This window comes from Carassius carassius, chromosome 13 (genome assembly GCF_963082965.1).
Source record: "Carassius carassius chromosome 13, fCarCar2.1, whole genome shotgun sequence".
NCBI lineage: Eukaryota > Metazoa > Chordata > Actinopteri > Cypriniformes > Cyprinidae > Carassius > Carassius carassius.
Window position 1 is genome coordinate 25,875,313 of NC_081767.1, and position 258,020 is coordinate 26,133,332.

Below are 258,020 nucleotides of genomic sequence, written 5' to 3' on the forward strand. Positions count from 1 at the left end.
AACGATGTCAAGGATTAAACCTTATCACCAATGCTCCTGTGATTCATCACAATGTGCTGAGTGCAATGCAACATCAAGTACACTCTTCCAGGTACATCTGGCATTATGATCACATCCAGCTATAAGAAAAGGACAATCACGTCACAAACAGCTATGTTTTCCCATTAACTGAGTCACTTTCAGCTTCCAGAACCTTCACACTCAATGCAGGAGTCACTAAAAATCTTTTAAAAATGACTGAAGAAACAAATCTTCTGCAAGCACTTGATCTATGTATGTGGTTTTTTTGGGTTTTGTTTTGTAAAGCTCTTTCCCACAAGGCAAAACCAAAGCTAAAGTTGCTCATTTTTTTCTTTTCTGATAAATAGCCTGCTTCAGTCCTGCAACTCTGTCTAATTTACAATGTCACTGTTATAGCGCCACCCTTTTGCTAAACTGCATCAAACTTTTCAGGTTTCCTCAAGTTCTTGCTATAGTATACTGAGTTTTATGAAAATTTGACTTTTATTTATTTGTTTGTTTGAATTAATTTGTTTTACTTATAATAGTGCATGCATTTATTGGTCTGGGGATCTTTGGTCTTTGGATCTTTCTGCAAGTTTCATTGAGCTCAGGAAAAAAAAATACTAGAATTAGTCCGCAAAATGTTTTTTCAAAAAATGTTATGAACTGTTAAAAATGTTAAATAAATAAATGTTAAAAAAAAATGTTATGTGGAATTACAACGTGAGCCAAGGAATACACGAACATGACATCTATTTCTATTACCAATTGCTCATCAATTATAACTAAGAAGTCACAATTAAGTAATTTTGTTTTCTCATAACTTCACCAGTATTGCAATTTACGCGTATATATTTCCTGAGTAGAGGAGCGGTTTCATTCCAACTTTTACGTTTATACAATTTGCAAAACCAAAGGCATAATAAGAATCTAGACAAAACTGCAGCGTTCCAATCACGTCATTATTGGACTTATATAAGCCTGTTTCATTAACTCAGATTGCAGCCATTATTGTAAAGCTGATGTAAAATTTCCAAGCACGAGGTTACGATACCGGTAGGCACACCCCTAAAAACCAGCTTGTGGGCGTCTGGGCGATAGTGGGTTGTACCACTCTTGTTTTATTTGATGGGGGGATTTATATTGAAAATAATTTTGCCAACATAAACACAATTTAAAGCTAAATGCGATGCAATATTGTCATATTATATGTATTAAAATAGATTATGTTAATACATTAAACACGCTCGGTTCTGTTCTTCAGAGAACTAAAGTCAGTTTTCTATACAATTTCCTGTGGGTCGGACGATACGGATAGACAGCAGACAGTAGAGCACCTGCGCCTCCAGCATTATTCACATCAGATTGTATATGAGCTCTACTTGTATGACCAAACCATCGAATATAAACCGTGTTCAAGTCGAAACAACAGATTTCAAGACCTTAGCTAATTTCCTTTTAAATCGTTGTAAGGTAAGATGATTATTTTCTATTCGATTGTGCTGATTTAACAGACGGTCAGACGAGAGAACGGCAGCGCAATCACATGCAGCTGAGTGTGTATGATGAAACCTCGCACATGGGTCACACAGTAAATTTAGGCGGGGGGGTGATAAATGAAATTCTTTACAAATGTATATTGTAATAACGTACTTTCGTAAGAAATAATTGCTCTCATCGTGAGCGTGATAGCCTATTTTCAGTCAGTTTATAAAACTAATAATATTCCCAATAATAAGCGGAATTTAAATAAGATCTACACATGCAGACACAATGGGTTTTGCTTATTAAAAAAAACCGAACTGTTAGCATATATTCTTTAAATCTTATGCGCATTTAGATTCCATAACCTTGTTAAAAATGACTTTTTTGAATTTCAAAATATTTGATCGAACTTCGAGTTAATTTTAAGAGATTTTTTTAGTAAATTCATTGAGGAAGAGGCCAAAATGTGTTCCGCTGGAGGCTGGATTATAAAAAAGAGCAGCCTTGAAAAAATCTATTTATCACATGACTGAGAGCGCGCCGCGCAGCATCATTCACATTTGCACACTCGACTCATGGCTCAGTACAATACACAAACCAGAGCTTCTCAGCCTCAAATTATCGATTTAATAACGTAATTACTATAATTTTCTTGTTTGCTATCCATCTATTGCGAAACCGGCATCCAAACCTGCTATTCTGGAGCGCTGAGAATAGAGAAGACGCACTCTTTTCTGTTTGGGTTCGTATGTAAATGAACCAACCTCGTGCTCCTAAGAGGGGCGAAATATGATCGTGCAGTTGACTTGAGGGACATTTAATTTTTGTTTTGATGGCTGACTCTACCTGAAGCTGAAGATATGGGTATGGAGTCTAGGGAAAATTTTCACAAATCATGCAACTTAGACACATTGCATCATGTCAGGCGAATTTACCTGTCTGGTTTCTGTTCTTTGCTTTTGTATCTAACAGGAAACCTGTATTGTGAAAATGAGAAGATAAATATTTTCTCAACCCACACGTTTTCTCTATCTATGACTAAATCCCACTCTCTGACCTGCCATTGTACGTTTGACCTCAACCTGCCCTACGAAAAGGACTTCCTAGAATATCTCCCTCACCCATTGCCAAAACAGACATTTTCAAATGCCAAAAAACAGCAAAGCGGTCAAGAGAGAGATTGACGATGACGAAGTTACGGAATCTGTCAAAGATTTGCTCTCCAATGAAGACAACTGTGAGGACTCTTTCAAGAAGAGCTCTCTAATCGTAGGAGATGTTCCACAGAATAAGGAGCGGGATGTTGAGGAGGGTTCAGAGGAGGAGGAGGAGGAGGAGGAGGAGGAGGAAGAGGAAGAGGAAGAGGAGGAGAGGCCCGCCTGGAGCAGCAAGCTCCAGTACATCCTTGCCCAGGTGGGCTTCTCAGTGGGCCTGGGAAACGTCTGGAGGTTCCCCTATTTGTGCCAAAAAAATGGTGGCGGTAGGTTATGATGAATGAAATTAATCAAAAATGATCAAGTTAATATTTATGGATTATATACATATAAAAATTGAGTAATTTACCTTGAGTACATCTATAAATAAATATAAATATATATACATATAACTGAAACTGCACACAATTTCACTCTCAAATGTTCTCAAATATTCAGATAGATAGATATGAATGGAGGATATTTGAGAGTGAAACTGTGACCTGTTTCAGTTCATTGACACATGCTTAGACACAAAGGAACTTAATTTCTAAGACTGACAGCCTAAATTCAGACATATGCCTGACACCTCATTTTCAAGTTCTCATTATGCATTTCCTTCTTCATTTCCTCTTTCAAGTCTCGTCAGTGAATTTTCAGGGCCAGAGGTCTTTTAGGAAAATACATATGACATTATGGGGTATCATAATTCATGTTATAACTAAACAACAGCGATAAAAGCGTCGACTAAATGTAAATGTAAAAACTAATTTTTTGTCAACACAAACAAAAATACACCATAATGGAGTGATGGTTTATCACTACATCTGGAAATTCCTCTGGCTAATAAACTGTCATTTCTCTTGAAACCATAAAAAGTCATTGGAGTAACAGTACCCAAAATGACAATCAATATCAATCAATTAAAACAAATTAGAATTAGTTATTTAAGAGAGAGATCTAAGTTCCCACAATAGGCAGGCATGGCATTGAAATGAATCGTTTTGCATGTGCAGGATAATCACAGGCTATATTACCCATCTCTGATTATAAAAAGCTGTTTAATGTCAGATTTAATGCAGATTACAGCACCTTACCCGGCAATTACATAGGCCTACATTAAATATGATTATATCTTTCTCTTTCATCATATCATTTGCAAAAGACACTTTCAGAGTGAGTGAATGACTTTGTTACAAAAAAGAAACAGAAGAGAAGCAACCTATGTAATAGCCATCGTTTTAAAAGGAATGCTGCGTGTAGATCCGAAGGGAATTTATTTATTTATTTATTATGGGGGGGGGGGGTAGTTCCAGTAGTACCAACTCAAATCTGTACCTGCTCAAAGTCATCCACTTTCAAATGCTCCTGTGTTTTTTTTGTGCATGTCCTGGTTTCGAATTACCAAACCAAACGTTTCTATTTACAACATGTTTTGCAGCGTTGGGTATTGTAGCCTATCAAGGGCATCTCTGTTGAACACAATGACCAATCAGAGGTGTTTACTGTAGGTTAGTCTGAATGGTCCGCATGTACTTTTGCGTCCATTCATTCATTTATTTTTATTTTTTTTACCATGATGAAAAAAAAAAAAAGAATGGTTGTGTTTTTAAATTATATGCTGAAAACCAAAAGGGAAATTAAAACCGTACATACAAAATGCTGCCTGAAAAAGTAAAATATTGACTTTTTTAAAGATTTTTATGATTTTTTGCACCTTTACTAAACATTTGAAAAAATTTTTACTAATTAAGAAAAAATGTTGAATGTTAACGAGTTTTCTTTGGCAATATTAGAAGTAATGCTTCTCCCTCATGTTCAGTTGAAAAGCCCTCTCTGGAACAATGCAGAGACTTAATACAAATATGACTTAAAAACAGTCATTGCACAATCCTGGGAACTTTACTGTCATGAATATATTGGGGTATCATTTTGTCATAATTTTGTGTGCTATCTGGGTCATTCTGAATGAATTGGCCAAGAAAGCATGCAAAGAGCGCTCCCTTTGTAATAATTAAAAAGCTATCACTAATTTCAGTTTATCGCAATCTAATAAAGTTCCGTTATAATCAATTAAGCTCTACACTACACATTGAATCTCATATTTACATCCTGTTACACCTTGTTTGTTATAATGAGAGACTCCCTAGCATGCAGCACCGAACAAAACTGTGTCATGCAGTGGATTCTAACTTAAAACGCTTGGCCATTGCGTTTAGGAAATCAACAGAAAACGTTGGCGATTGGCTATTGATCAGTGCCACAAAAAACATGAAAATAGAAGCGTCTGAAGTTCTCCAGAGTTCAAACACAAATACAGCTTCAATTGAGGTGCTCTTGCTTTCGTTTCGTTTCCCCTAGCACTCCTGTAGAACTGGCCCTGCAGTTAATTGCAAAGAAATGAATATCTCATACATGCTTTTAGGTTTGAAAAATCACCAACGAAGCCAAAGGATTTCATAAAGCAGCAGGTGGCTGGTAGCCTTAGCCACAGAGATTGGTCAGCTAGCTCAGTGTGTTGTGATTCACTAAACCACCTCAAGCCAGTCCGAACATCCTGCCCCCTCTCTTAAGTGTATAAATGGAACAGTTTGTTGGAGCTGTTCTGATGATCTGATTGAGAGAAAAAGAGAGAGAGATGCAGAGCATGGTGACGTGAGGAACAGGATTAAGAACCACTGCTTTAGAACATTGGTTTTTAAACTTATGAATCCATTAGAATCGTTAGAAGAATCGCAAATCATATATGCAGATTTTTACGTGCACCCCTAGTTTTCTCTTCCTTTTCCCCAAAGCAGCAAAACATGCCCTCTCCCCGTTTTTGCGTGTTCCCGTGGGTGAGGTTTATCTGGGTTCATGATGTAATGGACCCAGGAAGAAGCTCATACCAGCCACTTTTTTTGTAGGCACTAAACTGCCAGAATTTTAAAAGACGATATCTCCGTTTTCCAAAAGGAGACAATGTTTTTTCCATGAATGAAAGTGAACATTTCAAGTGAATTTTGACAAAGTTCGAAAATAATAATAAAGGCTTCAAATTATTATAATTATTAAAAAAATGTAGGGTTTTATTTTGAGGAAGGGGGGGGTGTTCGTCTTTGTCACCTTTTTCCCCCATGACGAGTTTGCATTCCTATAACAGAGGAAATCAATGCTAAATGACATGAAATTGATCATGACATTTTCCAAAGCTTGCACCCTACAAAGCAATGTTATTATAGTTATCCAACAATGAAACTGAAAAATAAAAAAGTATATAAAAATATTTTTATTTCAGTTAGCTGGCAAAGAAACATTTCTCATTTTAATTTCATTTAACTCAATGTTTATACATACATATATATCAACAACTACTAAAACTACTAAAAAACACAACAAAATTACTTAAACTTGAACTAAACTTGAGAACAAAATATCAAAATAATAATAAAAACCATGATAATATCTTAGTGATGCTAAAATAACTCAGGTTTAAATATATTGTATAAACCAAGATGTTTAAAAAAAAAAAACTACAGTTTACAGAACATTTTGATGAGTACCTGTCATTCCCTTTTCATAAATAACGCTTCAGTTTATGTTCCCGATTGGCTGTCTCTAAATATAAAAGATATTTAAAATCATAATTTTCTGTGAATCTCAGTAGGTTTTTGTGTGTTAAAGCACATGACTGCAACATGTTGAAGGAGCAGCTGCCCTACAGTAAATGCTATTGTACTGAAGTTGTTCCCCATAAGGCACTGGGAAGGAATGTTCTACCCTGTGCCACTGGCAATGCTTAAACAGTTTAAAAAGGACAGTCTCTTTCTTCTTTAGCTATCTGAAACAGAGTTTAATTCAAGAGAAGAAAATATTTCCAAATAATCACAGTCGGTTAACTCATCCATTCATATTTTGTAAAAAATTAGACCACTGTGGTAATTGTTAACTAAAAATAATATTATTAAAAATGGGTGTCTTTAATTGAAATAAACCTGAAATAAAATAGAATAGAATTATAAGATGAAAAAATTACTTAAAAATGGTCAATTAAAAATTTTGCCTTGATAAGTTTGAAGTTCTAAAATAATTAAAAATTTAAATGAAAATAGAAATAGAAATACATCTTATTCAAAATATTAACAAATACTATGTAAATAATACTAAAATAACACTGGACACAGAAAAAATTTACATGATTCACATTATAAATAACCATAAAAATTATTTCATTTTATAAAAATAATCCAACACTGACCTTGAAGAATGTTTAATCTTGATGGGTAATTGCTTTAATTGCATTTACATACTGTCACTTGTCGCATGAACATACTGTATCTGACATACTGTATAGCTCACGTCCTCTGTATACCAGTGTGGAAGTTTGGTTCCTAAATAAATAGCCATAACCATGAGTTCTCCTCTTTGTAGGAGCGTATCTGGTTCCCTACCTCATTCTGCTGGTGGTGATAGGCATTCCCCTCTTCTTCCTGGAGCTAGCAGTGGGCCAGCGTATCCGTAGGGGCAGTATTGGGGTGTGGAACTACATCAGCCCACGTCTGGGTGGCATCGGCTTCGCCAGCTGTTTGGTGAATATCAGTGCTTTCATGAGGACAAACATTATATAAGTGCACTGTAAAAAACAAAATGGCCAAAGCTGGATATTGTCTTTGCACAGGGAAAAGGCAACTAATTAAACCATTTAAAGACTTTTAGATTAAGAGTAGATGGTGTAGCCCATACATTTGACTGCATTCCCTCTTATTGCAGGTGTGCTTTTTTGTGGCTCTTTACTACAATGTCATCATCGGCTGGAGTCTCTTCTACTTCTCACAGTCCTTCCAGCAGCCTCTTCCTTGGAACGAGTGTCCCCTGGTCAAAAACGAAACTAATACATGTAAGACAACAGGATATTATACTTTTAAATGCATCCATTTAGAATGAAACAATATAATTTTAATGTAGTGAACAACTTTTCTGATCGATCTTGTGATGCTGTACAGGATTGTAAGTTTCATGATATTTCGTAGATGTCGAACCAGAGTGTGAGAAAAGTTCAGCCACTACGTACTACTGGTATCGTGTGGGCCTGGACATCTCTGATTCCATCTCTGAGAGCGGAGGACTTAACTGGAGGATGACTCTGTGCCTGCTGGCTGCTTGGACCATGGTGTGTCTTGCTATGATGAAGGGTATACAGTCTTCTGGAAAGGTAAGAAAAGTCTTTTGTATTTTGTTCTAGGAAAGTCTGCCTTTGGGGATGTCCTCAAGGGATGTCTTAAAAGCAACACAGAAAGAAACGCGGACCTTTAGACTGATCCTTCCGATGTCAGTGAGGACCATCATCCTCTCATGTGATCCATGCCTGCGTAACGTTATGAAACGTGATGCAGCAGTACTCTGGCATCAGTGTGCTTTTGACCAAGTTCGCTTTAGACAGATGATGTTCAGGTTTTCTCAAATCATGTGAGAATCGAAACCCCCCCCACAGGAATAGTTCCCTCAAAATTGAACATTTGCTTAAAATGAACTCACCCTCAGGCCATCAAATGTAGATGAGTTTGTTTCTTTATCAAAACAGATTTCTAGAAATTTAGCATACGTTACTTGATCACCAATGGATCTTCTGCAGTGAATGGGTTCCGTCAGAATGAGAGTTCAAACAGCTAATAAAGGCATCAATTTAATCCAAAAGTAATCCACACAGCTTCAATCTATCTGTGAGTTTGTAAGAAACAAATCCATCTATGGTAATGCCAAATGCTAAAAGCTAAATTTCTACAAATCCTTCTTCAAATCTGTTCTTATGAAGAAACAAACCTATCTGCATCTTGTGATGGATGGAGGGAGATAAAAAAAACTCAGCATATTTGAATTTTTGGGAATGGATATAGGGGGTAAAAATTTTTTATGAATCCTTTTTACATATTTTATAGCTTATATGTTAAAAGAAAACAATATTTCAGTAAACACATAAAAATTACAATACAGATTCCACTAAATTGATGTATGCTTATGATAGATATAATAAAGGTTTCTTATAAACATTTAATCCATTCCCAGTTAAAGTGACAGCAGATGTATTTCTACTGTTTAAGTGTGGCCCCTCAGTCAGTAAGGGATATACTATACTATACTCTGCAGTGAATAAGGCCAGTCTTTGAAGCCTAATCTGGGATTTACCTCACAAAAGAATGTCTCATTCAAAATTCCCAGAAAGCGCATTTTGCACATAAAAAAGTAAAAATCCCACCCACAGTGCCATTCTTTTTCTTTCTTTTTGTCATTTTGTGTGCACAAATTGCATAGAAATAATGGTTGCCATGGTTTTTGTGTGCACCATCCCCATTCACAGTTCTGTGGCACTACAGCCAATAACCATACTCTATTACAATTATTGGTGACTGAGGATACTGTACTGTGGAATTAGATGTGTGTCTGCAGAAAAAGGGGTTGATTAATTTAATGGACCTTTGTAAAATCCTTCTTGATGCTTAATTTTTGGGAAGCCACAGCGAAAGTGTATCTTTTAATTTTCTAAGCTGTAAGACTGGCCCACCCTTGATGAATCAGAGATGAGTCAGTAGGATTTTCAGCATTATAGTCATACAGTAAAAGCAAGATCAAAGTAAGCCAATAATGTCCATCATCTATGTAATTCTTTCATAAAGGCTGTTTTGTTTACTTTGTTTAAAAAGTGCTTTTTATCTTAAATGAGCTTGTTAAATGCTAATAGATGCATTAACTACACCATCTGGCTTTAAAAGAAGCATCTTTCTTCATTAAGACTTATTCAAAATTAGATGTGTATTGTGATCAAACTAATGTTTTCACTACACTGTTTGAACAAACAGATCTGATTTCTACACTTGCAAAATTATGAATTGCCAAGGTATGAAAATTAAACAAATGTAAAAGTTTGAAAAACAAATTACATTTGATGCACTATGAAAAAAGGCAGTCGACTCTGTCAGCAAAGTCAGCAAGTGAGGGCAAATTTCCACCCTCTATAAGTAAAGGATTTAGCACAGCAAAAAAAGAGGCAAATGGTCATTCATAACAGAAGACACTGGCCTTCTCTGTGTTATTATTGAAGTACTACAAATGTAATTTTTGTGTTTAATGTTTTACATTGACATTTTTTTATAACCTGTTCGATTATGTCTAATTGCAGGTGATGTACTTCAGCTCTCTCTTCCCCTACGTGGTGCTTATTTGTTTCCTGGCTCGTGCTTTCCTGCTCAAGGGTTCTATTGATGGCATCATCCACATGTTTACACCAAAGGTAAGAACCTAAAGGACATGATCTGTGTATGTATGAGCAGATGACACATCACCACAATGATTAGACTAATTTACATGCTCTGGTTCATACAGCAGCAATTAATCCAATTTATTGAGAATTATGGTAAGCACACATTAATAATTCCAATGTGCATCTGTCGTCTCAGTCCGGTGGAGACCAGTGGACGTATCTATGGTAACAATAGCCCAGCATGCATTTGTGATGTGACTTGACAGAAGTGAATTAACTCTTCCCTCAGCACAGACTGAAACACAGTAGACTTTCTTGTTGTGCCAGCTATTTTATACAATACACATCCAACACACAGACACAAGGTGTAGTCACATTCTCCTCAGTGCAAAGGGGCTGTCAGTGTGTCACTTATTGTGCTATATGTCACTTCAGTCTTAACAGTGGGTGGTTTGTGTAACACACAATTAAATGACAGTATGTAGCCTCTGCTTTAGAATAGTACTGCTACTGCATTTAAAACAATGATCATTTGAACAGAGCCATTACAAGCGCTGCACAAAAACTGAAATATGGGGAAAATGAGACTGTAAATTGTTAATTAAATGTTTTTCATTTTTCTTATTATATTACATATGTAAGATTTTTTGCACTGATTTTACATATTTGTTATCAAGGATGCAACTCAGTATCTATAAAAAGCTGATTAGGTATGTTTATATTTATATTTTTACACAAAAATGAAAATGACTTGCCTATCATATTTTAATCCAAACCTGTGTGCATTTCCATGATATGGACAAAAAAAGACTTCTCTCAAAAAAATTCCTTATTTTATGTTCCATAAAGTCTGCAAGTCATGGTGTTACAAATGTATATACTATTTTTACTACTTTACTATTTTTTTTTTTAGCTTTAATATTTATATTGCTAATTTTAATTTTAGTTAATTGATTGTTATTTTTTATGTGCTGTTGTCATTTTTTATCTTTTCTTTTTTAACTTTAGTTTTTATTTCCAGTCATTTTAGTGCTTCAACTTCAACTTATTTCATTTAGTTGCAAAGGTAACATTTCAAATTTTCATGTAGTTTAAGTTCTTATAATAATCTCAGATCTAGGCATTTCTGTAATAGGTTTATATGTTAAAATTTGTGGTGTGGCACACAAATTAATTAATTCATTCATTCATTAACAAATTAAGATGAATACAATTTCAGATGTTTGCAGATATTTTAAGTGAAAAGCATATCATTGCATCCAATTTAGCATGTGACAAATAATAAACTACAGTATCTTTTTACAGCTGGAAATCATGCTGGAACCCAAAGTGTGGCGTGAAGCTGCCACGCAGGTCTTTTTTGCCCTGGGCCTTGGTTTCGGTGGAGTTATTGCCTTCTCCAGCTACAACAAGCGAGACAACAACTGCCACTTCGACGCTGTGCTGGTCTCCTTCATTAACTTCTTCACCTCAGTGTTGGCCACTCTGGTCGTTTTTGCTGTTCTGGGCTTCAAAGCTAACATCATGAATGCCAAATGTGTGGAAATGTAAGTTCAAAAGCAAATTAAGCATGAAGAGCATGCGGGTAGAAAATGTTCAAAATAATAATAAAATACTGTACACCTGCAGTTCATACAGACCAAAGGACCAGTATTTGACTTTCTTTTTTAATGTATTTTTAGGAACACAAAGAAGATCGTTGATTTTCTTGGAAAAGAAATCTATCCAAGCTTGATCCCTCACCATATTAACCTTAGTAATGTTAGCCCTGAGGACTACCAGCAGATGACCAGCATTATCCGGGGCGTGATGGAAAACGATTACCCGGGCCTAGGCTTAGACAGCTGCGATATCAAAGAAGAGCTGAACAAGGTGAGGAGGAGCTTAAAGTGAACCGATACACCTCGGGGAAACCTAAGAGACAACTGATATACACAAACTTTCCATGGGATTTAACCCTGGCAGCTACACGCTCTCACACTGGTCGTATGTTTTGAAATTTAATACAACACTAAAGAGCGGTTTACAGAAAAATGTGCTCTTTTAAAACCCATCCAGTCTTCACAACTTTCATCAAATCTGACAAATAAACAAAATATAACCATAAATCATATATATATATATATATATATATATATATATACATATATATATATATATATATATATACATATATATATATATATATATACATATATATATATATATATATATATATATGTGTATGTATGTATATAATTGTAAGCAATAAAAATACATTAAGATTTCTCCTTTCTTAATCACAGACACCCTTGTTTGTAATTGACGGCTAGAAACAGATGTAAAATGCTTTAAAGGCACAGAGGTTTGCTGCTGTCTGTGTTGTTTTGGAAAGAGGTGTGTGGGTGATCGAGAAACACTGCATGATGAAACAAACGGAAATAAATGTGGTACGTGTTGCCACAATGAGATAAACCACCAGAACCCTCAACCGCCGTAGTCTTCTGTAATATAAGGCTCTTTCTTTACACAGTCACTTTACTCCTGCTGCTTTAATGTGTTTTCTTTTACCCAACTCTATTTTTGTCAGTTCCTGCTAGTTTCTAGGTAAACCCTTACACTTAAACGTGTTGAACAATTGATGCAGCGGCATCAAGCAAAATACAACAGTTGTATCAACAGATGTATGTACTTTATTGCTATGGCAGCAATCTAATTTTAATGTTTTGGCATTTAAACATCACAATTTTAAAGACTTCAGCTATGCTTTTAAGTAAATTTGACATTTTCTAAAGAAAATATTTGATGTTTGCTAATGCAAAACAAGTTGCATTGACACAAGTCAAGCGTTGTCTTCGTCCTCATCCAGGTTTTGTACTAATCACACATTATCTTCATATATATTTGTGCTTTTATACGTTCATGCTAAAATCCTACCTTTATCTTTCTTCTCACAGGCAGTGCAGGGAACAGGCTTGGCCTTCATCGCCTTCACTGAAGCCATGACCCATTTCCCAGCCTCACCTTTTTGGTCCGTCATGTTCTTCCTTATGTTGGTCAATCTGGGGCTGGGCAGCATGTTCGGCACTATCCAGGGCATCCTCACCCCCATTGTGGACACCTTCAAAATACGGAAGGAATACCTCACAGGTCAGTCAAAAACACTGCTATATGGAGAAAAGACACCATCCTTTAGTTCATATCTGCTTAAGTTTCAGAATATAATAGATCTTTATTTGATCTATCTCTGAAGCCTATTCTAGATTTGCATGAATTTTTAAGTTCAGCCGAACTATTCCTGTCATCACAAGGCTTCACCAACGAGGAATGCTATGGTCAGTGGTGGAAAGGCAATTTCAATGACCTGAGTCCATTCAAATATTAATAAATAATAACAATAATCAAATAGCCTACTTATATGAGGTGTAAGTCAAGACAAGAACATTCTCAAAGAAAAATACCAATATAAACAGCTGTTTTCACTAAAATTCAAACGTTCAAGGCTACATTTATTTGATCAAAAATACAGCATAAAGCGAAATATACTGAATTATTATTACAATTATAATAAGCCTTTTTTATTTTAATGTATTTAAAATTTTATTTAATCCTGTGATGGCAAAGCTGAATTTTTAGCAGCCATTACTTCAGTTTTCAGTGTCACATGATCCTTGAAAATCATTCTAATTTGGTTCTCATTAAACGTCTTATTATCATCAACATTAAAAACAGTTGCCCTGCTTAATATTTTTGAGGAAACCTTGATAAAGTTTTCCCCCCATCGTTTTTTCGACTCTTTCTCTGCTTTCTTTCCAGTTGGTTGCTGTGTACTTGCCTTCTGTATTGGTTTAATCTTTGTCCAGCGATCTGGGAACTACTTTGTAGCCATGCTTGACGATTATTCCGCTACACTGCCTCTTCTCATCGTGGTTCTTCTGGAGAACATTGCTGTGGCCTGGGTGTATGGCACCGACAAGTATGTCACTCTATTAGAGAGTTTACAGCGCCCTCTGGTGACACGAGCGTCACATTGCTATCAATATTAGTTATTGTGAAGTGTAAAAAATAATAATAATTCAAGTTATGGTCACATCCAGACCAAATAAAAAAATAATTAAAATGAATTGATCATAAAAAAGTTATTAACAATAACCTCATAGTAACAAATGCTAATCTGATTTGAATTTATTAATAATATCTCTAATTGAATCATCTTGATTGAAACTCCCAGGAATAAAGGGCAAAATGCAATTTGAAAGTTTAATATATCTGAAAAATAAAATAAAAATCATATAAAAAAAAAATTTTGAGCTAAAAAAAAAGAAAAAAGCCAGACATTTGTTGTTTTGTTTAGAGAGAAACATATTCCATCCAGACTTTATTTTTTATATTATTGAGATTGATATTATGAGAAGTATTTGTTGTCAGCTATATATATATATATATATATATATATATATATATATATATATATATATATATAAATTTGAAATTCAAGTTTGTTATAATTACACACCTTAAGAAAACCTAAGAAAAACAAATGTAGTTACAATTATATTGCATGTATAATGTGTGTGTGTGTGTGTGTGTGTGTCTGTGTGTGTACAAAACCATCACAGATTGCTTTCACAAGACAATAAAAAATGATATATAGTTATATTACATAAGAAATTAATTTAAATAAAAATCAATCAAAAAGCAATCATAATAATTATTTACAAAAGCTTAATACAATCAAATCTTAAAACTTAATATAATGAGTTAATAATTATGCTGCAATTTAATCAACTAATAAACAAGCAACTGCAATCTATTTGTCTCCCGTGGGTTCACTCAGGTTCTTTGAGGATCTGAAGGACATGCTTGGTTTCACTCCATACCGCTTCTATTACTATATGTGGAAGTTTATCACACCAGTGCTGCTGCTGGGTCTTCTGGCCACAAGCATCATTCAGCTGGGACTGTCCCCACCTAGCTACAGCGCATGGAACCAGCAACTGGTGGGTAAATCTGAAACTTGTTTTTAGCTCAAAATATGGCCATACTTTTCAGGATTTACTCAGAGGAACATACAGGCTCCATTCAGAGTTTGTTTTGTAGATGATTTCACCTATAGGCATTCTATTTTTATTTATTTTTTTGTAAACATCAAACTAGTTAAGACTAAGTTTAAATCACCGGTTAATTTATTACTGATCCATTTTTGGGTGAACTATTCCTTTAAGCCTGGGTCAGTTCTAAGGCCTTCAATCCACAGTTTTACCACAGGATTAAAGTGGAATTATACCTTTGCCAGAATAATCCGATTGCTGTGTTTGTTGTCAGGCTCAAGAACAGTCTCTCAGCTATCCGCCCTGGGGCCTTGCTGTCTGCATCTCACTGGTGGTTACCGCCATCCTCCCTGTGCCTGTGGTTTTTATTCTGGGCTATTTGAATGTCATTGACGAGAACGCAGGAGGCCTGTCAAATGTCTCCTATAAAAAAGGCAGTATTATAAAAGACACTGCTTGTAGGACCAGAGAAGAGGACGAAGATGACACAAGTCTTCTCAATGCGAAGACGCCGAGCGAAGCCCCGTCACCCATGCCAGCCAATTACTGGAAGCAGAGCGGTCCTGCTTCGAGCGCAGACGTCATGTTTAACGGTAGCTGCAACGCTGGATACATAATGCCGAATATTACAGACATTCTGGAATCTGATTTGTGAGGACCTGTTCAGCCTTATCTGTAACTGTGAGGACCAGTGTCATTTCATTTGCCCTGTAAGAACCTCTTCATCTAGTTCCTGAGCTTCAAATGTCAGTCATCCGAGTAACCAATCACAGTTCATTGAGATGAATGTTAACGCTAGCAGCCAGTGTTCTCCTATAGACCTCTTCTAATAGCCAACTTCCTTTCAAAGGAAATTTCAACATTTCTAAATGTAATATATGTGTACTAATGCGCCCCCCTACCCCCATCCCAATCCATTGGCCCAACTGTTGCACGCACTTATCCCCCTCTGTAGGGGCCTGTAGACCTCTGGGTTTATGCTCTACTGTAGAATGGCTATTTGTACAGATTATGCTGCAAGTCAGGACAGTTACGGTCCACAAAATTCAAGATTAGAAGCATTTTAGCAGCTTTGGAAAAGTCTAGAATGTAAATGAACATTCATGTAGAATGTCTAGAATTGGTGTGAATGTTGTACACTTAAGGTATTCTGTAAATATATTATGAATAAATGTATTCAAATATAGTTTGGAATACCGATCATGTTTTTGGTAGAAGTGCTTAAAAATCCAGTACTGCAGACGTATTACTCCTCCCTCTTCCTGTAAATATTTTTTTATGAATTTGCTCAATGAATATTTCGATTAAAAGAAAAAGATTCAGACACACTGTTTGGCTTTACTACTTTGTTGCGCTCCACAATAACGTGACTGGAAATTAAATAAGAATTTAAAAAGACAGTATATGGAAAAATATGCACCAATATATGCAATGAGATTAAAATTCTGGATGATTTTAGAAATCATTTTAGTTTCTTAGAACCGATAACCAACAACTGGCTGCTTTTAAAATTATAAAGTTAAAATGGCTGTACTATTTTGTCTGTACTAAATAAATCTTAAAAATAAAAACCCACACTAAAATAAATTGCAGAAATTCTACAACAGTATTTAGGCATCGTAACATAAGTTTGATAAAGAATATATTTAGTAATAAATATATATATATATATATATATACATATATATATATATATATATATATTTATTTTTAACACTTTTAGATATGAATTTAAAGTGAGGGCAAAGTCTTTGGCTATTATACATCCAATATCAATAAATACATTTTAAATAATAATAGTACTAATAATAAAATCTCTATTACCAGAACTGATATGTGCTGTGTCTCATTTCGGAGGCTGCGTCCTCCGGAGGTCGCATTTGAAGGCTGCATACGTCATCGGGGAAATCTCATTTAAGAAAAGTAATCATAATAAAATTGACTGTTATTCCTTGTGATGTTTAAAATACTATAGTTTATTTTTTACTTTGCAATTTAACGGTTACTTCTCTTAAATGAGACTTCCGCGATGACGTATGCAGCCTTCAAATGCGACCTCTGGAGGACACAGCCACCGAAATGAGACACAGCAATGGTAAAAATATATCATGTGTCCCTTTAAATAAAAAAATAAAAAAAAGTAACAACATAGATGGGTTTAAAACCTTTATTGTCCATTTTGATTCCTTCAGCCATTGGAAGGTCATTTTCATCAATAAAAATCTTAAAACAGGTAGTGTCTAAAATCAATGACATGAAAATAAAATGTGAAAACTGCATTTCAATCACATATTCAAAGAAGCCTCAGCTAAAAATCAAATGAGTGTAACTTTTTTCCCTGAATCATTTCATCTCCACATGCCTCTTTAAAACGAAAACATTTGAAGGTTAAAAGCAGTGCAAAACAACAATCATACCGCTACTGTCTCACTTAAGCAGAGATGACAAATTCCTAGATTTCTTATTACTCTCATGACACATCTTAAGTGTTAAGGTCGACAGTTGGGCTTATACGGATTTGGCAAAGCCCACTCGGTTATTCTCTCGATCAAACACAGTGTAGTACTGCCCAATGAACACATCACCCAGAATCCACAGGGGTCCAGCGGGGGGTGGGATATCCAGGCCCATGAATCCACTCAGACAGATCTCCATTCCAGCCTGGCTTTCCTGTAAATCACATACAAACACAAAGAGATGCCATCTTTAAAATGTTTTTGTGATCACCAAGAAACGCTTCAGTGTTTGCTCAAACAATACTTGGCTAGCTGCATGTGATTTACAAGAAAATAAATCTCCAGGTACATGTATTTTTTTTTATATATCCTGACTCATGCACAACCTTGTCAAAAACAACACCTCAATTTCACAGCTCTGCTGATGCAAGGTACCACACCACAGCAACAGCACTTAGGTGACAAACTAGGACTGACCTTGAGTATGTACTGTTCTCCGGTCAGTGAGTAAGACTTTCCACCCAGGACGAATGAGATGGTGGGAAGTGTGGGCACTTTTTTACAGTCTATCATATACTACAGAGAAAACGAGTTTAGTTAGAGAACATTATCAAATCATTATACATTTCAATAAGGAAGCTACCATTAATAACAACTTGCCATGCATGAATACTTTGTTGACCAGTCTTGTAAAATTTTTTTTTTTTTTTATAAAACTAGATATTTTTAAGGTACGATTTTTGTTTAAAAATTTAATACTTTTATTCAGAAAGAATGCATTACATTGATCAACAGTGACAGCAAAGACAATTTTAATATTACAAAAGATTTCTATTTCAAATTTAATTCGCTGTTCTTTTCAAGTTTTTTATTTCTAAAAAAAATAACTGAATAGATCTGAACAGAAATCTATTCAAGTCACAACACCTCAATGTAGAATTATAAACATTAGAAGTTGCATTACCTCTCCCTGCATCAGAGGGACTGCACCAATAGCCTTCTGCAGGGCTTTGATTTCAGCAGCTGGGCCGGTGATCAGAGACGTCCCAGTGTCCACAATGGCTTCACATCCTCCTTTACACAGAGTCAGCTCAGTGCCGATGCTCATGCTACACAAACAAACACAGAGCACTGTCAACACTAGATTACTGTCAAAGGGATTTTTTGCCTTTGGTTGGTTCAGTGGTAAAATTCTTGCCTCTCACATGACAGACCAGCATATTTCCAGACCAGTAGTTTGGTCAGAATCGGTTGATAATTTGAAATTAGACACCTTCTTGCCTAAAATTAAGTTTCCTGGCTTTAATTTATAAACATTTATATAAAAAAATAAGAACCACTGCATTACACAATACAAAGACCCAAAAATCTCTTACGCATCCATGTGAATCTGCCAATAGGCCTGTCTGCTGATGTCCACATAGTTAAAGTCTCCAGTGTAATATTTGGGGTCTGTGCCTCCAAGGAGCAACTCACCACCAGGTTGGGTGTCAGGGTTTCTGTCAGACAAATAAAACAGGGTCATCCACAGAAATCAGGCCTGAAAATTACTGCATCAAATGCATGTTTATGGCAGGCTGACATGTAATTATTCATTTCATAAAAATCTTGGACCGATGAGGATGGCTTAAACAAATGCATGTACCTGTTCAGGTAGAAAGAGAAAATATTTTTCTCTACTTTCTTCTGGCTCATCATCATGTCAAAAACAGGAGGAACCCCATCCACAGAGATGCGAGGATAAGCCATGCCGAGAATACCATCAAACTTGGCTGCAATGAAGGCTACTCCTGGCTGTTTGATAGCTTCTCCAAATATCTGCTTCTCAACTACAATATCCCCAACCTAAAAGAGAAGTAACAGTTTGGTTTCTTTCAACACTTCAGGTGACAAAAAAACAAACAAAAAAAAATGATGATTCCTACCGTGCATGTGTCCTGGCTGAGATACCCAGACAAGCTTCCGGAACCATACTGTATGGAAAATTCAGTCCCGTTCTTCACATAGGTGCTTGACTTGCCCCCATTGTATTTGTGATGAAGCACTACAGGGTTAAAAGTAATTCTTCAGTTAAATACTTTTTTTTTTTAGTATACACACAGTGCTCCAGCTGTATATAAATACACAATATAGTAACAGTATTTATCACACTCTTCTAGCTACTGTGTCCAAAACTCAAAGAGACCAATTATTGACCTTATATTTCGTGTCAGGGCTTTTATCCTTTAGCAGAAAAATGGCACTTAAATTTGAACTAAAAGGTAATAAATTTAATATATGCATTTAAATGCTTTTAATTATATATTAGGCATAGGCCTTCAGGCTGTGTTTACTGTTAAAATGAATTTCTAAAAAGTGCAAAATGTGGGCAAGTAAATTTTATGCCACATCCATCCATGAAGCATCCAAATATTCACACCAAGTAAAGCATTTAGGCCTTGTCTGATTTGCAAGACTCTTGTACTGCAAGAGTTAAATGCACCACTGAACTACTTTGAAAGGGTGAGATACAATCACTGACAAGTTCTTGTTCAGACTACAGGAACAAACTTGTTACAAGTTCACTAAAATGAGGCCACAGAGAACTTGAGCAACATTTGGCCACACTGAAATGGATTCTTGTTTTAGCAACAACAAAAAATAATTGCTTTAAAATGTGTTTACAAAGTTAATTGTGGTCTAGTCTGAAAACACAGAATGAAACAATATAAAAAAAAAAAAAAACGAGTTTCCTTAAACCTGCCAGTATATGTTGTTCTTGACATCAAAACAACTATTTTACAATACTATAACGTGTGTGTGTGTGTGTGTGTGTGTGTGTGTGTGTGTGTGTATTTTACTCTTACCAATTTAAAGGCAACACTGATCTGATAATACTGTAAAACTGAAATAAAATTCCTAGGCTCTCTGTGGACTTACAGCAGGCAATATCAGTCAGGGAACAGTGGATTGATGGCACCCACAGGTTGGAGGATCCTGTGTCAAACACCACAGTGAAGGTCTGGACAGGAGTGCCAAGACCAATCTCTCCATAGTACTGAGCCTGTAAACAAAAACCCTCAAATCATTCAAAATTCAATGCCACAACAGACAGTAGTAGAACTAAAACATTTTCACACAAGCTTAGAATTACTAGGTCTTTATGAAAAAAAGAAAAATGCATGCAGATATTAATAATTCACTGTGAACTTAAAATCTGAATTTCATTTTCTTTAAATGCAATAAATGTCACAAGGTTAATTCCGAACTAAATATCTCATTTTTACAAAGTTATTGATATTCCAATTTATTACAAATAAACGCCAACCTACATTTTTTTAACAAATGTAAAGATTACCAAAAAAAAGGAAAGAAATAAAATAAGAAATTTAGGACAAAACCTCTTCTTGAATCATTATGTATATCATACAAACATTAATGTGATCTTTGACACTAAAGAACTTGCATCAATTACCTAAGCCTGTCAAAGAGGATTGTTGTTGCTTATTGTGGTAGATGTATTATTTGAGAAGCATGACAAATAATCTCATGACCAGCTGTCTGACACAGTAAAACAAACCATCATGCTGTCCATTAGAGCTTATTACAGGAAATGGACCAGTACCTTATTTTTTTTATTTATTTTTTGCTGAATAAAGACAGAACAGGTTTCAAGTTCACTTTTTCCTACTGTCAGTCACATTTTAACGGACATAGTGAAATTTATTAATCATATGATATGATTAAGCAAATGGACTGTAGGTTAAACTTTAACAACTGCTTGTCCTCATTTTTGCAACTTCCTGGATGTACAGTACAGCTTTGTACAAGCGCTGCGGTCAAAAAGAGTGCAGACATTCACATGCCTCTAATAACAAATACACTGATTTACAATACCACCACACACAACTTAGTGATCTTCTGAAAAACAAAAAAAAACAGGCCAACTAGTGATGTTTGGTAAATGATTATAGGCTATTGTTATTAAATTTGCTAGATTAATGCGGATTCATGTACGACAACACAAACAGCAGAAATGCCATTAACAAGCAGTACTCACATCAAGGTAGTTCTTGAGGGTTTCTGGAGTGGGACCATTACTTGCTGGGAATCCCAGGTTGTATTTCAAGGGTGCAGAAGCAGCCACAAGCTCCTCTATAGCTCTGCCAGAGTCACTCAGTATCCGTCTGATGGAACGAAACTTCTTTAAAGGAATCCTGGAGAGAAACAGACACAGAAACATCAACATAAAGTGTGCAAAGTTCAGCTATCTTACAGGCATAACCACATCCCCTGCAGCGAACTACAAACATTCTCATGCGAAAAGCAAGCCAAGTCTCCTTTCCACCCTCTTCATCATGCCGAACTCAAGTTTTTAGATAACGCAATGTCATTTGATTTGAAAAGGGATGGGGGAAAAACTAAACAAATGTAAGCTGGGGAAAAAACTTTGCCAATTGCTCTCTATGCATACAATGCAGAGATAAATAATTTCTTTAAATGAATTACTTGATTTAATTACTCACTCACTGCATGTATATGACAAGATGTGATGCAATAAAATCTGTGTTTTTTTTTTTGGACTTTGGGTGGGGAGTCAAAATGAATCTAATACAGTGCGTTACTTTCAATCAGGTCAATTTCTAACATTCAAAACAAGAACAAAGCAAAGGGCTTCCACCATAAGAACTGAAATCAAGTGATTAATGGCCATGATATATACACAATATCCACGTGTTTTTGAGCCAGCTGGGGTGAGATCTGTCAGCTTAAGTGCACTAAATTGGATTCGGAAAGGTTGAATTTTAAAGGGCCCTTCATACTTACCTATAAACAGATTTCAGTTTCTGCCGAGTCACAAACGATCAATCTCTGTCTAAGTTAGTAGGAAACCTACAACAATCCCTGGGTACTTTACAATGGTTCACGAAAAGTTTTCAGAGACAACTATTGTTTGTTAAATTACAGGATAATATAAAAAAACAGACTAGTCCCAGTGAAAGAAAAACAAAGCTCGCACTGTGTGGTTTAGCTATAATGGTCGGATTGTGTTGTTATTGTTATTGTTAAGTTTGTTTGTTCGACCTTACCGAACAATCGCGTCGGTCGTCCACAAAAAGGCAGCAGCTAGCAGCAGACAGGCGATTCTCATGTTGGCGAGCCGTCAGGACTAGTTAAAGCTCCTGAGGAGTAGTATATGTGTTGAGAGAGTGTTGTAGTGTGCGATCTATTATGTAGGACAAACGGCTGCAGTCAGCTGACTGCGATAGCGCTGCCGGGCAACGCGTGCACACAGTCATGTGATGGTGCTTTGAAGAATGTCACGGCTGCGCTGGTTTCTGCGCAATAATAGGGGAATAGTTGTTAGATTAAGGGCGTCAAAATGTAATTAATCGTATTACTTTGTGTTCGTAATAAATTTTATAAATAAAATTAATCACATTTTAATTAAACCGAAATGTTAAATGTATGTAATATAAATAGATGAACCAACTAAATATCTAAATATTTTTATATTAATACAAATTGCTAAATAGCTACATCTAAAATAATCATACATCTGATAAAGCTGGAATTAAATGGTGCTGACTTGGTTGACACTGGTCCTGATCATTTATTTCCGATTTCCCCTATAAATGTAGACATAATTTGCAGACATATTTGCATTAGCTAAAACTGTGGAGGACTAGGAGAGACACTTAAATTAAAGGAATAAGTTATCAGTTTAGTCTTTCAAACATAAAAATTTAAATAAGTTAATCACATTTAGATGGACTAATTAATAGAAAGGACCATTTTTATTTAATGTGTTTTAATATTTGTGATATAATAGGCTATTACACATTTATTATATTACTATGTTATTGGTTTATTTAACTACGTTTTAAAACATTATTAAATAAGCAGACAATTTTTAATGTCAGTTTATTTTCCGATTTAAAACGGATTTATTGTTTTATTTAACTACATACCATATCATGAATTTAAAAAAAAATAATAATAATGTAAATGTCTATAAATTTGTCGATTTAAAAGTTATTTATTTATTTCCATTTTATTTTTTAATTATTAAATTGGTGAATAACAATAAATATTGAAAGAAAATTCACACAGATCTATTACACAGTTGAAAAATCTATGAAAGTGTAGCCTACTCATAGGAGAATAAGTTCTCCAAACGCTAAACAGAGAAATACTTGCGTGTTTTATCACTGTTTCCCTTATAATTACTTAATAAGGACAGATGATTTCCTACATCTTATTTATTTAATATATTATTTAAACATTTAAATTAATGCTATAAATTACATGCGACTTCGCCGTTTTACCGCTGGATGTCAGTGTGATCTCGATCATGTCCTCACTGCAGTCTGAAAATGTGATGAGGGACTGGCAGCACAGCAGAATCTACACATTTTTACAGGTTTGTGTTCTTTAACTTGCTCAGCATAACTCAGTGCTGAAATATAAGACCAAATACCCCTTATCACTTTTCACGTCCCCAACATGGGTGTCTTGAAGTAAATATGTAGCACTCTCTCCAGTTCATTGCAACCACTACTATTTACTCAGTCCATTACATAAGCATTCCAGAAACAATATGGTTAAATCTATTACTAAATGTTTACATAAGCATTTAATAGCTGGGTCCTTGTTTTTGGGTTGCATTTTTATTTCCCACAAGCTATGATTTACAGACACTTACTTTATGAGCAATAATGCTACATTTTACAGATGCACATTCCAAATAACTTGGAGGGATTCATATAATGTGAACTTGTACTGGGCTGTTTTTACATTTCAGTATTGTGAATCTCATGTCAGCTGATTTTCAGACTAAAAAACACCCACATCAAGACATAAACAACATAAAACTAATTCAATGTATAAAAGATCATTTTGTTGGAGGGTATATATTTATTTATATTGATATTTTGATTAATAACAGTATAAATGGCCAGTTTAGTTAATCACATGATACTTTGTGTAAACATTTATCGATCCAAATGATGGGTGAGTTAAAAAATATTAATAGAGACAGTTTCAGAGTAACTGATTTTTATTTTTTCTTGTTAATGTTAACTATGCATAAAATCTGTTGACATATAGCTAGCAGATCTCTTGATGTCAGCTGTAGGTAAGTGGCTGTTTCTGGGCAGTTCATGTTGAAAATAACACTAATGGACTGAGTGTCACATGCATCCTTCAACCTTGGCTGTAATGAAGCCTTAATGATGCTGTCAGTCTGTTTAAGTGTTTTACTGTGTAACTATGATGTGCATTTCACTGCTGAAATAAATGAAGGGGGTGATAGCATTTTGTTCACATGAGCTTATGTTTATTTGATAACTGAGCTGCATAATTTCAAACAGCAAATGTGTAAAGCATTAAGGAAATGTGCAGCAGTCGTTCAGTTTATCCTTTAAAAAATCCACAGATTTCTTCTACAACATGAACATTAAACATACAGCATATTCACAAACTATATACATCCACATGCCACTGTTTAGGCAAATGACAGTTGAGGCAAAGACACTATGGGGCCTATGAACTGTTACAATGCAGAAATAAATGGCAGCTGGTACATCACTGTTCCTATGCATTCATAAAACCAGGTCTAAAACAGAAACACATTCAATAAAATTCCTTGATCTCATTATTGTTAAGATCCATCCAATCTAAAAGGTCCGTTTACATGTTTATTCATGTCATGTTTTACAGTGCTCCACAACATTTGTACAATACACAGCATGACCCAAAAGCATACAGCTTTTTGAGGTCATGAATAGTGACAAAGTTTCAGAAAAGGCAAAACACATTTGATATAATCACATCTCTTTAAAGGTTTCACCTTACAAAATTTCCAACAGCTGTCTCAGACTAAAATGAGCCAGCTCACGTTTGAATACGCCAGCTCAAGAACATTATGATATCATACATTTATAGATGCATATATTCCAACACCTGTCTTGTATTTAAGAAGATTTCCTTCAGAAAAACATATCATAGTTTGAGTTCAATGGGCATTGGCTTCAAAACAAAGAGTGAGGATTGTGTTCGAAAACTGAGAAGGCAAGGAAGTGCACTTTACCTCTGGATTAAACAACTGCTTTTATCAGAATATATACAGTATAAACTTTTATATCTACCAAAAGAACACAGATTACATTCAATATCAAAGTTCCATAAGGTGCTATTATACCTTGCACATTTTTGCTAGAGCTGACACAGGGCAATGATGTCAGATTGTTGTCATAGCACTCTCAGTGATGACTGAAAGGTGATTGGTCCTGTCATTCTTCACAAGAGATTCAGAATAATTGTTAGAGAGAGAGAGAGAGAGAGAGAGAGAGAGAGAGATGGGGACTGCTGTAACATTACATCAGAGGGTTGTGGCTCACACCATTTGTCCAATTAAAATCACTTGAAACATTTTGTCAACACCCCTACCAGAGGAGCATCTCTAAGAAATGAGTCCTGGCCCAAACACTACGGTATGTTGAGGTATGTAGGTGACCCTTTCAAGCACTGAACTGTGAAAAGAGCAAAAAACAACCGAAATCCAGTTGTACTATTATAGAAAGTTATATATCTGACAAATACTGCAGCAGTCACACCAGCCTGCTTGAGGTCAGTATCAAACATTACATCCAAGAGTCCAATATGTGACTTCCAAATCTTTGAAATGAACGTTCCGCTAGGACAAGCGCCATTCTTGAGCTTAAAGAAGATTCATATGTACTTCACTAAACTAAGTTTCTTCATCAAAAATAAAAAAGCAACTACAACAACAGAGGAACAAAAAGAAAAAGAAAACAAAAAACCAGAGCAAAGTCTGAGATTTCACACATTTTCAATCAGTACTTATATGCCATTGGATGGCGAGACATAAAGAACATAAAAGTTGCAGACAATTGGATTTTCATTCAAATCTCTCAAGGAATCAGTGCAAAAGGCACTGGCTGTTACAATGTCCCCCATTCTCCCTAAAAAAAATAAAGATAAAGCAATTTGTTTTGAAATTTTGAATCCTCATAATAATAATGTAAAAATACACACACAAAAAAAACAGCCTTTGCTTGGAAATCCTTAGAAACACTATAGTAAATAGTGACAATTAAATTAAGAGAAACAGATAAATAGCAATTTTACAAGCAGACTATTGTGCACTCAAAGGTCAAACGATCAGCTTCATGTACCATCATTTTCATTTCTTTGGGGCTGATGAATGCCATTACTCTCTGAGCCATGATGATCCCCAGACACAGAGGAGGCCAGGTCAGCCTCGTTGGACAGGTCACCATCGGGAGATGGCGGCTCGTCATCTTTTAAGGATGCTGCATTAAATCCAGAGGTTTTATCGGTGGGTGCACTGGGGAAAGCGATGGCAGCAGCAGCTGCGGCTGCTGCGGAGGTGTGTGTGGGAATCCCGGGGTAAAACCAAGGGAACGGGGTGGTCAACGCCGCCGCTGCTGGATACACCAACTTCTCCAAGTGACTCTTATCAAACAAAGGCATGTACGATGCTGCAGACGGGTTTATGAAGTAAAACGGCATGCAAAAAGGAGTTTGTTGTCCACCAACACCCGTCATTCCAATTAAAGAGTTCATTAACGCCACGTCCGGCCGGGTGTTGGCGGAATCTGATGCACCGTTTGCGGACCAGTTCATTTTGGCTTTTTTGGTGACACGTTCATCTCCGAACTCCTGCTTGATCTTTACTCCTTTGGCCGTGTCACATCCTTTCTCGAATTTTCCATCGCCTTTCTCTGCCTCTCCTCCGTATCCGCTGTCGGTGTCCGTGTCGTTCTCGTTAAGCTCGAGGTTCTGAGTCCTCTGGATGACAGGGACGCAGTTGGCTTGAGTATCTCTCTGCGCGTCCCGCTCTGGAGCGTCGTCGCCTGGCAACGGCTGCTGCGGTATCCCCGCGCCCAGCTGGAACTGTGCGGAAACTTTGTGTAAGTGGTTGATGAGTCGCGTGCACATCTGCTCACGCGCCGTCCAGTTCTCCACCTTGTTCATATACTGCAGGACTTCTTTGGCACATGCTTGAAAGCCTGAGTGAAAGGCGTCTAAGTCAGCCTCGAGGGAGGACTTCAATGATCGCTCCCCTGTCATAAAATAGAGACAAAAAGTCCTGTCATACATTTTTTTTAAATAACATACAGACAGACGGACAAATAAACAGATAGATAGATATTAAGAACTCTACATATAAATACATGAAACAATAAAGTGATCTGTAAAACAAGATATATAAGCAGCATAATTGAAATAAATAGCATATGCATAATTGCAGCTATATGTGCATCTATTTTTGTTAAAGTACTGTACTTTAAGCTCCATTTACTGTTTTACTTGATGTGGTATTGATGTTTCTATGATTGCATCGTGTGGGTTGCACATTATGTAATTTACCGTTCTGTAAAGCGACGATCTTCTGGTGCTGTTGCTCTGTGACGGCTGTCAAAGCGTTCAAATGCTTCAGCGTCAACTCAAGAACTACCGCTTTTTCCAAGTGACCTAGAGTCTATAAGACAATACGATCATTTATCATATTTGCCCACTTTCCTGCTTTCCTTATGCGGGTGAGCTAAAATTACAAAACACATTTAAACTAGACCAAACACAATTCAAGTGACTTAAGTTACCGTAAGTTTCAGATGTTCTGGTAATAAATCTTTCAGCTGTCCAATACATTCATTTATTCGGTCCCTCCTCTTTTTCTCGATCAGTCTGTGTGGTAACTTATACGCGTCCTGCGAACAATAAGCATTAGCCATTGCAAAAAGTTCTTAAAGTAATAATTATCACTCGGATTATTAAAAACTAGCGACACAAAGTGTTACGTAAACTTGACGGACATCACGTTTCCATCACGGGTCCACAGTTTGCTTACCTTTCCTTCCTCTCTCTTCAACCCTCTTTTGGATTTGCACATGTAGAGAGACGAATATTCAACCCTAAAAAAAAAATAAAAATAAAATAAAAAAATAATATTTTTAAAAAGCCAATCTATTATTTTCGCCACCAACCTCACAAATTAAAAATTAAAAAATAAAAATTAAAAATAAAAAACGTTAACAATTGTTGCGTTAATTAAAAATCAAAACAACATCAAAATTACCCCAAGAAATCCGCGTGATCCAGGAACTGTCTGCCTTGCATTCTCGGTATTCTTTCATCCATAACTTTGTCCCCCTTTCTTGAGTAGCTCTTTTAAAATCAGGTTTCGTTAATCCAGTGCCAGCGGAGCAGCAGTGCGTTGTGTCCGATATCGCGCAGCACCTCTGAATGACGATGTGTGCGCGCGCTTGCCTGAGCTCAGCTGCCACTTTGCCCAGTGCTCTCGCGCACTCACCGCGCACGCGCGCCTTCACAGGAACCGCGCGCTGACTCACGTGTAAACTGCACCAGCTCTAGAATCCGGGTATTTAATGGGCTTGAAAGTTGACAGTTTATTGCTGAAGAGACGCCGAAAAATAAAACCACGGCATATCGCTCAGACGCATTAAAATATTTGTATTTGAGGTCTCAAGCATGACATCTACACATCTAAATGTAAAATACCAAGATATGCTACTTATATAATTTACAAGTATTTAATATAAATAAAGATATATATTAGACATGTAATTATTATATATAATACTAGTTAGAATTATTAACCAGTGAACTTACGTAAAATGAAAACGTTTTGTTATTAAAACACCATAGTCTATTTTTTATTTTCCCGTCTTTCCAATTTGGGACTTCCCTAAAGATCTTCATACTAAGTAAACAATGATTTAAACATTTATTAGCCTAACTTGGCTAAAGGCTATTTTTTTTTTAATCTTGCTTTTATTTTTTTATCATTATCCCTATTTGTCTAGGCTGATAATTCATATCTTTGGGGATAAACATAATTATGCTTCAGCTCAGAAATAGTATTATTATAAAATATTATTATTATATTTATTATTTGATTAATATTTTATTATTCGTTGCAATCATGGACTAGTAATCTCTAAAAATTTGATTTTACCTGAAGTGTTTACATTTCATCAATATATTTTAAAATTAATATATTTAAAGATATGCATATAGATTACCTGCTATATTTCATCAGTTTATATATATTAATATTTTATGACAAATTTATTTGCAGCTTTAAAATGTGAACTTTTCTGAAGTTCAGTGCAGCATGTTTAGCTTGAACTAACATCTAGATCCACTGAGATTGCTTTGCCTACATGCCCTCTGAAATGGGGTGACATAACACAACAGCACATAGAATAAGCTCGCAGTATAGTCTGGCTGAAAATAGATCACATTCTGTCAATATCCAGCCTTCAGATGTAGCCATTACAAGATTATAAATCCGTTTACCCAGCATACTCTATATAGAAATATAAAAATGAATAGAGTTTTATGAAAGGTCTAGGTGAATACAGACATATTCATTATAAGAAACATGACCTGCATATAGTTAGAGACTTTCCGTAATCAACCCAAAGTGAAATTAACACGTAGCATATCTGCACTCTCTAACAATATTCATAAGAGATTAACTGTAACCCGCTCACATGCCTGCGGGTCACGTAACTTCATCAAAATCATGTGACTGACTTCACGCTGTTATGAATAGATTGCACAGTGTGATACAGAAGGTAGCGGGACTCAAGCACTCTGCCACATGTTTGCCAGAGACAAGAATTGTTTCTGCTCTATTAGATCCCTGTTTCCTGATTAGTTTCAGTGAGACTAGAAGTTGTCGTGTGTTGGAGTCCCCCTTTATGTCTTCCCTCTCCTTTTCAACCCTCCCTCCTTTCCGTCTCCTTTTCTGTGCTCTATATGTGGCTCTTGTGGAATCTGCTCCAAATGTTTTCCATATTAGTTCAGAGTCCTTTCTGATTCTGAATAGCAGGGATCGCGTAGGGAGAGAAGCCTCCAGTGAGGAGGGAGGGGAAAAGCAGGGCAAGGGAGCAGTCCAGCTAGAGAGAGCAAAAGAAACGGCAGGCGAGAAAGAAAAGGAAGGACAAAGAGATAGAGGGCAAGTACAAGAACGTCCAGTCGGCCTCAAAGGAAGATTAAGAACCTCAGCACGAGACAGGAGGAATTATGGGGTCGGGGACGAGTCCGATGGGGTCGACTGGAGGAGGCAATGCAAACGCTGGCAAGGAGAAGAAGGGACAAGCAGAAACTGGAGGCTCAGTGCTGGAGGAAGCCCAAAAATGTTGTGGCTGTCGCTTTCCTTTGCTGGTCGCTCTGTTACAGCTTCTGCTGGGCATCGCAGTAGCTGCTGTGGCCTTCCTAATGGTTGCCATTAGCTCCTCTCTGCTGCCTAGGGAGACGCCCCATTGGGCCGGCATTATTGTAAGCTTCCTTTTGCTCTTCATCTACCTTTCCCTCAACTCCCAGCATACCTTGTTTACTATTTCAGGGCCATGCATGAGGCCGTCTCATATCAGATCCATTGGCCACACTGCCATACTGTACAAAAGCATGCATAAACAATGATACAGAGAGCATGTATGCATGTCCAAAATAACATATTATTGAAAACAGTGAATACATTCCTAAATAGAATTACAAGTTTTAAAGCTGACATAAAATTGTCGAATGAGAATATCATGTTGCAAGAAATCTGGAAAAGAGTACAAGCTTATATGCTAATCAGTGGATTTTGCTTGTTCAGCAGTGGTTTACAGAGTGTTCGTGCTTCTCGCTTTTGCTCAGAGAAGTACAGTATCTATTCACTGAAGCCTACAGCAAAAAAAAAATGTAAAGTTTAAAAGCAACCCGTTACTTAAGATAAAAATGCTACTAAAAATGAGTCAGCTGTATGTTTTTATGAGAATCTTTATAAATAGAAAACAATTCTTCAAAAGATTCAAAGCAATCTCTTTGTGCAGACATGCATTTCTTTTCTTTTCTCAATTAGCATAGGTTTTGTATTTTTATATATATATTTTTTTTACAGATTGGTAGTAGGCTCATTGATCTAAGCTTATGCACCTCAGTTTTTGAGTGAACATTGCCCAAATGATAAAATTAACATTTACATTTATTCATTTAGCTGACGCTTGCGACTTACAATTTCTATATATGTCAGAGGTCCCACACCTCTGGAGCAACTAGGGGTTAAGTGTTTTGCTCAGGGACACATTGGTGTCTCACAGTGGATTCAAACCCAGGTCTCTCACACCACAGGCATGTCTTATCCACTGCGCTAACACCACCCCCAAATTTAAAAATTTTATTCATTTATTTATTGGTTTTAAACATGACATCATGCATAAGCTCAGATCAATGAGGACTATGGTCAATCACTTACAAAAAGAAATACAAATACCTGTGATAATTAAAAGAACACGAGGTGATAAAAAAAGAGAATTTTTATAGAATATTGCTCAACATTCTTGTCTGATCTCGATAATACAGTATGTTTTCTATGTAACTTTTTCAAAACGTTTGAACAAGACTGTGTCAAGCAAAGATTTAGTTGCTGGCAAATACTTTACTGTTAGGTCCCATTTTTTTGTTGTTGTTAATTAACACATTAATTAATATTGAGTGATGAGCAATGCGTTTGTTATTTAATATTCTTTGCTAATGTTAGTAAATAAAAAATACACCTGTTATTTGTTACTTCATATTAGCTGAGGTCCATATTAACAGAATATAATTGTTAAAAATATAAATGTAAAAAATATTAACGTAAGTAAATAGTGAAAATAACATGCTTCAGAAATATTTTTAATAGGAAGTTCATGGTAACCAAAGTAGTTAATGTTAAACGTATAACCTTATTTTAAAATGTTACGAAATTGGCTTTCTTTTTAAAAATTACATTTGAATTTCTTTTCATTTGTAATTAACATTTCTAAATACTATTTGCTACTTCCGTTCAACAAAATGTAAAACGCATTCTTTGTTTAATTCTGAATGCCACACAAAACCCAGTATATAACTGTTTCATTGTGTCAAACATTAGCTATTGTGGCAATAAAACATAAAATAATGTCTTTATGAGATGGCTGTGTTGGATACAAACATTCGAATTCATGGACGCACATACTGGAGTGATAATGTAGATCAGGGAGCATCTCAAGTTCAGGCTTCACAAGACCAGTGCTGGTGTTCCTAGAGAAAACGCTGAGGTCACCAGGACTTCTCTGCCTCAGAACCTGGGAAAAACAATCAAATTAGATACCACACGCTAGTCACAAGACTCCAATCATGCTGAGAAAGAGAGCAGGGAAAATGGAGAGAGAGAGAGAGAGAAGAAAAGACGGAGATAAAAAGCGTGAGAGATAAATATATCTCAGAGGGTGGGGGGTCAAGCTATTCAGTTTGCAGTGGCAGTCACTATATTATCAGATGAAAACTCAATGCAGAGTTGCACAATGCTGATTACAATAAGGGTTATGGTTGGCTCATAACAAGTCTGGCAGATATAGAGAACTTTGGAGGTCTGCTGCGCGGCAAATAAGATTAGAGCAACCCAATACACTGGGATGTGTTCATGACAACAATGGCAACATTTTCAACAACAGACTCTGAGAGGCACATGATCACCCTCCAAAAGGCCTAATAAAACTTAGCATGTGATTGGATCATATATTGTACATTTGGGGTCTAAATGACATTTTAGCATTTTAGCACTTCTGGTCCGTTTTATTTTTTTATTTGGTTGTATTGTATTTAGGATTCAAATGTTGCGTTCATTTGTAAAGATTATCATGATAAACCAAACATGTGAGAATCATAAACATTTGTTTGTCACAGAGCTAATTTTCTGCAATAATCCAAAAGCCAATGGAAAAATCCTATTGGGTTTTTGTTGAGGGAACCAGGGTGATGCTAATTTCCGGGTTGGCCTACAAAGATATGTCATCACTGCAGCACTCTATAAAAATACTCTGTGTTTTGCAGATGATTGTGGTTTCTCTGCTGGGATTTGTCCTCTTCTGCATCACCAGAATGCCTGATGAGAGAGCGACGACTCAATTTATTGTAAAGGTAAAAAAAATTTAAAGTATAGTTTTTGGATGACCTGAGAAATAGGATTGCACCTCATATGCAAATGCTTTTTCAAGTGGACTTTAAAACATATATTTACTTCTATGGTAAAAATATAGTAAGGTACCCAGTAACAGGCCTAGAATTAGTTTATAATTCTTCATATCATTGTATTTTAAAATAACAATTCATTCAGAAATTAAAACCATTTCACCATGTAATGATCATTTACTCACCCATATCATTCCAACCCACTATTATTGTTTTTCTTCCATGCAACACAAAAGGATATGATTTGTGCAATGTCCATGCAGCTCTTTATGCCATTCAACAAAAACATCATAATAGTTTAATAAAAGTAGCCCATATCACTTTTCAGTCTATATTCCAAATCTTCTGAATGAATTAGTGATGCTCCTTTGAGTCAGTTGTTTTCAGTGGATCATTTGAAGTGGTTTGTGGCATGTGCATTTATTTATTTTTCCAATTTGGTTCTCCAGTAAACAAATCGCCTCACCGAACTGAGATGCTGTTCGAAATGGACTTATTCAATGAGTGAGCTGATAATAAGATTGAATCTGGGATTTGATTTATGTTATTTTTTATCTTAAGCTGACTCATGTCTTGAATCGACACCTTTATTAAGTAAATGTAAGTGGAAAAATTGGCTAATTGGAAGTTCTTTGTTCATATCAAGCTCATTGGAATGTGTGTGCCAATGACAAAATCTAAATTTCAGGTCAACGGTTTCGTTTGCTGTAATTAGGCATATTTTTTGTATTTAAAGGACCATTGACATTTCTGAGTCAAGAAGTCAGAACATTAAGCTGGTTTTAAATGAACAAGAATAGGCATTTTAGTCTATTTAAATCTGATTTCCATTGCCTTGCCTTAATCACCACAAATGACTGTAACCCCTCTCTCACTCCTGCCAAGCTCATGTACTTCTTCCTGTGCACGATGGGGATGGTCATTTCTGCAGTGGTCATTGCCTTCCAGTGCTACCATTATGCCCTGACTAAAAGCTACAGCTGCAAGGAAATGGGGGAGAACTGTTTGTGCACTCTGGACCCTGAGGATCCCATCGCCCGCACCTTCATCTACAGCGGTGTGACAGACTGCAGTGCTATCGTAAGCACTCTACCCATGTATTACCTTCTGCAGATGGTGCTGAACCTGGCTCAGGCTATCGTCTGCCTGGTGGGGGCCTTCCTCGTATGGAAGCACAGGTATCAGGTGTTTTTCGCTGGGCTTCAGACGGGATCTCCTTCTACCCAGAATTGGCAGAAAGTTTAGGGCACTGAGAGATTTCTCTGTAGAAGTAAACATATGGAGTGTGGGAGTGTTTGTGCCTTTAGAGAAGAAACTGTTTGCTACAGTGTCTGCCATACTGGGAGTTTTATGCCAGGCAACCTTTTATCAAAGCAATTGAATGAAAGTCTGTTTCTATTGCCATATTATAATATTTCCAGAAGTTTTATGCAATCTTTAGAGTTATTGTATTTTTCTACATTGGCTGTTTGAAAACTTACACTTGTTGAGGTTAACGGTTTATTTTTATTTATAAAACCAGTGAGTGACACACAGAAACCCCTGACATTTAAGGAAAATGAGTAATGGCATGCATGAAAATGTATTTAATTTCCAGTATTACATTTTGCTTGGTCCAAAAACAAAAACACCTTAAAATGCAATTATTCACACAAATACCTTTTACTCTTAATCTAGCTTCAGGTGTTTATTGTCATTGTTTCAGAGACAAAATTCCTGGTGGTTCATGAGAATACACAGGAGCAACAGTCTTTAACATTTCTTAGATGAAATGTGATTTCTAAAATATAACACCGTGTACACAGCAGTCAGAAATAATAGGTGTGTCCAGTGACAAGGCTCGACGGACTTGTGGACTGAAGTCACAGTTCATGCAGCCGGTCAGTCAGGGACTGGGGGGGTTCAAAGGGGTACTAAGACAAACAGCAGGTCACTGCCTCCACTTTCATGCAATGGAAGGGCAAATGGTCTTTAACATTTTTATTTTACATAGACCTATTGCATATTTTATATTTGTGGCCAGGTGAAAATTGAGCAAAATGTAAAGCCTGACAATCAAATCAAAAAGCTCTGTTTTTCATCATTAAGTCCTGGTCAATAAAGCTTATAAACCAAATGAAAAAGACAGTGATATGAACACTGCCAACAGGAAGAGAGCTGCCTGAGGTGTTAAAAGAGTCTGTTGCTTTAAAGAGACCTTCAGTCTGGTGTTTGGAAGAAATGCAACATGATGCTTCAGCACAGAAGAAAAAAAATAAAACACCCTTGTATTAAATGTAAGCTTTGTATGACTCATCTTTCCTTTGAGCCGATTTCTAATAAAAGGCATTTACATAACCCTCTCTCATTCATCATTCAGTTGCATGTCCTTTAAAATTATTAACTGAATTTCATATGTATGAAACACAGCAATATTGTGAAATACGAATACAATTTAAAATATCTGTTTTCTATTTGAATATATTTAAAAATATAATTTATTCCTGTGACGGCAAAGCTGAATTTTCAGCAGCCATTACTCCAGTCTTCAGTGTCACATGATCCTTCAGAAATTATTATAATCTGCTGATCAAGAAAAATGTCTTACTATTATTCATGTTGGAAAAAACAGTATTAAGCATCATACTTTTTTCATGATTCTTTATTGAATATTATTTAAAAAATATATAATATTATAAAGTATTTACAGGCACTTTTTAGCAATTTAATGCATCATTGCTGAATAAAAGTATTAATTAAATAAAATTAATTTAAAAAAATTATAAAATGTGAATGATCTTGACAGATTTGGTCACCATTTACTTTCACTGTATAGACAAGACCAGCGTGAACATTTTCATAAACATCTCTTTTTGGATTCCACAAAATAATGTCAAAGAGGGTTTTGGAATGACATCAGGATGCATAAATGGCATAATAAACATTTTTGGGTGAACTATTCCTGTAACAGATCTATATTCTTGTCTCCTCTTCCTCTGCAGCAGAACTTTAGCGAGTCATTCTGTACACTTATTAGATTAAGCAGGAACGCTGAGTCCAATGAAAAATCCCCCTCTGATCTGCAGCATTTTGGGAAAGAGTGCAGCAGGGGTGATCTCTCACCGCTCTGAGACATGCTCATGTGACAGATCTCATCTGCTCTCCGACAAACCAGCATGACAACAACACGCACAATCACATGCAGACCTATCACATGCAGAAAGAAGGAAGGGAGGGTGGTATATTTAGATTAATGAGTGTGTTTATGCAGGATGTTGTTTACTGTGCACATGCATGACTGAACTTTAAAAAAAAGAGGGATCAAATATTATCATCATTAAAACCAATTCAAATATTGACATGCATGCTAAGGGGAGACTGAATTTATATGTACAATAAACCGCATGATAGAACATCAACTAACTGCTATATCCGTGACATTTGTTTCTATTTTATTATTATCATCTCCCGACAGATGAGCGATTAGTTAGTGAGAGTGGCAGTTATCCAACGAACTGTCTTCTCCTCCCTGATGGAGCATTCCAGACGTGCTGGACTGTCTCCTGCTTAGTGACAGCTGTGAGCTGTAATGGAGCCGTCAGGGGCTAATTTTAACCCGTGCCAGAGTGAAGGCACGAGCAGATGCGAGTCTTTGTACTCTCAAGTAACCAGGCAGGGTCCTGTACCCTAAAAACACCAGGAGTTCTGAGCGTTTAGCATTAGATCACTTGCTCACTAGCGGATCCTTTGCAGTGAATGGGTGCCGTCAGAATGAGAGTCCAAATAGCGGATAAAAACGTCACAAGTAATCCACACGATTCCAGTCCATCAATTAATGTCTTGTGAATGTCTTGTGAAATGAAAAGCTGAGTGTTTGTCATCTCTTCTTCATGATGGCGAGCAAGTGATATCATGCTTAATTTCTCCAAATCTGTTCTGATGAATAAACAAATCTATCTACATCTTGGATGGTAAATCATTTTTAGGTAAACTATTCCGTTAAGCAATCAACAGATTTTTTTTTTTAATCTCATGGAAATTACTCCAGAATTCATTATCAAAATCGTACTCCTCAGACTTAACTTCAATTAAACTGTCTTTGATTTCACAAGCTTGTAGATTCATAATTTTAGAACATATTTTTAGAATTACAATAAAATTATTCCAATAATATTACAAGGAAGTAAGGTACAACTTTATCATCTTTTACTACAGATTTAATAGTGCCAACTTAAAGCTAGCAAAAAAAAAAAAACAAAAAAAAAAAACACTATGCGTTTCAAAGCTTAAAGAAAGAACTACGTAGTCTAAAAATACTGTCACATGCTTAAATTCAGGTTACTCTCCTGAACAGTGGTCTTCCACTGGTGGGTCACAACTCAAAATAGTTTATAGGTCTGTTTGGATGGACTCACAGATACTATTATAATGTTAGAAAAGATTTATTTATATTTAAATGATGTTTGTTTCCACAAAAATGTTCAGCAGCACAACTGTTTTCAATATTGGCAATAACAAGAAATGTTGCCTGAGCACCAAATCGTCATATTAGAATGATTTCTGAAGGATCACATGACAATTACATTGTGGCGAGTGGGACGGGGCCGAGGGACGTGGGAACAAGGAGGGAGGCCGGCAATGATTGGGAAATCAGTGGCACCTGCGGCCCACCGCCGGTCTCGAGTCCCACGTAGGAGATGGAAGGATATAAAACTGGAGCGACGACAGTGAAGGACGAGAGAGGACCAGGCCTGGGCTTTTAGTTGTGTTTTGGTTTTTATTTGAGCGCACCAGTCGTCCGTGAGGGGCTGGTGCGCTGTTTTGTGTTTATTTTGATTATTAAAGTTTTATTGTGATTGTCTGCCAGTTCCCGCCTCCTCCTTCTGGATGAATATGAAGGTTTTATCATTACATACATTTTTTTTATAGTATTCTCAATCAATATTACACCATAATGTTGGACGTCTGATTTAAATGCATTGTGCGCTAAACTGTTCTAGTGTTGAGTTGTCATGTCCATTAAAATAGCATTTGAGATCCATTGCTTGAGTGTAAACCTGAACTCTGTACACAGATCTGACAACAGGTGCTTCGTGTCAGCTATCAGTGTGGACACAACAAATTTATCATTTATAAAATGATCTTATCTCCTTGCATAGATACCTAAATATCCCTAAAATAATTGCTTCTATTGTTTCACATAATTTAACCTTCTAAATCTTAGTGTTTCTAAATGGTTTCAAGAGTAGATAGTCAAACTAACCATTGTAATACCACATCTAAACTCTTTATTGTTTTCTGTACAACTTTATATAAGGCAAGCACAAATGTTGTAGTCACATCTCCAACATAAAATACACAATAAAAATGATCATCATTTAAGAGATAAAACTAGCGTTTACGTCTTTGTAGAAGGTGAAACAAACAGTTTCCAGTGTTCACATGATTGTCTGATTATGAGATGAGAATGTTTTCCAGTCTTATATCTTTCATTAAAGTAATGCTGATTTTGAATTATAAAAAATGATTCAATTGTTTAGAAGCACTTTATCTCACCAGTTCTTCCAGCCCAGACTAAAGTCCATTCTGAAGTACAGCAATACTTGTTAATACTTGACGCTTAAAAAGCTCTCCCAAAGACTGTCTGAGTCATCTGGCTTAAGCCTGTAGATATGTGTAGAGTTCATGATTTTACAAACAAACACACTAGGTATACAAAAGTATGTAGGATCTAACCGGACAACTGTCCTGTCAAGATGTACAGTAAAGTGTGATATCACCATGAGTGTAGTGTTGTTCATGGTGTGAACATCAACACCTGTGTGTGAGGAGAGGTGCGATGAGTCCATCCTCAGTGCGCAGGGGTGACTGGATGGCTCATCTGTGATGGTCCCATGAAGCCCAGTCTCTGTTTATTCTTCCTTTGCTCTGTCATCTGTACACGTGCAGAAACACACACACACGCACACGCACACACACACACACACACGCACACGCACACACACGGAAAAATATCCCACAAGGCTATCAGCTCAGTTTTTTTAAAACAAGTAATTTTAACAGTTTGTTAGAGGTTAGTTTGCTTATTATATATAGTTAAAAAAGTTTACAGATCTAATGAGACATTTCAAGTGAATAAGAACAAGCCAGCTTATAACTTACAATGACAAAATGTAAATTGGCATTCCCAGAATTCTCTCTGCGCTAGCGCATGTTTTATGGATTTTCAATGGAATAACTGTTTCTACTTAGTTTTATCAGTTATGCACATTAGAGTTCTACGATACATCTGATGTTGTTGAATTAATGTTTACTGCATTATTTTAGCACCATGACAGTGTTTAATATTTGTATGACACCATGCACCGCCTATAAAGAATTAATTTTTCAGCATCAAAGGCTATATTCATAGCAAACTCAAATGTAACAAGATTTAAAATATTCTTAATTACAATAATTCAAAGATTTATATCGCTAATTTAACAATATTATTTTTACAAACCAACAAAAATAGATAAATGTTTTTTTATTATATTTTCCCTGAAGAATTAAAACATGTTCATTAAAGTAATTTCTGAGTAAAAAAAATGGATTGATTGAATCCAGTGACATTTTGTGGGTAATATCTAGTTATTCAATGGGAATACATAGGGTTGGGTATTTTTAAATCAGGGTGAAAAAGTTCCTCATGCAGTCAAGAATCCACCGTGTTGACCAACAGAAAGTTGCTTGGTTTGAAAGTGAGCTATCCTACTGGCAATAGATAACTGGGCTTTTTGACTGCATATGACTGCACACTGACACAATCACTCAGTTCCAAAACTTCAAGCTGCTCCATAAGCAGCATTTCAGAGTGCACTCCCGATATGAAGGTCATTTCAAATGATCAAGATATTTTGAGAAATATCTGGTGTTTTTTTTTTTTAATCAACATAATGGATGTCAATGACAACCAAAATTGAAGACTTAAGAGCTTAAGATATTCTTCAAAATATCTTAAGCTCCACAGATGAAAAAAGTTTGGAACAACATGAGGATGATGTTTCATTCGCTATATTATTGCTTTGCACCAATATCAAAACAAACTCTTATTCCACACGGGTCACTTTTTCCTTTCCCAAACACACTGGGTTTGAACCGACGTATTTTACTTCATAGCCATTCCAGACAAAGAGAAGGAACTACCAAGTTAACAGTCCTAGCAAGAAAACGGAGGTGGAACACAGTGTTCATGCCTGTTTGTCTGAACATGACAGGTTCGGATTTCGTCTATCGCATTTGAACTGGATCTCAGTCTGGCTCGAACTGAGAGGTGAGGAGGATCTGTTTAATTAGGCCTGGCTGTCAGAGAAGAAATCACTTTAATAAGCTATTTAACATCCAGCACTGCCAGGAGAATTACAGTAAGCCTACTCCTCGTGACTGCCAGGAATCAGAAGGACCACTGGAGGATGTGAGGGGCAACACTGGCTCAGTGGTTTGGATCAACGCCGATTCTCAATGATTGTGCAGTTTCTATGTGTTTACAGCACAGAACAGTTCAAATCTGAAGTCTTAAGGTCAAACAAATATTCAGACTTTAGAGAGACACTTAAGAAAAATGAGCCATGGGGCAGCAATTTCTTTCCAACGTCATCCCATTAGAACCCCAAGTTCTCCCTCTCCCCGTGTCATGTGAATTTGTTAAACTGTTTGTGTGGAATCACATGTGGGCCAGGCAGGTGATGGCAGTGAACCGACACAGCGGAGCACAGCCGGAACATCCACATCGCCTCGGGGTACCACCCCACCCCTGCTCTGACGCACTTCCTCAGCAGAGCCTAATAGTAAACACTTCAGAGGCCTTGTGAGGAAAAAGACTGTTTTGCTCTGTGAAACCAGGCCGTCCCATTGGATGGTGTGCTGTATGTTACCTGTTCTTTAAGCTCAGACAGCTGGGAAGACAGCTGATCCACAAGATTGACGGTGGTGTCCAGCTTTTCCTGCAGCAATCGGATCTCATTCTGTTCGCTCTCACCCTCCGAGCTTACCAAAGACATGGCCCGCATCCGTGGAAACCAGTCCAGATTCTTCTCCTGAAGGAAAGAAAGAGAAAGGTGTGATTTGTTGTTGTTGTTGTGGAGCATTCACCAAACATTTTTAGCATAGGGATATAGCACTATTTTGCAATAAACATCAGCCAAACATTGGATTTTATACATGCACACTATCATTCAATTTGGTAATTAAAATAAATAAATAAATAAATACCTTTATTCAGTAAGAATGCATTAAGTTGATCAAAAGTGACATTAAAGACTTTTACAATGTTACATGAAAATGCATTTTGTACAAATACTGTTCTTTTGAACTTTCTATTCATCAAAGAATCCTGAAAGTTTCCACTTAATCACAGGTTCCCCTGCTTAAAATATTAAGCAACACTGTTCTCAACATTGATAATAATAAATGTTTCTTGATCAGAAGATTAGCATGTTTAAATGATTTCTGAAGGATCATATGACTTTACTATACTAGAGAAAAGATGCTGAAAAATCAGCTTTGCATCACAGGAAGAAATTTCATTTTAGACTGTAATATTTCACAACAATTCCATGTTTTAATGCATTTTTGGTTAAACAAATGCAGTCTTGGTGAGAATAGGCTTCTTCCAAAAACAAAGTCTTGCAAACCCCAAACTTTTGAACAGTAGTGCACCTTTATCCTTTTTACTAATTTTTAAGAAAATGGAGAGAATTAATCGGATAATACTTTCAGAAGCAAGAATGGTGTAAAAGTGACCATTTATCATAATATATGGACTAATGGGTAAAGTCCAGTTCTTAATATATATATTCACCAAATAATTAAGCTAAATAACTTCAAACATTACTAGTGCTCTCAGAAAAACTTCTGAAACACTGCTCACAGCATGTGATTTGAGTGTAATTGTCTTCAAAATCATTGCTGAATATGAATGTGTTAAAAACTGGGTTTAATGGCTCTAGGATTTAATGACAGTACTTATTGGAGGATGTTTTACCTTGCTGACAGTCTCACACTCTACAGTGCAAGTGGAGCAGCAGAGTTTTGTTGCATAACAGTTGCTGCTGAAGACCTCAAAGACTGTATCACACTAAAGCACAGCATGTTGCCACCAAGAAACTGCCTCTCTAAAAAGCAGTGGAAAATGGTAAGCCTCGAAAATCTGTTTTGATCAGGTTGTGGACAGAAGCAGCACAGTAAATATACACTGCTGTTCAAGTTTGGGATGTACAATAAATTGATTAAGTCTCTTAAGCATTGATTTGATCAAAAATACAGCAAAAACAGCAATATTGTGAAATGTTATTATAATTTAAAAGAACTCTTTCCTAATTTAATATATTTTAAAATGGAATTAATTCTTGTGATTGCAAAGCTGAACTTTCAGCAGCCATTACTCCAGTCTTTAGAGTCACATGATCCTTCAGAAATCATTCTAATATGATGATTTGCTGCTCAAGAAACATTAAATGCTGCTTAAATGTTTTGTCATCTTTTGTAAAAGTCTTGACTGTCACTTTTAATCACTTTAATTCATCTTTGGTGAATAAAAGTATTAAACCTTACTGACCATCTGAGCTGATCTAGTCTGGGGTGTGTGGCATGTGTGAAAGAAGGAGGGGGGTAACAGAGCGGTGGCTCATCACAGCAGTTATGTAAGGTGCTTTTCACAGTCAGCCTGACAGGAGCGCTGCAAGGATCGCAGAGAGTTCCAGGATATGTTTAGAGGTGGGAAAAGACCGCCTTCCCTTACACAATCAAGAAACACACTCTCACGAGGTGACACACTTGGGCATGCACATCTTCTGATACAAACACAGTGCTTTTCTCTGCTATACAATAGGGAATGAGGCTTTCCAAGAAAAACAATCTGGATAAACAAGCTGCTCTTCTGAGAAACAGGCGCATGAACAAGGTCAAGCACACTTTCACACAGAAGCGGGACAAAGTGACTCGCTGGAAAAGAGCGGTCTGGTTTTGCTAAAGGTTTCAATGGGATCTAAAATAAGAAAAACAGGAAAATTAGGATTAGGCATAGATTGTTGCTAACTGGTTCCATAGAACGGTGCATTATGAAATCTAAGAAAAACATTAAAGGGAGTGGGAAAACATTGGTCAAGTGAGGACAGATGAACAGAGACTGGATTGTGAGGGTCGAGTCTCATGAACTGCCCTATTATTCACTAAAGATGATACCTGAGATGCGGGGGTGAAAAAACAAGGAAACAACACTTTATGTGACGGGCCAGTGGAAAAAAAAAAAAATGAAGAAAGATAGGGGACATAAGACTTGGAAAACATTGAGCTATAGAGTTTAGTAAAGGTCAACTGGTAACTTAGCATAAATTATACATGATTAATCAACACTGAACATTCAGTGATAAAGGCCTTCCAGCTGTCTCATAAGCTCAAGGCAAGAAAATATTAATGTTCATATACTGAATAAAAAGTGTTTGGGTCAGTAAGATTTTTGGTAACATTTTACCATAATGTCAAATTAGTTAAACTAACAATAAACGATACTTCTACTATAGTTATTAATTTGACTTAATGTCAATCTCATCATTTATTAATACATTTTTAAGATCAAAAGTTGTATCTATGGTGAATAAACAGACACTTTTGAGTGTTTTATCAATTTAAAAGCTAAATATTTAATATTTAAATATTTAAAACTTAAATATCCATTCTAACACTGATTTTATATAAAGTCATACTTTATGTAGCAAGGACACATTCAATTAATCAAAAGTACATTTATAATGTTTGTATAATCTTTCTATTTAAAAAAAAAAAAATGTTCCTTTGAACTTTCTATTCATTAAAGGACATGGTGAGCATAACAGACTTTCAAAAACATAAAAAAAATCTTACCAATTCCAAACTTTTAAAAGATAGTGTATGCAAACAACCACATCAAGTGAAATTAACCTGCAACTTAAATAGAAAATAATTATTTTAACACCTAAGAAATTACACTAGTCACATATAGCACCTCATAACATAGCAGCTAACACCTCAAAAAACGTACACACATCTATACACTTCAGCACATTCACGCTGCTGCAGACTTGTGTGGGAAAGGTGTTTGGGCTGTCATTCTTTTCTCATCTGACAGACAGCATAATCGTTCGATCACGTGTCCTCGGCTCTCATCATCATAAAGCTGCTATTTGGTAATGGAAAGGCAGTTTCAGAATGCTGCCATCAAATCGACTCTGGAAATAGCAGCATGATTGCAATAATCAGTTTGATTAGCATGGCTGGCTGCTGCACACGCACTCCTGCAGTCATCCGTTCACACACACACACACACACACACACACACACAGAGCCCGAGACGCCCAGCTGGGAGGAACGGATCCAGTGGTGAATGTGTGACCTTTGAACTTGAACTCATAACAAGTCTAGAGGCCAAGGAGTCCTGCGACAGTGCATGACAACGGTGTTACCAAGGAGACGCCTGACTCACTGTGTGATAATGAGCGGCGGAGCAGGTGTGTGTGTGTATGTGTGTGTGGGGGACAGGAAAGCACGTGTGAGGATAGGCTGAGCTAATAGCAGGCCACTTGAGATGGGTTACATAACAATGCTGTGATTGCTGCAGTACCTGCTCACACTCTCTCTCCAGCAGCCTGTGAGTGATAATCACACACACACACACACACACACACACACACACACACACACACACACACATTTAAAAATCCAGAGTGTAGTATTTGGCATTCAGTTACTGTTTCCTCCTGCCTGCTGTACTACAAAAGCTGAAGGTCCTTGTATGAGACAGAACAAACACAAGGAAACTAAACAAGCGTTAGTTATGCATCGCCCATGCCTCATCTTTCCCATCTCAGCTTTAATGAGGGCCCTTGTGTTTGTAGCAACTCACAGTAATTAGTTAATATAGTACTAATAGAACTCAATGTGTCATCAAGCAGGTTCTACGTGGAAGCATGGCCTGCAGAAATCTGCATAAAGCACTGTAGATTTCCACAGAATCCAAACACCCATCTACTAATATGCAGTTTTATTGGCAAGGCTGATAAAACGGCCAACCTTTGGCCCTTTGAGCTTATAAGCATCTGTCACTAACAGTGGGATATTAATATTGTGGGACAAAAGACATTTATAAAGTTATAAAGATTTGCATTTGACATAAATTCTGTTCTTTTCGATCTTTCAATTAATCAAAGAATCCTGAATAAATATGGATCATGGGTTTTACACAAATATTAAGCAGTACAACTGTTTTTAACATTGATAAAGTACCAAAAATGCACCAAATCAGCATTTTTAGAATTATTTCTGAAGGATTATGTGACCCTGAAGACTGGAGTAATGATGCTGAAAATTCAGCCTTTGTCATCACAGGAATACATTTTAAATATATTAAAATTGCATTTTATTTGTTAACTATTCATATTTAAATTTTATAATTCTAAATTTTATTTCATATTTTTATTTAAATTCAGTCTTGGGGAGCATAAGAGACTATTTTTCAAAAACATTAAAAGTTTGACACCAAACATTTGAACGTTAGTGTATATGCACTGCCAGTCATATGTTTGAAGTCACGTGAACTTTTTATTTTAGAATAACATAATCAAAAAAACTATGGCAATTATGCGTGGTTACCAGAAATGTTAAACAAATCAACCATTATATTTTCTCCCTATATCTCATGCACACTCTTCATGTGATCCTGGGATTCTTTTCAAGCAGCAGTTCCAGTGGCATTTTTTTAAATGTATGTATGCACACATGTATGTAAATACATTCAGGAACTGTGCAAGTTCTAATTGGGCCTAATCAGCAATATTCATTGTTGCACAAAACATAACAGGTTTCCTTAACAAGGGTTCTAATTACTACATTACTTTCAGTATGCTCTGTGAGATATCAGCAGAAACTGGAGGTCGCACATATATAAACAAACAAATGAGTGCCCATGTGCATGCGCACACACACACACACACACAGAGAAACTTTAGGAACTCCATCAAGGTAGTCTTTCTGCTTTTGCTGGTGCCCACTGAAGACTACTCAGAGTCAGAGACAGAGATATAAATACACACACAAGTCCTTGGTTTGCCACTGCTAACACTGTCAAAAATAAATTCCAATTATATTCCAGTTGTATTATATTCATAGCAAAGTTATTTCATGCTACCATTAAGTGTTTTAATATTTCTAAAAATACTATTCATGAGTTAATAAAATATAGTTATAAAAGTAATATTTTATAGTATAAATAGCATAAATATAGACGCATAGTTCATTAATTAGTTCACAAATTGCATTTTGAGTATAAACAAGAAAGTCAAATGATGTCAAACATTTTGGCACAGACATGACTGATGGAGAAACAAACAACATTCCTAAAAAAGGAAGTCAGCTGACTGACATACGGTGGACTCCAAAAAACTATTTGGACATTGGAAATGTCCGAATTTCACTGTATTACATAAGAAAATTATGTAATGCAAATTATACTTTTCTTATAACTATTTTTTGTTAGACTTTTTGCGTTTATTTTCTGTATGAAAGCTTGTTTCCACCACAGAATAAAAATATAAAAGGTATTTGCAACTTTTCATCTCACAATTCTGACTTTGTTTCAGAAATTACAAATTTATATTTCACGATCACAAGTTATAAACTTGTAGTTTTGTACTACTTTGTAGTAATTTTGAGTTTACATCTTGCAATTTCTTTTTCCTGAGAGTTTAAACTGAATTTACATTCTAAATTTACATCTCACAATTGTGCCTTTTTCTTGCAATTGCAATTGCATCTTAATTTGAAATGCTTCAAATTGCAAATTGATCTCACAATTGCATTTCTGAGTTTATATCTCGCAATTCTGAGTTTATATCTTTTTTTTCCAGAGTTGTGCAAAAAAGAGAATTCTGAGAAAAAATTATAGCTGATGATGGCTGAAATCAGGTTCACACAGGTGTTCCATCAGAGTAAACACACATCACATTAACTACAAGAACATGACAATCAGAAAGTGTCCAAAGACATTCTAGAGGTCAATGTATCCTGGCATCAAATGAACTAACCTTAATCATTTGGGCCACGTAGCTCTCGGGGCCCGTGTACTCGGTGGGGTCCTTCACCTTCACCAACACCAGGAAGTACAAATAGTGCCACATGTTGTGCTCTGACTTGATGTGCTCCTCAAACGAAACAGTCTTGTTATCAAACTTGTCTCTCTCAAGGCCTGAAGATGAGCAGATCATAAAAATGAAAGGTTCTTCAAAGAGCGAACCCACACTGTCTATAAAAGTCATTTGTTTTATTTGCAATATTCCACTTTTTAGAAACACTATAAAACTTTCTCCCACATCTGTTATTCTCTAACATAGTCTTCATGTCCTCTTTAGTGAAGTAAAAGTCAGCATGATCATAATTGAATCAATCAAATAAAAGCCCTGTCGCAGACCTCATATACAAATTCAAAGGCAATCAGAGTAACAGAATGTGACAGGGCATGACATCTGCTTGGAGACGCCCCACTAGCTTGTTCCAAGCTGTCCTAAGATGTTTGCTGCTGTGCAGATATTGAAAAGTGGTGTTTTAAATGGGCTATATTCTAAATTTTGGAGAATTTTATGTTTTGCATAAAAAACATAATTTAGTTTTATTGGAGAATTTTTTGCCCTAACTATGACCCTCATTAATTTTTTTTTTGCTACTGTAACTTTAAAATAGCTTCTGCATGTGAAATAGACTGAAATCTTACGCTCCATCATAGAACACAACTTATTCCAGGATTTCCACACTTTTTTTGTCCAATTTCAAATTATTTGCAAATTCATTTCCAAGTCAATTTTTTAAATAACAGGATAATGATTTTTTTTAAATACTTTGATTGACAACAATCTGCTTAAGACTGAAACATTCATTGATTCAGTAAAAAGATAAAAACATAATAATATTTTGAGGTTTTCAATGACCACAGACAGTGCTACTCATTTTGGTTTACAGTATGTGGAAAAAATCAGCTTATACATTCTGATACACATCTTATTGTTTTACAGCAAGGATCACTGTCATGACTGGCTAACCTCTGTTAACTAATCCTGTTTCTTAAAATATGTTCCCTTTAAACAAGACATACCACAAATGAAGCAGCTGGTCTTCAGAATCTCTTCCTTTCTCTGTTTCTCACTCCTCAGGTCAGCAAAGGTGTCAATGATCACACCAAAGATGAGGTTCAACACAATGATGATGACAATGAAGAAGAACAAGAGGTCAAACACAACACGTGCCGGGAACATGGGCTCCTGAGGAGCAACAGTAAGAGGGTTATGAATGAAGATATATATGTATATACGCTGAAACTATATATACTTTATTTCGTCTCTAAAAGCAATTTCTAAAAAAATGACCTAATGTACTCAAAATAAATAAAGGTTTCATCTTTTATTGATCCACAGTTTTCAATCATTTCGAAAATAGGCTCTTTGAAGCTGGTGTGACTGATTTTGCAACGCTTCAAAGCATATAGACAGATGCTCAGCGAGTGTAGAAATGAATGCAGGGGTCTAAAAGCATGATGTACAGATGCGTGCAGATCCCACAGCTTTAAACATGGATTATACTGACAGTATTAGTGACGCTGGATCATCGGCGTAACTCATGTCTGAGTGTACTGCATTGATGATATTCTGTTCACCTCTTTGGAGAGCTTGCGCAGAACATCTGCGATTCCTCCTCCGTTCCTCAGCCCGTAGTTCAGAACCGTAATGATGCACATCAGCAGGGTGTCACACATGCGCTCTGTACCATCTTCATCCTCTTCTTCCACTGAGATGAACACACACAAAGATATTCAGACACTGATAAAATAACAGTTTCAAACATTTAGATTTAGATGCATAAATATCTATTCAGAATTTTAACTATATACATTCAGAATGTTCATATTTATTTACATATTTGGGTGTCTTCATTATATATTCAGAATTATATATATATATTTATATAATATTTATTTATTTATTTACATATTTAGAATCATAATCTATTCAGAACTATAACCATACATTCAGTATAATTACATATGTTTTTATATTTTTAGATATAAAATTATATATTCAGAATTTATAATTATTCATTAACGATTTTTACTTCTATATTTATTCATAGGAGATGTATAACTATCTATTCAGAATTACACTTATATTCAGTATTTAAACATTTATTTAAATGTATAATTGTAACTTCATAATTATAATTCTTACTATATATTCAGCAATTGTACATATTTATTTACATGTTTAGTCTATTTAGAACTATAACTACATATTCAGTATATTTACTTATTTTCTAAATATTTAGATGTATCATTATCTATTCATATTATATATTTAGAGTTTTTACTTAAACAATTATTTTGTAAACAATTATGTACATTTATTTTAATTTATATCTACTCAAATGTATAACTACATATTCAAACCAAATATTCTAATATAACACTATACATTTAGAATTTACATTTTATTCATAAATAAGCATGCATTGCTTAATCAATCTATATCTATCTATCTATCTATCTATCTATCTATGTATCTATATTTATATATATATGCACATACGTATATATACGCACACACACATGTTTGTTTTTGTGAAAAGGGGGGTGATCCCTTAGGCGTAATGGTTTTTATACTGTATAAACTGTATATTCTATGGCCCTTTACCAACCCTACACCTAACCCTAACCCTCACAGGAGACTTTGTGCATTTTTACTTTATCAAAAAAACTCATTCTGTATGGTTTATAAGCGTTTTGAGGGGACATGGGTTATGTCCTCATAAGTCACCCTCTCCTCGTCACACCCACGTCATTATACAGAGTTGTGTCCTGATATGTCACAAAAACACGCCCACACACACACACACACACACACACACACACACACACACATATGTACTGTTTATATAAAGAAACGGAGACTTACAAAAGTCACAAAGTAAGAAAAACAGGAAGACTGAAGGAATGAGCATGTGGAAAGATAAGTAAGGAATAAGTGAGGGACACAGAGAAAGGCCATAGAGGTCAAAAGAAAGAAAGAGAGTGAGTGTGAGAGAGAAAGAGAGTGCACGTGTTGATATCTAGAAGCACAGCTGATCTTTAAAGACTCACTGGGCAAAGCAGAACAAAGAAGCACATGAGTCATCTCTCACACACACACATTCACGGGTCATTTCAGCACCTTAACCTCTATAACATACACGGGACCAGCCCTTTACAAACAAACACTTAGGAAAACCATAAATACACACGCACACACAAATCACACGACATGCCACCACTACTGCAGATTATGCAAGAACATTCAGCTGAAGGATGAGACAGAGGTGAATTTAAAAGAGAAACTGCAGCACAGCTGTATCAAACTTTATTAAAACATTGTTATTGTACATTTAATTAAAAAGCTTTTACAGGATTCTTTTTGTGATGTTTTGCTTGAAAAGTGTGCTATAGAGTGTGTTATATTTCTTCAAAAAAAATGCCACTTGGTGTGACATTTTAATGTCTATTCCAAGGATATTTATACATTTTGTGTGTGGCCTAAGTGTCCAGAAATGTGACTTACCGTGGTAAGAACATGTCGCACTCTGGCAGCTTATAGACTCCTTCACATTCATCTTCTCTAAAAGTCAAAACAAACAAATATTCACTTGTTAAATATATATATATACATATTTTTTTTTTTTTTTGTAAAAACATAAAAATACATTCATAGCATTTGCTCTTAAGGGAAGTCGTGGCCTAATGGTTAGAGAGTCGGACTCCCAATCGAAAGGTTGTGAGTTCGAGTCCCGGGCCGGCAGGAATTGTGGGTGGGGGGAGTGCATGTACAGTTCTCTCTTCACCTTCAATACCACGACTTAGGTGCCCTTGAGCAAGGCATCGAACCCCCAACTGCTCCCCGGGCGCCGCAGCATAAATGGCTGCCCACTGCTCCGGGTGTGTGTTCACAGTGTGTATGTGTTCACTGCTCTGTGTGTGTGCACTTCGGATGGGTTAAATGCAGAGCACAAATTCCGAGTATGGGTCACCATACTTGGCTGAATGTCACGTCACTTTCGTCACTTTCACTCAACAATTCAGAAGTTTGATTTAGTTTATTTGTCATATTTAGGGAAAAACTACTTCAACACCAATCATCTAGACCATTGAAGCTCATCTACCAAGTGAAAGGTTTTATGTTTCCACAACTGAAATGTTTTATTAAATCATGTGTGTTGTATTCCAGTGCATGCGTGTATGCATGTGCCCTTTCTGTCCCCAGTGCTTGCACAGTGCTGCAGTACACAGAGGAAGTGATTACATAAAGAAGTGTGGCCACTGCGGAGTTATGCAACAGGTGCTATGTGCTAGCAGGTCCTCAACACAGTTACATGGCCATGTGTGTTCATATAAACACAAATATTCATCTTCAAACGTTCTCATGTGCATGTATGAATACACTGAGTACATACTGAATACATCACAGATGTGGCAATCTCTCTAAAAGAGACATTTCAGTTCTATTCATACCAAGTTGTTTACATGTACGATATGCAGGGTTTCAGATTAGCACATGATAATGACTTCATCTTCATCTAGAACATTTGGAAAATATGAAATGAAAGACCAAAACTACAAGTTCTATGCAATGTGCGGCTGGAGAGACAGGAGCCCACCACAGCAAAGAGCATGACGGGGACATCATGTACACTTCATGCTTACTTGAAGCAGGGAGGCGGTCGACTTCCATGAGAAAGTCATCTTTAAAGAAGAGGAAGCCCACAATGGAGAAGAGGTAGACCAGGATGATAGCCAGAACAGCTGTGAGGAAGATGGAGCGGCCGTTCTTCGTCACGCTCCTTATCACGTTAAGGAGCGTTTCCTCTCTTCGCACAAGATCAAACAACTATAGGGGATAAAAGAGAGAAAGAGGAGGATCTTATAAATACATGTTGTTTCTAAAATTAAATTATTTAAATGGTCATTGTTATAATATATAGTGTTCCTGTGGCTCAAGTGGTAGAGCATTGCGTTAGCAGAACAAGGTTGTGGGTTCAATTCCCAGGGAACATGTTAGGTAAAAAATGTTAGCCTGAATGCACTAAGTCGCTTTGGATAAAAGCATCTGCTAAATGCATAAATTAAATTATAAAGCCAAAAATGAATTACATTTGCATTAAATTGATTTAAAATGACAGTAAAGGCTTTTAAAGTGCTACAAAATAATATATTTTAAATAAATGCTGTTTTTTTACTTTCTATTTAAAATAGATTCAGAAAAATCTATTCTAAAAAAAGTTTCACTTTACACAAAAATATGAAGCAGAACTTTTTAACATTAATAACAAGAAAATGTTTCTTGGGCACTAAATCAGCATATTATGAAGAATCATGGCACATTGAAGACTGAAGTAATGGAAGCTAAACATTTAGATTCAAAAACACCGTAATAAATTGTTTTAAAATAGGACAGTTATTTTAAATTATAATATTTTACAATATTTCTCCATTTAGCATATTTCTGATCAAATAAATGCACCCTTGGCAAGCATAAGAAATTACATAAACAGTAAAAATATTGCCAACCCCAACTTTTGAATAGCAGTGTATACATTTTTACAATAAGAGATCTGTTTTTTATTTATTTCTATTAAAATCTTACACAGTCAAAAAATAGATGAAATTCTGTCCAATGTTTAGGAGCTAGAATGAAATGATAGATGATTTAGCTTCGACAGCCATAAAAATGCATTCTTTTTTTCTGTCAAAACAAGCATCCATGGACCACACTTTAAATCATTAACTTTTATTACAGAAAATGAATTATACTGCAAAAAGTGTGAAGTCGTACCAGGATACTGTAGAAGAACTCATGTACGAACAGACCCAGCATGCAGACGATGACGTAACTGACATGCAGAAGGAAGAAGACGTCCATGATAACTGCTTTGTACCCTCGAGTGAACGTGCCCTGGTTCCCCACAAAACTAACCAGGAACACGATTTTATTCAGCAGCTGTGACAAGACATCAGAAAATAATGCTATAGTATTAGCATCCTCACAATCGCATTAAATACTTTTCAGTCATATTGAAAGAAAGAAAAATATGGAAATGCAGTTGGGAAAATAAGTAGGGTTGTAAATAAATAACTTTTAAAAGAAAGAGAAAATATTTCCATATCCTTTTTGTCTGACATCAAAGTAAGTGCATCTTGGTAGAAGCTAGCCAGATTATGCAGACAACAACATGGCCAGTGCGTGCCCTCATCCTCAAAACCAGGAGCAAGTTGAAAGAAAATACATAAGAGTTCACTTGCAGTGAGAATAAACACAGTTTGTGGTGACCACTAGAAGACGTGGTGAGTGGCGTGTAGTATAACAGATCCAAGACTCCTAGAATCTGTTTCAGCACATGTCTCTGTTGGTTCTTCATGTGGTGCCATAATGGCTGAGGAGACGCCAGCTTGAGCAGACACAAACAGACTGACACAACAGAGGGACGTGTCAGCAGTTTAAAGGATGAAGCTCCATGTGGATGGGAGAGAGGCATGAAATCACTCATTTTTTATCTGAACGCACATCAAACACATTAGCCGCTTCGGTCATCGTAACTGATATTGATGCAAAATGGCAATACTAGTTCCTCTTCAGCCATCTTTCGCATTTAGCCAGATATTAAGCAGCTTCTCGTAATTAATCGGTATTAGTGATTAATCAGCAAACATGAGGTGTTAGTGGCTGGTCTTTTTTAATAGGAGTTTGGTTGGTTAATACATTGAAAATACACTTTGACATTTAATCAGTTCACAGACACGGAGAGCTGACGAGCTAAATGAAGAGTGAATGGTTGATAATGAATTTGCCTTACATTGGCGGCCCCCAGAAGCAGCAGTGTGGGTCTTAAGCCCAGTGTGTAAATAGAACGGAAGATGACAGTGACCAGGAATGCCAGGATACCTCCAAGTCGGGGAAGAACAAACAACGTGAAGGTGCTCACGACCACTGCCACCCAAAGCAAGATGGACAAGAATGGTGGCAAGACACCTGAGGGAGAGAACGAAGAACTGTATCAAAAATTCTGGGGTGACCTACCCCTTTAAATTTTATTATGTATGACCCTATGAAATCAGTTTTAAATTTAACTATTTTTTTTTACGGTTTAATATTCACAGACAATACTCTTTATCACAATTTGATTAACCATATATATATTCCTACTTTTATTCATCCAAATTTTGCTACATTTTGTGACATTTCATGTTGTATAGTAGATTATATTATGACTGAATACTGTGATTCCGTCTGTATTTATATATGTGTTTATCTATTTATAATTATATATGACATAATTAGGGATGCACCGATACCATTTTTTCTAGTACTTGCCCGATACCGATACTTTTATTTTTGGTACTTGTCGATACAGAGTACTGATACCAATATTTTTATTGCATTTGTAATTTTTTTAAATATTGGGTACAGAAACCAAAAGAGTATGTATAACGTTAGCTGGTTGACTTAATTTATTAAATAGATACAGTCAAACCAAAATTTATTCAGACAACTTCAACATTTCACATTATCACAGTTTATTCTCTATAGTTTAGAAGATGGTAATAAAATATGACAAGAACTATGTCAGAAGAATTCCTCTTGATAATGTTAGATAACATTGATAGAAAGGTATGTAATGGATTACAATCAACCAAAAATTATTCAGAAAGCTATTAGTATGACAGTATTTACACAACTACCAATACTTAGTCGGGCAACCCTAAGCTTTAATGACTGCCTGTAGTCTCCTGGGCATGCTGTCATCCAGGTTCATGCAAACCTGAACTTCAAATTTTCCCCCGGACTTAGTCTGAATAATTTTTGGTACCAAAATTGTATCAGTTTTACTGGTAGAAGAACTTTTGGGTATAATTTGTCACAATTATTAACGTACTGCCTAGCACATTACACACAGGCTGCTATATTCACTTTCGCCACAGACATGTATGCCTAATGTTGAAAATAAATAATTTTTTATAGTGAATGCCCCTATAAATTGTCTTTCTTTACAACTTAGTTTACAGTTTAGCTGCACGCTCAATCGACTCAGAGTGCTTTTAGCAGCTCGCGCATGTCAGCTATACAGGCGTTAATACTGGATGTTTAACCTTATTTACAATGCATAGATATCCTACACAGACAATCTTAATCTTAAAGTCTGTTGTTGGTGTTTCTTTGTCTGAATATGGCACTTATCACATGCTGTGTGGTATCAGCGTTTGGTATGGGGCATTTTACCAAGTACGAGTATGAGTACAGGAGCTCAGTATCGGGCCCAATACCAGTACCAGTATTGGTCTCGGTGCATCCCAAGACATAATTATACAACTTTTTATATATCAAAAATCCCAGCCATACCTTCATCTCCATCATCTCCAAATGGGTAGAAAAGAGCGACAGCCAAGTTGATTAGTACAGCCAAGTTAAAGGAGATAGTACCCCACAGCGATATATGTTTGGACACCCAGAAAAGTGGTGCATTATCTGCAAACACACACCAATTCATCAGCATAATGACTTTGACACAGTCTCGAACTGGTGAAAAATTGTTACATTGTTTTTTTCACAAAGCAAAACAACCCACTTCTTATTTTCTTCTGCCAACTCATCTCGTTGTAGAGGTCATCAAACTGCAGGAAGAAGTCGTTGACCTTGCTGCCCTGGTCGTCTCGCTCTGTTGTGGTGAACACGCGCACTTTTGATTCTTCTGTTAAGTACTCACAGATGTTGGGCACAGGAAACACGATCTGCTCCATTGTGCGGTCATGGCGGACGATCTGAAATTTAAAAATTGGGAAGATCAGTGATCATTCATGTTTAAATTATGTATTTTTACTTAAATTGTGTGATAAAAGAAGTGATAAGCAAACAAGACTTCATTAAAACTATAGAAAAGCCAAAAAATGTGCAAGTGATAAAGGTGCAAATTAAATGAGATAAGATGGATATCTTCATGAACTCTCAAACTCTCATACCTCTATCTGAGCGGTGTGGTTGGCATAGTATAGAAGCGCTGCCTCTCCTTCGATGGTAGGGTCTGGGCCAGGTTTCAAACTCTGCTGGAGGTTTTTTCTGTGGCGTGCCAACTGATCATCAAAAACACTTCAGTCATCATGAAAGATTCAACAGATTCAGAAACAGCAGCTTATTATAAAGGTATTAAACTCTCAGTAGTTGATTTGTCTGCTAAAATTAAATTAGACAATTCTTCAAAACCATGAACATTTGCTCCACACTTTCATCTTCACCTCATCTCAAATTATGCATTGCATTTAATAACACAGTGTGATGGAAATGACAAAGATGGAAATTACATTTCTGGAATAAAATGGCCTATTATTTCATCTTGCTAAGTCTAATTTCACAGCTAGCATTTTATGTATGCTGAATACACAAGTAAAAAAATATCCCTTTAAATAATGTCACTATCCAACTATTTGAGAAGTTTAGTTCTCTTACGAGAGCTCTCTCGTACTGCGTCTTAGCTAAGACGCTACGGGAAAAGTCTCTTTTCACGAAATACTGAAGCAAAAAATTATCCTTAATTTTGTATTTTTGTAAAGCGCATTTGCAGCAGTACACAGCCATAGGCGAGACGGCTCGTTCGCTCATTGACTTGTTCTGCGGCAACTGCACAGCCTATAGCTTCGCGCCCTTCTTGCCACTTCCCGCCGAAACGGGTGTGGCCCAACCTATAAAAGGAGCTCGAAAAGGCTGACTCACCTGATTTTTCATCTCTTCAGCGAAGCTCACGCATCGCTGGATCACGGAGGAAGCAAGCGCCGTCTGAGAAAGCATATCAGCAGGACGAGCCATTCTGAAGCTGCTGGCATCGGCGCCTTCCACTGCCGTTCCTGCTGCGCTATCCGGCGCCAATATCCTTTCAATTCTGTTATATCCAGCTGTTCTTTATGTGTGTGTGTGTGTTCGCCCTGCGACACAAACTCGTAAAAGAGCTCGCGTCTTTTTTTAAGATGCCTTCCTGAGCGAGGGAGACCGGTACGTCATCTGTGTCTCCTACCTGGGTGAAGATCATGCAGCGCTGGCGCTCGCTGACGGCGGATGCCCCCACTGCGAGCTGTTGCCATGGTGACTCTGAGGACTCGCCTGGCCTTTTTCTCTGAGCCTGCATTCTCCGCTGCGCTGAGGCGCCGTAAAAGCATCGCTTCCAGCGGATTCCGGAACCGTCTTCAGCTCAACCAAGCTCGCCGGTTCGCCCTGCTTCACCGGCCCCCCCTGCATCGCTTCCAGGTGGGCAGCGCCCGCTGTTTGCCGGCGCGTCGTCCGAGGAAGTCGATCTCAGGGCCGCGTCGGGGGAAGAGGACACGCGCTCTCTGCTAGCTTCGGGCAGTGAGGGCTGGGCGAGCTCCGAGGATCTCGCGCCTTCTGCTCAGAAGCCCAGCAGACGAGCTGACATCGAGAAGGAGCCGGGCGAATGCTCGTGTTGGCCGCGACGAGTCTCGGCCGCGAGTGGTTTGCACCAGCACCCCCCCTCTCGTTCCCAGCTGGATGGTATTTCCCTTTCGGATGAGCGTACTTGTCAAAGCCCGCCTCATTTCTTCCTGAGCTTCACGAAGAGGTGGCGAAGGCTTGGAGCGCTCCATATTCAGCGCGAACTCGTTCGTCTGTCTCACTCGCATTCTCCACACTGATGATGCTAAAAACAGGAACTACCAGTCACTTCCGCCGGTGGAACAGGCGATAGCGACGCACCTTTGTCCGCCCTCTGCTGGACGGCGGCAAAAGCGGTGTTGCCATCTAAAGCCTGCTGTGTGACGCTGCGGCTGCACTACTCGCGATGGCTGCTTCATCGAAGCGCAGGTGTACGAGTTCCGCTGTGGCTGAGCTCTCACCCAAGCGCGCCGCTGTTTCAGTTCCAGAGATTGTGACTGTTTCAGCGTCTTTTACAATGCGCAAGCCTGTACGGTTGCCCGCTTGCCTGCACACAAAAACCGTTATCACGGCTACCCAGATATTTCCCGAAAAAGGTGTAATTTCTGGTGTCCCGGCCACGGGCGATGGTGCTATAAATGTAGTGACGATGCCCACTGCTCAGTGCCCATCTCCACATATAAGCACAGCCCTTCACACAGGGCTCGCGCCCATAAAAGCGACTCAAGTCGATCACGCGCACTACATAGTAGACGTGCCCACTCCTCAGTGCCCACAATCACTATGTCACACGTGTCATGTGGTTTCTGTAAAAACGAAACCCGTGCACGTTCGTCCGGCCACGGCCGATAGTGCTATGAATGTAGGGACGATGCCCACTCCTCAGTGCCCATCTCCACATGTAAGCACAGCCCTGCACACAGGGCCTGCGCCCATAAAAGCGACTCAAGTCGATCGCGCACACTGCATAGTAAGCGTGCCCACCCCTCAGTGCCCACATTTACTATGTCACACGCGTCATGTGGTTTCTGTAAAAACAAAACCCGTGCACGCTTGTCCGGCCACGGCCGATGGTGCTATAAATGCAGTGACGATGCCCACTCCTCAGTGCCCATCTCCACATGTAAGCAGAGCCCTGCACACAGGGCTCGCGCACATAAGAATCGACACAGATCGGTCGAGCGCGCCGCATAGTAAACGTGCCCACTCCCCAGTGCCCACATACACTATGTCACACGTGTCATGTGGTTTCTGTAAAAACGAAACCCGTGCACGTTCGTCCGGCCACGGCCGATAGTGCTATGAATGTAGGGACGATGCCCACTCCTCAGTGCCCATCTCCACATGTAAGCACAGCCCTGCACACAGGGCCTGCGCCCATAAAAGCGACTCAAGTCGATCGCGCACACTGCATAGTAAGCGTGCCCACCCCTCAGTGCCCACATTTACTATGTCACACGCGTCATGTGGTTTCTGTAAAAACAAAACCCGTGCACGCTTGTCCGGCCACGGCCGATGGTGCTATAAATGCAGTGACGATGCCCACTCCTCAGTGCCCATCTCCACATGTAAGCACAGCCCTGCACACAGGGCTCGCGCACATAAGAATCGACACAGATCGGTCGAGCGCGCCGCATAGTAAACGTGCCCACTCCCCAGTGCCCACATACACTATGTCACATACGGCGCGTGGCTTCTGTAAGAACGAGGCCCGTGCACGTACGCTCTGCACAGGCAGACAGCGAGTTGAAAGTGGTAAATGTGCACATATGGAGCCCACAGTTACTCGCAGACATATCGAGTCCCACGGAACCTGCTCAGCCTTCCCCCAGTCGGTTAAGCGCCGGGACGGGGTCGAGGAGGAGCGATCTGCCCGCTGTGATCAGCGCGCTCCCCGCCTCAAATGCGCAGCACACCCGAGCGCCGTCGTTGCCCGGTCAACAGAGCGCGCTTCGCATCCAGCCCTTAGCCATTCATGCAGATGCATGGTCAGCGCTTCCAGGGGTTTCGGATTGGGTGCTAGGCATTATAAAGAGAGGCTACTCGCTACAGTTTTTTTTGACGCCCTCCGCACTTTTCAGCGCGCGTCGAAACTACGGTCAAAACAGAAGTAGCACACATACTTCGGGCCGAAATATCAAAACTGTTGAGCAAAGGGGCTGTAGAGCCTGTGTCTCAAGCTCAAAGCGAGGGGGGGGTGTACAGCAGATACTTTCTGGTGCCCAAGAGAGACGGGGGTCTCAGGCCCATACTGGATCTAAGACAGCTGAACAAGGCATTGATGAAACGCAGTTTCAAAATGCTTACGACCAGGAAACTCCTCGCGCAGATTCGCAGAGGGGACTGGTTCATGTCAATAGATCTGAGGAACGCGTATTTTCAAATACAGATAGCGTCAAACCACAGGCGATATTTGAGATTCGCCTTCGAGGGCCAGGCATACCAGTTTACAGTCCTCCGTGGCTCCTCGTACATTTACGAGGTGCATGGATGCAGCGCTCGCTCCTCTCAGACTCAGAGACATGCGAGTGCTGGATTATTTGGACGACTGGATGGTTCTGGCTCGATTACGAGCGGAGCTCGTGGACCACAGGGCCGTTTTACTCGATCACCTCGAGAAGCTCGGCCTCAGTGACAATTGGGCGAAGAGTTCGCTGAACCCCAGTCAGACGATTCTGTTTCTGGGTATAGTTCTGAACTCGTGTTCCATGACGGCGCGGCTGTCACCACAGCGCGTGATGGGCATTCAGCGCGCAGCGAGTTCTTTCCGCTGCGGCGCGACCGTGTCGCTCAAACACTGTCAGAAGATGCTGGGCCTCATGGCCTCGGCCTCTCCAGCTCTGCAGCTGGGCCTGCTCCGCATGCGCCCCCTGCAGTTCTGGCTGAAGACGCGGGTGCCGCGCAGAGCGGGGCGTCTGGCCGGCTGCATCTCAAGGTCAAGGTTTTGTCCCCAAATCAAGGATCACCACGTCTTAGTCCGTTCGGGCAACATGTCCGTGGTGTCCTACATAAATCACCAGGGCGGTCTCGGGTACTGAAACCTGTACAGGCTAGCGGAACGCCTCCTGTTTGGGCTCAGCGCGACGTGCGTTCGCTGAGGGCAGTGCATGTGCCTGGGCTACAGAATCTGGGTCCAGACAGGGCTGTCCAGAGGCAATGTTCCTACAGGCGAATGGTCTCTACACCCGCAAACAGTCCGGCTGTTGTGGGAGAGATTTGGCAGGGCGGAGGTGGACCTCTTCGCATCCCACGAAAACGCTCACTGCCCTGCGTTCTTTTCCAAGAACGAAAGTGCGCTGTCACGGGAATGGCCGTGCTGCTTGCTTTATGCTTTCCCTCCCGTCTCCCTCCTTCCGCAGGTGATAGAACGGGTGAGAGAAACGAGATGTTCAATACTGCTTGTAGCACCTCTTTTGAGGAACCAACCATGGTTCCCAGATTTGATGCAGTTAGCAGATGTCGCCCCGTGACCAGTACCGTTGAGGAGGGACATCCTCTCGCAGGCCAGGGGCTCGATTTGGCACCCTCAACCGGAGTTGTGGTCCCTCCATGTGTGGGCGCTCAACGGTTACCCGCTGATCTCGCAGTGGGAGTGCTGAATACCATCACTCAGGCTAGAGCTCCGTCGACACGACGTCTGTATGCCTCGAAGTGGTCGGTGTTCTCCAGCTGGTGCACAGCTCGAGGATATTCACCCCTTAGTTGTGAGGTGACGGAGGTTCTCTCCTTCCTACAGGAGCTGTTGGATAAGGGCAGAGCTCCATCCACGCTCAAAGTTTATGTGGCGGCCATCGCAGCGTTTTCTGAAACAGCGCTCGGTCAGTCAATAGGAAGGAATGATTTGGTCATCCGGTTCCTCAGAGGAGCTAGGAGGCTGAATCCTCCCAGACCTCCGTCAGTCCCTATGTGGGACCTCGCGGCGGTTTTGGAGGCCATGAAGGGTCCCCCTTTTGAGCCTATCCAATCGGTTAGCCTTCAGCATCTGTCGTTCAAGACAGTATTCTTGTTGGCTCTCGCTTCGGTGAAGCGTGTGGGTGATTTGCACGCGCTCTCGGTGAGCCAGTCGTGCTTGGAGTTTGGGCCTAATGACTCAAGGGTCATACTCAAACCTAGGCACGGTTATGTGCGGAAATCCCTCAACACGCCGTTTCGGGCTCAGGTTATTGCCCTGTCAGCCCTGCCGGTGTCAGGAGAGGATAGAGACTCGAGTCTTCTTTGCCCTGTCAGGGTTTTAAGAGCTTATGTGCTCTGAGGGGAATTCTGAGTTCATGAGCGCTATGCGCTGCCGACTGTTATATGGGCAGTATTGCGTAAGACCCGCATTGCCACATTGGTCAGGCTTTGCCTCGGCTGTGTGATGTCATATTGCCGCATCTACGGATGCTGCTAGATATGGGACGGAGGGCTTTCCCCCTTTTCTGTCCTGGACTCTCTGTGAGAGGTGACTGTGCACTGTAAATCCTGGGCGTTGCTTCAGGTTTATTGGTGTGTGATCCCTGCGCGCACGGCGTTTTGCATTGGGTTCCCGTAGCGTCTTAGCTAAGACGCAGTACGAGAGAGCTCTCGTAAGAGAACGTACTCGGTTACTAAACGTAACCTCGGTTCTCTCTAGAAGAGCGAACGAGTACTGCGTTCTCTGCCGTGCGCACGATTCACTCTGGTTCGCTTCGGCGATGAAATAAATCAGGTGAGTCAGCCTTTTCGAGCTCCTTTTTACAGGTTGGGCCACACCCGTTTCGGCGGGAAGTGGCAAGAAGGGCGCGAAACGCCCTTATTGGTCTGATGTTGCATCAGCCCGTGCTCGATAGGCTGTGCAGTTGCCGCAGAACAAGCCAATGAGCGAACGAGCCGTCTCGCCTATGGCTGTGTACTGCTGCAAATGCGCTTTACAAAAATACAAAATTAAGGATAATTTTTTGCTTCAGTATTTCGTGAAAAGAGACTTTTCCCATAGCGTCTTAGCTAAGACGCAGTACTCGTTCGCTCTTCTAGAGAGAACTGAGGTTACGTTTAGTAACCGAGTACGTTTTAGACAGATAAAAAAAAATTCCAACTGAATACAAAAAAAATAAAATATTTTTTTTAATGCAAGACTAAAACAATATAACATAACTGGAAATTATGCACTATAAAAAACTTTCAAGTGATGATCTTATTTGTTTCTTAATTTTCTTCACATATCATCATACATCTCTTCATAGACACTGTTGTCTACTTGGGAAACAAGTACACTAACTTTTGATACAATTTTATTATCTAATACAATGCAGAATTGTTTGTTGTGGTGGAAATGATGCTACAATTGTCTGACAGTCATAATTTGTTTCAAAATATATAGATATAAATTACAGATACTGTATAAGACATAAAATCGATATTAATTTTAACAAAATAAATGATGAAATGGTCATATTTTGTTAAGATCACCATATTTTCTAACATGCAATAACTAAACTTTATAATGGATTTTCATTGTTTAATATTGGCTATTAAAGTATGGCCCTGGAACAATGGTATGACACTTAAACATCTATACAGTTGAAAGGTAGCAAAAATAAACAGAGGCAGTATTAACGTTAGCATCATATAATAAAACGAAAAAGCTATAAAAAAAAATTAATATTGCTAAACGTCAACCTCTGAGACATTAAAGTGTTTGAAGTTGCAGGAACACCCATAAATCTATTAGTGACACATTGGTGACTCGGCTAACAAAAATCACATTAGCAATTTAGCACTTTCATAATGCCAATGCGACCCCTGGATGAGTCAATTCATAAGAGGTCAGGACTGATCAATCTGATTACTTCAAAATCGAAAAATTTTAAGAGCTGCCCACGCAGAGGAACTCTGATGTTTATCTCAATGACTGAAAACCTGCAGCGATGTGGCCAAGATGCATTAGTGAGTCAACAGCATCCAGAGACAACCAAATCAAAAACAGTGCTCTGAAAATCATTTCCAACAGATGACGGGATCAAAGGGAAACAGACGATCAATGATGCTCTGCAAGATCCAAGCAATTTGTTTAAGTAAAGAACCATCTCCTTAAAAATAAGGCAATTTATACATAAGAAGGCTGCTTAGTCCATTGAATCAAACTAGTTACTTATCTATTAAGCAACCAGTCTGAAAGGGAGGCGGATACTCTGTAACCTCCAAAAAGGACACATCCTTGAGGCAAACAAGTAATCATTCCACGCCCTCAGTGTCCCTTCATCACATAATGGCCTTAAAGTGGTGAACAGGAGCGAGGGATTTACATGCATGTTTTCTCACAGGCTGAAGTAACACAAAAGATGTGCACCACTTGAGCACAAAGGTCCTTTTTTTTCCTTATTGACATCTAAGCCACATTTGCTCCAAAAATGTTCATAGTGTCCTTTTCATTTCAGATCAAAGCTAACATCAGGAATCTGTTTGTAAGAGCTAGAAGAGAGCAAGGGATGCAAAACTAACATCAAAAAATGTCATTTTACTTTGTCATGTACCGAGTAAACAAAGGAGGATCTTGTATTTGGCAGTTGTTTTTTTAGCACTGGAGCGAACACAGTCTAATGCAACCATGTCAACAGTGCTGAGCAAAAAAAAAAAAAAAACAAAAAACAAAAAAGAAACCACAAATGGAAAAAAGGATATTGGAATGTTCTTTGCGCAAACCACTTACAGTATCATCCTTCAGTTTGACGTTCTGAGGGCCAAAGTAAATTCATACACCCTTCTACAGGAAAATCAAAGAATGTCAATGTCGCCTATTAGATCAAACAAGCGGAATACTTGGATCAGTACTAAAAAGAGGTTGAATTAACTTTTTAATATATAATTTCCTGTCATTTTCAAATCATCTACATCAGTTTGGGACTTTCCTATGTAATTAGGGACTTGATTTAACTCATCATGCAATCTGATTTACAATACTGATTTCATGATACTGATTTCAAAATATGATTTTCTCACAATTTTTTTAAAAGAAATGAGATGAGACAAACAAAATCACATTTCTTTGTGAAATTGAAATATAATTGAAATGTCAAATGGGAAAAAAACCGAATTGAAATTATAATCCCAAATAATGTCGATGGCAAAGCAGCAATATAGGGTTTTCTTGATTACCACGGTAAACAAACCAGATCTGCACTTAAAGGGTTAGTTCGCCCCGAGAATAAAAATGTATCCATCTACTACTTTCAAAATAAGCCATGAGGAGACTGGTCTTCCATTGCTAAATGCGCTCCTACATTTCCCAGAGGCGCACGTGTGACACATACATCTTCCGGTTCCCAACAGTCAGCAGAAGTGAGAAAAAAAGTGTTTATTTCGTTTTAAATCTGGATATTTATCTAATGAGATGCATCCAATGAGGGACGTTTTATTACAGATGCATGCACTTTATTTCCCGTCTTCAGAACAGTTGAGAACAAACACCCGCTTATCCACATTGAAGGTCTTGGAAGAGCAAGGACATTTTTTTATATAACTTCGATTGGATTATTCTGAAAGAAGAAAGTCACAAACACATAGGATGCTTCGAGGGTGATTAGAAGATGGACGAATTTTCATTCTCGAGTGAACTAACCCTTTAAACACTACAAATTATACAGAGACAAGATGAAATGAAAATACAGTCTCAACTTTTCTGAAGACAGTCAGTTCCCCTCAGAGATACATTCATAGTGTACAAACCCCACCCCCAACATCTCAACTGATTTGAATCGTCACATGTTTTTATTGATTTTCAACTGGCTCAGGGTGCATTGTTACATCTCTGATTTTCATATCATTTTATCATGTTGCCATGAAGTTTCTAGAGTATTCTGGGTGGTTGATTACTGGAAAACAGCAAATTCTAAGTATGTACAATTTGTAATAGTGACATTTCCTTAAGCAAACGCCATTAAATAAAAATAAATGTCACTAATTATTAATATCTGTTGAATTAATGCTTAAGCTTTTCTTAAATTAATTCATGTTTCTTTCTCTCTCACTGTTAGCAAGATGAAAAGATAAAGAGTTATTCCTTTCTCTGTCTGAATGTCTTCTGTCCTTAGGCCCTGCTTGTTTTCTACAAGTGAGAAACTACACAGGAATATGAGACTGACAAACATTGTGAAGATGGTCCAACTAAAGACCATCTAGCCATAGACCAATGTTTCTCAAACAAGTATCCATATAAAATAGCCAGAGGGTCTGAGTAAAAGTCCTGAATTTTGAACAAAAATCTCAATGAAAACTATGGCAAGAGTTGGCAATGAGATATATTATTCCTGCATAGCTAACAGTGAGAGAACTCTGCACATTCGCACTTGGTTCTTTCTTTCAGTCATCTTTGTGAGAGTGTTTGGAAAAACACTGATAGACGAACACCTGAAGTTATGTCTTTGAAAGCAGCCAGTTAGACAGAAATAAACTGTCTAGCAGATGGCTGAGCTTGTCAAGAAAGAGTGTGGAAGTGAAAGTGAAGACTGAACTGAGAAATGCACAGCTGTCTTGAGGATTTCCTCACAGGAGACCTTACCCCTTCTTTCAGAAGGATTTTACAGTTCTTTAATAAACTGAATTAATATTATATTAAAGGTGCAATAGGTGATTGTCTTCGGAAATTTTTTTTGTTGTGCTGGTTGAAAGTCTCTTGAAAGTCACATTCTGATAGCCATCATTTAGTTAAGTGGTCTAAATGAATTTATCTGTATTAATATATTCTGTGGATTGCGCAGGACCAAGAAATGTTCGTCCAATCAAATCGCTCGGTCTGAGCATTTTAATTCGCTCTCCCAATTCTAGTCCTCCTGTATATCGCATCATATTTTCTATGTATCGCTTAATTAACACACCCGATTCAGATAACCAGCTTGTTAGAAGTGAGCTATGTGGATTAACTTTTCTAATCGATATGATCCCTACACAGTGTTCATTGCTCCCTAATCCCTGTGAGCAAAGGGAAATCCGTTGAAGTTTCCTTCACTTCAGAACATTCATTCGCGAATTTGCGCTGCACAGCTTCTTCACACACAGACGAAATTACAAGAGAAAAAAGGTTAAGTGCACGCATGACGCAAGAGGGGGCACGAACTCATGCTCAGAACTTTTCATCGAAAAGTTTCATTGTGTACTAACGTTCATTTATTTATTTTTTCTTTTTACTTTGCTAGATCATGATGAATAAGTGACCGTTTTTAATGCATTTAAAGGGAGCAGTCTTTGCATGCTGTATAGCCTACAATGTTTTATTCAGAAATTAAATAAAACTTCTTGCTTGACAAGCAGCCACATTTGACACAGAGAAAGCCATTTACTACACTATATAGAAAAATATATTAATTTCAGAAGCATGTGATTCTGCAACTGATCTTAGGTAAAGAAACTTAGTATTTATATTGGCTGCCATGCCAAATCATGCTCACCTGCTTGCTTTTCTGTTTAATTTAACAGTGTTTTAGTGAACATATATATATATTTTATTAAAAAGTAAATGTAACACTTTACAATAAGGTTTGATTAGTCAATGTTAATTAATGTATTAAAGTATATTATTATTGTAAAGTACTTCCTAAAGAATGTATTTTGATTGTTCACTTGAAAAATATTAACAACAACCCCGGGGTGCGAGGACTGGAATTGGGTACCGCTGAAGTAGCCTATACTAGTAATGTTGTCACTGGTATTCTGGCCTGTGTGTGCGTTCACGCACTCAGGGGGCGTGGCTTTTTTTGAATGGCGATAGAGGGAGGGTGGGACGTTCGCTTTCAGTGCTATCAGGCTAAAGTTAACATTTTCCAAGATCTCCCAAACATTATTTAGTTGTGTTTCCTTAAAGTCCACGTGAACCAGAAGTTGCGACCAACTTTACTCCCATATTGTTTTGTTTTCTAATGCAAACTGATTGGATGTAGTAAAGTAGACGTTTCATTCAAAACAACACTGACAGTTTGAGGGGCGTTTAAGGATGTTATGCTCAAGCCCAAGCTGTGGAACTGACGTCATCAGAGAAGGTCCATCATTTGAGAGGAGAGATGCATTTTCAGATTTAGATTAAGATTATGAAGGCAAAATTTATTGTGTATTGACTTGCACGGATGAATCGTTCACGACAAAAATAGCAGTGTACGCTAACAAAAAAAATAGTCAATTTTGATTTCATGTGTACTTTAAAAATAAATGGGGGAAAAAATCATGTGATTAACTATGATAATACATAACCTCTATTTATTTTTTATAGATTTATTTTCATATTATAATTGATATTCAATTTGATAAAACTTGATTTTGAAATATCATACACACATTGTTAATTTTATTAAAGGCCCAAAAACAAAAAAAACAACAGACCTAGTTGGAAATCACTAGTGTAGCAAACAGTGTTTCCCAGTGAATGTTTCAAATTTACCTGATGTGCCAGGATGTAGATGTTGTGGCCAACATCTTTAGGTCTGATCTGATCTGATGTCTCTTGATCAATCTCACTCTCTTCTTCTTGAATGTAAGCCTCCTTGATCACGTCAACCTATAGATATGACACCAGAACATCACTTTAATTTAATTATGGCAAAGAACAGGCATGTTTTGGCTAATAACAGATGATCTAAACTATATTCATTAGCTACACAACAGTTAGTTGAGGTACAGTGCCAATTTACCAACCTTACAGCACTACTATTGATTAGCTCACCAGTTCATTGGGTCTCATCTTGTACAGGATCTTTTCTGCATTCTCGCTGTCATGACGACTCTCCATGATGGCCAGAAGAAGTTTGGATGCATTGTTCTGATTTTTCATAGCAAAGAAAAGAGCTTCTATTTACTTATTTTTAAATAAAATTACTGTGAAGTTAAGAATATTCATATATTCTCCTCCTGGAGGTAAATGCGCAGATGTTTTTACACGCCAAATCAAAAATCTGAAACGCTTCAGAACATTTTGTTATCTGTAAAATCATATTACACACCAATTGCTTTTTTTTAATAAAAAACTATGCGAGTGAGTGCAGCAAACAAGTACCTTCAGCTCCAGCACAAGGTCAAGTCGGTTCTTCCCCAGCGGATCAATTGGATTCACAATGAGAGCGATGATAATGTCAATGCCGTTTGACTCATGTCTGGCTATGCATGACTGTAGAGGAGGAAATACAAAATCTATTATCCCAAACTAAGTCTAAGCTATGTAGAAAAGACTGGTTTTTGCATAATCATTAATAAAGCTAGAAATTAGTTCAGATATCATACCAAATCTAAAAAAATGTCCATGTTGAAACCGATTTGTCCCCTTTTTCCAATGAGGCTGACATTTCAATACCTGGTTCTCATGGCCTGGTTATAAATTATATATATATGTATTCCACTTAGTTGCCTAGGCAACATTTCTAATCATATGACTCATGTTAGTTAGTTCTTGGTTATTACATCCCTTTACTGATCATTACCTCATATTAAAGTAATACATAATTCAGGTATTAGTACATGATTATTCACGTACTAGTGTTACCCTTGGATTCATTGTTCCATGTGGAAAAAGATTTGTTCCCATTTTCCAAAGAGGATAACATTTCAATACCTGGTTTTCGTGACAAGGACCCTGGCAGTACTCTGTGATGGTCTCTAGTGTCTGTTTGACCAGGTCCACATTCCTCTCATTTATGTAGAGCCCCAGCAGTCCCAGACCTCCCGTTGTACTGCCACAGATACAGTCGAGAAACTGCAGCGTCTCGCACACCAGGTTGTAATTGGTTTTGTTGTTCTGATCTCGCAGAAAGTTCTGTATAAAAGAGAACAGAAAGATCTGGACTAACAACACAAGTCAAGTCCTGAGTGGCAGTGTTTGATATCTCTATTCAGACAGACTCGCCCATACTAGGTCGGTGGTCCCTTGAGATTTTGATCTGCACAGCAAAACTGGACCAGTAAAAATGATTTGCATCACCTGCAAGTCCCTGTTATGATTCTCACAGAGCAGCTGAAGGAAGCGTAGGATGGGTTTCATGATGATGATGGCCTGGCTCATCTGGGTCTCATCCACCAACTCCTCCATTCCGTCCATTCCCGATCCCATCGGCTCCATCTCCGGGTCCACTTCCCGGCGTAAGGTGCTGTAGGCTTTGAAGGTGACAGAGGAGGCATCTTTAAGCTGACCCCGTATGTCTTCTCTGAGGTGCAACGAGTCTTGAACTTCAAAGACAAGTGACAACAAATAGAGTTATTTGTAGCTCTTACAGAATCAGTGTTATTTTAGTATTATTTACATACTATTAAAATAGTACTTTATTAACATTTTGAATTAGCTTTTATATTGTCAGTTCAATTTTAGTTTCTTTTAGTAATTTTATGATGTCATTTCATATCTTTTATAGCGGTTTTATATCTTTTTATTTAGCTTTAATGTAATTTGTTTTCCAGTTTTAGTTTAAGTCATTTTAGTACTTCTGTCTGGAGTGTAAACTAATGTTTATGAGCATTTGCAGCAAATTATTGAAAATTCTCTTTTTCAAATGATCATGTGTTGTGCACAGCACAGTTTGATGTAGCGAATTTGAAATCCTTTTTCACTCAGTGAGAAATGAAAAAAAAAAAATTATGCTTAAAAATACACTGCTTAACAGCAGGCCTTTGATACGGTGCCAGGGACCCCTCACATGACACAGAAGTTGAAATAGGGACAGATACTATTCATATGCCTGATTGTTCCTTCATTTACGCTGCCTCAGGCCAGAGCTGCCCTCACATGAACAGCTATGCATTAAGGCACACTTGTTTGTGATAAATGGGCTATTCAGGAGATCAATGACATACTTCAAGTTCAGACACAGCATTAGAGAGTCTGGGTCGTTTTTTAAAGCAGAACACTGCAATTAGGACACGTCTCTATTTTCAGCGAGAATGAAAGAGTGATTTCTAAAAGTTTATTTTTAGCCTTTTAGAAATCACACCTGGTTTGTGGTCTTTTGAGGCCTTCTTTTGTTGGAGATACATTTCCAAAAAAAGCACCAGAGTCAGTCAAAACACCATCATTTTATGTTCCAGTTATTTCATTTGTAGTCTAGAAAGAACATGATGTGTAAATGCAATATCTTAATACAGTCCACAATGTAGTTGCCAGATTTATTATTATTATTATATCTCCAGTTCAGATAATACCAAACATGTTTCCATGGTAACTTTTCAATATCATTCAGATCATTTATCAACCTTGTGTTCAAACACACACACACACACACAAAATAGGTTTAAGCGGTTATATGTGGCAAATATTTTGCTATATAACCTCTGATCCCATTTACATTATTTTAGTATGAATGTGAACTTCTAAAAAATATCTGGAGGAACAAAAATAAAAAATTTTGTTTACTAAATTAGCATAGATTAACAAATACTACCATGGTGTTTACTTGTATTTTACAGTTGAAATAATATATATATTATATTTTGCATTACACTTATACGATTTTTCTCATAGGAGTCTATCAAATCAATAAATAAATACCAGGCTTGATTTCCTTGTGCAAAATATTATTGTTTATATTGCTCTTTTGATTTTAGGGTGAAATATGACCCGACATTTTTTTACAGTTTCACCATTCCATACTGTTGGATATTCTTTTTCTCATGTTTAGACCGAGAGAACCTGTGAGAAAGCGGATGTATACCTTTTTTATGTCTGATCCCAGAGTCCTCGCCCTCCTCCTCTCTCTTCCTGCAGCTGAGCTCAAACATGTTGACTGACACACTGGAGCGGATCTCTTTCTGCGCCAGCTCCATTCGATCGTAGAAGACCTTGAAGAACTTCTCCGACTTCTTCTGCTTGTGCAGCTGATTGTAGAAAGAGTTCTGCAGGGAGACATGGCAGGAAATGACATCGCCTGAAATCTTGTAGATGACCTGTTGTGAATGTGTGTCCTGTTTATACCTGGATCTGTGTATTTCCTCCTCTTAGGAGTGCTATGCCTAGTAAAATGCTCTCCTCAAAGATACGGTCGTTCTTAGTGCTGACGATAAGGTCGATGACGAGTTCGGACGCCCCCACGTTGTCCAGCGCACATTGGATGTCTGTTACACTAGTGCCTGCCTTATCAGGGTCCTGTCCTGGAGAACCACCTATACACATATGTACACACACATGAGAGGAGCAGAAGTTGGGTGAGAGGATGTTAATGGGAAGCCAACAGTGCTTCTGCTGATGGTCACTTGTAAACCGTACCTCCAGGGGAAGAACTGTTCCCACTGCTGTACTCCAGGGCTTTGGCGTGGGGCCGCTGGTTGCCAAAGTAGTGTGTAAGGAGACTTTTCCTCAGTGAGTCACCCTGAGGAACAAGAGAGGAAGGCATCCTTAATATATGGGGTGTATCAAGTGTTTTAATTATTCAGTCATGAAAATATTTTCAAATATTCAAGACAGGCTCACACAGAAAGGCATAATTCTATAACTTAACATATAACTGAAATATTAGAAATGGTTAGAAACTATGTTTTGCACTTGTGATGAGTGGGGCGGGGCCGAGAGACGTGGGAACAGGAGCGAGGCCGGTGGAGTGATTGGAAATGAGCGACACCTGCTCGACCCACCGGTCTCGAGTCCCACGGAGGAGATGGAGGGATATAAAACCGGAGCGACGACAGCGACGGACGAGAGAGGACCAGGCCTGGACTTTATTTTGTATTTGGTTTTTATTTTATTTTATTACAAAAATAAAAACAAAACAGCGCGTCAGCCCCTCACGGATGACTGACGCACTGTTTTGTTTTTATTTTTGTCATTAAAGTCTTGATTTGATTGTCCGCCGGTTCCCGCCTCCTCCTTCCCGTGAATATGAAGTTTGTACGTTGCTACAGTGCTGTCGAAACCCGGGAGAAGTAGGGACGCGCTGCTGAAGATCCCTCGCCGCTGTGGTGAATCCGCGGTGCCATCGAGCAGGCAAGGGAGTGTGCCGCCATGGACGCTCGAGGCGGTGGGCTGGAGTGAGTTGCCTCACGGACGACTGACGCGCTGTTTTCTTTTTATTTTTGTCATTAAAGTATTGATTTGATTGTCCGCCGGTTCCCGCCTCCTTCTTCCCGTGAATATGAAGTTTGTACCTTGCTACATGCACATTTAAAATGTGTATATAACTGTATATATGGTGTCTGACAAAGTACAGTTAAAAAATTTGGCATCAGTAAGATTTTCTAAAAAGTAATGTATAGTTTTATTAACCTACAATGCATGCAGATTCAAAGTGACAGTAAAGACATTTATGATGAAAAAAAACATACATTTGTATTTTAAATAAATGCTGTTGTTTTGAACTTTCTATTCAAAGAATACAGAAAAAACACATGACGGTTTCCACTAAAATACTGTTTTCAAGGACATTTCATTTAAGACTTAATAAATTTGCCATCACTGTAACAAATTATAAATTTAATAATATTTTTTATATAATTTTAGATTAATGTTTTGTTATTTAAATTTTAATTGTAATAACATTTTACAATATTACTGTTTTTACTGCGTTTTTATACAAATAAATGTAGTCTTGGTGAGCATAAGAGACTTCTTTCAACAATTTCTAAAAAATCTAAAGAATTATTTGATATGCTATCGAGATTTATCTTTTACGAATTTATCACTGGCATACAACCATTATTTCACTTGTAAAAAAATAAAAAAAAAATAAAAAAATATATAGTTCATCCTGCACTGAACCCATAGCACTCCTTAAATGTATATATATATATATATATATATATATATATATATATATATATATATATATATATATATATAAAACAAACAAAAAAATCCAGTGCAAAGATTCATAGCGGACTGTGTGAAGTGAAGAGTACTTCATTCCCTGTCCGTTTTGATTATCTTCACACATTTGAGTGTTTCCTCCCAACTGTGTTGGATAAAAACACACAATCACATGGGAGAACTTTTACATAACTAGTATAGACTGTAGTAATTGCTGTAATTATGCCAGAAGTGTATCGAAACCTCGGGGAGGCAGAGGGTGAGACGGCGAGTGCTGAAGGAAGAGAGCAGAAGGCTGCCTTGACAATCTGTTTCCCAGTGGGAGAGAAACTGAACGTGTGAAAAAGACAGAGGGTGGGGGGGAGAGTGGCTGGCATATAGAGACTGAGAGTGAGAGAGAGAGAGAGAGAGAGAGAGAGAGAGAGAGAGAGAGAGAGAGAGAGAGAGAGAGAGTTATGTAACACCTGGTGGTGGCTTGCTGAGAGATCACGAGGAAGACACGGTAGAGGGAGCGGGATGGTACTGATCGTCTCTCCCTTCCTTTGTCTCCAGACCTAATGTTCTTTCTTGTCGGTCTCATTTTCTTGCTTTTATACTTCTGGTTATGGACAGTGCATTCACACAGTCAAAGTTTAGGACTGACAACCATATTTACCAACAGGTGTGACTCCCGATTTGGCCTGTTCATTCAACAGCTTGCAAAAACGGGTCAAACAGCATTTGTATGAAAGTATACTGAAGTCAAGCACCTCTTGCGATGACCATTAATAATGACTGCAACTATAGTGACAGTCACTAAAAGAAATATAGAAGACGGCCACTCTCGATAAATCAGAAAATCTTTTCAACTGACAGGACATTTTAGTCTATGCATTTCATGAAGGAGTCTAGTCTAAAATCAATTCAAATCAATCAATAAAAAAATATTAATAATAATAATAATACAAATGGATAAGAATAATAAAAAAATACATTAATAAGAATAATCAAAATAAAATAACAAAAAAAAAAATGAAAAACAAAAAAATTACAATTAATAAGTAACTAAAAAGAAAATAAAAATAAAAAAAATGATAAGACAATATCAATAAAAATATAAACAATAATATATAAAAAAAGAAAAACAATAAAAGAAAAAAAATAACGACAACAAAAAATGATAATAATTAAAAATGTGAGGTTACCAATGATAGTTTTTTAAAATCTTTTTTTTTTTTTTTTTTGCATTTTTTACCTTTATTGTGATAGAATAGTATCTAGACAGGAAGTGAAATTGGGAGAAAGAGAGGGGGACATGATCAGGTAAGGTTCACGATCCAGGACTTGAACCAGGGACGCCCGCAGCGCAATGGCTCTGTATATCAGTGTGCTGCACTGACAATGTTAGTTTACTTGTAAATATGTTTACAGTATTTTTCTTCTGAGAAAACAGGTTAAAATATTCATCATTACAGTCTACAAATCTTGTTCATTGAAACACCACAATGATAATGTCCCTCCTGCAAACACCACCTGCAACCTACCAGCAAATAGCAAATAATAGTTTATGAATACCCTGTGGATGGCCAGGAAAGGAGTAAGGTGGTGAACAGACCATGACATTTTACTGACTTCACCCTTCCACACTGTGTCACCCAGGAAGACAATGAAACCAAGTGTGGCCATGCATGCGCCGACACGAGAGTGACAAACTGCCACAGAGAGAAGACACTTTTCTCTCTCACTCTGACAAGCACGTGTTGTTGCTGTTCCCACTCTCTCAGTAAGCACTCATCAGCAGTCAGCACAGACTGTGTCTGCTTCCACAGTCTGGGCGAGCCGTCACACACACACACACACACACACCAACCACACACACACAATGAAGATGAGCATGAAATAGTTCATCCAAAATGAAAATCCTGTCATCATTTACTTGTCCTCATGCTGGTTTCAAACCTGTATGACTTTCTTCCCTTTAAGCGTCAGAAACTGCCATAATTAACCATATTTGTCCATATTCAGAGCCTCTTCATATCATTTCCTGCTCACTGCAATTGGACATGCTTTCCTAGAAGCTGCTCTCTTTTCTACAAAAGCAGCTGTAATGGGGGAGTTTAGTGTCTCCTGATACTACAGTCTTTCTTGCACTTCTGCGGAGGAATTGATGGGAAGACAGAGGAGGAAAGTGAGAGATGAAGGTTGCAGTGCCAGTCTGACTCATCCGTCTGCTTCTGCATGGCAGAAAGAAAAAAAACCCTGTGCAGGTGAAGTGAGGACAAAATAGAGACAGCAAGAGTGAAAAAAAGACACATAGGAGATAGAGAGAGAAGGGGGGTAAGGGAAAGATGGAGGGATAGATAGAGAAGAGGGGTGGCAGAAGCAGACAGGCTAACTTTTTTTAAATGTGCACGGGCACGCCACACTGCGGCTGGACTGGCTAAGCCTGGGATGTTCCAGCAAACTTCAAAAAAAGCCCTCCACTGCTGTCTGCAGGAACTTGAGGACTCAGGATGAAGGGATCTAAAGAATGAGAGAGAGAGACGGCAAAAGGGAGGGGTGCTTTGCACTGCTGGACTCATCATGTCAGGTTCTGTCTTAGGCCTTATGGCTTACCCCTGGGTCATATCACCTCCCGTTACAACACATCAACACATGGGGCTTCGCTCTAAGGTTACAGCTGCCAGACTTTCTTCTCCAAGTTTTGGATGTGTTAAAAAATTTAAGAGGAGGAAAAAAGCAGAGAAAAAAAATAAAAATTATTATATATATATAAAAAACTAACATGAACAAATATATAATGATCTCCATTAAAATATTAAGCAGCAAAACTGTTTTCAACATTGATAGTAATAAGAAATGTTTCTTAAGAGCCAAATTAGAAAGATTTCTGAAGGATCATGTGGCACTGAAGACTGGATTAATGATGCTGAAAATTTTGCTTTGTCATCACAGGAATATATTCTATTTTAAAATATATTACAATAGAAATAGTTATTTTGAATTGTAATAATATTTCACAATATTACTGTATTTTTGTATACAAGCCCAAACTTTTGAAAGCCAGTGTACTGTCAGTCCCTACATATTTACATAACTACTCTATATTATATACAACTATATATATATATATATATAATACATTTAATATATAATAAATATAAAATAAATTATCAATAAATAATCAAAATAAATAAAGCCTTGGTAAGTATAAGAGACTTTCACAACATTTTTACAAATTTGACCAAAAAGTGAGTGTAGAGAGTGTAATAATATTGATTTCAGCCCTGCTGATTTCAGCCAGAGAACCTATTTATTTGTTAACCATTGAAGCAGTTGTGTAAACAGCTAACACAAGACAAAAAGCCTTCAAAACAACTTCATTGGCACAGTAAAATTAACGGACTGAAGCTCTGCAACGATGCATTCCCATTTTAAAGAGCGGAGGGAGGAGTATGACTTTGGGTGAAACAGATTTATGGAAGAGATAGAAAAAATCGATACACCTAAAATCTTGTCAGGCTGTCTAGACATGAACCCCATGACCACATCTTCTCAGAGTCCAGATCGTGCATAACAGAAACCGGGGAAATGGGAAAGAGAGAAAAAAAAGAGACATAGAAAGATACTAGTTAATTTATTAAAGGAATAGCTCACTCAGAAATGATGAATAGTTCACTTTTATGGTGCTTTTGCATCCTTTTTCGAAACTTGAAACATTTCAAGGACACAAAACTACCAGGAAAACATGGGCTTTGGGCAAAAATGACACTAAAGTGAACAAAAATGTCCCCAAAAACCAAGATGAGGGGGCAAAAATTGTGCACCTCTACAATTAAGCTAAATCTAATAAAACTGTTGTAAAAAGAAATGAAAAGTGTTTATTATTTAGATCTGCTCACCTTGCATCAGCGTCAAGCATTATAACCAATCACACATATTTCTATCGAGTTTATGAATGCAATGGCTAATCAGAGGAGTTTAGATTAGTCATTGATGATAATGACAGAGGTCTGTTCAGTATGTGTGCTCACTGACTGAACTGTGAATCTGCAATCACAATTTTTCACAAAAAAAAAAAAGAAAATCTAGTTAAATTGTTTTTTTAATAATAAAAAAATCCCATGGAAGTCCATTAAGGTGGGCAAATATTACCTCTAATGGAAAAGTTCATTTCTGATCCTATATGAAAGTAATTTGCATTTCATACCAAGTCTTCTGTAGCCAAAATGTACAGTAAGCCATGATTCACTTAATAGTTCTTACATTCACAAGAGTGGAATAAATCATTTTTTTAAGTTGGATCTTTTAATTAAATCTGGTTCACAAAACCGATCTGAATGACTCATTCACATATGAATTTCCTTATGCAATTCTAAACAGTCTTCAGAATACATTGTTTCACTTGAGAAACATTTCGAAACTTGCTGCATCCTGATCATAAGCTACATTTGCTTTGGTTCCTGCCTTGATACCTAACACTACTCTAAAATTTCAATCTCCTCTGGCATTTATCTTCTCATAGTCAGGAGGACAAAGGGGAGTCTCTAAGTCTTGGGTTCCTGTAAGCATCCGCCCTGTTGAGTGGCCGGATCACTCGGCGATTGGACCACAGGTCCCTTGTGACCTACTCTCAGAGGTAGCACTGTTCAGTGTGGCTCTCCTTATAAACAGTGCCACAAGCAGGAAAACAAATTAGCCTTGCATGTGAGAGCAATTGGAGAGATTGCTGATTTGCAGGCAAAGCCAAGACAAACAGCAGCAAGGACGTAAACAACCGTTCCTGAAGATGACTGACCTTGGTGTCATTCGGAAGTGGGGCATGTGATTGCCTAATGTCCTTAGAGGCACAAGACGTGTTTGTGAGATTCACTGTATGCAGTCAGCCCCTGACCCATGGATGCTCAGGCCTTGTTTTCAGACACACCCGAACACTCGAAGCCCACCGAAGTGAGGATTTACACGGCACGTTACACAAACAGTACTCGGCACACATTCACAGATGTTTAGTCTCATGCACAATTAATCTTCATGATGAATCCACTTAAATCTATCAAATATACAAGCAAAGGGCTGATAAACAGCCAACATTAATAACGTACTCGGTTACTAAACGTAACCTCGGTTCTCTCTAGAAGAGCGAACGAGTACTGCGTCTTAGCTAAGACGCTACGGGAAAAGTCTCTTTTCACGAAATACTGAAGCAAAAAATTATCCTTAATTTTGTATTTTTGTAAAGCGCATTTGCAGCAGTACACAGCCATAGGCGAGACGGCTCGTTCGCTCATTGGCTTGTTCTGCGGCAACTGCACAGCCTATCGAGCGCGGGCTGATGCAACATCAGACCAATAAGGGCGCTTCGCGCCCTTCTTGCCACTTCCCGCCGAAACGGGTGTGGCCCAACCTATAAAAGGAGCTCGAAAAGGCTGACTCACCTGATTTATTTCATCGCCGAAGCGAACCAGAGTGAATCGTGCGCACGGCAGAGAACGCAGTACTCGTTCGCTCTTCTAGAGAGAACCGAGGTTACGTTTAGTAACCGAGTACGTTCTCTTACGAGAGCTCTCTCGTACTGCGTCTTAGCTAAGACGCTACGGGAACCCAGTGTAAAACGCCGTGCGCGCAGGGATCACACACCAATAAACCTGAAGCAACGCCCAGGATTTACAGTGCACAGTCACCTGAGGGACTCACAGAGAGTCCAGGACAGAAAAGGGAAAAAGCCCTCCGTCCCATATCTAGCAGCATCCGTAGATGCGGCAATATGACGTCACACAGCCGAGGCAAGGCCTGACCAATGTGGCAATGCGGGTCTTACGCAATACTGCCCATATAACAGTCGGCAGCGCATAGCGCTCGTGAACTCAGAATTCCCCTCAGGGCCCTGATTCGCCTATACCGACAGCAGCCTTGCTTGCAAGGCGGGAACCTCCAGGTTATAGAACCTGATAAATGTAGACGGCGAGGCCCAACCTGCCGCCATACATATATCCTGCAAGGAGATCCCAGTAGACCACGCCCACGACGAGGCGATGCCTCTTGTGGAGTGTGCTCTGACGCCCAACGGGCACTGAAGGCCCCTGGAAGCGTAAGCTAACGCTATGGCGTCAACTATCCATCTGGATAGAGTCTGTCTCGAAACAGCCATTCCCTTGGAACGCCCACCGAACGAAACAAATAGCTGCTCCGTCTGCCGAAAGGCAGCAGAGCGAGACACATAAGCTCTTAAAACCCTGACAGGGCAAAGAAGACTCGAGTCTCCATCCTCCCCTGACACCGGCAGGGCAGACAGGGCAATAACCTGAGCCCGAAACGGTGTGTTGAGGGATTTCGGCACATAACCGTGCCTAGGTTTGAGTATGACTCTTGAGTCATTGGGCCCAAACTCCAAGCACGACTGGCTCACCGAGAGCGCGTGCAAATCACCCACACACTTCACAGAAGCGAGAGCCAACAAGAATACTGTCTTGAACGACAGATGCTGAAGGCTAATCGATTGGATAGGATTGAAAGGGGGACCTTTCAAGGCCTCCAAAAACCGCCGCGAGGTCCCACATAGGGACTGACGGAGGTCTGGGAGGATTCAGCCTCCTAGCTCCTCTGAGGAACCGGATGACTAAATCATTCCTTCCTATTGACTGACCGGACGCCGTTTCAGAAAACGCCGCGATGGCAGCCACATAAACTTTGAGCGTGGATGGGGCTCTGCCCTTATCCAACAGCTCCTGAAGGAAGGAGAGGACCTCCGTCACCTCACAACTAAGGGGTGAATAACCTCGAGCTGTGCACCAGCTGGAGAACACCGACCACTTCGAGGCATACAGACGTCGTGTCGACGGAGCTCTAGCCTGAGTGATGGTATTTAGCACTCTCACTGCGAGATCAGCGGGTAACCATTGAGTGCCCATACATAGAGGGACCACAACTCCGGTTGAGGGTGCCAAATCGAGCCCCTGGCCTGCGAGAGGAGGTCTCTCCTCAATGGTACCGGCCACGGGGCGACATCTGCTAACTGCATCAAATCTGGGAACCATGGTTGGTTCTTCCAAAGAGGTGCTACAAGCAGTATTGAACATCTCGTTTCTCTCACCCGTTCTATCACCTGCGGAAGGAGGGAGACGGGAGGGAACGCATAAAGCGGGCAGCACGGCCATCTCCGTGACAGCGCGCTTTCGTTCTTGGAAAAGAACGCGGGGCAGTGAGCGTCTTCGTGGGACGCAAAGAGGTCCACCTCCGCCATGCCAAATCTCTGCCACAACAGCCGGACTGTTTGCGGGTGTAGAGACCATTCGCCCGTAGGAACATTGCCTCTGGACAGCCTGTCTGGACCCAGATTCTGCAGTCCAGGCACATGCACTGCTCTCAGCGAGCACACGTTGCGCTGAGCCCAAATCAGGAGGCGTTCCGTCAGCCTGCACAGGTTTCGGGACCCGAGACTGACCTGGCGATTTATGTAGGACACCACGGACATGTTGCCCGAACGGACTATGACGTGGTGATCCTTGATATGGGGACAAAAGCGCGTCAGCGCGTTCTCCACTGCCAGCATTTCCAGGCAGTTGATATGATGGAGCTTTTCCCATTCTGACCATAGGCCAAAGGACGGTCTGCCTTCGAGCAGCGCTCCCCATCCCGAAGTGGAGGCGTCCGTCGACACCATTTTCACACTCGGGGAAGTCCCCAGGCTTACACCTGATCGGTACCAGCCGTTCGCTGTCCAAGGTGCTAGAGCCGCAACACAGCTCTGATCGACCTTGAAATGCAGCCGGCCAGACGCCCACGCTCTGCGCGGCACCCGAGCCTTCAGCCAGAACTGCAGGGGGCGCATGCGGAGCAGGCCCAGCCGCAGAACCGGAGATGCTGAGGCCATGAAACCCAGCATCTTTTGACAGTGTTTGAGCGACACAGTCGCGCCACAGCGGAAAGAACTCGCTGCACGCTGAATGCCCATCGCGCGCTGTGGTGACAGCCGCGCCGTCATGGAACACGAGTTCAGAACTATACCCAGAAACAGGATCGTCTGACTGGGGTTCAGCGAACTCTTCACCCAATTGACACTGAGGCCGAGCTTCTCGAGGTGATCGAGTAAAACGGCTCTGTGGTCCATGAGCTCCGCTCATGATCGGGCCAGAACCAGCCAGTCGTCCAAATAATTCAGCACTCGTGTGCCTCTGAGTCTAAGAGGAGCGAGCGCTGCAGCCATGCACCTCGTAAACGTACGAGGAGCTACGGACAAGCCGAATGGCAGGACTGCAAACTGGTATGCCTGGCCCTCGAAGGCGAATCTCAAATATCGCCTGTGGTTTGACGCTATCTGTATTTGAAAATACGCGTCCTTCAGATCTATTGACATGAACCAGTCCCCTCTGCGAATCTGCGCGAGGAGCTTCCTGGTCGTGAGCATTTTGAAACTGCGTTTCATCAATGCCTGTTCAGCTGTCTTAGATCCAGTATGGGCCGGAGACCCCCGTCTCTCTTAGGCACCAGAAAGTATCTGCTGTACAGCCCCCCCTCGCTTTGAGACACAGGCTCTACAGCCCCTTTGCTCAACAGTTTTGATATTTCGGCCCGAAGTATGTGTGCTACTTCTGTTTTGACCGTAGTTTCGACGCGCGCTGAAAAGCACGATGGGCGTCGAGAAAACTGTAGCGTGTAGCCTCTCTTTATAATGCCTAGCACCCAATCCGAAACCCCTGGAAGCACTGACCATGCATTTGCATGAATGGCTAAGGGCTGGATGCGAAACGCGCTCTGTTGACTAGGCAACGGCGGCGCTCGAGTGTGCTGCGCATCTGAGGCGGGGAGCGCGTTGATCACAGCGGGCAGATCGCTCTTCCTCGACCCCGTTCCGGCACTTAACCGACTGGAGGGAGGCTGAGCGGGTCCCGTGGGACTCGATATATCTGCGAGTAACCGTGGGCTGCATGTGTGCACTTTTACCACTTTAAACTCGCTGTCTGCCTGTGCAGAATGTACGTGCACGGGCCTCGTTTTTACAGAAGCCCCGCGCCGTATGTGACATAGTGTATGTGGGCACTGGGAAGTGGGCACGTTTACTATGCGGCGCGCTCGACCGATCTGTGTCGATCTTATGTGCGCTAGCCCTGTGTGCAGGGCTGTGCTTATATGTGGAGATGGGCACTGGGTAGTGGGCATCGTCACTGCATTTATAGCACCATCGGCCGTGGCCGGACGAGCACGCACGGGTTTCGTTTTTACAGAAACCACATGACGCGTGTGACATAGTAATAGTGGGCACTGAGGGGTGGGCACGTTTACTATGCAGTGTGCGCGACCGACTTGAGTCGACATTATGGGCGCAGGCCCTGTGTGCAGGGCTGTGCTTACATGTGGAGATGGGCACTGAGGAGTGGGCATCGTCACTACATTTATAGCACCATCGGCCGTGGCCGGACGAACGTGCACGGGTTTCGTTTTTACAGAAACCACATGACGCGTGTGACATAGTGATTGTGGGCACTGAGGAGTGGGCACGTCTACTATGTAGTGCGCGTGATCGACTTGAGTCGCTTTTATAGGCGCGAGCCCTGTGTGAAGGGCTGTGCTTATATGCGGAGATGGGCACTGAGCAGTGGGCATCGTCACTACATTTATAGCACCATCGGCCGTGGCCGGGACACCAGAAATTACACCTTTTTCGGGAAATATCTGGGTAGCCGTGATAACGGTTTTCGTGTGCAGGCAAGCGGGCAACCGTACAGGCTTGCGCATTGCAAACAACGCTGAAACAGTCACAATCTCTGGAAACTGAAACAGCGGCGCGCTTAGGTGAGAGCCCGGCCGCAGCGGAACTTGTACACCGGCGCTTCGATGAAGCAGCCATCGTGTGTAGTGCCGACGCAGCGTCATGCAGCATGCGTAGATGGCTTTCCCAGGATGGCTTCGGGGCTCCCGGCCTCACCGTAATCCTCTGCCGCGGTCCCCAGGCTTGCGCATTGCAGAAAACGCTGAGACAGTCACAATTCCTGGAACTGAAACAGCGGCGCGCTTGGGTGAGAGCTCGGCCACAGCGGAACTCGTACACCTGCGCTTCGATGAAGCAGCCATCGTTAGTAGCGCCGACGCAGCGTCACACAGGAGGCTTTAGATGGCAACACCGCTTTTGCCGCCGTCCAGCAGAGGGCGGACAAAGGTGCGTCGCTATCGCCTGTTCCACCGGCGGAAGTGAGTGGCAGTTCCTGTTTTTAGCATCATCAGTGTGGAGAATGCTAATGAGACAGACGAACGAGTTCGTGCTGAATATGGAGCGTTCCAAGCCTTCGCCACCTCTTCGTGAAGCTCAGGAAGAAATGAGGCGGGCTTTGAGAAGTACGCTCATTCGAAAAGGAAATACCATCCAGCCGGGAACGAGAGGGGGGGGCGCTGGTGCAAACCACTCGCGGCCGAGACTCATCGCGGCCAACACGATCATTCGCCCCGGCTCCTTCTCGATGTCAGCTCGTCTGCTGGGCTTCTGAGCAGAAGGCGCGAGATCCTCGGAGCTCGCCCAGCCCTCACTGCCCGAAGCTAGCAGAGAGCGCGTGTCCTCTTCCCCCGACGCGGCCCTGAGATCGACTTCCTCGGACGACGCGCCGGCAAACAGCGGGCGCTGCCCACCGGAAAGCGATGCAGGGGGGGCCGGTGAAGCAGGGCGAACCGGCGAGCTCGGTTGAGCTGAAGACGGTTCCGGAATCCGCTGGAAGCGATGCTTTTACGGCGCCTCAGCGCAGCGGAGAATGCAGGCTCAGAGAAAAAGGCCAGGCGAGTCCTCAGAGTCACCATGGCAACAGCTCGCAGTGGGGGCATCCGCCGTCAGCGAGCGAGCGCTGCATGATCTTCACCCAGGCAGGAGACACAGATGACGTACCGGTCTCCCTCGCTGAGTGGGGCTCTGACGAGCCGCAGGAAGGCATCTTAAAAAAGACGCGAGCTCTTTTACGAGTGTGTGACACACATAAAGAACAGCTTGTATATAACAGGATTGAAAGGATATAGGCGCCGGATAGCGCAGCAGGAACGGCAATGGAAGGCGGCGATGCCAGCAGCTTCAGAATGGCTCGTCCTGCTGATGTGCTTTCTCAGACGGCGCTTGCTTCCTCCGTGATCCAGCGATGCGTGAGCTTCGCTGAAGAGATGAAAAATCAGGTGAGTCAGCCTTTTCGAGCTCCTTTTATAGGTTGGGCCACACCCGTTTCGGCGGGAAGTGGCAAGAAGGGCGCGAAGCGCCCTTATTGGTCTGATGTTGCATCAGCCCGCGCTCGATAGGCTGTGCAGTTGCCGCAGAACAAGCCAATGAGCGAACGAGCCGTCTCGCCTATGGCTGTGTACTGCTGCAAATGCGCTTTACAAAAATACAAAATTAAGGATAATTTTTTGCTTCAGTATTTCGTGAAAAGAGACTTTTCCCGTAGCGTCTTAGCTAAGACGCAGTACGAGAGAGCTCTCGTAAGAGAACATTTGTTCCACAGCCTTCCATTGAGACTGTTAGAAAAGCATGGAGGAAAGAGATGTCAATTTGTATTTCTTTCCTATGTATAGAGAGATTGTTGATTTGCAGGCAGGGCCAAGACTATCTTCACTTTAATGTAGTTTAATGTACACAGACATTAACAGTTGGTGCCCTCTTCACGGCTATAACAGTTTCACTCATCTGGAAAGGCTTTTCACAAGATTTTGGAGTGTTTCTGTGGGAATTTTTGAGTATTTGTGAGGTCAGGCACTGATGTGGGACAAGAAGGCCTGGCTTGCAATCTCTGCACCAGTTCATTCCAACCATGTCTTTATGGACCTTGCTTTGTGCACTGGGCCACAGCCATGCTGGAATAACAGTTCTCACAAAGTTGGAAGCATAGCATTGTCCAAAATGTCTTGGCATCCCTTTCACTGGAAGTGAGGGGCCTTGCCCAACCCCTAAAAAACAACCCCTCAACAGTTACGGTTGGCCCAAAGCAGTCAGGCAGGTAACATTCACCTGGGAACACGCTTCCTCTGCTCTGGAGTCCAGTGACGGAATGCTTTACACGATTTCATCTGACACTTGGCATTGTACTTCACTGAGCTCTTCAGACTGACCCATTTTTTTCACAGAGGTTTATAAATGCAGACTGCATGTCTAGATTTACATTTGATTAAAAACTTACTGTGACATTTTAAAATAACTTCTCTAATTTTATATATTTTGAAAAGGATTTTATTCCTGTGACACCAAAGGTACATTTTCAGCATCATTACTCCAGTCTTCAGTGTAACATGATCCTTTAGAAATCATTCTGATTTGTTAATTGGTGTTCAATAAACAGTTTTTTTTATATATAATAATTATTATCAATGTTGAAAACAGTTGGGTTGCTAAATATTGTTGTAGAAACCTTGATAAACTATGATTTAAAAGTTTAAGGCAAGTAAAATTGTATTAAAAAAGTAATACTTTTATTCCGCAAGGATGCATTAAACTGGTCAAAAGTGCCAGTAAATACATTTATAATGTAAAAAAAGTAATAATATACAATAATAACAAAATGTAATATTATAAGACTCATTATTAATAATCAAATCAGCATATTCAAATAATTTCTAAATGATCACATGACACTAAAGACTGGAGTAACGGCTGCTGAAAATTCAGCTTTACCATCACAGGAATACATTATTCCTTTAAATATATAAATTATATAAATATTTAAAAATATAAAAACAGTTATTTTACAACATTGCCATTTTTTTTTTTTGAATATTTATGTTTTTAGAATTTTCGATCAAACAAATGCAGCCTATATATGTAGTCTAACTGTAATGTGTGCTAAACAAATTCCACTGGCCCTGCTTGGATACATTTTCCATTTCTCCTTTGAGGATTCTTTTCTAAAAATCTCCCTATGAAGTAATGTTGGTGTTCTCCGATGGTGTGAATGCAGGATAAACTGACCAGGATGAATATCAACAGAGAACATGATCTAAGCATTTGAGAGCAAACTGCTCCTAAAGTTAGTTTCCTAACTGAATCTCACTCCTGGTGTGAGTACTGTGGACCTCCTGTGGATCATCTACAGGTGTGTTTTTCTGACTCCTAAAAGGAAAAAGGAGCAGTACAGCATGTTCTGTGCTCATTTCCATGGTGACCACACACCTCTTGCATCAAGCTTGATGACTTATTTAAACAATAAGGGGGGGGGTACAATGTTTCCCTATTCTTTTTGTGCAGGATTTCTTTTTCCAACAAAATTTTTTTTGTCCATCACCAAAAGTAATAACTTCAAAACAATCAAATAAAACGGCACAAAATCCACTAGCCCTTTATAATTGTATTTAACTTGCTTTTTTCAATGCAACAGTCATGAACATGTATGCAGACATGTGGCACTGGCGAGACCCCTGGGTTAAACGTGCCTGTGTTCATGTAGGCTTTAGTCTAAGAGCTCTGAATGCTCCGTGGGATTTGTGTGTGGGCTGAAACGGTCATATTCCACCGCAGTCATCAGGGAGACCTGCTCACACAGAACTGGTGGATGTGCTTGCATTTTAGAGCATGTCCTGCTACCACCCCCGGCCCACCATTGTGTGTGCCGTGATGTGTGTGTATCTCCATGTGTGTGAGGAGCTTAAACGTTTGAGGTTGGTAATCTAAAAAGCTGCTTTGCCTCCGGGCGGTAGTGTGAAACTTGGCTGGAGAGAAATACAGGCAGGATAAGAGAGAGAGAGAGAAAGAGAGAGAGGCATAGGTTGTTATGTAACAGGGCTTTTTTTTCCTTTGTCAACAAACAGGAGAGACCTGTTTATACACACACGCACAGCTAGCCACCAAATACTGGTATGAGAGAGTTAACTTTTAGGGTACGCCCAACTTGTGAGACGTGAGGCATTTCTCTCTATAAACACAATCCAAAACAGGCTGTGGTTAATGTTTTGTAACAAGAGCTGGATGCATTGAACAGAAACATCTTGGAAAGTAGGGAAAGTACGCAAAGACCAGAAGTGGTCTGGCCATCAGAAGGATTTTACACGTGCATCAAACCACGCTCACTCACACATTTATCACGTTCTGCAGCCGGAGGGATTCATGAACAGGCTTGCGCTCTCATTGACGTAGCCCACTATGAACACAACCTGTGAACATAGCACAGTACATGACGGTCTTTGTTTCAGAACTTTTTGTTTTAACATCGAAAGTCATTTAAATCTGCACCTTTAAGCAGTCATCATCAACAATTTGACTTAATGTAACAGGCAGAATTTATTCACATTTTTAAATGTTTAAAACTACTGTACTATTTTCTGAAAGAAATTAAGCAAAGATGCATTCATTTGATAAAAAGTGACATTTCTGATTTTTTACACTGTTACCAAAAAAAAAAGAAAAATCTATTGATGATTTTTTTATTACTATTCCTAGCTTTTCAAGAATAAAACAAACAAACAAAAAACACAATGGCAGGACTTGCTTTGTTTATCAAATTATTGAATAAGTGATTGAAATTGTTGTGTGGGTGAGGGAAATGTGATGGGCAACATGTAATGTTAGGATTGTGTGGGAATTATATATGTTTTGGAATGGTTTATTATTATTATTATTTTATTTATTTTATTTTATTTTTTTTTGTGTGTGTGTGTGTTTTGATCTGCTCTCCCGGGTTGCCTACGACAAATTTCTCGTAAGGGAGACAATAAAAGAGAACTAACTAACTAACTATCAGGACAGGATTATTGTCATTTACTACTGGATCGTTGTCATTTGCTATCACTGCAATCTCATATGACTGACAGGATGCTGGAAAAGAGGCTTTATTTTCCCATCCATTTGGCAGTGAACATGTGATTAGAGAAGAGATATCGCTGAGATGTCTAGGGAAAGTTAGCGTTTTTGATTAAAGATTATGAAGGAACACCCTCCTTGGAATCACAAGTTTAAAAGTTACTGAACAACTACACACACTTTTGCTATAATGTCAAAAACTAAATAAACAGAAAAATACACAGATACTCTCGCCATATTGAAGCTTTTTGCTCAGCATTCTCTGCTGTGACTGTTTGGCCATTACAACATATCTAAAGTTACAGAGGAACAACAGGACCTGCTTGACATTTTAAACATTTTGTACATTGTGTGCAGACACACGCTCACGTTCAGCTCACCATGCTGACACAAGTGATCATTAAAGAGCAAGAGGCCAATTATATCTGCTCATGAGCCATGACCTGCTGCTCAGCAACCAAATCACCAAGTCATTGGTGAGAGATAGAGAGAAAGGGGAAAAAATGGCTTCAAGCTAGTATGAAATCAATTCAATCTGAAAACAAAGACTTAAGAGAAAAAGCACTGAGATAAACAAGTGCTAAATGATGGGAGACCGAGCGAGTGAGCGAGAACATGATGAGCCACGTGAGGTTGGCTCAGACACTGCAGGCCGATTACGTAAACACCCCCCGCTCCGTCGACTCATGGACTCAGCAGACACCGCGCCTCTCCAATCCCTCCGCCTGCTGCTGGGCCATGCTTTTTTCTCTTCCCTCACATGGCTTCTCACATGCTCGCTCCCTCCCTTCTTCTTTCCCTCGCTCACCCTCCTACTCTCTCTCTCCCCGGTGAGCCAGCGGTCTGTACAGAGCAGGCCTGCATGAAACCACAGCACCACTCTCAGGGCGGGAAGAACATGGCAAAACAGCCAAACCCTGTGAAGAATGAGTGCTCCAAGATAAACAAACACATACGGACGTGGAATTGCGCGAATCTTTTCGAGTCACTTTTACACTTCTTTTACACTACTAAACTTCAATAAAATACATTTAAGACATTCCACCACTCACTGTGATGTCATAATGACCATAATGTTCTAATGTTTATGTTGCAACAACATGGCAAACAGCGGAGAACAACCGCTCCAAAATAAACAAACACAAAGATGTAGAATTACGCAAACCAGCTTGTTTTTTGGTGGAGAGACGAAACATATCCCTTTTAAGGTGTGGCCACATTAACTGTTGCTCGACAAAATTTTGAGGGTGAATTCTAGCCATACTAAAAGGAATCACTCTGACAAACATAAAACTGCTTGGTTTAAAATTGACTTTTGTGTGATCTGTGCTTCATACAGCTCAACATTAAAGGGATACTCCACCCCAAAATGAATTTTTTGTCATTAATCACGTACGCCGATGTCACCAAAAGCTTCGTTAGTCTTTGGAACACAATTTAAGATATTTTGCATCAATGTTCAGAAAAGTATGAAAAGCATCGTCAGAATAGTCCATCTACCATCAGTGGTTCAACCATAACATTATGAAGCTACGAGAATACATTTTGTACTTGAATAAAACAAAAATAACGACTTCATTCAACAATTTGTCTCCTATGTGTCTCTCAAGATCTCTTTAGCGCCTTTTTGGAGAATATGAGCTGAACGCAGGCAGCTTAAGCTCTTCTGTGTCAGCCGCGACACAAGGGTGCACTGTTTTCTTTCAAATCACAGTGTAAATATACATAGAAAATGTATCCCTGAACCACTGATGTTAGATGGATTATTCTGACGATGCTTTACATACTTTTCTGCACCTTGACAGTGTATTTTACTTGGCAGTCAATGGGACAGTCACAAGCCTCCCGGTTTTCATTCAAAATATCTTAAATTATGTTCTGAAGACGAATTAAGCTTTTATGGGTTTGGAACGACATGGGGGTAAGTGATTAATGACAAATATTTGTATTTTAGGGTGGAGTATCCCTTTAAAGTTGCTATATGTAGGATTGACACCGAGTGGTTGAACTAGGTATTGCAGTCAAAATATTGGAGAGGGTTTTTTTTTCACCCAGCCCCTCCTCCTCACTTGACCCACATGCAGGTTGCCAGATTGATGACACAAAGAGGAACGAACACACTTGACGATGAATGAAATTAAATGATCTGTGTTTTCCGCTGACTGGATACCTGGTGTGCCGAAATACAACAAAATCTTACATACAGCACCTTTAACAATGGACCTGTTTTTGCGCATGAAATTTCACTGAAAATTGCTAACGTAACCACACTTATAAACTTATCACACGACTTGAAACCCCATAGAGAATGAACACTCCAAAATAAACACTAACGGATGTGAAATTACGCAATTTGTTTTAGTGGAGAGACAGCCAAACTGAATCACACTGAATGTGTAGTTACATTAACCATTGCTTTGGTACCATACCAGTCATTCAGTCACGTGGCTGGCAGGATGAAAAAGTTCCCTCACACAGATTTTGCTTCATGTTCAAGGTGGTCACAAAATCTCGCCACACGAACCAAAAGAAAGCTGCTTGATTTGAAAGCTGTACTTCATATGTCGCTATATTATTGAAAATGGATCCCTTTTTGCATGCATAATTGTGCTGATATCTCACTAATGGAACCGTACCTTTATTTTTTTTAATCCTGTCACATTTAAAACATTTCACAACTCACTGTGAAGTCATAATGACTATGATGTCATAATGTTTATGAAGCAACTACTGGGAGTTAATCCGTAAGAGCTTCCCCTGTCCTTTATTCCTCTTATTTGTCTACTCTTCATTCTCTTTATTTTTCTCTCCCTCTCTCTCTCCACGTGCAAGGCCGTAGTCAGCTCTCTGCAGTATTGATTTGTGGTGCTGGGTGATTTGGCTACTTGCTCCAACCCTAGGAGCATGTCCTCATGTGCCTCTGCTTATGTAACAGCACAAGACTCTTTCTCCGCTGAATGCTGATTAACTGTCTGGAGCTTTATGACTCCCAGCTTTCACCCTGCTACAGATGCCAACGACACAGCAGAGGCCCGAGAGCTGCACTTCACTTCGACCGCCTGCTTGCACGCACACACATAAGCACTCGGCTCTACGGGTTTGGGGCGGGGGGGATGGAGATGGGGGGGGGGGGGGTCATCAGGTTCACAATCCTTGGTTTTGGCACTAATGCCCTCTTCTGGTGGTTACTGACATGGCAACAACTTTCCCTGAAGACATCATGACATCACAGGAGGCAAGGTGTATTTACAAAAAGGTGTATGTACAAAAACCTGAGCTGGTCTGCTACTTGTTACTGCTAGTTAGTGGCAGGTTGTATTAGAGACACATTTTGTACGCATTCACATAATTACAGGCTAAAATATTTCATTTATTCAAAAAAGAGGGAATAAAACAGGGCCAGAATAAGGTTACAGAAAGTTACCTTTTCCTCAAATATTTCTTTCCTATCCACCATCTCTCTCAGGGTCTGCAGGATCTTAATACACAGCTTCTCCTCTTTCTCCATCAGTTTCTTGGTGTGTTTGATGAGCCTGAGAGAAAATATTACATCATATTTCATACTAAACATGTAAAATAAATTAAGGATATCAAACTGGCCTCTTGACCAGTCACATCAACTACAAATGTTTAAGAATGTGTATTCTTTGAGGTAGCAGTCCCATTAAAAGGGTAGATCCATGACAAAATTGGTATTAATATAACAGTTAATAAAATATTTAAGGACTGAAAGTACATTACTGTCGAAAAAGTTTGAGGTCAGTAAGATTTATGCTCACCAACGCGGTTTATTTTATCAAAATACAGTAAAAACAATAATATTGTGAAATATTATAATAATTTAAAATAACGGTTTTGTATTTTAATATTTTAAAACAATATTTATTCCTGTGATGCAAAGCTGAATTTCTCTCAGCATCATTACTGCAGTCTTCAGTGTCACATGATCCTACAGAAATCATTCGGATATGTTGATTTGATGCTCGAGGAACATTTCTTATTATTATCAATGTTAAAAACAGTTGCGCTGCTTAATATTTTTTGTGTAAACCATGTTACATTTGTATCAGGATTCTTTTGTCTTCAGTCTTTACTGTTGCTTTTGCTCAATTTAATGCATCCTTGCTATACCAAAATATTAATTTTGATTAACTTAATAATATTAACTTAAAACCATTTTTTGGGGGTGAAAATACTAGTGGCCGGAGACTTTTGCACAGTACTGTACGTAAAAGCCAGATTTAAGGAAACACTATTAAAACTCCATCCACATATGACAATAATCACATACTAACAGATTGGCAGTTTGAATTCAATAAGTATTTGAATTGTTTTTGCACAACAATTTTCCATCAGTCATGGAATTTCAATAAATGAAATGACACATATATAATGTTATATATACTAGTCGTGTAGACTTTTAGAAGCACATCTTTTACGCAGTCTTTCTGTGATTTTAGAGGTATATCTTGCTCGGGCTCAGATAATAACTTGTATATAAGGTACTCAGAACCCCTGGCACATTCACAACAATCACATATATGATGATGCTGGTACACTAATCACAGCACAACCAGATCCAACACATACTGTCTATACAAAAATGAACATATTCTCAATTATACCTAAATAGAAGTTTACATGTTTTAAACCTATTTTTACAGGCAAACATACAACAGACAATCAGCTAAGGATGCTGTTGATGTAAATGTTTGAAGCTATAGCAGAAATTTTCAGGGATTTATATATGTCATACCTATACATATGGCTATTTTTAACACCGCCACTGGACCTGTTTAATATATTCATCGAGTATGACGCACGGTTTTAATTTGTTTGATGTGAGTGTGTGTCTCACTTAGACATGAAGGCTCCATCCTCACTGCAGAGCTGAGGAAACAGCATCTCTGGGCTTTGCAGCACGTCTACTAATACAGAAAACTCTGCCTGCACCTGTGGACTAAACTGGTCCTCCAGATACACAATGACTCCCTGAAACACATACACGTAGCATGCAATGTTGTAGACAAAAATCATTTATCATACACAAATATTATTAGTTATCTCATTCGACATGAATATAAAAATGCTTGATCTTAATCGCATTATAGAAGTCACAGCACACTTCAGATAATAAAAAAGCAACTTATATTTCAGAAAATTTGGTACTTAATTCTGATTCAGTGACAAACCTACAACTGTGAATGCGAATAACATATTAATTTAAATGTAATGTTACCTGTAGTTTCTCAATGATCTTGTAATCATGGGCCCCTAAGGGCTCTTTGCGGGTTCGGCCGCGGGCTGACAGCTTCCAGTCTTTCATGGCGCGCTGCACCATGCTAGAGTGTGTCTTTACCAACAGGGTACTGATCAGACCGTCCAGGTCCACTGGAATGGAGATGGCCCGGCTCTTAGCTACACATATTTAGAGGGAGGAAATGCATTTGTAATCTTTATGCATTCTCTTAGATTTTAGCATGTTAAACATGTTAAGAATCTCAAACACTGATGACAAACACTCTTCTGTATTTTCCTTCTATTTTTGGGGACATTTAAATTTTCAGACAGACGGTCTAACCGGATGCAACAGTTGTCGAAGTCCAGTGGTTTCTTATTCTAGGGTTTAAAATGACAATTTCGAGCATGAAAAGTCTATTTGGCCTAATTTATTTAACTTTTTTGATCTAATATCTATCCTGCTATGGGTCTATGAATTTTTTCATTTTTAATGATTTATTTCTTGCTCTTTAATTATTGGAATATCTTTCATTATTAATTTTTTTTCTTTAAGTGCCCATTGCAACATTATTGAAATCTGAAGGAGGATGGTCAATATTTAAAAACGTTTTAATAAAGATTAACTAGCATTATGGTTAATGGCGCCATTATACTCACTGCCAGATGTGTAACTTACCGACGTCAGCTAGTGTTTTGATGCAACCCTCGATGTTAGCCTTCTGCAGGGAGTTGAGCCAGGTGCAGCTGCAGAGTTTGCAGGCAGCCTTCATCAGATCAGTGAAAGTTGTTTGATGGGCCTGATGAAGAGATATAAATATCTCACTCTCAACTAGTAAAAAGCAACATTAATGTGACTGATTCATAGAGCTTAGGGAGAGAAATACGTCCCCTCTTCAAGTCAGACTGAGACGAGGTGAGGTGCTCATGAAGTGAACTTTCTCGCTCTACCTGCAGGTTTGAGTTGCTGACAGAGAACTGGGAGTCGAATAAGCCCTTGACGATGGCCATGATGGTATCAGTGATGTATTTTTCGAGGAATGTATCAGCAGGCTTCTTGTCTGTGGAGCTGGACACCTACAACAACAACAACAACAACAACAACAACAACATCAGTTCAGGATGCTTAGCACCCACATAGCAGGCAGAAATCAGTCACAGATGATCTAAACAGCTCTTTAAGCCTGTGTATTATGCCTCAGTATTGCGAGGGAGGGAAAGCGAGAGTTCCCACCTTATTCATGTCTTCAAGGAAATTGTCGAAGAGTTTCCAAATGTGATTGCTGGTGTAGATCTCCTTCATCTCCACCTCAGTGTCCACATAGCAGTGATTCACGAAATTTATGTATGCTATTTTTACCTGCAAGATATAAAAGTGATATTAAAAAAGGCTACCTGATGTCACATATAAAAGGTCTATGGGTTTAATCAAATTTTTACTTAGCATAAGTACTTTAGAACAGAATTAATGTAGATAAAAATCTTTTGTTACATTCTAAATGTCTTTACTGTCAACTATGATAAATTTAGCACGTCCTTGGAGAACAAAAGCATTTATTTCTTAAAAAAAATACTGACCCCAAACTTTTGAACAATACTGTATTTTGTCTACTGTAAATCAAAATATTATGGTCTTTCCATCTGACACCATCACCGTTTCACATTTTCAACATCTATTTTTTGCAAAAGGATCAATACTGTACATGTTCTTGAGAGTTCACTTTTAACTCCTGATGCACTGTAATAGTGTAAGACAGGGGGTTCTCAAACCTCTCCATGAAGTACCTCCAGCACTGCACGTTTTGGATGTCTCCCTATATCTGACACACCCACTTCAGCTCTTGCAGTCTCCACTAATGAGCTAATGAGTTGACTCAGGTGTTATAATTGAGGGAGACATACAAAATGTGCAGGGCAGGAGGTACTCCAGGACAGGTTTGAGAACCACTGGTGTAAGCAAAAATGTTAGTTCTCAACTATTAGACAAATTTCATTTGATAACTTAAAAGTTTTCAAATATGCCATGGTGAGCTTTTCAAGAGAACATTCAGGTACGGTTAATGTTCCATCACCTTTGGAATACAGCCCTTGTACGTGACCACTTCAACAATATCATCAAGCGGCAGAAGTGAGTTGCACTTGAGCTCTGTATCAACGTTCTTGCCCTCGGTGCAGGCTGCCAGCAGTTCCACCAGATTGATGTGGTAATTTAGAGCATCGTTCTCATCTTTCTCAGATGACATCATGTTTTGCAGAACAGGGAAGGAGGCACGGTCATTGTAGAAAACCAACACGTCTTCTCCTCCGTTCACCAGCTACGGTCCAAAACAAACACAGTGTGTGATTTAGCTCTACAAACACATATAAAGCTACTCTTCTGTGAATGGAAGTCTATATGGATTATTAGAGGAGAATGATAAAAGAACAAGTACTAAAATATTTTCAAAATGATTGAATAATTGATAACTACAATAAAATATATTTTAAATATATTATTAATTATTAAAAAGAAATGTGTAAAAATATTAACACATGATTGGCTTTGAACCTGAAGTGCACATATCTCTATCATGCATTCAATTTGAATGTATCCTTCTCACCTCATTCATGACTTTGCATTGACATTCCTTCACGTATTTGCCATCAGCTTTCACAATGGTTTGGAGGAAGCTCAGGTACTGCACGTGACGGCCGTGGGTCACGATGCAGCGCACAAAGTGTTGCACCACGCGGTCGCTGATCTCATTGCACAAGTTGTAGTTGTTTCTGAAGATGTCGCACATGGTTTTTGCCTCCAGAAGCTGAAAGAAGCAAAGAGAGAATCAGATAAAATATCAACAGAATTCCAAATAATCTAGTATTAATAGCAAGGACATGTAATGCTCATTAACAGCGTCCTCAGTTGAAACACACCCCAGGTGTAAGGAATAGGTTGAGGTGTTTGTGCACCAGCGCCTGGTTCTGAGGATTATCTCTGCAGAAGTACTGAAGGAAAGTGTGGGCTAGAGTCATGATCTCATCCATCTTTTCGTCCCCCTAAAGATAGAGCAGCAAGAGATTGGCTGAAATTAAAATTAGATTAATTTTACGGCACCATATGATAAGGTTATGATTTATGATGAAGTGAAGTGACATTCAGCCAAGTAAGGTGACTCATACTCAGAATTTGTGCTCTGCATTTAACCCATCCGAAATGCACACACACAGAGCAGTGAACACACACACACACACTGTGAACACACACCCGTAGCAGTGGGCAGCCATTTATGCTGCGGCGCCCGGGGAGCAGTTGGGGGTTCGATGCCTTGCTCAAGGGCACCTAAGTCGTGGTATTGAAGGTGGAGAGATCACAACCTCACAACCTTTCGATTGGGAGTCCGACTCTCTAACCATTAGGCCACAACTTCCCCACAAAATTATTAAAGCTCTTTGAAAAAAAAAATTAACAAACGTCACTAGTGCCTGGCTGTGGAATCTACAAAATACTGAACTGATTATATAAGCATTAAACTAACATCCACTCACCTTCTCATATGGGATCTGGAGGAGGTCCAGCACTACAGTGTGAGCTCCCATGTTCTTCAGAAGTCTCTGCTTCTTCTTACTGGGAGAGTAGGGATCACTGAGACTCTGCAGGATCTACGTAATATCAGGCACAAAATCACAAGTTTTATACTCATTTCTGTCTTGGAAATTTTTCAGCTTTAGAGCTAAGGAACATTTAGTGAAAAAGTTCCCACCTCTTTGACAATTTTGTAGTTGTTGGCTTTGTTGCTGTCTATTTGAGGCTTACTGCTCCCATCCTGCACTGGGCTCAAGATACCTGCTTCCTGTAAACCAGAAATTACACTCAGTCAGGTAATACCACTCATAATGCTTTTCTATGACCAATACTCATACAGATTATTTTTGTTTGTCTCTCATAACAGAACATAACTCTTATTTATGCTTCAGTATAATGTTATTTATCGATGACTATTATAGTGAGCTTTTTACATTTTTGTTTTCAATTTAAAGTTGTAGTAATTTTGTTATGTGCTTTTGTCATTACTATTGTATACACACACACACACACACACACATACACATACACATATATATATATATATATATATATATATATATATATATATATATATATATATATATATATATATATATATATTTCTTTTTATTAAACTGCAAGGATAAGAGCATTATGTGCGTTATAATTATTTTATTACTAATATGAGTAATATGATTTTATCACCATTTATATAATATATGATTGGTAAATCTCTTATTATTAGCAAAACAGTAAATCTGCTGCATTATAATTTAACAATATGCTTGCAGGTTCACACCTCCAAATTCTGCTCTTTGTTTTGATTCTCAGCATTGTCTTCATTGCCATAACCTCCGCTCTTCTCGACCCACAGCTCAGACTTTTCCACTGTCAGACGTAGCTGGTCCAGGCTTGCCTTAATCTCCTTATAGTTCTTCACATCCTCTTTAGAAACCAGCAACTGGACCTGCAAAACAAACCATAATTAATTTCCAAATATGTTGGTCTATCATTTAAACAGACCATTTAAAAACCAGAGCCAGTCTCTATACATTGATAAGCAGTCAATAGTATGAGTGAGAGTGAGACCTGTTTAAAGGCCTGCAGAACTTCGGATCTCTGGCTGAAGTGTTTGAAGATGAGCTGAAGAGAGCCGGAGACCAGTGGAGGGTAGTCCTGCATGATAAGGTGAATAAGCACCCGCAGAAACGTCTGACCGCCTTCATCATCGAGGTCCACCGAGCTCCTCTCCTTAGCACTGTGAACACAACAACACAAGATCCCATTCAAAAATGAAGGCAGTCATAACAGAAAAAGTGGGCTTTGTTTACAGCTACAGTACCTGATGGTGATTTGATTATAAATTAACAGTCACGTTTGTTCATATTGTTATTTGTTTTGACTTTGACAAGAAGTCATCCTAGGTGTATATTACTTCCTTCTTTCAGATGAATTCAGTAGGAGTCATTTTAAAAATTGTCTTTGATCTTCAAGCTGTTTGAACTCAGCAGGTGTTGCACTGCATCGGTTCATGAGAAGTTTAATAAAAAGCTCATCCATTTAAAAAAAAAAAAAAGTGTCTCACACAGCTCCTGTGGGTGAACAAAGGCCTCCTCTAGTGAATCGATGCGTTTTTGTAAGAAAAATATAAATATTCAAAACGTTAATAGTCACTTTAGTCTAGCTTGTGTGCACTGTTGTAAACAGAAGCAGTTCCGGGTGGATGACGTTAGAGGTCTATGCTTTGCGCATGCGCCTAATTAGATGCGCATGCTACTACTAATTAGAAGTACTAAATGAGGACTTGTAAAGAAGAATGTTGGAGGATTTCGATTTAAGCCAAGAAGAGACTGGTTTTCATTTGCTGAAGTAAAGAAACCTTGCTTCCTTTGCATGTTAACAAACTTTCTTTTTTTACGAGACTCACCGCCGTATGCACAATGCTGACCTCATACGTCATTTTCCAGAACTGCTCAAGTTTGAATGCAAGCTAGATGAAAGTGATTATTACGTTTTGAATATGGATATTTTTTGTAAAAAAAAAAAAAAAAATGCATCAATTCGCTACAGAAGGCCTTTGTTCATTTTTCTAATGGATGTGCTTTTTATTAAACTTCTCATGAACCGATGCAGTGCAACACCTGCTGATCAAAGACAATTTTTAAAATAACTCTGACTGGATTTGTATGAAAGAAGAAAGTCATATTCACCTTGGATGACTGCAAGGAAAGTAATTTATGGGCTAATTTTCATTTTTGGGTGAGCTATCCCTTTAAGTATTTGACAAGTAGACAGCATACTGCTTTTTATTGTAAAAAAAAAGGCATAACGATTTCCACAAAAATATTAAGTAGAACAACTTCTTTCAATATTAATAATAAGAAATGTTATTTAGCATATTTTATCATAGAATGATTTCTGAAGGATCATGTGACACTGAAGACTGGAGTAATGGTGCTTAGAATTTAGCTTTGCCATCTTATAAATAAATCAGATTGTAAAATATATTAAAATAGAAAACATTATTCCAAACGTTATTCCTAATTTGAACATTATTTCACAATATTATTGTATCGACAGCCTGACTGATACTAAATATGATACTGATACATAGTATCAGTGCTGATTCGAACATCACATATTTAAACACACAAAAAAAATTATAATAATTTTTCAAGAAATCATTACTCACCTTCCAGAAAACATATTCTCTGCTTTCTCCGCAATCTCTTCAATGTTTGGCTCTGGAAGGTACCACAGCAATATTAAAACATACACAAACATACCCACATAATCAACTGCATGGTGTGGTTGGGAATTAATTTATATTACTATATGTCAGGAAACTCTCACCAGTCATGACAAGAGGTTCAGGGTCCGAAGTCTGGTCACCAAACTCTTTTTTATAGATAGACAGCAGATAGGTGATGCGGTAATCAAGCTGCACATTCAGAATGAACTATAAACAGAAAAGAACAATCTTCAAAACTTCTTCAACACTTGAATTTGGTGTTGTATAACTGATAAATTTAGTTCATTGGACTAGACATGCAAGAGTCTATAAGGGCATCACCTGCAGAATCTCAATAATCCTGAGTTTGGTGTCCATCACCATGACGTTCTCTGTGTCAGAGAGACAGATTTGCTTTCCGTGGATTGGCTGAGCATCAGGGAGACAGTGGGGCATCATCAAGCCTCTGCTTAGAACCATCTGAGACACCATCTCACCCACACCATGGATGGTACGCATGACATTATTACCTACACAAACACAGCCTCAAGTGTTACACTGCCTCATGGACAAGCAGCTATTATCTTGTAAAACAAACACTGAAGAAGCATTACTGGAGGGAAAACAGACAGCTTTAAAATGGGGTCTCACCTCCCTCAGGGCCCTTGTTGAGTTTGAACATAAATGTGGAAGTGGGTTGGACAATGTCCAGGATGGCCAGCAGGGTGCGCGTGAGGCACAGCAGGTCTTTAAAGCTGTAGAAGCCAAAGTAGACCAGGTTACGTCCCAGGTGCACCACCTGTTAGAGTAACAGACAGAAAAAAGCCAATCTTTGCTAATGCAGCCAATCTGCTCTGTCCTCTGGACACATCACATAATACACTCAGGAAAAACATCAAACCTGGCACACGAACACAAAAAAAAAAACATGCACACAAGCATGAAGTACAACATTAGTGAGTTACAAGCTCCATGTGACTGATTCACAAAAAAAACTGACTACACGCTTGGTGCAAAAATGACTCATAATAGACATCCTTTTGGAATTGGACAACACTGGGTGTGCTTTATTTTTGATTTATTAATAGAGTCATTTACTCAGGAATTGGTTGGACTATACCAGTCAGGCTGTATGGATGAAACTGATTCACTAAAATATAGCTTTTAAGGGTCATTCATTTTGGGAATCAGTCACACTTGTCGTCTTGTTTTTTTATTTACTAAATAGAACCAAATCTTTTGAGTCATTCACTCAGGAATTGTTTGGACTACACCAGTCACGATTAAAAGATGGATATGATTCATTAATAAGAAGCTGATCATGGTGATTGGTTCAAGAATGTGACTATATATTTTGTGCAGGATGGTTAAGGGTCAATAATCAGTAATCAGACTACACTGGTTGTTCTGTATGTTTTGATTAACCAAATAGAACCACTCGTTCACAATTCAATTGGATCACAGCAGTCACATAGTATGGATGAATTTGATATACTAAAAAAAAAAAACAGCTTATACTCTAAGAATCATAGGATTGGGAATTGAACTACACTGTTTGCACTGTATGATTCTGATTCTCTACAAAGAACCAAGTCATTTTTTGGGGAATCAGTTGGATCACTCCTTTCGTGCTGCATGGATAGATCTGAATTATCAAATTAATTTGGCAATCAGGCTACACTGTTTGTGCTGTGTTTTTGATTCACTAAACAGAACCTACTCCTTAGAATCATTTGTTCAGGTAGCAGTGCACAACAACAGTCACACTCTATCAATAGATTTGATTCACACAAAAAAAAAAAAAAAAAAACAGCTTATAAGAATCATTTGTTCAGGAACCGGACTGCACTGTTTTTGCTGCAAGGATAGATTTGATTGACTAAAAAAAAATTTTGGGAATTGGACTACACTGGCTATGCTATGATTTTAATTTACTAAAAATAATCAACTCACAACTACAGTGATTCAATGACTACACTAGCTACACTATATGAATAAATCTGAATCACAAAAAAATTTAAATAATAAAGCTTATAAGAGTCCTATGTTCTGGTACTGGCTACCCTGGTCAGGCTTTATTTTTCACACTGTAAATTCATTAGTAGTGTTGGCTGAATAGTAGAGCAGGAAACAATGTCAGAGTATTTCAGAGTATTCATGGCGTTCTGTCCACATTGATGGAAGATTGCATGTGTGAGAACCGTTAATGGAACCAAACATCTTCTCACCTCAAGGGTCAGTTCATTCTTCTCTCTGTCTCCAAAGGGATCAGGCTGACTGACCACATCTTGGAGATATTCATCCACAAAATGCATAGTAGGGGCAAACTTTCTCTTCATCTCCTCTCTGGATGTGTCTCTGAACTCATAATCATACCTGTTCACCAAACGTACATTCAGACAAACTGAACAACACAAAGCAGTTTCATAAATAAAGCCACATAATACTACAAGCACCAGTGACAAAGAGTTCTTTCCATCTTACTCATTGACAGAGATCTTGGAAGGTATCTCAGTCCAGAGCCGTGCATAGCGAACGGGCACAACGGCCTCCTGCGGGTCGCGGTCCACATGCATGTGCAGCATTAAACGACAAAACGAGGCACGAAGGTTGTAAGGCAGGTAGTCATCAAACATGCAGCGCAGGATTAGATCTACTGGCAGCTGATTGGAAATCTGATTGATGGCCAGATACTGCCGGTCCAGGCACATTTTAGCAAAAAGATTGAGTTGACACCTGAGAATGGATAGACATTCATATGTAGTTCAATTTAAAATGAACCAAAGAACCTGCTTAGAAGATTGAAATGATCAAATAAAATCGAAAATAAAATAAAACACAATATCTTACAAAGATGCGATTGAACTCTCACCTGTAGTAGGTGATGATGTCAATGAACTTGTCTGTCCTGGCCAGTTGGCGGATTGACATCCCATCAGGCTCTTTGTTGATGTCAATCCAGTATAGCCACACCTCTTCATCATCGCCATCCTCCATGATTAAAGACGACTCCAGAGAGGTCTCTGTGTGAGGGATCAGTCTAAGAAAACACAACACAAGTCATATATATATCAACATAAATGCAAAATGATCTTGTCATTCATTATTAGAGTTTTATCCCATAATTCTGAGTCATTGTTATACAGCTAGTCTCAGCAGGCAGCACAGAACAGATCTCACTTGGTCTGAATGAGGATGTCTGCGTTGGTGGGGTTCAGCATGAATTTGCAAATGAGCTCCTGAGTAACAGGAATGGCTGTTTTGTTGGAGACGCAAAGGTCAGACAAATAATCAAGAAACCTGGGGAAAAAGGCAAAATAAAATACACAATTAACTTTGAGACTACCACTAACCAATGTGAAAGCAGCACTTGTATCAAAAGCAAGAATCAAATCTGAATGCACGCTACTGTTCAAAAGTATCAGTAACATTTCTTTCTTAAAAAAAAAAAAAAGTAATTAATACTTTTATTCAGCAAGAATGCATTAAAGTAACATACAGTCAAGACTTTTAAATTGTCACAAAAGATTTGTTTCAAATACATGCTGTTTCTTTTAACTTCCTATTAATCACAGAATCCTGAGAAAAAAGTATCACTGTTTCCAGAAAAATATATTAAGCAGCACAACTATTTTCAACACTGATTAAAAAATTAATGAAAATAAATAAAAATCAACATATCAGAATGATTTCTGAAGGATCATGTGACAATGCAGTCTGAAGTAACAACTGCTGAAAATACGGCTCCGACCATTACAGTAATTCATTATATTTTTAAATATAAAAACAAAAATACTATTTTAAATTGCAACAAAACGATTCTAATAGGACAAACTGGTTAGTGCCAAACATTTGTGTTGATGACTAAAACTCTGAGTCAGACCTGGGTTCTCGGTTCCTGCGCAGAAGTTTGACAAAGGTCTCAATCTCACGTGCAGTGATGTGTTTTTCTAACAGCTTGCGGTTGTTGTGCAGGAGAGCAGTGATTGTGTCTTCAGCCAGGATCTCATAGCCGATTTGAGCCTGCATGACCGAAAAATTCTTGGCTATGTACTCCTGTGAGAAAGAGGATCCGTGTATTAGTCTAATGGACAACCCTAATAATTAGAACTGGTAATTGAAGATGTTCCTTGCCTGGTTCTTGCGGTAATCTTGTTGGGAATGGCGCAGGATTCTATAACATAACTGAAGCATGTACTTAAACAAAGCGTTCCGCTGCTCTCCCATATCTTCCAGCTTCGGCATGAACGAGTCTTTAGTATCAGAAAATGGGGCTTTAAGAATTCCAAAGATCTGTAAACATTGAAAATTACAATCAGAAATCTGCCCCTGAATCTATGACTCTAAAAGGATCAACTTGAGATTACTGTTTGAGCAAACCTGTGCCAAGATGTTCTGCTCTCTCATGAGTTTCTGCCTCTCTCTGTTGGGGTTCGAAATGACCACAGACAACACGTCCTGTCCGTTGTTCGGCACATCGCACACAAAGAAGATCAGATCCTCCAAAAGTTTAATAACAAACCTAAACATAGAAACGTAGGATTAAGTACATTTTCTGTGTGATCTGAGCTTCATACATCTCTATAGACAGTTGACAATGCTGTTACCACACCTTAACAACTTCAAATGACTTCAGGGACATATACCTGCGTTCGTTTGCTGCTGCTAAATTGTTGATGGGCAATATTCGCACGTATATCTCCAGGACCTTGTTGGCATCGTTGGCAAAGTCCAAATCTCGGACCTCTGATATGGGGACAGAATTAATGGAAAAAGCCTCCTTGTCCTCCTTCAACTGGCAGGTGCCGATCTATTTGAATAAACAGAGAAATTACATGAGCTTTCATTGACAAGAAGTTTTTCTTCATGTAAAAATAGAAGGAAAAATCCACCTTGAGCATAACGGGTCGTTCCTCCTCAACATCAATGGGAATGTTAGTACTGGTCACCCAAGTGTTTGTGCACAAGTTCCTGAGTCTTACATAGGAATTCCTAAAAAAGGAAGGTACATGCTTTAAAAGAATCGAACCCATGACCTTCTTAGCAACATACTAATTTTTCAGCTGCAGGAATTACTCAAAAGTACATGTGGCATTGTGTGGACTCCTATCCATCGACAGCAACTAATGGGGACTTGAATAAAAACTAATCTGGACAAATGGTTTAAAATGGATAAAAAAGTCTAAATCTAAATCTAAATGGTTGCCCTAAAAGGCTTTGTGAGCACTTGAATTCATTGGAAGGACTTGTTCTACAATTAATACTCATTTTCACACCTACATCTCTTAGCCTGCCAATTTTGGTGCTTATATGGATTGCCTCTTTAGGGTAGATTGCTTGCACCATTTCAGATAATGGATAAAAGAGATTTTGCTAAACATCTAAATGTAAGTGTTTTCCTTATAATTTCATGGTTTCCATTATTAAAAGTCATTTTGGTGTATAGGAACTAACCTGGGAACCAGGCAGTCTGCCCGCTGTAAGGTGGTGGCATCCAGTTCAAAAAGAGAGGCCATGTCATTGCCATGGGGCACTGACGCAAGGGTGTATGGGATCTTGTCAGCCTGCCACTTCTTTTTAGAGTACAAAGTGCCTGTGTTGGTCTGAGGTTTGCACAGAGAGACAGACAAAGGTCATATTGGTACAAAACAACCCACATATGACAATGTAGCACAACGGAGTCTGGATGTATTGGTTTTAAATATGTGACCCTGGACCACAAAACCAGTCTTAAGTGTCAGTTTGGAAGCTGAATAAATAAACGTTCCAGCGATGTATGATTTATTAGGATCAGATGATATTTGGCCGAGATACAACTGTTTGAAACTGGAATCTGATGGTGCAAAAAAATCTAAATACGGAGAACATTTTTTTTTGAAGTTGTCCAAATTAATTCTTAGCAAGGCATATTACTAAACAAAAATTATGTTTTGATATATTTAGATTATGAAATTGATAAAATATCTTCATGGAACATGATCTTTACTTAACATCCTAATGATTTTTGGCATAAAAGAAAAATCCATAATTTTCACCCATACAATTTTTTTTGGCTATTGCTAAAAATATTCCTCAGCGAAATAAGACGATAAGATTTTGTGGTCCAGGGTCACATATTCTAATTTGAACTTATGGGTTACTGTATGTATTTTGTCTATTCTTTTGTTTATTTTTTTTACATTAAAATATTCATGGTGAGACCTCAAACCAGTGTAATTACTTTTAAAAAAACTTTTTATTAAAACCAGTTTTTCACTTTAATCAACAATAACGCAGCTAAAATAAAATATGAAAAATATTTTATATTTTAGCCAGTTGCCAAGGACACATTTCTCATTTTAACTGAAATACCAAAAAAACTGAAATAAAAATTAACAAAATAATACACAGCTATACATGCATACAAAAACTGACAGAAATGACAAACAACTAAATGGAATTAATAAACAAGGAAAACATAAAAACTAATTTAAACAATACCTATAACAGCATCTCAATAATACTAAAATAACAAAAACTGTCTTCACTGAATAATACAATTAAATAAATAAAAAAAATCTATTTACATTAATGCAGTTCCAATGTAAGCTATTATTTTTATAATAGCTTACATTATAATAGCCAATATAAGCTATTACAGGATTCAAAGTTTGCATATGACCAGACAAGATTGCAAGCAATTTGAGCAACCTTATCTCATGTTGAAACTTACAATCTTTATGTCTTGTGACTCTACTTCATTAAAAGTGTTTTACATTTTTTCAGTCCATTGGTAGTGTGCTACTGTAAAAACATTTTTGCTTGTTTTTAAAAAAGTGAAAACTGTTTCGACAACATTGAACCTGCAGTTTATACAATGGCCACAACTCAAGTAGATCTTGAAAAAAGAAAAAATCCAGAGAAAAACTCAGAGGTCATCTAACAGTGAGGATATTATGCAGGACTGCATCTGTGGTACAGACCGTTTTCACCAGAGCTTTTTGATGGAAGGCTATTTGGAGAGCAGCATTATAAATTCTCCTCTGCTCTGACTCTCTGCAGCTCCTCTGACTCACTCCTCCACTGAAGCAGACAGCACGTCTGCCCGACTCTCACGGGGCACCCCCAGATTCAGACATTATGTAAGGAGCCCCCGCTGCAAACGTGTATGCGCGTGTGTTTGTCTCCAAGGCTGCTGAAGCAGAATGCTAATACAGTGGAAAGGTGCAGTGAGAGACACCGGCAGAAGGAAAAAAAATCTCTGGAGAGGAGGAGGACGGGAGATGTGTGAGCCTGTCTGTTGCAGCGTGAAGGAGACGAGAGAGAAACGGATTACGTAATAGTGAAGTTGTGCGAGAGAGTTGGGCTGGGACACAGTGCTGTGCCTAAGAGACACAAAACTTAAAAAATGTGTTTATTACATTACAGTCTCACATCAATGTTTCATCTATCAGACAGGTCTAGATAGAGTCGGCAAAACTTCAGTCACAATGGGTGGTGACTGTGGGGGAAAAAAAATTGTATGGAATTCTGGTGAATGGGTAAAGGAACTTCTTTGGAACCCTGAAGATATTTCAGTGGAATTCTGTAAGCTTAGATTCCAAGCCTAGACTCATAGGCTGGCATCCAAGTGAGGTCCAACTTACCTCGTTTTTGGTGCTGATACTGTCGGGACAATCCTTAAAATCAGGATTCACCTGAAAAAGAAGCAGAAGTGTTCATGAAAAGCCTTATGGAATACACAGACACAAAGTGGGGTTCTTTCAGCAATATTATCTCAGACAATAACCCCCTCTGTCCGCACTGTGCACAGTGGATGATTGTGACTGATTCTACATGATTGTGACAATAACATTGTGAAGACTGCCATCTGCAGCCCATCTTCTGTACTCCTAAAAATATATATAAAATAACGATAAGCCTCTCCAAAAGTACATTATATTGTTTTGAGGTAGATATTTATACTTTTTATTTATTTATTAAAAAAAAGTATCTTATGCTCACCTATGCTGCATTTATATGATCAGGAAAACAATAAAAATAGCAATATTGTGAAATATTATTACAAATTAAAATAAAAATGTTCTACTTAAATATCTTAAAATTAAATTATTTATTTCATGTGTATTTCATCTTATTATTTTACTAAACATTATAAAATATCACATTTTTTATACATTTTTTTATAATTTGATGCATTTTTCAGATTACAATTCTTTGTAACAATATAAAAGTATTTTCTGTCACTTTTTAACAATGTAATGTTTTGCTGGATAAAAGTATACTGAAAAAATGTATTGACCTTAAACTTTTGATCAGTAGTGTGTGTCATGTTTAAGCATTAATTTTGACAGATATTTAAAAAAAATTCCCTAGCAGAAATAAAGGATAGAAAAAAATTTGATTACTTTTTACATTCCGTAGAAGTACAGAGCTTTGGTATACAACCCGAATTCCGGAAAAGTTGGGACGTTTTTTAAATTTTAATAAAATGAAAACTAAAGGAATTTCAAATCACATGAGCCAATATTTTATTCACAATAGAACATAGATAACGTAGCAAATGTTTAAACTGAGAAATTTTACAATTTTATCCACTTAATTAGCTCATTTAAAATTTAATGCCTGCTACAGGTCTCAAAAAAGTTGGCACGGGGGCAACAAATGGCTAAAAAAACAAGCAGTTTTGAAAAGATTCAGCTGGGAGAACATCTAGTGATTAATTAAGTTAATTGATATCAGGTCTGTAACATGATTAGCTATAAAAGCTTTGTCTTAGAGAAGCAGAGTCTCTCAGAAGTAAAGATGGGCAGAGGCTCTCCAATCTGTGAAAGACTGCGTAAAAAAATTGTGGAAAACTTTAAAAACAATGTTCCTCAACGTCAAATTGCAAAGGCTTTGCAAATCTCATCATCTACAGTGCATAACATCATCAAAAGATTCAGAGAAACTGGAGAAATCTCTGTGCGTAAGGGACAAGGCCGGAGACCTTTATTGGATGCCCGTGGTCTTCGGGCTCTCAGACGACACTGCATCACTCATCGGCATGATTGTGTCAATGACATTACTAAATGGGCCCAGGAATACTTTCAGAAACCACTGTCGGTAAACACAATCCGCCGTGCCATCAGCAGATGCCAACTAAAGCTCTATCATGCAAAAAGGAAGCCATATGTGAACATGGTCCAGAAGCGCCGTCGTGTCCTGTGGGCCAAGGCTCATTTAAAATGGACTATTTCAAAGTGGAATAGTGTTTTATGGTCAGACGAGTCCAAATTTGACATTCTTGTTGGAAATCACGGACGCCGTGTCCTCCGGGCTAAAGAGGAGGAAGGCCTTCCAGCATGTTATCAGCGTTCAGTTCAAAAGCCAGCATCTCTGATGGTATGGGGGTGCATAAGTGCATACGGTATGGGCAGCTTGCATGTTTTGGAAGGCTCTGTGAAAGCTGAAAGGTATATAAAGGTTTTAGAGCAACATATGCTTCCCTCCAAACAACGTCTATTTCAGGGAAGGCCTTGTTTATTTCAGCAGGACAATGCAAAACCACATACTGCAGCTATAACAACAGCATGGCTTCGTCGTAGAAGAGTCCGGGTGCTAACCTGGCCTGCCTGCAGTCCAGATCTTTCACCTATAGAGAACATTTGGCGCATCATTAAACGAAAAATACGTCAAAGACGACCACGAACTCTTCAGCAGCTGGAAATCTATATAAGGCAAGAATGGGACCAAATTCCAACAGCAAAACTCCAGCAACTCATAACCTCAATGCCCAGACGTCTTCAAACTGTTTTGAAAAGAAAAGGAGATGCTACACCATGGTAAACATGCCCCGTCCCAACTATTTTGAGACCTGTAGCAGAAATCAAAATTGAAATGAGCTCATTTTGTGCATAAAATTGTAAACTTTCTCAGTTTAAACATTTGCTATGTTATCTATGTTCTATTGTGAATAAAATATTGGCTCATGTGATTTGAAAGTCTTTTAGTTTTCATTTTATTAAAATTTTAAAAACGTCCCAACTTTTCCGGAATTCGGGTTGTATGCGGACAGTGTTTTTTTTTGTTGATGTTTTAATTTTTGTGTCAACTGTTCATGCAGCTGCCTTTTGCCCAAAGACATCGTATTAGACAACTTCAAACCAAACTACATAGTGTGGAGTATAAGCGTCAACTGTGTCAGAACATTATGATTGGCTCAGTAATTAACTGGTAATGTTACAACTTCTCATTCTGGTAATTTGCCAGAATGAATTTACCCTAGTTTTACAAAAGGTCCTTAGTTTCCATTCATATTATCTTAAAATATTCCCAGCATTACTCTTCATAATTGCATTTTTACTAGTAACAATTCAATCAGGGCACTCTACAATTAAATTCTTACTAGTAAGAATTGATTTAGAGAGCTCTTTAATCATAATTGTTACTTGGAAGAACTGAATTAGAGAGCTCTATAATTAAACTGTTACTAGTAAAAATGCAATTACGACGAGTAACACTTGGAATATTTCAAGCTAAAACGGCTTGCCATATGTTCACCACTAAAGATTTTTAACCAACTATGATGGTTTCCACTTCAGAGAACCCAGAGAAATCTGAATATGTCCATAAAATTATTTGGAATATTAAAGTTCAGATAATTTGGTGATGAGAGAGAGTTTGATTAGAAATGTTAAGAGTTGTTAAACTCCTTGCAATCTACAAGAAACAATAGAGATCTCAGAAAGAAGATCTCCAGGCTGTCAGGAAGCTGAACTCACTCCCGAACTTGCTCCCCACTCCCCTCTTCTGTCCCAGGCACCACTGAACAATGAACCCACGCCCCCCGCCCCCCCCAGATCCCCCCCCCCCCCACAACCACTAATATACGTTGACATGCACCAGTCACTTTGTGCAGCATTGGTCTGTGTGCACCGGGGTCTGAGAGTAACGCAATTTCGATTCTCTGTATGTATGTACTGTACATGTGGAAGAATTGACAATAAAGCAGACTTGGACTTGGAAGAGCTGCTGACACATTCTGACATTCTTCTCATATCAGCATTCAGCTAATGTGTTATTGATCGGTCGGTTGAGTAAATGTAGCTAAATCATTCAAATGGTGTGCTGGTGAGTTTACTGCTCTAGGAAAGGCTTCATGTGTGCAGCATGCAAATAGATGAAAACCACAGGAATTCACAAAAATAACACCATGTCAAACCATATACTAAACAGCTCTTTAACCATGACTGAAATATGCAAAGCAGGGGGAACAGAAAAACAGGATGAGTTTCGGGTAAGGATTAAACAATGGATGGTTGGAATGTGCACCTCTGCCGCAAGGTAGTTGCCTGTGGCGAGGTGTTTGAAGCGAAACAGGCTGTTCCATTGGCCGGCTCCTCCTTTGCAGGGGTCATTATGTACAACCTGAAGCACACGAGACTCCAGATTAATTCTGTACTGCGTGATATTGTTCTAACTTCTGAGAAAGGACATTCACTACCGTTCAAAAGTTTGGGCTATGATTAAGTAAGATTACTTAATTTTTTTTTTTTTTCAAATAAAGGCTGGTCTTTTGATCTTTTCATTCATCAAAGAATCCTAAAGAATTAACCAGTTTCCACAAAAATATTCAGCAGAGACTGGAGTAATGGCTGCTGAATTTTCAGCTTTGCCATCACACTTTAAAATATTAAAATAGAAAACAGTTATTTTAACATGTAATCATATTTCACAATATTACTGTTTTTACTACTGTATTTTTGAATTTTAAAAAATACACAGCCTTGGTATAGATAAAAGATTTTTCAAAAACATGATAAAAAGTCTTATTGACCCCAAACTTCTGAACAGTAGTGTGTATCCCATTTGTAAATCACAAAATGTTATAACACAAAGGTTTGGGAGTTAAAAAACTTTGACATCATCATACAAAACTATACCTCGACTTCCCATAGAGCTTTTGAACTGGTGGCGGATGTTGCTGATTGGCGGAGAGTGGCTCGTAAGAAGACATACTGCTTCTTCTTGTACTCATCACAAGTTAGAAACCTTTCCTGCTCGGCATGAAACAACCTCACCACATCCCCCTGAGCGAATCAAAGAGAGAGACACAAATGATTAGAAAGATATTATAAACCACAATACAAAATGAACCCAAATCAATAGACCACTTCAAACAAATCATATAAGACTCACCCCTTTTAATATGTCATCTCTGTATTCACAGAATTTCATGAAAAGAGTGACCTTCCAACTGGTGTCGCAGTTCAAAGCGTTAACCTGCCACACGGAAATACACATCTTTCTTTTTATTTTCATTTATTTGTGATTGAAATCATTCTGATTCCATTTATTTATTTTTTTACGACTTGATTGATTCACTGAATTTTTGTTCATCATAAATCAAACATTTCTACAGCTTTGTTATAGAAACTTCCATGAATTGTTCAAGATTTCTAACAATTATCAATGTTCATGATTTTTCCAAGCATGAAATCCAGAATTCCCTTCACATTTCCAGCTTTTCCACCACCATGGGAACCCGGTAATTAATACAACACATCAGAACCTAACTCAATGACTCAGAACCTGACTCATTAACAGTGCTGCTGAGAACACAGCTGGTGTCTGACCTCTTTGCAGCCACGGTTATCCAGGAGTTCGATGTTGCTGGCGTGGAGAGGCTGCCCTGCGTTTACAGGCATTAGAACCACTTTATCTCCAAGTACCACCTACAAACAAGCACACACACACACACACACACACACACACACAACACTGCTTCAACATCAGCTGTTTCTGTTGTTTTACCATTTCAACAACAAAAGAAACCGATTAAAAGAAACATCACATCTTGTGACATGCTTAGTTTGGAATCTGGTGTTTTAGACACATTTACACTTGACCCCATGAAATCTTTAAGCATGCTTTTTCATGATAGCACATTAAGTAAATGAGTCAACAGTGTTACAAGTGATTAAAAACAATGTCACTGAATGTCAATACAATCATCCAATTAATTCCATCAATTTTATAATAGATTAAATAAGGATTCTTAAACATTTGTACGTCAATAAACCTGTTTGGATGCTATTTAACAATTATATTCTGATTTGGAAACTATTTGCATACTAGATATGGAAGTATTTAGATATATTTTAATAATTCAGGCACGAAAGAAAAAAAATCAAGACAAAAAGAATTAAGCAACAACATTGTGTGAATTTGGTTCTGTAACAGGCTGTTAGGGTTGCAGGTTACATGCATGTTAACAGCATACTGCAAACGTCTCTGTGTGTACACACACACACACATTGCATGCTCCAAACTATATATTAGATACCTTCACGATTCAGTAGCTGAGATGAAAACAAGAGGAGAGACCAAATGAGTTAACACAACAAAACGTTTGTATAATGATTAGAGGTGATTAGCTTTTTAAAAATGGGTAAATGGCCCATTACCAATGATGCAGTAATTTCTACACTGCATATTTAAAAATAGAAAAACATGATAAAAGTCAGAACCTAAACACAGTCACTGTTTCTGATGTGTATGTTGTGTAAGTGGAGCGATGCCTACATTGTCTCCTTCACTGCGTAGCTTCCAGAAAGGCTGGATGCAGAACCAGGAGCCCTCATTTCCCAACGGGTCCAGAGACACACGCATAGCGTTCTTCTCCAGCAGAGCAGGAAGACGCTTATTCACTGTCAGGTACTTATTACTCTTAATATGGAGAAGCTGAAAATATAAGTAAAGTGTACTGTATTTAAAAATACTGCACTAAATACATTATCATTCAAAAGTTTGAGGTCTATTGTTTTTTTTTTATGTCGGATTTAACTGATAATAACATAAAAAATATATTTAAAATGTAAAATGCTGTTCTTTTGAAATTTCTAATCATTAAAGAATCCTGAAAAAAAAATGCATCACTGTTTCCACAAAAATATTATGCAGCACAATTGTTTCACACATTTCTTGAGCACCTAATCAGCATATTAGAATGTTTGTAAGTAAAATAAGATGCAATATGTATTTTGACCAGTCATGATTCAAAAGTGAAAAGTCTGGCTCTGTGAGAATATAATATGATACTAAACTGAAACTTTCAGTTTACTATCAGATGCTAGGCTCATATAGCCAGACTTTTGATTTTCGAATCATGTCTTTGAAAGTAAAACAAAAGGCCACAATAAAGGCACATGAATTTCAAATCAGTATCCTTGAAAGCAACCACAAACCTCAAACGTAGATGCCCCCTTTGGGTCAAATAAGTTTGGTAAAACATCTGTAACCATGGTTTTTGTGTAAGCCCATAGAAGCACTAAGATTAAACTGACCAATCAAACAAGCATTTCTTTCTATCGGTTCTGGAGCCATATATCACAAACTCTGTCAAATGCCTCTTTGAGCAGTCTTGGCAACAGTGTAAAAACAAACATAATGTTCTCAATGTCCAACCAGAATTGTACAAAAAAAAACATTTGTTGATAAGAAGAGGGAAGCTTGACTATACCTGTATTACTCGACTATATTTGACAATCTCTCCCAATAATTTCTTATTCTCAGTATCGTTCTGTTTTTGCTCCATTTCTGCTGCATGCTGCAAAATTTAGTAGAAAGGAGAGCAAACTATAATTAGCAATCACAAAATGCCAAGTTGTCGAATTCTATTGCATGATCATGTTCTGATGTTAAAGAACTAAGATGCATATACACTGTTTGCAGACAGTGTTATACGGGGCACCTGTAATTTCTTGAAGAGTTCTCTCTGTGTGCTGGTCCCATGTTTCCCCTGTTTTGCCTTCCAGAACTGTCTCTGTGCAGAGTACCTATTCATAGGACACACCTTGAAGAGGCAATCTAAACAACAGAAAGAAAAACAGTTCTATTAGCTGCAGAATTTTAGTTTTCCTTGTGAAGGAACTCAAACAGCGTCCTCTAGTGGTTGCTATGGGGAATACCTTCAGTGTGACCGGTGTCTAAACAAGATAATAACATTGTCTGGTGACAGCCTATGATGTCACTACCGGCGCGACAAGAGTATAAAAGGGTGCCGGGAGAATACATAATCATCTTCTTTCTTCACTGCCGTTTGTTTATGTTAGCAGCTAAACACGACTCGTCCGAGGGTTCCGTCTGATACTTGGGGCTTCTGTTCTCACTTGATTTCAGAGGGAATCAAACACTTGAATGAAGTGTCTTTAGGAGCTGAATACATGCTATGCATATTGAACATACACATAGTTTATAGACAGAGCATGGCAGGGACCTGACATTATAACTGCACCCCAGGAACCCATCCTTTGAGCCTTTACTTTCATTTCAGGGTTGTATGGCTCTCTGTGAACCTGCTCTGTCTGAGATTCAGGATGTGATCCCCATGGGTTGGGACCTCCTCCCGTTCTGGGGACCTCTTGCGTTGTATGGCCTCCTAACAGGGCTGGATTTAATCATAGGCATTCTAGGCACATGCCCATGCTTCCTCGTCCAGGTGGGGGCCCAAACACAATGAAGAGATATATAATATTTTTGTTATACTATGGGATATTTACAACAGTAAAAGAACCAAAACCCAAGAACACATTGAGCAAATAAATATAACAAACAAGAGGGTAAAAACTAAGAACTATTTCCATGTGTTCAACCTTTTTTATGAACAGAAATCATGGTTTCTTTTTCCTTGTTTCTCTCACAGACGCACACACACAGTACAGACACACACAGACACACACACACACACTCGCGCACACACGCATAGACGGGGACAGAAACTTGTAGTCAGAGAATTTATCAATAAAAGTTTCACATTTCTCAGTAGTGAGGTTCTTGAAGCAGTTAAACTTAAAAATTCACTATAAGTAGATACTGCTGTTAAATACTGCTGAGAGACATACAGATGCAAGTATTTACACGCACTTAATCTCTCTCTCTTTTGCTCTCTCTCTCTCTAATATATGCGTTAGCCTGCATATCAATGGCTCAAGCCTCTGTTATTAGCTCTAAAATTACATTTTGGAATTTGCAACAAAGTTTGGGATGAGGTGCATTAAAAATTAGCTAGTTCAACACATACAATATTTCAGGACAGAAACATGTCAAATGTCTTGAAATAAATCATCTCAACAACTGATGTGTGATTGTGACTCCAGACCGTTAAAATGATTAGAGAACAAAAGCACTCCTGAGGTGGTTATGTGGCCACTGGCCAGGTAGCCACGCCTATATGGAATGGTCTTTCTCAGTTCTCGTTTCCTATCGCAGTTATCGCTTATTGCGATAGAAAACACTGGTTTCAACTGATTACTAAATATTTGTTTGCTTGTTTCGTGATATTAGGCCTATTATATTAATGGGTAAGGGGGGCCCAAAGATTTGTTTGGCCTATGTCATGAAAAGAGGTAAATCCGGCCTTGCCTCCTACAAGGCCTCCTCAATTAGGCTCCTCATCTTTCTCAAGTATAGGCTTGCAAGTGTAGTTGTGTACCCTGCTCTCTTAGAATACTGTTATCGCTAGTTTGCTTGCATTTGTTGTGTGTATGCTAATTAACATACCTCTTGCAGCGCATCTGGGTCCTCCATCCTGTACCTGAATCTGACCACTAAAACTTTAAGATTAAACGGTTCATTAATATTATTATAAAATAAAATGTAAATGTAAAGTAAATGTAAAAAATAAATTTAAAGCGCGATTTGGCGGTCGAAGTCATTGTGTCCCTCACTGGTTAGCATAGAAACATGATATGTGCTTGAGACTGCACATGCGTGCTAGCTGGATCAACCTAAAAAATGCTTTTTAACTCAATTTGAGCATCATAAAAAACATTCATGTCACAGTTCACCTCTTTGAAATATATTAAATATGAGTGTGTCAAGTCTCCAAGGGTCTTGCACTTGGCATTAACTCGGAGTCTGCGTGCTCTGTTTCTAACGGCAGATAGAGAGAGAGAGAGAGATCTTTTTTTTTTGGCTCACACTTTTCCTAATTTTACAAGTTACAAAAAACACAAGCAGTGTCTGATCACTGCCGGGTGTTTTTCGAGTCCGATGACTCCGATCGCACGGGTATTACACACAATGTTTAACAGACCCGGGACCCAGCTTATTTAAAATATAGACCCGAACCCGTACGGGTCCCGGGTCGACGGGTCTCAGGTGCACTGTGAAGACCTCTATAGTACAGCACAGATAGGTTTTCCGTAGCCCAAGTTGTAGACCTGCATAGCCTCCATCATCCTCTCGCATCTCTAGGTTGAGCTGATGCTCCTCACCTTGAGTAGGTGTAGTTGAGTATTCTGCTACTCGAGGACAGGAGCCTGACTGTACCTCCCTTGCGCTCCTGAGAGCTGCTCAGGGTACGTCTCTGGTATAGTGTTTTGGCTTCGAGAAGCCACCCTGGCAGGGTGCTTATGAGGTTAGCTAATTCATATCTTGCCCTGAAGGGCTCCTTAAGATCTAAGCTCCCTGTGACCATTCTGCACATGCTCTCCGCTCCATCTTTGCAGTCATGATAGGTTTTAAGGCCCACTATGGACCTCACTGTGATGGCACTTCTTTCATTCTGAAGGCATATTATTGAGTACTTGCTTTGAGGAGCCCTAATCATGTGCATGAATGGCTTTGGGTTCTGTCCTGTTTTCGTGGTTGCTACCCTTAGTTATAATGATATTCCAAGAGTCTGACGCTCCCAGAAGCCTCTTCAGCAGACTCCTTTCAAGCCTAGCTGCCTCCTTTCTGCTAACCCTGTTAGACTGCCCTTTCTGGTTGAGTTTGGCAATGCTCCTCTCACTACAGGAAGATTGCCTAGGAGCCTGTTGATTCCAGGTTGAGCATGTACTTTACGTTCCCTGGTCCACTCTCAGGGCTCTCAGTGCCTCAGGCAGAGAGGTTGTGGGCTATCCTGTAGCCCCAATGGGAGGATTAGGTGTATATGTATGAAGTTCCCCTAGGTGACAGGCCAGATTCTGGTGATATGGTGAAATACAGATGCCCAGACATATCCCCTTTAAAGGAATAACATTGTTATCTCCCTTTTGTTATCTGTTATCTAAGCCTTGGAGCTCTGCCCTGTGACTGGGTTTTCTTGTCAGCCCTTAACAGGTAAATTGGTTTCAGTGTCATTACTGAATCCAAGCGACTGTATCATTTTATTTTATAGGTGTCTTTGAGTTAAATAAAAGGACAAGACTGACAATCTGTCATTTTACTCCAGCAAACCAAATATATGTATGATTTCTCCTTAATGCGAATGTACTGTGCACAAACAAAATAGTTTAGAGAAGACAGATTCAAATACACTTGTATAATACACAGTGACAACAGAGTAAATCCAACAGTGAAAGCTTATTTGCTAACCTTCAGGGACTCATTAAAATGTGTCTACAACAGTGTAAAAGTTTGATTATTAAAGATTTAAGAACATTTTATACAGAGTAAGATCTCTAACTGAAATGTGTTTATTATTGTATTTTACCATTAATTTCATTTTCTGGTTAACTATTACTTCTGGTTAACTAGTACATAAAAAGCGCAAGTTATCACATGGACTTTTGTGTTCAAGACCACAGGAAGCTTGTATTGACTTGTAGTGAACATCCCTTTGGAGCTAGCTTTTCAACAAAGCCCTTCAGCACAACAGGAAAATAAAAGTTTACAGTTATAGCTATTTCTGATTCTTTCTGAGGAACAACACTGTTTATCCACCTCTGCTTACAATTTTAGTCATTAGGCAACAGCCAGGCACCCTACTGAGATCTCACTATAAACTGAAAACATGGGGCGCTGACAGCCTGCGTGCGCAGCCTTGGCAAGAGCAAAGATTCAGCATGTAGGAGGCTCTTACTGCTCAAGGGCCGAATAATTAATCAGTGGCTGAGTAGGTGTAAAGAAACACAACGGCAGAAAGTTATAGCTACAGATTTCTTTTGCCCGGTGTTGGGATTTCTTTTGCCTGCCACTTTTTATTGGTACTACAATGCTAGGGAGTAACTAAGCAAAAGCAACGATGCTAACTTAACTACATTTTTCTTTAGCATGTAGCTTAAGTTTTTCAAAACAGCATAACAAGCTACTTATTCCACCAACTACTGTAGTAACTTGTAGCACAGCTATATATAGCTTGACTGAGTAAGATTCACCTTCATAAGCTAATTCCAAATTAGCTCTTAACACGGTTATATCAATAACAACTATCCACTGGCTAATAATGGTGCTAATATGTTAGCATTGGCTCATTTTGTGTGATCAATCTTGTCAGACCGACTCACCTCTGAATTTTTTCGGTGGTTCTTTAAGATTCCCAGCCTCAGGTTGCACCACACATCGGTCATCCACCAACCTGAAGAGGCAAAATATGATATTTTACTTATGTAAAATTATACATTGAAGGATGAGAAACAGAAAATTATACATTTTTTAAAGACAATTTTCTTTCAATTAGACTTTGTTCAGACAAGCCGCAAGCATAAGCAGATTAATCAGCACAGCTAGTCAATACCCGGAACTATTGGCTATAGGTAAAAATCCATGCCGATACATTTTTCTAGGTTGTGTCCAATTCTGGAGCAGCAATGTTCCGCCAGTACGAAAGCAAGCGCGGCCTTTAGATGCGGAAATCACTGACACTTTGTGCTGTATGGAAAGAGTGTTATATGATAACAAAACCAAACAAAATAAGTTTTTTTCTTCTTATGAGAAACATATTTTCAATCTGAGTATGAACAAACACAAACTATGCAGCATATAGTAAAAACAATTGCACAAATTGTCTTCAACACGACAGTGTAAAACAGTGCAAATGATTAACAAACCACACACAAAATGAGTGAGAAATATTCAGAGTGCAACAGAGATAAATAGTGCAATCTATCTTTATGAACAATATAATTATCGTTTACAGTAGTGATGTGTCGTTCGTGAACGAATCGTTCTTTTTGAACGAATCTTTTAGGTGAACGAATCGTTCTTGTTCACGTAATCAACTGACTCGTACTTCTCGTTCAGTGAAGTTCCTCCCTTCACAGCAGCGCGGCGCTATAAGCAGCTCATGCGCAGCTCAGTGAACCGGGTAACAACCATTTCATCCTGTCAAAGAATTACTCAAACTCGAGCCAATAGCCTACGAGTATGAGATGTGACAGAGTATGTGATTTGTTGAACGTAGTGAACGAATACGCCCTTAATGAACGAGTTTCATTAGTCTGAACGAGATCTGGAGATCTTATTAGAACGAAATGACTGAACTGGTACCCATGTCGTTCGTGAATGAGTTGAATGAGCTGATACATGTCGTTAGTGAACGAAATGACTGAACTGGTACCCATGTCGTTCGTGAATGAGTTGAATGAGCTGATACATGTAGTTCGTGAATGAAATGACTGAACTGTTACCCATGTCGTTCGTGAATGAGTTGAATGAGCTGATACATGTCCTTCGTGAATGAAATGAACTGGCACATAGCTTATCTCGTTCGTGAACGAAATGAATGAGAGTAAACCGGGTTAGTCTGCCATTTAGCATGTCAATCTCGCAAAAATGCAAAGCGCAAAGTAATGTACTGTGCACATAGCTTGTTTTGATATTTAGCAACTCCACGTTTAATCCCCGATTTATGAATGTGAATATATAATATACAAACTGTCTGACCAAACAATTAAAATGCTAATTAGGCAAGAAAACCTTGTGCTTTATTCATCTGAAAAACTTAATTAGACTTTATATATTGAATGTGATTATACACACATTTTAATAAAGCCAGATCAGTTTTTGTAACAAGTGAATACGTTCGTTGCTTAAGACATAACACACAATACACTCTTTTTTTGCCATCTGCTGGCATATTTTGTGTAATACGAAGAAATGGTCACTGAACGAATCAGTGAACGATTCTGAACGAATCATTTTGGTGAACGAACTGAAAATGAACGAATCTCTAAAAAGAATCATAATTTCCACCACTAGTTTACAGAATACATCTTTTGATGCACATTGCACAACCTTGGACACATCATTATTAATAATTATATAAACATAATATACGTAATATAAATGATAGATTCGCTGACTGTAATCCGTGTCAGAATCCATTTTACCAGGACATCGCCTAGCGACCCAATACTTAAATCCCAGTGCTTTATCAGATATGTACCACTGTTTCATCCTTGGTTTTGATTTGTTTTATGTCAAAGTTCTCTGTCGTGTTTTTTTTTTTTTCAGAGAGTTTTCTCATGCAAATGTGTTATTTTATGTTTGTATGCAATCTCAACAGACTTCACTTTCACTTTGTGTTCGTTCATATTTCCAAAGAAATATGTTAAGTAGTAGTTCAAAAGACTACTTAATTGGTTGAATATGGGACAGTTTGAACCAATCTGGGCTTGGGGGTGGGACTACGCATCAACAATCATTTCTGTTTGGCTCAGAGGAACGAAATGCATTGGTTTCTTCTGACGAAACAATGTTGTCAAAATGCAATGATGTAATCACGTGCACTACGGCGCCTCTGAATATCCAAATGAGAGAAATGTCTCGTGGAGAATCTCTGCTTTACATCACTTTTTAAAGCATTCAGATTGGATTAGCGGTGCAAAAGTTATTAAACATAAAAAAAGTTATTTTTTTTAGCCACAGGCGGCTGTCTTTGAGGGTTAAACAGAGTTTCCTCTCATTAAGGACTCAATTGAAAATGCTCATAATCCTAAATCAACAAACTATTCAACTCTTTGAAAGCAGAGCAGATTTGTAGATTAGCATTGTATTACTTGCTTACTCAACCTCAGTGAATGGGTGCCATCAGTATAAGAGTCCAAACAGCTGATAAAAACATTATAATAATCCACAAGACACCAGTCCATCCCTTAATGTCTTTTAAAGTGAAAAGCTGCATGTTTATAACAAACAAAAAAAATAATTAATTAATTTAGATGTTTCACCTTTAAACCACTACTTCTGTCCAAAATATGCATCCATAATCCACAAATAATGCTTCCTCCAGTGAAAAAGTCCATCCCCCGTTGTTCTCTCACATCAAAATCCACCAACATATTTGCTTAGAACAGTTTTCGCTTGTATGCTTTTTGCTTCACAAAATGTCAATCAATGGACTGGAGTCATGAAATTAATTTGAAATTTATCAGCCGTTTGAACACTCATTCTGACGGCACCCATTCATTGCAGAGGATCCATTGGTGAGCAAGTCATGTAATGCTGAATTTCTCCAGAATCCATGTACATCTTTAACAACAAATACCAAATACATTTTGGTTTATTTCAGAGTTATTTCTTTAATGTTAACAAACAATAAGAGATTTTATAGCCAATTTAAACAAAGTGGCACTCCTTAAACATAAAGAGGCTTTTTGTGAAAGCCTGATCAAAGTTTAGATAAAAGAGGAATCCACAGTGCTCTTTTAGGCTTGATAAACACACCAAAATCCAGGCTTTCCCCACTGTCAAACTTAAAATAATCAACTACTTAGCAAGGGCAGTTCATGGTTCTCTTAATGATAGCACTTGTTTCAACTTGTGAACACAACTGTCTGTCTGGAAATAAATACCTCAGCAATAAAATGTAGAAGTTCACAGCACTGCACTGAACTGACTGGAGGAATGTGAGTGTGCATAAACATCTCTTACATACCGTGTTGAAAGTAAAATGAAGTTCTTCACATTACATTTTTTGGTTTAACTGAATTTATGAATAATTCTTCCGTGATGTAAATCAAACAACCTCAAAATTTGTAGTACAACATCAAGCTAATCTTCCTTCCTTACAATTGTCGAAGAAACAAAAAAGGAATGAATGAGTGAGTTCACACTACATACTGTACATTACCACATTTAAAGGAAGTGCCACACAGGTTATGACAGAAAGGCCGTTATCGGAGCAGTAACATTACTATTCTCTGGTTACCCACGAATTACTTTTCTCCTGTTACCCAAGAGCTGGGCAGCAGCAGTGTTTCCCCAACCTTTTTTGTACCCCTTTGTACCTCAAATAACCTTTTGTCAACAACAACAACAACAACAAAAACAATGCATTTCATTAAAAAAATTATTATTATTGGCAGTCCAGCATATTGGTCAATTATGTATGGTTGCATAAGACCATAAAGCGTGTGGTAAGCTGTTCTATTTAATTTTTGCAGATTTATAGTTTATGCAATTTATTGCATTTTGATGCATTGATGCAATTCAACTAACAATTATTATGACTATGTTTTGAGACATTGGACAGGATAAATAGTTTCAAAGCACAGAATAAATAGCACTGAACGTTATGCAATAGTATTACGAAAAAGAAAGACGTGTGAGTGAGGCGGTTAAAGAGTGCTGCTTCCTGAAAACTATTTCTGTCGCGTGTCTTGCTGTTATGATCTATTGACATGCATAATTTGTTAAAATAACAAATACTGATTTTAGGTTTAACGAAGCAATATTTTCAAGTACCTTTAAAGGTGAGCATACACTAGGGGATTTTTTAGGACAGTCTATTCTGAGAAAGGAACAACCTTGTTCTCCTGAAGACCGAGTTGCAAAGACCTGATTTACAGGTCTATAAAGTTGCTATCTGATGTGCATTTTCCACAGAAAAAAAATGTCATCTATTATAATCTTTCTGACAGTCTTCAGTTTCATTGAAATGAGAATTATGAAAGCCCTCAGAGCGAAGTAAAGGAATTCATGTAATTGATCTAAATTTAGATGCTTTAAAGTTTGCCTATCCTCACATGAATCAGGCGTGTCTGAATGAACAAATGTTCACTTAAATATTCAAACAAGAAAAAAAAAGCACCAACCACAGAGCTACCAAACCACCACAAAAACAGACACTCTACTGAACGATTACTAAGCTAAGTAAAGATTGAAAATGGATATTTTCAGAGACAAATTGTTTTATTTCTTAAATTGGTTATGCAAGTACACTTCCTCATCTTCCTGTTTTTATTTACAGATGTACGGTATTAAACAAAGACATTAAGTACATTAATAAGATGTGTTTTAGAAGGTGAAGTAGAAAACAGGAAAGGTGCCAACAGGCTATAGTATTACATGCTCATAAACGAGTAACAGAGTGCTTCTAGTTCTCTTTAAACTCTTTGACAGCCAGCAATCTTCAAAGACACAACAAAGTACACTACACAAGTTAAAATACAAGCCTGTTTGAGCAGTGTTCAAACATATCAATTATAGCTCCATTACTTGATGACATGAAGTGAAGGAGTTAGACCTTGTCCAAACAGAATAATCATTCCTAGCTTGCTGCAAGTTAAGCATGTTAGAACAAATCCTGTTCTTGCACTCAGATGATTTGTTTTTCATATGTATGAAATTGGGAGTAAGCTACTACATTTGCTTCCACAGCCATGCATGAACTGATTATATAGAATGAACTGTGTGACCAGACATTTTATTGTCCTTTTAACCAAACTACTCTCAAATTATAGTCATAAATGTTCATTATGTAGAATTTCAACCAATCAAATCTCTTATCAGTCTTTCTTCTCTAGGGTTCTGCAATATAACGATATTGGTTCCTAAAAAAAAGACAACACCATTCAACTTCCATTATATACAAACACATTACAGCCTCTGGGAAATAATCCAACACCTTGTTTAGGATCAGAAGAGAAGCTCTAGCAATGTTCAGTATAGAGTGCAAGCATAGTACTAAATAATGCACAGTATAAATGGCATCCTGCCTGCTAAGTTTGCAAAATATTAAGAAATACAGTAGGCAATGTGCGATCATAAAAACTTTAGTTCCTTTCATTTGTGAAACATGTCGGCATTTTGAAAATGATCATCAAATAATGATCTACTTAATTCATTAACTAGAAAGTTAAGTCAAGCACAATGCATCATGGGAAGCCCATAGGGTGCAACAGTGCCCACCCATTTTTTCATATGCCTTGGATACACAAGTATTTTCCCCATAGGGTCTTAGGGAAAAAAAGTCTTTTTAAGAGTTATGAGCTATGAGGTGAATTACAACATGACAAACTTTGATTTGAAGTGAAAATTTATAAAAATGTCACAAGGCTGTGTATTTAACAGCTTTAATGAGGGAAAGATGTACAATCCAATAAAGCACTGTGAAAAATAACAGAAATATATAACTTAATTATTTAGTTAATTTATTTAACTGTTAGTTATTTAAATATGTTGGTTATACTGTATACAGAGAAACAACATTTTTCATTTATCGCAAAAACATGCATAGTATGCATACAAGTTATTTAGGTAGCTTGAGAGCATTAGGAACATAATTTAAAAAAACTGCTTGGGAGTGGACGGTGGCCAAAGTGCTTTTTTGGTGCTTCTTGTAATCCTCTGACTGGTGGAGATTTCTCTGCAAAATCATCGGTAATTACATTTTTCCACCATGAATTCTGCAGCTGAAAATTGTTTACAATATAAGTGGAAATAATGCAGGCTGGTGGCTTCAACAAAAGCACATACGGTACCATAAAATTGATAACACTGTAGCTCGCATTAGTCCTGTCTTTAAATGGATAGTTTACAAAAATGAACATTCTGTCATCATTTACTCACCCTCAAGTTGTTCCAAACCTGTATGAGTTTCTTCTTTCTCCTGTTTGGTTACCAACATTCTTCAAAATATCTTATTTTGTGCTCAACAGAAGAAAAACACTCAGGTTTGAAAGTACATGAGGGTGAGTAAAAGATGACAGAATTTTCATTTTTGAAAACATTTTTGTGCTGTGTGTAAACTACTGCATTGGCACCCTTAGTAAATATGAGCAAAGGTGGCTGTGAAAATAAATCTGCATCATGTATCCTTTTGAGCTTTCATTAAAAAATAAAAAAAAATTAAAAACACACAAACTCTCCTCCTCAGCGAGCATTATGACAATATAGACACACGTCAGATTTTTTACATATTTAGTTGACTTCTTATTTATTGCCCTTAAGGTTGAAACGGGGGGTTTTAATGCTTTTGCTATTTCCTTACACCCACAAATTATTTTGTAAAGCTCAACAATCTTGTTCTGCACATCAGAACTACATTCTTTGGTTTGACTACTTGTGATGGATGTTCAAGGGTATTTGGCCTTTGTGTTTTTCATATTTATAATTCTGTGGAACAGGAAGTCATGGCTGAATAATTTCATGCTCGTAGTCACCCTGGTGGGCTAAAAAATATATCCTATACTCAGTATAGACTGCCTGTTTAAATATGGAAAAACATAACTGGACAAACACACTGCAAAAGTAAAAAAACACAAAAACTGGAACAACTGTCCATAACAACACTGGGACATGCAGTCTGACAGCTTGCCTTGACACAGTCTGCTCATACAGAAAACCTGTATGCAGTTCTGATACAAGTGCACATTTCTACAAGTACGTGTAAACTAGCTTGCATCATGCTTCTAAAGAAAACCTCAGCATTTACGTTTGAATCCTAGTAATAAAGTGAAAAACCACACATTAACTTTTACAATTGTTTGAAACTCCAAAACATGTCATGAATTATGAAAAGTGACAGAGAAATGCAATCCCTCTGATTCAATACAGCAAACAACTCTTTGAGGCCATCCTTAAAAATATTCTTGTTTGCCGTAACCCGACCGACCCTGTCAATTTAGGACCGACTCAATTTTTTTTTTTTTTTGCTTTTAGTCCGACCGACTTGCTGGTTGTATTTGCGTTAAGACCGACTAATTTTTTATTTTTTTTTACTCTTCAAACAACTAATACAAAAGCAATAAAATAATATTAATTATATTTTAGTAAGTATTGTAAATATATAAATTGCCTAGACCTAGATACAAACGAAGACTATGTGAAAAACCTGTGACGTCATCTGGTTACACAGATGTCACACTATGGCCTGTGCATTTGCTTCATCTCATATAGTGATGGGAAGTTCGATTCTTTTCCGCGAACCGGTTCTTTTGGACGGTTCGATTCAATAAACCGGTTGAAAAAAACGGTTCACCGGTTCTTTTTTTACGCTCGACGTAATGATGTCATTGGCGATGACGTAATGGTGTCAAGTCTATCAAACATTCAAATATAAAAAATCTGTAATCATAACTTAAAAACCTCATAATCATGAAAAGTTTACAATTAAGTTTTGCAACAACGCACCAAAATACAGTAACAGCAATAATATGCATATGAGGATTTAAGTTTTGAAGATATAAAGTAAATAAATTAGGTGTCATCAGCGCAGAAACCATGATCCACTTACTATACATAACCCATTGCAATGTATTTGTTATTAAATGAACTTACGTTTCGCCAGATTGCCCCTTCATTCAAGCCCTCGGTTTACCCGCGCTCATAACATTAGCACAGAATCAGTTCAGAATCAATCACCAAAAGAATCAGTTCGGTTCAGACGCACTGTGAGTCAGTCGGCTTCACACCGAATCACGCATGCGCAGTATCATCAGCTACTCGGTTCTCAAATCGGACGTGTCCAAAAGAAACTGTTTTCGGTTCAGTGTACTGATGATCCGAAAACCGATGCAACCGGTTCTTGATTCGAGAACGAGAATCGCCCTAACCGGCACGTGCTGCAGTTCAGTATCATCAGCTGCTCTACTCGTGTTCATGTTCTGTTTACTACAAACTCAATTTGTGAATGTGTCATCATTAACTATAAATACAGTACAGATATTTCATAAATCATCCCTTATTCCTATTAAACAGAGTCTTTAGAGTCTTAATTATTGTCCAACTTCCCCGAAAACCCCTTTGCCCTATACATAACTAGGGGTGTGCCGATCATGATCGGCCGATCGTTGTGCGCATCTCGTCAGTAAAGCTGGTTCTCTAATCAGCGGTAAATTCCACCAGGTGCGTGATTTCACACAGAGCAGCTGTTACTACACAAAGCCATTGTTAACTGAGAAGCTGCGCAAATCCACATTCATTTTCAGCATTTATTTGCGCATCTTCTCAGTTAACAACAGCTCTGTAAAGTAACAGCTGCTCTATGTGAAATCACGCACCTGATGGAATTTACCGCTGATTAGAGAACTGGCTTTACTGACGAGATGCGCATTCACGATCGGCCGATCATGATCAGAGCACCCCTATACATACAAACATTCATCTTTAAAAAAAAAAAAAAAAAAAAAGCTAAATAATTTAGTTATTTTATCACAGTTTCCGATGTTTAGCTAAATACTTGAAAAATTACACGCATGTGCAGTATCATCAGTTCATCGGTTCTCAAATTGGATGCATCCGAAAGAAACTGTTTTCGGTTCAGTGTACTGGTGATCCGAAAACCGATGCAACTGGTTCTTTACTCGAGAACGAGAATCAGCTCATCGGTTCTCAAATCGGACGCGTCCGTCAGAAACGGTTCTCAGTTCAGTGTACTGGTGATCCGAAAAGCGATGCAACCGGTTCTTGTCTCGAGAACGAGAACTGCTCCAGCAGTGGGCGTGTTTGTTCGTCATCTGGCTCGGCTCGGTGTTCATCTTCAGTTCTTTTTTCACAGCAGTTCCGTCAGTGTACTGTTTGAGTAAATGAATTACTCCGGGATATTGGTTTATTTTAACTCAGAGGGAGTGTCAGTCACAATAAAAAAAAGTTAACAGCTTAAGTCATTTGTGGAGTAATGCTTATTGGAGACGAGAACCGTTTCAAATTATTCAGTTCGATTTGTTGAACTGGTTCAACCGGTTCACTAAGAAGAACCGGTTAAATTGAACGATTCGTTCGCAAATAGGACATCACTAATTCACTGTCAGAGTCAACGGTTCATGCTTGGTAATGATGGCTGTGGCTGCAGTATACAAAATGTTTGCGGTCACTGTTCAAACACACGGGTTCGGGCACCATAATACATCTAAAAAATTCATTAAAATAGCTCGACACCGCTTCAACTCGGCACGAAGTTCTGGAAAAACAGTGCCCAGATCTTTTCCCATCTCTTCTCCCATCTAGTCTAAAACTTCTAAAATCTATTGCACGAATCGATTGGACCAACCAACACAAGTTTCGAAAACAAAAACTGCAGCTTCGGACACACATGCACAACAGCAAATAATACTTCTGCACACTGTTTCTCTATTTACAACAGAAATGTGAATTCTGCCGGTTTTCAGACAGTCTCATGCATACAGATACTGATTCGGGCTAGAATCGCCTACGTATGCGATTTTTTGTTGTTGACATTTCTAATCATAAACACAGCCATGTTGAAGCCTGCAGTAAACTGCTTATTGTTTTTCGAGAATGTTGCACTCCTGTTTGTCATTGTGCACGTAACTTCACGCCAATAAATCATCAGAAATATTGGTCTTTACCAATATATTGAAATTTTACATTCGTCCTGCCTGTTGTCCGTGGATTTACCTATATTTGGTGTTATTTGCTGTATAAAATGCATCTAGACACTTGTCACTCAAATCAAACAGGATTTTTTTCAAAATGACAACCCAAGAAAGCAAAGTAAACGGTCTCTCAATTGTAGGTTGCATTGACACCTAGCGGTGGATGCAAGTAAAACAGTACATCATTTTTTTTTCTCACCTGAAATTCATGCAATAAACATGTTTTTGACAAAGATTTCAATTTGTTTGTGGTCTATATAGCATGCATCAAAATGAGGTTTGCAATTATGCACCCGAAGGCACGGGTTGAAGACCCAGTCAGTGACGTCACGATATGCTAATTTGTTTAAATTCATACCTACGTAATCACCATCACCAAAATTTAACTTTTTTTTTACATTGAAATTTAAAAAAAAATAATATAGACCTACCTACCGACCCTTTTTTTTTTTTTTACTGTTACTGCAAACCATAATATTTTTAAGGATGGCCTGAGGCTAAAAGATTTAAGCATGAAGTTGTACATATTGTGAGCGTAGCATTCTGAATGCCACAGAGCAGAATATTACGGTACACAGGAGCATTTGTTCTGCACCTTATTTGCTTGATGAGTCATTGCACAACAATGCAAAAGTGATTCAACACAACCTAAAGTGGAGCTGGGCGTTTCACCTCCATGTGGTTATATTCAGAATCTTTCATAAGACTCTCAAGCAGATGTGTTCCTACATGACCACATGAAAATCAAATGAAAGCTGCATCTGTTACATGGTGCAATCTCAGAAACTATCAAATGAAATTTGATTTAGCTTTAAAGGAATAGTTCCCCAAAAAATTAAAATGTGATGAAAATGTATTCACCCAGAGACCATCAAAGAGGTACAGTAGATGAGTTTGTTTCTTCATCAGAACAAATCTGGAAAAATGTTGCATTACATGTATTTTTCGCCAATAGATCACTTCAGAAGGAGAGTTCAAACAGGAGAGTTTCTTACAAACATGCAGCTTTTCACTTCACAAGACCCTGATTGACTGATAGCATGGTTTACTTGTGGATAATTGTGAACTATTACTTTATTAATTAAAGGTGCACTCAGTAAATGTTTTGTGTGCTATACTTTGTAAACAGAACTGACTGAAAAAGCTCTATGAAGTGAACATATTCTTCTTCTTGTGATTAATTTGTAGTTAATCAACAATTTACATGACACCCTAAAGGCAATGATATTTCTTTCAAATGTGCTGTTGATTTTTCATTTTTCTTAATTAGCAAACATTACTGCACGTACCTTTAAACGGAGCCTACATAACTGTATTAGTTTTACGTGTAAACTAAAGAAAACTTTGCATTCCCGTTCAATAATTTACATGCTTCTGAAGCAATGCTGTAACATTGCACCTCTGGCCTCCAGTTTGTGCTCAAATCACTTCCTACTTTCACTCAACAAACTTCATCTGATATGAGGAGCATAAAAAAATAGAAGAAAATGTTTTGAATGTTTAATGTGTACCTGAATGAAATGTCCTAACGCCATGTTCACTTACGTTTAATACCAATATAATTAGGATATTGCTTAAGTCTAATACAAATATAATGGCCAACATAACTTACCCTAAAGTGCTGATAAATCCGTTGACAGTTCCCTCTGCATACAGAGACACGATATCCCCAATGTGAAGGAAACAAAACCTGTGTTCCGACATGTCTGAAAATGTTTTAATAGTTTTTCTGATACTTTTAAGTTTAAACCCTCAGATCCAGCGCAATGTGTCCAGTCGACTCAGTGTCTCAAGCCACTCGTTTCTTCGCTTTGACAGTAACACATTTTAATTCAGCCGCCCGGAGAAGAGATGTGGGAGCCCGTGACTTCTGAGATGGGATTCCTCTAACTGTCGCGTTTCTTCATGTTTTCAACTTCTTCCTGTGAGACAAACGAGGCTTTTTCTCACCAATATGCCACTCGAGTGGGAGGAGACTCGCTCTCTGTCCCGTGTCATCAAGGAAGTGCTTCTGTCTGTCTTTAAATGCTGTGGTATGCAACTCAAAAAGTGGGATGCAGCTTGTTTGTTTGCGCATTTGCGGAGTCGCGCACAATTATTCCGGAAGTTTGTCGTCAATTTTTTTTTTTTAATGGATGAGTTTAAACAATTATTATTTTTTTGTATGATGTAAACCCCTGATTAGATAATTTCATAATATTATTTAATATAATATCTGCACTTAAGTGAAGTGTCCTCCAACTATTTGTTTAGCTTCCTTTTTAATGATACATCTCCAGTTATACATTTATAAATAAATAAATAAATAAATAAATATATAAACAAAATATTACTTTAGAAACCATTCTGTTTTCGCCATTATATGAATTGCTTGAATTTTAAATATTTAATAAAGCAGATAAAATAGCTTCAACATGGTCATAAACGTTTGTGATTTATTGAATGTATACATATCCTATATTTAACAAATGTACCCCCTGTGTTTGTTTGCCTGGTTGACGTTAATTTTTTTTTTTTTTTTGAAAAGTAAAAGTTCGTTATCTGATAAAGCAAAATAATGTTGCTAGCATTCTTCTGTATAATTTAAATGAGATAGCTCTGTAGCCCTTATAAAAAAGATACTTATAGTACAGGTCATATAACTTGTATCTTTGAATAATCTATAGACCACCTTTGCATAATCACAGAAATAACTGTTTGCTTATCAGACATGAGCATGAGACATGAGTCTTTATTTGTAACTTCTTGTGTGCCTAAGAATAATGACGAAAATTTCTGATTAATGATATTTAAAATAATATTACTGATTAATGGATCTAATGTCCTAATTGAACTATGGTCTAATCATGGCCTAATACTGGTCCTGAAACTAGGTCTTGATTTCATAACTTCAGGATTGGTTAAACTCGCCTGCACTGCCATCTAGTGTCAATAGGGTGAAATAATCAAAATAAAGTCACATGGACACAGATGATTTTGTTTTAATAATATAATAAATTCTTTACTGTTTAACAATTTTCAAAGAAAATATGTTTTTACCATTTTCCTTGTGGAATTTGTTCAATAGTGACTTCGATAAGATAAAACCATGAATAAAACTAATGATAGAAATTCTTGAATGCAGCTCTCTTATGATGAATGTTTCATCATCCAAATGATTTAACTGAATTAAATAAGTGGTTAATTAATTAACTTATTATATAATAGTTAAAAGGTTTTTCAAAACATAAACCATCATACATTACGAGGATGTTTCTTTTGAAAATAGATTTTACAATATCACTCATCCTAATTAATCACTGACTCTATTACAACGTCAAATATCTTACTATAAACAACTAAACTAATTATATCTGACTGATCCTATAAATAATAATGAAAGAAATAACAGAATAGCTACCTGTCTGATTAACCCTATCACATTGTCACAGAAAGGAAAGCTAAGATGCTTGACATTTGCTCAGAGTTTCCGTGAGGTCACAGCTCACGTGAGACAGACTACGACATTTAACCTGCCTGCTAGCTGTCATTTACCTTCTTTACCTATCCCTCGAAAGAAACATGAGGTCATTACGCAGTTGGTGACTACACAGCTGCTCGGTGCACGCCGCACACACACACACACTTATAGCAACACAATAGAGCTATGCTCCACCTCCATTGACCTTAGGCGACAAGCAGCAGAACTCCCTCACAATAAATACCAGCTGAGCTCCACAATCCGTGCTACAGACATTTTTCATACGCTCATTTCACTTTAAACGGAGCTGGATTCTTTTGCAAAGTGTCATATTTTGCGGATAAATAGCCTGTTTGAAACTCTAGCAGAGACATTGTAGCCTACATTTGGTCCAGTTCTTTTCCCTCCATCAGCCGGAGTCTCAGTCTCACCCGGGAACGACTAAGAGGTAAGTGGCACCGACTAGAATAGAATCGAGATTTACATTCGGATTTAACTGGCTTGTCTAAAAACATACATCTGCGACTCGTCCGCACGATAAACGTTTGTGAACGCATGATTTTGCATAATATAAACTAAAAAGTAAGCTGAGGTATTTTACAGTATGTTTAAGAACAGCAGCGGTAGCAGGTGCCCTTGTTTCCCACGCTGCACTGTTAACAAAGTTTCTTTATCAAATGCACAACGATAAAGCATGCTGCGACTAAATGTATGCTAATAGTTAAAATGTACTGTAGTTGGGACATTTAAAAATGTGCCTTTTGTGTTTCCTGTAGTTTTTCTGTATGAGGATGTGTCTTGTCTAATTAAAAAATAAAGTATTTATTATTAGATTTAGCACTCTAGAACTCATCTGAATGTTAAACTTTACCAAAATATGTGAAGAAAAATGATTGTAAATGTGATATTCCTAAAATTATTACTGCAAACTTCAGTTTTTCTCTAATCACTTTTGGTAACACTTTACAATAAGGTTCATTAGTTAACTACTTTAGTAAACATGAACTAAGCATGAACAATACTTCTACAGCATTTAATAATCTTAGTTAATGTTAATTTCAGCATTTACTAATGCATTATTAAAATCAATAGTTGAAATGCTTTTTAACATTTGTTAATGCACTGAATTAGCATGAACTAGCAATGAACAACTCTATTTTTATTAACTAACATTAACAAAGATTAATAAATAATGTAATAAATGTGTTGTTCATTGTTTTTTCATGTTAGTTAATACATTAACTAATGGAACCTTATTGTGATTTCTTATCATAAAAGATTAATTACCAAAAACTAGATTTTTGTAGAAATATCAGCATTAAATTCCCTTTCTAATAATCATCATGTAAATTTATGCCCTTCAATTCAGTTCAATTCAAGTTTATTTGTATAGCGCTTTTTGCAATACAAATCATTACAAAGCAACTTTACAGAAAATTACGTTTCTACAGTATTTAGTTTTGACCATGACCTTCAGCACAAGGCTTGTAATGACTAAATTAACTGTAAAACTATTAACGATGATACCTTTTTTAATGTAGCTGATGGCACAATCAGTTTAGTAAAATAAAGGTGTTCTTTTCTGATATACTGTAATGTGGATAAATGAAATATGCTTTTCAAATTCACATTTTTAAATGGAAAAGGCACTTATTTCATGTAATGACCCAGCTTTTGCAGGTTCCACAGAAGAAAACCAGATCAAATCAAATATAAAGGCTAGTAGTTAAAACAGTTAGAACATGAACATACATGTATAAACATACAAGTATATATGATATAAAATGCATAAGTATATTTAATATAATGTGTGCAAACGGACTACAATGTAGATTCAGTAATATAACTTTAAGCTTGCTGAATGATAAACGACAAAATTCCTATTTAGAATGTGGTAGAAATAATCCTCCTGAATTGTTGAAAATTGCATAACGTTCATAGGTGCTTTCAATGTCTGGGTGCTTAATGTCATAAAGTATTGTTAAATGCAGATTAACCCATTTAATCCCATTTGTGAACACAATTTATGTTGGAGTTTTAAGGGTTTAAAAATAGTTGTTGTGTTATACACCGACTGATATTGAAAGTGGAGGTTTTCTGGAATTTATGTGAACATTATTTTATCATTCCCCTTTTCACCACATCTGATCTGAAAAAAAAAATTGTTACACAGTTGCTCACACTTATCTTGGGAAATTATAGGATTAAAGGGTTTAAAATGGGCATACTGTACATGGCTAGTTATGCAATAGTTGAAATAAACTTAGTGGGTGGCTTTTCTAATAATATCTTACTTTTCAGAAGCTCCAGAGACATGGATTTTGGGATCGGACACATTTTTGTGGGAATGGATCTAGCCAAACTTGCATCTTCTTCGTAATCAGTCTTCTGTTGTTGGATATAATGCCAGATTACTCAAGATGACAGAGTTGAATTATGCGTTCATAAGCGAAAACGGGAAGGAAGTGGATAAAACTTTGGACTGGAATTACATAGACTGGCATGAAATGAAAACAGTCAAAGGGACGGATGCACAGACCCAAACCAAAACCCAATGTGTACAAAGTGAGGACAAAGATACACAAACGACTAGTCCTTTCATAATGCGAATAGATTTAGAAAGGACGCCCTCCAGACTGAGGTATGGTTTCCTTACGGAGTCTGACAGCATGCCACAACCCTTATTTCAGTTTAATAGACAAGCCCCAGCCCGCATCTCCACGTCCCCCACTCTGAGGAGGATGAGGAGCATGAGAATCTCCTACCGAGATCCAAGCAAGCTAGATGGTCCTTTAGGAGAGGAGTCTCCCACTCCCGCGAGTCCCCTTTCTCCATTATTTCGGCAGAAATCACCACTGGCAGTTCAGTTGGATGGAGAGAATGGGAACTTTGAATCTTCAGTGATTCGTGGGAGAGTTAGATCACACAGATCAAAGACTATTGACAATGGCGTCATTTGCAAAAGCAAAGAGTCTTGTGAGTCAAAAGAGCCAGATTCGGATGATAATGAGAGCACCATCGATGACAATGACCAGGTATAAAATGAGTTCTTTAAAAATATATTTTTTTATAGGTTTACATAGGCTTTGCATTTCTAACCCTAAATATACAGGTGAATCTCAATAAATTAGAATGTTGTGGAAAAGTTCATTTATTTCAGTAATTCAACTCAAATTGTAAAACTTGTGTGTTAAATAAATTCAGTTCACACAGACTGAAGTAGTTTAAGTCTTTGGTTCTTTTAATTGTGATGATTTTGGCTCATATTTGACAAAAACCCACCGAATCTCAACAAATTAGAATATGGTGACATGCTAATCAACTCAAAACACCTGCAAAGGTTTCCTGAGCCTTCAAAATGGTCTCTCAGTTTGGTTCATTAGGCTACACAATCATGGGGAAGACTGCTGATCTGACAGTTGTCCAGAAGACAATCATTGAAACCCTTCACAAAGAGGGTAAGCCACAAACATTAATTGTCAAAGAAGCTGGCTTTTCACAGAGTGCTGTATCCAAGCATGTTAACAGTTAAAAGTTAAAAGTTGAGTGGAAGGAAAAAGTATGGAAGAAAAAGATGCACAACCAACCGAGAGAACCACAGCCTCATGAGGATTGTCAAGCAAAATCGATTCAAGAATTTGAGTGAACTTCACAAGGAATGGACTGAGGCTGGGGTCAAGGCATCAAGAGCCACCACACAACTGGCTACAGTTGTCATATTCCTCTTGTTTAAACCACTCCTGAACCACAGACATCAGAGGCGTCTTACCTGGGGTAAGGAGAAGAAGAACTGGACTGTTGCCCAGTGGTCCAAAGTCCTCTTTTCAGATGAGAGCAAGTTTTGTTTTTCATTTGCAAACCAAGGTCCTAGACTCTGGAGGAAGGGTGGAGAAGCTCATAGCCCAAGTTGCTTGAAGTCCAGTATTAAGTTATAGTTGGTGATGATTTGGGATGCAATGTCATCTGCTGGTGTTGGTCCATTGTTTTTTTGGAAAACCAAAGTCACTGCACCCGTTTATCAAGAAATTTTGGAGCACTTCATGCTTCCTTCTGCTGACCGGCTTTTTGAAGATGCTGATTTCATTTTCCAGCAGGATTTGGCACCTGCTCACACTGTCAAAAGCACCAAAAGTTTAATGACCATGGTGTTGGTGTGCTTGACTGGCCAGCAAACTCACCAGACCTGAACCCCAGAGAGAATCTATGGGGTATTATCAAGAGGAAAATGAGAAACACGAGACCAAACAATGCAGATGAGCTGAAGGCCACTGTCAAAGAAATCTGGGCTTCCATACGACCTCAGCAGTGCCACAAACTGATCACCTCCATGCCACGCCGAATTGAAGCAGTAATTAAAGCAAAAGTAGCCCCTACCAAGTATTGAGTACAGAAAATGAACATACTTTTCAGAAGGCCAACAATTCACAAGAAAATTTTTTTTTATTGGTCTAAAGAAGTATTCTAATTTGTTGAGATCGGTGGGTTTTTGTTAAATGTGGGCCAAAATCATCACAATTAAAAGAACCAAAGGCTTAATCTACTTCAGTCTGTGTGCATTGAATTTATTTAATACACAAGTTTCACAATTGAGTTGAACTACTGAAATAAACTTTTCCACGACATTCATATTTATTGAGATGCACCTGTATATGAACAGTAATAATGACAAAAAAATTTTTACACAGCACTCCGGAATACTTGATTCTGATTGGTCAGTTGCGCTGTAGCGAACTGATATTTTATAATAATTAATGCTGTCCATGGCAAATGCGGCAGGCACCATCATCTGTATTCTAGTATTATCTTTTTTTATTTTTGCAGAATAATTGATCAAATTACTTGAATTCTAATTAATTACAACATAATACATTTCTAATTTTCAAACTTTTAGATAAGTTTTTATCTAATTATATTTTACTTTGTTTAAGAATAACATTTATTTCAGTTAACAAAAAAAAAGAAGCCTGGTTTTGCTGGCTTTATATTAGCCTTTTCTAAGTTGATAACAATCAGTTTCCTCTGTTATAATATGTAATGATACAGTACAATCTTTTTTTCGTGTGGCCTGTAAATCAAATGGCAAGAGTCTTTCCGCTCTTATCAAAGAAGCCTGTCTAGTTCTTCTTCGACCTCCTGAAATAGTAGTTTACAATAAGAGCTTTTGACAGCAATTGAATCTGTAGCTTCTTGCACTGACAGCTTCAAGCAAACCCTATGGTGAGACTCCTTTCACCACAGTCAGCAATCACCAAATAATTGTAGGGTCAGTGCAGGATCAAAAGTAACCCCATTCACTCCTTTCACACATTCATCCAAGCCAAGCGTGAGATATCAGTAGATGTGTTTTTTCCTCATCAAATACCTTACTCACATTTTGGTGTATCTTCTTTTGATTACAGGTCAAGGACCCCTGTCATAAAAGGTATGCAAGCTGTCTTTATCTAATGTTTTGCATAAACCGTCCCTACCATGTCCATAAGTCATGTTTGTATGTGAACCGTAATTCAGCCCTCAGTGTCCTAGTCACTTTGTTCTGTCAAACCAGCATTTCCTTGTTCACTAAAACTATCCATCCTACACTTGTTGCTCAACATCTCTAATTTGTAGTGTTGTTTTGTTAATCCGGGAATTTGTTTGTGATAATGTGGCCAAAGCAGGAGCTTTTTCAGTAGAGCGCCACCATGCTGATGCAAGGGGAGCTGGGGTAGAGGAAGGTTCATTGTTCATTGTATTGCTGCTTTGTTAGCTGTGTATGAACTTTTAAGGGCGCGTTATTAGAATCCCATCATTCAGTCATGTACGGCCCAGATAAACTCATTAGTGCTGTTTCCCCCCCACCGTCTGGCCCACTTTGCTTGGAACACGGTCGTCTTTTCAGCAGTGGATAATTAGGCAGCTATTGTGGCCTTAATTACAGTATGGCACCGTCTGATTGCAGTGCTCATCCCTGGATGGCGATTGGACAGGACAGTTATTCATTATTCCATGGAGGTGCGAGGACAAAGCTCCCTTCTTTGTGGCTGTGGGATAGTCAGCATAAGAGGGCCGCTTCATTCTAGGACTGCATTGTGGATGCACCTCTAGATAACAAGCCATTTGAGGTGACCTGTTTTTAATGTTGGTAAAAAGGAGATGCACTGAGTGACCTTTACTTGTAGGGTTTTAAACCCTAATGTACTGGCTTCTGTGTTTCTGTTTGCACTTACAAAAGAGAAGTTAGAAGTGTAAATAGCGAACATATGAGGCTTTTTATTAGCCTCTATCTCTGAAAAGGTCCAAAAGGATGCAAATGATATAGTAAAAGGAAGTATTTGAAGGTTCATTGTGCCAGGTGCCATGGGGATGGGTGTTCACTATATATAATGCTGAATAATTCATATCTCATGGCAACTGTATATGACTCAAGTATTTATTGGTATATAATCCCATATTTACTGTGATGAACACAGACTGATATCAGTATCTGCAGTTGGTTTTATGTTTAGTTATTTAGTAAGTGCACCTAACTAATGTTGGCTTGACAAACTCAAGCTATGTACACCAATCTTGCCACAGACTTTCAGCCTTTTCTGACTCATTCCATCCAATCATCCATCCATCCATTCATCCATCAGTAATGCACTCAACCCCCCCCCCAAAAAAAAAAACAAATCTACCCTAAAACCCAAAACCAAAACAAAAACAGTTAACCAGTTAATCAATTAACAAAAAAATTCAATATTAGCATTTTTATAATCAACTGAATTGTGTATCAGCGTAAGGCAGTTTTTATATAAACTTGTTAATGATATCATTATGTTTCTAATGCAATTCTTTGTTGAAATATAAACATTTAAATGGTGGCTGTAATAACTTGTTGACACAAACATACATTAAATAAGTCAACAGGTTAAGTAAAAATATATGACTATATTATATAGTGCATATATTTATTATTACTCATCTTGAGAGATGACTTTCATAGCTAACTAATGAACTATAGACATTAAATGGCTTTCCTGAGGTAAATGTAATGTTACGTTACGTGACATTCTTTACAAACTGTTTTACTGAAATCTTTCTGCAGTTGAAACACTGAGCAATTACATGAGACATGATTCGTTTCAATAATAGTTTGTGACTGTATCTTTCAACATACATTCTGATGTTAATTCTTGTTTTTTTTGGTGCTATAAGTAGTAGTAAAGAGGAAGAGATCATGATGTGGCTACAGTGATCACACAACATTAAAGAGAGCTATAATGACATTTATTGTTTACATTTCTTGCTAAAATTGACATAAAAACCAAGGTTCTTTCAGATAAAATTTGTCAAGCCACCAGTCAAAATTTGTCTTGATCAACTTTAGTTTTCTAGTTTAATGATGTGGCAAAAACAGATGTGTATTTATTACATACATGAAGGGTATGATTAACTCTTACTTGCAAGCTCTTTATGCCCTCCATACCTGCATCTGAAGATGTAAGCCCCTGTAAAATATTTAATGACACATATCACATATCATGACACATCACTGAGTCTCTGTACAGCTGGATGGGCACAAAGCTGAGAGTCCAGTAACTCAAACAAAAACCAGCCTGTCCAGTTGTGTGTGAAAACAGTCATAGCTCTGCCTAAAAGCCCTTAGGATTTTATGTCAAAATTTAACAGGGGAACTGAAGCAGAGCAAAACAGAAGATAAAATCACTATACGGAACTATAATCTTGTTTAATATAATGTAGGGGATGATAATGACTAGATAAGGAACTGCACAAAATCCTGATACCCTAAATGTACACTTTTTTTTGTACATTGTATGCAGTGGAACACAAGTAAACTTGTGACTAGAATCATGAGGTGTATATTAGCTTAGCCTTTTACTTTAATATTTTATTTTAAATCAAAGATTTTAATTTCTTTTTAGTTTTTGTTAGTTTCAGAAATGGATTGTTAAGTCACTGTTTTAGTTTCGTTTCGCTTTAGTTTTGCGTTTGTTTTGCAGTTAACAGTGTTTTAAAACCAGCAGTTTACCATAGTTTTAACCTTTGTGTGTATTTAACCCTGGTTTGCAACAAAAACTCAGGAGGAAAAAAGCAAACATTTGACTTAATTAATAATGAATTCTCCTATTGCTGCAGGCTAAAAATCAGGGGGCTGATTTTCCACCTCTGCTGCTGCTCTTTGTTCTTAAACAGTGGGTATAATAAAATCTAAAACTTTCAAAAATATCCAACTGTTCAGTAGTCAGTTGACAGGTCACTTTGTAATGGTGTGCATGTACAGCAGATACATGGTATGGGCTTGTTTATCAACTTTCCAAACACAGTTCTGGCAACCTAATACTAACAAGGCATGTAAGAAATGTGAACATGGAATTCTATGATTTCCTGCTAAAGCAAATCTGCCTTGAATTTTCAAGCTTAGCAGGGCTTGGCTCTGCATAAACAGACATATGCCAGGGTTTATCAAACCTTCTCTGATTAATTTATTGGAATAATTGTTTTCTGAGGTCTAAAGAACTATTGCACTACTGTTGACTGTAGTTAAAGGGTTAGTTCATCCAAATATTAAAATTATGTCATTAATAACTCACCCTCATGTCGTTCCAAACCCGTAAGACCTCTGTTCATCTTCAGAACACAGTTTAAGATATTTTAGATTTAGTCCGAGAGCGTTCTGTCCCTCCATTGAAACTGTGTGTACGGTATACTGTCCATGTCCCGATAGGTAATAAAAACATCTTCAAAGTAGTCCACGTGACATCAGAGGGTCAGTTAGAATTTGTTGAAGCATCGAAAATACATTTTAACTCGAGAACGAGTCAATCTTTCGTTCGCTATCTGGCTCGGCTCGGTGTTCATCTTCAGTTCTCTCTTCACAGCAGTTCAGTCAGTGTATTGTTTGAGTAAATGAATTACTCCGGGATATTGGTTTGTTTTAACTCAGAGGGCGTGTCAGCCACATTAAAAAAGTTAACAGCTTAAGTCATTTGTGGATTAATGCATATTTGAGACGAGAACCGTTTCAAACGATTCAGTTCGATTCGGTGAACTGGTTCAAGAAGATCCGGTTACATCGAGTGATTCGTTCGCGAACCGGATATCACTAAACTGCAGTGTTGTGAACGCGCTCACAACAGACCCGGAAAAGAAGACAATATTGAATAAAGTCGTATTTTTTTGCTATTTTTGGACCAAAATGTATTTTTGATGCTTCAAAAAATTCTAACGGACCCTCTGATGTCACATGGACTACTTTGATGATGTTTTTATTACCTTTCTGTACATGGACAGTATACCGTACACACACTTTCAATGGAGGGACTGAGAGCTCTCGGACTAAATCTAAAATATCTTAAACCATGTTCTAAAGAGCAATGGAGGCCTCATGGGTTTGGAACGACATGAGGGTGAGTTATTAATGAAATCATTTTAATATTTGGGTGAACTAACCCTTTAAGTTAGACATTTTTTTGTGCAGATTTGCAATTCACGTGCAGATCTACTTTCTAAACTTGTCCAGCTTGTGGCGAACTTGTAGAAAGTGATGTTTTACAAGTACGAAGCAAATAAATCTTGAATTGGATGCTCTGTGGTTAACCGACATTATTTCATTGTGCATCCTTCATGCATAACTTTGAAAGGCTGGCTGCCTCAGGGGCCGGAATGTTCTACGAACTCACCTGCACTCTTCTGGTTTGCTTTTTCTCAGGCTGCAGGAGAGGAGGCGGAGCTCCGTGGTTGTGAGTCTTCCTGGTTTGGATGTTTCCCCTGGAGATTTGTTCGTGTCCAATGGCGCTGCTGATATTTTAAATAAATCAGCCTATTCAGGTTAGTAATGCCTCAGTCAGTCTCATGACTCTGGCTTCAATACGATTTGCTAACATGTACTACTATATACCCATAGACTTAATGAAAGAACAAAGTATATTAATCAGTTTATAGCCCGTCTCAAACTTATCTATACTTTATAAAACAGATTGTAAGTTTTACTACACTTTTTCACAGACACTAAGAAATCAAGGTGGCCCTTCTCAAGGCGTAGCACAGTAAGTGCAAAAATTCTTTTGTTCTAACGTTTCAATACCATCAAGCAGAAACCTCTCCCATGACATTTTGATCTGGTGCCAGTTCTGTGATTGTTACCATCTGCAGATGCTCTGTCATAATTTTTCAGATGCTTTGGATGATATCTAGCACATAGTGTTCACTGACCCACTTTGAGCTGAATCAGATTTGAATGCACGCACCCCCTTCCCCCAATCAATTCCATTAACAGTAAACAACAACAAAACGGGTACATTGCTCTCAAACATGTCATGCTATGCAATCTGCTCCACAGTTTATGCTCAAACACAAAGAGACCTGTTGAGGGCAGGGCACTGTGATGTTGAATAAATGTGAGTGGTGTTTTCCAGGAAACAAAGGGGAAGACTCGCAGCATAGCTGACATTGGCAAGTGTCTGGCTGGCATTCAAATCCAGGAATGGCGAGACACAGACTTTCAGACGTATAAGGTGAGTGTTCAAAACTGATGCATAACTGCTATGAGCTGAAAACCCCCTGAAGTGAGCACATTCGTTTTTATGCATGGCCTTTAGAAGTTCTATTTTATGTTATCAGTAGGCAAGACACCCCATGTTACCAGGTAGAAAATAAATAAAAAATGAATAGATATTACCATACTTTTTCAGTTGATTGATTACATTAAGTATTGCAAAAAAATGTTGTATTACAAGTTTTCTGAAAATGTTATATTTATACATGTAAACAAGGCATTATCTAATTAACTTTGTACTAATAAATACATTTCCATAACAGAAATCTAAACATTGAATAAAGCCAGGTTCAATTTATTAGACTCAAAGTTTTTTTTACTGAATGGCTTTTGGATTTTTTTTAGCACTCCACAATATGTATATGGTAATACGTATGCATTGTAATTGAAATCCACAGATGCAAATGAATAAAGTGCAATAAAATTAACACTTAAAAGTGTATTTTATATGTTTCCACCAGTCTGAAACAACAGAATTGACTAGTGCATGAGAAATGTCTTGCATAAAAATACAATTTTCTCTGTTTTTTCAGGATATGTCTTTGGAGGACTTTTTGAGAGGTCACTCTAAACTGGGAGCAACAGAGAATCCTAAAGCCTACCGTAAACAGGAAGCCATTTGGGAACTTTTCACCAGTGAATGTGTCTACTTCCTTGATCAGCTCATGGTTATAAAAGAGGTGTGAACTCAATGCCTTTAGAATTATGGAATGACATGTCCACCGGTGAAAAAGACAAACATGTGTTTGCTTTTGTTGTGCATGTAGGTGTTTTTGACCACACTAACGGACCTTCAGATGAGAGAGTGTCTTCAGGACATTGACTCCTGGAGGCTCTTTGCAAATCTCAATGAGCTCTGTTTGGTAAGACTTCAGTGAGCATGGTGGAAATATGTCACTGGAAATTGACTGCTTGTTTGGATCCAGTTTTTTGTCTGTGTTCTGTTTTATAATATGAAATGTTGTTCTCAGTTTGTTTCTTACTCTATTGCAGGTTAGCTTCGGCTTCCTTGCTAGTTTCTTGCGTGTCATTAAGGAGATGTGGACCAATCCAGACAGCTATAGTACACAGACTCTTCTTGAACTCCTTAGAAAGGTAGGATACCATAAACTGATATTTTTATATATAGTACATGTGTTAAATGCTTTTGAAATAAGTCTCTAAATCCACTGTAAAAAAAATAAAAAATTGTCAACTTAAAAAAAAATAAAGCAACTATAAGCGACTAAAGCAACACAAACACTTTTTTTTTACAGTCCTGCATTTATTTCATTAAAAATACAGTAAAAACAGTGGTAATTTATTCCTGTTTAGCAAAGCTGAATGTTCAGAAGCCATTACTCCAGTCTTCAGTGTCACATGATCCTTCAGAAATTTGGTGCTCAAGAAAAATATTTTATTATTATCAGTGTTGAAGCTCATACATTAAAAAAATAGAAATGGAAAGTCACAGACAGTGACCTTTAAACATAATATATAACTGCCTATACATAAACATGTGATCTGACCCGAGCTATCTTGTGCTTACAGAATGTATTTTTATATTAGGCAGTTAGCAAATGATTGTTCTAGAAAACAAAGTAAAAAAACTGAACACCATTAAACTTTTGTTCCTTATTTGCTGAAAGATAACAGACTGTTTTCTCTATTGTTCTCTTCTGATCACTCCTCCATATTGACTGTTGCAGGCGTTTGGTGAGAGCATTTGCCATTGCCTGCAGAAATACTGCCTGAATTACAGTACGGCCATCCTTTATCTGGACAGCCTGAAGCTCAGAGAGGACTTTGGCTCTTTCGTGAAGGTAACTGTGGCAAGCGTGATTTGACACTGTAAATCAGGGCTTGGTCACAACGTACTGACATGATCTAGGGGAATAGGACAAACATTGCCACTCGAGGCTCAGGCCATTGCTGGGTTTCACACAGGAACTCTGAAAAAGTGTTGACTCTGCTATTTTCTCTTTCTTGCATCATCATTGTTCCCTGTTGTATTCTTAAGCTGTCTCCACATCAATTTTGCCCTGTCATTTCTAGAATTTGCAATCAGTGGCACACAAGGGATCCTGTTTGTCAGTTGACTTTTTATTCAGAACAAAATCAGTACAATCTCATTAAACATTGAACATTGCATATCTCTTCCCATCCTTCACACTTTGTGTCATCCAGTGGTGTGAACGAAACGAGCAGTGCCGCAGGCTGCAGTTGAAGGATCTGCTGGTGGCTCCTCTGCAGAGATTTACACGGTACCCTCTGCTATTGAAGAACATAGGGAAGAAGAGCTGCTCGGAGGCCGAGGAAAACAGCATACAGAGCATCGTGGATCTCATTGACAGAGCCATCTGTAAGTTGGTGGCATTCTTGTGATAGATGAAAGTACAATACAATACTGATAAACAGATCATTCATTTCCTGTTATTAGAGCTAATCATTTTGGAGCTTGTTTCAACATCAGGATAAAAAATAAATAAAAAAAGGACCTTTTTATCCCACAATTCTTTTTTCCTTGCAATTCAGAATTGTGAGATAATTCCTTTTTATTCTGTGGTGGAAACAAAAAAAAGCAAAAATAAAAAAGATTTTCTCAGAAAAGTCAGAATTGTGGGATATCAACTTGCAGACTTGTGAGATAAAATTACATTATTTCTTTTTTTTTTGAGGCAGATACAATCTTCCATAGATAACTGATAAATGGATTAAATTAAAATTATATGATGTTTCTAAATAATTAAAAAAAACGGGTCTGTATTTTTGAATGCTACAAGTGAATTTAGACATCAAAACATTACAGTATGAAAATGGATATTTATTTTGAGATAACATTTAGCAGTGTTGTTAAATGATTAGTGCTTTTAAAGAGCAACTATTATTGAGCGTTATACTATGGCAAAGGTAGACTAATTGTAAAATGTCATGGGTTAATAAACATCAGATATTTGCCAATTGGCTCCGTATTGAAAAAAAAAAAAAAAATATATATATATATATATATTATATATATTATAGTATTTGCTTTAAGTATTTTTTACAATAGTTGGGAAAATAGGTTTTCACTTTCTACAGTTATTGTGGCTGTTGGCTGTTTCTCAGATGAGGACACTTTAATCTCGTTTGGGTAAAACATTACTTCAAACCAGGTGACAGGTGACTTTTCCTGTTCTCTGAGTGCCATCATAGAGAAGCTGTTTGTGAGGCATGTAGTGAGAAAGGATATGCAGTGACTCTGTGAAAGACAGCTATTTTTGCCTCCGATATGTGAGCCAAAACAACTGAAAGGACGCCGTGTTTTAGTAAGACATGAAGATGTGACATTTGAATTTACATGTTGGTATAAAAGCCCAGTTATCTTTTTAAGAAGCATTCCACAACTTGTCATAAATCCATTATGTGTTTATCAAGTACCCTGTTTTGATAAGGAAGTGAGAGTAATACATTATTACATTACATTATTCAGTACATTATTCATCTGTGCTAAAATATTTTAGTTTGCAACATTTTAATTAAAAGCTCTTGTTTATAAGTTGTTTTAAAATATATTAAATTATACTTTGTTTTTATAAAATAGTTTTATTAGAATGTATAATTTACTATGAAAAAATAGTACTCATAAATGCTCTTCATTGGTAATGATTGTAATTATAAATGTGCTAAAATATATCAAATTTTATCATTTATAATAGTTCAATATTTATAATATTATTTTAACAAGAATTTAAAAGAAAATGCTCTATGATGGTAATGACGGTGTATGTTATGGTAGTGATACAAGAGTTTGCTGATGACACAACAAAATAAGGTCTTATTTTTAGTAATACTATACAAATTTTTTTCTTATTTTACAACAAATATCCCATCAACTGACTCTTTGTGATGGTAATGACTTTTTTGCTAGCTGGCATTTAAAAAGTGAAATAAGCTGTCACGAATTCAGTAATATTCTCCGTAATGCTCAAGGGGATGGTAATGATCGCACTTGACGTCCTGCCTTGACTCATTGACCTGCTCCCAGGCTGATTTATGGCTAGACAGACTTGAAATTATTAATCCATTAATATTCTATAAAAAAGCTGTTTTTTTTTTTAATTCAAAACATTCCAGGATGGCAGCAGCTCATTTCAACACTTTGTGACAGTTCCCATAGCCAATATAAGGGTGTGTGCACAACTCTTCTCGGTGACTTGCTGCAATTAAAACATGTCAGCATATGAAGGGTGTGGGGATCAAAGCACATGACTGTGTCATTGTTGATGAAAGAGCCTGTACTTGGAACGCAGAAGGAAGAATCTAGAATTAAAACACAGTTGATTGTCTCCAACGGAACAACCAAAAACAGGATTCTGTGGTTTTACAAAAGCAGTAATGTTTGTTTGGGGAGGTGTGGATGATCACGCTAACCTTTCGTAGCCAACCGCCTTTGTGTAGGCTGATGATACAATAGAGCTCCCACCCAAACCTCTCTCTCTTTCTCTGTGCATCTGAACAGATGATCTTGAAGGAAAAGTGAAGTGGTTGGACAACTACCAGAAGGTGATACAGCTGAAGGAAGCTCTGGTGTGGCTTCCTGTGTGGGAGCAAGACAAGCGGGCACATGTCCCTGAGGTCTGTGTCAGAATCTGTATCTTCAAGCACATTATACTTAATAATGTTCTCATTTTAGTTTGATTTGAAATGTATTTATAGAGATTTCAAAGCTGTGCGTCATGAATCCTTCACAGAATCTGAAGCACTTGCTGAAAGCTGTAACTCTGGAGAACCTGGTGTCTCACCGTATTCTTCTGCATGATGGGAAGCTCGTTCTCATAGGTTAGATGGATAAAACGGTTTCTTTTCTTTCTGTTTTTAAGAGGTTGTGCTGTGTATATTTACAAAATCTTCTTTTGCACACAGAAAATGCCAAGATGCATGAGGTCTACCTGTTTCTCTTTGACCAATTCCTTCTAATCACGAAGATCAAGCGAAGCAAAAAGGTGCAGTTATTGATCAATTTTAAGTACGTATATAAAGGAAAGTGACTAGTGTTTGGTGTTATTACTGTTAATGTTTAGCAGCCCTGTCTCTGTTGACATAAATCAAAGCATGGGCGGCGCATCAGAGCATGTGACGGCGATGTGAAAATGGATTTGTTGATTCTGTCTGGGAGTGATTATTGACTCCCTTTTACACGCTAAGGTTGAATAGAGATCAGTGGATTGTGTCACATGATAGATAGTACTGGACTTACTACTATAAATGGAGATTTATATATTTATATGAATATATTTGAACTTAGATGCTCTTACATTTACGATGAAAGATCATTTTGCTAGATAATAATGCTGAAAATTCAACATGCAATAAATGATCTCATTTAACCTCATAATGTTTGGGGTCAGTAAAATGTTCTTATTTTCTTAATCAATTATTAATACTTTTATTAAATCATGCATTACATTGATAAAATGTAATATATTATTACAAAAATAATTTCAAATAAATGCAGTTCTTTTGAACTTTCCATTAGGCAAAGTATCCTGAAAACTTTTTTCAACACTGATAATAATAAAAATAATAATTATTATGTTTCTTGAGCTTCAGTTCTGCATATTAGCATGATTCTAGGATCAAGTGACACTGAAGACTGGAGTAATGGCTGCTGAAAATTCAGGAATAAATTACATTTTTCACAAAAAAGTAGATGGATGCAAGCCCAATCCCATCCTAGATTTATTATGTTTCAACATTTTCTTTCACTTGGAAATACAATACAATACAGACTTTTAAACAACTAATATCACAGCCGTGTGTTTTGTATTACAGAAGTCTGGCGTGGTGGAGTCGAACCCCCTGCGTCCAGCCGTGGGACAAGAGCTTGATGCCTTATTACAGGAGAGCTGTAGTTTGATTGTCCTGGACCAGCCCATCTCTCTGGACCGCCTGCAGTTAAAGAACATAGACCAGCTCAATGCCACAGGTGCTGACATACCATGACACACTCTTCGGATTGAGATCATGTTGCAGTTGTTATGTAATTATTTAGTAATACAGACATTTCCATCGAGGATGGATCAAGTAAGTTCTCACTGATGGACTGACATTTGATCTCTGAATGTTTCAGCATCTGGTCTGCCCAATTCCTTCATAATAATGCACCAGAATCGTTACCAGCAATGCATCGGAGTCTTCATTCTCCAAGCCCAGACTGAATCTGTGAAGGTGAATACTGTATCCTGCTAATGCGTTCTCAAAGACCCATGCTTCGATTTCCACCCAACACTCATACATTCACAAACTTAACCAACATCATCAGGTTATTCAATTTTAATGTCAACTTGACATTGCATTACATTTCATTTTGGGGAAAAAAAACAGCACAACTGTTTTCAACTGATAGTAATAAGAAATGTTTCTTAAGCAACAAATCAGAATATTAGTATGATTTCTGAAGGATAATGTGACACTGAAGACTGGACTAATGATGCTGAAAATTCAGCTCTACCATCACAGGAATAAATTACAATTTAAAATATATTCAAACAGAAAACAGTTATTTTAAATATTACAAATATTTATATATTATAATATTAAATATATTTCATTATTTAAAAAAAATGTGTCAAAGGTTACATTATATCATAACATTATAAATAACTGGAATCTAACAGTGGTAAAATAAACGTAGCTTTTATTTCAAATCTCATAAAATGGTTTCATTCAGGGTGTATGTTGTGTGTTTCAGAAAGCGTGGGTGTCAGAGATTGAGGATGCCATCAGTTCCCTGCTGAAGCAGGACTGTCTGCAGCCGCGGGTCAACAAATCTTTTCTGGAGTCTACACAGATCTAATTTATACAGAGACCGTCTCCCAGAGTGCCAATGAACCACCACAGTGCATAAAGGCATTTCATGTAGTTTAGATGAAAATTGTCATCATTAATTCACCTCATGTCATTCCAAACCTAAACGGCTTTTAATAGAATGTCTGAACTGTTATTTTCCATTTAACAGAACTGAAGATGTCAAGTTCTGAAAAGGACAGAAATCACCATGAAAGTATTCAAGTCTTATATATGACTCGCATTATGCAAAAGTCACTTATTATATCTTAGAAAGTCATATGGGTTTGAAACTATATATATATATATATATATATATATAAATGTTAGTACATCAACACTTTCAGTGGTGACCCTGAGCAGTTTGAAGTTCCACAAGAGGAACAGCTTTTTAATTCCTTTTTAAAAAAAATTAAATATTTTGGAGAACAGAATGTTGCACATTCATAACACAAAAAATGATTCTGAATTTGCTTGTGTCAGAGAGTGACACTGTGTATTGTGGGGAAAATTAAATGCTTAGATAAAGAACCTACTGTATGTGTTGTAATAGTGTGTACGTTAGCAAAATTTTCATTTGTATAAATTTACATTTTCTTTAAAACAATATTATGCACTGCCTTGTTTCATGAATAATTTACTTGTTTGACCATGAAAAATAAAATATTAAGTTGTTTTTATACATCATGAACAAAATATTTCATTTGAAAGTTTAACCAGGACACCAAACTGAAAAGGTAAGTTTTTGGTATTTTGAATTAATATAATTATTAAATGAAAAAATGTATTTTAGTTAGTTGCCAATACAGAAGGTTAAGTACTAAAATGTTTTTTTTTTTATCCAAAAATGAATAAAACACAACAAAATGATTACATTTATTTTTACTAAATTTAAACATGATAATATTAAAAATAAAACATTATTACTACTACTACTACAGTAGTATATAAATAATAATAGTAAAAAAACACTGCAGGACACTGAAAGAAAATAGAAACAGCTAGTTTATTTACTCTTAAAAATGATGGATAATTTGAACACATAATACTTCTGAACATTTTTTCTCCCACAACAACAAAACATCTCAGGTAATGAAGTAGTTCAGCTGTTCTTCATTTGAGTCAGGACCTTCAGCAAACAAACCAATTAACCTTAAAAATCACTGTCAGTAGGTGATATTTTACACACTTGATTTTTAGATTTATTATTTTGTGTATTTAGTATATTCTGGTTGATTTTTTTCATCTATTTCAGATACTGCTTTCACATTACAAATACGTAGGAACCTTCTAAATGAATTTTGCCTTTAAAGACATGTCTGCACTGAGTGATAGAAACAAACCTTGACATAAGGCACACAAACACATTACAACAACATGAATGGGAACACCCTGCTGGAAATATGAGCCAATCAATAGTAATAATACATGACAACCCTATAACAAGTACCGTTAGTGAGTACAGTCGTGGCCAAAAGTTTTGAGAATTACATAAATATTGGAAATTGGAAAAGTTGCTGCTTAAGTTTTTATAATATCAATTTGCATATACTCCAGAATGTTATGAAGAGTGATCAGATGAATTGCATAGTCCTTCTTTGCCATGAAAATTAACTTAATCCCAAAAAAACATTAAAGGACCTGCTGAGATCATTTCAGTAATCATCTTGTTAACTCAGGTGAGAATGTTGACGAGCAAAAGGCTGGAGATCATTATGTCAGGCTGATTGGGTTAGAATGGCAGACTTGACATGTTAAAAGGAGGGTGATGCTTGAAATCATTGTTCTTCCATTGTTAACCATGGTGACCTGCAAAGAAACGCGTGCAGCCATCATTGCGTTGCATAAAAATGGCTTCACAGGCAAGTATTTTGTGGCTACTAAGATTGCACCTAAATCAACAATTTATAGGATCATCAAGAACTTCAAGGAAAGAGGTTCAATTCTTGTAAAGAAGGCTTCAGGGCGTCCAAGAAAGTCCAGCAAGCGTCAGGATAGTCTCCTAAAGAGGATTCAGCTGCGGGAATCGGAGTGCCACCAGTGCAGAGCTTGCTCAGGAATAGCAGCAGGCAGGTGTGAGTGCATCTGCACGCACAGTGAGGCCAAGACTTTTGGAAGATGGCCTGGTGTCAAGAAGGGCAGCAAAGAAGCCACTTCTCTCCAAAAAAAAACATCAGGGACAGATTGATCTTCTGCAGAAAGTATAGTGAATGGACTGCTGAGGACTGGGGCAAAATCATATTCTCCGATGAAGCCCCTTTCCGATTGTTTGGGGCATCTGGAAAAAGGCTTGTCCGGAGAAGAAAAGGTGAGCGCTACCATCAGTCCTGTGTCATGCCAACAGTAAAGCATCCTGACACCATTCATGTGTGGGGTTGCTTCTCATCCAAGGGAGTGGACTCACTCACAATTCTGCCCAAAAACACAGCCATGAATAAAGAATGGTACCAAAACACCCTCCAACAGCAACTTCTTCCAACAATCCAACAACAGTTTGGTGAAGAACAATGCATTTTCCAGGACGATGGAGCACCGTGCCATAAGGCAAAAGTGATAACTAAGTGGCTCAGGGACCAGAATGTTGAAATTTTGGGTCCATGGCCTGGAAACTCCCCAGATCTTAATCCCATTAAGAACTTGTGGTCAATCCTCAAGAGGCGGGTGGACAAACAAAAACCCACTAATTCTGACAAACTCCAAGACGTGATTATGAAAGAATGGGTTGCTATCAGTCAGGATTTGGCCCAGAAGTAATTAATAGACTGACTCTTATACTGACATACTGACTCTTATACTGAGAAATACTGACTCTTTGCATTAATGTCATGTAATTGTCGATAAAAGCCTTTGAAACGTATGAAGTGCTTGTAATTATATTTTAGTACATCACAGAAAAAACTGAAACAAAGATCTAAAAGCAGTTTAGCAGCAAACTTTTTGAAAACTAATATTTATGTAATTCTCAAAACTTTTGGCCACGACTGTAGTTCTGATGCAAAAACCTACAAGTGATGCACTTGGCATATGCAATCACAAATTAGCTTTATTTTCAAGAGGCACAACCTGCTTTTCTTCTGAATGTGCACAAACGCATTGCTAATAATTACAGCATTGTTAATGGTTAGAGAAAACAGGAAGTGATGTCAGATGGAGGGTTTTGACCAGTTATATGGCACTGAGTGGCTTCTTGACTGCAGCACACATTTCATGCACAATCACGTTAAAGGGCTAATATTCAGTTTTCTAAAATCATGTCAAATGACTGAGGTGGTGATGAGCGCAAAACATCCTGAGACATTAATGATTCTTCCTGGGATACCTACAGATCGTTATGCACCGGAATCCATCTATCCACACAAACAGGAAGTAATCAATTCCCCAGAATCACACTGACAGCAAACAGTGCCATTAACGCTGCGTTATAACCTATTAAGCAGAGCGAAAACATCAAAAAGTGGCTACTGGATAAACCACATACAGTGAAGCATACTTTACAGCAGTTAGTTGCACTCGCTCGCATTAAGCTCTACGCTAAGCGCTTACAATGACGGAATAGTTCACCAAAAATATATAAATTGTGTCATTTATTCACCCTAATGTCGATTCAAACCTGTATGACAAGAAAATATTTTTAAAAATGTCTTTTTTTGTCCATACAGTGGAAGTCAATGGGATCCAAAAGAATACCTTTTGGATCCCGTTGACTTTTAACTGTTTGAACAAAAATTAAATGGAAGTCAAAGTAAACTGAAATAGTTCGGTCATCAACATTCTTCAAAATACCTTCTTTTGTAATCTGCAAACCAAACAAAGAAAACAAGACTTATAAGAAGATATTTCAAAGAATGTCAGTAAATAGTTTCAGTTCCCATTGACTTCCATTGTATGGACAATCTTTTGTTTGGCTTGCAATATTCTTCAAAATATCTTCTGTGTTCTGCTGAATGAAGAAGACTAGAAACAAGATATTTTAATGAATATTGCTAAATATAGTTTCAATTCCCATTAACTTCGATTGTATGGATAATTTTTCGTTTGGCTATCAATATTCTTCAACTTATGTTGTGTTCTGCTAAAAAATATTTTGAATATTTTGTATGGCCAAAATTACAATGGACGTCACTTTTCTGTTCCGCAAAAGAAAGTTTGTCATACAGGTTTGGAAGGTTTGTAAATGGTGTGAACTGAGATTTGCCATGAATGAGAGAATCCGCTCAAGTTGTATAGAGAATTGTAGCAGCCGATATTCTAAACACAATCAGTGGTCTTTCATTCATTTTCAATATACTAGCACACAAACAATCACACCTGATGCACAGTTATTGCTTAAAAGCAGGACATGTACATCCAGCATGTACAAATTGATAAAAGGAAACAAAAAAAGACATATTCGTGTGTGTAAATCTTTAAAATAATTCACCAAGTTCTACTGGTGAGATTATAAATGCAAAACAAACATCAAGTGTTTCATTTCAACAGACATAAGAGCAGCAAAGCAAGTATGTACGTTACATCCGTATACCTTGTTAACATGCCCACACTGAATGACAAATGATACAGTCTCCACAGAGTGACAGTTATATCTGAATTATTCACATGTGCCTCTTTTGTCTGTACATTTACTTACAAATATGATATCAAATAAGGACCCTGCGAACAGCTTTGGTTCTACTCCGATTCCTTCCCACCCACCTTTTCTTAATGTTACATTAAAGACTTTTATATTACGACATCAATGTAAAACTCAATCCTGAGTGCCAAAGCTGCTGTACTTAAGCAAAAAACTTTCATAAGGAACTGATTTTTATATTACAAATTATACATCTGCTTAAGCGGTCCCTCCCTTTTAAATCCTCTGGGTCTGAAAGTGGCCCCATGAGTGGCAAAGGCACTGGACAGATGAGGACAGCCGTTCTAGCCGTTTTTTTAGTGTAACCTCTAGCTGATTGGCAGCATTAAGTGACCACCATGACACGCTGTTCCTCAGTGGCCCCTGCAGCTTCTGCATCAGCCCTCGGCTGGCCTCTCCTGGTTGCTCGTGTTTTCTGGGGAGAGGTCAGGGTGAGCAGGGCACAGAGGGCTGCAGGGGATGGGTTTGGGAGGGAGGGCAATCAGACCTGGAGCTCATCATAGCAATTGTCACACACTCGGACAGGCTTTTTGGAGGAGGGTGTCAGGGCGTTGCGGGCAGAGCACTCAGCACAAAAGATGTTGCCGCAGTGTCGACAGTGGTGCTGGGGGAATAGAGAAACACAGGGGTCATGATTCAGGTCAGGTGGTTAAGTTAAGTCAATGTCATACTGATAGATAGAAAGGAATGGATGTGACAAAGTTAGAGGCTGGGATTGTTTGTCCTGGGTATGGCACAGATTCAATCATAAAGATCTGATTCACACTTCCATTTGGTTCATTTGGAGAAATTCTGGTTCAGATATTTCTGGCTCAAACAACTTTGTGACTTTTGATGCACATTTTGGAAAATCTTCTTATGCGTTTCCATCAATGTTTTTTTATGTATGGAAAACCAAAATGTGAATTTAATTTCCACAATGCAGAGGCATACTACAAATAATGAAAAAAAAACCCAAATAAAATAAAAATGGCTCTGTGGAATACTTTATTCTGATTGGTTAATTGCACCATCCAGCGGTATGTTATTCCCAGATAACCACTGCCCAATTGAATAACACACCACTCATATGGGTAGTACTACGAGTTATATTGACTGGTATTACTTAAATGCTTAACAAGTCACCCCGCTACCAGTGACTGTCTGCCACCAACTTGTGACTGAAAACACTTGCGTGTTACAATGGAAGACCTCAGCATTAATTTAAACATAAAAAGAAATATTTTTAGCCGTGTAATAAGCAGTTAGAAAGCTGATAACACAGGCTCATCCGGGTAACAGCAGTCAGTGCTGTACTCTAGGAACAGTTTTTTCTTGGTGGAAGTTTGCGTTTGTTTAGCTAATAAAATATTAAAACTCAATTATTTAATTTTGTCATCCTGGTATTGCCGACTCGCTATCTCGTTTCATACAAACGCAGTTGGTGCCATTTTGCTACAATTGTTTTGTACGCTGTAATGGATTATAAGATAACTAACAAACTGGTAAGATCTTTTAAATTAAAAGAAATCTTTTATTGTCTTAATTATTTATATGGTGAAATGTTGTGTAATAAGTGATTTGACTGCACCTTAAATGACGTTTCCCTTAAATGTCTGTCTAGTTTGAACTTTACGCTTGCTCACAACTGCTGTGTTCACGGAAGCTTTGCATTCAAATATTTAAACTCAAATCAATATTTTGTGTCTTATTATTTACTGACGTGGCAAGTAGACCTGTAATAAATGGGATAATGTACATCCAGCCAGTTGTTATAACAGAATAACCCCCTTCAGTGTTATACAAGATCCTGTAAGGGTTTATCTAAGATAACCGTCTGGATGTACATTAACCCTTATTTTTTATATATCATTGTATCGTATTGTATTGTATGGCATTATTATGTTATATGTTTGTTATGTTATATATGTTATGTTATGTTACATGTTTGTTATGTTATATGTTATGTTACAGTTTAGTTTAGTTCAGTTTAGTTTAGTAAGTGAAGCATTATTTGTAGAGTGTTTCTTAACCCTCCTGTCCTACAGATCAGGTGTTTTTCAAAGACAATAATAATAATAATAATAATAATCTGAATATTATTATGTGGAGCTTTATTTGTAGTTTGCCAACTGTCCTGCTGGTAAGGCATCTGTGTGAATACATTACAATAATAACAATAATAATAACATTATTATTATTATAACTTCTATTTTTTTTACTAGTAGCATTATTATAGTGAAGTATTAATTGTAGTGTGCCCATACCAATGTTTTAAGAATTTTAAGAATTGATAATCTACAAATGAAGATTAAAAAATAAATAAATTATACTTCAAAATGTTACACTCGGAATCCTTGTTTTTTTAGGCCAATATAAATATGACAGACACTATGATGTGAATGTAAGAATGACTAATTGTCAATGACTTTCTGAGAATATCAGATATTTTACAGGTGGAATGTGCTTTGATGCACAATGTCATGTGAACACAGTCCTCTGAAAGCAGGCACATGGATCAGTAGCTTAAATCATTAACATTTTATTGATCTTATACTTTGATCCATTCGAGCGGCTGCCTCATCAAATAAGAATGTGAGCATGTGTGTAGGCATGATGCAGACCTTTCTGACAGTGACAGAGAAGCCCTTCCCACAAGCCATACAGTTCTGCGCCTCGTGATCTTCCGCCCACTTTCTTGTGAGAGACTGCGACTGTTTTATCTGGAAAAGGGAAAAAGGAGCCGCATTTGATTAAAAACTAAAAGTTTGCTTGGCTAGAAATGCTAAACATCACCAAAACTGAAAGTCATTTCAGTTATTCTGGTGTTTGCGTCAAGTCTTGACCTGTAAGGACTGGTTCTCCCGGCCAAGCTCCTGCATGGCGGCTGTAGTGTCATCCAGCTTCCTGCGCATCTCCACCAACTTAGCCTGAACCTTCTCGATCTCACCCTCACCCTGGACACACCTGGAAAAGGATCAAATTGAAAGCGATCATCACTTTTTCTCTGTTTATTTAGGCCCAAAAATGATCTAGAGCCATCAAACCTCTCCAGCAGTGCGCGTCTCTCATCCTGGTTGTTCTGAACGGTGGCCTCCAAAACAGCGATCTCCCCTCTCAGCTCATCCGTCTGTTTCTCCAGCTCGCCCACCCGCCTCTGGCTGCTCTGCCACTCCCGCTTCAGCGTCGCCACGTTCTCGTTCAGTGCTGCCACCTGCATAGACATCCTCACCTCCGCCTCATCCCTCTGCTTCTCCACCTCTTCTTTAGCCTTCACTTCTGAAGCCTGAGAAAGGAAGAGAATGTAACTTTTGTATGAATGTAAAGAGGTTACTTGCTAATCATTAATAACAATAACAAAAAAGTTGATCTCATCAGTACCAGTTGCAGCTGTAGTTTGTCCGTCTCAGCTTTGAGCTGCTGCTGGTTTTGTTTGATGGAGTCTCTGGTCTTCTGATGCTCTCTCTGTTCCTGCTCCAGAGATGCTTGAGCTGCCTCCACCTTCCCCTGCAGCTCCACCTTCTGTTGGATCAACAGTTGCTTCGCTGCCTGGAGCTCCTTCAGCTCCTGTGAGAGATATACAAACAATTCTGCCAGTTATAAACATAGTTGTGATGTGAACCTGTTACGCTTTGGATATAAGCCCAGATCATCAAACTATGCTTCACAATTCATGGGAATCCAAAAGTCATCATTCTGACTTCATCATTCAAAATTCTGTTTCCACATCACAGGAATAAACATAATACATTTGCATATTTTCAATATATTTAAAAATAATATTTTAAATTGTAATACTATTTCACAGAATTAACGTTTTTACTGTTTTTTTTTAAATCAAATTAATGGAGCCTGAAAAGCTAAATATTTCAGTAACATGATGTCATTATAAAAATTATTCTTTTGTCATAACTACTTCTTTGAGTAACCTAAAAAATACACAAATAGGTTAGTGAAATTAAATCAGTACTTAGGATGGACATTATTACGTATTAATAATAAGTCTCATCATGGGGGTCCCTGAACTGACTTTTTTTTTTTTTTTTTTTTTTTTAGGACACTGATAGGATTCATTCAATGTACTAACATTTTGTGGAAATTAGTGTAACAATAATAGTACATACTTTACAGTGAAACAACATATAAATAAATAAATTCAATAAATTTCAATTTATGCATTTAGCAGACGGTGGAATATGCGGGATATTTTTGCAATTTTATGCGTTGAAATTGCGGGAACTTGCAAAAACTGCGGTTTGATGAAAAAAATGTGATTCCCCCAACACCCTGTTCTCACTAGGCTACTACCTTACTGTAAAGAGTCATTTCTTATGACTTCCTATGATAAGCAAGCATACTAAATCACATAATATTTAAGTTCTCATTCGGTTTTATTTCAGACATTAAATAACACCTGGCTTAAACTTACAAAACATTGAGTCAAACAAGTTCTCTAGCTTTAAAAAAAGGAATATTCAACAACTTCTGTAAAAATGAATAAAATATTTTTAAAAATGTGCGTTTCCGGTTTTACAGGAATTGCAAAGTGCAATCTCTTACTGCAACATAAATTATTTTACATACTACTAATATACTTACAATTGTAAGGTTTTGCTACTGTTCTATAACAAAAAAGTGCAATCTTACAACTGTAGAGGTGCATCAACTTCTGAATGAAACTACAACAGTCCACTGTGAAAATGAAGACTAACTGCGTAGCCTCTAACACTGGCCTATCATTCGCCATCCTCATCCTCCTCATCCCTCTCTCAAAATAATTTGACCCTCCTCTGTCATGTAACACACCGGGATAACTACATTGCGTGGTCTTTTGCACTTGGCATTTTTGTTGGCAAATGAGAATGATTTGCGTGCTTCACCCTGGTTTCACCGCGTAATTACCTCACTTCATAAGGTTCCCATTTGGAAATAATGGCGATTTACTTAAACGCAACATTTTAAAACTTTATGCTAAGATATGTGTGACTTTTTTGCAACAAAAATACAGGGATTATGAAATCATGCTACTCCCGCATATTTTGCTTACTGAAATCTGCTATTTATGCGGTGAAAGTGCGGCGTATTTGAGAAAAATGCGACCCCCGCATAAATATGCGGCCTTTGACTGATTATGCATTAAATCAGGCGATTACATAATCGCGCAATGCTCTACCACTTGAGCTACTGGAACACATATAGTGCATATGATTCATAAAAGTGATTTGGGGTCAGAGGTGATCAGTCTGACCTTCTCATTCTTCTCAGCCAGAGCTTTAAGATCAGTAGTCAGTTTGTTTTTGTCCTTCTCCAGAGCGCTCTGGCACTCTTTGAGCTCCTCGTATTGAGCCTTCTCCTTCTTCAGATGCTCCTCGGTTTCTTCCTGAAACAAAAGACACAGTCAGCTGAACAACTCCACATTTCCAAAATATTCTGAAATAACAAAACAATGAGATAATATTCTCCATGTTTGTGCTGGTAAGCAAATTAAAAGTTATAACAATTCGTGGTCACAACAGAAGGTATGGAACAGATGCTTTATTTACAGCCACACGATCGCGGCTGGTGGCATTTGCTTCCGTAACCTTCACACCACAGCAACATCTGTGTTTCAAAGGCTTGTTTAAGGTCACAATGGTTATATCTAAAAAAACTGCAGCATGTTTTGTTACCTGTTGTTTCTGGAGCTTCTGTAGAGCCTCTGTCTGCTGTTTGATCTTCTCGTCTCTCTTGCTGAGGTCTTTCTCCAACGTTGTGCGGCCTGTCTTCAGCTCCTGGATCTGGGTTTCGTGAGCGCTGAGCTGGTTCCTGTTGGCCACCATCTCCTCCTGAGCTAGAACCAGCTTCTCCTCATACACCTACATGACAAATACGAGCTATTAATCAGAAACTTCACGTAATTATTACTCATACTTTATAAGACAGACCTTGAGGTCCTGGCATACAGCAGAGAGCTCAGATTCTTTGCCGTAGTAATCAGACTGAAGGGCGGCGAGACTCTCTTTGGTGCTGTCGCTGGTCTTCTGCAGCTCTGCACAGCGATTCTTCTCAGAGTTCAGATCTTTAGACAATGCCGTCACCTGCTCCTTCAGCTTTGCCTCCTCTTCAGTCTGAAAGACAATTCAGTTTATTCACAGATAAAGTCAGCATAATGTCTAAAAGCATGGCAGTCCACTCAAAAATGAAATCCTGTCATCATTTACTCATCTTCCTTCCAAATGCGTTAGACCTTCTTCTTCTGCGGAACACAAAAGAAGATATTTTGAAGAAAGCAGGTAACCAAAAAAAAAAAAAAGTCCAAGCATCAAAGAACCAAAATTGTTAGGTTATCAATATTCTTAAAAATATCTTAATGTTCCACAGAATCAGGTATACAGATTTGGAACGACATGAGGGAGAGTAAATAATTACAGAACATTCATTTGTGGATGAACTCTCCATTTAAGAACAGGAAATGAGAGAATATAAGAATTTATGTGGATTTTATGACACATAATTGAGTAAGGAAACTCTATGTGCCTTTTTAGTGAGGGAAGTCTGCAGCTCGCAAACTTGTGCCTTCATTTTTTTCACTTCCTGGCTGAAGGACCCCTGTGTGTTCTTCAGCTCTGCCTGTAGCTGCTGTACACTGTTTTCCTTCTCTTTCAGTGTATCTTGAGACTGTTTCAGTTGAGTGTTCAGTGCGGTCAGCTGAGATTGAAGGCCCTTTCCTGCCTAAAAGATTCAACATAATTGCAAAAAATCAGGACTGCTCTAACATGTTTTTACATAAAGTTCGAAATAAATGCTTCTTTGAAAAAAAAGAAAAAAATGGAGTTATACTTACCTCTATTGATTTCTCAAGTTGACCTTTGACATGGCTGAGCTCTTTAGAAGCGGTCTCTGTGTTTTTCTGAAGCTCTTGCTGTGCTTTCTGATAAAACTTCTCCTACAAATTATAGAAAGGTTGATATTTAAATTTCTGTGAAAATGTTTGCATGAAAGTAAAGAAATTGACTTTCTTTTGAAACATAAACAACTGTTCAAACCCTTTTTGAGGCCAAAATCCTCACCTTCTCCTCCATAGTGGCCTTGCTGCTCTTCTTCTCTGCCTCTAATTTAGTCTGGCTCTCTTTGAGAGCTTTCGAAGCTTTGCTCAGAGCCTCTTTCACCGTTGCCATTTCTTTAGTCAGAGCTTCCTTCTCCTCCTGAGCTGTCTTAAGATCTGCGCTCAGACCCTGGACTTTCTTGTCCAGCTCTGCTTGCCGCTTCTGACCCTCCTGAGACAGTTTACCCAGGCTCGCCTGCAGGGTTCCACTCTCCTGCTCTGCTTTCTGCAGCTGTTGTTTTGTTTCAGAGAGGGCTGATGTTTTCTTCTTCAGCTCCTCGTGCTGTGTGGCAGCTCTGAGACAGAAAGGAAAGGGAAAATCCTCATGTCGCAACTGTGATCTATACATATTAGATCAGAAGTGTGGAGTCGATAATTTTTATTGTCTCATGCTCACCAAAGATAAACTTACTTGATCAAAGATACAGTAAAATAATATCTTGAAATATTTACATTTTTAAGAATGCTTTTCTATTTTAAAATATTTTAAAATGAAATGTTTTCCATATGAAGTATCTACCCTTGTTTCTCAGAGTCTAAAAGACGGTTCAGCTCCTTCGTCTTCATCTCCTGCTCACTGATCTGCTTCTTCAGCATCTGCTGCTCTTTCTGAGCCTGTTCCCTTCCAGAGCGGATTTCAGTTAACTCTACCTCGGCTTTCTATATTAGACAAAAACACATTACATCACAGACATTTCCTTGTAATACAATTCATATTAAAAGATTCTGATATAACAATGGTGTGTGGCTTTCAAGCATTTCTCAATCAAGTAAACATTGCACATTTTCCAAGTAATTCATAGTAAGCAAAAAGTCAATAACAAAAAGCAAAGAAATAAATCAAGAATGCTTTCTTCTCATTTGATATCTCTAACATAACACAACAGACCTGTAACATTTTTTAAATGAAGTCAAGATGACAAAGCAAAGCAGAAATGTGCTGCAGTGACGCCGACCTTGTTTTGGGTCTCTAGAGTCTCTATCCTCTGCTCTGCGGTAAGCAGATTGTCTCTGCTGTCCTTCAGACTGGTCTCCAGCTGAGAGCAGTGCTCCTGCTTCTCCTGCAGCCTGCGGCCCTGCTCCTCCAGCTGAGTCAGCAATTTACTCAACTCCTGCAGAGACACGCAACAAAAACTAAATCTATGAACCTCCAACAAAATGACACACTCTAGCATTTGACTGATATAAATACACTAGGTTCAAATTTCGTCAAAGCAATGGTACATACTTGTTGCTTATCTTGCAATGCATGCTGGGCAGTCTCTAGGTGGTTCTCCAAGTCAGCTCTCTGAGCATTTTTAGCTGCTTCAGCAGACAACAGCATCTCAGTCTTGGCTTTTAGCTTAAACACAAAAAAGTAATATATAAACTTTAATAGTATTTGTTTTAATACTTAATTTGGTGATCATTAAATTTACAAGCTATGTAAATGTCACTTTGCATTAAAGGAATGGTTCACAGAAAATTGGTTTACAATGAGATGGGGTGAAGAAATTAGACAGACACTAGTATTTATTATTAAATTTACACTATTATAGTATTTATTACATTCATAAATAGTATTTTGATTCTTCATTTTGCATTATAATTTTATTTTTGTTAAAGTTTTAGTAAATAGTTTTGTGTTTTTGTCATTTTTTCTGGGGCTTGCGGGGGCGGACATACATATTTGGCAAACAAAAAAGATAATTATTTTCCTTGAAACTAATTAGTAACGTATCTGCCATTAGCCAGTGGACAGTGGATAAACACGCTTTAAATGTGACTTTATTTATATATAAAGTAATGATGAGGCAATAATAATTGGACTCAAATAACGTATCAAAACCAAGTACATGGTTTTATTGAACAACACTGTTAAATACACAATTTAATATGCCAATATTATAACAAATACCTGCAGAGGGCGCCAACGGCCTGGTGATGTTTCATGTGATTCAACAATGTTTATTTAAACGGTAAATTCCTTCTGGCAATATATCATGTCAATACGATGCTAGATGGAAATCTTTGACCATTGTGCCTCACAGCTTTTTCAATGCGTCGCGCTCGAGACCCAGGCTTCTTTTCCAATCATCAGCTAATTGGCATCTCCTGTTTATAAGAGCAAAAACCTATGATTGGCTAGTAGTGTTAGTTTGGTTGAGAGTGAAAGCTGTGTTCCTCTCATATATTGGTAGACGAACTCATGAACTCGAACGTTATATCAACACGTGTTTTTAAATGGACAACTTTTTTTTTCCGGAGACAAACATCGCACACCGGAGAACCGGCACGGTGCCAGATAACTTTGAGCCCTGCAATTAATGAAAACTAAGCTAAATCATTTTTGTTTTAGTAAACAACAACAAATGGTCAGAAATAGGCATAATTTTCATGTTTGCATTAATTGTTATTTTAAAGAATAATGAACAAACACAACACAAGTACCTGAGTGTCTAGCTGGGCAATCTTTTCTTTGCTCTCTGTGAGCTGTGTGGTAAGCTCAGAGATGGTGGTCTCTAGGCTCTGGCAGCGGTCTTGTGCTGAACGCAGATGGGTCTTCTGCTCCTGCACCTGCTCATGAAGGTTGTCCTGAGCCTGTTTGTGGCTCTCTGACTGGTTTTTGAGCTTGTCGGTAAGCTGCGCAATCTGAATTAACACATAGGTGAAAAACTAGAGTGAGCTTCCTCCCTGTTCAAAGAGTGGGAGTGTGTAGTCATACTAGTCCAGTGTCCAGCACCTGTCCCTGTAGTGAGTGATTTTTCTCTTTTAGTTGGTTCAGCACAGCTGCCTCTCCTTGACCGGCCTGGATCTTAGCACACAGATCCTCTCTCTCTGCTTCCAGCTGGCTCACGCTGTCCTTGCTCTTCTGCAGCAGAGCTTCAAGATTCTGGATCTTCTGGTCCTTGTCCCCGATCTGACGCAACACCTGCTCCAAGTCGTTCTGCAAGAGAACGTCAAAGGAACATGTATAAGTCACATATTCCACAAAATATTAAGCAGCACTACTAAAAATGGTGAAATGATTCTTGAAAACCAAAGCAGCATATTAGCATGATTTCTGAAAGATCGTGTCACACTGAAGACTGCAGTAATGGCTGCTGAAATTACAGATTTAGCATGACAGGAATACTTTAATTTAATGTAATGTACTTTAAACTGTAAGCATACTTCTCAATATTACTTGTGTACTGTATTTTTTTAAATAAATACAGTCTAAAAAGGTACATTTATTTTCCTGAACAGTAAAGCAAATATTGCTTTTTCTAGAAAAAACTCCACTGTTGGAACGCTTAATGAGATGCTACAGTTATGTTTACCTGTGCTTCTCTAAGTTTGCCATTGGTGCTCTGTTGAAGTGTTTGTATCTCTTGGTGCTGCTGTTTGGATTTGTCCAACTGAAGCTGCAGGTCAGTAGACTTGGTAGAGCTCTCCTTTAACTACGTGCACATAATCACAGATACGTACAGTCACACACACACACACACACACAGAGAGAGAGAGAAGAGAGAAGAGAGAGAGAGAGAGAGAGAGAGAGAGAGAGAGAGAGAGAGAGAGAGAGAGAGAGAGAGAGAGAGACAAGTGCAGTTGTTAAAAGTGAAAACAACACACTCAAGCCCACCATGATAATAATACTTTGATAATGCATGCTTACATGCAAAACCAAGACCAATTAAAATGCAGTAATTACTCTCAGTGTGCTTTACTGCAGTCATGTGGTCCAAGTCTTCCATCTTGTATGTACAGTATTGTGATATACGTAACAATCAGCCATTTTTTGCCTTTACCTGTTCCTCCAAGCGGGACAGTTTAAGCTGCAAGTCTGCCACCTGCTGCTCCCGATCTTTGAGTTTCTCTCCAGATAGCTGTCTCTGCTCTTTCAGCCGGCCTTGCAGCTCCCCCAACTGGCGCTCAGTTTCCAGCAGCTTTGCATGCAACTAGAGAGGATGGAGATATGATCGCTTTTTACAATACAAGTACAAATCTTCACACAGAACTTACACACCTGGATCAGCACACTTATGTAAGAATGCGGTTTATGGATTTCAGCCCAGCCTTTAACGGTCTTCCCTCACAAACTGGTTCCCTCACAAATCTGAGACTAGGCAGCTCGCTGTGCACGTAGATACTGGACTTTCTAAGCAACAGACCCCAGAGTGTTAGAATGGGAGGTCACACATCATCCACTCTCATCCCGAACACTGGCACACCACAGGGGTGTGTCCTCAGCCCCCTCCTCTAGTCGTTCTTCACACATCCGCTCCCCCATCCATTCTTCCAACACCATTGTCAAGTTTTCTGATGAAACCACCATAGTAGGACTAATAACAGACAATAATGAGACAACCTACAAGGAGGAGGTTCAGCATCTGACAGAGCTTTAAGTTCCTTGGTATGCACATCCCGGCCGACCTCACTTGGTATTAAAAGTCTGCGATCCACCATAAACCAAAAAGAAGGCGACGATGCCTCACGCACCTGGTTGGGAACGAGCTCAGAAGGACGCACTTAGGAGAGTTCGAACAGTCTGGATGAATTTGATTATTATTGTAAATACAAAAAGATAGATTTGCATGGATAAATGGATGGATAGATTTGATTCTGAATTAAAAGATGTTTTGGATTTTTAGATTTGATTCTGATTCTAAACGGATGAATTAAGATTCTGACCTAATGGGTGGCTGGATTTAATTCTGAACTAAAAGATGGATGGATGGATGGAATGGATGGAATTGATTCTAATTCTGGATGGATGGTTGTTATAGTATTGTGCATTTTTTTTACTGACCTGGCTGATCTCACTTTGCTGCTGCAGGCCCTGGTTTTCTTTATCATCTCTCTGCTGTTGAAGTTGTTTCCTCTCTGCCTTCAAATCCTGGTGGTCCTTCTCCAGCTCGCCGAGTTCCCGCCTGAGTCGTGCCGCCTCCTCCCCGCGTTCGGTTAATTCAGCCTGGGCCCGACTCAGAGCTGCCTCTCCTGATGACACCCTGGCTTGGCTCTCCTGGAGCTCCAGGTCTTTCTGGTGCAGACTAGCCTGAAGACTCTTCTTAGAAGCCTGCTCCTGACCCAGATGCTCTTCAAGCTCCTGACTCTCCTTCTCCTTACGAGATAACTTTTCTGTCAAAAGCTAAGAAGTGACAGAATGATTAGATGTTTATTGCCATTCAGTTTTTTTATGATGATGATTATACAATATGTATTGTCTTTTTATGACAATTCATAATAATAGATTTTTCAGACAAGCCTTTGCATTCTGTACAGAGTACCAACTTCCAATAAGATGCCAAATAACAGTGTTGTGGCAAGCTAACAAATATCTGGGATAGCTCAGGGATCTCTCTTATGAGAGCAGAGTTTTATGAGGGCAGGGCTGGGCAACTGTATTATGACCTTGGTCAGTGACAGCTATTAAAATGACAAAGTAGATAAGATGCTGTTAACAGTGTCTTCTTGTATTTGCCCCTTTTATTTGGTCCTTCAAGTGTACGAAAGAGTCTTAAAGGGATAGTTCACCCAAAACTGAAAATGTCAACATTAACTGAAGCTAACCTGCTAACCTGTATGACTTTCGTTTTTCGAGGCCCCTGCCTCCAGTACTTTAGAGCAGTGGTTCTCAACCAGAACCTACTTGCAGTCTTTGAAACTTCCAAGAGGACTGCAAAATGTCTTAATTATTAAAAATAAATAATGTTATATAATTTAATATTAACAATGCCTGCTTGTATATTAATATATTTATATAGAGAAAGAGAAAATAAATAAAATTAATAAACTATTAATGAATTACAATTTTACAACATTTGTAAAAAAACATTAATCTAGATTCAGAAATCTAGAATCAGAAACATTTTTGGTTGCATATAATTATTACTTAGTTAATCTATTATGAAATAACCTCAATTAACAATGAACAATAGCATATTTATAGGATTTAACATTTTTATATATTAACATTAACCTAGATCAGTGGTTTTCAACCTGTGGGCCGTGGCCCCCTAGTGGGTCGCGATGATATTGCCAATAAGTATTAAAAGAAATAATAATATTGTTCATATATGAAAAAATGTCTGAGTCATAACATAATAACATCATTTTGTATAATTAACAAAAACTACTTAAAGTACTAAGTTATTAACCCAACAATAGCGGGGTCAGTATGTGTTTGGTTGTGTGGGCCACGAGTTGAAAAAGGTTGGGAACCACTGACCTAGATTTTATATTACATAAATAATATATAAAGTACAAAATAAATAATATTCTGTAATAATCATTCACTTTTCATTCCTGATACACAATGCATTAACTAATGTTAAATTAAACTTTATTTTGAAGTTTTACCAATAAAACAAATTGGTCACTTTAAAAAATTCATCACTGTCAAGTTTAAGTTTGCGCTCTTGCTTATTCCTGCCCTTGAATGCATCTTCCTTTTGAACTTGAAATTATTATTTATATTTATCCTGCAGGACACTTCACAGGGATGGTTCTATTAATGACCCCTTAATCGCCACTATTTCACTTCCCATCAGTACCTTAATCCACATTTTTCAGAAGCCAGCCCACCTTTGGAGTCTGATCTCTTAATCCTGTCTTGACAAACTGAAACATGGACTAGAGAGCTGTGGGTCTTTACCTGTGGCCATATATCGCTCTGACCTCCACAACAGGCACGAGACGAATCAACCCATGCTGCTTTAATTACACATCATCTGTGAGGTGTGTCAACACTCTTTAATGGCCAATCAAAACACATGGTGTGCTGACAGGTCTATGGGGCGACTTTAGAATGAACACATGGGGCCAGCAGCCCAAGAAGCTTCCTATGAAATGTTTTGGGCCATTTGCTGAAAGCCAGCTGGTGACGCTTGTAAACGGCGGTACAGTAAACTTATATTTGGAAGTGGGTCTCAACATAGTCAGCACTGGCGTGTGTTCTGTGAAGCTGTAAAGTAGGCCATTAAAATATACTGCTGGATTTGCTGTGAGCATACAGCACATGCCTTGTTGCTTAGGGTGGTCTAGTAACTCTAGCCACAACATATCTCCAAATGTTTATGTATCTGAGTGTTACCTGGGTCTGCTGCTGGAAGTTGTTCATGCTGCTCTGTAATTGGTGGATCTGCTGGGTGTAGACCGCTGCCTCCTGAGGACCCTTCTCCAGTTCTGCCTTCAACTGACCAATCGTTGTCTATAAACAAGCATGCAAATGTGAAATCGCCAAAGCAAACAAGTCTAGTGTCATTTATGCCCGCTTCAATTTAAATATGCCATCTACTCTGGCTAAAGTCTGATATTTTTGCACATGGCAAAACAAGAGAGCGAGAAAAAAATAATTTCATTGTATAATGCGTTTTGTCATTAGATGAAAATGAAAAGAACATTATATTATGGTGGAGAATGTGGGTAAAAATTCAAAAACTGATGACATGAAGAGCATAAACATTAAGACAGGCTTCTTCAGTGTTGCATAATAACTTACATTTTCTAAAAAAATAAATAATGAAAAACATGACACAGAGGCATTCAAAAGAAAAAATTGTTACCTCTAGTTTATGAATCTCCAAGAGCAAGAAAAGCAGGTTCAGAGTTAAGTGAAAGGTGAACAAGGGAGAAGGACACACAAACACAGACCAGTGAGGTGAGACAGGACACACAGTACAGAGGCAGAGGAGCCAATACACTGAGTCTAATGGTTATGACAAGGAATTTGGGGCAAAACACTATGTAGACTATAGCCTATGTAGAATATGTTTCAAACTCTGGCGCGCTAGCTACCTAGAAGGTGTTTAAGCCATGCTTCTGATGATAAATATAACATATACACAAGTCTGGGGACATTAAGATTTTTTTGTTTCTTTTAATTTGTTCTTTTATTCGGTCAGGACACATTAAATTGATTGAAAGTCATAGCAAAGATTTCAGCATTGTTATGAAATATTTCTTTGAAATAAAAGCTTTTCTAAAAAAGTGTATCACAGTTAAAAAAAAAAGTTAAAGGGTTACTCCACCCCAAAATTAACATTTAGTCATTAATCACTTATCCCCATGTCATTCCAAACCCATAAAGCTTTGTTCTATTTCGGAAACAAAATGTAAGATATTTTGGATGAAAACCGGGAGGCTTGTGACTGTCCCATAGACTGCCAAGTAAGTTACACTGTCAAGGTCCAGAAAAGTATGAAAGATGTCATCAGAATAGTCCATCTGCCATCAGTGGTTCAACTGTAATGTTATGAAGCAATGGAGTATTCTGACGACGACTTTCATACCTGTTATGGACCTTGACACTTATTTACTTGGCAGTCAATGGGGCAGTCCCAGTTTTCATTTAAAATATCTTAAAGCTTTTACGGGTTCGGAACGGCATGGGGGTAAGAGATTAATGACACAATTTTCATTTTGGGGTGGAATATCCCTTTAGGCACCATTTTCAAGTGTTTCAACATTGATAATAATAAGAAATGTTTCCTGATCACTAAATCAGCACATCAGGATCATTTCTATAGTAGTGGCTGCTAAAAAAAAATAAGTTTCACAATCACAGGAATAAATTACATTTTAAAATCTATTAAAACACTTATATTAAACTGTAATGATGTTTCCCAAGATTACCGATTTACTGTATTTTTGATCAAATTAATGCAACCTTGGTAGAAGTGACTTTTGAACAGTTGTGTAACTGTTTTATCACGTTTTAAAGAGTATGGAAAGAATACATCAGTTCAAAATGAAGTTCTCACACTTTGTGTGTGATTCATGTGAGGAACAACTGAACATATTATTGCTTTTAGAGCTGAAACAACTAATCGATTTAATCGATTAAAATCTATTATTAAAATAGTTGTCAACTAATTTAGTCATCGATTAGTTGCTAAATAACTTATTTGCCATAAGTGGCTCATTTCATGCTTATTTTAAATCTGCGGTGACCAAAGTGTGGCAGTAATGAGCCACCGAAGGTTTTACTCAGCCAGTACAGCAGGAGAAGTAGTGAATAGCCAATAGCTGGCCTCGTTTTATGTCATGTGCTTCCCGAACAGCTCTCTGCACCATTCAGCGTGATGGTGGAGGCAGACGGCAGTGGAGTAAGCTCGAGAAAGAAAGAAAAAAAAGCGGAAGATAAAACTAATCGAACGAAGTCATCCAAAGTGTGGGAGTACTTTACTTTGAGCCTTCAAAAAAAAAAAAGAGAGTAACCTCTAAACTTTGCCCTACTGAACTGACTTTTATATGTTCAGATTCTCCAGTACAATGTTGTTTGCAAATGTTTAGATGTTTAGTCGTAAAAGCTGATAACATTGCTTTTTAACAGTTAACATTTAAAGCTTTACAAACATGTTCTGTGATCAGTTTTTCGTTTACCAGTTCATAATTCAGTCTTGCAGCCTAATTATGACTGAATGAGAGAAGTAAATGTTTAAATTTATTTGAAATGCACTTTTTTTCCCTAAGTATTCACTGCTCTTTTTCACACAGCAAGTTTTTTTTGTCCATTTTTTTCATATTTTTTCAATAAATTTTTTATGATGGATTTTACTTTAAAATGTGAGTTCCATTCAGGTTTCATGCCATTGGCACTTTATTCGAATGACTGTTTACAATTTCACAGCATAAGCTATGAAGCTGTTTCCCAGGTATAAGTTGTGTGTTTACAGGAAAAAAAATAATAATAAAATGCAATGTACTGCAATTTTATTCTGTTTTATTCTTATTCTTAGTGAAAATATGTTCTGAAAGATTACTTAATAAGCTTTGTTCGGGATGTTAAACTACTTCAGGAGCCCTAAGGACTGCCATGGTAAAAACATTATTTGAAATCTCCTTGTGAAATTTGCTAGAGTACGTATGGGTCAGTGTTTTGATTGCAGAAGAGTTCGACAAAGGATTACTAGCACATAATAAAACACAACTCCAGGTATGTTTTTGATGAGGAAATGACAGTGAAAAATGGTTAAAATCTCTAAAAAGTCTGTTGAATGATAAAGACTCTTTAATAATAAGTTACTTGGGGGGGGGGGGCAAAACAAAAATATAAGTACATAAACCGATTAATCGTAAAAATAATCGACAGATTAATCGATTATCAAAATAATCGTTAGTTGCAGCCCTAATCGCTTTACTAGACAGCTCTCTAGGGTCTAAAACACAGGCACTATAACTTAATACATTTATGGAGGCATATTGCAAAGAATGATATCAGCAACCTTAAAGGGTTAGTTCACCCAGATAGCAAATTTATGTAATTAATAACTTACCCTCATGTTGTTTCAAACCCGTAAGACCTCCGTTTATCTTTGGAACACAGTTTAAGATATTTTAGATTTAGTCCGAGAGCTCTCAGTCCCTCCATTGAAGCTGTGTGTACGGTATACGGTCCATGTCCAGAAAGGTAAGAAAAACATCATCAAAGTAGTCCATGTGACATCAGAGGGTCGGTTAAAATTTTTTGAAGCATCGAAAATACATTTTGGTCCAAAAATAGCAAAAACGACGACTTTATTCAGCATTGTCTTCTCTTCCATGTCTGTTGTGAGAGAGAGTTCAAATCAAAGCAGTCTGGATATCCGGTTCGCGAACGAATCATTCAGTTCACCAAATCGAACTGAATGGTTTTAAACGGTTCGCATCTCTAATACGCATTAATCCACAAATGACTTAAGCTGTTAACTTTTTTAATGTGGCTGACACTCCCTCGGAGTTCAAACAAACCAATATCTCGGAGTAATTCATTTACTCAAACAGTACACTGACTGAACTGCTGTGAAGAGAGAACTGAAGATGAACGCCGAGCCAGATAATAAACAAAACATTGACTCATTCACGAGTCAAGAACCGTTTCTGTCAGACGCATCCAATTCGTGAACCGAGGAGCTGATGATACTGCGCATGTGTGATTCAGCGTAAAGCAGACCGACACACAGGGCGTCTGAACTGAACTGATTCTTTTGGTGATTGATTCTGTGCTAGTGTTATGAGCGCGGGTAAACCGAAGGCTTGAATCAAGGGCAATCATCGCAAATGACGCCATTATACGTCGAGCGCAAAAGAACCGGTGAACCGTTTTCTTCAACCGGTTTATTGAATCGAACTGTCCGAAAGAACTACTGGTGATCCGAAAACCGATGCAACCGGTTCTTCACTCATAAACGAGTCAGTCTATTGTTCGCTATCTGGCTCGGCGTTCATCTTCAGTTCTCTCTTCACAGCAGTTCAGTCAGTGTACTGTTTGAGTGCATGCATTACTCCGGGATATTGGTTTGTTTGAACTCAGAGGGAGTGTCAGCCACATTAAAAAAAAGTTAACAGCTTAAGTCATTTGTGGATTAATGCATATTAGAGATGCGAACCGTTTAAAACGGTTCAGTCCGATTTGGTGAACTGAATGATTCGTTCGCGAACCGGATATCCAGCTGCTTTGTTTTGAACTCTCTCTCACAACAGACACGGAAGAGAAGACAATGTTGAATAAAGTCATTGTTTTTGCTATTTTTGGACCAAAATGTATTTTCGATGCTTCAAAAAATTCTAACCGACCCTCTGATGTCACATGGACTACTTTGATGATGTTTTTCTTACCTTTCTGGACATGGACCGTATACTAGGGATGTTGCGGTGACGGATTTTTTCCACCGGTTAATCGACGTGCAAAAAAACCGGTAATCCCGGTGTCACCGGGGTTGCGTGTCGGGGATTTCGGGAGGCCGAAAATGCGGTCGTGCAGACGTGCACACGTCTCAATTTACTTTCACTTTAATTAGCGGCAATTCAGTAGCATTTGTTTGAATTAATCATGGGTTAATTTATTTTATTCTTAATAAAAATACACAAAACAATAAGACACTCGCTTGTATTACACACATCTTTATTGCAAAATGAATAATAACTTAACACACCATGCAAAAACTAAACAAAAGCACTTATGAAACACCTTTAAAGTGCATTTATTAACAAAACGAACCACTGCACACATCGTGCAAGTATCAAACAAGACTCGTTAAATAATTATAAATATTCGTTAAATAAAGTGCCTGCCTTTTTCAGCAAAAAAAAAAAAACACCGCACAACCATCGAATATGAAACGAACGAACATCAAAAACTTCGTTAAATAAGGTAGCCTACCCGAATAATCACTGGACACTTAAGTGCAAAAAAAAAACTAATATAAAAATTAAACTCACGTTAAGCTGTTTAAAAAAAAAGAGGTAGGCCTATTAACTGCATACACCGTACAAAAAAAATTATAAATAGGCTAAATGAGAAACAATAAATGAAAAACCTTCATTTTAAATTGCAACAGTTCGCTTTGAAACCAGATCTTCCGCCATCCTTTGCCAGTTAGCTCGCCTCACTCTCCTCAAATGATAAATGAAATCGGACACCTGCTGCTTTACTGCGGCGCTCGTTCCGCTTACGCTAAATTACGAAGGCACGTAGTCACTAACTGAATTAACTGCTTTATCGCTATAGGCTAAAACTTCAACACAATGGGGACGGTGCCGGTGGTCAAGTGCTATGACCGGTAGGTGGGTTAAACACCGTGTATCACCGGTAACACCGACTATCGCAACAAGCCTACCGTATACCGTACACACAGCTTCAATGGAGGGACTGAGAGCTCTCGGACTAAATCTAAAATATCTTAAACTGTGTTCCAAAGATAAACGGAGGTTTTACGGGTTTGAAACAACATCAGGGTAAGTTATTAATTACATAAATTTGCTATCTGGGTGAACTAACCCTTTAACATCTTCTTATACAGTCACTAGATGGCAGCCTTTGAATTACAAAACGTCAAACCAAAATATCAGAAAAAAAGTGCACTCAAGTGACCTGTTTGTAATGATCTATGGACCAGAAATATTCTGCTTCTGAAACCTTATATAATGAAAAGCGATTTGTAGGTCAGAAGTGCAGGCGATTACAGGCATGTTTACAGGAAACACTCGGAGGTGGGAGGGCCTGCCGGTGGGTTAACAGTTAACCTCAGGAATCTGTCAGTGTGACCCTGAGATGTTTAACACATTCGGACACAACATTATGTTTGGAGCTGACAGTATGAAATAGTTTGAGAGTTTTAATGCCTTTATAGTTTTGGGGTAAATTAAACCAGCAATCGGCAGTCATTCGTGATCTCGGTTCACTTCAATGGGCAAAGTGACGTCACTGGCACACCCATTCAAAGGTCAGTTGCTTGTCGCGGTCTCAAAATGCCCTTTCATTATCTCTGACTTCATGAGCTATTGATTCTGGCACACAGCAGAGTTTGACTGTTTGTAAAACATCATGGTACCTCTGTCCTCACGTCAGTTATACAGCGCAGACGAGGTCACAGCAGGTTTGAGCTCACCTCTGAGGTAGTGAAGCTGGCCTGCAGCTGTTCGTATTGGCTCTTGAGGTGCTCAGACTCCTCCTCCCTCTCACGGGTCATGTTATCCATGAGCGTCTGCACCTGCACCAGCTCTTTCTTCAACACCTCCACGTCTTCCACTCCAGGCCTCTGGAGCTGGAGGAGAGCCAAAGACGGACAGGATTAAGCCAGGAGAGACTGATGAGTTAAGAGGTTGATGAGGTGTGGGCAGCAGCAGCTGAGACGATGCAAACTCATTAATTACCATGAGACAATAAATGTGACATTACCAGTTCTGCCGCCAATTTCTCCTTCTCCTGTTTCTCTTTTTGCAAATCTTGGTTTAGATTGGCCAGCCTCTGCTCCAATGCTTCTCGCATGCTTTTCTCCTCATCATAACGAGATTTGATGTCTAGGATATGAAAGGCATATTTTATTATTTTATTTTATTTCATTTTCGACTGGCCTTAAGCTGACACTTTTTTTTAAAATGATCAGAAATATAGAAACAAACATTTTAACATTCTAAAGATCACATAAATATTAAATGGCAGGAACTTTCCCGTAAAACTTACCAACTATCTCCGTTGCGAGCAGGGCAGCTTTCTGTTCAAACAAGTCTTTCATCTGTTTGATGTTGAACTTCTCGGTCTCAGATTTGTTGAGCCTCATCTCAAGCTCTGAGGAGAAAGGAACACTGACTGCAACTTCACAAAATAAACCATTATACTTAAAAAAAAAAAAAAAAAAAAAAAAAACATTTAAAAGTATGTTCAGGATTCAATACAAGATTAACTCTGTTGACAGCATTTGCACTGAAAATAATTTTGATATAACCCTTCATTTTTAATTAAATGAAAATGCTGTTACAGTATATATAGTATACCTTTAAATATCCTGTACTAATGACAATCAATGTAATGCCACAGAGCTATTTGTAGAGCCAAAACTTGTATTGAACCCAGTGCATTCCTTTAAAGAATAAAAAAAAATCAACACTACTCAACTAACCTGATTCTTCACTAGTACCATCACTCTGTGAGCCCTAAAATCGATACACATCCAGCAATTCAATTAGAGTACACAGCAAACATTCCTTCAGTAGACAACAGACACCATTAAAAAGTGTGGATTTACTTTGTTAGTTGCTAGATGTCCTTGTACTTTGTCTAATTCTTTTTTCAATTCCTCAGAAAACCAGCGTTCCTCCTGAAAAAACACAATCGCACATCAGCAATTTGAAACCCAATGCACATATCCAGTGGAATAACATTACTGAGTAATGCACATTTCATGCACACTAAGGCCGATACGATAAGAAGGCTAAGAGTAGAAGGCATAATACCTTCAGAGAAGCCTGTAAATCTTGGACCTCCTGTCGAAGAAGGGTTAGATCCTCCCTTAACATGAAAACCAAAAGCCTTTATTATACATGTTTCATATTAATGACTAACAATATGACTTTTTCTGTAATGTTGAAGTCTTCGTATAGTTCGCTTTAAGATTAAATAAAATCCTGGCTGGATTATATGGTTGAGAGACTGAGTTTCTCTGACAGGAAAGGAAGCAAGTAGGGTTTATTATTACAGAAGCCCACCTGCCAGGGCTGAAGGGGGACGGCTGGTCTCCTGGCTCATGGAACACCTCATAATGTTTGAAGAGCTCCTCAGCAGAGTTATGTGACTTCATACACTGGGGACAAATGAAGCCCTGTGGACAAACAAATTAACGACACACTGAAACCAGGCGAAGATACGAAACAGCAAAGAACATGCAGCTTAACATCAGTTACTGAAAGGAGAGTTAAAGGGAGAGTTCATCCAAAAATATTCTTTCATCTTTTATTCACCCTGATTTAATTCCATACCATTCCATATGACTTTTTTTATTTCTTCCATCGAACACAAAAGGAGACGTTCATGCTACTCTTTTCCATATTAAAGAGCCATTCTCACAGAATGTGTCTCTCTCTCTCCATTGAAGGTTCAGGCAACCAAAGCTTTCACTGGAGGGGCAGAAACCTCTGAGGTTTCATTTAAATTTCTTAATTTGGGAAAACATGAGAGTGAGTAAATAATGACAGAATTAAAATTTGGGGGTAAATGTTGTGGTTGGTTACAAAACATATGACGACCAATAACACTTGGCATCAAGTTATGAAAAACCATGTATGAAAAATGTTGATGTTCCTTATGTGAAAATAAAGAAATTCCTCACATAAAGCCATAATGTTATGTCATAAGACTTGGCTAATAGGGACTAATTTTAATGGTGATTTATTTTTTATTTTTTTGTCATTTCTAAAGCTTGATGGCATCTGGTCACCATTCACTTCCATTGTATGAAAAAAGAGCAGCATGAATATTTTGATAAACTTCTCATTTTGAAATAAAATCTAGTTTTAGAATAAAATTTGAGTGAGTAAATGATGACAGAACTTTAATTTCTGACTGATTTTTTTTTTTCCTAAAACAGGCTTGAATACAACACTCAATATATCACTTTAGCAAATGAAAGAAAAAGACTTTAAAGCAATGAGGCACTTAGACACTAATATGTTAGGGTCGTAAATTTAATTCGGCTTACCTCGGAGGACTCATTATTCATATCAGCAGATGGCTGCTCAGACTCCGAGCTCTGGGAGCCTCCTTTCCCTGGAGTCTATTTCCAGAAAGATTTGGACAGAGGAAGAAGAGAAAGGAAGGATTTGAGTCAGATGTCATCTGTGAGAAAATTAATCTCATTATGTCACACTATTCAGGTCTGGCACAGCTGATTATGTCTCTGGGCAAGGATCAAGACTGAGTGCTGGTTTGGCCTGCTCACTGCATGTCATTCACAAGGTGTAAAGGCCAAGATCGCTTTGTTGGCTTCTTAGGATGTTCTCGGCATGGCTGTCATTCATACGAGGACATGCATCATGCTGAAACGGTTATACTGGACGGGCGTTTAACGTTTCCCTTGATCTTGGCAAGCTAGAACAGTATGATGTCAAACAATACTGTGCTCTAACATTGATACACCCTTGACATTTCATATGTGCCTACTGTCAGAGCACAAGATGTCACAGTGGTTGGAAACTGCTCTTTAATCCCTATTAGATCTCATTCTCAGCTTTCCTTTCACTTGTTAAAGAGAATAACTTTGACACATCACAACATAATATATTGGCCTGTTTCAAAATAATTTTTCAAAATAATTTTATTATAATAAAAAGTTGTCAAAATATGCCACCTTCCCTATGCGAAAATCAGTATGCCAAATAAGCAGGGTGTTCAAATTCTCATTCAATGAGAATATTCAAATATTCATGTCACTTTGAAGCCAAAGGGAAAAAAGATCCTTTATTTTGCATCATTTTATTAAATATTACCTACTATTAAGAACTTTTTTTTTTGCACCATTTTATTATTTTCAGGATACTTGGTAACATTTTAGATCTTTATCCTTGTTACTGTCATGCAGTTTCTTTTTTTTTACTTTATTACAGAACAAATACTGTTTTGTTATGATTTAAAATAAATGAACTTTAAAGGCAGTGCCGCAAATGCTACTGGGATCATAGATGTATAAATAATTGCATAATAAATTATAAATTTCAAATATATATTTTGTTAAAATAAAAGTAAAATACACTATCATTCTAAAGTTTGGGGTTAGACATTTTTAAAGACATTAAGGCATTTATACTGTTACAAAAGATTTATATTTCCAATAAATGCTTTTCTTTTGAATTTTCTATTCATCAAAGAATCATAAAAAAAAGCAGCACAACTTTTTATAACTGATGATAATATTAGAATGATTTCTAAAGGATCATGCGACACTGAAGATGAGTAACTGGTGCTGAAAATTCAGCTCTGACATCACAACAATAATTATATAAAAATATCTGTATAAATATATGAAAAATATATATTAAAAGAGAACCGTTATTTAAATTTGTATTTAAAATATTAGTTTTTACTGTTTTTTTTATCAAACAGACAAAGTATAAGAACTATATATATATATATATATATATATACAGTGTTGGGGAGTAACTAGTTACATGTAACGGCGTTACGTAATTTAATTACAAAATTATTGTAACTGTAATTAGTTACAGTTACTAAGAAAAAATGAGTAATTAAATTACAGTTACTTATGAATTTTTTTACGATTACAAAGGGGATTACATTTGAATATTTACACACATCCACATACAGATTTAACTGATTTCTTGAGAGAGAGAGAGAGAGAGAGAGAGAGAGAGAGAGAGAGAGAGAGAGAGAGAGAGAGAGAGAGAGAGAGAGAGCTCCTGTTCAGGGTTTCAGGTCAGTTTCATCTGTAAGATGCTTTTTTGTCTTTGTTTTTTAATTTATTTAATCAAGCAGCAGCACGTTGCTCATCAGTCATCACTCAAAATACTATATAAAGGACATCATTATTATCTGTTGTAATGTTACAGTAGTAATTTAGCTGAAAAAAAATTCTACGAGGAGCTACGACAGACAACAACACAACCCTTACGAAAATTAACATTTTAATATTTAACTATAAATCCAGAGAAAATGGTTACTATTGTTTAACTGTGATAACCAAAAATGTAAAATTATTTTACAAATGTATTTATTTAAAAATAAATACAAATCCATTTGCAAAAAAAAACAAGGTTATTTTAACTTTATATAGGCTAATAAAAGCATGGTAATTTTTTGTAAGGGAAAAACATGACTCGTGTACAGTATTAGGATTTTTCTATAAAGATATTGTAGTAGAGTATTGTATTGTAAAGTATAGTTTTGTTCAATCTTGAGTATTAAAGTCATGAGAGAGATGGATAACAGGGCAAAATAAAGAGACTGAAGAGAAAAATGGAAGTGAAGGTGCAGTTCAAGAGAGAACTTTTAATTATTTTGCATGTCCCCAAATTAAAGATTTAAACCTTTTTTATGTCAGGTCCATACAAAAAATAGTTTTGTCCATGAATTTGTTTGTATGAGTTTGAATTTTCCAGTCTGATTTTTTTCCCCAGTCCGCCCCTCCTGTAAATTAATGGCAAAGACATGGTTTCATTTACTACACATAGGCCTACTGAAGCTTGCAGTGTTTTCAACCTCTGCCGCCTCAATATAGGAGTACACGAGCACATAAACATAATTTCTAGAACTGTTCTGTGTCACTTCATGTGCATTTTACTTATTTTGAGAAAACTATCATCATACACAGAGACAGCAGTTTCAAAAAAACACCAATGTTTAGGATTTTATTACACAGAATATGTCACATGCTTATTAGATAACTGTATTTAAGTTGATGTATATGCTTTTATTATTCTTTAATTTTCACAAATTTAGAAAAGTAATCAAAAAGTACTCAAAAGTAATTAGTTACATTACTTTAATAAAGTAATTGAAAAAGTTACACTACTATTACATTTTAAACAGGGTAACTTGTAATCTGTAACCTATTACATTTCCAAAGTAACCTTCCCAACACTGTATATATATATGTATATGTATATATGTATATACATACACACACACACACACACACATACATATATATATATATATATGTATCATACATATATATATATATATATGTATGTGTGTGTGTGTGTGTGTGTGTGTTTTGAAGTATACACACCACAGCACATGCCAAGACATTAAAAAATTTAATTAACTGTATCATGTTGCATGTCAAAAAACAACAACAACAACAGTTATATTGCCATGGTAGATTACAAAAAACGTGCCTGGTGCTACACCAAAAACCTATGATAGATCCTTTAGCCCATGTTACATGACTGAAGAAGAAAAGCATTCAATGATCCAGTGAAATGCTGAATGAACATAACTCGACTTAACATGAAAACTGACGATCATTAAGATTTCTGTGCTGTCACCTGCTGTATGACTACAGCAATAGGATCCCGACAGATCAGACATTTCAGTTAATGAACTAATCTAGTGTGAGTCACAGATCACTGCAAAATCCATTTACAACGGCTAATTCAACAGGACACATCTTTTGAACAAAACTAACAAAGCCGAAACATTGTCGTTGCTTGGCGTTAGTGATAAAACGACTTATTAATAAGTAACGTTAATTGAGCAAAGCTATGTAGCCCGCTAACAGGCTAACAGATCAGTCTGCATGTCAACATTTACGCAGAATTATATTATAAGGATATTTAATATTCCCCAAGAAGAAAACAGATCTTCTGCCCTCACGATTTGAGACTGTCCTCAAGAAACCAGAAGCGAAAAGCCATTATTACTCAATCTTGCACAAGGCCATCATTCAATGTCAGGCCCGACGAGCTAACGTACAACAACTCACAAACAACTGAACGAGTGTCTGTGTATTTCACTCACCATCTGTAATATTCGTCTTAGCATTATGGTCCTTTCTCTGGCTAGAACTATGAAAAATAAAATGTTAAAAGTTTTGTACAAACGAGTGTGTTTTAATATTTTGTTGTTGACACCTGCAGACACACTGCTGCTTCTGTACAATCCCACCCGTTTTCCGCTAAATCCCGCCCTTCACCTAATCAATGTTTGCTATGATTGGACCGCTTGTATGAACTGCTTCTAAAATGGCCAATTGTTGGCTGTCTGTAAGGAGCGTCCGCCAATCATTGGAAACAGATATTAGGTCAAAGGCGGGACTTGTCGGAATGGAGCGGGAACAGTGACCGCCCAATTTTTAGTGGACTTGATTCCATTTTTTTCCCCAATCGGGATTTTTAAAAAAAATCTCAACATTACAAACATTGTTGAAGTAAACACGTATTCGAAAACCAGATAAATATACCGTAGTAAGGTATGATGCCATGAATACGCTTCCCATAAAGAATTTCGAATAGCCTCCTGAGTCTTTAGCTACTCAAACTCTTCTCACCGCACATTAGGGCGATATAGACACACGTGCTCTTCCAGGCAGTTCTGTAAAATTTTCTGTTGGTTGGAAATTCTTAATTATTGCCCTGATGGTGGAAATGGTAATTTTCACTGCTCTAGCTCTTTTCTTAAAGTCACTTCACCAATTTGTGAAGCTCAATTATCTTTTGCTGCACATCAGAAATATATTCTTTGGTTTTTCTCATTGTGATGGATGATGATTAAAGGAATTTGGACTTTGTTTTCCCTCCTCTTTATATTTCTGTGAAACAGGAAGCCAGAGCTGGATGATTTCATGTTTATAATCATGCTGGATTGCTCAAAATTGTGAATATGAATGGGAATATACTTCAGAGATATTTTACTCATAAGAATTTCTAGGGGTGCCAATAATTGTGTCCAACAGGTATTTGAGAAAAACCTTTATTTCATAATGATATTTCCCCCCATTTTAAATTATTATCCAATGAAATTATACATTTTTGTGAATTTTTGTAAATAAAATATCAAAAGGATTAACAATGCAGATCAATTTTCACAGCCTTCTTTGATCATATTTACCAATACTTTTGGCCACGACTGTATTTCGTAATAATTTTTTCCCTGTTGACTTCTTGTTGTCCCCAATCAAAACCAACTACATAGATCATTCCAACTTTAGAGCACAAAGATGGGTTTATTTTGTTCAAAGGTTTTCAGGGTATTACTACTTTTCCAAAGACAAGCAAAAACATTTTTGTCATTTCTGTCAAATCACATAGGGGACATTCTAATACCGTAATCTTTAACATATTAAATGGTGTTCATAAAGCCTCACTGATCAACAAGTAAAGAGCTTAGGTGCCTGTGTTTTTAGCAGTACAATCATTTAATCCTGTCTAAAACAAACTGAGACTCAAAATACTAAATAAACTACTTAGGCAGAAGCTAACATTTTTAATATTAAAACATATTTACAACCTAACATGCAATCTTCCCTCTGGGGAAAGATAAGTATGCTTGTTTACCATTTACAGTCTTAATAAAACAGTTTGGCAACATATTCCATCTCATTCAGTGAATTCCACATTAAGTTCACTGACAAAAAATATATATTATGGAAGATTGCAAAGGCCCCAGTGGAACAAAATAGTATGCAAAATTAAATTAAATTCCTCAGCTATTTAAAGATCGATTTTTTTTTTGAAGTGTGAATTGTTAGTATTTGCACAATACATGTATATTGCACTTTTTGAAAACTCTGGTTTGACAAGATAGATTAGGGTTAACATTGGGTGTTTGCCTTCTCTTTTTCTGAAATATTCAGAATATCCTTTCAGGCAATATATAATCAGTATAAAATTCCATAGTTTTTTTATGAACCATTGACACCAGAAACATATGTTCACATTTTATCAAATGCCATATTGTCTTAAAGAGACAGTGGCTCAAAAGTAGTTCTTCTGTCAGGAGATGGAAAATTAAACCTTTATGTGCAAATAGAAAGATGAGAGATCAGATTGCACCATTTAATGTGGCAAATTCACATTTAAGACCGAACTGTGAAAAGACCTTCAAGTTCACAGCATGTTAAACCTATATTACAGGTAGATATCTGTGATGAAGGCATCTAAAAAAATCGAAAGCAGCCCAAATATTCTTTTAAACTATTTATATATTCTATAATTCATGATTTTATTGAATTGTTTTCTTATTTGGTTCATCAAGAATTTGTATATACCCAATACCTAACAAATATGCCTAGTTATCTATTAGATATAAATAGACAGCATTTCAAAAGACAATCCTAAATATCCTTTCTAAAAAAAAAAAAAAAAAAAATTTAGTCAAACCTTGGCACATCCATCAGTCTTCCAAAATGTCAAAATAATATTTCCAAAATGTCCATCATGGCTATCGTCTCCATCGATCTGCACTTAATACTTAACATCACGTTCTTCAAATAACTTCAACTTGTTTGGCTTGAAATGCACGTTTACAAATGAAAATTTATGAAAATAACTCTCCTTGTTCATATTGACCTAGAAACCAGCAGGCATTTCATAACAAGCCTTTGGTTTCTACACTTAAAAAAAAGAGGTTCAAATAGTAAACATTGAAATTATACATGCACAACTGTCTTTCCCATTCCAGTCTAAGTTTCCCTTGCATCGATGCCCTCTGGTGGAAGTTCTATCTGTGCAAACGGGGCCGTCCACAGTCATGTGAGGCTGTCTGATGGAGGGGGGTGTTGTCAACCGTGTTCACTGGCTCCTGAGTGTTGCCGTTCATAGGGCCGCAGCGAGGAGTGAGTTTACGGAGATATTCTGCATGGAAAGGTTTGTGGCACTGTAGCACCCGGATCGCCTCGTCGATCTTGAACCATTTCCGTTTCCGACCTGCAAAACATTTTATAATTTTAATAGCATCTTGCAACACTAAAACCAACTAAAACCTAATACAAACTATTTGCCTGCATAAACAACAGTGCACTCTTAAAAATAAAAGCTCCTTCATATTGGAATCCATGCTTCCATTAAGAACCTTTAAAAGCCATTGAACATTTTCATTGCACATTGGATCCTCTGCAGTGAATGGGTGCCATCATAATGGGAGTTCAAAAAGCTGATTAAAGCATCATAACCATCAATTAACACCATGTGAAAAGATGCGTGTTTGTAAAAAACAAATTCATCATTAAGATGTTTTCAACTTCAAAATATTGCTTTCTTTTTTCTCCAGTGAAAAAGTCATCTCTTCTGAATAAAGAGAGAAATATGCACTCACAAGTGAAAAAGGTTCAAAACCATTCTAAACAAATGTGCCATTGATTTTGATGTAAGAGGACAACAGGTGATGGACTTCACAAGACTGGTGGATTATTGTGATGATTTATCAGCTGTTTGAACTCTCATTCTGACGGCACCCATTCACTGCAGAGGATTCTTTGGTAATCAAATGATGCAATGCAAAAATTTTCAAAATCTAATGAAGAAACAAACTCACCTACATCTTGGATGGCCTGAGGGCAAGTAAACTTTCAACAAATTCTAATTTTTGGGTGAACTATACTTTTTAAAAAAAGAAAGATTCTCTAGAGAAGCTAACATGGTTCTTTTGACCCCCTTTTGGAACCTTTATTTTTAAGAGTGTAATTACATTTGTCCATTGGCTGAGGAGACTGAAACTTCATTTTGTATTCACAAGAGTTTCATTTACTTCTGACATACTGCTATTAACTACACTTTATGCCTAGGTTAAAAAATGTATAGCTTTATTTTAAATACAGTACAAAGGGTCAGCTTCACTGTGAACTTGTCAGACGTTTGGCTGCCCAACCATCTGGCTGACAATCATTCCACTATATTTATAGTCCTGAGAACAGTCTCTCACAAAGTGCTGAAACTTAAACATTTACCTTAAGCATTTTTAAATATGTCATAAATGCAGAAAGGTTAACGGTCATTACCTTGAGACTATTGACCTTTTTTGCATTTGCTACTCAGCTCAGTATCGAGTAAACCCATTTCTACTCTGTGTATTGAGGTTATGATGCCCTATTTGGCAGCCGAAACTATGGTACAGGCGGAGCGAGGCCAGAGATAGGGGAGTGTAGTGACGCTAACTGGAAAACAACTGTGCCCCTGCTAACAGCACGCCTTCCTGTGAATAAACTTCAGTCTATTTATACGGCTGCTGGGAGTGAAGGATTACCAGTTTTTTTCTTTCCTCACCATCTACAAATAGTGCAAGTTTTGAATTGCGCTGTCTGTGGGCAAATGTCATTACTGTGTATCCTTCCGGACGACAAAAATTCAGTAAGTAAAGGTTTAAAGTGGCTAACCCACATACCTGGTCCTTTGTAAAATAGTTATACAAATCACCATATTTGCAACTGCTTACAGATCAGCAGTTGTGTCTCAGGAAAAGAAACAAGCTGGTTATGAGAAGCTTGTCTAAAAATTTTAATTCTGTACTGTTACCAGACTAAGCTGTTTGCACAGAAATAAAGTCCCCTGTTTATTTACTGCAGACTTGGGAAGAGGTCACTTTGAGATTTGAGAAGGGTTTTTATTTAATAACTTTTTCAGACTATTTCTGGTCTGTGTTTTTCACACAAAGCTATTATAGGTCTTCAGAAGAACTGTAGTATCACAAACGAGTCAGACTACCTTCATGGTGATTTTCTCACTGTAGTCATCATGATGAAAAGTTCTTTAGAAATTCTGCATTATTACTTCCATTGTGTCCCACAAAATGAAACCAAACTTTTTTTAACATTTTAAAACAAATGTTTTACCTTGTAGTTTGTCTCTTATTTCTTTTAATTATTAGAAGACTTAAGTTAAATGTGATATTTGATGTTTTTGTGGAAACTGTGAGTGAACTGAATCTACAGCACGAAACACACAGGACAATCAGTGAAGTCTGATTCCTGAATGAATTATTTCTTTTTAGTGAGTCAAAATCATACAGTGCAACTAGTGTGATCCGATTCACAAGCAAATGACTCTTTCGAATTGGTTTTTAGTGAATATGAATCACATTGAGCCATTAACTGAATAAATCTGACTAACTAAATCATTCACACAGAAGGCAGTCTCACGTGTAACATCAGCTCACCAATATTGACTGAGTCCTCCCAGTCTTCCAGTGTTTCTGTAACAGTAAGCACATACACGTAGGTCCGATGCTTGCTGTCCTGGTTCTGCTATACAGAATGAGAAATACAAAGTTATCACGTGGCTACACAATGTGTGAAATGCAGTAAAGCATGCATTGAGAAGGTGTGAAGATATGAATGCTTATGAAATAAAGTCTTGTTTATTTAAGTATCAGTGACATGCTAAGACAAGCTGAAGTAACGTCTTTCTTTATATAAGGCAGTTTGGCAGTCTTACCTCAAACACCCCCAGAAGCCTGCCAAGGGTGCCCCTCACACCAGCCTGTTTAAGCAGGAATAGACACAGAAAAAAACATTAGAGAGACTCATATTCATCCCAACCCACCAGCCTTTTCCCCAAACTGTAAATCATACTGAAATGTTATGGAATTAACTAACAAAAATACTCAAAATTCTGTTCCCTCTAACAAGCCACACTGACATCAAAATATATCAATGATGCTTGTTGGGCTTAAGGCACTTTAAAAAGGAAATGACTTCAGCTATGACATGAGCTGCAGCATGTGTCTATCAGTGTTAACAGCAGCTTAACAAGAAGATGAACACACCAAATTTCTGTAACCCTACCAGCCGATGCTGACACATCAGGCCAAAACATTAGCCCAGGCTCACTGATCCGGGAGACCTGAGCTGCATGTTTCCACAACACAGGAGATTTCCGGACAACATAATGCTTACAAGGGAACATCATGTCTTCATTCAGACGATGTGAAATGCCCTTACCAGCCCGAGCTTACCCTGCAAATTGGGTTGATATGACTACTCACAATAGAAACTGACAAACAATAGGGGGTGATTTCAGGGACTATGACAAATTCTGTCTACGCCTGAATGCATTTCTGTCTTCTGCGTGTCCTCATCTTACACTGTCACATAGGGCTGGGCGATATGGAGCAAAAAATATATCTCGATATACGATATATATCTCGATATCTTTACAGGAAAAATAACCCCCCAAAAACTACTGCAAAAACAAATATGCCAAATATTACGTTTAGGGCCCTATGAAACGTTTTATTTTTTTCTTCACCATTTGTTTTATTGTTACCTAATTCTGTGTTTTAGCATGTGTAATTATTTAAATGCATAAAAACAACTTAATTACATAGTTAAAAAAAAATCTTAAAATAGCCTTATGTGAAATGTTTTTTTCCCTTCAGAAATTCTGTATATTTACATTTTTCTGCTTATCAAATGAAGGCATAAAACATTCATTTAATTTATCTTTTAATTATTTAAAATTAAGCAAACTTTTTTTTGGTAAACAAAGGGGATTTACTATTAAAAATAAATCATTGAAGAAATGTTGTGTGATTATTCCTTAGAAAATTATGTTCGTTTCATTTTAATAGTAGTAGTAGTGGGCTATGTACATTCTGCTGAACAATAGTAATAGATTTCTGGCAAATACTTTTATTTTGACGGGTTTACCTTTACAGTTCTGTGTATGTGATACTACAGTCTATGATGTGATATGACGCTAGTTTTACTCAAATCAAACGGTCAGATGCTTAAGGAGTGACTCTCAGTGCAGTTCTGGAGATGTTGTTCATGTGTTCACGTCTTTATTAAGTGAGAGGAAAGACGCTGAAATCAGCGCGAGCGTCACGCACGCTTCCGTGTGTTTAGTCAATGAAGACGCACTTCTGCGCCATTCATTAACACAGACATGCAGAACATGCAGGATTCATATTTAAATTGACTTTTCCAGGTTAATATTTGCAGATATTAGTCCATATCGCGATTTGATGTAAGTGCTTTTGATTAATTCATTCAAAATTTGACAAATTCTGTGACATTCCACGTTAAACATTAAATTCCGTTTTTATGACCGGATTCTGCGATTCCGTCCGCGTTCTCTGCGTCGCGGAAATCATTGGGCCCTACAGTAAACATCTGCCTACCGTTCGCCCTACGCCTTAAAACCGAAGTATCTCCATATAATGGAGCCAGTTGTCCTATTTTTAGACTTTTTATTTTGACTAGTTATGTACACGCGAGGGGAGGGGGGACAAAATCAAGGAGGTGGGGGCGAGCACAGCACAGAGAAGGAAAACAAACAAAGTGACGGATTCAGAATTAAATAAAAAACAATATATCGATATATACGATATGTCAAAATCCATATCGTGTTTAAAAAATATCTCAATATATTTTAAATATCGAGATATCGCCCACCCCTACGGTCACATGACATGTGCATTGCTCTAGACAAACCCTAGAAGCAAACAGCAACTTTCATTCTATCAGCTGGAAAAGGACCAAATTTAAACTTTTCATGAAGTCAACTCCACAGTTTTGACCAGTCTACATTAAACATGACAAAAGTAACCAATTTTTTAGATTATTCTTAAAGGATTAGTTCAGAATCAGAATTTCCTGATAACTTACTCACCCCCATGTCATCCATGTGTTCACGTCTTTCTGTTTTCAGTCGCAAAAAAATTAAGGTTTTTATGGAAAACATTCCAGAATTTTTCTTTGTATAATAGACTTCAATGGTGGCCAATAGGCTGAAGGTCCCAATTGCAGTTTTATTGCAGCTTCAAAGGACTCTACAACACCCCAGCTGAGGAATAGGGGTCTCATTTAGCAAAACAATGTCATTTTCTTAAAATGAAATAAAAATGTATATGCTTTTTAATCACAAATGCACATCTTGCACTTGTGCTGCGATGTGTGACTGCAATACATGCATCATGTAATCGCACTGGAAAGGTCTTCAGCCGATTGAAGTCCATTATATGGAGAAAAATGTTTTCCTCAAAAACCTTCATTTCTTTGTGACTAACGAAAGAAAGACATGAACATCTTGGATGACATTGGGGTGAGAAAATTATCAGGACATTTTTATTCTGGAAATGAACTAATCCTTTAAACTAAATGTAAAATAAATAAATAAAAATAAAAATAAAATGTAGGTTTCCTCCTTGCAAGCAGCCGGCTTTAAAAATGCCAAGATCTTTGGGACATCCCACCCCTGGCAAAGCCCCTGGGGGAAGTAGTTTGGATCCCACGAGTGTTGCCATATTCAGCAGCATGTCGTAATTCACAGACAGGTTTATGGTCTCCTCCAGGGTCTCTTTAACACTCGAATGGCTTGAGTTACACCTTTTAAACCATTATGTAACATATAAATCCCTCGAAGTAAAAATACAGTCTTGTGCATGAAGGATAACATTGAAATAGGCAAGATATGGCTTAGATGTGCAAGTTTTTTAGTATTATGCAATTATGCTTAAGTTAACTGAAATTAAAAAACTGTACCATCTGATTTGAACTGATTGAATTGAATTCAGCATGTTAAAAGAATAAGTAAAAAAGCATGTAAAATTTACCTATTTATTTTATTATACAGTCAGATAGCATGTCTAGCTCTACTGTAAATGCCACTATTAGTTTGGGACACCATAATTAATTTCACTTAAAAAAAAACACACTAACTGCAGTAATTAAGCTGAATTCAAATTAGGCAACCACAAGCATCCAAATATCGTGACTCTTGAACCTCTGGGACATGTTCAGTCGTGGCCAAAAGTTTTGAGAATTACATAAATATTGGAAATTGGAAAAGTTGCTGCTTAAGTTTTTATAATAGCAATTTGCATATACTCCAGAATGTTATGAAGAGTGATCAGATGAATTGCATATTCCTTCTTTGCCATGGAAATTAACTTAATCCCAAAAAAACCTTTCCACTGCATTTCATTGCTGTCATTAAAGGACCTGCTGAGATCATTTCAGTAATCATCTTGTTAACTCAGGTGAGAATGTTGACGAGCAAAAGGCTGGAGATCATTATGTCAGGCTGAATGGGTTAGAATGGCAGACTTGACATGTTAAAAGGAGGGTGATGCTTGAAATCATTGTTCTTCCATTGTTAACCATGGTGACCTGCAAAGAAACGCGTGCAGCCATCATTGCGTTGCATAAAAATGGCTTCACAGGCAAGGATTTTGTGGCTACTAAGATTGCACCTAAATCAACAATTTATAGGATCATCAAGAACTTCAAGGAAAGAGGTTCAATTTTTGTAAAGAAGGCTTCAGGGCGTCCAAGAAAGTCCAGCAAGCGCCAGGATCGTCTCCTAAAGAGGATTCAGCTGCGGGATCGGAGTGCCACCAGTGCAGAGCTTGCTCAGGAATGGCAGCAGGCAGGTGTGAGCGCATCTGCACGCACAGTGAGGCGAAGACTTTTGGAAGATGGCCTGGTGTCAAAAGGGCAGCAAAGAAGCCACTTCTCTCCAAAAAAAAAACATCAGGGACAGATTGATCTTCTGCAGAAAGTATAGTGAATGGACTGCTGAGGACTGGGGCAAAGTCATATTCTCCGATGAAGCCCCTTTCCGATTGTTTGGGGCATCTGGAAAAAGGCTTGTCCGGAGAAGAAAAGGTGAGCGCTACCATTAGTCCTGTGTCATGCCAACAGTAAAGCATCCTGACACCATTCATGTGTGGGGTTGCTTCTCATCCAAGGGAGTGGGCTCACTCACAAGTCTGCCCAAAAACACAGCCATGAATAAAGAATGGTACCAAAACACCCTCCAACAGCAACTTCTTCCAACAATCCAACAACAGTTTGGTGAAGAACAATGCATTTTCCAGGATGATGGAGCACCGTGCCATAAGGCAAAAGTGATAACTAAGTGGCTCGGGGACCAGAATGTTGAAATTTTGGGTCCATGGCCTGGAAACTCCCCAGATCTTAATCCCATTGAGAACTTGTGGTCAATCCTCAAGAGGTGGGTGGACAAACAAAAACCCACTAATTCTGACAAACTCCAAGAAGTGATTATGAAAGAATGGGTTGCTATCAGTCAGGATTTGGCCCAGAAGTTGATTGAGAGCATGCCCAGTCGAATTGCAGAGGTCCTGAAAAAGAAGGGCCAACACTGCAAATACTGACTCTTTGCATAAATGTCATGTAATTGTTGATAAAAGCCTTTGAAACGTATGTAGTGCTTCTAATTATATTTCAGTACATCACAGAAACAACTGAAACAAAGATCTAAAAGCGGTTTAGCAGCAAACTTTTTGAAAACTAATATTTATGTAATTCTCAAAACTTTTGGCCACGACTGTACATTTCAGATGGTTGAGGCCAACGGTAGCAGGACACAGTTTCTAAATGTCACTGTAATGCTTCACAGCTGTCAAAAAATTACCCTCTTGGCAACCTCTAGGATGGTCCTTCAATGTCATGACACAGCGCATCTTTGAAACGAACAACATAACCATTAGCTGAGGTGGATATGAAAAGATTAATTTAAATTGAAGATGACAGAAAATGGGCTCATGCGCATATTGTGAATGATGACTGAGGAATCTATAGGGTGCTGCAGGTATCACATAACCATAACTCTCATTCTGATATCTGTAACAGTTGAGTCAAAGGTGTTGGCAAAACCGAATGGAATGGAGTGTGGATGAGAGGATTCAATGGCATTTTAATGGATAATTGAATTGCATAAAACACATTTAAACAGATGAATATAGAGGAGTAGGTTTTTAATATTCAATGGAAAGTTCACCCAAATATTAAAAACAACTGTTTTTGTCTGTAAATTGGGTCCAAAACATTCGACCCTATTGACTTTTATTGTATGAACAAAAAATCTTCCTTTATATTCCACAAAAGAAAGAAAGTCATATAGGTTTAGAATAGCATGATGAATTTATAATTTGACAATGTCCATTTTTGGATGAACAATCCCTTTACCGTATTATTATTACGTATTATTTTAGTCATTATTTGACTAAGTTTAAGAAATTTTTCCATAAATGGATTAAAACTTGGCTTACCAAGATGATGATTGGTTGTAACCTGCTATACAGTGTCACATATTACTTTTTTAAAAATAGTATGCAGCATATAGTATATACTGCTAAGTATGCAATAAGCAGTATACATAGTGCAAAGCAAAAAAATATCCTGGTGATAAGATTGGGACAGCTGCAACTCATAACTCACTGGAACATGAGCAAGGTCTATATGCTGGTAAAGTAAACACCCAGCACTACAGTACAGCAAGGCCTCATTAAGGACCCTGGAACTGCCAACAGCCCTCTTAAAAACCTGAGGGACCAACATTACCCTACAGACCACCTGATGATGCAACCCCACCTCAGTAAATCAGTGAAGACATTTTACACTCATAAATACATAACTCAGAGATAATCAACAGATAATGTGTGATTCTTGCTAAATCACTAAAACATTTAAGTCATATAAATAGTTCTTGCTAACTTGTTTTATTAAAAAAGATTGGAGATTGGAATTTTTTTTATGTTTTCGCGTAAGTGCACCAAGGCTGAATTTATTTGATAAAAATACAATAAAAAAAGTAAAGTTGAAAATAACATTAAACATAAATAAATTACAATTTAAATAACTGTCTATTCTATATATGTTTTTAATCCTTTGATAAATATAATGATTTAAAAGAATTGCATTCATTCAAACTCTTTTATAACATTATTATTTTACTTTACTTGTTTATTGATAGAATGTTTTATCAGAATGTTTTATCAGATGTGTCCTTGCTGAATACATAAAAAAAAAAAAAAAAAAACTTTGTGACCTCAAACACTTGAAAGGCAATGTAGGTGGATTTATGATTAAATTATCTCTGGAAGGTGCTTAATTGAGAGATTTCTGATCCCACCATTGTCTTTAACAGACCTTTACATGGCAGGGCTCCAGAAAAAATAAATAAGAATCACTTAAGGAGCTATTCGCTCCTATAAGAAACAAAACTAGGCGCCAAATAATTTTTTTAAGTGCCACGGAATAAATGTTTTATTTTTTTTTACAGTCTTTACAGTCATACTTAATATTTCAGTCATACTGTCTTGTGTTTATGCCTCTCCTCCTTTTACAGCGTCAGCATTTTAATCCATTTGCAGATGTCCTGGGAACTAAGGTTGACTTAAAGTGGGAACTAAACGTCTTTTCCAAATTCAGAACTTTACAGTCACAAATAATTGATGATTAATACGTGCCAATATCACGGACCATATTTATGACAGCATCACTTGGCTATTCAGTGTAGTTTGGGCTCCTAATCAATTCATCTTAGAGATGTGGGGGCGTGTTAGAACGAGCCATTTTAGGGGGGTGTGGTTGACTTAAATTTATAAAGAATATATCTATTTGTTTTTAGACTTTAGTCTTTGCAACTTCACAGATCTTCTTTATGCACCAAGAGCTTGTAACACTCCAAAGAGAATGGAAAAATTGAAATCGCATCATATGACCCCTATAATATTTTTGGTTGCAAATGCGACCTTTTTAGGCGGAGTCTATAGCCATGCAAGGTAATTCAATAAACTCAAATGCAAACACAAAAATATATATAACTATGATTAACAAGGTATTCAATAGCAATGTTGTTGGATCATTCAAATCTTTCAAAACTCCTCTATCTGAGGAGCAGGTAGAAGCATTTTGAGAACAGAGCTCACCTCCTCATAGACCTCTCGAACTGCAGCTCCTCCAGGCTCCTCTTCTGGCTCCATCCCTCCACCTGGAACGATCCACTGATCTGGATGTCGACTGCTGCTAACAAGCAAAACCTGCCACACACATAATTGCAAAAATAGCTTAGTCAGATAGTCCAAATCCAAATGCTCATCAACACTTTGTCAGAACATCTTGATTACATAACTAGTCTAACCTGATGCTGCTCACAGAACATCAATCTGCAAAAATACCATCCATCTGATAAACCTTCCTGGCACTCTAACGACTGCCTCAACATGTACTGTGGAAATTACATTGAATTTAAAGTGATAGTACAACCAAAACCATGAAATTTCTGACATCATTTACTGGATGACTTTGTTTCTGTGGAACACAAAAGAAGACGTTTTGAAGATCGTTTTAACGGTTTCTGTTCATATAATGAAAGTCAATGGGGTCCAAAACAATTTAAAGAGATGGTTATTTGCTGCTTTAATAATATAACCGTGTATACTTTACATCATTGCGTGGCTCAGTTATTTGAACCATTTCACTGAAACACACCGTCTAAAATAATCAGACTTCTCAGTTTGCCTGAGGCTATGGTTAACAAGTAATAATGTTGTAAATAATATTAATTTTCTTGCACAGACCGACTGTTTCACTTCAATATATCGTCAAGAGCCACTGGTATTCATTTTATATGCTTTTTTTAATACTCTCAAAGTGACGGCAGCTGTTGACTTGCATTATGAATCACTGAGGACCATCATGGTTTTTAGCTAAAAATCATTTTTACTGTTGTTGGCTAGTTTGAGGGTGAATAAATTAAAAACAAATTTTCATTTTGGGGTGAACGAATCCTTTAAGGTGCTAAAAAGTTTCTAGGGTTTTCTGAGCGGTTGTTATGGGGCTGCTAGGTCTGACGGATGTCTGATAAAAGACAATCGCAAGTTTGATCATGCACTTACAAAAAAGTTAAGAGAGCAAATCCAATGTTTTTCACTGAAATCTATATTAATTACAACTGCATCTGTTTGTTATCCTTATGGCTTAGATATATTCATTTACATAACATAATATTGACTGCTTACTGGAATGAACGGGCACTAGAATTTAAGCAACCTTAACACTAATTGCCTCCTGCATTCTGTATTATGATGCAGCATTTTAATGTTTTTATTTCTTAACAGCTCACTGAACCTGCTTTAGCTGGCATACCGATTTTTAGGTTTTCCCAATCTAATGCGATGACTTTGAAATGTAAAGACTGAACCTGTATGATTTCTCCACATCTCTCATGGTCACCTGGTCCGGTCGCAGCTGTTTCTGCTCCCACAATTCATACCCCAAAACAGAGCTTGACTCGGAGCAGACTGAATCTGTCACTATGGCTGAGGCAGCTGTTGCTGGTAGTTTATTTATAAGAAGTGATTCCACAGATATACGATTGCCTTCTAGAAGAATACTGGAGTGTGACTGCATTCAGTGAGAGTAATGCAGTGGAATCGCAGTAGCTCATTATGGAAGCATGGTAGCACTACGGTTTCAAACTCTTATACATTACAGCATCTGTGGCTGTAATATTAAATAGAGTTCAATAAATGTGGATATTTGTATTATATATTACACAGAGTATATTAGAGCATACTGGGAAATGTCTTCCACCATATCCATAACATAAAAGTTAAAGTATTAATAAACATAAATTCATAAAATGTGATAGAAAATGTATATAAAATTAAACACAAATTATTAAATTAATAAATTAAATGACCACAACTGGCATTCCTACAGTTGGCATTTCAAACATATACATATATAACATTTGTGTCAATTCAAAAATGAAACTCTTTAAAATGTCAAATTTTGCAATCCATTCCAAATCAAATTCAAATTAAAAGTATCTTTTTTGTCACCTCACTTAAAATTACTTTAGTATGACTGAAGTACTATTATAGTTTTTATTAATATATTTTATTAGATTTTATTTTTTATACATTTTTGGCTTTTTTTATCTTCACTATCATTTGTTAAAAAAAAAAAAAAAAAAAAAAAAACATCTATATACATTTTATAATTTATTTCACTTTTAGTTTGAGTTATTTGAGTATCAAGTAACTGAATTAAATATATATTAAAATTTTATTTCAGTTAATGTTTTTTTTTTCAGCATCAAATGTTTTTATGGTTTTAGCTTTAATATTAGAATTTTAATATTAGAATTTAAAAGCATTCTCGATCCAGTTCTGAATGGTACACGATCCAACAATTAATAGAGAAATCTAGCAGCTAACGACGTTCAAAATCAAGGATAAAGTAAACCTTCTGAATCAAGGACTGTCTGAAAGCCAAAATAAATGGATAACAATTTCTATGACTTCTACCTTTAAAACAAACAAACAGCATATTCTTCGGAATGACATTGTCTAAACAATTAATATCAGATAATATCATTAGTCTTTCCCCTATAATGCAAAGATGAATTAGCTTTATCACTGGAAATCACTCATAATGCTAAGCATCTACTGACACACTGACCCAGTTCAAAGTCCCACTGACACTCAAGATGAAGTGCATGTTAAATCCCAGCATGAGTCTGAGGGCCACGTGTTGACTTTCGTCATAAACACGACCGAAGATAGCGTGAATCCTTTCACACCAGCAGACAGTGCCTGTCTTCCAGTCACGACAGGCATCAGGGTCAGGACTGTTTTTGAGGTTTCAGGAATCTCTATGGATCTATTTGTGGACTAGATTACACAAAGTATTACAAGATTCACAAATATTGTGCAACTTCTTACAGTGGAATGACACGTCATGTGTGTGTTCCTGGGAATCAAACCCATGAACTTCCAGTTGCTAGTGTACCTTTCACTCTCACTATTTGCAAGTTTAAAAGGTAAAGCTCACAAGCCAAAGGAGGAAACCGTTACGGCTAAAAATCAGTCACGTACAGCACGCAACAGAGTGCTGTTAAATTCTGATTGTTTTAAGGGTCATTGTTCAGGTTCAGTCTACTGTATCATGTTTGCATTTAACGGGACATTGCTATGACTACTCCAGTGCTACTCTGCCATTACTGTTATCGAACCAGTCTGCTCAGCTTGACAATTCAAAAACTGCAGTAAAATGTGGTTCTCATGGTAGACCCGAAATCACTGCAGATCACTATACTTACACAATACCTGACGTTATAGAATCTACTTATGTTTAGGACAACTCCATCCAAAGACTCAAAGCCACCAAATTCAATAAAAGCCATAAGTGGGTGAGAGAATGACAGTGGCTCAAACCAAAAACACAAACACATTTTACAAATGCACTGTATCAGCAGTATTCTTTCTGATTGTAAAGACTCATATAAACCACACTCTCAAGAGAGTGACAGTGAAAAGTCCTTAAATCATGTTTATGTAACATTGTTTCAATCACAAATCGAGCTAAAAATCCCACAGATTTAATCATTGGAATATCGTAATTATTATTGCTGCAGCACACTATGCATTTCTTAATACAACATAAGCACATGAGTGAGCATACCTTGTTTTTACTTTCTTACAAAAATGTAAACATTAAGCTATTATTATTTTTATGGGTCTTTGAGATATCTTTTCGTAGAGCTGAAGGACTGCACTAGTGCACTTCTCAAGGATGTGCTTGTTGTCGCTTGTACTCGGCTAACTATCACTATGACAGGAATGTACTGACGTCCACAGCAGAGCGAGTTCCTATACTCAACTATAAAAATGATCAGGAGTAAATAGAAATACACAAAAAAGAAGTACAATTCTTATCAAAGAGGAGGATGAACAAAACCTCAAAACAGCAACCAATTGTTGGAAAAAGCCTGATCAAAAAAGTGGGAAAAGGAATCCGTCAGGGGACAGTGAGCGCTGTCATTCTGGTTCTATAAATTGCTGCTGATAGGTCACTTGGAGCCTCAGAACATAGCGTAACTTACCTCTTCTCCTCCCCCTCTCAATGCTAATCACATGGAGGAGAGACCTGGGAGACCAGGTCCTGTTGCAATGCGGAATATTCAGGATCTGAAGCTCCTATGCCTCAACATGTCGTATGTAATCAAACATCCGACAGCTTTAGTAGTACTTCGTAATTAAAAATACAATGATCTGGTCAATTTCAAGTTCATATAAGGGAAAGAAGACATCTATGGGGGAGTATTTGTGTATGCACCAGCATTTTCCTGTCATTTCTGAGGGCACTGCACATCAGGTCAAGCCCTCATCTCAGAAGTCAAGAACACCTCGACTGTGACTGACACATTTCATAACAGACAGTATTTTTAGTCTAAGCAGAACCTACTTTCGAGGAGGTCGCAAAATGTTACAGGTGATGAATAATCAGGTCAAGCAGAAGAATAGATTTTATTTGTGCTTTCCTTTCTAAAAGTAATACAGGTAAATTATGCAAATGATTCATATTTGGGTGATTTAGATGATCTTTTTTCAACTTTATAACTATCATTTAGACATTTTGTTGTATAATTGTCAAACTTCTGCCTAACAATCATAAAACCTTGAGTATGTACTAAATATAGCATCTATAGTTAAACTGAGTCTGTCTTTTTAATAAATACTTTGCAAACCTGTGGCAGACCAATCAAACCAGCTCTATGAAAATAAAATCCTATACTATCAGAGGCTGATAAGGTACATTTAAAAAGATAAGGCAACAACCCTGCTGGTTAAAAACATTGTGTTCCTTAATCTCACTCTTATATAGACCACAAAACAGTATACATATAGCTTAAACAGCAAAAACCATGAAAATATTAAACTGGAGAATGGGTGACAGCTGTGAGTTTTGATCTGGAGGAGATACAGTATCATGTCTTAAGCAGAAGGTCAGTTGCTACCTGTTGTGGACAGCTGTCATTACTCAAGCATAAAGCTCACTGCTGGCTTTAGTGAGCTGATCTCATTGATTACATTTATAACACCTGCCATCAGTCCTCCACGCATATTTCTATCCATGAATCATGAATTAGATAAGAGTCTTATCATTGTGATTTCACTTGGGTGTAGTCAAGAGCGTATTTACTTTAAGTAGTTAAAAAAGGATGAAGTCTGGCAAGCCGTTTTAACATTCTGTCCTTAACATACTAGTATTTATGTTTATGCTGCTATTACTTATTATGGTTACACTTTACAACAAGGTTCCTTTAGTTAGGGTTAGTTAATGATAGATCATGTTAGTTCTAGTCCATTAAATACAACTTTTGATTTAAAAAAATTATTATTAAATCTTGAAATTAAAATGAACAGATTAATAAAAACCATTTAGTATTTTTCATTGTTAGTTCATGTTAAAAAATGTAATCTTATTCTTGTGATGCCCTTATTTTTAATATTATTAATAACTGGTATTCCAGCTTTTATAGTACTACCAGCATGTTTTTTTTATCTAACTAGTATAATATTATTTGTACAATACATGAACAGCCATTTTGATTAGTCATAATTTAAATAGCAACAGTAACTAAATAGCAACTGAGAAATGTTACAAGTAACAAATGGGAATACTAATCACTAGTTTAAATACAAGTAATATATTAGTAACTAAGAAAAAAAATGTAAAAAATATTGAATAGAACCAGTTAACTGGATTAGGCCAAGTTAATAGTTGAGTTTATATCTGAACCACATATTGATACAAAATTAAATGGCAAAGTTGCAGTGGAAACGTTACTAGTCACTACCTAATTGAGTTGACACTTGCCACTAGTGGATTAGGTTGCACTTGTTAACATGAACTAACAATTTAACAGTTATTGACTAAGTTTAATTAATGGACCTTATTGTGAAGTGTCACCGAAAAAGCACTAGCATCCAACGACTAGTCACTGTTGGTTGGCTTATTTTAATAAAAGGACTCATTGCATCATGAAATATATAGTCGATAAGTTAGCAACAAAGAATGCAATTAAAAAACAGCTTGAAATATCTATTTTTGACGTCTCTGTAGGCGACAGTAGAAGTAACTTAGTAAATGTAAAGCACCAAGCACTTTCGCACTTTTCTCAGCTTTACCTCGTCCTCCCGATCGTTCTTGAAACACAGACACGCTGCTCGTTTTTTGAAGCCCTCTCCGTCATAAGTCCTTGTCTGATTGGGCTTAAATTTCATCATGTGGGGTTTTCTCCGGACAAAACAACAATGCAAGTTTTCTCGGTTGCCTAGGTTTTGGATCCTACGCGCAACGCAACTGCCTTTCAGGCCAAGAGCTGAAAGTCGTTCCAGATTTTCCAGGTTGATCATACAGTTTGCATTTATAAGAAGTGCCTCACGTTGAAGACATTATTCCTCTCGTGACAGCGGAGATTGTGAGTTGGGGTGTTCTCGTCTTGACCATGGTGGCTGCTTAGTGCTGTGTGGAGACTCCTCTGCTGCGGCTCTCGAGCTCTGCGCAGTCGCCTTAAATCAGCTGCAATAGGATCCGCGTTAAAAACCCAAGATACCATCAACAGATAGGCGTTTCCCTTTTTGAAAATATGAATGAGACATCACTCCAGCCGACGGTCGAAGGATGAAATTGATTCACGAGCGCTTTAAGGGAGTAGAATAATAAAAAAAATGCTGCATCACTATCATTTTAATACAAATGACAGTGACTGATTCAAAGTAACGCTAGAGAAAAAAGCCACGCTGCAGCGTTATAACAGATTGAGGTGGTTGTTCTGGCGCCATCTGCTGGTAACCGTGTAATACGGTTCATGTAAGAGTGTGAAGAAAGAGCACATTTTCATTTTAATAATTCATTATTTTAACTCTTCGATGCTGAACTGTTTCACAAAGCATGACTGAACGTTTAGATTATACGACGGACTGAATAAATCAAAAACTTAACGCACCTCAAACCCTCTTTCCGACAGTTTCGACCTGTGAGGCGTGGATTCGAGTAGCCTACTTTAAAAGTCGAACTGCTGAACTGACACAATCGAAACGTACTGTTTACGACGTGAATGATAATTTAATAAAATAATGAATGATAATTACAACTAGATGTGCTTGGTGGAACTTGTGAAATAAATCTGCATGATCACTTCAGGTTGGTTTGTAGTAATGATCAACTTTGCACAAGTTTACGCTGTGACTAATATTTTCTCCAGTCCAGGAAAAACAGCAGACACGGAAAAACAAATGAGCAGTTAAGGCGTTAGTCATTCTCGGAAATGTAATAAAACCACCACCATAAATATTTCTTATTAATCAACATTTTATTTACAGAAAGAACATAAATGTGTGTGTGGACTGTTGTCATAACGTTTTAAAAAGCAGGATCTTTTTTCCCCTTTCTACAGAAAGCAGGAACTTAAGAGTTGAAATCAATGTTTTAACCAAAGACCAATCTTGGAAATTGAGAGGAAGCCTTTATTGATCTTTTGCAATGTTTCTGCAAACATTCACACCCCTCACCCCTTTACTAAAACCTCACTATTCATCATTCACCTCCAGCTCCCCTGCAGCCATGGCATATCGAAATAAATGCTTATAAGGGAAGAAACAGACAAATGAATCTCGATGAACTGGACTGTGATGGACACAAGAAAACAAAAAGCACACAATGATGGAGTTTTAAGAATGCTATTAGTACAGCAATGGCAAGATAGATAAAACCGGATACATTAACAGAACTGTTATACTAAAAGAAATATTATGCAAAACCTCCCTTCACTCTAGCTCTGACTTGCCTATAGTCCAAAACACAATTCAAGTCTAAATTAGGGTTTACATCTTTAACAGTTTCTGTGATGGTGGAAGGACTTTCCAGTTGAACCATTTCCAGGTGAAATTACTGTTTGCATGTGGTTTAAATCTTGCGTCTCTTTTCTGTTGGTGTGAACCTATTAATTGTTTTCTAGGTTTCCTTACAGGGTAAGTCTTCAGCTTGACAGAAAGGGTGCTCTAAACAGGGACTAGTCTTCTGCTGCTCATTAACGCAGAGCAATGAGAAGAAAAAAAAGGTTAAAAGAAATATAAAAAGTTACCTCCCTCCGACAAACTAACAAAACGGGACAGACAAATGACAGTCAGTTTTAATGCACGCTTCATAGCAGAAGTCTGCGGCTACCTCCCCAACCACTGTAAAAGAAAGCCGTATGAATAGATCATCTGCCCATGCATCTCAACAGCAGTGAATCAGGACAAAGACTTTTTTTTTGTACTAATGTGCATTTAAATCACAAACTGTCTGAAGTTTTCTTTTTACTTTTGTGTTAATGTATTCTTTACAGTTTATATATAATTTTTTGTTCCTAAGACTGTGTCCTTTACATGAAAATGAATAGGTCTTGGCAGAATATGGGAGTTGTGTTCACTCTTGACTTCCTTTTTTCTCTTTTTGTCTCCCCACACACATTTCTAGACTTCAATATTGTTTCCGGCATAAAGCCTGGTCCATGTTCGGGCTGAAATAGACAAACAAAGAGTTAATAAGTGTTACACTTAAATTCCTGTAGAGATAAATGTATCTTCAGCACAAAGAAAAAATCATATATGCTTGACTTCAACAAAACAAAATGCCTGAGTGTGAACAAAATGGGTGTATTTTTTTTTTTTTTTACAATTCATAACTGTAAAAAGCGATTAGCAATATCAAAACTATGTACTTCGAAAGCAATTACATGAGATAAAAACTATTGCGCGAGAGCAGTTTTATAGATTAAGGCTTCTGGGACACACAGGTTATTATTGCGCACCCAGAACAAAAACCTCTGACTTAAGTGAATGTAGAACAAACATACAAATAAATATTAGCAATTATCTATTATTCACTGCATTTTTAACAGATGCATCAATAAAAGTACAGAGATGGATTCCTCATGCCATTCTAAACCTTAATGACTGACTTTCTTCTAACAATGTTCTGAAGGCAAAACATATTTGGTGTACCACAGAAGTCAGCCATTAAGGTTTAGAATGTATGGAAACCCATTTTCCACTACAGTATTTAAAAATAAATAAATAAATAAAAAGGATGGTTGATTGCAAATATTTCTCACAATTCAGACTTTTTTTTCCACGCAAATGAGTTTATATGACAATTCTTACTTTTTTTAATATATAAACCCATAATTGTGAGATATAAACTCAAAATGGTAAGATAAAAATGGCAAATGTGAGAACAAGTTAGAATTGTGAAATAAAATATTTGCAATCATCTTTTTCAGTTTTTTTTTATTCCACCGTGGGTGAAAATATTGATTGCAATAAGTAAATTTTGATTAAAAAAAATGTGAGAACTGCTGGATGTAAACTTAAAATTCTGAAGAAAACAATCAACATTACGAGATGTAAAAAAAATAAAAATAAAATAAAAAAATAAAAAAGGAGAAACTCAGAATTGCAAGACAAGTCAGAATTCTGAGTTTCTGTCTCACAATTCTCATTTTCTTGCAATTTCCAAGTTTACTTTGGTAAATGGTTTTTATTAGATAAGTTTATATAAAAAAAAAATTTCTCAGAATTGCAAAGAACGCTAAACTGTGAGAAAAATTCCACCAACTGCCAAAAGGATATCATGACTGAGCAAATCAATTTTGTTTAGGTTTTTTATTATCAACTATCCCTTTAAATGCATTTAACCAGCACCCACCTGTCTCTATGGCTTGAGCTTCGTTAGTCTTCCACTGTTCTGCAACGTCGTTTGCTAGAGGATCATCAGGGTTGGGAGCGCTTAGTAATGCCTGGATTGATAGCAGCACTGTGCGGATCTGCAAGGCTGGAGACCACTTATCTGGGCGACATCACGCCATGGAGAGAGAGAGACAAGAGCAAGAGCATTAGCAGAAAAGTAGCTACTAGCTTCGGTGGCTTTTTCACCGTCACAGGAGATAAAAAATTATTTATTTCACATTTTCATCATTTAGAATACTGTAAATGGTTAAACATTTTCATATTTTACATTAATTTGTTGTTTTAATACCAGAGTTATTTTTAATTGTTTTACAACTTTGAGCCAAATCTCAAAATCGTAGACAACATTTCATCAATATGAACTTTTTATAAAAAAAGAAAATAGTCTTCACAAATAAATAAAGAAAATAGTCTTCACAAATGCGTGACCTGTCGTAGACTCAGAGAACTGATGCAGGAGCAACTAATGGCGGATTTGCCACCAGAGGATCTCAAGGCCTGCCCTCCCTTCACGTATGTGGGGCTAGATGTCTTCAGACCATGGCAGATCACTACCAGACATACAAGAGGAGTTCAGCCTGAGAGCAAGAGGTGATTGCCTCAATGGACACTTCAAGCTGTATCAATGCCTTAAGGCGTTTCTTCGCCATAAGAGGACCGGCCAAACAACTATGGTCAGATTGTGGCACAAATTTCATTGGGGCCTGCAGAGAACTCGGGATGAGCGCAGACCAACCAGACACCACTGAGAGGTACCTACACCAACAACGATGCTCCGGGGTGTTTAACCCACCACATGCTTCGCACATGGGTGGTTCATGGGAACCCCTCAATGGAGTGGCTCGAAGGATCCTGGAATCAATGCTTCTTGAAAATGGCACTCGCCTGACCCATGAAGTCTTGTGCACACTAATGGCGGAGGTGGCAGCAATTATGAATGCAAAGCCTCTGGTTCCGGTTTCAAATGATCCATAAGATCCATTCATTCTCACACCATCTATGATATTAACTCAGAAAGTAGGTACTCCTCCTCCAGGAGACTTTACAGAAAGAGACCTCCTAACCAAGCAGTGGAGACAAGTATAAGCCTTGACCAACATGTTCTGGCACCATTGGAGACAAGTGTACTTGTCAACTTTACATGGCCGGAAAAATGGAACAACTCCCACCAAAATCTGCAAGAAGGAGATGTCGTCCTCCTCAAGGACATCCTAGTTGTCCGCAACAACTGGCTTATGGCGATAATCACAAAGGCTATCCCTGGAGAAGACGGGAGTCCATAAGGTGGAATTGAAGACCACAGAACAAGGACATCCAAAAAAAGTACCTTAGACCAGTGACAGAACTTGTTTTGCTTCTGAGTAAAGAATGATGTTCATATGTTTAGTTAATACATAACTTAAGTGTAGTGACCTCACAGATGCCAGGCGGGGAGTATGTTGCAATTAAGGCAAAATGTTAAGGAGTTCCGTTTCATTCTTACTGACCGCCAGAGGCAGTGTAAACACTATGGATTATCGCAGCGCCAGCTAGATAGGTCGAGAGAATATACCAACAAAGTCACGTGGCATGACGTATGCTGAGCCCTGGAGGTTATAGGCTACAGTAGCTCAGCAATCTTCCTCTTTTGCTTTCTCGCCTGTTTGAGATAGGTTGATTATTAGCACTGTCAAGTGCAGCTTACTGAGCAGCGAGACTCATCCTCACTAGCTGTGACAGCGCGTGTCTACGACATTACAAGGATTTGGATTTAATTACAGCGCTTGGTGAGCCTACTTTGTCGATAACATTTGTGCCTCTCGGTGCAATCCGGTGGCTAGTGTTTTTTTCCCGCACCTAATGTTAGTTAACGGTCTCAGTTGATCTATTCGGAGTGTTTTTTTATTTCCTCGAATGTTCCTCGGTTCAATCCGCCGGACATTTTAGACACTTTTTTTAATCCTTTTTTCGTGAGATATGTGTGGTATTACCTGTCGGTTCATCCGAGGTAATGGTTTGTTTTATTTGTATATTTTTTTCTTCCCGCTAAACTTAACCTTACGGTGCTATCTGAGGGTGTTATTAGCGAGTAATTATGGCTCACAGCTCAATCTCCACTGGTTTCCCACTGGCTTGCAAGCTTTGCCCTAATCGTCTTCTCCCTGACGACATTCATCATGACATTTGCCCGTCGTGTTTGGGTATTCAACATCTGCGAGAGGCTCTCACGGACCCGTGCATGCACTGCAGCCTTTTGCCTATGTCGGAACGGCAGCTCCGTCTTGCTGAGTTAGACCCTAATTCAACGGTGAAACTCGGGCAGTTAGATGTAGCCGCTTCGCGCACTCTGAAACGCAGGGTGTCGGCGGCAGCTGGTGCTCCCCACCCGGTGAATGTTGAGGAAGGTTCGCTGTCTACGATGGTATCAGCGCTTTCTTCAGAGATGGCAGAACTGAAACGCCTGCTTCACTCGCTTCACCCTGACACATCTGCTACATCTGTTAATGACGCAGAAGGATGAGAATGTTCAGAATCAAGGAGCCAGGGAACAGTCTTTTGATTCCCCTTATTTTTCTCATCATTCAGAGTTTGATTTGCTTTCTACAAGTGCTTCAGATTCCGGTTTTCACAATCATGGGGATACTATGGATGTTTCTGCACAACCATCACCTCAGTCTGTTCCCACTGGTCAACCTGCGGCGGAGGGGTCTAGTGGGGGGTCAGTTCAGTTGTCTGGACAAACCCAGTCCTCCTCCGATGATACTTTGGCTGTGCTTCGAATGGCAGTTGCTCGTCTAGGACTTGATGAGTCACCTGTACAATCTGCCCAAACTAATGTGTTTTTCAGATGGCCAGAAGTAAATGTCAGTTCTGTATTAGGATGATTATTTTTATTTTACCTTGAAATTACAGACTTAATTTGATTAAAAAAATCACCTGCTGTAGCACACTCAAAAAAAGTATTTCATTCATCCAATTAAATTTTTTAGGGTAATGATTCACATCTATTTTTTTTACTTGAGACAATAAATTATTTATTTTTCATTGGCTCAAGTAAAAAAAAAATAAAGATGTGAATCATTACCCTAATTTGAATCTTTAGTTTTATTCGCACCAACATTATTTGATTTTAACATTTTGGAATAATGTATTTATATAGCATAGTTATTTAGTCTAACTGGTAAAGACCTTTTTTTATTTAAAAGCAAATTTATAAACTAAAACAAATACTGAACGCTGATTAAGAAACATCTTATTGAAATCAAGTGTTGATTTTGTTGTTTGGATTGTAGAACTATGCAGTTATTGCCTTTAATTTCACATGGTCAAAGTTAATCTTTTAATTTAAGGCCAGTTCTCCCCAATTCAAAAACAAAAGCTAAATGCTGATGTCTGTACCATCTATGTTTGTATTGAATGTAGGCTACTTACTGTGCAGTTACTGCCGTTAATTTCAGATGGTTACGGTTATTGTTTTCAATAGCCAAAAGCCAGTTTGGCCTATTAAATACCAAATAAACATCTTGTTTATGCACACTTTCCTTCTTTCTTGTTTGTTGCTTAAAGATAATTTAAAAAAAAATTCGGAAATCGGTATCGGCCAGTTTTCTTGTAAAAAAAAATCGGTATCGGAATCGGCCATGAAAAATCATGATCGTGCATCCCTTTTTCCCATGTTACAAAAACTGCATTCTTCCATCTTAGAAACATTGGCAAGCTACGAAACATGTTGTTTGTTTCTGATGCAGAAAAGCTATTTCATGCATTCATGACCTCTAGACTGGACTATTGTAATGCACTTCTAGGTGGTTGTCCTGCTTCTTCAATAAACAAGCTACAGGTAGTCCAAAATGCAGCGGCTAGAGTCCTTACCAGGTCAAGAAAATATGATCATATTACCCCAATTTTACAGTCTCTGCACTGGCTACCTATTAAGTTCCGTGTCAGTTACAAATAAGTTACAAAAGGCCCTTAATGGTTTAGCTCCTGCGTACCTAACTAGCCTTCTACCACGCTACAATCCATCACGCTCCCTAAGGTCACAAAACGCTGGACTTTTGGTAGTTCCTAGGATAGCAAAGTCCACTAAAGGAGGTAGAGCTTTTTCACATTTGGCTCCAAAACTCTGGAATAGCCTTCCTGATAATGTTCGGGGTTCAGACACACTTTCTCTGTTTAAATCTAGATTAAAAACGCATCTCTTTCGCCAAGCATTTGATTAATGTATCTTAAATTGTGAGTATAGTTGTATCTGATCAAATGTGCATTCTTATTCTTTAGCTTGGGTTAAACTAATTAATTTTACTTTGTTGGAACAGCAGCTATGCTAATGATGTCTCTATTTGTTTCTATGTAACTAGGATTTACACAAGCCCCAGTCTGGATCCAGAACACCTGAGAAGAGATGATGCTGACCCTCAGAGGACCCCAGATGATGCTAACCCTGAATCAACAACAGAACTAACAAATATTGCTACAAGTGTGACTGCATCATATAAAAATTATTAATAATATTAATAATGTTCATCATCTGGCTGACTACGACTTGTATAAATTTTTCTACAAATCCTGTCATACGTGCACAAACTGACAGTCACCACTTATAAGCTATTACTAAATATTGTAGAAACAATTTTCTGTAAAGTTGCTTTGTAACGATTTGTATTGTAAAAAGCGCTCTACAAATAAACTTGAATTGAATTGAATTGTGCAACCAGACAGCGGATGCTCTTTCCCGGGATCAAGTACATCCAGGAGAATGGAGGCTTCATCCAGTTGTAGTGCAGGAGATCTGGCTACGATTTGGGAGAGCAGAGGCGGATCTTTTCGCTTCAGAGAGGACCACCCACTGCCGATTATGGTTCACAAGGACAGAGGTGTCCAGTCCAGTCACGAATGGCCGGACTGCCTGCTATATGCGTTTCCACCTATCCCTCTGTTATGGGAGACGTTGCACAGGATCTCGCTGTGCAAGCACAGAGTGTTACTTGTGGCACCACGGTGGCCAGCCAGACCATGGTTTCCTTTGTTGCTGAGACTTCTGACAGGAAATCCATGGAAGCTTCCTCCCAGGAAGGACCTCCTCTCCCAGCTGGAGGGCAGTGTTTGGCACCCGGACCCAGCTCATCTGCAGCTTTGGGTCTGGCCATTGGGCTAAATCCTTCCCTGAAGCATTGTGATCCGGCTGTTATGCACACCATCTCTAATGCTAGGGCTTCTTTCACACGACAGATTTATGCCTCCCGTTGGAAGCTTTTTTCTGCATGGTGTGAAGATCAGGGGTTTGATCCTGCAACATTTGATGTTCCGAGTTTCTTAAGCTTTCTTCAACGTTTACTGGAGGAAGGAAAAGCAGCTTCCACGTTGAAAGTGTACATTGCTGTGATTTCTGCATATCATGTTCCAGTTGGTGGCTCTTCTCTTGGCTCTCACAGTCTTGTCTGCAGTCTTTTGAAGGGAGCGCGCCGTCTGAACCCTGCTCGTAATCCTCATTTCCCTGTGTGGGATTTGTCACTCGTGCTTGCATTCCTCTGCTCACCCCAATTTAAGCCCTTGCAAAGCATTGACATTAAATGGGTGTCCTTGAAGACTTCTTTTTTGTTAGCCATTGCTACTGCGAAACGAGTCAGTGAGTTGCATGCGCTGTCTGTTAGCGAACGTTGCTTGCGCTGGTTACCAGATGACTCCGGGGTGGTTCTACGACCCAATCCTTCTTTTCTTCCGAAGGTCCTTCTTCCTCAGTTCATAAATCAGCACATTGAACTGACCTCTTTTCAGACTTCTTCAGAGTCTGACTCAAGTGCCCAACTTTTGTGTCTTGTTCATGCCTTGAGGTGTTATGTGAACTCTACTGTTCAGTTTAGACAGTCAGACCAGTTATTTGTCTGCTATGGTGGTGTGAAGAAAGGTGCTCCAGTATCGAAGCAGAGGCTGTCGAACTGAATAGTAGAGACCGTTATGCTGGCTTACAAGGCATCAGGGAGACCATTGCCCTGGGGGGTTACTTGCAATTCCACTAGGGCCATCTTATCTTCATGGGCTGTTTTTAGAGGAGTTTCCCTGGTGGATATCTGCACAGCTGCTACCTGGGCTTCTCCATGCACGTTTGCACGGTTTTATAAGGTCAACGTTGCCGCTCATCACGCCGTTAGTTCTGCGTTTTTTCTGGAGTGGCCTTAATTTTTTCAGGTGGGTGGCATTCCTCATGACTATGTTGGTATGTGTCATCCATATCGTCACACCAGAGCTGTCAAACGTGTAGAGATACAATGTTGTTTCTACAAATAAAAAATAACAGCGTAACAACTTACTAGCCACAGAGCTAACTTCTGAAAAAGTACTTGAAGACTGGAAATAAAATGCATCCCCAGACAGCAGTTATTAGACATGCGACCGATAATACGGTTTGTAAGTTTGATTATTATGCCGTTAAAAACAATAAGATAAACACAAACTCTCCATATAATCTAAAATGTTGCAGAATGCTGGAGGAGAATGAACTTACTGGGGTTTGACAGAGACATGACAGTATGCGGAAATTTGTGCGCGATAAATTTTTACACTGCCTTTCTCCACGGAGCTGCTTCGGATGATATTACACTTTAGTGCGTGTTTACACACACCAGGAGTGGAAATTAATTTTATTGTCCACCGGCCGGATGCAACAGTATGCTATTTTTATTTACCCGCCATGGTGGCCGGTAGGTGGAGCGAGTTTACCCACAACACAAAATCACCCGCATTTGGCTGGTGGCGGGTGCTAATTTCCATTCCTGCTGATGAAATTCAAGTTTCGGTCACGATGAATAAAATCAGTATGATCTGTTATTTAGAAAGTTTCAGAAGATGGAATAAAATTCTCACCTTTCAAAATATCTAGACATATTCTTCCCAGCTTGTCTACATTGGGATGATATATTTTGGTCATGAAGCGTACTTTCGGAGCTGCCATGGGATATTCTTCAGGAAGAAAGAGTTCAAGTTTAAAAGTTCCTCCCTCAAATGGGGAGTCTTGAGGTCCGGCGATGACCACATGGAAGTAGCGAGCGTTCCCCTCATCTGGCTCTGCCTTTATACCTGGCACCGGCTCTGCCAACAAACGCTGTGTTTCCTACACACATACAAAGACATGAAAAAGGATCAATTAGGCTGGATCATTAAGCATCTACAAACTAGTTATTTAGCAATTTGCCAAAGCACTGGTAGTGAGACAGTTGAGTACACAGGAATAAACAAATCAGCAGAAAGAGCCAACATGTAATGCACACAGTGACAACAGTTGTGTTTTCGCTTCACCAAGTAACTTTGCACAATGTTCATGTAACAAAGAATAATTGTCCTGCATCAACACATTCCAACCACAAACGAACCTGTATGGTTAGCTGATACATGGCCTGACAAGCCATTAAGAATGTTAGGTTCTAGATGTTAGGTTAATATAAATTTTTTTTTTATTAGATAGTAACATGACCAAGCCCAAACGAACTTTTAGCACAGATTGTCAGGGTGAAAATGGCTTAATTTAAACATTCTTACTGGAAGAAAAAAAAAAAAAGTATTTACCAAATGAACAAAAATGTTCCTGTGGAAATCTGCAGCTTGCTTTATTTTTATTGTATTACACCAAGCTTGTATATCACTATTCAAAACCTGGGGTAAGCAAGATATTTCTTTTTGGTAGAAATTAATACTTTTATTCAGCAAAGATGCATTAAATTGATAAAAATAAGTATAACTTTTAAACATACATAAAACATTTTCTTGAGCGGCAAATCAGCATATTAGAATGATTTCTGAAGGATCACGTGACTCTGAAGACTTGCTCAAAAAGAAAACAGTTGTTTTAATTGTAATGATATTTAATAGTTTTATTGTATTTTTAATTAAAAAAATTCAGCCATGGTGAGCATAAGAGGGGCTCACCAACCTTTTAAAACAACCTTACTGACCCCCAACTTTTCAATGCCATTATAGGCACAACTATTTGAACCTTGAAAGGTTTCCTGAAAATGTATGCATCTTAAATAAGAAAAGTGTTTTATCGTAATATTAACCAAGTCACAAACTTAGTGTCTAAATTTAGTTACTAACGTCAGAACTACAATATTTACAGCTAATACAGCACCCATAACCTTCAGCAGGGCAGAGGACAATCTTAGATCTTACACTACAAACACTACTGGTTAAGCACCATGACAATGTTTTCAGTAAACACTCTCTTCGAACCACATTAGAAAAGACAGTATCTTGCAATTTCAATATCAAGCATTATTTTTATAACATGATTAGTCGTAACGCTGTCCTGTAGCTTGCACAGCTCAATGACATTTAGCATGGTATTAGATCTCAACCTCATGAATATAACACAATTTTCATCAAGTCATTTGCTCGCTGTTCCTTTCACACTATACAACTGTTATCACGGTATCATGAAGTTGCTGTGGTTTGCACATTATACTTCGTTTTAGTGACTGGGGGTCACACATTACAAAATATTTTACTAGGAAGAAACCCCAACAACTCATGAAAAAAAATCTTTGATTTTACGTAAGAAAAAAAAGATGTAAGAGTAGAATTTTGGCACAAGACTGGACTTCCTTCAAATTAAAAATGGTGGTTGGTTGACTGTGAAGGTGGAATGTGACCTTATTTGCAGCGGGAAAAAAAAAAGAAAACCCGAAAAATATGGAGGAGAGAATGGTTAGGGAGACGAATCCAACCTCCTTGCTATCTCATTGGCTGCAGACTGATGTCATTTCCTGTAAAACATTTCATACTGCAAGACAGTGAGTCATAGACAGGCCCAAATATTTAGCCTGCTAAATATTTCTCAGGTATGCGCAACACATCTGTTCTTCCCATCTTTTGTTACTCACATGAACAAGCACCAATTTGCCTCAGAATTTGTGATTTTGTCACCACCTCCAGAAAACTGTTGGCTTGTGAAAATCTGCCATAAAATCACATACTGTATAAACCTGGCATTTTATCTGAAACAAAGTCTTCAAGAGTCTTCAAACCCAAACAAGACAGACACTTGGTGTCCCATGAGAGAGACACAGGGCTGAATCTTGAAGCCCTTTGGAAACTCACACCCATATGACTAATGAGAATCTGATATCACGTGTGGAATGATTGGGTCTGGAAAGGTCGTTCATCTGAGAACTGCTGTACTATTCTGTACTCCACCTGAAAGATTGTTTACTTGGAATCTGAGAACTCACGTCAAAAAGTGGACATTACCATCTTAGTGTCCCAAATCTGTCTCCAAAAGCTACCACTCCATTAACCCAGTTCAAAGGATGAGAGTTCTATGGCTACACAATGATGAACCTGTAAAACAAGAATCTTCTACAAGAATTTCCAGTTTTTAAACCAGAGTAAATATATTTATAATTATAAATTATAAAATATTTTTACAATCCTGATTTACAAAAAAAATCAGGGGTGGTTTGGGGCTTATTTTTAAAGTTTTTTAAATTTGCATTTAAAATAAAAACTTTTCTATCTTATCATATATATTTTTAAATCTACATTTACTCCTATGTCCGCAAAGCTGAATGAAACATTCTTATGATCAATATAATATTTTTTTTTCAGAAATATTTGATTAATAGAATGTTCAAAAGAATAGCATTTATATACTGCAAAACTATAAATCTTCGCTGTCACTTTTGACCATTTTATTGTGTCCGTGCTAAATAGAAAATATTTAATTCTTACCCCAAAACACAGTTATATATATTTTTCCTAAAAACATTTCTTAAAGATACTGTTAACTTAAGGCGCAAATGTCTTCACTGTTATTTCTGTTAACTTAGCATATGCAGAGTACTTAGCATATGCAGAATGATCTTCCCCATATTTATTCAGATAACCCACAGACAAAACCATGCAAAGGAAACAAACAAGAGAGGGGCTCCCTGTCATGGTCTCATGCTTAGGGGACATTAAAAGATTGGATTACTTCCAGAATAAAAATTTCCTGATCATTAATTTGCACCCATGTCATCCGAGATGTTCATGTCTTTCCTTCATCTATCACAAAGAAATTAAGGTTTTCGAGGAAAACATCCCAGGATTTTATATATAATAGACTTCAATGGGACCCAATGGGTCAAAGAGTCCAAAAATGAATAAATAAATAATTTGAATTCTTTAACCACAAATACTCATCTTGCACTTGCGATGCGCGTCTGTGATTTCATGCATCATGTAATCCCGTTGGAGAGGTCAGATGCTTCGTCTGTGTACTCAATGTATGGTAGGGTGAAAAATTCACTTTAAAGCCCCTTTCACACTGCATGTCGGACCCGGCAAATTGCCGGGACATTGCCGGGTCGCCTTCTGTGTGAAAGCAAACACGTCCCAGGATTGATTCCGGGACTGATCCCGGGTCGGGGACCTAGTAACATTGCCGGGTCCAGTCCCGGAACAAGCACTGTGTGAACAAAAGCTAGATCTAATGCCGTGTCGTAGTGATGACGCACATTATCGCGCGACTCTTTTACCATGCGTTTTGAAGGAAGATCACCGTTTGCGACGAAAAAAATGTGCAAACTGTAATGAAGTAACTGTAAAGCATTAAGTTCCTCACTTTCCGTGCTGACGCTGAGATCGTTTGCCAGCTTTAGTGAAATTTAACGTGTCTAGAGTTTTCGACTCGTACATTACGCGTCACGCCCTGATGTCACTTGTCATTATGGGACCTTTACGGGTTCTGTGTGAAAGCACACATATTCTGGGTAATCACTGGCAGTGTGAAAGTGCAAAATCTAGCGACCTGGGAAACAATTGCCGGGACACATTACCCATATATTTGCCGGAATTGCAGTGTGAAAGGGGCTTAAGACCCTTATTCCTCAGCTGGAATCAGGCAGAGCCTTTTGAAGATGCTCTGAAACTGCAATTTGGACCTTCAACCAAAGAGATATTCTTTATCAAAGTTAAAACTGCCACGCCCCCATGTCTACGTCACTATGTGGAAATATTTGCGTAATGCTGCCCAAATGTTCACATAAAGAATGAAGGCGTGGTTTCAGTAATGCAGTTAGTGTTGAAGCAGCCATGTCAGAGAGATGCTGTGTGTTTCTAGGTGAAAGCATTTTATTTGGCCTTTCGAAAGTAGATGCATTAAGGAATCTTTAAGATTAAAGTATTTGCTTTTGCGTGTGTGTGTGTGTGAGAGAGAGAGAGAGAGAGAGAGAGAGAGAGAGAGAGAGAGAGATGGTCAAACAGTGGATTTAGCTGTCTTAACCGTGGCTTGTGTACTGCAAACACATATGAGCTTCATCACTGTGTCTGCCAGGTGACTCTGTTCCCATTTCGGGATTAAACTGATGGTAAAATAAGGACATTATTAACTGTCTTGAATTATTTTCATTTATTTTGATAGATGAAGCTTGCAATTATGGAAAGGGGCAGTACATTTATGGTGAGTGCTTGTGGTGTAAGGCCAATCACAATGCACTGGGTCAGCTGGCCAATCAGAGCAGGCTGCAATTGTTAGGAGGAGGAACTTTGTAGAAAACGTTTGAGAGGGGCGGGGCATGGAGGACTTACAATAATGTACAGTATTTGAAAAATAATGTAAAGGTGCAGGATAAATATGGGCCAATTAATGCGCATCTTGTCGGTAATGCTGGTTCTGTAATCAGCGGTAAATTACATCACGTGCATGACTGCACATAGAGCAGCGTATACCTAAAAGAGCTGTTGTTAACTGAAAAGCTGCGCAAATCCATGCTGATAATGAACGTGGATTTTTGTAGCTTGTCAGTTAACAATGGCTCTGTGTAGTAAACGCTGCTCTATGTGAAATCATGCACGTGTAGAGATTTACCACTGATTACAGAACCGGATTTACTGACAAGATGGGCATTAATTATTGTCCAATATTTATCATGCACTCCTAAAATAATGTGTTTTTTGAACATTAAAGGGATATCTGGGTATTAAGACTTGTATAGCTTAATATAACGTAAATTATGTTCTTACTAAAAATATGTAGGGGAAAACCCATTAAAGATTTGTTATTTAAAAAAAAAAAAAAAAAAAAAAAAAATCACAGTTTTATACATATTTTGGACTATGTGGGGTAGAGCTGAAACAACGAATCGATTTAATCGATAAAAATCGATTATTAAAATAGTTGTCAACTAATTTAGTCATCGATTCGTTGCTAAATAACTTTTATTTGCCGTAAGCGGCTCATTTCGTGCATATTTCAAATCTGCGGTGACCAAAGTGTGGCAGTAATGAGCCACCGGAGGTTTTACTCAGCCAGTACAGCAGGAGAAGTAGCGAATAGCCAATAGCTGGCCTCGTTTTATGTCACGTGCTTCCCGAACAGCGTCTCTGCAGCATTTAGCGGGATGTGGGAGACTGGGAGTACTTTACTTTGAGCCTTCAAAAAAGAAGAGTAACCTGTAAACTCTGCACTACTGAACTGTTTAAGGAGACGTTCACATATCGCGTCTTTTGCGCGCTCAAGTTCGTTATTTCCAACACCGCACCGCGTCGAGTTAAAAACATCTCAACTTTTCAGAATGCTGCAAGCGCATCGCGGGTCATGTGACAAGAACTAACCAATCAGCTTCATCCTTTCCCGTAACAACGTTAAAAGCTCAGTCAAGATGAAAGGAACAGCTGATCATAGTTGTATATGGATTTCCATTTTGAAATAAATTTAGTAGCAGAGCTACTGCAAGCGATTTTTTGAGCTGCAAATCCATTTATCCTTTGCTGAAATTTCCGCGTCTTCAAGGAGAGAGCACGTCATGGTTGCTTAGCAAAGGCAGACGCCTCAGGGGCGCTTCTGCCCGAGCGCTTTGGAAAGGAGGAGAAAGCGGTGCGCCTAGCGTTTTCTACGCGTTTTTAGGCGCGATATGTGAACGGCCCCTAAGACTTTTATTTGTGCAGATTCTCCAGTACAATGTTGTTTGCAAATGTTTAGTCGTAAAAGCTGATAACATTGCTTTTTAACAGTTAACATTTAAAGCTTTACAAACATGTTCTGTGATCAGTTTGTAGTTTACCAGTTCAAAATTCAGTCGTGCAGCCTAATTATGACTGAATGAGAGAGGTAAATGTTTAAAGATATTTGAAATGCACTTTTTTTCTAAGTATTCACTGCTCTTTTTCACACAGCAGGTTTTTTGTGTGTGACTGTCCAATTTTTTTTTCTGGACAACCTTCTGATGGATTTTACTTTAAATTGTGATTTCCATTCAGGTTTCATGCCATTGGCACTTTATTCGAAGGATTGTTTACAATTTCACAGCAAAAGCTATAAAGCTGTTTCCCAGTAAATAATAAAATACAATGCACTGCAATTTTATTCTGTTTTATCCTTATTCTTCGTGAAAATATGTTCTGAAAGATTCCTTAATAAGCTTCGTTCGGGATGTTAAACTACTTTAGGAGCTCTAAGGACTGCCATGGTGAAAACATTATTTTAAATCTCCTTGTGAAATTTGCTGGAGTATGGGTCAGTGTTCTGATTGCAGAAGAGTTCGACAAAGGATTACTAACACAATAAAACAACTCCAGGTATATTTTTGATTAGGATATGACAATGCAAAATGGTTAAAATCTCTTAAAAATCTATGCTGAAGGATAAAGACCATTTATTAATAATTTACTTGGGGGAAAAAATGGAAAAAACTAAAATATAAGTACATAAACCGATTAATCGATTAATCGTAAAAATAATCGACAGATTAATCGATTATCAAAATAATCGTTAGTTGCAGCCCTAATGTGGGGTGCCATTATTCTGATGACGTAATATGGTTGCACTCGGTGAGCTACTGCCGCTACCTGATGCAACCTCTCGGAATAGACAATTCTGAAAATAAAATACTGATATGATGACTACAGCTACTGAAAGAACTTACAAGTGGTGATGGATATAAGTAAAGGTTTAAACCAAATGCTTTTGACTCTTTTCTCCTCTTCTTCTCTTGCTTCTCTTGTTGCCCCCCCAACAGAAAAGTACATCCAAAAGCCACACAATGTGGTATCATATCATAGTTGTGTCACATTAAAAAGCTCCAGGAGTTCACCGACTGCAACCATTTGACATAATCAACGCAGAATGAACTGTGCACATAAAATAATGGTGCCCTCCCCAGTGTAAAAACGATGTCGATTTTTAAAAATATTTCATATACATATTTAGTGGGTTTTCTTTTACATATTTCAATAAGAGACATCATGTGTTATATTAAGCTATACATGTCTTAATACCCAGGGATTCATTTAAAGCATTTCAACATATTCTGTTACACCAAATATACAAAAAATTATCTTTAAAAAAAGCATCATATGACCCCTTTAAGTATGCATTCCCAGCCCTCCAACTCAAATTAGTCAGTTATTTTCCCAGCCAACCAGAGATGCAATAAATTCAACTAACAGTATCATCCCTGTGACCAAAAAATCCTGGCAGTGCAATATATTCAGGCACTGGATGATAGCAGAAGTGGACAATGCAAAGGGAGAAAAACATTTATAATAGATACAGACGGTTGGTCTGGGAACGCCCCCGGGAATACCCCGTCACGTGATGTGAATTTAGCCCGTGGGGGAAAACATTGCGTTGGCGCCAATTGAAATACACGGGACAATCATGCCGAAGAGTTGTCGTGTCGTTTTCTGTACCTCAAATAAACTAACAAATTATGAAATGAAGTTCTACATCCTTCCTAATAAACATACAGAACCAGAGGATGACAAAATAAACATACAGAACCCAAGGATGACAAAATGGCTACAAGCAATAAGTTGTGAGGATGATCAAGGGAAGTTGTGGAAATCCCAAGACTAAGCATGTGTATGTGTGCAGTCGGCATTCATCACAGGCAGGCTACGTTAACATTGGGTTCATTATTAATGCTATCAAAACTGTGTAAGGATGTTTCAGAAAGTGGCATGCATATATAATTAGCCTTATCATTCTACCTTAAGCAAAACTATGTAACGTTAGCCTAGTGTCGAACATAAACCCGTTTACCCACTTAAAAAAGCGTGTGGACACGTAACAACTTAGTTTTGTGTCAGAACTTTTACACTTTCATTCATAAATTCACCCCGTCTGTGTTTGCGAAATGATTGAATCGCGGAATCCAGTCAAAAATAGAACTTGCTGTATAAAGTAGAACGTCACGGAATTTGGCTATTTTTTAATGAATACATATATATTAGGGCTGTAAAATGAATCAAATATCGATATGGAGTTGTGTATATGAATATTACAGTTAAGAGAGACTAAAATTGTTCTACGCATCTCTGGGAATGAGCGCTCAATATGTGCATTTTTGTCATTCAGATACACACGAATGACAAGGTTCGCAGTGTTTTCCCCCAAGCCGACTCCGCCCTCGCCACGCCCCCAGCTATGACTAGATGCCGACTGTATGTATATACCCAAAAAATGCAGACACATCTAGGTTGCACCAGGGCATTAACTAATAAATCTAATTTCTTCTTAAATATGCAGAAACATGCATTCAAGAGTCGAGGTATTATCAGGAGGAAACAGCTGGTGTCCTTTCATAAGCCATATATCTGTTCACTGGAAACTGAGGTTTTAAAAACATTAAATGGGGGGATCTGACATTATTTGCTAATTCTTGTGTTGTTCCAAAAAAAAAAAAAAGTCAAACTTTCATTTTGTCTAACATTTCCTTCTGTGTTCCAGAATCAGACTGACATACACCTTTTTATTTTTAGTTTAGAACTACACAAGAGTGTAGTTGATGATGACGATTTAAATGTGAATTTTTGGTTAACTGTCACTTTAATTCAGTGTTACACTTTTACTTCATCTGTGAGAATAAACGGTAGGTCTTATTTAGAATGTGTTGTCCTTAAATTATTGTCTTATTTAATTCTCTTATATTGTATTTTATTTGACATCGATTTCTGCTGTCTGGGGCCTGCCGTCATTAGCTCATTTAGCAGCAGAAGCACCGCGACAGCTTCCCTAGCCTACAGGAAGCGGCAGAGCCTAATTCTTTAGTTTATAATCATTGCCTAAATCGCTAGATAATCATCCTGCACGCAAGAAAATAGACACATGACTGTCTATGAGGGAAATCGTTAAGTAAATAATCGCGTGACTGCTTAAATTCGATCATTTTACGCCTAGCTAACCGTCTCTAGAGCGGTTAACGTTAGCTCTCAAGCTCACACACAGCAGCTCGAGCGCATGCAATGAATCCCTCTGTCACCGATTAGACTTCGGTTAGTGTGGGAACGCTTGTCATTTCTTAATGCTTTTGATTCTGGGTTCCAAATAGCAAAGAACACGGGCCTTTCGCCATCTTTCACAGCGGTGGATGTATTTTTAACCCACCCATATTCGGGATACGAGTGAATGCACCGAAACGGAAGTGGCTAACAAACAGAGTGCCAAACGCTAAGCCAGCTGTCGCTTCTCTTTGGCTGATCCTTTCAATGATATTTGAAGTTTTCGTGGTATTATAATTTAAATAGAGTGGCTAAATATGTGTAGTTTGTCTCACTTCACGGTTACCTTAATGATCCTGCGGGGCAACCCTGCCATCTTGAATGCGGATTTTAGGTTTGACTCTCGGTGCCTCTTACTTCGTTTGCATTGACGGCGGAGACGCAGTGCACACGGCACGCCTTCCGGGCACGTTGCGTCTTAACGCACGCGGAAACGTACAAATTCGCTGAGGATCTGGAAGTTGTAGTTTGTTCTTCTTCTTCTTCTTCTATTTTTCCTGGCGGTTGACAACTTGTTGTTGTATTACCGCCACCTCTGGACTGGATATACCCACAACTTATATTATCTCTATACTTTTAAATTCTTTTTAAAAGCCCTGTATTCTTTAAAAAATAAAACAAAATTTGACACATCTTATCAGAACTTCCATGTAAAATATTTCTATAATTAAATATAATTTCATTGGCTTCTACTTGCTCAATAAACCTTTCCCTCTCATTCTTATATTTCTGACAATAAAACAATTTATGAGTGATATATAATTGTCCATGAAAGCTGGAAGAGAAAAACTCCTTATGTTCAGGTGTGCAGAATTATAAGGCGTGTTTTCTTATATAGATGAAATGGATATCGATGATTCTCGTGGCGTCGAAACGACGTTGATCTCCGACTCGATCCAACATCGTTTTGCTCATCGGGTTGGTCAACGTCAGGCACGCCATTCTAGTGATTTTTCGATTCTTTTCCGCGAACTGGTTCTTTCGAACGGTTCGATTCCAATATGCCGGGTCCGACGTGCAGTGTGAAAGGGGCTATAGATATATAGATGTCGCCTTGGGGTTCTAACGGGGGGGGGGGCAGGGTTTCATATTTTACTGAAGCAGCACTGGGCGCCACCATTGGCTAGCGGACCCCCACCTGCTGTTAGCATTCCATTGACTCCCATTCATTTTGGCATCACTTTGACAGCGAATAGCTTTACATCTGTGAAGGCCATTTGAGTAAAGTGAATTCATTGTCATGTTCAAGAAACCAGTCTGAGATGATTTGAGCCACTTAAAGACTGCATTTGTCCATTAATTATTTCTAAAGAAACACGAAAATGTATAAAAGGCTCGATTACCTTGTATTTTACGTTATGGTCCCGTAGAAGCAGTTTTTGTAAAAAAAAATTAGAAGACTTACAATTGTCAGACAGGTTGCTCACGTGACCTCTACATCATCAAGCTCAGTTTGAGTCTGCGCAGTACGCTCGACCCCCAGGAAGTGCGTGCTTCTAATTTACTTCATTTTTCTCCATTGAATCCAATTGGGTTGCTGTGTCCATTTCTTTTACTGTCTATGGGCTCTAATCATGCGTCCAAACCACCATCTCTTGTAATGAAAAACATTAGTAAAACATGTTTTCACAAACTATTTTTTCACCAAAATGAAAGACCAACTGGTTTCAGTCAAAAAGAGTACAATGGTTTCTAAGTACAAGGGATTCTCTACAAGTGCAGTGCAAAATATGCAAGGTGTGTTTGGTGTTTTTTTTTAAATATATATATTTGGATTGGTTCTTCTACAGGTTTTTACCAGTCCTTGAAAGAGTTTTGCTGCTTAATATATTTTTTGGAACCTGTGACATTTTGTGTAGGATTATTTGATGAATAGAAAGCTTAAAAGAACATCATTTATAGTAGATCAACATACTGGAATGATTTCTGAAGGATTATGTGACACTGAAGACTGGAGTAAAGGCTGATGAAATAAATGTATATACATATACATACCCACACACACACACACACACACATACATTTTGTATCTAAATAAAAATATACTATAGATATTCTGTATATGAGCCAAAGTAACTAGTAACTAACTACTGTTTTTTTATCCGATACTTTTTGTTACTCTTACTCAAGTAACTATTCAGACTAGTACTTTTACTTTTACTTGAGTAAATATTTCTATAAGTACTTTTACTTTTACTTGAGTACAATTTTTGGGTATTCTACCCAACTCTGGCATTTATACCAGAAATGTTTATTTACCATTTATTTACCATTTATGTTTCGATTAATCTTTTTCCTTCTTGTTTCATTTCTGTTTCAGTTTTTTTTTATAACCAACTCTTGCTATGTGTTTCCAGATCCCTACTATCACTACCACTCGCAAACCACACAATACACAAGGTAGACAGCGCAATCTTAACAACCTGCACACTTTGCCTATCTCTAATACACTACTTTCTTTTTCTTTTCTTTTTTTGGTCTCTGGAATTGCCAGTGTGCTATAAACAAAGCCGATTTCATTACTTCTATTATTAGTCATTCAAAGCTTAATCTCATGGCCCTAACAGAGACCTGGATCAAACCAGAGGACACTACTACACCTGCAGCACTCTCCAATAATTTCTCATTTTCCCACTCCCCCCGTTTGACTGGAAGAGGTGGAGGTACTGGTCTGCTCATCTCTAATGATTGGAAATTTAATCCTTTATCATCTTTGGGTATCAACAGCTCCTTTGAATCTCATTCAGTTACTGTTACCTACCCTTTTAAAAGACATTTTGTAGTTATCTATCGACCCCCAGGACCACTGGGTAACTTTTTGGATGAATTAGATGTGTTGCTCTCAACCTTTTCTGAGGATGGTACTCCCCTAGTTATGCTTGGAGATTTCAACATCCACCTAGATAAACCTCTGTATGCTGATTTCCACACTCTGCTTGCCTCTTTTGATCTCAACCGAGTGTCAACTACTGCTACTCACAAATCAGGCAACCAACTGGACCTTATTTATACACGACACTGCTCTACTGATCATGTTCTGGTTACTCCACTGCACACGTCGGATCACTTCCTCCTCACTCTTAACCTCAACATGGTCCCTGACACTTCACTTACCCCTCCACATGTCATCTTTCGATGTAACCTACGCACACTTTCACCCTCCCGGCTTTCTGCAATGGTTTCATCTTCACTTCCTTCCCCTAAACTGTTTGCATCTTTGGATGCTAACAGTGCTACTGATACTTTCTGCTCCACTCTTACATCTTGTTTAGACACTGTTTGCCCCTTATCTTCCAGGCCAGCCCGTAACACCCCTTCTGCCCCTTGGTTATCTGATGTTCTACGCGAACACCGTTCTAAGCTTAGAGCTGCTGAAGGGGTGTGGCTCAAATCCAAAAATACTACTGACCTCAATGTGTATCAGTCACTCCTATCTTCTTTCTCTGCTAATGTCTCCACTGCTAAAATGACATACTACCATAACAAAATTAACAATTCGTCTCGCATGCTTTTTAAAACATTTTCCTCACTTCTTTGTCCTCCTCCTCCCCCTCCTGCTTCATCTCTAATAGCTGACGACTTTGCAACGTTTTTCATTTATAAAATTAAACACATTAGTGCACAGTTTTCCACACCACAATCAGTCAAGCTCATATTACCAGCAAACTTACACTCATTTACATCCTTCTCTTCACTCTCTGAGGCAGAAGTCTCAAAACTCATCCTTTCTAATCACCCTACAACTTGCCCGCTTGATCCTATTCCATCTCATCTCCTTCAAGCCATTTTTCCTGCAGTTGTACCTGCACTCACTCACATCATCAACACATCCCTCCACACTGGTGTTTTTCCCTCATCATTTAGACAGGCACGTATAACTCCACTACTTAAAAAACCCAACCTCAATCCATCTCTTTTAGAGAACTACAGACCAGTTTCCCTTCTTCCTTTCATTGCAAAAACACTTGAACGAGCTGTGTTCAACCAAGTCTCTACATTTCTCACACACAACAACCTCCTTGACAGCAACCAAACTGGCTTCAGAAGTGGACATTCAACTGAGACTGCCTTGCTCTCAGTTGTTGAAGCTCTAAGACTGGCTAGAGCAGAATCCAAATCTTCAATACTTATCCTGCTTGATCTGTCCGCTGCTTTTGACACGGTTAACCACCAGATCCTCCTATCAACCCTACTGGCAAAAGGCATCTCAGGAACCACACTTCAATGGTTTGAGTCTTACCTATCAGATAGGTCATTCAAAGTATCTTGGAGAGGTGAGGTGTCCAAGTCACAACATCTAACTACTGGGGTGCCTCAGGGCTCAGTTCTTGGACCACTTCTCTTCTCTGTCTACATTGCATCATTAGGTTCTGTCATTCAGAAACATGGCTTTTCATACCACTGCTATGTTGATGACACTCAATTCTACCTCTCATTCCATCCTGATGATCCGACGGTAGCTATTCGCATCTCAGCTTGTCTAACAGACATTTCTTCCTGGATGATGGACCATCACCTTCAACTCAACCTTGCCAAGACAGAACTGCTTGTGATTCCAGCAAACCCATCGTTTCATCACAGTTTCACCATCAAGTTAGGCACATCAACCATAACTCCTTCAAAAACAGCTAGAAGCCTTGGAGTTATGATTGATGATCAGCTGACTATCTCAGACCACATTGCTAAAACTGTCCGATCCTGCAGATTCAATAAAATAAAATTCAAGGCATTGATGTTTGCCTACAAAACTACCATTGGCTCTGCACCCATTTACCTAAATTTGTTACTTCAGACTTATGTGCCCTCTAGAAGCTTGCGTTCTGCAAGTGAACGTCGCTTGATTGTGCCAAGAAGCACAAAGTCACTTTTACGGACTTTTAAATTAAATGTTCCCTCCTGGTGGAATGACCTCCCCAACTCTATCCGGACAGCTGAATCCTTAGCCATCTTCAAGAATCGCCTTAAAACAGATCTCTTCCGTCTTTATTTGACCCTCTAACTTTAACACTCTATTCTAATTCTATTCTTTAAAAAAATCTAACTACCTTTCTAATCTTTTTATATTCTATTTTCTTTTCATTAATTATGCAATTATTATGTATGTGTGTGTGTGTGTGTATGTGTAAAGACCTCTTACACTAGCTTGCTCTATTCTTTTTTTATTCTATCTGTTTTCTTTATATTATATTATTTAAAATCCCATGCTAGGTGTACTGTGTTAACCTAACTGAGACTTGTTATAGCACTTAAATATCATTGCTCTTTTTGTTCTTTTTGATTGCTTCCATGTCCTCATCTGTAAGTCGCTTTGGATAAAAGCATCTGCTAAATGAATAAATGTAATGTAAATGTAAATATACCATTCGTCTCATAAGGAGCTGGGGTGAATGAAATCGGCACCTAATAAACAAAAACACGCAACAAAACTTTTGACCACTAGGGAGCAGCCGTATTTAGTATAAGCAATTGCTTGAGAAACGATATAAAATGTCATGCTTATGTAACAATGCCACTATATTCCTTTCTTTTTTTTTAAATGACCACACTAAATTAACACGTTAAATTGGCAGCCATGTATAATCTATGTATACTGATCATTTGTGGCAGCATTATAGAAAAAGCAGCATGCAGAGACTTAATGTAGCTTATAATGATGGTATGCGATTGCTACTTAAGGTGCCACGGAGCAGTGCAATCCAAATGTTTGTCATGCTCGTGTGCCAACCTGCGCTGCTGTGTTGTGTAATTTAATGTACAGTTGTATGTGTAGGTTATCAGAATCTACATAGGCCTACAGTATAATTTTAACACTGATGAACTTGGGTAAGTTCAGTAAGGTTTTTTTCATACATGTGGGATCATTGGCATTTTAGTACACGTGATATTTTGTATTTTGTCCTTGTGCGTGTTTTTATATGTTGCTATTGACGTGTCTTTATTGGACCGAGTGTGTCGTTAATAAAGTTTTGAATTTAATTGAATATAGAAATATTTTAAAACCTGTCCTTGTATGCATTTACTGTAGAGTGTATTTAAATCTAGAAAAACGATAAATACATTTAAATTAAATTAAATTAAATTAACACCTACAAACTTCTTTTTCAAACTCACCAGCACACTTCTGAATTAAACACTTTATTAAAGCCATCCTTAGTTTTTGGAATGGGGTCATTTGGGGTCAGATATTTGTGTACACTCATTCTAAAAAGTCAAAATAACAGTGATGCTAAAAATTATGAGTTAACCACAAAAAAAAAAAAAAAAAAAACACCATTCTGTTCTACTCGATCCTCTTCACTGATATTCCCTGGGTCTGATTCAGTCTCAAACTGATAAGATAATATTGACAACATTGTATACCATACACTGGAGCACATGCAACTACCTGTAATGTTAAGGGGGAGTGACGTTTCCAGACAATGTGCACTACAGTAGGTGGTAAGCGGATCACAAAACACTGGGCCAGCTAACCAATTGAAGGGGGGGGGGGACTTCACAGAACCAGGAACTCAACAAACTGTTGTGATGAGAACGGAAACAGCAGTGGAGAATAAAGGTAAAATATGTGAAAAAAATGTTGTTGTTTTTTTAAACGAAACATGAACATGTTACACTGCACTCCATAAACACAATCAAGCCTTCAGAAAAAGCTGATCAAATACATCTTAAGTTTTATGTCTGTTTTTGGCATTCCAGAAAATTTCTGTCTGATCAGGGCTCGAACTTCATGTTTCGATACTTTTCTAAAGTTCAAATGCTAATGTTGAGTTGGTAAGCTCATTCTCCTTTCTCTTCTCTGTTGTCCCTACCTGATCTCATGTGACTGATCATAACATTTATGTTGGTATGGCCCAACTGGTAAAACAGCATTCCTGTTGAGTGAATCTCATTAAAAGGGAATTGCGTAGGGAGGTGAATAATTTCCTTTTTCAAAATTGATGAGAACCGAGTTTTAGTTCATGACTAATTCAACCTTTAGAAAGAACAGGATATAATGCATACTTGGACAATATTGTTCTGTATAGTTTGATTTTGATTTGATTTTTATTTTTATTTTCACAATTTTACATACAGACTGAGAAGTCATTTACCAAAAATAATAACAATAATACATTGTGAAAAAAGGACTCCCTTTGAAGCTACAAGCTTATAAAAATGGATCCTAGACACAACCACCCGTCATAAAGCATGACTTAACACAATGCTATATTTATGCAAACCTAAAGTAAGATCCCATCTCACATTCACAGTCCATAGAACCTTCAATAACAAATTTGATACAATGATATATATACTCATGACCTCCCTCTAATCCATAAACAAGGAGAAAACCCTGTTTACATGCGCAAAACAAAAATTCCGTCTCTCAGTCATAGTTCATAAATCCTTCAATTCAGCAAATACAATACAATACAAACATTTAATATAATCTTAAACAATACATATACCCATCATCTCCCTCTTATACAGGTAAAAAGTTTCAACCTTAAATGTCAAACCTCTAAACCATCGGACACATAACTTCCCAGTAAATAGTGCTTTAAATTTCTTTTAAATATAGACAACGTAATAGATTGTTTCATGTTGTTTTCCAACTTATTCCATATTTGTGGTCCTATAAAACCTATGCTAAAACTAGTACATTTTAATTTCCTGTACTTTCCTTTTAGAAGCAATTTATTCCTCGTGTTTTGTTGGTGAGAGGATGAATATAATGGAATGAGTTTACATAAGTGGGTATTTAACTTGTAAACAACCTGATACATAACACATGCATTTTGATAAATATTATATTCAGGGAGCTTTAGCAGACCATATCTGTGAAAGAGAGGATTTGAGGGAGAAATTTGCTTAGACCAAGAAATCGCTCTTATAGCTTTCTTTTGTAATGTAAGTAATTTTTCAGTATAAGTAGGGAATGTATTATTCCAGATAATGTTACAGTAGCACAAATGAGGCTCAAACAGTGATCTATATAATGATAACAATGCTTCTAGTGGAAGCACATGTCTTAATTTAAAAAATAGACCCACTAGTTTAGATAATTTTTTTGTCAACTCATCAATATGCTTCCTAAAATTAATAGATTTATCAATGTAGATTCCCAGGAATTTAGTGTAATCAACTTTATTGATTGATCTGCCATCTATGGTTATGTTTATATTACGGTCATTGCATAAATGTCTATTTGTACAGAAGACAATATAGCAGGTTTTGGTAATATTCAAGGACAATTTGTTACATATAAACCAAGAATTGACTTTAGATAGTTGTTCATTTAAATGCTTTTCAAGCTGATCCATACGTTTATGTGAAAAAAACAAACTTGTGTCATCAGCAAAAAGTATCTTATGAATGTCACTTGAACAATTCACAAAATCATTAATATACACAAGAAACAAAAGAGGGCCCAAAATTGATCCCTGAGGGACCCCACAGTCTATATTTGTAATTCCAGAGTTTGACCCATTTATGTTCACATATTGTTGTCTACCATAAACATAGTCCTTGAACCAATGAAGTGCTATGCCCCTGACACCATAATGACATAACTTACCAAGTAAAATTTTATGATCGATTGTGTCAAAAGCCTTTGAGAGATCAAGAAATACTCCAATACTAAATTCTCCTCTATCAAAAGCATCATACATTTTTTCGACCAGATCTAAAATGGCCATATATGTACTACTGTTTTTCCGAAAGCCATATTGTGAAGGTACCAAAATATTGTGCTTTTCCAGATATTCCATCAATCTTGAACAGACCACTCTTTCAAGAACTTTAGACAAGGTTGGTAAAATCGATATAGGTCGGTAATTTTGAACATTATTTTTATCCCCAGACTTATATATTGGTATTATTTTTGCGACCTTAGTCAATTTTGGTACAATGCCATACTGTAGAGATTTATTTATTATATAGGCAAGTGGCTCAGCTATTACATCTACTATGGCTTTGAGAATCTTACTGCAGATTCCATCAGCACCGGCTGTATAGGAACATTTCATTTTATTTATGATATTGGTTACTTCTATTTTACAGGTAGGTTTAAAAAAGCATGAGCTGGGATAACTATTTTTAAGAAAGAAACTATAATTTTCAGCCCCCGATGAATTTATATGTTGAGACAAATTTTTACCAATAGATGCAAAGAAACTATTGAACTTATCTGGAAGCTCAACGCTCTTTGACATATTATTTACTGTGGTCTGTACTGCAGTGTCTGGGGTAACAGACGACTTTGTATTCCGGCCAAGTATCTCATTTAACACATTCCATGATTTTTTTTGATCCCCAGATGCTTTTTTAAATCGGTCAGTGTAATAGTTCTGTTTACTTGCTCGTATTAAACTAGTTAATTTATTTGTATATATTTTGTATGTAACTTCATTTATGCTATTTGGGTTTTTCTGATATTGGTTGTAAAGTTTATTTTTCTTTTGAATAGACTTCAGAATTCCTTTTGTAATCCATAGATTTTTTTACCATTTTGTTTTATTGTCCGTTCTGGTATAGTTTCATTAATTGAATTAGTTATTTCCTGGATTAAGTTGTTGTATGCCTTATTGGGATCAGTAGTGCTATAGAGTTCATTCCAGTTTTTAGTTAGGAGATGTTGAGTTAAATTTGTAAGGGTTTTGTTATTTAGAATTTTTATTTTTCTCCTTATACATGGTTTGGGTACTCTTTGGATCCATTTTGTAAAAAATATAATTGGGTAATGATCTGAGATATCGGAACATACAACACCCGATTTGCTCCCCGTACTCAGTACATTTGTTATTATATTGTCAATAACTGACTTGCTTTTCTCTGTAACCCGTGTATATTTATCGATAGTTGGATAAAAACATGAGGAATAAAGGGTATTTAGAAAATCAGTTCCTATTTTGTCTCCTTTTGATGTATCGATATTAAAATCACCCATGATGATACTCTTCTTATCCATCTGATTTATGTCAAGTAAAAGATTTTCAAAACGATCTTTAAATGTTTCATAATCAGAGTCAGGTGGTCGGTAAATTACTCCAATGACTAAACTCATCCCATTTGCTGTTTTTAATTCAAGGAATAATGAATCAGAACAATCATCATCTATAATCATCTCGTTTAGCTCCTTAACTTAATAATTTGATCTTACATATAGACATACCCCTCCTCCAATTTTGTGAAGTCTATTTTTAAAATATAATGAGTACCCTCTAAATTGTAGATGTCTGAAAATGTTTGTTCATTCATCCAAGTTTCACTACAAGCTATAATATCAAAACTATTGCCTGTGCTTGCAAGTAATGAAACCAGCTCATCATGGTGTTTTATGAGACTTCTAATATTTAGATGCATTAAGGAGAATGAAAAATCATCCTTTTGTTTTAAATCTTCGGGGTTATAGTAGTCACAGGTTCTATTTATGGAGGTATGAAGGAAACGTTCAAATTTCTCCAAGTCATCACTGCAATTGTTGTCAATTATACCCATAATTTCATTAACATTTTATTCAGATTTTTGGTATGCATTCTATATATGAGACCCTGGATCCTACTATTATTAATAATTAAAGCACCCGGTGAGTTTAAATAATAAAAAAATAAACATAACATTAGACAAACCATAAACAATTTAAAGTTACTCAAGCTTATCAATTTCCAGCTCTCCATACAGTAACATATACATCAAAGAAAATAAGAAAATAAAATAAAAATACCAAACAAAAAAAAATAAGACGGAAATAAGAGTCCCATATGCCACAATGTAAATCAGATTTCGATAGTTCAAACATATGGGACAATAAGCACTCATCGTCATCGCCAATCATCACGGAACAACTGAAAGAAAGGCTTCAGCCTCATTTGGATCTTTAAATGTCTTAAAAGTGCCATTTACCTTGAAGGACAAGATAGCTGGATAAGCCATCCTGAAGTGTATGTTCTTTTTGATAAGCTCCGCGCATACCGAGTTGAAAGCTCGTCTCGCAGCCCGAACATCTGGTGGGATGTCCCGGACAATCTGCAAAGGACGTCCCTCATGCTGAAGATTCCCGAGGCGTTTGACAGCCTCCAAAATCACAGAGACGTCTCTAAAGCGCTGAAGTTTCACGATAACTGGGCGCGGACGACCATCTCCAGGTGCTCCGAAGCCCCGATGGGCCCGGTCAATGGGTACAGACGGAACAGGTAGCTGTAGTAGTTTGGGTATAAACCCCTCGAAGAACCCATTCGGGTCATTCCCTTCCATTGACTCCTTTAGGTTGAGCAGCCTGATATTTTTCCGTCTCTGTCGACATTCTAGATCCGTAACTTTCTCTTTTAACTCCTTATTTGTTTTTTCCAGGTCATCCAGTCGCTTTATTATCGGAACTATTTCATCCTCCAAATGAGAGACGCGTATTTCAACCTCAGCCTGGCGAGCAACAAGTGCCGCTGAGGTGGCTACCGCGTCATCAATGCACTTTACCAAATTGTCCATCTTGATTTCAAGCTTCCCGATTGTTTCATTTACAGATGTTAAAATGCGTTGTCCCTCATCTGCAACCGCCGCTGAGATACTTTTTAACAGAGCCTCGGTCATAGAGACTGAGGTTGATTCAGGACTAGCATTAGCGCTATCAGTGCTAAAAATAGCACGGTTACTAGCCTGATTTAGAGCACTGCAAACTTCGGAAGCGTCGTAGTCCTTGCTCAGTTTTTCGATGGTTTGGGCATTTTGGCAATAAAGTTCGTTCAATACATGTATCTTAACTCTTGGGTATAATGAGTGCAATTAGTGAATAAAGTTTGAAGTGGAGTGAGCTGGAAAGAGCTGTCTGCCGTCACATTCACACTGCCGCCATCTTAATTGTCTTAATTAGTTCTTCCTGGTCTGAACATCTAGAGCTTTTCTCTAATCTAACCATTAACCTTGCCAAGTGTGAATTTGGAAAAGCCACTGCAACACAGTTGGGCAGGGTTCTGTAAGACCCATCGATGCTAAAATGGATGCTATCTGTAGTTTTCCCACACAATCCCATCTTGAACTGTATCGATTTGTAGGGAATTACTATTGAGGATTTTTTCAGAATTTTGTCAGTGCACACCGAATGGTTAGAGGGGTCAGTTGTGGTCTAATGGTCAGAAAGTTGGACTTGTTACCTAAAGGTTGTGGGTTCAAGTCTCAGGTCTGGTAGGTATTTTTGTGGGGGTGAGTGAATAACCAGCGCTCTCTTCCACCCTCAATACTACGACTGAGGTGAGACCCTTGATCAAAGCACTTAACCCCCAACTGCTCCCTGGGCGCTTTGATTGATCTATTGAGCCCAGAGAAGCCTACGGTCAAAGTCTGCCTTTGAAAATGCTAAAGCTTTATTATCAAATGCTGCTGTGCTGAGTACTCTTAAATTTGAGAAACATTTTCTCATTTCAGTTGATTCTAGCGCTTGTGGTGCCAGAGTTGATCACCAGTTAGTTATTTCACATAATGCTCTGACATTCCTTATGTTTGTTGATTATTTGTATTTTTAATCAAACATGCATATTACATTCCTCTTCCATTGTGGCAGTATGTGTAAAAGGAAATACAACTATCTCGGGAGCTACCCTGGTTAACCACCTACGCCACCCCGGGGGCCTACCAGCGGGGATCACCCTTCACAGAAAAAATATTCCAGGCTCACAGGTTAATAAAGGCTGAGTCAGATAACAGAAAGATAAAAGATTTGTCAGTTTTAACAATAACAATATTTATTTTAGATTATAGAAACACTAAACACTAAATTCAGTAAAACCAATCACTCACACAGTTTACTAATCCAGAATTAGGGTTGGCCACACTAGTCTAAGGAACCCAGCAGTCAAGTGTACACTCACACCACTGTATAACACACCTCACTGTGAACACTGCATTCAGGCAAGAGACCCACCACCACAGAATAGATGATGATTCTCTGCAGCTGGCCGCCCCAATTCTGAAGAAACAAAGGAACAATAAGACAACCACTTCACAATTTTTAAAAGCACATTGTTACGACCTGTCATAAAAATATCAGCTCAGAGTGAAGAGATCTACATAGCATAAACAAGAATGAGTAAATGTCGAAGAAACTCAAATCTATTTATTCACTCACTCACAACAGACGTCACAATAATAATGAACATACCAACCAGGGAACGAAATTGTACAGAACAGACAAAACAAAGAAAAAGAACTAAATACAAATATAAAAATGCTTGTTTGCTGGCCAGCCAACAAGATCTGTCGACAACCTTCTTTCTCCTCCGTGCTGACGTTTATACAATCAATCAGCCACTCAATTCACGAACAGGTGCGTCCACCTAAGAGAAAGATAGAGTGTGTACACGCTCCAAAAGGAGAGAGCGACACCAAGAAAAACAAGGGAGGGACAAAACAAATATAACAAACACAGACCAAGCCACTGACCATAACACTCCCCCCTCTAAACAACATACATGGAAGGCTACATTATTCTCGCGAAAGAGCATCTGCAGCAATATTGTCATTACCCTTCTTGTGCTTAATTTCTAAGGTATATTTTTGGGCCATCAAGGCCCAACGCATTAAGCACTGGTTATGATTGTACATACATGACAGAAATACCAAAGGATTGTGGTCAGTAAAAACCACCAAAGGTAAGGAAGCAGCCCCCAGGTAAACATCAAAATGTTGTAACGCAATTAACATCACTAATGTCTCTTTCTCTATAGTCGAATAATTCAGCTGAGGCCGACTGAACTTAGTAGAAAAGTAAGACACATTATGAGAAAACCCGTCAGCACCATCTTGCAACAGGACAGCTCCTGCTCCCGTCGCACTTGCATCTACCTCCAACATGAATGGTAGGGACAGGTCAGGATTTGACAGGAGTGGAGCATTGGAACAAATGCAGCAATATCAGACAAACATGGAGTCAACGGCACTTGCCAGTGTCCTTTTAAAAGATCCAACTTCGTAATGAACTGTGCAGTTCCGATATTGTGTATTGTATAAGATAAAAAAAAATACCTGATTACATAAATAATAATAATTTAACTGTAAAATAAAAGAAATAATACATATTGCCTTCTTTTATTAAAAAATAAAACAAGTCAACTCAAGCTCATCTTTGCATTAACTCTGTTGTAGCCATCAACAAATAGCCAAAAAGCAAGTTTGTGTAACTCTTTTACATTTTAATATTTTGTTTACTATACCCCTTTATCACGGATTCTGTTGTAGGTGTAAGCGAAACAGGTCAATTTAGCTCAAAGGGAATCATTTTAGATTTTAAAGGGAATTTGAACAGAATCACTGTTTCACGGCTGATAACTGAGACGCCCTGCGATTCACTGAACGAGCTGTTTAACATCAAATCTGCGCTGGATATTAATATCCAAAGTATAGCGAAAACATTATCAATTAGCACAGTAACAAGATCGGCAGTTTAAGACATTAACTTGTAAGCACAAAACACAAGATACTTCTCTTTTCAATATGAATAAGGCTTTATTAGATAAATCTAAGACATATAAACTAATCTAGCACATAAACGCACGCACTCACACATTCACACAAGTTGCAGGAAGATCGAAAGTTAGGGAAAGATGAGTTTAAGAGAATGGAAATGTGGAATCACAAGTTTACAGCAATACGTGAAATTGCATAGGCATGAACAGCCATGAATCACTTAATTAACCCTCGCATTGAGTTCCTCAATGAGGTTAGAATTATATTAGATACACCAGTACAAATGTCTGAAGGTACATTGCCTGTGAAAAGGGAGTCCCCTTTGTTGTCGTTGAAAGGGGGTTTCCGATGATGCTGATTGGCTGGAAGTTCAGTAGTCGCTGAAGTGACGTCTTGGGAAGCCCGTGGTTGGGCGTTGGCTGAAGATGCAGAGTTGTGTGGCTGGTTGGAGTTGAACAGGCAGTCGAGGTCCGACACGGCGTTACAAAACTTAACTCAGAACACGAAACTCTCAAACGGAAAAGAAAAGAAGTACATTTTTACGAGACTAGGTGGTGTTTCTTTTCATTGTGGCTAAGTAGCAGCAGGCGTGCAGGCCGAAGCACGCTGGAACAGCCCTCAAAGAACAGTGATGACAAACAGCATGGCTAAAAGCTAAAACTAAGAAGCAAAGCTAAAAGCTTAAAGCATACTGATAGCAAAAGCAAAGTTAAAACGAAAAGCAGGCATGACTAATAGCAGAAGCATAGCTAAAAACTAAAAGCATACATGTCTAATAGCAGAAGCATAGCCAAAAACTAAAGGCATACATGACTAATAGCAGAGCAAAGCTAGAAGCTAAAAGCTAAAAACTAAAAGCAAGATTTTATGGTGTCCTGAGTATTTAAACTGGCCTGTTGGCCACACCTCAAATGTTGTCTTGACCAATCAGATATTGTCTTGGCTCGGGGGTATCATAAATCATATGTTATCTTATCAAGCACATGGTCCGAAATTTCCCGCTCTTGCAGGATCTAATTTTAGATATGATTCCTATAACAAGAATATGATACATTTGACCAATAAGTGATGGTCATGACTGTTTCAAGCAAACAGATTCGAACACGTACACACTAAACACGAATATGTATCTTTAAGCTATCCAATAGTTATTAAAAGACATACACAATAAGTGATTATAACATGATAGTCAAATGTGTGGGTTACACATAAATGAATATGGAGTGAAGCGATGGACTGATATTCATTTATAAGTCTATTTGAGTTCATCTTGGTCCATATATATGTAGAAAAGACAGTTTCTGTGTCATTATCGTTTGACAAAGATTTCTGTGGAGACCAGAGGTTCAAAGGCCCCCATTATAAATTTCAGTCTGGTTCTGCTAGGTGGGGGAAGTGTTTAAGGATATTGTGTATAACTCTCATGGGTTTACATGTGATGTCAGTCGTTGCATCTCACTTGCCCCAAATTTGACAATCTCTTCTCCGAATTGAAATGGTCAATAATTGTTCTAGTGGTGTTAATGTTGAAAGCTGTTCTGTGAAAGCATTGGTTGGTTGGTTATCTTGCATGGGACTTGTGGCACAGAATGTTTTATGACTTCCTGTTGCCTTACTGAGGAATTCGACTCGTGTTTCAACCACAGCCCTGATCAACTCTTTAATTTGTCTGGTTCGAGTCAGATCGGCTACATAGGTTCCATTCTCAAACTGTTCAACATTTTTACTGAACAAATGTACAAATCTCTTGTAATGAAACAGATTAGTAAAACATGTTTTAACAAACAATTTTTTCACCAAAATGAAAGACCAACTGGTTTCAGTCAAAAAGAGTTCAAGGGTTTCTAAGTACAAGGGATTCTCTTACAAGTGCAGTGCAAAATATGCAAGGTGTGTTTGGTGTCTTTATATATATATATATATATATATATATATATATATATATATATATATATATATATATATATATATATATATTGTATTTGGATTTGTTCTTCTACAGGTTTTTAACAATATATCCATGCACAAACACTGCAAGCTAAAGTTTGGGATTATATTCATCTGTTTTATACAGAATATTTAAGAAATAAAACTTGTTTTAAAAAATTGAGCATGTGGTAGTTCATTGTCGTTGTAAAGCCATTGCTGCCAGGGATTTGATCCAACCTTTTATGAATGTACAGGGTTAAAAGGTAGCCTATCTGTGTAATAAGTCGAATACATAAAATGAGGAAGGTAGGATGATTGCTGAACACGAAATCTTAGCAATAAGCCTACATTTGATGAAGAGGTGTAATTTTTAATTAGTGTTAGTAGAGCAGAAATATCCAAAAAGTTATGGGGTATTACGTAAATATATCCTATTACTTCATTTGGTTAAAATGATCTGTGCTCCATTAGTTTGGTCTGTTTTAGTTTACCATTGATTGGTTGAAACCCGATCAAATGTACTGGTTGTAGGAATGAGTGTGCATGGCTCATTATACTATTTGCAAAACGCCTAAATAATAGCCGCATTTCCACTGTCGGGCCAGTGCGAGCCAGGGTTTAAAGCGGGCCGGGCGGGGCTCATAGCATCAGGGCAGTAGCACCGAGGCCAGATTAGCGCAGGGTTTCCACAGTCAGGGCCTGAAGCTCCGCTGCGCGTCACTAAAACACGCCCTTTACACGCCTCTCAGGAACAACGTCATGGAACCTCATCATTTCACAAACAAAGAGAAGTTATCAGAAAGCTAATAAGAAATAAATTACTGGAACATGCGCGATCACACACGAACATGATAAAAGCGGCTGTTTGTTTGCATGCTTTGTTAAATATTCAAATTCAAAAGCATCGATGTTTTACTATAGAATAAGTTATACATTGATCATGAATTAATTTATCAGGACTCAAAATTAATCACAAAGAAATACACTTATTTTTATTTTATTTATTTATTTTTAACGCTTATAAAAATAGCATTCTTATTCAGTCGAGTCTGTTTCTATTTATTTGTAGCCACATAGCCCGTAACATTTAGAATTAATGATAATATCTCTATTTTTATAAAAGCTCCCGAACAAAAACATTATATTTTTTTATGATAGGCAACGTGGAGCTAAACTCGGCGAGACTTATGACAGATACAGGTTACTAAATAAATACACGATTGTGATAGAGAATGAGAAGCTGACGTCTGATTTATCCTGTTTGATTTACCATGTTTACCATGGCAACGTTAATGTTTAGCGTGCACATCGCTTATACGTTTCTGCCTTGTTTAGTGATTATAATCCACATTATTTCAAACACTCGCTGCTGAGTAAGAGTGATTTTTGAACTCAACTTATATAAAAAAGTTTTTAATGCTGGTGTTAAAGCTGTTATCTTTCTGAAATGATCTGCAGCGCTGAGCTCCCCAGACGCGGAGAAACTCCGCCTTTGTTCATAAAACCTCCTCTAGCCCCAGCTGGCCCGCTTTGGCCCAAGGTTGTCGTCGGGCCAAAAAAACCCGGGCCGTTGGCCCCGAGGAAGCCCCGACGAGGCACGATCAAGCCCCGAAGTGACAGTGCAAAGCGACTGGCCCTGGCCAAAGAGTATAGAAGCCCAAGAGGCGAAAGAGTTTTGTTGCTTAATATATTTTTTGGAACCTGTGACATTTTGTGTAGGATTATTTGATCAATAGAAAGCTAAAAAGAATATCATTAATAGTAGATCAACATACTGGAATGATTTCTGAAGGATTATGTGACACTGAAGACTGGAGTAAATATACTAAATATAAATATAAATGAAATATAAATGTTTTATATATATATACACACACACACACACACACACACACACACACATTTTATCTATGTATCTAAATAAAAAAAATATACTATAGATATTCAGTATATGACCCAAAGTAACTAGTAACTAACTACTGTTTTTTTAACCGATAGCCTACTTTTTATTACTCTTACTCAAGTAACTATTCAGACTAGTACTTTTACTTTTACTTGAGTAAATAATTCTATAAGTACTTTTACTTTTACTTCAGTACAATTTTTGGGTATTCTACCCAACTCTGGCATTCATACCATTCGTCTCATAAGGAGCTGAACAAAAACACGCAACAAAACCTTTGACCACTAGGGAGCAGCCTTATTTAGTAAAAGCAATTGCTTGAGAAACGAAATAAAATGTCATGCTTATGTAACAATGCCACTATATTCACTTATACACTATACACTATAAATGACCACACTAAATAACACGTTAAATTGGCAGTCATGTATACTCTATGTATACTGGTCATTTGTGGCAGCATTATAGAAAGAGCAGCATGCAGAGACTCAATGTAGCTTATAATGATGGTATGCGATTGCTACTTAAGGTGCCACGGAGCAGTGCAAGCCAAATGTTTGTCATGCTCGTGTGCTCGTGTGCCAACCTGCGCTGCTGTGTTGTGTAATTTCATGTACAGGTGTATGTGTAGGTTATCAGAATCTACATACAGTATAATTTTAACACGGATGAACTTGGCTAAGTTTAGTCAGTGGGATCATTGGCATTTTAGTACACTGGTAAATACGTGATATTGTGTATTTGTCCTTGTGCGTGTTTTTATATGTTGCTATTGACGTGTCTTTATTGGACCAAGTGTGTCGTTAATAAAGTTTTGAATTTAATTGAATATATAAATATTTTAAAACCTTTCCTTGTACGAATTTACTGTAGAGTGTATTTAAATCTAGAAAAACGATAAATACGATATATGACCACCTACAAACTTCTTTTTCAAACTCACCAGCACACTTCTGAATTAAACACTTTATTAAAGCCATCCTTAGTTTTTGGAATGGGGTCATTTGGGGTCAGATATTTGTCTACACTCATTCTAAAAAGTCAAAATAACAGTGAAGCAAAAAATTATGAGTTAACTAAAAAAAAAAAAACACCATTCTGTTCTGCTCGATCCTCTTACTGATATTCCCTGGGACTGATTCAGGCTCAAACTGATAAGATAATATTGACACCATTGTATACCATACACTGGAGCACATGCAACTACCTGTAATGTTAAGGGGGAGTGACGTTTCCAGACAATGTGCACTACAGTAAGTGGTAAGCGAATCACAAAACACTGGGCCAGCTAACCAATTTGAACCCCAAAGCGTATTTCTAAAGGGGGACTTCACAGAACCAGGAACTCAACAAACTGTTGTGATGAGAACGGAAACAGCAGTGGAGAATAATTTTAAAATAATTTTTTTTTTTTAAACGAAACACGAACATGTTACACTGCACCCCATAAACACAATCAAGCCTTCAGAAAAAGCTGATCAAATACATCATACGTTTTATGTCTGTTTTTGGCATTCCAGAACAATTCTGTCTGATCAGGGCTCGAACTTCATGTTTCGATACTTTTCTAAAGTTCAAATGCTGATGTTGAGTTGGTAAGCTCATTCTCCTTTCTCTTCTCTGTTGTCCCTACCTGATCTCATGTGACTGATCATAACATTTATGTTGGTATGGCCCAACTGGTAAAACAGCATTCCTGTTGAGTCAATCTCATTAAAAGGGAATTGCGTAGGGAGGTGAATAATTTCCTTTCTCAAAATTGATGAGAACCGAGTTTTAGTTCATGGCTAATTCAACCTTTAGAAAGAACAGGATATAATGCATACTTGGACAATATTGTTCTGTATAGTTCTTCCTGGTCTGAACATCTAGAGCTTTTCTCTAATCTAACCATTAACCTTGCCAAGTGTGAATTTGGAAAAGCCACTGCAACACAGTTGGGCAGGGTTCTGTAAGACCCATCGATGCTAAAATGGGTGCTATCTGTAGTTTTCCCACACAATCCCATCTTGAACTGTATCGTTTTGTAGGGATGCTGAAGTACTATTGAGGATTTTTTCAGAATTTTGTCAGTGCACACCGAATGGTTAGAGGGGTCAGTTGTGGTCTTATGGTCAGAAAGTTGGACTTGTTCAGGTTGTGGGTTCAAGTCTCAGGTCTGGTAGGTATTTTTGTGGGGGTGAGTGAATAACCAGCGCTCTCTTCCACCCTCAATACTACGACTGAGGTGAGACCCTTGATCAAAGCACTTAACCCCCAACTGCTCCATGGGCGCTTTGATTGATCTGTTGAGCGCAGAGAAGCCTACGGTCAAAGTCTGCCTTTGAAAATGCTAAAGCTTTATTATCAAATGCTCCTGTGCTGAGTACTCCTAAATTTGAGAAACATTTTCTCATTTCAGTTGATTCTAGCGCTTGTGGTGCCAGAGTTGATCACCAGTTAGTTATTTCACATAATGCTCTGACATTCCTTATGTTTGTTGATTATTTGTATTTTTAATCAAACATGCATATTACATTCCTCTTCCATTGTGGCAGTATGTGTAAAAGAAAATACAACTATCTCGGGAGCTACCCTGGTTAACCACCTACGCCACCCCGGGGGCCTACCAGCGGGGATCACCCTTCACAGAAAAAATATTCCAGGCTCACAGGTTCATAAAGGCTGAGTCAGATAACAGACAGATAAAAGAGTTGTCAGTTTTAACAATAACAATCTTTATTTTAGATTATAGAAACACTAAACACTAAATTCAGTAAAACCAATCACTCACACAGTTTACTAATCCAGAATTAGGGTTGGCCACACTAGTCTAAGGAACCCAGCAGTCAAGTGTACACTCACACCACTGCATAACACACCTCACTGTGAACACTGCATTCAGGCAAGAGACCCACCACCACAGAATAGATGATGATTCTCTGCAGCTGGCCGCCCCAATTCTGAAGAAACAAAGGAACAATAAGACAACCACTTCACAATTTTTAAAAGCACATTGTTACGACCTGTCATAAAAATATCAGCTCAGAGAGAAGAGATCTACATAGCATAAACACGAACGAGTAAATGTCGAAGAAACTCAAATCTATTTATTCACTCACTCACAACAGACGTCACAATAATAATGAACATACCAACCAGGGAACGAAATTGTACAGAACAGACAAAACAAAGAAAAAGAACTAAATACAAATATAAAAATGCTTGTTTGCTGGCTAGCCAACAAGATCTGGCGACAACCTACTATCTCCTCCGTGCTGACGTTTATACAGGTATCAATCAGCTCCATCAATCAGCCACTCAATTCACGAACAGGTGCGTCCACCTAAGAGAGAGATAGAGTGTGTACACGCTCCAAAAGGATAGAGTGACGCCAAGAAAAACAAGGGAGGGACAAAACAAATATAACAAACACAGACCAAGCCACTGACCATAACACTCCCCCATCTAAACAACATACATGGAAGGCTACATTAACCTCGCGAAAAAGCATCTGCAGCAATATTGTCATTACCCTTTTTGTGCTTAATTTCTAAGGAATATTTTTGGGCCATCAAGGCCCAATGTATTAATCACTGGTTATGATTGTACATACATGACAGAAATACCAAAGGATTGTGGTCAGTAAAAACCACCACAGGTAAGGAAGCAGCCCCCAGATAAACATCAAAATGTTGTAACGCAATTAACATCACTAATGTCTCTTTCTCTATAGTCGAATAATTCAGCTGAGGCCGACTGAACTTAGTAGAAAAGTAAGACACCCGTCAGCACCATCTTGCAACAGGACAGCTCCCGCTCCCGTTGCACTTGCATCCACCTCCAACATGAATGGTAGGGACAGGTCAGGAGTTGACAGGAGTGGAGCACTGCACACAAAAGCATGTTGACACACATCAGACCAACAAAAAGGTTTTTTAGGACTGTATAAAGCTGTCAAAGGTGCCACAATCGTAGAGAAATTTTTACAAAAACACCTATAGTACCTGGCCATTCCTAAAAATCACTGCAGTTCCCACCGGGTCATAGGAACAGGATATGACAGAATAGCAGAGATTTTAGCATCTATTGGTCGTATCTTTCCTTGTCCAACTTGCTTACCTAGGTAAGTGACAGTTGCTTTCGCAAATTCACACTTTTTCAAATTAAGTGTGAGAGAAGCATTAGAAAGATGATTAAAAACGCTCTGCAGTGTTGACATATGCTCATTCAAAGTGGCAGAAAAAAATCACCATATCATCCAAGTATACATTGCAATGATCAACGTCTCTTAAAACCAACTCCATTAAACACTGAAAAGGTCACAGGCGTGTTTCCCAGGGCGAACACTGTTCTCGTATATTGAGCAAAACAATCTAGTGTTACAAATGCAGCAATATCAAACACACGCGGAGTCAACGGCACTTGCCAGTGTCCTTTTAAAAGATCCAACTTCATAATGAACTATGCAGTTCCGATATTGTCTATTGTATAAGATAAAAAAAACCTGATTACATAAGTAATAATAATTTAACTGTAAAATAATATAAATAATACATATTGCCTTCTTGTATTCAAAAATAAAACAACTTAAGCATTAACTCTGTTGTAGCCATCAACAAATAGCCAAAAAACAAGTTTGTGTAACTCTTTTACATTTTAATATTTTGAGCAAGGAAACCAATCTGTGAACTGTGTCAGGCTTAAGTACAGCCCTTTGACAAGTAACTATATTTCCACTGCAGCTGAAGATCCTTTCAGAAGGACTGCTAGTGGCAGGCACACAGAGGTACTTTTTTGCTAGGGTGCTCAGTGATGGATAGGCAACCTTATGGTTCTGCCTCCATTGTAGTGGATCTGCCTCACTCTACAGCCTGTAAATAGCTTGACAATTTATTTTCAATGGACTCGCGAGGTGTGAATGAAGAACAGTAAGGGGTTGCATCTTGGACAAAGAAGCTGGCTAGAGTTTTTTTTCAGCAATGGGGGGCACAGGATCTGCTATGGCACTCTCTTGTGCGGACTGAGGCACAGCTTTGTCAACACCTGCAGAGCTCCCCTGATCACCTAGCAAACTCCGTGCTTCGCAGATGACCCTCTCTTTCAATGCAACCAGTTTCCCACTGCTAACATATTTCCCCCAAAACTGTGGGTCTATAAAGGAAGCAATATCCAGCAAGTCACTGGTAGAGGGCTCTGAATACTTTTCATTTAAGTAAGTCAGGATGGTGTGTTTGATGGAGTTTGTTAGCTCACTGTCACCTTCCTCAGGAGCAAGGAGGCTGCTGTTAAAGAGGTGGAGCACAGGTCTTACGTATCAGAGTGTTTTTTTTTAATTATTCTGTAATACACTGTTTTTTTAAAAGACCAGATTATTTGCCACACCCCCTTCCACCCAATCAAACATTTCACACCCAGGCAGTCCCAAGCAGACTAACCTACAAGTGCAAACAGCTAGACACACACACACACACACACGCCCATGTAAGACCAGGTATATTGCACTCACCAATCGGCAAATGTAGTCTGTGACCAAAACATTGCATCCTCTGCCAGTTGTTGTTTTGGACTGCGCAGACGATACTTGCTCCATTGTCAGTAGTAATGGCCACGGGTCCATTTGGATTTAACATCCAGGTTGTTGTCACGTCTCTGAGGGCCTCTGCAATATTTTTACCTGTGTGATCTTGTGGGAAATAAGTAGTTTGAGGCATTCACTTTTAATCTTCCAGTCCAAAATATAATGTATGGAGACGCACATATAAGACTTCCATGTCCTGCTACTCCACATGTCTGTAGTCAGGGCATAGTAAGTAATCATCTCCAAATCAGCAGCAAGCCACTCTCTCTCTGTAGTGTACAGTTGCAGGAGTTCTTGTCTCGCAAAGTAATGCCGACTAGGTAAACTGTATCTTGGATCAAGTATTTTTATCATGCGTATAAAGCCACATTGTTCAATGACAGAAATGGGTGCCATGTCCACCGCTATATGAAATGCAATGGACTCGGTGATGCTACACCCCCTTGCGCTCTTTCTTTCAAATTCTACACTCCGCGTTAAAGATTTGTGAAGTGTTATCTGTGTAATGTTTGTAGTGTGTGGAGTGTTGCCAGAGCTAGTGAGTTTAGTGGCCGGGATCCTTAGTCTGGTGCACTCCTTGTATGCAAGCTTGTGCCTTGTCTGTAAATGGTGGAAAAGTTTTGTGGTGCTAGAAGCTTTGGTTGTTACCAACTTTCGGCATTCACGGTAGTAGACATCTGTCTGCTGTTCATCCGACACCTTAAAACCAAAGTATCTCCATATAATGGAGCCAGTTGCCTCCCCTGCCACATACCCCCACCGCCAAACTCAGGCTGGGGAGCCATTGGCCTGCAGCCCCCCCCCCCCCATTCCTGGAGAGGAAGTTGGCCACAGCCATCTGCGCCCCGTGCCTGTGAATTACCTTGAACTTAAATGGCTGTAAAGTTAGATACCAACGGGTGATTCGCGCGTTGGTATCCTTCATGTGGTGGAGCCACTGGAGGGGCACGTGGTCCGAGCAGAGGGTGAACTCCCGTCCCAGGAGATAGTAGTGAAGGGTGAGAACCGCCCACCTGATGGCCAAACACTCCTTTCTCTATGGTGCTGTACTTAGTCTCTCTCTTCGAGAGCTTTTGACTAATGTACAGCACCGGGCGGTCCCCCCCCCCACCTCCTGGGACAGGACCGTGCCCAGCCCCCTGTCCGACGCGTCAGTCTGCAAAAAAAAAAGGGAGAGCAAAATTAGGAGAGTGCAGGAGCGGCCCGCTACACAGGGCAGACTTAACTCAGGTGAAGGCCTGTTGGCACTGCTCCGTCCACTGGACCGTATCCGGGACCTCCTTTTTAGTGAGGTCAGTCAACGGGCTGGTGAGGTCCGAATAACGAGGAATAAACCTCCTGTAATATCCCGCCAGCCCCAAGAACTGCCTCACCTCCTTTTTGGTCTTGGGCCTGGGGAAGATTGCAATTGCTGCCGTCTTATCGATTTGGGGACGCACCTGCCCGTGGCCCAAGTGGAAGCCCAGATACTTTACCTCCACCCGCCCAACTGCACACTTCTTCGGGTTGGCCGTTTGCCCTGCCCATCTCAGCGCCCTGAGGACCGCCCTCACATGCTCCATATGCCGCTGCCAGTCCCCACTATAGATGATAATATCGTCCAGGTAGGCCGCGGCATTTGCAGCATGGGGCCGCAGCACTCGATCCATGAGGCGCTGAAATGTAGCTGGGGCCCCGAACAAGCCAAAAGGAAGTGTAACAAATTGGTGTAATCCAAACGGCGTGGTGAAGGCTGTCTTTTCTTTGAACATGGGAGATAAGGGGATCTGCCAATATCCTTTGTTAAGTCCAATGTCGAGTAAAAGCGAGCCATACCTAACAGATCGAGCAATTCATCAATTCGCGACATTGGATAAGCATCAAATTTGGATACTGCATTCACCCTGCGATAGTCTACGCAGAACTGTACTGAGCCGTCCGTTTTAGGCACCAAAACTATCGGGCTCGCCCAATCACTGTGTGACTCCTCAATTACTCCCATCCCCAGCATAGCCTCTAATTCAGTCTGAACTACCTTTTTCTTTTTCAGGCAATCTATATGGCCGGCTGCGAACTACGACACCCGGCTCTGTCGCAATGTGGTGCTGAATCAGGTCCGTACGACCAGGTAGGGGCGAAAACATGTCTGCAAATTCTACCTGCAAACGTGCGATGTCAGTGAGCTGCGAGGGCGAGAGGTGATCCCCTCCTAGGGCCAGTGCGAGGGATTTTTCTTTAATAATCGCCTCTGGCCCAAGATCCTCCTCCCCACTCACTGCCGTCGCTAGCAGCACTGATCTCCTTTGGGATTCCCACGTGGGAGATTAAACGAAACAGCGCATCCGCCACACTCTTCGCCGAGATGTTGCGGAGCGCCACTGCTTCAGGATATCGTGTCGCGTAATCCACTAAAACCAATGCGAAACGGTGTCCCCGTGCTGATTGTTCTAACAGCCCGATGAGGTCCATACCAATTCGCTTGAAGGGGACCTGCACTAAAGGAATAGGGCGCAATGGCGCTTTTGGGGTGGCTGGTGGAATTACCAACTGACATTCCCGACAAGACGCGCACCACCTGCGCACGTTCTCATGAATGCCCTGCCAAAAGAATCGGGTCGTTAGACGATTATGCGTTGCCGTTACTCCTAAGTGCCCTGCCATAGGATTACAGTGTGCCATCTGGAAAACCATTTCCGGCTTGATCGGGGGCGGCCTGCGGGTCGTCCGGGATCAGGACCAGTGTCCCCACCTCCATAACCGGGCACCTGTCCACAAAGTGGCCCGGATCCCCGCAACGCCAGCAGGCCGCCCTAGTGGCAGGAAGTGGCTCAGGGGATTGGCGTGGGGAAGCAGCAGGAGGCTCCTCACTCCCCCCTCGCTGGGGTGCGGCCATTCCTCGTGCAGGGCCTCGTGCCCCGGCCGCAGGCTCCATCCCCATCCTCCAGCGGGGCGCGGCCCTCGGTGGCCCCACCCAACGGGACCTAGGGAGAGGGGTAGATTTCGGAGCAGGGGGGAAAGGGGAGACAGGGGAAGAGAGAGAGACAGAAGGAAGGGGCTCGCTGACCCCGGAGCACGCCGCCAGCTGATCCTCCGCCAGTTGGATGGCCAGATCCAGCGACGCCGGGCGGTGGCACTGGACCCACTGGGCAGTCTTCTTCGGTAGGCGGGAGATGAACTGTTCCAGTACCACCGTGTTGATGATGGATTCGGCGTCGCTGCCTCCGGCCAACAGCCATTTGCGGCACGAGTCCTGGAGCTGCTGGGCCAACACAAAGGCGCGACCGGAAGCGCTGCAGATGTTGTTCGGGGCTGAGGCCGACCCTCTGGAGGATGGCTCTTCTCAGGTCGGCATACACCAGGAGGTTCGGGACGGGCAGTTGTTGGGCCTTCTGGGCCTCCCCCGACAGCAGAAGGATCACCCGGACGGGCCAGCTGTCCATCGGCCACCCACATGCCTCCGCCGTCCGCTCGAAGAGGTCGAGGAATGCCTTCGGGTCGTCGGTGGGCCCCATCTTTGTGAGCGGCATGTGGGGGGAGGGAGCACTGGGGGAGGCGGTCCCCATCCGACCCTCCCGGTCCAGCAAGCTCTGGAACAGCTCGTGGTCCTCCTGCTGGACCTGCATCATGGCCTGGAACTGGTGTTCATGATCGGCCCGCAGATCCAGCAGGGCTTGGTGGTGTTCTTGATGTAGGCCCGCGAGCGATGTGATGATGTCCGTGAATGGCGACGTCGATGATCCTGACAAAGTCTGCATGGCGGAACGCTCTCCTTCCTCCCAGGTTTCGGCACCAGTGTAGCAAAGTTCGGACTGTTATAGAGGAAGGAGACCAGGGTCGGCGTACGGGGCTCGTGAGATTCTTTATTAAAAACTCAACAAAAAAAAAAAACAAACGCAGCAGGTGCACTCACTTCACACTCTCACTCTCTGTGTCACTACTGCAGTCTTTGCTTGGCCGCTCTCCAGCTTCGTGCTCTCACGAGTCCCCGTCTCTCTCGTCTTTCGCCGGTTGTCGTGCCGCTTAAATACCTGTTCCCCACGCCAATCACTGCAATGAGATCCTGGTGTTAATTCTTTCTCACCTGAACCACTTACCACCGCTCGTCTCTTCATTCGCTCTCCCGTTGCAGACTTTGCTAAACCACGCCTCCCTCGCCACCAGAACATCGATACGCGTGTTGTTTGATTGGTGTGGCAGAACCCAGATCGATATTATGCTGTAACACTGAAGTACAGGAGGGAACATCATTAAACAAAACAGGATAATTCTTTATCAACTCCATAACATCCTGCTTTTGATCAGCATCTAAATAAGACAACTGCTCCTGTAGAGAACTCAGAGTTATCTAAAAGTCCACCCGTCAGCATCTCACAGTGCACTTCCAATCCATCCTCACTAACCTGTGCATTCAACATGGACAGTACAGGGTTCACTTTTTCATTCTCTGTGGTTAACTCAGAGAGGTTACCTGTCACGGCAGTGTCATTTGATCTCTCCGAATACATTTTCAACATGTTCACATATATTCACATGACATAGAGGCGCTTTCCTATGTTGATCTGGAGTATGAAGCACATAATCGGTCTCGCTCACTCTTTTCATAACGACATAGGGCCCTGAAAAACGTGCAGCAAGAGCAGCACCCGGCAAGGGCAACAGTACCAGAACAGTATCAGAACTTTTCTGCCGGCACAAAATTCTGCACAACTGCACACTTATCATATTGCCGCTTCATTTTCTCTTGGGAACGACTAAGTGCATGTTCTTACGACATCGCGTAATGAAATCAAGAACATTGATTTTTGTTGCTTGCTCCACTGAAAGAAATCGATCTTTTAAAAACTTTAAAGGTCCCTGCACATTGTGGGCAAAAACCAATTCAGCTGGGCTGAACCCAAGGGACTCCTGTCTCCCCTTGTGAACAGCAAACAGCACCAGCAGGACACCATCATCCTAATCATACGCAGTTTTGAGACAATATTTACGTTCAAGGACACCCTGAGATTCCGGGTGGAACGCACTAGATACAATGTTGCGAAATACAAGGCATTCAACGTTTTTCGAAAAACCCTTGACAGAAAATTAGAGCCTTGATCAGTCTGAACTATCTTTGGAAGTCCAAATGTAGTAAAGAATTTATAAGCGCTTTCGTCACCATAGCTGCTGTGATTACCAGCCATCTGACACATATGACAAGTTTTACAATATCGAAAAACCTCCATTTTTAAACCGGGCCAGAAAATGTGCTGAAGAATACGATCATATATTTTAGTCACACCACAATGTCCAGCTCAGGGGTGATCATGCGCCACAGCCAAAACATGCATTCGAAATTTAGAAGGGACAACAATTTGGTTCACAGAAGCCCACTCATTATCTTCAATGAACGAGCGTGCATTCCATTTATGCATTAAAATGTCCTTGTCCCAATAATATTGGTGCTTATCTGATTGCGATCTGGCAACATTAGCACTTGCACGACATCTCTCAAGGGGATGATCGTTATTTTGATCTCCAATAAGTGACTCACGAGAAACAGGCAAAAATGCAGCCATTTCTGGCACAGCAACACTTTTAAGATTTAACTCCTATTCACCTATTTGTTCATTAAGCAAATTACCATCTTCAGAAACATCAGCCAGCAAGGTATCGCACAAATCGACTTCATGCTGCCATGCTGCCTTCACCTGCACTCTTGTTGACACTGCACTGACTGAAAACACATCAGCAAATTTCTGTGCGAGATGATCAGGGTACGTTTCAACCTGTGGTACAACCCGAATTCCGGAAAAGTTGGGACGTTTTTTAAATTTTAATAAAATGAAAACTAAAAGACTTTCAAATCACATGAGCCAATATTTTATTCACAATAGAACATAGATAACATAGCAAATGTTTAAACTGAGAAAGTTTACAATTTTATGCACAAAATGAGCTCATTTCAATTTTGATTTCTGCTACAGGTCTCAAAATAGTTGGGATGGGGCATGTTTACCATGGTGTAGCATCTCCTTTTCTTTTCAAAACAGTTTGAAGACGTCTGGGCATTGAGGCTATGAGTTGCTGGAGTTTTGCTGTTGGAATTTGGTCCCATTCTTGCCTTATATAGATTTCCAGCTGCTGAAGAGTTCGTGGTCGTCTTTGACGTATTTTTTGTTTAATGATGGGCCAAATGTTCTCTATAGGTGAAAGATCTGGACTGCAGGCAGGCCAGGTTAGCACCCGGACTCTTCTACGACGAAGCCATGCTGTTGTTATAGCTGCAGTATGTGGTTTTGCATTGTCCTGCTGAAATAAACAAGGCCTTCCCTGAAATAGACGTTGTTTGGAGGGAAGCATATGTTGCTCTAAAACTTTTATATACCTTTCAGCATTCACAGAGCCTTCCAAAACATGCAAGCTGCCCATACCGTATGCACTTATGCGCCCCCATACCATCAGAGATGCTGGCTTTTGAACTGAATGCTGATAACATGCTGGAAGGTCTTCCTCCTCTTTAGCCCGGAGGACACGGCGTCCGTGATTTCCAACAAGAATGTCAAATTTGGACTCGTCTGACCATAAAACACTATTCCACTTTGAAATAGTCCATTTTAAATGAGCCTTGGCCCACAGGACACGACGGCGCTTCTGGACCATGTTCACATATGGCTTCCTTTTTGCATGATAGAGCTTTAGTTGGCATCTGCTGATGGCACGGTGGATTGTGTTTACCGACAGTGGTTTCTGAAAGTATTCCTGGGCCCATTTAGTAATGTCATTGACACAATCATGCCGATGAGTGATGCAGTGTCGTCTGAGAGCCCGAAGACCACGGGCATCCAATAAAGGTCTCCGGCCTTGTCCCTTACGCACAGAGATTTCTCCAGTTTCTCTGAATCTTTTGATGATGTTATGCACTGTAGATGATGAGATTTGCAAAGCCTTTGCAATTTGACGTTGAGGAACATTGTTTTTAAAGTTTTCCACAATTTTTTTACGCAGTCTTTCACAGATTGGAGAGCCTCTGCCCATCTTAATCACTAGATGTTCTCCCAGCTGAATCTTTTCAAAACTGCTTGCTTTTTTAGCCATTTTTTGCCCCCGTGCCAACTTTTTTGAGACCTGTAGCAGGCATTAAATTTTAAATGAGCTAATTAAGTGGATAAAAGTGTAAAATTTCTCAGTTTAAACATTTGCTACGTTATCTATGTTCTATTGTGAATAAAATATTGGCTCATGTGATTTGAAATTCCTTTAGTTTTCATTTTATTAAAATTTAAAAAACGTCCCAACTTTTCCGGAATTCGGGTTGTATATTAGTAACATGTAACACTGGCATAACCACCGGAAATATAATTTCCCATAATAAACTCAACGCCCTTTACAGGAAAAGAATGAACTGCAACATTGAAGAACCCTGACACCAAGTCAGATGTAAGCCATACTCAATGGAGAGGAACGGGCACAAAACCCCATTTCAATTCCTTGTACAATAGTATTCGTTTCACATGCAGTCTCTGGGCAGAAAGGTAACACATCTGCTCCCACAAAGAACTGCGATCCCCTGTATCACGTAAGATTTTCACCACGTGCTAATCCTCAACCTTTCCAGTCAAAGACACAGAACCCTCAAGACTGACTGACCTACCTCGAGACTGACCTACCGCGTCATATCGTGTTTGTTTCTTTTTAAGACTATAACATTAAGTGATAGAAAGGTTTTATGACAATAACTACACTCCTTCCTAAACTTCACCCCTAAAGGCTTCACTTTAGAATCAATATAGAAAACTTCATTTTCTTTTTGAGAACTAAGTCCTGATTCCGATGGAGATCTAACAAAGGTAGTTTTATGCATCAAAGCATATTCATCGGCCAAAACAGCTGCCTATTGCATAGTAATTACTTTTTGTTCGTTCAAATAAAGAGCTTTACGTTCTGGGACTGAATTTTTTAACTCTTCAATAAGTAGAAGTTCGTGCAGAGATTCATAATCAGTAGCCTTGCAGGCTTTAATCCACCTATCAAATAATACACACTTTTCCCGAGTAAATTCAACATAAATTTGGGAAGCTGATTTTTTAGTCATACTTAAACATTGCTGATAGTGCTCTGGTACTAACTTGTATGCCTGCAAGATGGCATTTTTTACGGCATCATGAATGCTCTCCTCTAAAGATAATGACACACACACCTCCTGAGCCTTCCCCATGAGCTTACACTGCAGCATCAACGACCAAGTTTCGTTTGGCCATTTTAAAGCCATAGCTATACGCTTAAAAGCCTGAAAGTATCCTTCAACCTCTTTTTCTCTGAAAGGTGACACAAGGACAATATTCTTCACCACACTAAATGCAGCTGTTGATTAAGAATCTGATATAAAGGCAGGTGCAGAATTACTGGCATCATTTGCAACTGCTACGGAGTTAACATTACTCACTCTAGAGTCTACACATGATTGATTTCCTAATACCGTCTCCTTTTGTTTTCCCAATTCTAACTCTCGCAGCTGAATTTTAGTTTCTGCCTCAATACGATACCTCTCCAACTGATGTTGCAATTTGTCTTTTTGCACTTGAGCTTTATCTTGGGCCTCCAATTGCAGTCGAGCTAACCATACATTCACACAAGCCCCTACTAGAGACGTTGATAACATATCAGTGGAAACTAACAATGGCTCAAATTTTGGCATAGACAACAGTGGAACTACCATACCAGCATTCAATGGCGTAACAGGAGCTAAAGGAGACTGATGGTTCACCCTGCTCCATTACTTCAGCGTCATTAGGTAACACCTCTTTTTCAATAAGACTGGCCAACAAACAAGCTTTCAACTCTTTTTTTTAAGTAATGCTCTAGAAACATATATCTTATACTGCTGAGCAATAACAAACAAATCCTTTTTTCGACAGTTGTCCAATGTTTCGACCCTCGGTTGCTTAATAAAGTCGTTCAAATCAAACGTTGCCATTATAAAAAATAATAGGAATCAAGTAAGCATACTCCAGACCTATCTACCTATCCACAAAACTAATTACAACCTTCTTAATCTTCAGAGGATTACCAGTTAAGATAAATAAATCTCTTCCCCTGGAATACCTCCAAAAATAATGAATTAAAACAATAAGAATAAAGGTAAAACATTTGAAAATAATTTGTTTTTGTTTGCACCCCATGAACACAATCAAGCCTTCAGAAAAAGCTGAATGTTTTATGTCTGTTTTTGGCATTCCAGAACAATTCTGTCTGATCAGGGCTCGAACCTCATGTTTCGATACTTTTCTAAAGTTCAAATGCTGATGTTGAGTTGGTAAGCTCATTCTCCTTTCTCTTCTCTGTTGTCCCTACCTGATCTCATGTCACTGAGCACAACATTTATGTTAGTATGGCCCAACTGGTAAAACAGCATGCCTGTTGAGTGAATCTCATTAAAAGGGAATTGCATAGGGAGGTGAATAATTTACTTTCTCAAAATTGATGAGAACCAAATTTTAGTTCTTGGCTAATTCAACTTTTAGAGTTGGGCAGGGTTCTGTAAGAGTCACTATAGTTGGTCGCACTTTACTATCACTTTCACCTTTGATTAATCTATTGAGCCCAGAGAGGCCTACAGTCAAAGTCTGCCTTTGAAAATGCTAAAGCTTTATTATCAAATGCTCCTGTGCTGAGTACTCCTAAATTTGAGAAACATTTTCTCATTTCAGTTGATTCTAATGATTGTGGTGCCAGTTGAGCACCAGTTAGTTATTTTACATAATGCTCTGACATTCCTTATGTTTGTTGATTATTTGTATTTTTTAAAATCCTTTTCCATTGTGGTAGTATGTGTAAAAATAAATACAACTATCTAGGGAACTACCCTGGTTAACCAACTACGCCACCCCAGGGGCCTATTACCAGGGATCGCCTTTCACAGAAAAATACTCCAGGTACACAGGTTCGTAAAGGCTGAATCAGATAACAGACAAGGAGGTGTCAATTTTAACAATAACAATCTTTATTTTAGATTATAGAAACATAACACACTAAATTCAGTAAAACCAATCACTCGCACACAGTTTACTAATCCAGAATTTGGGTTGGCCACACTAGTCTAAGGAACCCAGCAGTCAAGTGTACACTCACACCACTGCATACCACACCTCACTGTGAACACTGCATTCAGGCAAGAGACCCACCACCATAGAAGAGATGATGATTTTCTGCAGCTGGCCACCCCAATTCTGAATAAATAAAGGAACAATAAGACAACCACTTAACAAATTTTAAAAGCACATTAAAATGAACACGTATCACAGTTTCAACCAATAGGTCAGTTTGCCAGGATTGCAATCGATCCCCGGTAGAAGGCCACCGGGGTGGTGTAAATGGTGCAGCGTATGGACCAGATCATGATAATACATTCATTCTAATATTCAGAAAGATTTGTAATCTACTGACTGACCTCACGTAAATCACAACTTAGAGCCAATGAGTGTGCATCAAACTGTGCCATTGACACCTTTAGGGGCCTGTTTGAGCATCACCAGGAACACCTCTACATTCCTAGCTCAGACTCATAAGCTTCAAAGAGATCTTAATCAGCTTTAATGGCCCAAGCATGCAGAGGAAAAGACCTCCCTATGCTGCTCACACACACACCCACTCAAACCTTCTTGCATTTAACTCAGAATATAAGCCATTCCAAATGTATAGTGGCATAGTTAGTATTCTCTAGTCATGTTAGTTGACCTCTAAGAGCCTATATTTAGACATAAGAATGTATCTTTATGTTTCTATCTTTTTTGCATATCTTTATGGGTACCTAATTAAACTTCTCGGTTTGCCTTAGCTAAATATCTCTTCTATGAGAGCCTAAAATGCATCATACTATTTGTACCATAGTTTGGGTTACCGGATGACCAGTTCATCACACCATTCATAAAATATGCAAATCAGGTGTCATTGAGACAAAGAAACACTTTCCCGCTGAAACTATATGCCTTGTTATTGGTCAATCCAACTAAAAGGGGTGTTACTGGGAAACCAGATAAAACCTCTTCCACACCCAAAGAGTAGGTTTCTCTTAACTCGCGGTTCCCTGGAGACACACATCACGTTGGACACCTCGCGACTCCCCTTCCGGGGGAGTCCGATCTTCTGGCAGTTTTCAGCAACTTTGTTGATTCACTTCAGAGCAGTCAACCCATGGATGAAATGTTGAAGGTTTCACTCCTAACAGGATTTAACAAGAATCTACGCATTATACATGCACCGAGACACTTTACTTTTACAGACCAGACACTTTACAGAACCAATGCAAGTAACCGCTTGTTAACTATTTAGATGCGTCTTAGTCTTTGACCCCTTTTAATCAAGGTGATGAGATTCTTTGATGGTTCCTAACAGGTTGTGATTTGGTTTATGAGTAAATGTTGCCATGACTCTCCACTCTCTTGCGCATGAGCGCTCGCTCACTCTCTCTCTCTCTCCCTCTGCAGTGCTCTCTCTCTCTCTCTGTCCCTCTATCAATGCCTTCCTTGCGTTGGCATCTATGTTTAATGTGTGTATGTTTGTGTTTAGACTGATGTTGCATGTTCCCCTGTAGTGTAGTTTTATAAAAATCCATATGTATTCACACTTGGTTGTCCGTGTTTGCTGCTCATAGGACGAGGTCACTTTAACGTTCCAGTTTCGTTACATGCTCTGGGAGCAATGTATTAGTAGTAAAATAATTTTTTGTGGCCAGAGAAATAATTTTACTTACATTTACATTTACATTTATTCATTTAGCAGACGCTTTTATCCAAAGCGACTTACAGATGAGGACAGTGGAAGCAATCAAAAACAACAAAAAGAGCAATGATATATAAGTGCTATAACAAGTCTCAGTTAGGTTAACACAGTACACGTAGCATGGGATTTTAAATAATATAATAATAAAAAAAAAAAAGAAAACAGATAGAATAAAAAAGAATAGAGCAAGCTAGTGTTAGAGATCTTTACACATACACACACACACACACACACACACACACACACACACACACACACACACACACACACACACACACACACACAAACATACAATTGCATAATAAATGAAAAGAAAATAGAATACAAAAAGATTAGAAAGGTAGTTAGATTTTTTAAAGAATAGAATTAGAATAGTGAGTGTTAAAGTTAGAGGGTCAAATAAAGATGGAAGAGATGTGGTTTAAGCCGATTCTTGAAGATGGCTAAGGACTCAGCTGCTCGGATTGAGTTGGGGAGGTCATTCCACCAGGAGGGAACATTTAATTTAAAAGTCCGTAAAACTTGTCCATAAAACTGACATTGTGCTTCTTTGGGATGGCACAATCAAGCGACGTTTACTTGCAGAACGCAAGCTTCTAGAGGGCACATAAGTCTGAAGTAACAAATTCAGGTAAATGGGTGCAGAGCCAGTGGTAGTTTTGTAGGTAAACATTAATGCCTTGAATTTTATGCGAGCAGCTATTGGAAGCCAATGCAAATTGATAAACAGAGGTGTGATGTGTATTCTTTTTGGCTCATTAAAAATTAATCTTGCTGCCGCATTCTGAATTAATTGTAAAGGTTTGATAGAATTGGCTGGAAGACCTGCCAAGAGGGCATTGCAATAGTCCAGCCTGGACAGAACAAGAGCTTGAACAAGGAGTTGTGCAGCATGTTCCGAAAGAAAGGGCTTGATCTTCTTGATGTTGAATAAAGCAAATCTGCAGGATCGGACAGTTTTAGCAATGTGGTCTGAGAAAGTGAGCTGATCATCAATCATAACTCCAAGGCTTCTAGCTGTTTTTGAAGGAGTTATGGTTGATGTGCCTAACTTGATGGTGAAATTGTGATGAAACGATGGGTTTGCTGGAATCACAAGCAGTTCTGTCTTGGCAAGGTTGAGTTGAAGGTGATGGTCCATCATCCAGGAAGAAATGTCTGTTAGACAAGCTGAGATGCGAATAGCAACTGTCGGATCATCAGGATGGAATGAGAGGTAGAGTTGAGTGTCATCAGCATAGCAGTGGTATTAAAAGCCATGTTTCTGAATGACAGAACCTATTGATGCCATGTAGACAGAGAAGAGAAGTGGTCCAAGAACTGAGCCCTGAGGCACCCCAGTAGTTAGATGTTGTGACTTGGACACCTCACCTCTCCAAGCAGGGGCGGACTTTACCATTAGGCAAAGGTCGGCAATTGCCTTGGGCCCCGAGCTACCTAGGGGCCCCCAAAATGCCCCATTAACTTGCTTAAAGATTTTTTTTTTTTTACTTCGTGCAAAATATATATTTCTAAAACTCCATTTGCGAAAAATGGCATCAGATCATTAGTGTCGCAGACAGGAGGGCCCCCCCCCCCACCTCACTACATTGGACTATTCCATTATTTCACTTACTGCGCATCTGCGAAAGTGATAAGGCTGTAATGCGCCAAAGAACTGACGAAGAAGAAGTGATTGACAGTAGTGTACAGAGAGAGAGTGTTGACAGTAAAAATGAAGCGAAGCTACCCAAGCGGTGCTGGAAAAAGGGAGAAACGGGAGGAAAGAAAAAAAGTTTTTAGCAAAATTGCCGAAGGTAACAAACTTTTTTGTGATGCCCGGCCCCGCTGACAATGACAACAACGCTAACACCATCACGACTGTTAGCACTGCTGCTAGCGTGAAGGAGCTACCCGTTGCCGCCGGCGCCGACAGTGCTAGCCCAGGCTGCTCAAGCGATATTGCTGCTAACGTTACATGCACGGCAATTTTACAGGATGAGGAGGATCCTTCAACTGCAGCTGCAGGTAACAAAACTTCTGCGTTCACTTTAAGTGACAGTGATAATAATGATGACGACGTCTATGACAAAAAAGACGACAATTCCATTTCCAATGAACAACTAATGAGTACTAGCAGTCATTCTGACCAATGTGTTACACTTGAACTTGAAGATGATGACCCAGCACTCTGGTCAAAACATCTCACTGACAAAGAGCGCTGCTCAATAGTGCAGAGAGGCCCAGTTCAGAGCAAGGATAGAATTTATCCTAAAAATCAAGAGGGCAGAAGATTTACAAACAGCAATTATTACCTGCAAATGAAGAATGGAGAAAAAATAAAGAGGTCCTGGCTCGTGTACAGGGAAAAAACTGTGTCTGTGTTTTGTGCTTTTGTTGCCGCTTGTTTGGTAACCGAGAAAAGGCCACTCAGCTAAGTGCAGATGGGTTTAATTACTGGAAAAATCTTTCTGCACACTTGAGACAGCATGAGAGGTCTGCAGAACACATCACAAACATGGATGCTTGGCGCAATCTTTCACAGAAACTACAAACCAACACAGCTATAGATCAG

General features: G+C 38.3%; 9 protein-coding genes across 13 annotated transcripts; 3 read left to right on the plus strand and 6 right to left on the minus strand.

The window, feature by feature from the left end:
- The first annotated feature begins 1,322 nt into the window (after positions 1-1,322).
- On the plus strand, positions 1,323-16,062 carry LOC132156220 (sodium-dependent neutral amino acid transporter B(0)AT2-like). Of its 4 annotated transcripts, none has more exons than XM_059565128.1 (13): positions 1,323-1,476; positions 2,461-2,800; positions 2,840-2,968; positions 7,092-7,249; positions 7,431-7,557; positions 7,691-7,872; positions 9,835-9,945; positions 11,221-11,462; positions 11,598-11,787; positions 12,852-13,044; positions 13,711-13,870; positions 14,732-14,894; positions 15,220-16,062. In XM_059565128.1, the coding sequence occupies exons 2-13, from the start codon at positions 2,635-2,637 to the stop codon at positions 15,598-15,600; spliced, it is 2,202 nt and encodes a 733-aa protein (XP_059421111.1). In that variant the 5' UTR covers positions 1,323-1,476; positions 2,461-2,634; the 3' UTR covers positions 15,601-16,062. The 4 variants fall into 4 exon arrangements, with proteins under 4 accessions (XP_059421111.1, XP_059421110.1, XP_059421109.1 ...); XM_059565127.1 differs by having other exon boundaries at positions 2,461-2,790; positions 2,824-2,968; XM_059565126.1 differs by having other exon boundaries at positions 2,461-2,968.
- Positions 16,063-17,098: 1,036 nt separating this feature from the next.
- Positions 17,099-22,660, minus strand: LOC132156222 (cathepsin D-like). The gene is made up of 9 exons (XM_059565131.1): positions 22,471-22,660; positions 21,441-21,597; positions 20,321-20,444; positions 19,327-19,445; positions 19,047-19,246; positions 18,778-18,900; positions 18,366-18,510; positions 17,879-17,977; positions 17,099-17,615 (listed from the first exon to the last, which is right to left on the minus strand). The coding sequence occupies exons 1-9, from the start codon at positions 22,530-22,532 to the stop codon at positions 17,454-17,456; spliced, it is 1,191 nt and encodes a 396-aa protein (XP_059421114.1). The 5' UTR covers positions 22,533-22,660; the 3' UTR covers positions 17,099-17,453.
- Positions 22,661-24,697: 2,037 nt separating this feature from the next.
- LOC132156221 (class E basic helix-loop-helix protein 41-like) lies at positions 24,698-28,901 on the minus strand. Its single transcript, XM_059565130.1, has 5 exons — positions 28,509-28,901; positions 28,281-28,344; positions 28,033-28,140; positions 27,800-27,911; positions 24,698-27,492 (listed from the first exon to the last, which is right to left on the minus strand). Exons 1-5 carry the CDS (start codon positions 28,568-28,570, stop codon positions 26,573-26,575), a joined length of 1,266 nt encoding a protein of 421 aa, XP_059421113.1. The 5' UTR covers positions 28,571-28,901; the 3' UTR covers positions 24,698-26,572.
- Positions 28,902-30,153: 1,252 nt separating this feature from the next.
- LOC132156223 (sarcospan-like) lies at positions 30,154-34,943 on the plus strand. Its single transcript, XM_059565132.1, has 3 exons — positions 30,154-30,739; positions 33,302-33,388; positions 34,325-34,943. Exons 1-3 carry the CDS (start codon positions 30,485-30,487, stop codon positions 34,682-34,684), a joined length of 702 nt encoding a protein of 233 aa, XP_059421115.1. The 5' UTR covers positions 30,154-30,484; the 3' UTR covers positions 34,685-34,943.
- A 4,259-nt stretch (positions 34,944-39,202) lies between these two features.
- LOC132156224 (inositol 1,4,5-trisphosphate receptor type 2-like) lies at positions 39,203-131,213 on the minus strand. Its single transcript, XM_059565133.1, has 57 exons — positions 130,781-131,213; positions 119,116-119,186; positions 114,597-114,712; positions 114,366-114,452; positions 113,429-113,587; positions 112,480-112,578; positions 112,043-112,126; positions 111,787-111,933; positions 111,176-111,271; positions 107,509-107,559; positions 105,338-105,486; positions 104,776-104,875; positions 104,530-104,693; positions 104,264-104,405; positions 104,018-104,176; positions 103,767-103,939; positions 103,064-103,183; positions 102,756-102,923; positions 102,368-102,619; positions 102,112-102,259; positions 100,535-100,682; positions 100,226-100,413; positions 100,006-100,111; positions 99,845-99,896; positions 98,242-98,410; positions 97,952-98,119; positions 97,349-97,438; positions 97,134-97,247; positions 96,522-96,644; positions 96,209-96,409; positions 95,681-95,923; positions 94,843-94,968; positions 94,560-94,685; positions 94,288-94,408; positions 93,610-93,788; positions 93,229-93,362; positions 91,795-91,903; positions 72,110-72,212; positions 71,819-72,006; positions 71,559-71,739; positions 69,839-70,083; positions 69,473-69,673; positions 68,921-69,031; positions 68,591-68,686; positions 68,309-68,425; positions 56,508-56,618; positions 56,117-56,309; positions 55,891-56,016; positions 54,347-54,522; positions 53,329-53,493; positions 52,200-52,383; positions 51,061-51,117; positions 49,131-49,261; positions 48,573-48,738; positions 47,512-47,672; positions 41,332-41,493; positions 39,203-39,353 (listed from the first exon to the last, which is right to left on the minus strand). Exons 1-57 carry the CDS (start codon positions 130,870-130,872, stop codon positions 39,270-39,272), a joined length of 7,932 nt encoding a protein of 2,643 aa, XP_059421116.1. The 5' UTR covers positions 130,873-131,213; the 3' UTR covers positions 39,203-39,269.
- A 1,537-nt stretch (positions 131,214-132,750) lies between these two features.
- On the plus strand, positions 132,751-150,654 carry LOC132156226 (pleckstrin homology domain-containing family G member 7-like). The gene is made up of 17 exons (XM_059565134.1): positions 132,751-133,076; positions 134,930-135,663; positions 138,028-138,050; positions 142,320-142,438; positions 142,616-142,656; positions 143,026-143,124; positions 143,699-143,845; positions 143,933-144,028; positions 144,159-144,260; positions 144,854-144,967; positions 145,332-145,506; positions 147,646-147,761; positions 147,878-147,965; positions 148,050-148,129; positions 148,959-149,112; positions 149,257-149,354; positions 149,878-150,654. The coding sequence occupies exons 2-17, from the start codon at positions 135,049-135,051 to the stop codon at positions 149,980-149,982; spliced, it is 2,172 nt and encodes a 723-aa protein (XP_059421117.1). The 5' UTR covers positions 132,751-133,076; positions 134,930-135,048; the 3' UTR covers positions 149,983-150,654.
- A 3,707-nt stretch (positions 150,655-154,361) lies between these two features.
- Positions 154,362-181,506, minus strand: LOC132156227 (early endosome antigen 1-like). The gene is made up of 29 exons (XM_059565135.1): positions 181,359-181,506; positions 177,583-177,657; positions 176,594-176,706; positions 176,342-176,396; positions 176,134-176,205; positions 176,008-176,041; positions 175,572-175,676; positions 175,287-175,408; positions 174,997-175,152; positions 168,720-168,836; positions 166,437-166,775; positions 165,436-165,585; positions 164,968-165,087; positions 164,388-164,591; positions 164,096-164,296; positions 162,894-163,007; positions 162,622-162,777; positions 162,186-162,325; positions 161,631-161,961; positions 161,405-161,506; positions 161,098-161,292; positions 160,506-160,688; positions 160,251-160,436; positions 159,830-159,961; positions 157,963-158,148; positions 157,629-157,867; positions 157,428-157,548; positions 157,206-157,304; positions 154,362-155,206 (listed from the first exon to the last, which is right to left on the minus strand). Exons 1-29 carry the CDS (start codon positions 181,380-181,382, stop codon positions 155,084-155,086), a joined length of 4,194 nt encoding a protein of 1,397 aa, XP_059421118.1. The 5' UTR covers positions 181,383-181,506; the 3' UTR covers positions 154,362-155,083.
- A 2,081-nt stretch (positions 181,507-183,587) lies between these two features.
- Positions 183,588-200,666, minus strand: LOC132156228 (diphosphoinositol polyphosphate phosphohydrolase 3-beta-like). Of its 2 annotated transcripts, none has more exons than XM_059565136.1 (5): positions 200,064-200,666; positions 194,013-194,123; positions 186,767-186,811; positions 186,489-186,576; positions 183,588-184,264 (listed from the first exon to the last, which is right to left on the minus strand). In XM_059565136.1, the coding sequence occupies exons 1-5, from the start codon at positions 200,289-200,291 to the stop codon at positions 184,059-184,061; spliced, it is 678 nt and encodes a 225-aa protein (XP_059421119.1). In that variant the 5' UTR covers positions 200,292-200,666; the 3' UTR covers positions 183,588-184,058. The 2 variants fall into 2 exon arrangements, with proteins under 2 accessions (XP_059421119.1, XP_059421120.1); XM_059565137.1 differs by having other exon boundaries at positions 186,489-186,573; positions 200,064-200,665.
- A 565-nt stretch (positions 200,667-201,231) lies between these two features.
- Positions 201,232-220,339, minus strand: LOC132156229 (ubiquitin-conjugating enzyme E2 N). The gene is made up of 4 exons (XM_059565138.1): positions 220,189-220,339; positions 210,513-210,759; positions 203,629-203,769; positions 201,232-202,441 (listed from the first exon to the last, which is right to left on the minus strand). Exons 1-4 carry the CDS (start codon positions 220,216-220,218, stop codon positions 202,395-202,397), a joined length of 465 nt encoding a protein of 154 aa, XP_059421121.1. The 5' UTR covers positions 220,219-220,339; the 3' UTR covers positions 201,232-202,394.
- Positions 220,340-258,020: the final 37,681 nt, after the last annotated feature.

Excerpts from the sequence above, each read along its gene's own strand:
- LOC132156227 (XM_059565135.1), bottom strand. The coding sequence starts at position 181,382 with ATGCTAAGACGAATATTACAGATG. Across the intron at positions 176,397-176,593 it reads TCCCCCTTCAGCCCTGGCAG|GGAGGATCTAACCCTTCTTC; the intron begins GTGGGCTTCTGT and ends TTTCATGTTAAG. Across the intron at positions 163,008-164,095 it reads TTGCCCAGCTAGACACTCAG|CTAAAAGCCAAGACTGAGAT; the intron begins GTACTTGTGTTG and ends TTTGTGTTTAAG.
- LOC132156224 (XM_059565133.1), bottom strand. The coding sequence starts at position 130,872 with ATGTCGGAACACAGGTTTTGTTTCCTTCACATTGGGGATATCGTGTCT. Across the intron at positions 100,112-100,225 it reads GGATTATTGAGATTCTGCAG|TTCATTCTGAATGTGCAGCT; the intron begins GTGATGCCCTTA and ends TTCTGTTTATAG. Across the intron at positions 95,924-96,208 it reads AATGCAAAGTCATGAATGAG|CTGGTGAACGGAGGAGAAGA; the intron begins GTGAGAAGGATA and ends TTTGGACCGTAG.
- LOC132156226 (XM_059565134.1), top strand. The coding sequence starts at position 135,049 with ATGACAGAGTTGAATTATGCGTTCATAAGCGAAAACGGGAAGGAAGTG. Across the intron at positions 138,051-142,319 it reads AAGGACCCCTGTCATAAAAG|GCTGCAGGAGAGGAGGCGGA; the intron begins GTATGCAAGCTG and ends GCTTTTTCTCAG. Across the intron at positions 145,507-147,645 it reads TCTCATTGACAGAGCCATCT|ATGATCTTGAAGGAAAAGTG; the intron begins GTAAGTTGGTGG and ends GCATCTGAACAG.
- LOC132156223 (XM_059565132.1), top strand. The coding sequence starts at position 30,485 with ATGGGGTCGGGGACGAGTCCGATGGGGTCGACTGGAGGAGGCAATGCA. Across the intron at positions 30,740-33,301 it reads CCCATTGGGCCGGCATTATT|ATGATTGTGGTTTCTCTGCT; the intron begins GTAAGCTTCCTT and ends TGTGTTTTGCAG. Across the intron at positions 33,389-34,324 it reads CGACTCAATTTATTGTAAAG|CTCATGTACTTCTTCCTGTG; the intron begins GTAAAAAAAATT and ends ACTCCTGCCAAG.
- LOC132156222 (XM_059565131.1), bottom strand. The coding sequence starts at position 22,532 with ATGAGAATCGCCTGTCTGCTGCTAGCTGCTGCCTTTTTGTGGACGACC. Across the intron at positions 19,446-20,320 it reads CCTGACTGATATTGCCTGCT|TGCTTCATCACAAATACAAT; the intron begins GTAAGTCCACAG and ends TTAACCCTGTAG. Across the intron at positions 17,978-18,365 it reads TCCCTCTGATGCAGGGAGAG|TATATGATAGACTGTAAAAA; the intron begins GTAATGCAACTT and ends TTTTCTCTGTAG.
- LOC132156221 (XM_059565130.1), bottom strand. The coding sequence starts at position 28,570 with ATGGATGAAAGAATACCGAGAATGCAAGGCAGACAGTTCCTGGATCAC. Across the intron at positions 28,141-28,280 it reads TGAAGAGAGAGGAAGGAAAG|GACGCGTATAAGTTACCACA; the intron begins GTAAGCAAACTG and ends TATTGTTCGCAG. Across the intron at positions 27,912-28,032 it reads CAGAACATCTGAAACTTACG|ACTCTAGGTCACTTGGAAAA; the intron begins GTAACTTAAGTC and ends ATTGTCTTATAG.
- LOC132156229 (XM_059565138.1), bottom strand. The coding sequence starts at position 220,218 with ATGGCAGGGTTGCCCCGCAGGATCATTAAG. Across the intron at positions 210,760-220,188 it reads TGCCCCGCAGGATCATTAAG|GAAACACAGCGTTTGTTGGC; the intron begins GTAACCGTGAAG and ends GTATGTGTGTAG. Across the intron at positions 202,442-203,628 it reads AGCTCAAGCCATAGAGACAG|CCCGAACATGGACCAGGCTT; the intron begins GTGGGTGCTGGT and ends TGTCTATTTCAG.
- LOC132156220 (XM_059565126.1), top strand. The coding sequence starts at position 2,635 with ATGCCAAAAAACAGCAAAGCGGTCAAGAGAGAGATTGACGATGACGAA. Across the intron at positions 2,969-7,091 it reads GTGCCAAAAAAATGGTGGCG|GAGCGTATCTGGTTCCCTAC; the intron begins GTAGGTTATGAT and ends TCCTCTTTGTAG. Across the intron at positions 11,788-12,851 it reads TCAAAGAAGAGCTGAACAAG|GCAGTGCAGGGAACAGGCTT; the intron begins GTGAGGAGGAGC and ends TTCTTCTCACAG.
- LOC132156228 (XM_059565136.1), bottom strand. The coding sequence starts at position 200,291 with ATGATCAACCTGGAAAATCTGGAACGACTTTCAGCTCTTGGCCTGAAA. Across the intron at positions 194,124-200,063 it reads AGAACGATCGGGAGGACGAG|GTTTTGCTTGTTAGCAGCAG; the intron begins GTAAAGCTGAGA and ends TGTGTGTGGCAG. Across the intron at positions 186,577-186,766 it reads GGCTTCTGGGGGTGTTTGAG|CAGAACCAGGACAGCAAGCA; the intron begins GTAAGACTGCCA and ends CATTCTGTATAG.